Source organism: Cryptomeria japonica, chromosome 7 (assembly GCF_030272615.1).
Source record: "Cryptomeria japonica chromosome 7, Sugi_1.0, whole genome shotgun sequence".
Classification (NCBI taxonomy): domain Eukaryota; kingdom Viridiplantae; phylum Streptophyta; class Pinopsida; order Cupressales; family Cupressaceae; genus Cryptomeria; species Cryptomeria japonica.
In genome coordinates this window covers 760,163,610-760,442,189 of record NC_081411.1, presented here as the reverse complement: position 1 = coordinate 760,442,189, position 278,580 = coordinate 760,163,610, and the positions used below count along the sequence as shown (strand labels likewise).

The following is a 278,580-nucleotide window of genomic DNA, read 5'->3' as shown; positions in this document are numbered from 1 at the left end:
CCCATGTGTTGTGTTTAGCCCGTGAGCTTTTCTTTTTTATAGCCTCTGACTATGTTAAAGGGTCGACGCCCTTGTCAACACTTCTTTTTAATCAAAAACATTATTAGACACTATTATTCAATCACATCTTAGATTATATTTAAATTAGTGTTAATACATTAATAATTTCATTACACTTCAATCAACTATGACAACATAACTTATGATCTTATTATATATGATAAAATATAACAACATATAATTCATGCCAACAATAATATTATATCAAATTGAATCAATATGTCTAGACTCTATGACCAATATAGCTCAAATACAAACTCTATATGATATTTCCCTTTGAAATCATTAGGGTTCTTTCCCTAGGGTTTCCATAGTTAAACATGTGTTCTCAAATATATTTTAAAGGGAATTTGGTTGAGTAGAGATGACCCCCCTAAATGGTCACATTCATAGATTATTTGTCACAACAATAATGGGTTGGACAAGCAAAATGTGGATTCACAATTCCAAATATGAACAATGATTATGGGTGGGAAAAATTCCCACATTTAAAATTCATTGCACTAGCACTAACTATTAGTGACAATATGGCGTGTTGGGGTGGTGTGGAGAGAATGAAACAAAGGAATATTAAGGATAAAGGGTCAAAGATACAATAAGGTTCATACCATAGGCTAGAGAATGGGGATTGAGCAATGAGCATACATTCATAAAGATAGGTCCAAAAGTCTAACAAATACAAAGGAAGAGCAAGGGATGGATAAAAGGTGTAGAATGATGTAGAATTTTGAAAGTCTGATAGGGACCAAGGAAAGGTTGGACTTAGATAGAAAACAATTCACGTATAAGGAACTCAAAAACTTTGATGATTAATAAGCACTTAAATGAATACACATGTATTCAAACTTAGATTCTTTGGGGTCCTAATACAAAAGTTGGGGGAAAGAAGAGGAAAAACATGCACACAAAAATGGGACCAAGGAAGATGAAAAAAAGAGAGAAGGAAATGCATAATTTGTTCTATAACCTATTATATTACAAAAGGGGAATATGACAAGTCTACACCACTTAAAATTGCTTTTTCTAAAGCTTAGATATTCCATAACTACTTTTACCAAACAACACCCTTTGTAGCCATTTCTTCTCATAAACTAACTAATTTATGAGGGCTCTACATCCCAAAACTTCCATCCTTGTGTTGATGATGACATTTATTAGCCTTATAAGAAAGATTTTACAACTTCTGAATACTAAGTCAATGTAAGATGGTGCATCATAAAAACACATTTCAATGCATGAAATTTTGTAATGGATGAATGTTATGTCCTATTATAGTAATAATCTCCCAAGTGCAACCATTTAACCTATGCTAATTTATGTTTTCAATAATACCCCCTTATGTATCCTCAAACTCTAATATTCACTATATTTGTTGGCTCAACATGTTTTAGTTGAAAACCTATTTCACGAAAGAGAGATCTACAACTATCAAATGAGAACTAATACTAACAACTATTAATAAATCTGCTATCTTTGTTGTCAAAAATCATTTTAGGCGACCCCTATAATTTATTCATCTTATTTGCAATACCATAAATTTCATTTTTACCATACACCTCAGGGAGACTCCAAATGGAATAAGTGAACACCCTTTCCTAAAATTGATGGGAGATAATTGAAGTTGGCAACAAAATTGAAGGAAGTACTTGTTCTCCTTCATTTGGATGATTGATAACTTGTACTTTTTTTCTCTATATGACAAGACACTCTTTGAATCACTTCTAGGTGAATCTCTCCCCCTTTTTTCCTACAATTTATGTAAGATCTAGTTTCTTACCATGGGCATATCATGCAAAACTTATAAAATTTTTTGTTTCATCTTTTATTTAAATACATTTTTTTTTGTCTTTGTACCATACGGACCATTTTCTCTCACCAATGATCATCCTTCTTATTTTTATCTAATATGTTAGTAGCAGATGTATTCTAGGTATATTTCACCTTGGTCAAATTCTATCCCAAATTTGGGGATTTGTGTTGGTGTAAATAATTATTCATCACAGATATTATTACACCTTACTTAAGTTTACTTAGGAAATGCATTTAATAGTAGTTTGGGTATGAGACATTTGGGTGTTTGTGCCATATTGGGATAGTGTGTATAGGAGAATTTCCACCTTTTATGGTGTTGATCTTATCTTGTTGTTACATTCCACCTCATGTGGAATATTTTATTGTTTCTCCTACCTACCCACACCTATTTCCTACCTACCCTTGTTTCTTATTGAGCCACATGTCATGTTTGTGTGCTCACATATCCATATAGCCTTGCCTATATATACAAGCTCATTTCATTGTTTGTACGGACAACAGACAACGGACAATCATTGAACATCTTGTAATGATCCAGTTGATCATTTTTTGCATCTTGATAGAATATAGTTTATTCCTATCATATGTTTTGTGTCTCTTATTTGCGCTTTCCATTTCCTCTGGATCTTGGAAAATTATCACATGGTATCAAAGCCATTAGAGTGTCATTGGTTTGCCAATTGAGATAAATTTGGGGTTTTGCATTTCGGAGCTTTCTATTGCAGGTTATTATTCAAGCTTGATGGGTCAAATATGAGGTCACCATTGGATTGAGGAAGTCCAAGAAAGTCAGTTTTGCCTTTTGTTTCATCCAAATCAGGCTTCGAAGGCCAAATCTAGAGGCATTTGAAGTTTGAAGCTGCAGCGAAAAGTTTCTAGAAATTATAATTTTGCAGACAATTTTCAAATAGTGATATCTCACTCTTTTAGACTCCTTTTTTCGAGAATTTTTTTTTGCTTTGGGGTAGAATTTCGTGATCTGTATAGTGGTGTAGGAGTTTTCTGATTTTCAGATAAAAGTTTTTCAGAAATCGTGAAATCTCGATTTTTACAACTTTGGAGGCTTTGTTTGGGCTCATATGGACTCCTTTTCAGGTGTCATTTTTTTGAAAGTGCATAATTTTTTGCCTACTTTCATATCTGCCATTAGTTTTCAATGATTTTGAGTAGAAATTGCACTTTCAGTATTTGGTCATTTTTGGCCTATTTGGTACTTGTATTTTGCTTGGGTCTCAGTTTAGATCACTAGCAGTATTTGTTGAAGTCTCTTATATCTCATTTTGAGAAGTTGTAATCATTGAAATTAGAAGTTCACTTTGCCATTATTTGCAAGTGCCAACATGATCTTTTTATGGGGGTCATTTGTTCATTTATATCTTTTGGTGAAATTCCATTCGGAGGCATCTTCATTTGTAGTATTCTATAGAGCTTCTTTGTTGGTGGCATCATTTTCATGTTTCCACATTTGAATATTTTATCATGATGTATGCTCTTGCTTGAGAAATGTTGTACTCGCACTATCATAAAGTGCCCCACCTCTTTGTATCTTGTTATTGTTGACTATTTGATGTAATCCTCTTGTACATGTAGATTAGGAATATCTTGTGAGACTTGGTGCATGGCTCTAGTTGAGACTTAGATTGTACACATTTGTGCATGGCTCCCGTGATACTTAGATTGTACCAGTATTTCTATCATTTACGAGTATCCAGATGATGCTCAAAGCAGGTTGTCTCCATGCGTGATCTTCATTTTGTTGCAGCAAGTGATTCACCGTCATTGACATTCGTACCTGGTTTTGTCACACTTTGACATTATTGGTGCAGCAGTGACTCTCTTTCTTCCTTATGGGGAGGTATTTTGGTCAACATCTTGGACCATCCTTGCAGGAGATTTGACATTGAGGGAGGGCTTCATGGTCTCTTCTTCATCATTGAGAGCATTGTGTGCTTTCATCATCTCTCTTTTGGGGGAGGGTTTTTTCCCATTGGGTTTTTCTCTCTTTCTCCATTTATGGGAGATTGCATTTGCATTTCTACATGGGTACCTAACATGGCCTTGTAGCTGGGATCCATCTTGCATTGCTTAGTTGCATTGTAGACTTAAGTGCATTCCCCTAAGTTGCACTTAAGGGGGGATGTTGGTGTAAATAATTATTCATCATGGATATTATTACACCTTACTTAAGTTTACTTAGGAAATGAATTTAATAGTAGTTTGGTTATGAGACACTTGGGTGTTTGTGCCACATTGGGATAGTGTGTATAGGAGAATTTCCACCTTTTATGGTGTTGATCTTATCTTGTTGTTACATTCCATCTCATGTGGAATATTTTATTGTTTCTCCTACTTACCCACACCTATTTCCTACCTACCCTTGTTTCTTATTGAGCCACATGTCATGTTTGTGTGCTCACATATCCATATAGCCTTGCCTATATATACATGCTCATTTCATTGTTTGTACGGCCAACGGGCAATCATTGAACATCTTGTAATGATCCAGTTGATCATATTTTGCATTTTGATAGAATACAATTTATTCCTATCATATATTTTGTCTCTCTTATTTGTGCTTTCCATTGCCTCTAGATCTTGGCAAATTCTCACAATTTGTGATTCCCCAATACCAAAATCTTGTTGTGATCTAGTCATATTCTACTATGTTAATCTAATATTATCACAAACTAAGAAACTTGAACTAGGTGATATCATTGAATTGCCCTCAAATAGGATGTTATCATAAATCCAAAAGAAACTAGAAATATATTAAGAATTGTTCATTTTTTCCTACTTAAAATATTCTAAATGCTAACCGAATTTGGGTAGTTGTTCCCAAGCTACTACATTTATTTCCCTTTGAGTCCTTGACCAAGTCTTTGGGATAAACCCAGCTCTGAACTTGTAGCTTTTGATATTGCTACAACCTATTATAAATCAAATTTCTCTAGGAGCATATCAATTTCTTTGACCTCTTACAAAATTTCATCAACCCTTGCTTCATTTTCTTACTTCCCAGCTCCTACTTCCATGCCAATTTGTTCTTAAGCCGAGCTAGGCTTTTTATCTTAGAGGTGAGTTACTTAACCCTTTCCTCTTTTATCTTAGATGCATGTTGGGTCATCTCTACAATTGTTTTGACCATACCTTGGTCTTTACTAAGCTATAGATATTCTAATTCCATCCATTCTAAGTTATTTTTCACTACATGTAGATCTATAAGAGTAATTGTATGTTTGTTCCCAACATCATTTGCATCATTTTTCATTTGGTCCTTCTAACAAATTATAATGAGCTTGTTTATTTTTTCCATCTCAATTAGAACTTGAACCTCTTTCTTCATTGTTGCTAAAAGCTTCTCTTTCCATTTGTGTAGCTTTATAAACCTGTTTACAATATTGGGAAGATGATAATATTTTTTTTTCTTGGTTGAGATAATGCAATCCTAATGTTATTGATTGATCATCTTCTCCACTTGAGTTATCCATCCAAAGATAGCCCTGAATAATCAACCTTTAACTCCATCCCATGGAAAACTACACTACTAATTCATTGGCATCAAACTTTTTTCTAACAATTGGTTCCATGGCATACTAGAGTCTTGTATTTGATAATAATATATTGAATAGGTAGTGTGAATATTATCCATCATCATGTCTTCACCCCATTTTGTTTTCTTACTTCTCTTTTTTTTTCGCTTCATGTTGTGAATTTAACCCTATTATTGATCATCAATTTGAGATGTCCTAAATGGGTCTCCTATGTGTAAATAGATGCAAATATCTATAAAAAATCTAAGTTTGGGTTGTTTCTAATGTTTTCCTTGGTGTTCTCTATGCTTGTCAAAGTTGTGGACTTTTGGAGTTTCCCTTGATGTCATGCCTTTTCCCTCAACCTTGATTTCCTAGTTCTCCACCTGTTAAAGAATTGCCTAAGTGTTTTAGAGTTTTGAACTTGGTCTGACATGCATACCTTCCTTGCCAACTCCAATTCCCCAATTTTGGTGTTATCATGATGGCATTGTTATATGACACTAACACCATCCTTTTTCAAAGTTGCATGCCAGTTCATACATACTGACATTATATTTTTATGCTCCAAAAATTTCTAAGTATATTAGGCTAGAGGATTGAGCCATCCATTTTCATTGTAACCTTTTATATGCACCCTTAAACCTTCAATATTTCTTTAATATTTTTCACTAAGTATTTTAGAGTTCAATTTTTGACCAATCCTTAAATCAACTACTCATGTCTTGCCACCTTGAAAACTTGAAACTTTGTTGTTATTTTATAAAAAAAAATTAAGACTAAGTTGGTCTAGTGGTGGAGAACTTGTGCTCTTGAAGGAGAGGTCGTAGGTTCAAATGCCACAGGAGGTAAGGTATGTATGCCTCATTTGTAGCAAAATTAGGTGCCTCCCGTAAGGAGTATGGGGTAGTTCCATATTGCTATAAGCCATCTATAGACCCATATACAGACCGCCCAACGTTGTTGACTATAAAAATAATCTCTATCTAATCATTCCAAATTATTTGAATGTATACATAATAGTACACATTGTTAATAGTTAATCTCTATATTTGCAATATGCTTGGAAATCTTCCTACAATTATTTATTTTGAAACATCTTGCCAACAAAAATGTATTGTTCTTTCATATTGTTGCTAGTTTTCAGTATTCAACAAATGCAAATGAATATGCTATAAAACTTGGATGTGTATGTTGCTAAAATACAATTATTGAATAGTATGTAATATATTTGGCAAGCAAAAGCATAATCCATTTGATTTGAGCAAAGTTTAATCGAGTAAACAATTTAAAAATAAATTTACATGCCAACAACACACTTGAGTAGGATGAGAAAGAGTCAAACCTAATAGTTGATTTGGAGGAGGTTGTGCCAAGGCTAGAGAACAAGGGCAAGGATGTGTCATTGAATGTGGAGAGGCTAAGGGGCTTGTTCTTTAGGTCTGATCTCGACAACCTATTAAAATTCAAAAGTGAGGTCAAGAGACTACAAGATGATCACAATATAAGTTGACATTGATGTCACTACCGATACCATTCATATTAGGAGTGATGAAACAAAATGGACTAATTATGAGTAACACCACTAGGTATAAATCTATGATTTATGTCATTTCAACCAAATAGGGATAATTAATAGAGTTGAAATTTTAGTCTCGGATCAATATTTGAATAAGGTGTGTGCATATAGGAACATAACATCAATATTTTTCATCTATATTTGATATAATGGAAAATCATAAATCTATAAGTAATTTTTCATGTAAGACAACTCGTTTGATGATAGAAGTAATTTTTGATATTAATTTGGCATGCCACCTCACAAAACCAAGAGGAGTTTGACTATAACAATAATAGCTTTCCATGTTATATTAAGTGTAAATGATATGGTGAAAAATCCTAACAACCAAATAATTTTTATTGTTGAAATAAAATCACACAATTATTCTTTCAAAATAATGAACTGAAAATAAATAAATAAGTAGATATAAGAGAAGACATAAAATTATCTTTTCATTCACTATAAGTGAATAAGATATGAAAAAATAAGTAACCAAAGGATTGTAGTTCAATTGGATAAGAACAATTGATGAGAATGATAGTATGTTCCTTGATTATACCATCCACTAAAGTCCAAGCCTCCAAAAGTACAATATAATAGATGAGGTTAGTTGTTAACTAAAATGATATTAACATACATTTATATTCCAATATAAAATAACTAGTATACATATATTTAAAAAATATATGTAAAATATGCCGAGAGATATCTTATAATAGAAGTGATTCATCTATAAAATAAATGTTCTTCTAAAATACTAAATACCAAGAATACAAATCCATTAAAGTTCTGTATGCAAAAAGTTGTGAATCTAGCTAGAGACAAGTGGTGAGGGTTCAATTTTATTTGGAATAATAAAATAACACTTCCACAAAAGCTGAAACATGGCATATTTCATGCATTTGCCTGCCATTTGCATGCCAAATTATTTCAAAAATGGATTTTTGTTTATGGACATTTTGATGTCATTGTAGATGCCTCTCGATGTAACAAGATGAATTCGTAGATAAATAAAATTCTCGAATAAAAAATAATCATGATTCATAATACTATTTTAAAAATATCAACATCAAAAAATGTTGCAATTAAAAAAAAAAAGAAAAAACTTGTTTAGATCCATTATATAAAATTTTATAAATTAATAAAAACAAAACTTTACCTTAGCATTTAAAAATATATCGAATATGTAATGCTAAATGATATGCTTTCCCCTCATTCCAATTTCTCCTAATTTTTTTCAAACTATTCTAAGATCGTTTTTCAAACTATTGTAAGATTTTTTTCAAACTATTGTAATTTCTCCTAATTTTTTTCTAATTCCAAAATTATGAGTTGGGAAAGTTGATAATTTCAAAGCTATATGCCAAGGAATTTCAAAATTGTTTTGATTTTTTTTAATTTCAAAGAATGCTGACTTTAGAATTGTACACTTAAATTCTATAGAAAAAGAAAGATTTTTATGCGCTTGATCAATCACTCATATAAATTCCAATAATAACTATTTAAAAAAACCACTTTTTTTTATAACACGCTTTGGCTGCTTGTTAAATTTATACCGTATTTTGTCTTATTTAGATTCTAGAATGTGTTTTAGTATATTAAATTATTAGTTAATTTTATGACTTTATTTTAGGTGTATAAATATTCTTTTGGAGAAGGACGGGTACAAATCAAAGTGCACTTGTTCTTAAATAAAATTATTACAAAATTGCGATTTGAGAAATAATATCAATAACAATTACTTTTGCGCAAAGCATACTCTATATCTTTCCCATGGTCAATTAGGTGTACGAATCTCATTCTATCAATCTTATAGATAAATATTCTTTTGGAGAAGGATGGGTATAGGGCAAAGTGCACTTGCTCTTAAATGAAATTGTTACAAAATTGTGATTTGAGAAATAATCTCAATAACAATTAGTTTTGTGCAAAGTACACTATATCTTTCTCATGGTCAATTAGCTCCAAACACTTGCTCAATTCTTAAGAATAGTAACCATAGTGGGAGTTAACACCTACACGATGGTGTGCTTTGATAGCCAACCCTCACATTTCTAGGGTTTAGTAATTCTTCAAACATACCAACCAATGGTGGTATGGCTATATATTTTTAGCAAAATCCTTTCTATCAGTTAAGTTTCTAAGGTGTTTTTAAATAGAGTTAAATAGCACACAACATATATGAAATTGCTTAGTTTAATCTCATCTTCATCAATTATCGTCAATCTAAGCTAGAGTATAATTTTTAATTTTGCATTATTTTTCAAAAAATAACTAACTCACTCTATATATGAGAATTTTGTATTGTTTGTTAAAACTTATGTAGCTCTACAGACACTCGTTACAGTTTTTTTTCATTTTTTAATCTTTTTTTCTTTTTGTTCATTCATATAATTTTCCTTATAGCTTTAAATTTCATAGCCACCTCTTAATATTAGTTTGTATTTTTCAAATGCTTAGGCAAACAAAGTATTGTGCATTTAGTGGAAATGACAAGTATTTTAGTTTGCAATCACCCCACTAAGATTCAAATCACGTGATTTTTTTTGTATAAATTTATAAATAAATAAATTAACTGAGCTTTCATATTCTCAACTTGTTTGGGTTCTCATCATTGTAGGGTTAGATGATGTTGCAATATAGAAATGATAGGATGTTAAGTTCCCTCATACATATCATCAATGATGAGAATGTTGAGTAGCAATGAACAACCATTGATTAAGATCTCCAATATTCCTTGGTCCAATGCCGAAGTTGTGAGCATCCCCATCAAGGTTGTCTTGAAGATTAATGCATATACTTGAAAATTTTGTGTACAATCATGACAAAGATCCTTCATTGAATAATATAAATGTTATGTAGAAAAAAATGTAGAGTTTTTGAAAACACCAGCCTCACGTGTTAGGTATTTGCTACTTGTCAATGTAAAATACACATTCTCTTACAAATGAATACTTCATTTTTCATTTGTCCACTTTTGGTATGTTATTTTTGTGTAATAACTATGAAGCTATCAAATTCCCTATTCATACAAAACATCTACCATTTTCTAGCAACTGAAAACCTACAAATTGTACTAAATTGAATATCAATGACTAATTTTTATTTTATTTTGGAAGATATATCAACTTTTATCTCACTCGGATATATTAACTTTTATATGAATACATTTTTTACTAGATGTTGGAAAGGGTTTGATTGAAGGCAAACATGAATCTTTTGTGGACTAGGGGCCAAGTGCTTGCACTCATAACCATTCTAGGAAGCTAGTGGAAGACAAAAAAAAAGTGATTCACGAGGTGTTGAAAGTTCATAACCACCTCATGTAGAAGGACATTGATGCAACTAGGATCCTTAAGGATTTACAATAATCTCATCTGTTGTTTATTTTTTGTTGGTTTGTGGATGGTTGGTTGCCGAATTGCTATGCTTTTACTTTAGGCAACATTTTGATGTAAAGGGTTTCAGGTCCCTTAAAAACCTATTTGACCTTTAATCAAAAACTTTAATCTCACTCTCTTATCACAAGCTCAATGACTTTACTAGTCAAATGTTAAAACTTGAAAATTATATCTTGTAGAATGAAAAATTCATGGTGTGCTTTTGGATCATGATTAATCCATAAATATGTAAATTACTTTTCTCAACATCATATTCAAACTAAAAATAATCAAAATGCAAAGGAGAATGAAAAGATGTCACTTGATTTAGCAAATTTCTAGTTCTAATTGTTGGAATAGTTGTCATTGATGTCAAAGCCATGTCAAGAAGGGTTTCATTGTCTAAGCATATTATCATTCATGTATGGATGAGATTGTTAGAACCTTGTCATTGATGGAAAATAAGAGATCCAATTATGTGGTGCCACAATGTCATCATAAGACTAGCAACTCCTTTATCAGGAAAAATATATATTTATGAAAAGAAGCATCTAATTATTATGTAGACAACAATTTATAATAAAGGAGAAACAACTACACTTGTTAAGATGAAGCAATTTATGTTAAAGGTCGAGTTTATATTTAATTATAGTGGTAACATATGAAATTATGGATTAGAAAATATTTAACAATAAAATGATTTACATTGTGTTGACCCCTTATTTTGGCGCATCCATAAAAAAGATAAATCAAGGTTATGAAGAGGCACCTCTTCATAAGCTATGTCTTTTAATAAAGCCTCTAACCATGCATTAGTAGAACATGTGTGGGACATAAAGAAGGCAAGTTTCTAATTGAAATATCATATGAAATAAGAGGCAACACTTGATTAAAATGAAGAAAAGATTTGGGAATTAGTTTTGACAAAAGGATATGTCCTTTTACAAATATATCTCTCTTCTAAAATATGCATCCTTTCATGTTAAAAAAAAAAGATATATGGAAGGTATAAAAACACATGAGTAGGAAAATATAAATAAAAATATTTTTAAAGGTAATACATTTCTAGTTTCAAGCAAATTTAAGATGGGGAAATAATTGTGCTATGTCAAGATCATCATGCAAACACATGGGGAAGGAAGAGTTGTGATTGTTTTGAAAAGACATCATGAAGCAGTCGCTGGTGAGGAAGGACCTCAAAGAGATCAATCTAGACTAGTCAGCAAGAATAAACACAATGAAAACACAAAGATATGATGGAGGCAATGCTGAACAGATTATTTTATTCCATGAAAATTGATTACAACCAACTGGTAACAACCGGGTTACAGCATAACCGACTCACAGGCCTGGTAGAACATGCAGAATAGGTCACAATCGGGACCTTGAATATTAAGATCTATCTTCTACGCACAGTCTCACTACTTTAATTTTTGATTGATTACATTCTAATGCACAATTATATATATATATATATATATATATATATATATATATATATATATATATATATATATATATATATATATATATATATATATCGGTCCAAAGGATCTAATCGGCCCAAAAGGGATCAAAACCCAAAGAACAAGACCTAACGTGTAAAATAAATAAGGTCAACCTCTGCTAATAGATTCCTCTAGAAAATCCAAAGGATGAAATGTAGATTGCAGGAAAAGGTCGTCCACATGCCAAGGAACATCAGAATCAACGACCAAGGCTCCGCAAGCTTCGAAAGGGGTTTTGGCAGATCACCAAAATAGGTCCAGGCAACCGGTAACAACAACTACCAATCAGTAACAAGAAACTATCAAGGAAACCGATAGCGATATCTTGCCAGAAAATGGTCCAAATGCGATGCGGTTTGGAAAAAAGAAAGATGATCAAGTATTCAAGTAGAATCCAACTCCACAGGATCTGGTGAGCCAAAACCAGGACACATAGAAATAAAAGTTGAAACTGCAAACCAAAAGAAAAATAGAAAGAAAATGTTTTTGGTTGATGCAAGATTTCTATGAACCAGGGATGTTCTTGCATCAGACATCCGGGGTTATTGAAAAAGTGAGCCTCTCACTTTTCTAGGGTCAGAGGAAAATCAAGGCGTTCTACCTCTGCCTGAAAAATCCAAGATGAATCTTCAACTAGTATGTCCTTCCACTTCACAAGATGCTCCTTATACTAATTGGTCCAGGTACTACGCCCAATCCTATTATCCAAAATATCTTCAATCTGATCCGGTTCCTTCTAGGGCAACTGTTTCTCTAAGTCTACAATATTGTCCTCACTGAATTTTGGTTCATGATAATCATGAAGATCTCCAATTTTAAACACAGGTGAAATACATAGACTATTTGGTAACTCTACTTCATATGCATTTCCAGAATTGAACTTCCTCAAAATCCTGCAAGGTCCAAACTTCTTCATCTGCAACTTGTTATAATTTCCAACCGGGAATCTCTCTTTTCTCAGATATACCATCACTTCATCACCAACTTCAAATTCCTTATGTCTCTTCTTCTCATCTGCCTTCTACTTACACTTGATGTTCATGTCTTCCAAATGCTTCTTAACCTGAATATGCAAGGCTGCCATGTGATCTGCAAAGTCTTCTTCTTCTGAACTTCTCCGATCTTCACTACTAATATCCCTCAATTGTGATATACCTCTAGGATGCACTCCAATAACAATCTTAAAAGGTGTTCTTTTGGTACTCCTATTCACTAAATTGTTGTAGGCAAACTCTGTTTGGGCAAGGATCAAATCCCAACTTCCAATTTTATCTCCCACTAAACATGTCAACAAGTTTCCCAAACTCCGTTTAACAACTTCTGTCTATCCATCAGTCTGTGGATGAAAAGTAGAACCGAACTTCAAATCCATCTTCATCTTCTTCCAAAGTGCTCTCCAAAAATAGCCAGCAAACTTAGTGTCTCTATCTGAAACTATGCTCTTAGGCAATCCATGCAATCTCACTACTTCCTTGAAAAATAGGTATGCTACATGTAATGCATCGGATTTCTTCTTACAAGGTATGAAATGACTCATCTTCGAGAATCTATCCACTACCACAAATATAGAATCATTCCCTCTTAGTGTCTTAAGCATTCTAGGTACAAAATCCATGGTTATGTCCTCCCAGGGTCTTACTGATACTGTCAAAGGTTTATACAATCCCATATTCTGACTACTACCCTTTGCAACTTGACAAACTCTACAACTCTGCACACATCTCTTAACATCCTTATGAATCTAGGGCCAAAAGTATTGGTCACTCACCAATGCTACTGTTTTGTCAATACCAAAATGTCCAGCTAGTCCTCCACTATGTTTCTCCTTTATCAGATTCTCCCTCATAGAACTCTTAGGTATGTACAACTAAACTCCTTTGAATAACATCTCATCCTGAATTAAGTAATCCAACCACTTGCTTCTATCTACCATAATAGGTTCTCTACATGCTTTCCAAGGTTCTGTGAAATCCGAGTCATCGTCATACAAGGTCTTCAAATCTTCAAATCCTAATACTGTTACTCTCATCTTCGTCAACAAATTCCTTCTCCTAATCAATTCATCAACAACTTTGTTATATTTTCCACATCTCATATGTCTATGATTCAACTTACTTTGACTGTTCAAATACTACAAAGCTTGATGATCTGTATACAACACAAACTCCTTAGGTAATAAGCAATGTCTCGACTTCTTCAAGGCTTTAACTATGGCATAAAAATCCTGATCATACACTGAATATATACTCTAGGCATCATTCAACTTCTCACTGAAATAGGCTACTGCTCTCCCTTCTTAAATCAAGACTGCTTCTATTGTTGTTCCACTTGCATCACAATCCACTTGAAATACTTTATTGAAATCCGGTAAAGCCAACACAAGTTGCTCAGTCACTTTCTGCTTCAATAGTTCAAAAAATTTGTTTGCTCTGGTGGTCCACTTGAATTGCTTCCGATCTCCTCTCACGGTATCAGTCATAGGGTTACAAACTGAGCTTTAATTTCTGATGAACTTCTGGTAAAAACTATCCAATCCATGAAATGACCTTACCTCTCCAATGCTTTCCGGTGTAGACCATTCAATAATTGCTTTCACTTTCTCAGGGTCCATCTTCAAACCATCCTTAGATATCACAAATCCCAAAAAAACTAACTCATCCTTCATGAAAGTACACTTCTTAATGTTGATCGACAACTTTTCTTCTCTCAACCTCTGCAAAAACTTGTCTTAACTGCAACAAATGCTCCTCTTTTGTCTTACTGCAAATCAGAATGTCATCCAAATACAAAATAACAAACTTACCCAAGAATTTCTTCAATACCTCATTCATCAGCCTCATGAAAGTACTCGGTGCATTAGTTAATCCAAAATGCATCACCAACCATTCATACAGTCCTTCATTTGTCTTAATTGTTGTTTTGCACTCATCACCTTCTCTGATCCTGATCTGACGATATCCACTCTTCAAATCTATCTTTGTAAAGTATTTTTCTCCACTCAAAATATCCATTATGTCATCCATCCTAGGCAAAGGAAACTGATATTTCACTGCGATCTTGTTTATTGCTCTGGAATCAATACACATTCTCCACTCTCTGTTCCTCCTATGTGCTAATACTGTTGGTACTGCACAAGGGCTCAGACTCTCCTTGATCAAACCTTTCTTCAACAACTCCTGCACTTGTCTATTCAGTTCTTAATTCTCTATCGGTGTCAACCAATGTGTAGCTTTGTTAGGCAAACTAGCTTCGGGAACCAAGTCCATGCAATGACTAATACTTCTCACAGGTAGCAATCCATCAGGTACATTATCTGAAATGATGTCTTCATATTCTGTCAGCAAATCTTTTATCTCTTTCGGGTGTTCTCCTTTCGATTCCGGTTTCTTAGTCTTCATAGGAATTAATGCAAAACACACATTCTCATGTCTCAATCCATCCAGGAATTTCCTTCCATCGACAAAACAGATTCTAGCATTCGTACAGACTTCATTCTTTAAAGGTTCCTCCAAGGGTAACAAGGTTTGCTTCATCCCATTGGCCACAATAGTGTATGTATTCTTCCTCCCGTCATGTACTACCTATTTATCAAACTGCCAAGGTCTACCCAACAAAAGATGACAAATATCCATAGGCATAATATCACACAAGACTTCATCATGATAATTCCAAATTTTCAATTTCACCAAACATTGTTCACTTACTAACAACTTATGTTCATCCTGAATCCATGCTATCTGATAAGGCTTAAGGTGTTTCAATCTCTCCAATTTCAACTTATTCACCATTTCTTCTGAAAAAAGATTATCTGAACTACCACTATCAATAACAACTTTACAACACTTACCAGATACCTTACATCTGGTCTTGAACAAATTCTTCCTCTGCAAGGGCTTTTCATCTCCTCCGATAAACCTTCCACCTCTACCTCTCTGCCTCTGCTCATGTCTTTTGTTTAACTTCTCTTCTGCCTATAGGACATATTGGTAAGTCTCTTGAACACTCTCCAATTTGATCAAACTGAGTTCATCTTGTATAGACATTTGCAATCCATTCAAATATCTTGCAACTTGTTCAACTTCATCATCAACATGTCCGAATTTGATATTCAACTTCTAAAATGCTTTAGTGTACTCCTTCACACTAGATTCCTTCTATCTCAAATTTTGCAACTTTTAAAATAGATTCACGTGATAATCAGTTAGCATAAACTTTGACTTCAACTTAGCAATCATCCGATCCCATGTATTAATCTTCTCTTTACCTCTTCTTTGTCTATCGACTTGCAAATGCTCCCACCAAAGAGATGCATGACCTTTCAACTAGGTACATGCATATTTCACCTTCCTCTCTTCTATAGTATTTTCAAAATCAAAATACTTCTCCATCTCTGAGATCCAATCCATCAATTCATCTGAATCTAACTTCCCATCATATTCTAGTGGGGTAAAATGTAGTTTAGTATTCACCCTACTCAAAACCCTAAAAAACCTTTCCTCATCCAAATCAATCACAGGTAGGTTTGCTTGTTTTGTTGAGGCTTCTTCTCCTTCATCTTCACTTACATCTTCAATATGTTGGCCTCTTCTCTGGGTTGTCTCCACGACTTCCAACCGGGATGATATACCATGCAACATCTCCATCACAACAGGGTTTGCATTCCCATGCACTCCACCATTCGTAGCTCCTCTTCATGCCATCGTTCATGCTAGTCCTCTGCAGTTGCAAGTCAGATCTGCAATCTTCCACCCTACGACAAAATTTCAAGACACGCAACCTTCGTAATGAAACTTCACTTTGATACCACTTGAAGCAGTCATCGGTGAGGAGGGACCTCAAAGAGATCAATCTGGACTGGTCAGCAAGAGTAAATGCAATGGAAACACAAAGATATGATGGAGGCAATGCAGAACAAATTATTTTATTCCATAAAAATTGATTACAACCAACCGGTAACAACTGGGTTATAACATAACCGACTCACAGGCCTGGTAGAACATGCAAATTAGGTCACAATCGGGACCTTGAATCTTAAGATCTATCTTCTACGCATAGTCTCGCTACATGATTCTTGATTGATTATATTATAATACACAATTACAATTATATATATATATATCGATCCAAATGATCCAATCAGCCCAAAAGGGATCAAAACCCGAAGAACAAAACCTAACGTGTAAAATAAACAAGGTCGACCTCCACCAAGAGATTCCTTCGAAAAATCTAAAGGATGAACCGTAGATCATGGGAAAAGGTCAGCCACACGCCAAGGAACATTGGAATCAACTCCCAAGGCTCCACAAGCTTCAAAAGGGGTTATGGTAGATCACCAAAATAGGTCTAGGCAACTGGTAACAAGAACTGCCAATTGGTAACAAGAAACTGTCAAGGAAACCGATGGCGATATCTTGTCAAAAAATGGTCCAAATGCGATGCGAACTGGAAATAAGAAAGATGATCAAGTCTTCAAGTAGAATCCAACTCCATAGGATCCAGTGAGCAAAAACCGGGACACATAGAAAGAAAAGCTGAATCTGCAAACAAAAAGAAAAACAAAAAGAAAATGTTTTTGGTTGATGCAAGATTGCTATGAACTAGGGATGGTCCTGCATCACATCACTATTCAAAGAGATGTATCTCTTCACAACAGACACAAAGACATAAAAGGGAGTTTGTGAAATTTGGAGGAATTGATGTGGAAGACAAATAGATAAATCAAATATACACCAATAAATTTATGTGAAGAGAATATAGTAGAAGATTAGTCAAAGGCAAATTTTGTGTAGGAGATATAAGAGAAAGATTAGAGAAACATATTATAGAAATTTTTTAAGAATATTGGAGAAAATATAAATTAGATTAAAGAGTAGATCCAAAGGAAGTAAAAAAGACCTTGTAAGAAAATCTGAAGAAGATTTATAAGTAGATGCTTGAAGGATATTTAAATGCATTTACCAAAAATCTTGTGTGAAGAAGAGATAACAACAAATCCAAAGAAGATTCAAGAAGATTTATAAATACAAGATAAAACTCAAAAGGTGTGTATATGAAAGAAAATTTCCCTTTGCAAAAGACATCTCCATTCATAAAATCATCGAACATATAATAAGAATTTGATAAGTGATGAAAATAGGTGTGAGGAATAAACATTATATATGTTGGCAAGAGACACTGCATTGTTGTTCAGATGTTGTCATTGATGGCCACTTGAGTCAGATATCCAATTTGTAGTTCATGATTCATTCATACCGGAAGAGAGACTAAGGTTCGATGAGAAGAAAAAGTCATCTGACATAGTGTACAGTATTTTGGTTGGCAGATCATTTGTGTTGCATATTTTATGTTGCGGATCTTGGAGAAGCATTGTGGACGTGTAATATGCCTTGTTCTAGGTTTATGGCCTCCGGTGTTGAGTGTTGAGTGAGTTGGAAAGTTTGCTATACACGTTTTTAGGTTAGAACAATTCTTATCAGTAGTAACATATAAAGATTCCTTGTGCGAATCGTGCAGAGTAATTTTGGTGATTGTTTGTGTGTTCAAGGATGTTAAGCCGATATGTGGGAAGCGTGTGGACAATTTCCTTTGGTCTACATGATTGTTTTGGATCAGATTGAGCCAACTTGGGTAACACGTTTCATTTATGTGTTATGCATTTTTTGGCCAATGGGAAGAAGACCTAAATTGATGTTGCGGATATATAAAACAAATTGATTGACCATTTTTGAGATCGATAGATATATGTGAAGTGTGTATGAGCGATTGTGTGTAGTTTCAAGTGCACAATTGAAGGATTTGTGCTCCAGAATTCAACAAAATATCAGAACAGAGCAGTGTAGCAGAGAAGAGTAAGACTATGTGACTTGTGCTTAACTGGAACTGTTTAAGGCATTTGTAGATGTTATTTATCAATTCAGACATTCAAATTATTATCTATAATCTTTTGTAAGGCAGTGAGCCTTCCAAGGTTGTAGCCCTTATTGTAATAGGAGAAGTGAGCTCTAGGAAGTGTTCCTGAATGCATGTGCATTCCCCTCATGTAATATTTTTATACTTCTAACAAGGTATATTAATATTGTGGATCTCAATCCCACCACAGTTTTTCCCTTAATCAGGTTTCCACATAAAAATCTAGGTGTTTTGGTGTTGTGGTTAATATCTTTTCCTTCAACAACCACAATAAATGCCTGTCAGTTAAGTGAAACTTAACACATCTGCCAGTAAAGAAGAAGTTCATCTTCTCACCATCAACCAAGGGTAAACTTTCATGATTTTCAATTTGCTGCAATACCCCCAAGGATTACTTTTCAGTTGGATGAAGAGTCTCCTGTCGGTGGAGTGATACTTTGTTCTACAGGTGAAGGAATAGTCTCATCAACATTCTGATCTCTCTTTCTAATCCATTGTTTTGAAAATTCTTGCTTTACCTCATCAACCTTCTCTTTGCCTTTTAAAATGGGTCCTTTATTATTTGTTGGTGATTCCTTACTTCTACAAAATTTTGCAATATGTCCAATCTTGTTACAAGCATAACAAGTCACATTGTTCTTCTGAATAGCCTTTCCATATTCTATGCCGGTTTGTGTTCTGCATTGATTAGATAAGTGTCCAAATCTTCCACAAACATAACATCTTACATTCATTCTGCAATTTTCTAAATTGTGACCAAGTTTGTTGCATTTCGAACATTGACCGGTGGGTATATTAGTGTTTTGATTGTTTCTAGATCTACACTGATTTGCTTTATGACCAAACTTGTTACAGTTAAAGCATTTCCCATTAAATTTGTAGGCATTAGGTTGTCTTACCGGTTTATTGTGATCATGATTGTTTGCAGTACTGGAGCTTTCACCAACTTCAAATCCAAGTCCATTAGTGTCTCCATTAGGTTTCTGACTTTTCAACATATCATCAAGTTCTTCTAAACTTTTCTTGAATTTCTCTTTGTGTTGATTTATAGTAGCCAACTCATTTTCCAAAAATTCCTTCTGTCTCATAAGTTCAGTTTTATCATGTTCCATGTGAATCAGATCTGTCTTCAACATATCATTTTCATGACTGAGTCTTAGATTTTCATTTCCAGCATCATTGAGTCTCCTAGTCAAGTCATCTTCATTCTTCTTTATGTCTTCAATGTCTTTACAAAATCTCATGGTCATGTCTTGCATCTCATTCCTCAAGGTCATGTTTTCTTGCCTCATCTTGCTTACAAGATCATTAAGAGTTTCCTTTTCATCATCATCATTCGGTAACTTATCATGAAGTTCTCTTCTTTTGTTTCTAGCAATAGTGATATTCTCCTAAAGTCCTTGAATGAATTCCTGTGCAGTCCTCAAGTCATCTTCAAGTTTGATATTCTTCAATTTTTCTGTATCAAAGTCTACAAGAGCTGTTTCCAATTGCTTTCTCAAGTTTTCCATCTGTACCAGTGTCAGAATCTTCCTCAAGTTGTTAGGCTTTTGAAAATAGAGGACCAGACTCTGAGACCAATTGTTAGGATTCCCAAAGATACTGAGAGGGGGGGGGGGTGAATCAGTATCTAACTGGTTGATAGATTTTTTGAACTTATTAAATATTTTGCATTCCAAAACAATGTACCAGTAAACAAGAATTAATGCAGTAAATATGAACAATAAACACAACATAGAATGCACACCATAACACAAGATGTTTAACGAGGAAACCCGGTGTGGGAAAAACCTTGGTGGGATTTGCGACCCACAATATTCACTCATTGGCCAATGAATGGATATTACTTACAATAGGGGCCTGCACATGCAGGAAGACCAACTACCTAAAGCTCACTGCTTAATTACAAAAGGAAGTCTCACTGACTTACAAAATGGATTATGAAAGTCCAATATGATGTACTACTACAAAAAGCATCTGCTATGCCAGGTTCAGTGCTGGTTGAAGCTCATACAATAGCCATAAACCCTTCTACAAGATCTACCTTGGTATTCTCTTTACATATCCATCCTATCATCTCTCTACAAAATGATCTACAAGATCCCATACTTATATATGAGTCTTATTACAATATGCCATGTCGGCTTACAAAAGATATTACAATTAAATACAATTTACAATAACCAAAATCCTGTCAGCTAGGGTGCCGGTAAACATCCTTGTCGTTGCCAGTGAACTATCTGCTGGTGTAGAGTCTGTCAGTGTCAGTGCCTGCCGGTGCCATAAGATTGCAAGGTTGCCATCAATGACAATACCTTCAATCACCTACAATTCTCATTGGAGTGTGTAATGCCAACATACATCCACTGCAATATTGAGGAACCCAGGAGTGCTCAAATGATGAAATTATACACACAACACATGATTGATGGAATGGGCAACCTAAAACTTGAATTTAAGTCGATAGAAGAGAAGGGTTTCGTGCAGTTCATCAACTTTCTAGTGCTAGATGAACCTGAGTGGGTAATGTACATTCTAAGAAGAATGCATGACGAGTCCATGTGGCTTGACAAACCCCACAAGATTACCAAGAGTGCAATTAAGGCGGTGACTTGTTTGAGCTTAGTCGGTGTGGTGCCTACTTTGAGGAATGTTAAGAACCATACGATAATAGAGGCTACTGGTTCCCAATTTGACCAAAGGTTGATGACAATCAATGATATTATTGAATAAGATGTCAGGTTTGCATCAATGGTTATGGGATACAAAATATATCATTCTAGTCGAGACAAATCTGTATCCGGAACGACCATCTATGCGGCCTATAAGATGTTGAAGGAAGATAAGAAATATGATTTATGTGAGGTACTCTGGAGTGAGCTATTGAGAAATTTGAAGAAAATCAAACAAAATAAGAAGCATGTATTTAAATTTGCAACTTTGATTATATGTTTATACTTCTATTTTATGAATGAGTTTCCAGGAGTGGAAAAAGTTCAGTGGGCCTATGATAGACCGATGGAAATGAAAATAAAAGAAACGATTCATGGCCTTGGAGATGATACAGTCCAGAATGACATACTTTGGGGTACTTCAAGACCTTGAAAAGCATGATGCATAGCAGGGAGAGAACCCCTAAGGAAATAGTGGAGAAATATGAGGACACAATTTGTTTTATTGATCAATGCCTAATGGAGGTTGTGGAGCCAAGAACTTGAGGGTTCATTCCCATGGGGTATGACGTTGAAGGACATGTTCTTGATGCATATGCTCAACACTTATTGAGTAAACTAATGGATAAATTTGTTACATCCCTTGTGCCCTAGTTGATTTTGTGCAATATTTACACCCTGATACATGTTAACCCTAGTGCATTTTTCATATACTTGTATGATGTATAATGTGCCTAGTTTTATGCTTTAAATGATGGATTTGTTCAGATGATTATGCATATGTGAATGATGATAATTATGCTTTCTATGATGATTTGATGTACTTTGATTGGTTAAATTGATAAAATTGCAGTTAACAATACGATATCATGATTCACTTTTGTCATGAATTATTAATTGTCAGAACTAGGCAAGATTTGGATCTAATTGATTTCTATGGGCCAAGTGTGTGCAGGAGACCGTTGTCCTCAACGAAAGAAGGGAAAGTATCATTAGGATGGGAGGTGAAAGGAAGGAGAACTCAATGTTGTTTGAAAACCCTAACCTAGCCAGGTAACCTATGTTGATCTTGTCAGACCTTGTTAGCTAGTGCACTAGGTAACCTTGTAGGTCAATGCAGAGAATTTAGGGTTTATAACCCTAGGGTTTGTCGCTTCTCGAGATAATTATTAATTACTAATATTAATTAATTATTTCATTAATTATTAATCAAATTGGTTGGGGCTAATGTTAATTTTATTATATAAATATATATTTATGTATATGTATATATATATGTTACATATATATCCTATATGAATACCTAGGTACAGGAGTACGTATACATGGTCATATACGTACTACCGCAATCAGGTATTCATAGGGAGTATGGGTTGCATATATATAAATATAAATAAATATGTATATTTAATTAATTTAGAATTTGTATGGTAATGTTTATTTTTAGTTAAATAAATTATTATTTACCAACTTTAAACTAGCAACTCTAAAATCACGTGAAGGTTATGTGAAGGGGAGATGTGAAGTTTGTCCCTCCTAAAGTTGCTAAGTGATTGGCTTAAAATATATTATGACAATAGTGAGGGATATAAGTTTTAATTAAACCAATATTTCATCGCTCTACTTTGCCATATGATTTTATCGGGCATAAAGGATTTAAAAAAAAAGAAGAAAAGCAATGCAATTTAAAAATAAATGAAACATGTTATATCGCCATCCTATATACTTGAGATATCGGGCAAGTGAATAAAGGACGTTTTAATGTTTTCAAACACTTCATTATTTTAGGGGAGAAAGGAAAATATTTTGGAGTATGTCTTGAGTACCAAGAATGCTCAACGCGTGAAGGAGAAGCTTCCAGAGGAAGGAAAAATGCAAATCACGTGAGGGAATAACCATGCCCTACGTGACTCCTTAAGTGGTTTGAGAATTCCGCTCGGTATTAGGGCGTGGCAATGCGGAAAAATGTTTGGGCAAATACATAAGCGAAAAAGGAAGGAAAAGGATTCATTCTTTCTTCATTCTTCATCTTGGATGACACTCTATTCTCTTCTTCTTCTTAGATGGCTAAGAATAAGGGTTTTGCTCTACAATTTTACCAGATTTCGGCTCAGCCATTTCAAAATATCGAGGGTTTTATTTGGAAAGGGCGTTTGAGTACATTATCTTGCAGATTCTACTTTCTTAGGTCATGTAGCCCTACAAAATTGACTATTCCTCTTCATTTATCATTCTAGTTTCAAAAAAAAAATAGATAGAGGAAGTCACAAAATGCAAAAATGTTTTCTTATTATATCTTGAATTTTTTTTGGGTAAATTGCATTCTGTAGTTGAATGTTGAAAGAGTTTGAAAATGGGTAAGGGTAAACCATTATGCTATCAAAATAAAATACATAATGTATCTTTAGCATTTGTAAGAAATCATAATTATTACTATTGAATCAAGGAAGGGTTGGGTAGTTTGAAATGGGAAAGGAAATATACACCCCACAACTGCATTATTCTATTTTAAATTAGGAAGTAATTTCTCTTCCAATCTGCTCTTAATTCATATAGAAGGGATTATGTAGTTGTGACTGCATTTATTTATTTTGTTCCTCTTAAAATGAGAAGATGTACTAGGTTTTTATACATATATGTATGTATATACATTAAGTATATATAAATGTGTGTGTATAAGAACCTACACAATGGTTTCTACAAGTCTGATGTAAAATGTGAAGTTATTAAAGAACCTATACTTCTTATGTTAGACAAGGGTTTGAACAATTTTCAATTCTAAGGAAATATAGACATTTTCTCTTCTCTAACTATGTTGTTAGCTTCTTTATAGAAAAAACCTGCTTCCTTCATAAAATATTTTGGGCAAACTATAGATATCTGAGTTCTTTAACAGAACTACTGGATCATCAGTATATCAGTGTTGGGTTAATGTATCAAACTCTTGTAGGGAACAATCCATTCTATTTCATTTATGGAAAGAAAGGGATTGATTAACTTGTATCATTGTTTTCTTACAAACTAAGTGAATAAGGGTGTATGTAGTGTTATATACATACTTACATATATATAGAATTTGTATAAGTACTTGCATATGCATGGGTGTGTATGTATGTAAGCATGGAGGTATAATACTACATATTGGTATATGTATAATATATAGATTTGAATTTGTAAAGTGCGTAATAAACTGAAAACAATTATATCAGCAGTGTCCCTCGGTTTAAAATCGGAAACTTGCATAGTCTCATGTTTAGAAGACTGTTGACACCTTAATCAAGCTTCCTTAGTTTTTCTTAAACCTGAACAAACCGATCAGCAATGTCAAATACACTATCTAATTGAGATTACCCTCCTAGTTATAAAACTAACCTATACCCTAGCCTAGGAAGGCAATGGGTAGAAGAGCACTATTGCACATGATGCAATTAGCATCACTTTTGGGAGTTCATTCTCAAGAGGCCCGGACAGCAGAGACATGTCCAACAAGTTACATTCCATACTTAGAAATTGTACGTACAATTGGCGGCTCTTATGTCCCCTAACTTCCCAAGCCAGGGATTCAGTTGATACATTTTAAAACATTTCAGCTAGAATGAAAAAGAAATTAATGATAACACTTAGAATACTAAAATTGTATCCATTGAACGCTAACACAAGAAGTTGGGCCTTAGTTCCCCTTTTGAGTTCAGTTGAACTTCTAAAACCTAGACTTATTTTTGAGAAGGGTGAGATCGTTGACAACACATTAATTCGTGCTTACAGTGTAAAACCTTGGCCAAGGTGGTGTTGTGTAATGGACACATTTGTATGATCTGTAGCACCAAATACACCTCTAGTCAGAGCATCATACTAGTAGGGAGTTACCCTTAGTGTATGACCAACTAAGAGTGTAGGTCCTAACACCAAGTCTCAGATGGCATTGAGTTCTCCTTTTTCCTTTACCTCCCTAGGAAGGGTTGGGCCAATCCAGATGGATATGGCACGGGGAAATAGATAGTCTGTGGTTGGGCAGAAAAGCACCCTAATGATACTTTCTCTCCTCACTAGTATCATGACAGAGCTTGAAGTTCAGAATTTAGCATCAGTTGAAAAGTACTCTCTCAACCCTATCTCTCTTTAATTTCATGCAGAGTTATTTATTTCTTAATCTTACATGTATGCTTAATTTTAGTTCAATGTAATTAATCATTCAGTTATCGTTATTCTTGTTCCTATTTTAAATATATATAAAATAAAAAAAATCCTACTTGCTATGTTTATGTTAACGACTATATTTGCAACGGTTAGATTATTTGAATTGATCTCTTTTAAATTTCTAGTATGTTACAAAATCTGAGGAGAGGTTTGGAACTTACAAGGAAAAGAGCTTGGACTTACACACTAAGTTCAAGAAGCCTAAGATTCAAAAGAAGGTTAGGAAGGAGGTAGAGTAGTTGGTGAAGACCATGGGGATTACCAAGGAGGCAGTTTGGAGAGCTAGAGAGAAGAACATTTTGAAAGAAGAAGACATTGTGAGGCCAAAGACGGCTAAACTGGAAGCCCCTTCACCTAAGCATAGGCAGACAAGGAGTGCTACACCCCCCTTTGGTGCTCAGAAACCTGTTAGTCCTCCTAAGCCCCAAGCCAAACCATCTGATGAAGCAAAGAGGAAGAGAGGGCAAGATAGAGTATTCATTGTTGCTGATGAAGAAGAGCCAAAGTCTGATGAAGATGTCAAGGAAGTGAAGACAAGCTCAAAGGTTGCTAAGGTAGTCAAGGAGAAACCATCTGGTGAACCAAAAACTGGTAAGAAACTAAAGCCATCCGGAATTGATGAGTTATTAAAGCAAGAAAAATTTAAAGTCAAACCTCCTATGTCTTTGAATGAGATTGTGAATTATTGGCATTATTGTCATTGATGTCAAGGGATGTCAAGAGGTTGCAGAGAAGTAGGTAGCAGTCGTGCATAACACGTTGTGTTATGTTGCAGGGGTTTCGCCCAGATTCATCGTTTCCATGTGTCGGCAACAGTGAACGAGTCTCGAGTTGGGGTTGAGAGTCGTGATTTCCGCGTGGCAGCATTTGTTTGGTTCACATGTATCCATGTGTTCCATGGTGTGTTTGATTGTAGGGAAGAGACTGTGCAGGATAAGAGTTTCATTGAGGTCGAAGACCCCCCCGCTATCCCATGACATGTATGGAAGATACACTAGTCATGTGGGATAAGAGTTTTATTGAGGTCGAAGACCCCCCACTATCCTGCGACATGTATGGAAGATGCACTAGTCATGTTGGATAATACCCCCACCCCCTGCTATCCCATGTCATCAAAAGTGAGGAAAGATGGTCATGTAGGGAAACACAAGGAGTTGCGAGATATGTATCCCATGATACTAAGTAAAACAAGATGATGGTCATGTGGGGTAACATGAAGAGAGCGGTGAATGGTTCCTTCTATCTTGCACCATTTAAGATGGATGGGGATGGTCGCCCATGACAAGACAGTGAAGCGAGAGAAGGATCCCGCTATCCCGCACCTACAGATGGATGTAAAGAGGAACTCATGCGGTAAGTCAAGGCAGAAAGATGATGCATCCCGCCAGCCCGCATGAGCAAAATGGGTGTGTGAATAATGATGCGGGGCAAGTTAAGAGGAAATATGGTGCACATCCTGACATCTTGCAGAGACAAAGTTTAAGGTCATCATGACCATTAGAGTAGTCAGCGACACGTTGGTAGCTCGATAGGCACAATAGTCCATGTGGCATTTGACCAAGGTTGACCAAGTGACGCAGATGCCAAATAAGAAGACTTGTGATGACATCTGTGCATGTCGATAGGCACAAGGGTTTTACGTGGAAGTTGACTGACCTTGATCAAGTAATCTGACAAAGGAAATGGAGACATATGGCTCCCTGGTTGTCAATGAGAATATATAATATTCAAAAGTCAGTGACGATGGAGTTTAGTATGGTAGTTGTCGATCTTTTCCGGGTAGGTCGGTAGAGGATGGAAAAACCCATTAATGGCGATCAAGTTACAGGCTAGTTGTGTGGATCAAGGAAGGATTCTAGATCATTTTGGGCAGAGGAAGATTACTAAACTTAGTAATATAAGTACAAAGAATGATCTAAAGATAGACAAGATGCATTTAATTCAAGTAGTTGATCTGAGAACAGATTGAGGACAAAGAATAAAATCACTTGTATTAGAGATCTCCAAGATAACCGACTTGAATAAAATATTAAAATCCTGCATTGGAGAAAAGTGAGTGGTGCATGGAGGCGATCAAATAGAGCAACAGGTGTGATGAGATTTGATATCGGTAGGTGTTGCCATTGACATAGTGATAGAGGTGGAAACAAAGATATCTCAACTAGTCAACTGTGTATATGATGTGTTGAGTAGAGTGTGGCTGTCGAGAGTGAAAAATATTTCAAAAATAGAGAAAGAAAAGAAAGACATCCATAGAAACAGAGAAAGAAGAAGAGATAGAGGAAGAAGAGGAAACAGAGAAGGAATTTCAGCAGGCAAAGAATTTCATTCTCAAGATATGAGAAATTTGTAAATGTTAGAAAACTCATTTGTAACAAGGTTTCATCCTTGCATTGTAAACTTTGGTAATTATTGTAAATCTCTGAGTGGGTGCTCAGAGCAGAGGTAGGTGCTCCTTGGGTTGGTGCCCTAAAGTATAGGGGTTGGTGCTCCTTGGGTTCGTGCCCTAAACTTTGTAATCTATTATTTACTGTGAGGCTGGATTGGAGCAGTAGACTCCAGCAACTTTCTTACCGAGGTTTTTCCTCATATATTATGTGTTGTGGTTTGATTTGTATGAAATTTTGGATGCTAGGAGACAAACGACAAATAAAGAAGATGGGAGATTGAAAAAATATGTATTAGTTAATCTATGTTCAGTAATTTCTAAGGAAGAGATAGAAATATTACTTAAGTTAGCAAATAATAAGTTTAGGAGTAAGTATAGAGTGAATAAGATCATGTTTGGGAAAAATGATGAGGTTGCAAAAGAAACTGAGAAGATTTTGACAAAAGTGTTACTTGAAAACAGTATGAAGTTAATCAGGTAAAAGGACAAGGGAATACTAATCCGGAAGTCAAGCAGACAATGGATGATACTACTTCTGTCTCGGAAGTTCAAACAGTTAATCCAGTAGAGGTTAATGTGCAAGAAGAAGTTAGAGTTGAGGATGTGGGTTACAAGGGTGTAGTGGACGCAGGGAAAGTAGATGAGAGTAAGGACAAGAGTGATAATCCTCTGGCTGATGCAGATAACCCTCCGGTTCTTGAGAAGAAAGCAGATACAAAGAAGAATGCAGAAAAGGAAAAGGTGGAGGTTAAGGTTGAAATTGGAGCAAGAGACATTGAGGAATCAGTGAAGGGGAAGCAGATTCATGTGGTCTAGAGAAACTCATGCCCTCATTTCAAAAGGACACTTTAGACACCCCATCCGATCAGTTGAAGAGTCTAATCAATTCAGTAGATAGCCACTATGAGTCCTTTGAAAAATCTGTTAAAGAGAAGGTCCACAATGAGTTCAATGCAAGAAGGCTCAGACACTAAAGAGGATGATTGTTGATGACATAGTCACTTTGGATATGTGTGTAAAAAGTATGTCGAATAGTTTGTCTGAAAGTGGAAATATTTATAAATCATGGTTAACATTGTCTAAGTTCACCCAGGATATTGAGAAGAAGTTCAAAGAGCATGAGGATCAACTTGCCCAGATGTCTCAGTCATTTGATCGCTTATCAGTTTCCATGAATAGTCATGAAGACCAAGTAATATCTTTACTTGAGAAAATCAAGAGTTTGAGTCGGGAAAAATAAAAAATAATTGGCAGAGTCTGTGAACTTAGGAGCCACATTACTCCCAAGTTGGATATCATGCTTAGTGCTCTACAAGATGCCCAAAGTTCCATGAAATCCAAGGAGCTGATAGATCTAAAGTTAGCAGAGGGACTTGCATACCTGTTCAGTGGGCTTATAACAATTTTAGAATGCCTCAAGAAGGGCTGGGATAGCCACCTAAATTCTTTCAAGAATTCTTATGCAGACATTTTCAAATTTTTGTTAGTATGTAAGGACTATGTGTACATATGTAAATAGCATTTTTTGCTTGAATTTTTGGTTTTCGGGACCCTACCTTTGCCATTGACGTCAAAGGGGGAATATAGCGAAGTAAAAAATGGTGATCTTAGGGGGAGTTTCTAATTCTTGGAGTTTGGTTGATAGATTCTTGTTGCAGCGTACATTATTTTGGTTTTGGTCTGACACTTAGTCATTTTTCACTAAGTGTTGCCATCAATGCCAAAGGGGGAGATTGTTGGAAATAGACACTGCCTTGTTGTTCAAATGTTGTCATTGGTGGCAACTTGAGTTAGATATCCAATCCGCAGTTCATGATTCATTCATACCGCAAGAGAGACTAAGGTCCGGTGAGAATAACAAGTCATCCGACAGAGTGTATAGTATTTTGGTTGGGAGATCATTTGTATTGGATATTTTATGTTGCAGATCTTAGAGAAGCATTGTGGACATGCAATATGCCTTATTCCAGGTTTATGGTCTTCGTGTTGGTATTTTGGATATGTTGATATGGTTTTGTCATTGATGTCAACACCTGTCATCACTTGTCAACACTTATCAGCACTTGGAGATCTTTTGTTATGTTCACCGGCAAGTCAGAGACTTATGCACAGTCACCGGTATTTGGTTCACCAGCAGATTATATTGTTCACCGGCACTTGGAATGACTTGGAGACTACTTGGTTATATCTAAGACATTATTCAATCACTTGGTTTTGGCGATTTGGTTATTTGTTTATTCGGTTTGCATATTTGTTGTTATCGGCAAATAGGTCCAGGATATGCACCAATAGGCATATCTATTCCAGATCAGCACGACACGTTATGGAGATGATTTATTATTATTATTGTAAATACATTTGAGCCAACATCATGCATTAGATATTGATTTATTTGTAATTGACTTTATTGTAATTTAGTGAGCTGACCTATTCAATTGGTCTTAGGTTATGGTATAAATGTAAGATCTCATTTGTGAGATTGATATGCGATTGGAAAAAGAATTGTTATAAGGTATATGCAAAAATAAGCATAGCTATACACGCAGACATCATTTGAAGGTTGAAGGAAGGTTTTGTGAAGGCAATCAGAACTAAACCGGTACTGAATCCAACATATGAAGATGCTATTTTATGTAGTACATTATCATTGGATTGAACCATCCAATTGTAGTCAGTGTGACTCTCATTTTGTGATTGAGCAGTGAGCTCTAGGCAACTGGCCTTTCTGCATATGTAGAATCCATATTGTACACACATACTATCTGCAGTAGTATCATTTGATTGTGGGTAAGGCTTCCCACTATGGTTTTTCCCCTTACTGGGTTTCCACGTACAAATATTTGTGTTATGTGTTGTGGATGTTGTTGTCTTTTTGTTTCATGCATTAATCTTTACCGGTACTGCAATTAAGTGATAAAACTGTCTACCAGCATAAATTTTCATTTACCGGTATTAAGCATTAATTTTGGTTGAATTTATTGGACAACTGATTCACCCCCCCTCTCAGTTGTCTCCGGGACCTAAAAATTGGTATCAAATCCTAGTCCTCTTTTGCAGAAGTTTAACAACTTGAGGCGATCCAATGTCTTCTAACTATTTCAGGAAGGATAGTCTGAAACTGGATGGAACTAACTATGGCATATGGAAGATCAGGATGGAGACACATATGAATTGCATTGGAAAGGACATATGGGATGTTACAAAGAATGGCTATACTGCTCCTACTCAAGGTCAACCTAATCCACCTAACTTGGCTAAATATGAGGAAAATGATTGCAAAACAACAGAAGCACTTTTGAGCGCATTATCAGATCAGCAAGTCATGGGATTATCAGACAGATCTACTGCTAAATCTATTTGGGACAAACTGGAAACATTGAATGAAGGATATTTCATAGTCAAAATTGCAAAACTTGAATGCTTTCGGGTCAAGTATGAAAGTCTGAAAATGGAAGAAAAAGAAAGAATTTCTACTTTTATGGAAAGAGTAAATGAAATTGTTTTGGGTATACAATGTTGTGGAGGAACCTTAAGTGAAGATGAGATTGTTTCTAAAGTTTTAAGAGCTTTGCCACCAGCATATAAAATAAAAGTTACTGCTATAAATGAATTGAGAACAATGCCTAATGCATTAGTATCTAGAGACACTTTGGTTGGAAAACTTTCAGCTTTTGAGCTTGAGGAATTTGGTCATGTTACCACTATTAAGACAGATCTAGCTTTCAAGGCATCATCATCAATTGCATCATCATCATCATCATCATCTTATAAATCTGATTGGAAAGCCTTCTATGCAAGAGAACTTAAAGAAAGCAGGAGAGAAAATGAAGAACTTGAAGCACTATTTGCAAGGAAAATGCCTAAAGGTCCAATTAGAAGTAAGTATGAAGGTAAAGCACCCTTTAAATGTTTTAACTGTAATAAGATTGGTCATATGGATTCTAGGTGTCCTGATAGACATGCAAGATTAAGAGAAGAAGCTAAGAGAACATATAAGCCTAACCCTGACTATCAGAAATACAAGTTTAAGAAGAATAGAGATAAATCTTGTTATTATGTTGATGAAGGAGTTACTGATGATTCTGATGAAGATCCGACAGACAATGGATGGGCTTTTGTTACTATAATAGAAGATCAACCGACACCTACTGTTCAACTGGTAGAGCAAGCCCTGGCAGCTAAAGTTGAAGATAAGGATGAATGGATTATTGATTCAGGATGTTCACATCACATGAATGGTGATAAGAGAAAATTCTTAACCTTTCAGGAATACAATGGAGGTCTAGTAAGATTCGGAGATGATAAAGTCTGTTTGATCAAAGGAAAAGGCACTATATCTTTTGATGGTAAGCACAATACTGATAATGTTTACTACGTTGAAGGTTTGAAGCATAATCTTTTGAGTGTTGGTTAATAAGTTGAGAAAGGATTTCAGTTACAATTCAAGAATGGTAATGCAAAATCTTAAACAAAACTGGTTTGGAAATTGCAAGTGATAATCAAACTAGAGGTAATATCTTTCATTTGAACAACAATGAGAAAGCATGTTTGATTGCACATATTGATGAAAGTTGGTTATGGAATAAGAGACTTTGTCATGTAAATTTTGATTGCATTGTGAAAATCAGTACTACTAAGACGGTAAGAGATTTACCTAAGATTGTTAAACCTCACAATCCGGTATGTAAGGAAAATTTGGAAAGCAAGTTAGAGCAACTTTCAAGAGTATTCCAGAAAAGTCTAACAATGTTCATGATTTAATTCATACTGATTTATGTGATCCAACAAGAACTAGAAGTATACAAGGAGATAGGTATTTTATGCTAATCATTGATGATTATTCTAGAATGTGTTGGGTTACTTTTCTCAAGGAGAAATCTGAAGCATTTGGGAAATTCAAACTATTCAAAGTAATGGTATAAAATGAAACCGGCAAGAAAATCAAATGTTTGAGATCAGATCAAGGAGGTGAATTCACATCTAAGGAATTTAATACATTCTATGAAGTGAATGGGATTAGAAGACAGTTATTAGCACCCTGAACACCCCAACATAATGGAGTTGTGGAAAGGAAAAATAGAACTATCTTAGATGCAGCCATAAGTATGATATCAAAAGCAAATCTACCTCATATATACTAGAGAGAAGCGGTCAATACAATAGTTTATACATTCAACAGAGTTCACATCAGAGGTGAAACTGGTAAGACCCCTCATGAACTATGGTTTGGTAATACTCCTACTCTAAATATTTCAGAATATTTGGAAGTAAATGCTATATTAGAAGAGATGAGTATATTGGCAAATTTGATCCTAGAAGTGATGAAGGAATATTTCTTATTTATTCATCTAAGAGAAAGGTGTATAGATGTTTTAACAAGAGATTGCAAAAAATTGTTGAGAGTGCAAATGTGAAGATTGATGAACAGTTTAGAGGAAATTCAAGGTACACGGACTCTGAATCAGCAATAGAGAATCACAAATGAACCTACTGTGAATATAAATAGTACAGAATGGTGATCCATTTACACCGGCATCATCTGGAGATTCAATAGTTACTGAAGAACAACAAGTAAAAACACCCCGATATGTAAGACTGAATCATTCTGAAGATCAGATAATTGGAAACAAATTTCAAGGAGTTATGACTAGAAGAAGATTGACAAATGAAGAGGTATGTCTTATTTCTCAAATTGAACCTACATCAATTAATGAGGCATGTGGAGATAAATATTGGATTAAAGCTAGGGAAGATGAATTGGAACAAATTGAAAGGAATAACACTTGGTCATTAGTTCTCCGGCCTAAAGACAAAAATGTAATTGGAACTAAATGGGTTTTCAGAAATAAACTTAATGAAGCTGGTAAGGTAATCAGAAACAAAGCAAGATTAGTGTGTAAGGGATATTCACATAAAGAAGGAATTGATTACAATGAAACCTTTGCATCGGTAGCTAGAATTGAGGCAGTCAGACTTTTATTGGCTTTTGCTGCACATAAGAACTACAAAGTATATCAAATGGATGCTAAATGTGCATTTCTTAATGGAGATCTTGAAGAAGAAGTTTATATTGAACAATCTGATGGATTTTCTGTGACAGATAACAAAGACATGGTTTTTAGGTTAAGGAAAGCTTTATATGGATTGAAACAAGCTCCTAGAGCTTGGTATGCTAGATTGGACAAATATCTTTTGAAGCTTGGATACACTAAAGGTAATGCTGGCAGCAATCTATACTACAAAGTGACTAATGATGACATCTTGGTTATTGAAGTTTTTGTTGATGATATAATCTTTGGAGGAGAAGATGTATTGTGTAAAGACTTTTCTAACAAAATGTAGCAAGAATTTGAAATGTCTATGATTGGAGAGATAAAATTCTTCTTAGGATTGAAAATTTCACAGACTAATAAAGGTATATTCCTATGTCAATCTAAGTACTTGAAGGAATTACTAAAGAAATTTGGCATGGAAAACTGTAAACCAGTAAGCACACCTATGACTACAACTGATAAATTATCTTTGAAGGATGAATCAACACCTATTAATCTGACTAGATACAAGTCTATGATAGGAGGTTTACTGTATTTGACACAAACAAGACCTGATATTATGAATGCAATATGTATTGTTTCAAGATTTCAGAGTAATCCTAAAGAAAATCATGAATCAGCAGTGAAAAGGATTTTCCGGCACCTACAAGGCACTACAAATCTTGGTTTATGGTATCCTAGAGATGAAAATTTTGAATTATGTGTATACACAGATGCTAATTGGCCAGGAGATGTGGATGATAGAAAAAGCACCACTGACAGAGCATTTTTTCTTGGTAGCAAACTAATTTCACGGCTGAGCAAGAAACAGATCTGTACAAGTCTATCAACAGCAAAATCAGAATATGTTGCAGCAGCAACTAACTGTACACAGATATTATGGATCAAACAAATGTTGAAAGACATAAAGGTAAAATGCAAGGAACCTATAACTATTTATTGTGATAATATGGCAGCAATTGATATATCAAAGAACCCAGTATTTTACTCTAAGACTAAACATGTTTCTATCAAATTCAATTTTCTAAAAGAGAATGTTGAAGCAAAAGAAGTGAAATTGGTTTATGTGAATACTAAAGAGCAGATTGTAGATATTTTTACAAAGCCTTTGCCTAAGGAAACTTTTGAATATCTCAGAGAGAAACTTGGAGTCCTACCCCCACCGATAGAGACTTAGATAGTTGATGTTTGTCATCAACCGACAAAATTAATAGAGAAATCTTTTATTCCAGCTTTGATGAGGAGAGCTACTTCTCAGGGGGAGTAGTTGGTATAATAAGTTGGTATTTTGTTTTTGAAACTGGTTTTTGTAATGCTTTGGCATTTGATGTCAAAGGAGGAGAGATTGATATGCAAAAACACATTATCACTTTGGGGAGAGATTGTTGGAGAGAGTTAATAGTCTCTTTGGGAGATTGTTGGTTTTTGGTTTTTGGCATTTTTGTTTTGGCACTTTGATGGTTTTTACATCTTGTGTTGCCATCAATGCCAAAGGGGGAGATTGTTGGTATTTTGGATATGTTGATATGGTTTTGTCATTGATGTCAACACCTATCATCACTTGTCAACACTTATCAACACTTGGAGATCTTTGGTTATGTTCATTGGCACTTGGAATGACTTGGAGACTACTTGGTTATGTCGACGACATTATTCGATCACTTGGTTTTGGCGATTTGGTTATTTGTTTATTCGGGTTTGCATATTTGTTGTTACCATCAAATAGGTCCAAGATATGCACCGACAGGCATATCTATTCCAGATCAGCATGACACGTTATGGAGATGATTTATTATTATTATAAATGCATTTGAGTTGACATCATGCATCAGATATTGATTTATTTGTAATTGATTTTATTGTAATTTAGTGAGCCGACCTATTCAATTGGTCTTAGGTTATGGTATAAATGTAAGATCTCATTTGTGAGATTGATATGCGATTGGAAAAAGAATTGTTATAAGGTATATGCGAAAATAAGCACAACTATACACACAGACATCATTTGAAGGTTGAAGGAAGGTTTTGTGAAGGCAATCGGAACTAAACTGGTACTAAATCTAGCATATGAAGATGCTATTTTATGCAATACATTATCATTGGATTTAACCATCCAATTGTAGTAAGTGTGACTCTCATTTTGTGATTGAGCAGTGAGCTCTAGGCAACTGGCCTTTTTGCATGTGTAGAATCTGTATTGTACACACATACTATCTGCAATAGTATCATTTGATTGTGGGTAAGGCTTCCCACCGTGGTTTTCCCCCTTATAGGGTTACCACATACAAATATTTGTGTTATGTGTTGTGGATGTTGTTGTCTTTCTATTTCATGCATTAATCTTTACCGATACTGCAATTAACTGATAAAACTGTCTACCGGCATAAAGTTTGGTTTACTGGTATTAAGCATTAAGTTTTGGTTAAGTTAATTTTGGTTGAATTTATTGGACAACTGATTCATCCCCCCCTCTCAGTTGTCTCCAGGACCTAACACTTCGGTGTTGAGTGAGTTGGAAGGTTCGATATACAGGTTTTCTGGTTAGAACAGTGCTTATCAGCAGTAATATGTGGAGATTCATTGTGTGGATCGTGCAGAGTAATTTTGGTGATTTTTTGTGTGTTCGAGGATGTTAAGATGACATGTGGGAAGTGTGTCGACAATTTTCTTTGGTTTGCATGATTGTTTTGGATCGGATTGAGCCGCATTAGGTAACATGTTTCATTTGTGTGTTATGCATTTTTGAGATAACGGGAAGAAGGCCTAAATTGATGTTGCAGATATATAAGACTGATTGATTTGACCATTTTTTAGATTGATAGATATATGTGAAGTGTGTATGAGAGATTGTGTGCAGTTTCAAGTGCACAATTGAAGGATTTGTGCTTTGGAATTCAACAAAATATCAGAACAGAGCAGTGTAGCAAAGCAGAGTAAGACTATGTGATTTGTGCTTAATCGGAACTATTTTAGGCATTTGTAAATGTTGTTTATTAGTTCAGTCATTCCAATAATTATTTGTAATATTTTGTAAAGCAGTGAGCCTTCCGGAGTTGTAGCCCTTATTGTAATATGAGAAGTGAGCTCTAGGCAATGTGTCTGAATGCATATGCATTCCCCTCATGTAATATTATTGTACTTCTAACAAGGTACATTAATATTGTGGGTCTCAATCCGACCATGGTTTTTCTCTTAACCGGGTTCCCACGTAAAAATCCTCGTGTTATAGTTTTGTGGTTATTTTCTTTGTGTTTATGTGCTCTACTTTTATTCATTTGTATTAAGTGGTTTAAAGGACAGATTAAGAATGTTAAAAATTGCAGAACACTAATTCACCCCCGCTCTTAGTGTTCCTTGATTCCAACAATATATCATACTTACACAGGCAGATCTGTAAATGAGAAGATAAAAAGAAGATCATCAAAGGGGTTGAAGGCAAATTTTGAAGAAGGATTGATGATAGATTTGTAAGAAGACTCTATGGTATAATTGTAACAAGAGCTTATGTAGATTTTTATAGAATTTATGGCAGATTTATAAAGAAGAGTTTATGCAAATTTGCGAAGCATTTATGAAGATGAGTTTATCTAGATTTGTGAAGCATATATGGTATATTTATAAAGAGGGTTTTATGTAGAAGATATGTATAATTAGATTTTGTTAAGGTATAGAAAGATTTTGTCATTCATTAAAGAAGACATGGTTTGAAAAGGAGAATACTTATTCATTTGGAAGTTGGTGCTTCCCAAAATAGGTTGGTACCTCATATGGAACGAGGTTGGTGTGTTACCAAAGATATTGGTGTCTCTTACTGAGTTGGTGTTTAGTTGTGGAGGTTGGTATCTCTGGTAGGTTGGTGCCTATGAATTGAGAGGATTGGTGCATACAAATTTTGTAACGAGAATTCTATATATAAAGCAATATTTTCCATGGTTTTGTCTGGCAAGGGTTTCCACGTAAATTGTGTGTTCTACTTGTGTTGTGCAATTGATATGCTTATGGTATTATGTTTGAAAAAGTAAAGATTGTTGTTATAGTGATTTAATACCCCTCTTAGTATAATTGTGTGTTGATCACCAATAACATGCTTGAGCAATGTATAACATGCTCATTCAATGTGACTTCATTTTCTCGAGGTCTCAACTCATGGTATACCATCCTAATTTTCTTAGGTATATGCGGTTCAAAATAGATAACATTCATTAGCAATGTATTATAACCATTTCCAACACCAATTTAATATTAAAAGATGTCATGTACTTCACTGTGTTTTTTATTAAAAAGAAAGATTAACTAGGGCGTCGATCTTTTAACATAGTCAGAGACTATCAACAACAACAACAAAACCATACAAAAGAATCAACAACCCAAACCCAACTCAAGGAGGGGTAGGGACACTCAAGCCTTGACAAGGAGGGGTTTGGGGGGCGGGGAAAACTTCCCCTTCCGCCTGTGATAAACAATTATCTGGGCAATACTGTCACTAGGACATCCTTGTTACTATTGTAAATCCTTAATAATTAATCAACATGTTTAACAATATTTGTACCACCTACTTTATTGATGTCTTTTGAAGAGTAAGAAATATAAATGTCATAAATCACATCATTATCTTGTGTGATCTCCAAAGGAATTGGATCATAACAAGTCCTATCTACCATCAAAATCTCCCAAGCTAGCCTTAAAACAAGATAACTTAAAGATGCAAATCAAAAGGATGAACCCTACATGAATCATGCGATGCAAGATCTGCTATGTACTTGGAATACCCATGAATAAGAAATTATTTTCTTAAAGTAGACATAAGGTCAAGCATATTATCAATCTCACTAAATGAAGGAGGTTGCAAACAATTTTGTTTTTCAATTTGTGTTGTTTGGGAATATTTTACCTCATGAGAGAAAATCATCATTTTTCTTGAGCTTCTCCATAGTAGAGAAATGAGAATCAAGCCCTAAATCATTATCATTAAGGATATAATTTTTACACTATGACGAATAATAATATTTCCTAAATAATTCATGCACGAAATCAAAATAAAAAGATGTTTCCTCATTTCATTTTGTCGATCATGTTGAAGTAATTTAAACTCTAGGATAGTTTTGTGATGGTCTTTTTTATCCTCCTATGCCTCAGTGACTTGAACTTCATCACACATTGCTTTTTGTAACATATAATTGGTTTCATATTCATTAATACATGTATTTATATAAATATTTAATCCACCTTCTTGTCCAATATATGATTGCCCTAATTTATTAGCATAAGGCTTTGACCGATTTGAACATTCATGCAACCATTTTCCTCTAAAGAATCAATTTCCAACATTGGGCCCCTTTACTTACACAACAAGATTTACCTTTTGTTCCAAAGTCTAATTGATACTTTAGCTTGTTAATCCACCCTTGTGGCTATTACAAGTCTGCTATAACTAATTTTTAAAGCTACTAGATTATCCCATTCATAAATAATGTTGTCAATTTTCCAAAATTAATTTTTGTGTCAATTTTTAAACTCATATCAAAATATCTATTTGTTGATCCATTTTATAGGGAAGGGAAGGGAAGAGATCATGTACTATTTCATCAAAAAAATATTTCATTCTCTTTTTCGTCATGAGTAACATTCAATCTAGCTTTCAAGTCCATTAGAGGAGTCCTCTTCTTTACTACTTATCATAAAACAATCTATGAACTTACTATATTCATCTAATGGATCCAAACAAGATCAAGAATCTTAATTAGGCAAAAAATCCACCTCAATGGTCTATGTACATAAGACTATTACAAAATAAGGATGGGTTAGATGTTACCTCATAAATGTTCTCACGAGTCAAAATAAGCTCATCATCATTCTCTTGTATGGTGGGTGTAAGTCTATTATAAAATAAGGATGGTTTAGATGTTACCTCATAAATGTTCTCACCACTCAAAATGAGCTCACCATCATTCTCTTGTATGCTGGTCACTTCAACTTCTTGATTACACAAATACATATCTTCTTGAGTCTCATGGAGTTGATTATGGTCATCTTCTTCCTTGTCTAGAATTGGCAATTCCAATAAATACTTCCTCAATAGTGTCCATTCACTTCAAATACAAGTTCATCTTCCAAAGAAAAATAATGCAACTTACCTCACAATATTGATTTGTAAGATGTATCCTAAACCCATTCAACATTGTGAAATCTAATAATGGCATCGAAAACTTGATGTAAGTTCATAATCTAGATGTTCACCATACTTAAGGAATAATCAAAGAGTACGAGAGGAAAAAAAATTGCTTCTTGATTTCTTATAATAGAAGTATTCAAATAGTATGGTAGATGCTTTCATTTCTTTAGTGTTACCATCATTTCCAGGTGTTGCATGGCAATTTTTTTTAGTCAAGTCATATGGAAGCTTGATTTCTTGATTGTGAACAGATTTTAAAACAACATCATCTTCATTTTCAAAGAATCCATCAAAATGGTATAATTGTTGTCATAGTGCAAAAGTGACCCTACAAAGAGAAGAATTGAGAGCCAATTTCACAACATACATTCAGACATCTCCAACTAGTGAAACTGGTGAATATATCTAATTACATAAATGGAAAGAGCAAATGACAGGGAGTCTTTAGTCTGAGTCTAAGCATCTTAGTCAAGGACACTAGCACGGTGTGCAACCATATGTGCAGCGTGTTGTCATTTCGTACGTACCAAAAACATAAAAGACTCAAAACATGAAAAACCCAACTGTGTTTTGATTAAGCTACAAAACCTAGAAGTTATAAATGTGACAACGAATACCAGATAATAAACATAAATGTAAATGAATATAAATGAAATAAATAAAGCAAAAGCAAACCCTTTGCACTCAAATGCCTTCAAGAAACGTACACACATACAGAAGACGAAAAGTGTTGGGGCTGTATAGGGGTTTTCCTCAATCAAACCTCCACTTTGTTGTTTCCACCTCCACAAATAGCCAAATAGATAGATAGATCAAAAAGATAAATAGATAGAATGATAAATGATCATAAAAATAGGGGATGTGATAAATATAAAGATGCTCAAAGGCATGATAAAGATATTACCAACAAGGCTTGAGAAAGCCAAGAAAGATGCAAAGACTGTTGTAGCAAGGTAGAGATTGTTGTAGCAAATAAGAGAGAAAGAAAAATTTGTGAGAGCTGAGAGACCAACAAAGATTGCTAAAAGAACCAAGTACGAACTAGAGAGATCACATGGATTGAAAGATAGATTTAAAAGACAGAATAGGAGGGAAAGAAGAGGTTGGCAAGCTATTACAGAAGATTCTAAGTCATTTCCACCGACCTGAGTAGGTGACAAGTGTCAAAACTGACATTTGAATGTTGATATGCCGTAGGAGGAATGCGTGACATGCGAATGTTTGCATGGTGTGCTATTGTCTAGACAAATCACTCTAAAATATAACAGGCGACAAGAGTATCACACGATTAATGTAAAATTGACGTTGAAAGGTAATTGTTGGAAAGGTGTCTTGAGTATCCATAGAGGGAAAAGGATGATGCAAGGGATAAAATGAGCCTATTCAAATGTTAGGGGAATGGACATTGAAGTTGATACAAAAGTGTAGGTGGAATCGCAAAGGTGTATGTAATTTTCAACACTAAAATTGTTAATCGAGATCTCCACTTACAATTACATCTCAATTTCATGCATAACATGTTATAGCATGGTGGAAGAGATATGGTATATCCATATAAACTTGATTATAGAATGAAGTACTCACATTCATGGCTACATCTTGTGTATTCTAACCCCAACATCGACCTTGCATGGAACTGAGTTGATTATTATATGACTGATCAATATTACCTTCACTTGAAGAATCATCATCTGAAGAACTTGTCTTATGTTGTGATGCATCCCAACCATATTTTGATGGCTCTACTATAGATGTACTTGTATGAGGTAATAAATTAACACATGTGACCAAATTTAAGTCTAATCAAATTAAATATTGCATAAAGGAGTGGTTAATCTAGCTTGATGTGTTAATTAATTACATGATTTAAAGATTGGAAAGGCTATAATTAATTGATTGTGGCTAATTAATCACATAGAGTAAATTGGTATAGGGTTGTAATGATTGACAACTTGCAAGCAACAAGACATTACAAATCACTAACTATTTGTACCATTCATGGTGTCATGTTTAGATTGTGTCAATAGGATATCTTTGTTAAATTCATCATTCAGAGTAACAACCTCACTAATTTATCTAATCACTTTTGCAAGTAAAGCATCCAAAACCCAAAGATATTGTTCTTTCAAAATGAAACCATTTGAAAACCAATTTGAAGCTTGAACATTTGATACATGAGGAGAAACCTACAATTGAACTAAGAAATAAATTTTTGCAATGTCCAAGTTATGGATGCAAATTAAAGTAATGGATCTTGTGCATTCACATTAGGATCAAGAAATTATTTACTAATCCATCCCATAGACAAATAGAATTAGGAGGAAAACTAATATACCATTGTAGGGTAGGAGCTTGGATTTTCTTGACAAATAGATGACAGGCAACATCTTCATGTTCAAACTTCTAAAAAATTAATAGATCTTTGAATATCTTCAAATAATTTAAACTATTTCATCTATTGTTGGGAAAGAACAAACGTAACCTATAGTCTATATGAGAAAGAATCTTATGGAGACCCCTAAAATGCACAAAGGAATACTCAAAGCTATAAGATTTCCACAATCCATTCAAATATTGTTAGTTGTTTCTGGATTTGATTGTAATAGATCTTTGCATATCTTCAAATAATCTAAACTATTTCATCTATTGTTGGGAAAGAACAAACGTAACCTATAGTCTATATGAGAAAGAATCTTATGGAGACCCCTAAAATGCACAAAGGAATACTCAAAGCTATAAGATTTCCACAATCCATTCAAATATTGTTAGTTGTTTCTGGATTTGATTGTTCATCCTGATGATGAACCATGGAGTGTGATTCAAAACGTTGATGGCCAAAAATTTCTCACACAATCAAATCTAGAAACAACTAGCAATAAAGGAATACTCATAAAAGATAGATCTATCCAAGATCGAACTAGTTTGAAATATAAAAAAATCAAGATTACTTTATTTTAGGCCTTCTTTGTAGCATTGATTCTATTGATAGGAGTTTTGACACACTTCACAACACCAATGCAAATTTAGTTGAACACACTTCTCTTTTGAAAGAAAATTAATTCTTCAAGAAAACAATGACTACCCCAAGGTTCTAGTTGTCAAGGCCTCACTCTCTAGTTCACCTAGTTGTTTGTTCTTTTGCTATTTTCAAAAAGCCACTAATATGGTTGTCTTATAAAATCTACAATTTTAGGATTAGGTTTTGATGATAAATCAATTGGACTAAGTCCAAACCCCTAAAATTAGGTTTCCCAACCTCATACTTGATAAATTTAAGTGTTGGAAACATTATATGACAAATAGTTTTCAATGTTTTTGCTACTTATAGTATTCTAATTTTAACCAATTTATAAAAGAAAGATCAAAAGAGATATAAGGATTGAGGATAAATTTTCAATCCAAAGTTATGCTAAAATGATAAAATGCATGAACAAATCAATCTGATAATAAACCAAAATTTGTTTGAACTAGATCACATCACAACATCACAAATTCAATGCAATCTCCTAAGAAATTTGAATCTTGAAATCACAAAATCTCTAGTACCATTAATACACTTAAGTTTTCAAATCTAAACATATGCAGACACATTCAACATGTAAATTTCACTATGGAGAGAGAAATAATGAAATTTAAAAAACTTAATTAAAGAAGCTCCATGAAAATAACCAACAATTTCTCCTCGTCATCGTGTATCATATATTTTAGATGTATTTCCCACCATTCACTTCCTTCCTTCAAAATCCTAAAGAACACTCCTAATACTAGCCAAAACTCAAATATAATCCACACATAGTACTAGTTCAATCCATTCATAACAAACAAAATGCAAATCCATAAAATTTATATTTTTTATGCTTGTTAGATTCCTGAGCTCGAGAAAAAATTCTTCCAGGCTTCTAATTCAAAATATTGGTTCTAATTCAAAATTTGTTTTAAGGCACAAGCAGGGGAATGTTTTTAGTTTCGAGTGACAAGAAAAACGTAGGACCTGCAACCTAGGTTCCAGGTTCCTATCGAGACTCAAACTTTTATTATTATTATCATTTTGAGAAGGGTCAAGGGATTTGGATGAAATCAAGGACTTAGAATCTAGGTTCCGAGTCAAAAGTTGGGCTCGATTTTCATTTGGGGAAATTTTTTTTTCATTTTAATTTTTTTTCTAGTTTTGACGATAATAATTTTTTTGAGTCTTTCAAAATTGGCAAAATTTAGGTGGATGCTTAAAAAAATTGTCTTATAGTGAAACCAATATAAAGGCACTATACAACCAAAACATCATAAAACTTAGGGATTATAACTCAAACATCAGAAACACTAAATCGACTATCTTAAAACAACAAACCAAAACTCACATAATTGAAGGGTTATGAAATTATTTAAAATCACATAATTACTAAGGGAACTAGAACATAGCTGACTCTAAAACCACGATATGCATAAAGAATTTTCAAGACCTTGAGATTAGATTGAGTGTAGGGGTTTTCCAAGACCCCAGAACTTTATAACAAAACATAACAAAAAGTACCAACACATACAAATAACAACAAAGAGGGAAAAACAAAATAACTCTGAGACCATAAAGAACAAAAGATGAAAAATAGAGATGAGTCCTCAACTTTGTGAAGTGAAAAGGCGAGGTAAATATGTAGAACATAATAATGTCTTGATAAAATAGGTGCCCCGAGGCTATACCAAACATGATGATGAGTCTATTGAGGTACAATTTTTTCTCTACCTCTTGTATATACCCCACCAAATTCATGTGGTTGAGGTCCTCACTTAGAGTGATGAAATCCCAAACTAGTCCTTTTATAGGGAAAGGAAGGCTATAAGTTTTTTTATCACCCAAGACGACACCAAGCACAAGGGGAGTGAATACACAAACTTGCACTCAAGTTATCTTAAACATAAAGGAAAGATGTGAAACTTTAAATCCCCCAAGATCACACTAAGCACAATAAGAGAGCACACACTTCACAAATTGCTAAAAAAATGAAAAACACGTTAAATAACTAGCTATTTAGGTGTAACTAGAATAGTGATAAAAACATATATGACAAGCATAACCTACACCAAGTATGTTAGTATTTTTAAAACTAGTATTAAATAAGTATAAACAACTACACAACTTAGATTACAAATAAAAACAAAAGGTTAGCACAATAAGAAAATAAAATGAATAATAAAACATAAAAAGGGAAGCAATCCTACACATAGTGAATGTGTTAAATCATGAAAGAAAGCTAAAATGAATAAAGGAAATAAATGTGTAGAACAAAAAATTATACTGAATTCACAAAATCTCTAATTTAATAAAGCAATGAACTACATAAGCATTTATCCATGTAAGCTTTAAATCAATAACCTACTAGAAAACAACAAACAAATATTAGTCCCTGGCTTGCTCCGATGTGTTATTTTTTACTGCTTGCAGGATTTCTTTGATAGTCTCTGACTATGTTAAGGGTCAACGCCCTAGTTAACACTGCTTTTTTAATAAAAAACAAACAAAGATTAGTCATTTTTCAATCAAACAATAAGGACCTATAAAATAAAATACCAAAATTGGTGAAAATGACAAAAAAATAGGTAAATAGATAGAGAAAGGTAAAAAAAACCAAGACACAAAAGATGAAAAAAAACATACGAGTATAAAAGTTGAATGGAAGGAGAAGGTGTCAATCCATGATTGCGTTGATTTATGTATGTACCAATCCATATAAGATTTGATTCGTTCAGAATAATAAATGCCTACAAGAAAACATGATATTTTGTAGAGCTAGAAAATGATGAAAACGATAAAATAGCAAACTAACACTGCACAAAAAATAATAAAAAGTTAGAAAAAAACACAAAGAAACATTAGAAATACAACCCAACAAAAGTTAAAACACAAAAATATAGGTGTCTTGAGATGCAACTGATTTCGAAATGCAGGCATCTCAAAATGTGGTTGTTCTAGATATGTGGACACTAAACTAAAATCTTGTTTCAAAGGAATTTTTAGTGTTAGTAAAGTTTATATAACCCTAAGACACAAAATTATAATAACACAAAATTTATATAATATTATATCTATTACAAAATATTTGAGCATAAAATAAAGCCTTAAATATTATTATATTTAATCATATGAAAAAAAAATGGCAACTACAACAAGAAGTACAATGGGCTATAACAACATTGCAAAGTGTGCTATTCAAAACATCAAGCCTCTTTAAATGATGGACTCAAATGACTATCCCACCTCTGCTGCTTTTTTGAATCTTAGTTGTATGCTCGTGTCTGTTGATCCTCCTGGTGCCTCTCTTGTTGGTCCTCATGTGGCTTTTGTTGGTGTCGTAGTGTTGGGTGTTGGGTGTGGGTGGTGTGAATGTCACTTCTCTAGCTGTGTCCTGCCCCCCACCCCCCTTGTGGGTACTATTGTCGTTAGTAGTTCGGGCCCGCCCCAACCCCCTCCCGTGGGTGTTACTGGTCTGGGGGTCATTCTATTGCAACTTGTGTTAGCATAGGGGATGTGGACACTCCTAGTGTTGCTGATGCATTGGTCCCTCCCAAGTCTCCTTTCTTTGGCGGATGAAGTTTTTCTCATGTGGCCAGATCTATCGCTTACCCTCCTAAGGGGATTCACCCTCTTCTTTGTGCCAAACCCTCCCCTGTGGTGGTTTGTGGATAGGATGTTGAGGATAATATTGATTTCTATCAATGGCGTACATTGGTGTGCATATTTGCTTGATTTTGGCCTTCTCTTCCTGACATCCATCATTGGGTGAGTGATTCTTGGAAGCCTTTGGTTGCACATAGCATTGATCTTTATCCTTGTGCTAAGGGGTTTTTCATTGCTAACTTTATTTCTTCTTCAGAAAGAGATTTGGTGTTGCGTAAGTTGTGGGCTTGGGGAGATCACCCTCTTTCTATGAAACCATAGACAACTTTTAACCCCCTTACTGAACCACTTAATGTGCGTCCAATTTGGGTTCACCTTCCTAATCTTCCTCTCTATTTCTAGGAGCTTTCTTACTATGAGGCCATTGGTAACTCCATTGGATGTTTCTTGAAGATGGATGAGGCCACGTCCTCTATGGAGCACTCTACGTTTTCCCACATTTTAATTGACATCGACATCTCCTTGCCTCTCTCAAGAGATGTGGTTCTTATGTTTGGGATAGGCCAAGGATGTAACAGTTGGATTATGAGGGCCTCCCCTTTCCCTACTGGAAATGCTTCTCAATAGGTCATGCTTCAAAATGTACTATTCCATGTCATAGGGGTGTTTCTACTTGGTGGAAGGATGCTACTGCATATCATTTAATGGTTAGTGCTTTGGATTTTGATTATATTGGCTCCTCTCATGAGGATGATGTCTCCTCCCAGGAGGATGTTCCCCTCATTGTTGTTGAAGCTCCTATTGACCCTCTCACTTCTACGCTTTCAGCCTCCTCTATTGAGGCTCCCACCACTGGTTCTCTTGTTCTGTAGCCTCGTTCTACTCTTGCCAAACCTATTTCTAGTGTTGTTTTATTGCTAACCTTTATTTGTTTTGCTACAATAGCCTGCTACCATTGTGGATAGAATCACTGCGGGGACCTCCACACTTGATCCTTCCTTTGAGGTTCCTAGTGATAGTATTCCTTAGACTGTCGTTTGTCGCAAGCAAAAGGGGAAGTCTTCTCCCCTCCCCAAAACCCCTATTTGTCAAGGTTTGGGTCTTTCTTTTTGTTCTTTGTAGTTTGTGATTAATGTCATGCTAATGTTCTTTTACTGGACTATTGTATTTGGGGACATCACCCTTGTTTTACTACTTTTAATATCAAATATAAGTACAATGGGCTACAATCACAACAAAAGTAATGGAAAATACTGTGTAGGTGGCTTGCAACAATCTTCCAACATCCTTGGCTAGAAATAGATTAAATTGGTAGCAATGAAGTCCTACGTTGACTCTCGAATGGAGTCACTTTGCTAGGTCAAAAAGTTTTTCATCCTTAGGCCTACGGACTAGAGGATTTTCGGCCTGTAGTTTGTTGTAGTGCTAAAAAAATTCATCCTCAAGTTTGTGACTCTAAGCAACACATGATTTTAACCGTTTTTTGGGTTTTGGTGATGAAAGAGTAGACCTCCTCTCTCAAAACAAAATGGATCTTAGATAATATACAATGCTTTCCTCAGGTGGAAAATTACCTTCTAGAAAAGTCATTGAGTCAAAAAATGTCATTAAATTCTAAGTCCTGCAATGGTAGGTAAGAATGAAAATTACAAAATGGTGGGTATATCAAATTGTTTGCAAAATTCATGCTCCTAGGAGAAAACCCAATACTCTAATGGGAATATAAGGAAATAGGTGGAGGATGGAATGAAGGTATCAATAGATGGATAAGTTTGATGACTTGACAAAAGCTAGAGAAAGTGGAGTTGGAAGGAAAAACATGTTGGTATAAAAAGGTATGGAAAGTTGATAAGGATAAAGGATAGGATAAAAGATCGGTAAAATGATATTCTACGATGGAAAGTCTAAAACTCTCATAAAAGGCTCACACATAAGAGTTTGGACCAAAAAAAACTACTATGCTTAAAAAAATTATAAGCAAGATGATTGACATCGATTAGCTTAACAAACAAAAAGAGAAAGGTGCTTTCAATCCAACATGTATTTATCAAAAAAGTAACATGACACAAAGCCCATATTTAAAAAGGGGTTTCCATTATAGTATCATTTATTTATGCTTTACCCAACATGCTTTTGTACCTCCACAATGGTGGGGAAATCCTCATCAACAACTAGCACTTGGTGATTATTCATTCAAACAAAATGATATTTCTTATTGCTTGGACAAATTGCATGGCCCATTTTGAGGCAACAGTGCCAAATAATTGAAGAGTTCCTAAATTAAACATATTGCACCCAATCACCCAGCTTGGATGATATAGCAATCCATGAAAGGGGCACCTTCTTATCTTCAATAAGAGCACAAAATCTAGCAAACAACAAATATTTCTTAAATTTCAAGATTGCATCAATTGTAATATATTTTCGAAAAGTATCAGAAATGCCTATAAAATATATATTTATCCTAATATTCCAATAACAACCCTAGCAATCTAATCCAAACTAGAAACTTGATAATGATATCTTTCATTGGATTAAATTCTAAAGACCATTTTTTCAGATAAGGCCATTCTATCCTAGAAAATAAAGACCTTCCAAAAGAATCCTTGAGCAATCATCCAACTTTGAAGTTAAAAAAAACATTACATAGTAGAACAACAAATTCAACCAATCCTCTTAGTTTCCATTTTAAAAGAACTCATCTTTTAACAACATCAATATTGGGATGACTACCACACAATCTCCCAATACTAATTCTAGGAAGAGCTCTCATACCATTCACATTACTATGATTTTATAATAAATTCAAATAGCACATAACACATAAATTTGCTTAGTTTAACCTCACCTTCACCAATTATCATCAATCTAGGACAAAGCATATTCCTTAATAATCCATAATGCTAGGAAGATAACTCATTATATAAATATACAAAGTTGCCTAGTTTAACCCCATCTTCACCAATTATCATCTATCTAAGCCAAAGCATATTTTCTTAATTTTGCATACTGCTTGAAAGATAACTCATTCTACAAATGAGGATTTTGTATTGTTTGCTAGTAAAACATAAATCCACATATCTATACCATGACTCATTACATTTTTTTTACTTTCTTTTCTTTCATCAAATAATTTTCCTTATAGCTTTAAATATCATACTTAACCTTATTTATATTGTTTGTATTTGTCAAATACTTAGGCAATTTAGTAATGTGAATTTACTAAAACTATTTTTAAATTCCAATCACCTGACTACAATTCAAATCATTATTTATATATGTAGTTGATATGTAAACAAACATGTTAATTGTGACATGATGTATATATGTAGTAGATCTGTAAACGATTTTTTTTTTTTTTTTGTTCTCATCATCTTGAGGTTAGATGATGTCTCAATATACGAAGTAGAATCATCTGAATGCATTAGCAATCCCACATCACCAAAAAAATTGTTGTTTGTTGTCTTTAAATTTTATTTGTAGTGTTGCAAGCAAGCTTCTAAGAATTCTTTGCACAAATTGAACAAGTTGAAATTGAATTTGTAAGCTTCAAAGATGTTATGGTTTGTGTCGCGGTTAGGAAACTGGCAATAAACAAGCATAAAGATCATAAGCTAACCACAAAAGCCAAACAATATGCAAATAACCTAATCAAACCAATAGAGTCATCAAAATAAAATGCAAATAACATAAAATGATTTCACCATTAAGACACATTCCTTTGACGTGGCTCCATTGTTTTCCCTTTCTCCTCTAATGATTTGTACCTCTCAATTACGTGAGTGCAAGTATGTGATAAAAGTTAAATACTGTGATTGCGAGGATACTTGAAAACATGGTTGCAAGAATGAGAAACATGAGCTTAATTTATAGCATTTGAGGACCAAATGGATGGATGAGAACAAATTCAATCAATGGACAAGATGGAGGGAGAAGTTAAGTGGAACAAAAATGGCAATGTGTTATTTGCAAGTGGAGAGAAATAGAAAATATGTCATTTTCAAGTGGACATCAAAATAGAAAGTAAGTGGAGTTAAGTGAGATAAATTGGGAAAGTAGAAAAGATAAGGTGAGTTAGAAGTGAAGTTAGAAATGGGGGTGGGAATTCATAAATATTAATTTATTAATTCATTCAAAATTAGCAATTAGACAATTAAATATTCATTTAATTGTGAAAAGGGAATTAGGAATAAATAAATAATAATTTATTTATAAAGGGGTGTGTTAGTATGAAAGAGGTTTAATTAATTAAATAATTAATTAACCCTAGGAGAATTAGATCAAACTAACGTCAAGGGTTAGGTATTAGGTCAAATTAATGTCATAGAACTGAAATGAGACTAAATTGATACCAAAGAACATGAATTGGGACAAAATGATGTCGTAGGATAGGTTTTGGGGCAAACTGATGTCATTAGGAAGGTTTTGGGGCCAATTAATGTCATTAGGATAGGTTTTGGGACAAATTGATATCATTGGTCAAGAAATTCGGACAAATAGATACAATAGGGTGGAAATGGGATCGAATTGATGTCATAGGACTAAAATTGGGATAGACTGATATCATTGATCAAGAAATTGGGAGAAAATGATATCAACAAAAATGAAATTGAATAATCGACAACATTGCTTAATTAGGATATCAAAAAGGTTGATTTAGGTCATAATGACAAGAAATGGACAAGAAAAGATTAAATTAAAGGAGAGAAGAATGACACAACATCGACAAATAGTAAAGACCAAACACACGACGAGAAGATATGTTAAAAATAGGAGATGCAGACGTTGACCATTTTTTAATGTCTACAGTTTCAGTACTTTGAAGACAATATTTTAAAGTATCATTTTTCATAAAAACAATTCTTGACCAAAATGAAGGGAACAAAACCCAACACCCAAGCAAGTTAGTCGGCAACTAAATGCTTCACGTGCTCCATTTTGAAATCCTCAACACCCCTATTTTAGACCACACTCTATGCCTTGCGCATGTAAGTTGGAGTGGATTAGTGTTCAAATTTGTAATTTTGGGGAGTTACAAGATCTTACTTGCCACTTTGCAAGAGATGTTGCATGGATGATTTCAACAGCAAAATGGTGGTGACTTGCAACAACAAAGAAACATTATTACAAGGAAATCTTCAATGCCTATGAAGAGGAAAATAAGAGAGAAATATAATTGGTGATTTGAAAAAGAAAGAGACAACACTGTCATGACAAGGTTGCAGATGCCCAAATGTAAAAATGAGTTTCCTATAGTCATTATTACATAGTTGATAATGTTCTGTTTGTAGGAGATAGTTTTCAATTTCTTGTTGTTTATAACCTATAGCTTGTGACAAGTTGAATAGTCATTATGATTTGTTCATTTCAATAAAATGATCAAATTTTGTTTGCAAAAATTCATTCTTTTCTTTTTTTAATTTACTTATATATTGGAGGTTGCTTGGCAAGAAGATTTCAAAGGGAAAAATGTTGTTTTACTACAACAATTGACACCCAATATGGGTTCCCGGTTGTTGCTTTGCATCAATATACTAATGATAGAATTTTAAATTCAATCATACATATCGTCTATGATGAGAATACTAAGCATAAAAGAACAACTAATGAGTGTGTGCACCAAGATGGTGTGCAAAAAAGTGGACACACCAGAAAAAAGTTAAAAAATAGCAACCGCATTCACGATTTTAAATTTTAAAAAAAACTTTGCGGTTAGGTTCGTTGTGCTCGAGCCTAAAGGGACAAAACCGCATACGCGGTCCTTTAGGAACTAGGACCCCGTATGTGGTTTTAGTTCCTAAAGGACTACATACGCGGTCCCTGTCAATAATTTTTTTTTATAGTCAACTATATTCTTTTCTTCCACGGCCGAGAGCGAGTTTTAGGGGTTTTTTTGTTCCAAACCGCTCATGAGCTACATATTTTCACACCTAGATGCCATGGAAAGAGGTCGGTTAAGCATTTTTATTTTTATTTTTTGCACATTTGATAAATTTTATTTACGTTTTCAATTTAAATTCGTTGATTTTGATTAGTTTTTTTTTAATTTTTTGTTACCAATATCAGATTCTGAAAAATCCAGAACCACAACAAGATGCACTTCAAAACCCAAAACAAAACCCTCAGGATACATGTCCAACTCCTCCTTTAGACCGTACAATAGCCACACAAGAGGATTTGCTTAATCAGTAAGGGCAAAACACTACTAAAATAACTAGACTAATTAATAGATTGAAAACATCTAAGCTTGAGCATCATTTATCCCTTGTCACTAGCCTAGAAACATTGGCTAGTGGTGCCACTGCAGTTTTGAGTTAGATTACAAAATGGGGAAACTATAGGGATAGGTGTCACACTTATTATCCTGACGGGTTATCATATGATGCAGTGAAAAGGAAAAACATACATAAAGCACAAATATGTGCTCTTTTTATTGATCCTAGAACTAGTGAGTCCTTACCTCTTAATTCAAAGAGGCTTCCCATACATTGGTGTACCAATGTGCAGATGAAGAATCTTTTTTGGAATAGGTGGTGGATGGTCTTTGACGAACCACCTTGTAATAATTTTGAGGTTCCATTATATTTTTCGAGGAAAGTATATTGTGAGTTTATCCTTAATGAGTAGCCTAATTATTTTGATCTGAGAGAGTTCCATGGTAGAGGTGGCGACTCTGCTCAAGATAGACGTGGAGCTCGTAAGGTAATAGACCCACAGAGTCGTCGCCCCCTAGCACCCAAACCCAAGGTGCATGTGATGGTCCGAGTAGCCCTAAAAGAGTCGATGGAGCTACAGACTCTTCAGGTGGCCACAACATTGACTGATGTGATCATCTAGCATGGGACACAGTTAGCACACCCTCTTGGCTCAAACGATGATCCATTAGCTGAGGCAATTGCCGTTGGTCAGCCCATTGAGCATGTGTGTCCCACTTGCTCAGGCATATGTGCAGGGATGGGTGTTGAGGCTAGTGCAGATGGTTCCACGTCCCATCTGTGCATGATTTGCGAGAGCAGACGTCAGACCCGCACGACTAAGGATGTGGCATTGATGGATGAATTGATGGACATGTTGTTTGCTAGTCAGCTGCAGACACAGGTGTGTTGATTTGAATTCATAACATTTTATTTATCAGTCACTTAAAATTTTTAATTATAAATAAATTTTCATTTATAGATCAATTTAAATTGATACAAACAATATGCATTTCAGGATGTAGCAGCAGGTGTTAATACACCATCTGATATTCCTCCTGCAGTTATTGCAATTGCAACTTTGATGCCTGAGGTATAAATTTTGTAACATGTTAAAATAGAATAGTACTTTGAATTCAAAAAAATTTATAAGATATACTAACTCTCTTTAATGCTTAACAATTTTTTGTTTTGTCGGCATTGACAGGGGACCAAATGTCCCACATTGATGATGTCACGCTCTCATTGATCGATTTTGGAATACAAAGCTATGCGGTATCATATTTTGTACACCTTATTTTATGTATTCTTTTGATAAAATATGCAAGTCATTTAATTTTAGATTTGTTAAATTGTGTTTAATATTATCTGTAGTCACATAAATCTGTCCACTTAATTAAATGAATACTTAGTATTTATTTGATTATTTAACCATCAATTAATAATTAATTAAATTAATATTTAATTAATTCATCTTAACCCTCTTCTCCTATTAATTAAATAAATTATTCAATTTATTTGATTTAATTCACTTAACCAAATTCATACCATTAATTAAATAAATAAATCATATTTGTTTAATTAAATCTTCTCTCACATTTAAATAAATTAATATTTATTTAAATCCCCCAAAATCCCACCTCTCACATTTAAATAAATTAATATTTATTTAAATCCCCCAAAATCCCACCTCTCACATTTAAATAAATAAATAATTTATTTAAATCACCTTTATCCTCCACCCACTTGTATTTTCCTACAAAAGCAAGTTGCACAATTATTTTAAATAAATAATTTATTTAAATCACCTTTATCCTCCACCCACTTGTATTTTCCTACAAAAGCAAGTTGCACAACTATTTTAAATAAATTATTTATTTAAAATCCTATTTATTCTCACCCACTTGAAACCTTTAATGGTTTCCCTTAAAGTATTCAAACTTGATGGCTTTAAAGTCTTCAAACTTGATGGCTTCCTTCTATAGTCTTCTTAAGACTTTAATGGTTTTCCTTAAAGTCTTCAAGCCTTTAATGGTTCCCCTCAAAGTCTTCAAGCATTTTAATACTTTATCTTCCTTTTTCTCATTTAAATAAATTAATATTTATTTGAATATTTATCCAAATACAACTTGCACACATTTATTGAAATAAATGAATTTTTATTTTAATAAAATCCTATTTTCCCTCACCCACCAAATCCATTTGCAAAATCTAATCCCCTTCTAGATTCTTCTAACCCCTTCCTAATTAACTTAATCCATCCCCTAATTATTGTCACATTCCTAAGCAAAATGGAGTCACTTCTCAAAGCCTAAAAGTCTTTGATAACCATTAAAGGCTTTCAACCTTCAACCACTAAATGTCTCAAAGTCTTGGATAACCTTTGAAAGCTTCCAACCTTCAACCACTAAATGGCTCAAAGTCTTTGATAACCATTGAAGGCTTTCAACCTTCAACCACTTAATCCCCAAAGTCTCCAATAACCATTAATGGTTACCTCAAACCCTCCCACATGGTTAAAACATTTGTTTTGACTCAACCTCTACCCAACCCAAGGGTCTCATCAAGCCTTTAATGCTTTGACCATGACTATCTCTTAATCATTTGCACAAAGGTTTATCCTTGCATTAACTCCTAATCCAGTGGGTAATCCTAATTTAGGCTTGACCCTTACCTTCTAGATAACCATGAGGTCTCCTCAGGCATTTAATGCCTCCAACCTCTTCTCTCAACCCAATCTTATGTTGACACTTGTCACCATTTCATTGGTGCAAATTGTGCACATGGATCCCCAACTTTCAAGCTTGACCCTTGATTAAACCTTTCAATCCTGGCCATCCATTGCTCCATTTTTCCTATAAATAGAGCCCATTCCTTCATAATCCAGATCCTGAAAACTTGTATGCATTTAGGCTATAGACATTTTAGAGAGCATTTTAGCATAAGCAATCTAACATCTTGTCTTTTTGGTTAAAATACATCATTTTAGCATTAGTATTAGCTTTTTATTTCACATTTAGAGCTATACTACAATCTCAATCCTCCATAAGCATCCATAGTGCAAAAAGCTGCTAAGAGCTACACTATTTTGGAACTTGGAGAGGAGAGGAACAAGGGAGAAGAAGCTAAGGCCATGCTAAGAGGCAGTTGGAGATGTCTCATGATCTTTGTTTTACTTATTAGATATATTAGCATGTCTCTTTGTGTCTCTCTTGGTATGCCTTCATAGATTAGTTTTTGATTGATTAACACTAATGTTTTGTGTGTTTTGTGTTCTTTGATCTTAGACTAACCTTGTGCCATTTAGGAGGGCATCATTATCTACTAATATCTTGTGTTAATTTTGTTTGTTTTAGGGTACCCCATCCATGTCTAGGCCTCGTCCTCAGCGAAAGAAATCCTCGACGACACCTAAACGTGGGAAGAAGGTAATTGAACACATTTTTAATTGTACAATTGTTTGAAAAGGTTGAAATTGTCTTAGTTGGAATTTGTAGATTGATTAGTGTTTTGTGTCTATTTTATATACAACGGTCATTGGGCTTTTTAGAATTGTTGAATGCACCTGATACGCTTGAGGATCGAAAGAGGCCAGAGGTATGCATCTCTACTTTATTTTCTTGATTTTATGAGTATATGCACATGTACATGTGAACTTGTGATAAATTATAATCTTATCATTTTTCATATAGGAAATATCCATAGTTGCTTCATCAATGGCAAGCCCTCCTCCGTGTACTGGAGAAGCATCTCAGTCTCTAGTACACTTTTGTTTTATATATTGCATTAATTGTATTTAACCTACAATACTTATCATTATATTAATTGTATTTACTCTTTAATCATTTTTCGTATAGGTAATAGCCACAGTTGTTCCATCAATGGCAAGCACTCCTCAGTCTACTGGAGAAGCATCTGAGGCTCTAGTACACTTTTGTTCTCTATCTTGTAAATTTTTAGTGCTTTTTATCTACATATGTTAGTACATTCTATTAATTGTATTTAGTCTACAATAGGCCCCATCGCAGTTTGGCCATAACTTGGATCCTTTGAAGTTTGTGTTCAAGAAAACTCCTAAGACTGACAAGGAGAAGACAAAAAAGACAGTAGATCCTAGATCAACCGATGAGGTAATCTACATTTCAATTGCAAAAAAATTATGGTTAAATGTATAGTTATGTTGATAATTGTGAACTATTTTCTACAAAAGGATTCTAACTTGCCTTTTGAAGTGTGGTTGTGCAACCATCTACAGAGCCACGCACTACATCAAAGAGGCTCGATTTTAATGATCCACCACAAGTATAGGATAATATAGTGTTAGTTGTGGTCATTGAATGACCAATACATGTAGATATATTCTATATTTTTATTGTATATCGATTTGGACACTACATATGCCACATTTTTGTAAAATTTGTATTGACTTGGCATATAGGCCTTTTTGGATATATATAAATGTTGGTATTCGATCCGATAAATGTGTATTGTGTTCATTATTGTGAATTTAGTTGATATTGATAGGTATATTTGATACATACAGAATTTGGTCATTGTGTTGATTAATGTGCTTTATGATATATATAAATGATTATTTATAATTGATACAGTTAATTTTTGCTCAAACTATTCAGTGTATTTGGTGGCTGCCCTTTTATAAAGTCAAATGAATATTTGCCTATGTAATCAACAATATGATCATATTGCCTCTGTTTTTGTTTCTCATGGTATTATTTGTAGATTTAGGGGTTTTTGGCCCAACCTTCCAAAACATCATGCATGGATATCCAAGCACTGGGAGCCCATCATGTCTGGTACAGTTCATATTTTCCCTTTGGCTAAAGGGTTTCCCATAGAAAAATTTGAGAATGTTGGGGACATATATTGTATTATGTGTGATCATTTCTTCAGTTGGGACGATCGTTTTGTGTTAATGGTTAAGCCATGGCACAAAGTTTTCAACCCCTCTTTTGAAACTTTCAACAAGATGCCTATCTAGGTTAGGCTCCCTAACCTCCCACTTCATCTTTGGGTGGATTATCTTCTAGAGGAAGTGGGTGGGGCTCTTGGGGACTTTCTAATGATTGACGATGATTCTTTTAATATTCGCCATTCTACCTATGCTCACATTTTGGTGGATATTGATGTGTCTAAGGATTTTCCTACAAAGATTAAGCTTATGTCTTCTAAGGGGCATTGGATTTAGTCTTTGGACTATGAAGGGATACCCTTTAGGTGCAGAAAGTGCTTTAAAAAGGGTCACGTTTCTGCTAAATGTGATCTTGGTGTTACTAAGAAACATTTTGTGTCTTGGTGGAATGGTGCCTCAACCCAGCATTATCATGATGTGAAGAAATCCTAACAGAGAAGCTTCTCCCTGTAATGGTAGGAAAATGATGAATGATAGATATGTTGGCAGTGGGCAAGCGTCCCTCATGGGGATTCGTGACATGGTTTAACAACCTCCTATGGATTCTATTAGTCTAGTGGTTGTATCGAGCATTGACAGGTCGCTCTTTTGGTACAACCACAACCCTAGCTTGTAACAAGTGGTATCAGAGCTTGGTCACGGGTTCGAATCACGCAGTCCATGGCGAGTGATGCTGGGAGGGGGATTGTTGGCAGTGGGCCAACGTCCCTCGTGAGGATTCGCGACATGGTTTAACAACCTCCTGTGGATTCTATTAGTCTAGTGGTTGTATCAAGCATTGACAAGTCGATCTTTTGGTGCAACGACAACCCTAGCTTGTAACAAGATCAAGAAGGAAAGCTACCCTTTCCCTCAAAGAGAGATGAGAGTTTCGCTATCGATTACCATTCAAGCACTTTTCACCATTACATTAGGAAGGGGGAGAAGATAATTGACTAGATTCAATTTTGCCACACAAAGATGGTAGATTGAATTCTGAATGAAGTGGGAATGATAAGTTGATCCCCTCTTCCTTGTTTGAAATGGAAAGGAAATTGATTGAATTATGTAGTACAAAAGTGACAAAGAATTGATTATAACTTAAGATCGGAATACAGGATGAAGTTGTGCACCTAGATCTGGCAGTAAAATGTTGAGACGAAGTTGCCCTACGAATTTGAGGAAAAATTGCCTGGACCATGGTGGGAATGTACACGGTCCTCCGAAAAATTTGTGAAATGAAAAGGGTTTTTCTGCCTCTGCAAATGAAGCTCGAATTCAAAAGTACACCTACGCACCTGCAACCTACACATAGAAAAGAGAGGAAAATGGGTTGGGATTGGGGGTTTGTCTTTAGGTCAAACCCCAGTTTTGGAATTAACCAAGTAATGAAAGAAAGTACTTGCAAGTAGATGTAAATGAAAGACTAAATTGTAGATCACCTCAATGGAGGTTGTAGTAGCAATCTTGATAGAAGTGCTTGTGTGGAATTGAATGTTGGAATCAATCTCCTCTTCAATGGTTGAATCTTTGATTTGAATGCAACACCTAGCCTTGAAAAGAGACTTGAGAATGCTCAATGCAGGAAAAGAATGCTTGAATGCTTGATCGCTTGTGAATTTCCCACTCATCCCACTTATGAAAATGAGATAGTGAATGCCCCCTTAAATACATGTTGGTGGATTTGAATTTCATCACGGTTCGACTTCGAGGGAGTTTCCCGCCTTAGGGACAACCCACAATGCATACTCTAGGAAGGGTCCTACCCCAAAATAGGGCAGGGACAGGGGCACCACGCCCCTACCCTGAGAGGAAAAGGGTGCCACACCCCTATCCAAGGGAGGACAGTGGTGCCATGCCCCAGTCCTACATCTTTCTCCAGGGAAGAATGCGGCCAGGGTGATGCAGAGGCCAAGGAAGAAGTTGTTTTCGCAAGCCGAGCACTCTTCGGTCTCTGATCAGGCTAGAGGATTCGAACTCACATGTGTGAGGACCCTAATGCAGTCAAAAATCGCTAGGGTCGCAATTTTATGACACTACATTTAGCCCCCACTTTATTGGGAGTATAAGCATACGCCAATACTACAAGTAAAGTACAAGGAAACAAGATTGAAATATTTTTACCACGTCAAGGAGGCAAGATGCGCCAAGCCCCCAATGGACTTAGGATCTTACGACTTCGATTGACAAAGTAAAAGGGAAGATCGAGAAGGGGAGAACCATGACTACAAGTAGTAAATTTCCCTTCATTATGAGTCATGAAAGCAAGGATACACAAGATTACAAAGAAAAACAAATTTCACTAAGTAATTCTAAGTATCACAAGAAGGAAAGTATGAGCGGAGTGTATACCCCCACGTTAAAGCGATCGCACATGCCTTATCGGGAGCAATTGCTTTAAGGTAGGATACACCAAATAGAGAGAAGAGAGGGAGTACGTTATGGCAAGGATTTATCCCCCAATCGAGGATTACACCCAAGGATAATGAATCACAAAACATGACGTAGTGTCGTTGTCCTCGAGGTCAGTATATTGTATGATAACTCATGTAAATCATGTATGTATATGCATATAATAATCTTCACTCCCCAAAGAAGGATACTACCTTAGAAGAAAGGGAAGAGAATATGTATTTTGAGTCAACATGAAAGAGACCAAGAAAATATCTCAATGCTTTGCATCGTCCCCAAGTAGACATTAAGGGAACAATAGAAGAACAGGGATACACATAGAATAATGGTCACAAAGAGCAAGAAAGGAGAGAGAGAGAGAGAAGATCTACAGTGCTAGTATCACTAATCTAGCACGACATCCACCTCCCGATCTTGCTGATCACTATTTTGGGAAGGCGAACAACATGCTAGAGGAGCGACATCGAGCACAGTAGATGGAGCTATCACAAGATCCAAACAAGGACTAGGATCATGTTGTAAGTCACTTTGTTCAATTCGAGGAGTTAGGATTAGGGTTTGTGAAAATTCAATTGATAAATGTTTGTCCACATCAACATACTCATACTCACTATCACAAGCACGAGGAGTTGTATTATCATTATGAATAACATTTTCACCCATTTCTTTGTCAAAATTTAGAGAAAGAGGACCAAGAACATGAATAGGAGTAAAACCATCACATGTTTTATGCAACTTATGATTTGGAGATATTGGTTGAACATTTTCCTTAAGAGAAAAGGGAATCATGTCAACTGTCGGAGTCTGAGGAATTTGAGTATTTTGAGGGATATATTCACGAGATCGAACACAGCGTCTTCGTCGGCATTCTCTCGCACAACGATTTTGTCGAGTCTTCATGGAAGGCTGAGAAGGAGGAGGAACACTTGAAAAAGTACGAACATTTCCTTCCTTGATAGTGGAAGGTTTAGGTTGAGGTCCTTTTGGTTGAACAATATGAGAAGCAGGCCTCTTCTCTCGATAAGAGGAAGGAAGTGGAACTGCGCCATAGAAAGGAGGAATATTAGGTGTAGGAAGGAGACCAGGCCCATCATGAGGAGGAGGTATAGGTCTAACCTTAGGAGGAATATTGTTGTTCTCTTTAAGAGAAGGTAAAGTCACATCCATAGGAGTAGCTAGACAATTTTCCTTAGGAGGGAGATTAGTTCTATCCGAGAGGAGAAGAACCTCATCTTGAAGAATATTGGAATGTCAAGTGTTGGCGATCTAGGTTGACTTAAGGATAAAATCAAATCATTCTTCCATTTTTGATAAAATTGAAAAAGAGCATTGCTCCTTGATGGAAGAGATTGCAATTGTTTAGGCCAAAAGAGATCAATAGGAACACCGAGGCTTCTTTCAGATGGACGAAATAAGCTATGGTTCACAGTTATGATTTTTCCATTGTGAGGAAATTTAAGACATTTGTGGATTGGAGAAGCAATAGCCTTCATCAAAGATAGCCAAGGATAGCCCAACTTCACACGGAATTGCTCAGAAGAAGGTATGATAACAAACTCAACATCCATGGATTGAGTATGGAATTCAACAGGAAGAGTGATAAAGCCAATGGTAGGAAAAGAGAAGCCATCAAATAACTTCACAACCACATTAGACGCATCATAGATTGGCTTATGCAATCGTAAAGTGAAAAGATACTCCTCAGTTATGACATTAACCATGCAAGAGGGATCAATTAGGGCACCACGGCAAGGGATATCCTTAAACTTTGCAACTATGTATAAAGGGCCATCGGGTGCTCTAATAGTCTTACTAGGGTCAAATGTAATACAAGGATCCTTAGGCATATCTTGTGTTTCTACCATATTAACCAAGTTTGGAGCCATAGAGGTGAATTCTTCAGAAGTGAGAGAATTAGGCACAATCTCAATAACGTTAGAGGTATGAGATGGCAATGGATTAGTGAAAATCTTAAGATTTTGATTAGGAGGAGCTACTGATTTATTCCCTTTCTCATTCACATCTGCCACAGATATAATATTATTATCAATCAAGTCTTGAACCTTAATTTTAAATGCAAAACATTTCTCAGTATCATGACCAAGTTGACGATGAAATTGGCTAAAGGAATTGTTATCAAAATAAGGAGATGCAACTTTGGAAGGATCAATTTGTTTTATAGGAGGAAGTTTGATAACATTTATGTGCATCAATTGAGACATAATACTATGTAAAGATTCATTCAAAGGACTAAACTGTCTTTCTCTTTCAAAATATTTAGAAATAGAAGGCACACTTGTTGTAGCATTCACATGGTTGTTGTTGATTGGATCATTGAACTTAATGAATCTTTTTGTTGGTTTGAACTTTGCAAACGGTTATTGAACACTCTCCTCATTATCACTCGGAGCCATAGGAGTGGATTGCTCCATTTGACTCACAACAAGTTGATAATTGTGGAGTGTTGCGCACTACTGCTGAAAGGAAGTAAACTCAAACAAAAGAAGCTTTCCCTGATATCTTTTTGTAAATTAGAAATGAAAATTCTTTGAATATCATTATTAGGCACATGAAAAGAAATCTGAGCACACAAATTCTTATATCTACCAATGAAAACAGTCACTTTTTCTTTAACACCTTGTTTACAATGCATTAAATTGGTCAAAGTGATTTTAGGACCAATGTTGTTTTGAAATTGTTCGATGAAAGCATTTGCGAGTTGTTGAAAGGAAGCGATAGAATAAGAAGGCAAGGAGCAATACCATTGTAAGGCCTTATCTCTTAGTGTTCTTGTAAACAATTTTGCAAGCAATCGTTGATCATAAGAAAAATCAGTACACAAGGTTTGAAATGTTTTGACATGCGTAAGAGGATCACCTTTTCCATTATAAAGTTCCAATTGAGGGATCTCAACATGTTTAAGTGGTACGGCTTTAACAATATCAAGAGAAAGTGGGCTCGCAACATCAAAGGTGGGCACACTAAACTTGGATTGACTCATAGAAGCAATTTGTTGTTGTAAGGAAGACACCGTTTGAGCAAGATTGTTGATTGTCATTTCGGTGGAAGAATTGATGTTAGACATAGGTGATTGAGAAGGTGGTGTGATTTTATTGAAAGAAGACATAGACTAAGAATAAGGTGGTGGGACATTATGATAAGTAGGCATTGGTGATGATTGGGTAGAAAAAAGGGACACTTAAGGGAGGAATAAAGTTTTTGAAGGAATTGCCCCCTTGTGTCACACTGATTGGTTGAGGAATAATAGGAACACTCATGGAAGACATAGGTATCGATGGAGGATTAAATGAAGAAGAGGGATTGCCCCCTGACCTATGGTTGTAGGAATGGCATTTTGAGTTGAAGTAGCCATGATGTTAGATGTGAAAGTAGGAATACTAGTCATAGGATTAGTCAAAGGAATAGAGGAATTCACTTGTGTTGAAGGTTGTGAGTAACCTAGGGTTTCGACACAACTCTTGATAGGCATGATATTAGAATCAATAATATGTGCAATGCCATGTAGTATATCAATTCCATTCTTATCACTTTGAAGCATGTGTTTAAGACCTTCAATTAATGGAAGAGCTTCACTATTAGGGTATTCTTGGGACATCCAATGTTGAAAGGTATCAAATTGATTGTCCAATGTTGAAAGTTGATCTAAAGAAACCCTAGTTAAAGCTTCTTCTTCATCATGGGATCCATCAATGGGGTGAATAGGCACATGATTAGGATGGGAAGAATTAGCATGATCCTCATTAAAGAAGTCACCCAAATTAGGCTTCATCTCCTCGGTAATTAAACCTTGGGAAACCTTAATTCTAATGCTTCGTCTAACGGGGATAGGATAGGTAGGACTAATAGTGGTAAAACTCATGCACTAGAGGGAAAATTTGAATTTTGAATTGTGGAACAAAGCTTACAAAATTGAGTAATGCAAAATGTAAGGAAATAATGATTACACAATTTGAACTTTGTTGGAGGAAGAGAATGACACAATTTCCAAAAATGAAAGGAAATTGGAATTTTAAAATTAGGGCCAAGGGACTACCACTTAATTTTAAAATCAGAATTTTTAAAATCAGGGCAGACTATAATTAACCTCTTAATTTTAAAAATTTCCTTGAAATTTGAAATGTTGAATTTTGAAGGTATTTCTGATTCTAGAGGGTTCAAAAACCGATAAAATCAGCCAATCTTCCGGATTTATGCTATTACATACAATCATAACAGTCTCTCGAAATTTTGGGAAAAAAATCGAGGACATGGTGGGAACGCACATGGTTCGACCAACTTTTCTCAAAATTTTTAGGGATGGATATTACGATGATTTTAAAGTTAACTACCAAAAAATAGTGAATTTTATGATCTCTAGATGGGCGAAATGAAGGTAGGACCTTATTAAGGTTTTGAAGAAAAAGAGGAATTGAATTGGAATTTTGAAAAGGGTCAAACCTAATGGATAGGGACACCTTGGAAAATGTTTAGAAATCTGAATGTAAATGAAATTGATTTGAAATTCACACAAAATCCAACTAATTTTAAAAATTAGGGTTTGATGGCCTAACCACTTAATTTTGAAATTTGAATTTTGGGGAAAAAAAAGAAAGGGGAAATTAAAAACTTGAATTGTAAGACAAATCTGAGAACAATCAGAAATCTAAAAATTAAATGTAAATCCAATTTTTGCACAAATTCAAGATGATTTTTGAAAATTAGGGTTTTAACAAGTAACCTCTTAATTTTTTAAATTTTAATTGCAAATTGAACATGACAACGAGAAAATTCAATTTGACAAACAAAACAATTTTCAGATCTAAGATAACCACAAGCAATTTTTACAAATCACAAGTTCAATTTTAATTTTTAAAACTAGGGTTTTTAATGAATTAACCACTAAGTTTGCAGAAAGTTGATACTTGTAAACGAAAAATATGCAATGTTGTTCAAAGGAAAGCATGCAAGACGTCAGGTTAACCAAAATGTAATGGTAGGAAAATGATGAATGATAGATCAAGAAGGAAAACTACCCTTTCCCTTAAAGAGAGATGAGAGTTTCGCTATCGATCACCACTAAAGAACTTTTCACCATTACATTAGGAAGGGGGAGAAGATAATTCACTAGATTCAATCTCGCCACACGAAGATGGTAGATTGAATTCTGAATGAAGTGGCAATGATAAGTTGATCCCCTTTTCCTTGTTTGAAATGGAAAGGAAATTGATTGAATTATGTAGTGCAAAAGTGACAAAGAACTGATTATAACTTGAGATCAGAATATGGGATGAAGTTGTGCACTTGGATTTGGCAGTAAAATGTCGAGACGAAGGCACCCTGCAAATTTGAGGAAAAGTTTCTCGTACCGTGGTAGAAATGTACACAGTCCTCCGAAAAATCCACAAAACGAAAAGAGTTTTTCTGCCTTTGCAAATGAAGCCCAAATCCAAAAGTACAACTACACACCTGCAACCTACACACAAAAAAGAGAGGAAAATGGGTTGGGATTGGGGGTTTGCCTTTAGGTCAAACCCCATTTTTGGAATTAACCAAGTAATGAAAGAAAGTACTTGCAAGTAGATGTAAATGAAAGACTGAATTGTAGATCACCTCAAGGGAAGTTGTAGTAGCAATGTTGATAGAAGTGCTTGTGTGGAATTGAATCATGCAATCAATCTCCTCTTCAATGGTTGAATCCTTGACTTGAATGCAACACCTAGCCTTGAAGGGAGACTTGAGAATGCTCAATGCTAGAAAAGAATGCTTGAATGCTTGATCGCTTGTGAATTTTCCACTCATCTCACTTATGCAAATGAGAGAGTGAATGTCCCCTTAAATACATGTTGGTGGATTTGAATTTTGTCACGGACCGACATCGGCAGAGTTTCCCGCCCGAGGTGCAACCCACAATGCATACTTTAGGAAGGGTCTTGCCCCAAAATAGGGTAGGGACAGGGGCACCACGCCCCTGTCCTGGGAGGACAAGGGTGCCACACCCCTATCCAAGGGGGGACAGTGGTGCCACACCCCTATCCTACCCCTTTCTCCAAGGCAGAATGTAGTTGGACTGATGCAGAGGACAAGGAAGAAGCTGTTTTCGCAAGCGAAGCACTCTCCAGTCTCCAATCAAGCTAGAGGATTCGAACTCGCATGTGTGAGGACCCTAATGCACTAAAAAATTGCTAGGGTCACAAACTACACTCCTAGGTGGTTACTCAGGATTGCGCGGTTTCTCCTACGGCTCCTTTGGCGGATGGGGAAGCTTCCTCTAAGGAAGGTGGCTCCGTTTCTTCACGACCTATGGTGATTGTTGGGCTTGCGGGCAACGGGCTGATGTTTCTTTTGATATGGTTGTCCCCCCCGATGCTGACAGGGAGGAAGTTGAGGTTGCTGGCTCTGTGGATGATGCTAGTCCTTTGGGCGTCGCTGGTTCTTTCTTGAGTCCTTCGCACCCAACTTCTTGGATGGACTCTGCAGCGAAGATGGAAGAAGGGTGAATATTTGTGAAATGGAAAGAATCTAAATCTGTGATTGCTTTTGATATGCCCCTTTGCTCCCATAAAGGGAAGAATTAATGTGTCATTTTTACTCCTTAGTTGAGGGAGCCAGCTCAAACCCTCGTTGATCTTTTGGGATTGTTTCTCACTATCCTACTTTGTAGTGTTGGTTTGGGCTATTGGTTTTTAATGCCTATCTATCTAGGCAGCCTTATTTGTTGGGTTCTAGTCCCTGATTCTCTTTTGTAAGTGGTTTTGGGTCCCCTCAAAACCTGTTTTTGCCTTAATAAAAAACAATATGAATATAAACAACAAAAATCTATGATATAAAGCATTGCAATTGTGGAATATGATTTGATAAGCTTTCTGAAATATTAAATTAACCCTACAAAACTCCTTGTCTCAAGCAAAATGAAATTCAATGGTAATGGTCAGATTTGATCTGTGGTAATGATCACTGGATGCTTTTGATTCATTTCGTTTATATTTGTCAATGTGAGTGGTGCGAGAGCACCCTCATGCTCGCAATGGTCCAATTTCATTTTTTTGTCTTGTTTTCCATTTGTTTTATCTAAATAAGGTGATTTGGGACCATTAATGATCATTTGAAGTCATTTGTGAAAGTTTGGGATCATTTGGATAAAAGATGTTAAAGTTGCTCAATTGTTGTCAAAGTTGTCAAAGTTTCGTCGTGGGCAAAAACCAACATCACGAGCGTGTCTAGGTGGGTAGGTTTACACTAGGCATGCTCTTGTTGTGCCTCCCAATGTACCGGAACGTTGAGAGCCATACCCTACCGATGCAATTACAATTGTGTGTCAAGTACATTGATACTAATATATATAATTTATTGTAACTTGGCAGGACATAGCCAAAAGAAAATGGTGTCAACAACTGATGTGCATTCACAAGTTTTAGGGCTAATGTCAGAGTTAAGGCCCGTACACCTCTAAAAGTCTTCCTTCCCAAGCTCTCTAACTGCAAACCCACCACAGGAAAAAACAAAACTCCCACTTCCAAACGCGGCTTATCTCAATGGAAAACCAACCCGATCAACCCAATCTCTTTCCCATCATTATTTTTCAAATATACTATACCACAATATCCTACCCCAAATGATAGTGAAACCAAATTGGTGAGAATTTTAGATCCAAGGATCTAAAGATGGCAAAGGTTTTTTGGATGAAGATTGGACAAAAGGTTGCAGCGGTATAAGCTTGGACAAAAGGTTTTTTGGATGAAGACCCATTATCTTCTTGTTGGGCACATGATTATAGAAAGCAATTGAAGGTTCGTTATAGTCGGTTGGTATGGTGTTTAGGGTTGAAATGGTTGGTCTTGAGTGAATCTATGTTGTTGTGACTTATTTAAAGTGTGTTCCATGATTGGATGGGGTTTGTGGACTAGGAGTGTGTCATTGGTGGGTTGAAGCAACTTGAAGTATAATCAAGAATGGTCACGATTGACCTTATCACATCACATAAACTCAAAACCCTTAAGATATTCAAAATATAGTCGCATATATTCACATATTTGCAAAAGATAGTCACAAAACATAGTCACATATATTCAAAAAATGTTTTACAAATCATCTCATGGGCTTTAATACAAAAATTTACCATTTGAATATGTGCGAATCAGTTCATCATCATTTAAATATACAAAATTTGGCATCTAAATATGTACAAATCAGCTCATGGTCATTTAAATATAAAAAATTATGCCCCTAAATATGTACAAATCAACTCATGGGCATTTATATATACAAAAAACAAATATAGAACAATTCGTCGACGATATATACAAAATTCTCAAAATGATTCTACCATGAACCGTAGAATCAATCAAGAAAGCCTTCTGGATCGACTCTAACCCATATTGTGTCAAGTATTGCCTCGTAGTCAGATTCACGAACTTTCCAGAAAATCTTGTTATGAGGTCTACCACGATACTTAATCAAATGAATATATGTTGCAACAAGGTTGGAGAAATCAAGAATATGTATGTGTGTTTCAAAGTCCTCAAACAACCAAACATCAAAATTCTTGATAGGGTATCTCCTAAGCCATGTGCCTGTCACGACCAACAGACCCTACTGGATACTCAATACCCTCTCCATCAATGATTGTGGTTGTCAATTTTCTCTTAGGATCAATACAACGACACAAAAAGTAATGTGTTTCGTCTTCATTATTCTCTTTCACAACAACTGCGTACACATGACCTGCATATTATAGAATGATAATTAATATCAAAAATAATATTTGATGTAACAAAATGAGCCAAAAAAAATTCCTGCAATAAAATTTATCCAAAAAATCACCTAGTTCCACTAGGTCGGATACATGATCGAAATTAACTGATGCTTCCACTGGTTCAACTGCAGTGCTCTGGTAATTTGATAGGTGTCAATGGGAACCAATGGTATGTAGGACCATTTGTCAACCCACTCTTGTGATTCACATTCTTCCCACAAAAAATAGATACATGAAGAGCAAAAACATACAATCTGTCTAGTATAAATTATCGGTGAACTTGCATTTGAACTTCGAAATGCATGCATGTCACTGGATCCTGTAACTGTACAACAATTTTGATAGTTTTCAATGTCAGATTTAGTGATCAACCAAAAATATCTATGAACCATTGACGAACTTGCATTACCCAGTCCCATTGTAGAGTTACACCATCGCACAATTGTTGTTGCATCTGTCAACTCAACACCACCTTTGTACTTCAATTCTTCTATAGCTAGGGCTCTTTTTACGCATGCTCCTGCACCATCATACTCTCCCTTTCCATGTCCAGCCTCAATGAAATTCCAAAAATGTTGTACACCGCTTGTCACATGCATCTGACTCAACCAATAAAACATCCTTGCATTTTTTTTTTGCGAGGTGCAATGATCTGACCATGTTATGTGTTTCTTGTATCGTATGTTCATTTCGCGTAAACTATCATAGAACACTTTAAAGAATCCTTGCACAAACTTTGACGAATGTGTACGATCATCACTTATGTAGAAGTGATACTCTCTTACAACCCTTATATCCTCCTCTGTGTTATCTGCATGCATGAATGCTATGTGCACAAAAACAAAAAATTGTGTAGAATGGTAATACATAGATTGCACTTCATTTTGAGGTTGTAGTGTATAATTTTCAGCAAAATAAACTATTGAGACAATGGTACCAAAAGGAAATGTGTCCTTGCATAACTTGAATTGCTCATCTAACCACCGAGCTCACTATGTATGCATTATGTACTCATAAACTAGTTTTTCTTTAAATGTTCTCATAAAATCAACTACACATATATCGTTTTTCACTAACTGGCATCTCTTCAATTCTTTTCCATCTTTAACCCCATATGTCACTATCTTGTACTTTCCAAAAGATACTATTTTCTTACCAATTTCATGTGTGTTATCCAAATGTAGACATCTTGGTAAATGTTGCAAACCACCACATGTAGCAAACATCGTTAGTGTGCAAAGTACAACATATATGACGATAAATATCATAGTGCATGGAAAATTCAATATTCATCCTACAACAACACGTTGTGCGTACATGATTAATCTTAACATAAAAAGGTTTTGTCATTTCAAATTTTTTTTGACTAATTCTTATTTGAGGAAACTTTTGAAGGAATCTTTCATAACATTTTGTTTGAGTCATACCCAAATAGTGTTTGGCATGTGGCTCACGATTTCTAGATCCAATTCGCCTTCTAACAACATCTCTTTGGTTAGGCGAAACCCTTGTGTTGTCGTGCCAAAAAGTTTCAATTAATGTTCTTAGTGCAACAACAACCACCTTGTCTTAGAATGGTAGTCTACCCGAGAACACCCAAAGAGAATTATTGTTAGGATCCTCTATTTTCTCCTGCCTATCTAATGCTTTACGTAATGTTGTTCTACTTATGTTTAATGACTTACTTGTTTTGCTTATCAAACGATCTTTTAAAAAAAAATTTGCTCATTATAGTTGATGTAATAACACGTCACATTATAATCTTTAGTACGTGATTTTGAACCAATAGCTTGATACGCATTAAATAGATTTCTCACAATAGTTCTTTTGCTATTACTTTCGAATGATCTTAGGCTTGGAATTTTAATTGTCTCTCTAAAATTCAAATTTTTAATCATTTCAACAATTAATTGTCATCTTGCAGTTTGATTTAAGGTTTCAAAATAGTTTTGCCATATTCTTTTAACCGTTCTCTTACAAGTTTGTTCATTCATTTTATCGGGCATTGGCTTCAAAATATTCGCATCGATGTCAATTAGATACTTTGGTTTCCTACGAATGATTCTAGCAGGTGTTAACATTGGTGTATTGCGTGCATTAGGTACATTCATCGCATCAAATAGAGTCGGTGTATGTTCATCATTTAACTGAATATTCCATGCGGTATCTTCTTCAATTGCATTAGGTTCATACGGTAAATCAAATGTTGTTGGTGCATCCTCATCGTTTGTTTGATTATTCATTGTGATCTCTTCTTCAATTGCATTATGTTCGTTTGGTAAATCGAATTGAGATGTTGACAATGACGTACCTTCTTGTCCCATTGTTCTTATGTCACGTAATTTCTTCATACAATGCCTTTGTCTTTCCTTTACAGCCTCTCGTTGTTCCACTGTTCCTCGCTTGTTCTTTCCCATCGTTAGTATTGGTTGTCCTAAATAGAATCATATTACATATATATGTAAACAAAAGTTCTTAAACAATCAAATAACCATAAAATTGAGCATTATCATTATTATTTTTAAATCAAAACTATTAAACAATCACAATAACATTCACCAAACTAATAAGAACAACAATTCAATCATTTGAAATCATGTAAAACAAAAATTTCACTTACTTCTACATATAAAACTGTCATAGAAGCACAGTAACAGTTGCAGTGGGGTGTTCAACGACCTCAAAAACTTATTTTGAGGTTGTTGAGGTTGTTGGGAAACTAAAAGTATGTCCAAGAACCGCGTACGCGGTATGTTCAGTAACCCCATGTGTGCTTTTAGTCCCTAAAAATGCTCAGCAGACCAACGTCCATATTCCCAGTACCTTGTACGCGTTACTTGTAGTAAAGAAAATGTGAAGGAAAAGAGAGAGAGAGAGAGAGAGAGAGAGAGAGAGAGAGAGAGAGAGAGAGAGAGAGAGAGAGAGAGAGAGAGAGAGAGAGAGAGAGAGAGAGAGAGAGAACTCAAATTAAGGACATTCCATTGTCTTTTGTTTTATAATATAATGGCAGGTGAATAGGTTAGATATTTTTCGGGCCATGTTTGAAGGGGATCTGATGGTTCAAAATAAAGGAGTGATTGTGATAAAGGAGGTGGGAGATAAGATTATTATGTTCCAAGTGGTATATAACGAGATGGGTAAATAGGATATAGTGATGAAAGAGGTGGGAGGAGAAAGTATTGTGTTTCAGGTTGCAGTTTTCATGGAGAATAGAAGAGTAGAAGTGATAGTGGAGGAGGTAGGAGGAGATAGCTTGAAAGTGTTTCTGAATTTTCTCTACAAGAAAAGTGGGTGATAATGAAATTTTTGTCAATTATAAACAACTTGTGAGGCTTGCAACCAATTTTCAGATAAAGAAGTTGTTTACCAAGTTGAATTTGTGTATGGATGGGGTATGGAGGAATGGAGAGAGGGCAGCATGCTGGTTTGTTGTTTTTGTAAGCAATATTGGCATTGCATTTTATATTGTAATAATGGTTCATGTTGCCACCTTAGGACACCATATGACCCCTTAGGACATCATATGCTCCTAAAGGATCGTGTGGTGAGCTAAGGGGTCACATGATGTTATTACGTGTTATGTGGGGTCCTAAGGGAGAGAGGGAGGGAGAGAGAGAGAGAGGGGAATGGGAAAGTAAGAGAGATAAAGGGGGTAGGGAGAGAGAAAGAGTGGGTAGGGAGAGAAGAGAGAGAGGGATGGGTTATGGAGGAAGGGAGAGAGGGGGAGCATGTTGGTTTGTTATTCTTGTAAGCAGTATTGGTATTGCTTTTTATATTGTAACAATGGTTCATCTTGCCACCTTGTGACACTATAATGCCATCTCCCCATCTTGACCCCTTAGGACATCATATGCTCCTAAAGGGTCATGTGGTGTTATGTGGAGAGATAGAGAGACCCCTTAGGATACCACATGACCCCTTAGAGCACCACATTAGGGTTATATGGTGTCATTAGGGGTCATATTGTTTCCTATGACCCCTTAGGACACCATATGGTGTCGTTATGGGTTGTATGGTGTCTTTTGTGGTCATATGGTATCTTGTGACCCCTTAGGACACCATATGACCCCTTAGGTGTCATTAGGGATCATATTGTGTCATATGACCCCTTACGACACCGTAAGGTGTTTTCATGGGACGTATGTTGTCCTTAGGGGTCATATGGTATCTTGTGATGCCTCAGGACACCATATGACCCCTTAAGTGTTGTTACGGGTCATATTGTCTTAGGGGTCGTTAGAGGTCATATTGTGTCCTTAAGGGTCATACAGTGTCCTATGACCCCTTAGGTGTCGTTATGTGTCATAATGTGTCCTTAGGGGTCATATTGTGTCCTACGACCCCTTAAGACACCATATGACCCCTTACGACACCATATGGTGTCGTTATAGGTCGTATGGTGTTCTAAGGGGTCATATGGTGTCCTATGACCCCTTAGGTGTCGAATTTTGTAAGCAGTATTGGCACTGTTTTTAATATTGTAATAATGGTTCATCTTGCCACCTCAAGACACTGTACCCCTTAGGACATCATATGCTCCTAAAGGGTGTGAGAGAGAGAGAGAGAGGGGGGAGGTGGCGGGAGAGGAAGAGATGTCACATGATGTGGGGTCCTAATTGAACCATGCATGTGTTACAACACCATATGACCCCTTAAGATATCATACATGGTATGAAGGGGTCATATGGCATCATTGGGGGCCACGTAGGGTCATAATGGGGCTGCACATGTGTTAGAACATCATATGAACCCTTAGGACATCTTATGGTCTTAAGGGGTCATATGTGTGCTAAGGGACATACACATATAATACACATAAAATATCAAAAGATAATACACATACATTAATATTATATGTATATTATACATCTATATATATATATGTGTGTGTGTGTGTGTGTGTGTGTGTGTGTGTCATACACATTATATACATATATGTGTATATATATATACATATATACATACAATATCTACATATATACATATTATACATATACATATATGTATGCACACACACACACACACATTTTAAATATACACATTAATTTCTTTATGTTAGAGTACCACAGACAAAAGTGCATACGTGGTACTTTCTCCTTAGAACCGCGTACGCGATGCTTATTCAAAAGAAACCTCATACGTAGTTCTTATTCAAAAGGAACCTCGTATGCAATTCTTATTCAAAAGGAACCCCATATGCGCTCTTGTCTGTTTAGGCTTGTGAATAGGCTTGGATGACAAAACTGTGGTTTGAAAGTTTGATTTCCCTCCATTTCCCTCCTTTTTGACGTGTTTTGTTTTATGAACTTGGTTTTGTCAACTTTGTCATCATCAAGTTTACACTTCATCAAGTGAGTATTTCTAAAATTGCCACCATATTTTCACCCATCTTTTGAGTTTTTTCACCATATAATTGTTTTTAAATTTGAACAACAATAACATATTATTATAGAATTTTTTTTACCAATGTCTACATAGTTCTCAAAGACATACGTGTACCTTTTTTTTAATAACTTTTGATCTGCTCATCCAAATTTTAAACACTTTATATATTATTTTAGTGCACTTGATTCTTTACAATTTAAAAAAAAATTGCATTTTCGATTGTTTTGGTGCAAGTTATGTTTCACGCACGAACAGGTATTTGATTTTCAGGATGTGCTCGATTGGAAAAATCATTAATAAAAATACTCAACAAAAAATTACAAAAAAAAACACAACTTCTAGTGCTCACTCTCAACTATCTTTCTGCCAAAGGATTTATCAAAATACTAAATCTAACTATTACTTTTTTGATGCACACGTTAGACACTATGTTTTTCAGAAAAAATCAGGATTTGTTTTTCATGGACGAAGGATTTCACCCCCTTATCTTATCCAATTTTGAAAAAATTTAGTAGTTTGGAAACTAGATTCGGAGTACTACAATCGTTGTTCTTTGAGTATCTTCATATCTTGAGTGGATTAATCTCAACTTTCTCCTCCAAGTTCAGGTTTACCTGATTTCAAAAAAGAAAAAAAGTGTCCACTTATACCACCCTTTTTGCACACCATCTAGGTGCACTTACCCTAATATTGAGTAAAGATTGAACTTGTCATGACAAAGGGGAGGGAGAGATAGTGATAGAGCACATTGATATTATTTAAAAAAATTTAAGTCATTAACATTCAATATTTCTTAACATAAAAACACATTTGCATTCAACATTTCTAAATACAAAAGCACAATGAATTAAAAATCTATATATTCTCTTTAACTTCAATGGTTGAATATTAACACAAAAATTCGTATTTTCTTAGATATAAGCTTTTTCATTTTCAAATAAAGAAAATTTGGCACTTGCTAATATAAAAACCCTCTCCCTTCCTCTAACAAATTGTGTGGCCACAAATTGGGTGATTGGCCACTCCTTTATGATACTAGCTATTTCACCAAATTCACTTCATTAACAAGTTAACAATTTGGTCATGCATTTGTAAGCAAGTTTTCATCCTTTCCATCACCCATGTCCATAGCAAGCAAATCATTGGTGTTGCCCTAATCGTCTTTAGATCTCCCACATTATCTTTACAATAGTTACCTAAAAAAAAAAAATTAAGTTGTGACATAAGCTAAAAAATTTATTCAATAATTATTTTAATTAGAGGTCAACTCAAGTACAACAATGTTTGTCAACGCTGCAACAAGAACATAATAAAAGGCATAAACAAGCCCTACAAATGAGAAAACACGTGGTGAGTGCAATGAATTTCATTGTATCCGATAAATTGAGTAATGTTAGAAATGTTATTTAAGCAAACAATAAATTTAAAGTTAATTAAAAAAAAATCATATTAATTTTTACCTAGTTACATAGAAAATATTTATTGTAATGTATATACTAGTGCACATTCCAAAATTATTAATAAAATTAAATTTTGGTTTAATGAATTAGATGCATTGGATTAGACATGCCCTTTACAAAAAAGATATTTTTTTTATTTCAGACATGAACCAATAGAAGAAAAGATAAATGATATTTTTACAATTATTTAAAATAAAGTATTTAAATGTAGACTATTGTATATGTTCATTGAGTTTTTTATTGTATATGTTCATTGAGTAAACTAATAAAAAAAATGAATGCTAGAGTATTTATCTTCAACTAGATTGAAAATAGATTAAAAATACATAATTATTCATTAATCTTTATTCAATATTGTTTCTCTTATTGTTAAATTTAGAAATGTTAATTAATCTTTATTCATTATTGTTTCTCTTATTGCTAATTATTTTTTTATTAATTAGTTTAACCAAAATCTATATTTTCTCCATTTCATCTTTCCAATTAATTAAAATTGAGAATATGATAAAATAAATAAATTGTATGAATAAATGATAGTAAGGAAAAATTGTCTTATCAAATAAGACAACAAATTAAATAAAAAAATGACATGCAAATAAATTTGTACTACTAACTTTTTGAGTCTAAGGAAAATTAAAAGATTCATTAGCTTGCATCACACTAATAAAACCATTCATGATTTTCATCCAATAAAATGATAGATAAATTAATTTTGATATTTAAAAAAATAGAAAAAATATACATTATAAAATTTGATGAATTGTCATCCCATTGATCTATTTGTTAGCAACTAATAGAACCTAGTAAATATATTCTAATAGAAAACTAGAAGTCCTTTTTTCTTTTAATATTGATAAACTCCTTGATACTTTTTAAAGTTGCCCTCAAGTCTTGGATTCTTTATATAAATTGGAATATATAAGAATAGCGTGCCAATTGCCTTCCATTGGTCTCTATAGTCCTAACTTGGTTCGAGATAAAATTCTGTAGTACGTAAGAAACTAATTACTAATATTTTTGTATTTTTTGTGCTATATTGATGTTGGCCATTCTCTCAATTGCCAAATTATCTTCTAAAATAACTAAATGCTTTTAAGTCAAAATATTTTTGTGCAAATCATTCTAATATGACATCTATCTATATATTTGGTTCTAATATGCATTGAATATTTTGTGAAATTATTTTTAATCAACTATCACCAAGAAAAATCCTTTTGTGCAGATAAATCTACTCTATAATTTATTTGGTTCCAATAAGCATTGAGTTATTAGTGAAATTATTTTTAATCAACAATTTTCCTCAGTGTTTGATCCCTTGGTACTGTGTATGATTGCTTAGAGTATGTTTGCAATTCAAATTAATGATTTAATAATATTTGTTTGATTTATTGCCGTCTCTAAAACATTTGGTAAGAATATTCTATCATAAAACTTACCATAGTCTGCACTTTGGATGTTAATTTACAGCTGAGCCATATTCGAAGAGGTAATAGATTATAGTATTAAAGTTCCCATCCTTACTAAACATTTCACCGATGACTGCTAAATTTTCCAAAGATTCTGAGCCAAATTGGAGGAGGTTAACAGATTATAGTATTTAAATTTCCATACTCCTCAAAATTTCCACCAAAGACTGCTAAAATTTCCAAACAATGGAGTATTATATCAACAACAAGATTCTTAAGTCAGAAGGCTCAATCTGAAGATCAAGTTCCTCCAGGAAGAAAGGAAGTTTATTTAAGAGTAATTTGCTGAGGTGAATAAGCTTGTTCTTTGCTTCCTCAACCAGCAGCTGTAATGCCAAAAGTACTCCAAGATTAGGGACATTAGCCATTCCTTACATTGTCATTGAAATATATAAGTAAATTCCAATTTCTAAACAGATTAAAAATTTTGAAAAGAAAGATTATTTTGGACTTAAGCGCAGGGATAAAGAATTATTGGTTTTTATTGGTTTTTGAACCTTACTAGACCCTGCTACAGCAGGGATGCACAATTATTGGAATTATTATTTAAAAAAATTATTAACCTACTTTATAAGTTTTTATTCCCATTTTCCATGCTTCTCTAAAGTTGCACTAAATTTTTTGTGATGCCGTGAACTTCCCCTTCTCCAAGCACGTCTCAATCATTTATTATGACTTGCACAACTGCCATACTGTATGTGAACTGTGCTAATAACATTTAGAATTGCCTAATGAGGCTTAAATTTCTTCTCAAGCTCTCGTCCAGGATGGTCTACATGCATTCCAAACTCTCTTGAATGCATTGCAAGATACCTGGAATGAATTTGCAACTAACAAATCTGCAAATTTAAGCTCCTTTAGAGAACACTCAGCATTTTGGATTGAAATATCCCTACTCGTGACTAGTTAAGAAAACTGATTTGGAAGCTCATAAAGCATCATGTATTGATAAAAAAACAATACAGAAATGAACTTTGTCTGCTGTTAACACTGCATTCATGAATTTCCAACCATTGTCATACATGCATACATCTGATGACCAAAGGGGTCTGCCGTTATATCCAATTCCTACCCAACTACGCAAAGAGCTGTATAACGACTCACAGAAAATATGAAATACTCTCGCACTAATACAATACAGTTTACTTTCCCAGGCATCAGAAAAAGCGTTGGAATGACTTGGAGATATCATGTCCCCTATGACCAATGGTTTGCAAGGGCAGGTTGGATAGGTAACGCCTAGGCTGCAATTGTTCTGGGAAGATACACGCCCCTTCTACTTCACCACACGATCCCTGTACCACAGAGGAAAATGTGAATAAGACAACTAAGTTGAGCATATAGCTTGGAGTTTAGAATAGAGAGGATGGGGGTAGCATCCCACCTCAATGATCACCTACAGGATCCACATAGTGCACTGCACTTTGAATCCAAAACCAAGCATAACCCAAAAGAGAGGGGTGCGCCACAATAAATAGCCTAGTGACAAGTTAGCAAGCCACCGACCTAGAGCCGACTACAAACTTAAAAGAAAAAAAGGCATTAAATCTATGAAGAAAGTACAGTAAGTCGGCCTAGGCCGACATATGGAATTTAGACAATGTTATTTGTCTAAAATTCCCAATTTATTTTTGTAAAAACAAAAATGCAAAGTCAAAGGGAAATCGGGTGCTATAAAATATCGTTGGCCCCAAAGGTCTCTCCTTAAATCGGGGATATCACAATCCTCCCATCCGCTAATTGCTTGACCTCAAACAATTTCAGATTGGGATGCTCAAAAATGTCTATTCCTTCCCAAGTTGCATCTTCAGGTGGTAGTCCCTTCCATTTTACCGAGTACTCCAAAATTACTTTCTTTCTTAGCCTCTTCTACCTTGCATTCAACACCATTTCAGGCTCCAATATTAATTTGCTCTCATAATCAAGCGGTGGCAACTCCATTGAGGTATAATTTGTTGACCCAACACCTTTTTAAGGCAAGAGACACGGAAAGTATTATGGATCTGACTGTTGAGTGGTAATTCTAATTCATAAGCAACTTGCCCCACCTTCCTATTACCTGATAAGGACCATAGAAACGAGGTTTCAATTTTTTTGCACCACGTCTGCAATTTTTTTGACAGTAAGGCTGCAATATCAAGTACACCATGTCTCCAACCTCAAATGCCCTTTCAGTTCGATGACGGTCCACATACATCTTCTGTTGATTTTGAGCTTGCTGCAAATTTTCCTTGAGGGACTCCATAATGTCCTTGCTTTGTTGTACCAAATCTTTTGCACTCGACACTCTACTATCGGTAAATATTAGATCCATAACTGACATTGCATCGTACCCATAAAGTTCTTTAAAGGGGGACATATCGATAGACATGTAATAAGAGGTATTGTAATAGTACTCATTCAAGTGCAATCATTTAATCCATGTTGTTTGATACCTTGTAAAATAGTTCCTCAAGTAACCCTCAATCCACTTATTCATAATTTTCGTCTACCCATCTATTTGAGGATGATAGCTTGTGCTTGGGGTCAACTTCGTCCCTGTCAAACGGAATAATTCCTGCTAGAATGTATTAAGGAACCTGCTCTCCCTATCACTCACAATTGTTTTTGGCAAACCACAAAGTCTGAAAATTTCCCTAGAATACAAATCTGCCACTTGAGGTGCTCTAAATTCAGTTGTTATAGCATGAAATTGGGCATATTTAGTGAGCCTATCTACCATCACATATAAACAGTCCTTACCTTGAACCTTGGCTAACCCGGTGATGAAATCCATCGAAATGCTTTTGCATTTCTGATTTGGAATGGGTAATGGCTACAACAATCCTGCTGAGAATACATGTTCCTCCTTATTCTATTGACATTCCTTGCACTCCCTTACATGTTGCATCACATCCTTTTTCAATACCTTCCATGAGAAACGTTCCCTTATATGTTTTGTAGAATTTCGGATGGACAACTTGTGGGGTGTCGTGGCAAGCTCTGAAAATCTTTTCCTTCATCTTAGATTCAAAAGTGACGAATACTCATCCCTTGTAAAAGACTGGCTCATTTGCTATTTTGAACTTGTCATCCTGTAACTTTCCTTCCAAAATATCTCAGATACCGGTTCTTCCATAAAATGCCTAGGTCCTGGTCCTGGTTCATGCCTGGTCTTGGTCCTGGTCCGAGCCTGGTTCGACTTGGGTCCCACCCGAGTCCTGTCCAGGCGACTGGGTTCCCTGTGGGTCCTGCGAACCTAGGAGGGCCCGGGTGAACCCAAGCCTGTGGGTTCCCAAAAACGGGGTCCACAGGGTAGAAAACAAATAAAAATTAGTTTTTTTAATCCTATTTTAACATCTAAACCCTAATCCACCCCTTTATGATGCATTTCATGCATCAAAACATTCATTCAACTCATTTATGATTTATCTGTTATCATTTATGTATCATTGTATGGGAAAGTTACATTGTATGTTTGAGCTATGAACATATATAATTTTGATGTTTGAACATATATATAATATATGACATATGTACATATATAATATATATATAATTAATATATATATATGTACGGAAGAACTCGTACCCGTACCCAAGAAATTTTTTTTTGCTGAATCTGCGAATCCGTACCCGAATCCAAACCTGAATTTGAATCCAAATAGGTAACTTAGCAAAATATCATTAGCAAATGAGTTTTTCACATAATCAGCTGCGATTAATGACCTACAATCAGCATATATATCAAAAATTGAATATAAATGAGCTTTTCTAGATAATGCATCTGCCATCACATTATTATGTCCCTTTACATACTCAATATCGAAGTCATAAGCTTGAATTTTACTTACCCATTTCTGTTGCCTATCATTTAAGTCCCTTTGATAGAAGAAGTATTTTAAACTGTTATGATCCGTCTTAACCACAAACTTAGTGCAAACCAAGTATTTCCTGAATTTGGAGAAGGCCTGCACTATAGCCAACATTTTTTTTATCATAAAATGAGAACTTACGCTCAGCATCTTTGAGCTTCCTACTCTCATATGCTATGGGGTGTTTATTCTGCATCAAAACATTCTTTATCCCCTCACCAAAAGCATTACATTCCAAAACAAAAGGGAGTGAGAAATCTGGAATTGCCAACACAAGACACGAACTCATTACTCCTTTGAGCTTATCAATGGCTTGTCGAGCTGCTGGTGTCCAAACAAATGCTCCTTTCTTTGTTAGATTTGTTAAAGAGGCAACAAGCTGTGAGAATCCTCTTACGAATCTTCTATAGTAGCTACATAACCCAACAAATCCCCTTAGCTGTGTTAAATTGTTTGGTCTACACCAATCTTGAATGGGCCTAATCTTTTCCTCACCTACATTGACCCCATGTTCGCTGATTTTGAATCCTAAATACAAGATTTCTTGCAATGCAAACACACACTTAGAAGCTTTGGCGTAAAAGTATTGCTGCTCTAAAATATTTAACACCTCATCTAAGTGTTTTAAATGATCTTCCCACGTTTTGATTTAGACCAAAATGTCATCAAAGAAAAACAAAACAAATTTCCTCAATCGTAAGATGAATACTTGATTCATACATGTTTGGAAGGTTGCTGGAGCATTTGTTAGACCAAAGGGCATGACCAAAAATTCATAATGCCCATAATGACATCCGAATGCTGTCTTGTATACATCCTCATCACTGACCTTGATTTGGTGGTATCCTGAACGCAAATCAATCTTAGAAAAATACCTAGACCCATGTAGCTAATCAATCAACTCATCAATTTGGGGTATTGGGTATCGGTTCTTAATAGTTCTCTTGTTGAGGACCCGATAATCAATACACATTCTCATAGCCCCATCCTTCTTTTTGACCAGCATTACAGAATATGCAAAAGGGTTGGAACTGGGTCCTATATGTCCCATATCTAACAATTCCTTGATTGCTTTATCAATTTCTTCCTTTACACCTTAGGATCACAATAGGGTGTAATCATCATAGGTTTAGCTCCTTCTTCAAGCTCAATAATATGCTGGAAACCTCTATCAAGGGGCAATCCTGGAAGAATATCTCGAAATACCTTGTTATGCTTATCCAAAATAGATTGGACCTGGACATTAGTCGCACCCTCTTTCCCAACAGTAATTGTAGTAGTAATTAAACATTCAGTTGCCCACGCTACTTGCCTCTTATAAAAAACTTGTTCCATCCTCTTTGCTGATATTTCCATTCTTCCTTTGTCGGATAACCTGCGCAATACTACCCTTTTTCCATTATGTCGGAAAGAAATCTCCATGGTTCAAAGGCTGGTTTCATAATTGCCAATTGCATACAGCCATTGACATCCCAAAACTACTTCCATTTCCATGTCAATCACATAAAAATCATCCTTTAATTCATACTCTCCCATTGCTAATTTCATTTGGGGTACTTTTTGAGTACAAGAAAGGATTGTTCCACTAGCTACCTTCACCTCAAACCCTTCAATTGGGACTGTACTTAGACCATGTCTCCTTACCACTTCCTCATTTATATACTTGTAAGCATAGAAACGGGACTCGCCCAGACTTGCCTAGACTTGGCGAGTCCGAGTATGAGTCATGCCCGCCGAGTCTCTGGGACTCGGACTCGGACTCGTCCGAGTCTGGCGAGCAATATCGCCAGACTCGCCGAGTTGGCGAGTTTGGCTCTAACTCACCAAACTCGGCGAGTCCTGAGCCCCAAACTCAGCTACTGGCTGGGTTAGTAAAATGGCAAAAAAAAAAAATTTTAAAAGTTTTTTTAAAATGAATGGTATCGTCTTTGTTCACTACAACCTCCGCCTGAGAATGAGAAAAATTAGGGTTACAACATGACAACCAATAGAAAAATAACACCCGACAGCTTTATTAAATAATAAGTTTTTTTGGCCTCGCGGGGCGCTGCCCCTTGACCCCGCCCTGTATCGCAACAGGGAGCGCGCAAGGGGCGATGCCCCTTGACCCCACCTTAGGGGCGCTGCCCCCAAACCCCCGTCAAAAAATATGGGGGGAAACTACGTCGATAGAAGTAGGGAAAATTTAACCTCTGAGTCTGACACTAATTGGATCGACTAGGTAGATATAGAGGTTGAGACTGTAGCCATGATAGAGGAGGAGCGGAGAGCATGAGCACAAACAAGAGATTCAGAGGCAGATAGTGACACGGATGTTCCTGATATTGGTGAGCATGGCATGGTGTCACGGGAAGCGGCTATGGCTGTTGAATCATCCAGGACCTACCTTAGATGCCTTCGCAGGGGGCCGGGGTCGGAGGGTGCAGGCTCCTTTGAGCCATAGGCTTGTAGTTGTATTTACCTTTGGTATTTGTATGAAACATTTGATGATGATCATATGATGACATGGATTTTTTATTCCATGAGTTTTGTAATATTGTATACATTTGACAATATTTATATATCTATGTTTGTTATTTCCTTCAGCTACAATTTGCGTTTATGCTTAAGTGATTGATGTATACTTGTGTATGTAATCAAATGAGCCGAGTTTGATGATGTTATTGTGTCTTTAAGGTGTATTCAATAAAGGGTGCCTGAAACAAGTTTTAAATCTTTAAAAATCTCTAAATTTCTTGAGTTTTTCACTTTCCTGAGTCCAGCCGAGTCTGGAGCTGAGTCTGAGTCCGAGTCGGCCTTGCCGAGTCCAAGCCGAGTCCGAGTCCTGTTTCTTTGGTTGTAAGTGGCTCCACTATTAATGAGGATTGTTGTATTCTGCCCTTTTATGACCACCTTAAGGCGGAAAGCATTGTAACATGTTTCGCCTATGAGAGCTGTAAGGGTGCCTCTTGCTGGCCCTTTTTTGTTTCGTTCTTAGAATCAACACCTTCACTTCTTATGTCTTCATTAGAAATTACTTCTATCTAATGCACTTACCACTTAACGAGACAATGGTTACCTGGCTGTCATGACTCTTTACATGTAAAACACAACTTTCTCCTCCTTAGCTCCCTTCTGCTTACATCCATTTGTACAAGATTTGTTGTTAATGGTTTACGGGGTGTTATACACTTCTGAGAAGGCTTTTGAACTGCATAGGTGGTGTTGTCCTCCTACTACTAAAGTTCTCCCTTACAACTGATCCTCCAAATTAAAAGTTGTAGTGATGGCTTCAGGGAACATTGCAGGATTTAAAGCCTTGAGTAGTCCTTTGAATGGCTTAGCTAACCCCTACCAAAAAAGCACAAGTCTCCTACCTGTCACATCTGGCACCATAACTGCAAGTCTTTGGAACTCAGCCACAATCTTCTATCTTTCCATCTTGTTTGAGTTGTGCTAAATTTCTAAAATGGATTTCTGGATCTATCCTATTAAACCTCTCATTTAGTCTTTGGCTGAATTCTTCAATGGTGGTAATACAATAATGCCTCTAGTCACTAATCCATGGTACCACCACTCGGGAGCTACGCCTTCCAAATGTAGGGTGACGAATTTGACGACCTCTTCTTTCGTCATAGGATTCAATGAAAAATAGGTATCAAGCTTTTGTAACCACGATCTTGTTGATATATGATTGGACACATCACATTTGGGAATTGTGATCTTTCTCAAACGATGGTGGATGTCTTTCCTATCCTCATACCCTTTCCTCCTATGTCCACCTTTTGATTTCATTTCACAATACTCCATATAGGTTATGTTATTCTTAACTACCTCACTCAAAGCATTATATTTTGTTAGAAGCTGATCCATTTCATTGACTTGATCTAGCAGATTTTTCACCTCTCCTCATTTCACAAAAACATAGCCCTAAATGATCTGGTATTAGGCGCTCTTACTTCTTCAGATATTCCACTATTGGGATGGCTTCCCTTGCTCTTTTCGTTAGGTGGGTTATCATTGTTTTGATTGTGAGGGAGTTCTTTCAATAGCTGGGCAACTTCTTTTATTGTTTCAGACATACTAAGGTGAAGATCCTCAAACCTCTTAAACAAGGCCCTTGAATCTTCATCCACTAGATCACTAGATCACTAAGGCTTTGAATGCCTTCAACTTCTGAAATGCTTCAGACTTTTCTTTTGAAAAGTAACCCATGTCATCCTACAATAATCATCAATTAGCATCATAAAATATCTCTCAGCTTGCAAAACTTCCGTTCTTGTTGGCCCACAAATCTCTACATGGGTATATTCAAAGGGTATTGATGTTGAATAATCCTTCAATTTGAAACTTGCCCTTGTTTGTTTTCCATGTTGGCACTGCTTGCATGGTGATCCCACAATAATGAGTCCCAAACTTGGGACATCACATATTTGAACTCGAATGGAGGTGAAAAGTTATAAACACCTTTATTCGAAAGTATTTCTTCGAACGAATGTGCCTTCTGCCTTTGTTTCAGGGTACATCATAAAGTACCTTTGCTCAAAGATATGTTTTAAAGTATCTTCATTTCAAAGTGAGCGTTCATTCGAAGGGTTTTTTTTGTGGGTACAACACACCTTCAAACAAAGTTGCTTGGCTAGCCACTTTAATTTTATGCCTCAAATTTTCCTCAAAAAATCCAATTTCAAACGTCAAGTTGGACCTTGAAATGGAATGAACTTGACAAGATAATTAGCAAGATTGTAGCCCACAAAATGAGTTCTCCAACAAGTATAATTTTTTATCTATTTTTATTTATTATATATTTATTTTCTATGTTATATTGAACAAAGGTTTTTCATCCAACATCAAATTCTTTGTTCTACACATGAAAAAATAGTTTAAAATATTTAAAAGTTCGAAAAATACATGCATGTTAGGTTTTGATGTCCATGTTTCAAAACAAAAAAAAAATTACAAAACAAGTTGTGGTACAGCATACACCTATTTCTAAATTATAAATACTCTTTAAAAAATTAAATTTAGAAAAAAAATGCATCAAAAAATTATTAAAAAATATCCATGCACTTGATATTGTTGTTACTGTTCGGTATTCCATCATTTACTCCACATAGATAGTTAGTTTTATTTGTTTATGTCTTCTTGTAAACGTATGTTGTTTGTTAGAACAACTTAGGATATTGTTTATTATTTGTTGAACTTGAGTGTTATTTTTAAGGCACATAGTTCACCGCATTTCTGCCTATATATTTGCAGAATGTATTGAATAGAGGATGTGCAAATTTTATATTCATTCCATTTTCTGATATGGTATCAGAGCAAGGTTGATAGTGGGAGTGAAAAGGATGGGTTGTTACCTTCAATGATGGCGGAGCAGTCCAAAAGTTGAAGCTCTAGATCAGTCATCTTGGTCAGGGGACATTTTTTGTTCCAAGCATTTTATTGTCCGACCCTCACTTTTGGCACAACTCTACTATGGTTCGAGCTCCATAACATAAAATAGACGACCATTCTAGGTAGTCCTCTCGCTCTCAACAATAAAATTTGTAGTAAAGGAGTGCTTGCGAATTGAATTATCGTGACTCTAGGAAGCACTTTCATTATTATCTCTATGACATTGGCTTGTACTCAATTTCGAAGGGCTTGAATTTTTTGGGTGATTGGCATTTGAGCGCACCATCACATTGGCGCTCACTGATCGCACACCTCTTCTTGCTCACGTTGCTATCTACTCACATTGGAGTCTCTTGATCAAGCATTTGATTTTCCTATCAAGGTGCTATGCCTTGGTAATACGCGCAAACTTATTCTTAGGACTCCATGTCGAGTGCTCATATATGATGCCAATTTCATGAGCTGCTTACCTTGAGACCGTGAGATGAAAATGAGGTCACAGTTGTTGCTTAAATATTATTAGCGGTGCTCGACAATGGTTATGGGTGTTAAAATATTATTCGGCTTGGTTAAAGCTGGTTTCAGCCTAGAGTTGCACACATAATAAGTGATAAGTAATTTAATAGGGTGGCCTATATTATTTTGTTTATATAACCCCAGGTGTCAAGTATTTTCCTTAGTGCAAACAGGCTCTTACTAAGTAGAAAGCTAGTATCAATTAGTATCGACGTCCCTTGTGCATGCTTATGTGCGACCTAAAACTCATAACGAGTGGCCTTTCATATGATAACTGCAAATATCTACTTTCCTAGTATCTTAGGATCATTTGATGCATGTCTCGATGCAGAATCACTTGAATGGCCAAGTCTATTTTTTAAACCTTATTAAAGGTTGAAAGGACAAGAAAAAATGTAAGCTTATGTTTTAAACAAAATTGTGTATTTTTCTATTCTTCAAAGGGGGGGTGTTATTTTTCTCTAACAAAATGGCAACTAGTTCTGCAAAATTTCTTCTTCCTGCTTCTCAACTACTGCGCGGAAACAATTATTTTGCGTGGAAGACCAAACTCAAAACTCAACTCGAGTTTGAGGAAGTTTGGGATGTGGTCAGTGGAACCACATCACGCCATTAAACAGACGTTGATGAACAAAATAAATTTGATCAAGCCGACAAAAACGCGAAATTGATCATTTTGTTCAGTGTGTTTGATGATGTCCAGCCCTTTACCCGCAACTCGTCCACAACCAAAGATGCATGGGACAAGCTCAAGACGATGTATGAGGCAAAGAATCATAATCAGATCTTGAATTTGCAGAGTCAACTACATAGCCTAAAGATGAAGAATGGAGAACAATTGGAAGCCTTTCTCAAAAGGATTGCAGAGTTGAGAGCTTCCTTACAAGCATTGGGATAAAAGACTAAAGATGCAATTTTGGTGCCTATTGTTCTACGAGTGCTACCTTCCAGATATAAAGTTTTTGTGACAACTTTGAATGTCATAGAGACGACACCCACCTTTGAGAAGTTAGTGAATCTACTTCAAAAAGAAGAATCTCTAAGGCACGAACATGAGGAGGAGGATCATGCCTTGACCACTCATCATAAAGGCAAGAAGCCTATGAAGCAATCTGGTGGACCACCCAAATTTGGTAATTCATCCAAACCTCAAAAGAAATGTCCAATCTGTGACAGAGTTGGACATGATGTGAAGAATTGTTGGTACAAATCCTTCGACAAAGGATCTTCCAACAAATCACATCGAAAGAAGCCCTTTCAAAGCGACAAACCACAATGGGAGTAGAAGAACAAACAGAAGCAACAAAGCAATGTTGCGGAAGCAGATGATTCTCTAGACGAGGAATACGCGTTGTCAGTGCACACTTCAGAAGATGGTTCACAATCTACTTTCATCTGGTATGTGGACTTGGGTGCTACAATGCACATGACAGGATAGAAGAAGTGGTTTCTCACATTGAAACCTCATCATGGTACAGTCACTCTTAGAGATGATATTGTCCATGACATTCAAGGTATTCGTGACATCTCTTTACAGTTTGGCATACATCATTGTAGGCTTACTAATGTTCTATATGTGCCAGGACTTACCAAAAATCTTCTTTCTGATAATCAATTCTTGATCATAACCTTAGGACTGAATTTGATTCTACTAAGGATAAAAAGGTCTCTAAGAATGACAAGATTATTGCTAGTGCTACTGAGGTTGGTAGAATGTAAATTTAGGCTTGATAAAATTGTTAATAGTCAAGCCTTAGTGACTAAGGACAGTGAACTTTCAGTTCTTTGGCATCGTAGATACGTTCACTTCAGCACTAGTTAATTGCTCAAAATTTGTAAGAATAACATGGTCAAAGGGCTTCCTTCACTTGAGAAGTCGAGTGTTGTTTTTTCTAGCTGTATTGCTAGAAAACAACACAAAGAACCCTTCTATCCCAATGAGCACTCTACAAGCCAACCTTTGCAACTAGTGCATAACGATCTGTGTGGGCCCATGCAAGGGATACAAGTATTTTCTGCTTTTTGTTGATGATCATACAAGGAAAATGTGGGTATATTGCTTGCAACATAAAGATGAATCTCTTTTCCATTTCAAAGTGTTTCGCACTCAGTTGGAGAAAGATATGAATCACAATGTTTGTTCCCTTCACTCAGATTGAGGGGGGGAGTACACCAACACAGAATTCTCCACGTATCTAAAGGAAGATGGCATTCAGCGTCAATTGACTTCAGCATACACACCTCAAAAAAATGGTGTTGTAAAACGGAGAAATCGCATCATTCTAGAGATAGTCAAAAGTATGTTGAAAGATTCTTAGCTAGAGCGTGCATATTGGGTTAAAGTTGTACACACTGTAGTTTATCTTTTGAATTGTGCTCCAACGAAAGCCCTTGATGGCATCACTTCAGAAGAAGCATGGACAAGGGTAAAGCCATCTATCTCACATCTTTGTGTTTTTGGATGCACTACCTATATGCACATTCCTAAACAGAAAAGAAAGAAGCTTGATAAAAAATCCATGAAATGTATACTTCTTGGCTATAGTAGTGAGTCTAAGGCATATCGCCTTATGGATCCTGACAAAAAGAAAATATATATTAGTAGGGATGCCATTTTTTATGATAAGAGTGAGTCAAGTACTCCTTCCACATCATCACCTACTTCAGGAAGACCTTAAGGAAGAGGTCGATATGACCCAACCACAAGGATATGTTGCACCTGGTAAAAAAGAAAAGGTGTGCAAACTTGTCAAGTCCCTATATGGTCTCAAACAGGCTCCTAGAGCCTGGTATATCAAAATTGATGAGCATTTGCTAAAACATGGGTTCACTAGGCATCCATATGATCCAAATCTCTACCTCAAGGATCAAGGGGGGGATATTGTAATCATTAATGTATATGTTGATGACTTAGTTATCATTGGCAGCTCAAAAGCAATGGTTGAAGCCAAGGTTGTAAATATTGGCAGAAAATCGCGATATATCCCAACTCATTCAACCCGTCAATTTTATCATCCAAAAAATCGGAAACGATTTTTTCAATAAAAATCATGAATCGTTTAACTGCAAATCGCGATTTTATCGTGTAAAACTCATGTAAAAATCACGCGCCTAAAAACGACAGAGCCTGCAACCCTAAAAAGTAAAAAAGTTTAAGTTAAAAACAAAAAAAAAGAGGCGAATTCGTATTGCACACGAATTCGCCGGTTTCGACTGCAGCTTCCCCACCGACACGGCATTCAAATTGTGTTGCAAGTTTTTATTTATTTTATTTGCTCATTCGTGATTCGAAATTTCCACGGCATATACTGTGTTAAATTTTTATTTTATCTGCTCATTCTTGATTCGTGATTTGAAATTTCCACGACATATACTGTGTTAAATTAACATCTTTGTAATAAATAATAAATTTAATTCAAATATAAAACTAACCCAAAACTGTGTTAAGTTGTATACTGGTAACTGTATAATGCTATTCAATATATCCCGACTCATTCAATTGTATAACCCAAATCAAACTAATAATAGCGTGTATAGTGTATCACTGTATAATATATATTATATATTATTAATTTATAGATCAATATTTATTAAAAGTGTAAGTGTGTAACTGTAACTATATATTATTAATTTACAGTAATTTTTCTGCAACACAGTATGAAATTTGAATAAAAAAATTGTCACAAAATTAATTTACAATAACACTATAAAATTCATATTAAGTTATTAACTATTAATTTGTAGTAGTTTTTAATTAAAATTCATACTATGTATTGTATTTAATATTTATTATTATTATTTTACTGTAGTTTTCCGAAGACTGTAGTTTACTATAGTTTCCTAACACTGTAATTTACTATTATTATCTTACAGTTACTTACTCTATTATTAATTTACAATTTACTACACAGACACTTATTAAAATTTATTTATTACTATTATTACACAATACAGTATAATGTGTAATAATAGTAATAAATTTTAATTACTAATAGTGGTGTGCCACTGAGTGATAATAATTAACTATATCCACAATCTACAGTTACACACTGCAATAGTGGTTTAAAAATAACATAATTGAGATGTATCTAATTGATAATGGAGGCACCTACAATTAGCTTGATGAGACATTTATCTGGATTTTGTAGTTTCGTACTTTGGCTGTGAGTCGTGACCATGCTAAATTGTCCAATTTTAGTTTGTGTTCATCTTCAATTTATATTTATTGATCCATGTTTGGTCTCTTTTGATAGGTTTCTTTCCAATTTTTATAAAAGACAATGGCTTCTGCAACTAGAGGTGGTACAAGTAGAGGTGGTGGTAGAAAGAGGGATCCTATGTGGAAACATGGCACACCAGGTGCAGTGGCAGGAGAGGTTATTTGTAACCATTGCACGAAAACTATGACCGGTGGCATATACCGACTCAAAATTCACCTTGCACAAATCAGTGGACAAAATATTACAGTATGTGACAATTGTCTTGAAGAGGTTCAAAGGGAGGCAAAAGAAAGACTTTCAGAATTTGAGCAAAAGAAGGTAGAAAAAAAGAGGACAGCAGAAGCAATGGCAGCCCCAACGAGAAATATCAGTTCTACAGAATCAGAAAATATTGGGGTGGGCAGCAATGCATCTGGTTTTTTCATTCCTTGTAACACTCTTGGTGCACAACCTGGATTGTTAGGTACTTCATGGAATAAGGAAGTGCATCAGCAAACAAGAGCGGTAGTGGCTAGATTTTGGATTTACAACAATATTCCGTTTAGTATTATTGAGAGTCCATATTGGGAGCAAATGGTCAGTGGATTGACCATTTTTGGTAAGGGGTTCAAGTCCCCAAGTCGTTATGAGTTGAGTGGGCCATTATTGCAGGATGAGGTCCAAAACACACATCAGCTGGTGGAACAACAAAGGAGGAATTGGGAAAAGAATGGCTGCACCATTTTATCTGATGGGTGAACGGATAGTAGGAATAGGACACTCATAAACTTTCAAGTTGCTTCAAGGGGACGGGTGGTATTTTTAAAATCGATTGATGCCTCAGATCAAGTGAAGAATGCAGAAACCTTGTGCAACATGTTGGATGAGGTGGTGATCGAAGTGGGAGTGTAGAATGTTGTTCGGGTTGTGACCAATAACACAGCTGCATATGTGGCAACGGGTAAACTTCTACAGGCTAGGCATCCGTCATTATTTTGGAGCCCTTGTGCTGCTCATTGCCTTGATTTACTCCTCGAGGACATAGGGAAACTTAGTTGGGTGAAGAATGTGGTTGAAGATGGAAGGGAAATCACAAAGTACATCTACAACCACACATGGGTATTGGAGCTTATGAGACAACACACTAATGGTAAGGATCTTGTGCGTTCAGGAGTCACACGTTTTGCCACGAATTTCCTCAACTTACAAAGCATATTACGTGCATTGCCCAACCTGAAGAGGATGTTTGTGAGTGAAAGATGGTTGCAAAGCCCTTATTGTAGGAAGCCTGAAGCAGAGAAGGTCGTGAAGGCCATTTTTGATGATAGATTTGCCAAACTCATGGAGGAGATCATCAATGTAAGTGTTCAAAGTTCAAATTTCAATTGATGATATATTTTAAATTTTCTAATATTACACATTGCTGATTTTTGTTAAATTTGTCATGTCTAGTTGTCAGAACCGTTGGTGAGGGTTCTACGGATGGTGGATGGGGATAAAAGCCCCATAGGGTATCTATATGAGGCCATGGATAAGGCCAAAGAGGCAATTCAGCACTTGTATGGGTCAGAGAGGACTAAATATGAACCCATATGGCGCATAATTGATCAAAGGTGGAACCAACAACTCCACCAACATATCCATGTTGCTGCCTACTATTTGAACCCCAAGTTCTTTTACTCCCATAGTTTCAAAATAGATGAGGAGGTTCAACTTGGCCTTGACACATGTATTCAGAGGTTGGTTCCTGATGAAAATATTCAAGACATCATTGTTGATGAGTTGCAGAGGTACAAGAAGGAAGATGGGCCATTGTTTTCTTCACCTATTGGTATTCGTAAGAGAGACACCCTGCTGCCAAGTACAAACAAATGTGCTCTTAAATCTATTTTACCATTTATTTCAATCTTTAAGTTTATAAAAATCTTTACCGAGTTATAAATGCTAATTTGTATGCTTGCAGATTTGTGGTGGGAAGATTATGGTGCCACAACGCCTAATCTCCAAAAGCTTGCAATTCGCATATTATCTCAGCCTTGTAGTGCTTCTGGTTGTGAGTGCAACTGGAGTGTCTTTGAGGCCATTCACACAAAAAAGCGCAATAGGTTGACTCAAAAGTGCTTGAATGACTTTGTATATGTGCGGTACAACCTTTGACTGCATGAAAGGAGGGTACAAGGGAACAATTCATATGATGCACTTGACATTGATGAGATTGATCCATTCACAGCGGATTGGATTGTTGAACCTGATGGTGCTACTGGTGATATTGATGTGGATGCATTTATCACTGACGCTTAGTTAGATGAGATGGAGAGGGAGGCAACTGAATGGGGGGCAGAGGTGGTAGAACGTGAGGAGGCGAGAGATGAGTTTGTTGATCCAGAAGAGGCAGATTCATCACCGGTTGAGGATATTGCAGCAGCTGCAACACCATCTACTTCAGCACCCACTCAGCGGCAAAAGAGTTTTTTGAGCTTTAGTCGCAAACGCAATCTATGATTTCCAGTTTTCAATGATATGAAACCATGAACTTAATATGTATTCAGAATTTCAGACTTCACTGATTTGTTTTGTGGTCTACACTCTACAATATGGATTTGACTCAATCGTATTTAGTATTTACTATTTAGAACTCGAACTTGTTTTTTTGGTATATCATTTTGCTATATGCCATATGGTATGTATTTGACTCAAAGTCTCAAACTATGATTTATATATGATGGAAACCAATAATATGCTATTGTGTTCTATAAATTTAGTGTATACATGTGTTTTTTTAGAATATTTAAAAAAATTATATATTTTCAAACGTTCGATAATTTTGCCGATTTTTTCCCGATTTTTTCTTGATTCCCGATTTTTAAAAAAATTTCGGCCAAAAGATTTATTGTCGATTAAGATATTTACATCTTTGGTTGAAGCAACCAAGAATGATCTCAAAAAGGCTTTTAATATGATGGATCTCGGGCTACTGCATTATTGTCCCGGCTTAGAGGTATGGCAAACAAATCACCATATGTTTGTGTCACAGAGAAAATATACTAAGACACTACTTGAGAAGTTCAGAATGATGGATTCCAAAACCATGTCTACACCTATGGAATCAGGTTTGCAGTTATCTACCTCTGATCAATCTCCTCGGGTGAATGCACCTCTTTATCGTCAATTGATTGGAGGTTTGATTTACCTGACACATACTAGACTAGATACTAGTTTTGTTGTTAATTATCTTTCACGATTCATGCAAGAACAAAAGACATCTCATTGGCTAGCAGCAAAAGGGTCTTACGGTATATACATGGTACAATGGATCATGGTTTGGAATATAAAGGAATGATCAATTCTTCTTGACAGGATACACAGATGCAGACTATGCAGGTTCAGTTGATGATAGGAAATCCACTTCTAGATTTATTTTCTTCTTGGGTTCTGTTGTGCGAATCGCACACCCATCCCCGTCTTGGACAGGGACCCCCAGTTTGTGCCTTTTGTCCTGATCCTGAAATTTGGCTAAGTCTGGAATTCCCTGATCCTGAAATTTGGCTAAGTCTGGAATTCCCTGATCCTGAAATTTGGCTAACTCTGAAAAACTGAGGAAACCTCCAAAAACTAGAATTTGCAATATAACTCCTGGAGGGCCGAAACCACTCTCAAACATCCTGAAAGTATATATGGAATATAACTTAAAGTATAAGACCTTATACTTAAATGTTATATTCCATATGCTCATTTTCGGACCCAGAAGCCAGAAGTTGAAAAGGTTAACAGTTGCCAAAAGTGTTCCAAGGTCCGAAATTCACTTTAGACCTCTGAATTCGGACCCCTGGGGCGAAATGTTAAAAAACGCGATTTTGCAAAAGCGCCTCCAGGTCCGAAATCACTTAAGTCCCTCTTTTCGGACCCTTGGAATAAAATAAAGAAAACGCGTAGTTTTAAAACGGACGCTTCAGGTCCGAAAACCCGAAATATCCATTTTCGGACCCCTGGGTTTAAAAACGCGAAATATAAAAGGACGCACTAGGTCCGAAAACTGGCGAAAGCGCTTCAAGCCCCGAAAAACACTTAAACGCCCAATTTCGGACCCTACCTCCGAAGTTCGCTTTAAAACCGCTAAATTTTCAAACGCGCTTTTAGGTCCGAAATCAAGGTAAAATCGCCAAAAGATGTTTAGCGTCCGAAACTCCGAGGTTCATTTTAAAATCGCGAAAACTCAGAAATTTGTAAAATCGCCTTCAAACTCCGATTTTGTAAGCATGTTTGGGTCCGAAGTTCACTTATATTGCAAAGGTGGTTTAGCTCCGAAAATGAGAATTCGCCAAAACGTGAAAGCTCTGAAAATACACTTTAGATGCTCATTTTCGGACCTTGGGGAGAAAACTAAAAACGTGAAGAGCTGCAAAGTGGCCCTTGGGTCCGAATTTGCCTTTAAAATTTGCGAAATATATGTAAGCTCCGAAATATGCAAAAGGATGGCAAGGTCCGAAATTCGCCTTAAGTCCTCAAAATCGGACCCATGAGCCAAAAGTGAAAGGTTTTGAAAATTCGCAAAAAGTTTAAATACTCCAAATTTGCAAAAACGCCAAAGGGTCCGAAATTTTTTGCAAATTTCAAAAGGTGCCCTCCGTTCTCCATAATTTACCAGAAAAGCATGAGTGTTATGATTTTAAAATTTGCAGAAGTTCTCCAAACCTCCAGAATCGCGCCATGAACCCATTTAAAACGTCCAACACTCGAAAGGTAAAATCGCGCAGAGGTAAAAGACCAAGGATCAGATTTCACAATCGAAGAGAAAGAGAAGCATTTTCAAGATACATCCCGCAAAGAGCTTCTCAAGCCAGACGTCGTAACTAAATTTAATGTTTGTTAAAATTAGATTATTTAATTTTTCAAATTAATTTAATCAAGTGAAATTGGTTGATCGCAGGACGTCATCGAAGAACCAGGAGAGAGACCTGAAACGCAAATCGAGGAAGGATCGCAATTCAAGGCCAGGCGCTGAAGATTGGAAAAGAAAAGATGCAGGAGCGCAAGAGCAACCGAGCATTGGGAATCGTGTCGTTGAACATAGATGAAGTCCACTGGCGAAATTGAAGGCAAAAGGCAAAAGAACACTCAGTCTATGCATTCTCGAAAAGTGCACAGATGGATTTAATTCCAGGAATTCAATTCCTAAAAAGCTGAAATTGCTTTATTGTAAACTGCCTATGGGTCCCGTGCAAGATATTTTTGTGGATAACTATTCCCAACCACCAAGAAGATTGGATAGACCTGAATTTAAGCCAAATAATGGCAGGTAGTTGAGATAGTGACTGGTTGGATAACTGAGAATTAATTCAGCATGGGTCAAAGCTGTCAGCTTCTGGAAGACAGATTAGGGCCCTTGGATGCAGTCCATCCTGGCCTCTGATTCAAAATTGTAATATCTATAAAAGGCAGAGGCCTTTCTTTTGTAAGGGTTAGATTGTTAGAGAGAGATTGTTAGAAATTGCTAGATAGTTAGATTTTAGAGTTAGAATAGGTTAGATCTTAGCAGTAGCATAGAGATGCTACAGGAATTGTTGTAATAGGCAGTTGAGATCAATATATGAACATTGATTTGGTGTTTATTGTCTTGTTTTCATCCTGTTTGCATGGTTTCTTTCAGCATTTTAGATAGATCTTTCTATTTTGGGTGTGCAGGTATTTGATAGATTCGGGCTCATACCACTGAGGATATACTGATTGTGTATCCTTTTGTGTGGTTAACCTGAGCCTTCGATTGTGCTTAGTTCAATTGCAGGTGTCCGTCTGAGCTGCGCCAGAATTGGGTGCTTAGCCATGCGTCTCCAATCTGAAAATCTTCCAAGTCCCTTTGAAGATTGCACCGTTCCTGCAAGGTTGTGAGCCATTCTGGCCAAGCAGGAATTGGTTATGTGGAATCCGTCTACCCGCATACCCATGTTGTTAGTTTTAGATCTCCTAACCCTTTCCTTTTGCTCTTTATTGCATAATTCGAGAATCATAGCAGACTAGCTTGTTGCCAGTTAAACGTAAGTCCCCCTTGTGTTTCCAGCATAAACACATCAAGCCACTGAGAGATCCCGCAGTCAAGACCTGACAAAAGAAACCTTGAGGTAGTCTCCTTTGATCAAACTTAGAAAACAACATTAGAGACTTCCTTATCTCAAGAGAGAGTAGGATAATCAGTCGGCTATTCTATTCTGCGTTGGCCGTATGGAGTTTGCAGCAATGCGATTTCAGACACGTCAACAGGTTCTGGTCCTATTTCATGGGGAAGTAAGAAGCAACCCACAATTGCTTGTTCCTCAACAAAAGTAGAATATCGTGCAGCAAGTGCACCAGTTTGTGAAGTAGTTTGGCTACTCGCGTATTAAAAGGATTGGGGGTACCTCAAAATCAACCTACAATTCTCTATTGTGACAAACAGAGTGTTCTCAAGCTTGTTCGTAATCCGGTGTTTGATGAACGAACCAAGCATATTGAAGTTGATTGTCACTTCATCCGAGAACATGTTCAACAAAACAACATTCAACTTCAATTCTCCTCTACACAGGAACAATGTGTTGATATCTTCACCAAGCCTCTTGCACGTGTGAAATTTGAAATTTTACAGGATTCTCTTGTTATTACTTTAAAGAAATGATGTATTAAGGGGGGAATGTTGGGTATTCCATCATTTACTCCAGATAAATAGTTAGTTTTATTTGTTTTTGTCTTCTTGTAAACATATTTTGTTTGTTAGAACTACTTAGGATATTGTTTATTATTTGTTGAACTTTTGAGGCACACAATTCACCAAATTTCTGCCTATATATTTACAGAATGTATTGAATAGAGGATGTGTAAATATTATATTCATTTTGTTCTCTAATAGTTACAAATCTATATTTTCAAAATTATAATTTTATCATTCATATTACAAAAGTTGTGTACGACACAATCATCGCTTTAATAATGTTGTTTACTATGAAAATTAAGTTATTAAAACTTATATTAAAATATTCACAAAAATTTTCTAAAAAATTTATTAAAAAATATATTTAGAATCTACACAAAATCTCATAAATCACTAATTCGCCCCATCTCCAAATTTTTAATGGTTTAGCTGCTATAAGTGTCACAAAATGAAGATTTAGTTAAAAATATTGATTTCAATGTCCCACTTTGGCCAAAAAGGGGGACTCAATATTATGGGATTATTAAAAATATGGGCTAAGATAAATGAAGCTAAAATAATCAACAACAAATAATATAGGCTTCTTCATACGTTCATTCAAATAAATTTACACATATATAGGATTTTGATTTCATATATTATAGGAAATCTCTCCCTAACTATACGAGTTGTTCTAAAAACTCACTTCCCTATAATCTCTCGTACAACAAACCATCCTAACAATATAATAGTCTAGTAATAATACAAATTTGTTTGTCAACAACTTTATTTCTAATCTAAATACTAATGTGAGCATTAATTTCCAGCATTCCCCCCCTTAGTGTGAACATGGTAAAAACTCACCTTCATCTGCAATAATCCCAACTCTTGTGGGTCATGATCTTGATTCAAAATGAAAGGCATCTCCCATCAACCTTTCATAGTTTTCACACAAGCTTACCACAAACCTGGACATGAACGGGAACCCATCAACTGTCCACCTCGTGTGGTTTTCTAGATCCTCCCACAAACCCTTTCAAGATCCATGAGCTAACTTACTCTGGTCCTTTTGTTCGCACTATGCTTTTACATCAAGGAAGTTATATAGAAAGCAACACACATATTACAAATCTGAAAAACCTATACTAGAAAACCTTTCACATTACATTCTATAAGAACACAATGTTCTTAATTGTACTCATTGTTATCAATCACTGCCACTCGATCTCGAACAGCATAGACAACCGCCACTGCCACTGGAATCTACCCTTGACTTTAGTCAATTTGGCACGAAATGGGAATGGAAGATTGGTTATTATTCCCACCCACAGTGTGAAATTTCCACTTACTCACACAAGCAAGAACACTGAAAGCAAATCAGAATAGGCCCCATACTATTATCCGGATCTTGGTATATAGATCTTGTTGCACATGATCACCACAGTCAAAGGACCTCTACAATCATCTGCTCTCTAATATAATCATTTTTCAGCATTCACACACCATATTGAAAAAAATAGAAAAGGAAATGCCACCAAAGTTGATAAGCGGCCCCATCATTGGTGACTGACGAGAGGACATTGATTGTCCTCCAACCTCTAATGCCTCCATCCTCCATTTGTTTTACTACTTAATTAGCAAATTTGACTTTGAGGATCAGTTTTAAAGTGTCCCCCCTCAATGTGGATGTCATGCACAAGCGATAATGCATCCATTTACAATTAAGACAATTATATACTTCTTTGTCATTTTTGAATTTTGACTTGATTGAAAAAAACACTATTATAAATTTGACAACATACAATCTCTATAATAACACTTTGACTTCTAGTATCATTACACTGAATATAAGACAAGACTTTAGAAAGAAAATTTGACACCTATGTGATGATGAAGCAACTAGTTTGTTGCTAAACCAATACTCCAATAGACCAATTCTAGACATTTCTGCCATGACTATCAAGACCACAATGTGTGAAGAATTGACAACCCTCTTGTGCTATTCGCAATCATTCTCCAAATTAAAGAATGGACCTAATGAATCAAATATATGAAGATCTAGATCAAACCTTGGTGAGTTCGATGCGTAATGCAGACATTGTTTGCACTATAGTAATTGTATCATGAACAAGAGATTGTAGGCTATAGAACAACTCGATTACTAGCGACTAGATCCAAAACTATAAATTCTATCTTCCTTCTTTGTGCTTGATAGGGCTGCAAACTGCATGCAAACACCTACCACTAAATGCAATCAACGGTATTGCTCCTCCACATTGCACCAGTCCTAACAGAAGGCGAAATCACATTAACTCTTTCAAACACAGCTTCCACCAACAAGATCCACCACGGTACTATTCCTCCACATCGCACCAATCCTAGCACTGGCAATAAGATCCACCACGCTTCCACTACGCAACTCACATGAGTTGGTAGACACATACACCATAGGCTAGGAAAGAACCGATCTACAATTTGCAAATGTCCAAAGAAATCCGTCGGTAGCAAAATAAAACATCGACCACCTTCACCACAATATAAAACACCTTCAATGGTGATTGAATTGCACCAGTTGCATCAAGTACGCAACGAAGATAAAGTTGCTCGAAATATTAAAGAACACTAGCAATAAACAAACCCGATGCCTCAAGATTCATAATGCCCTCCGCTATATCCGAATGTAGATACTGAGATTGTCGAGATAGTCTTGACCCGCTAGCAAACTGAGAGTGGGCTCAATGCAGCTGTGGCAACGCAATTAGGCCCCTTAAGCAATTCACCTCCTATGTCGACCAAGGCAAATCGGTTATAGATCGATGTCAGAACTATGCGGTGATGGGAACTGCGTTGATTACCATCACAACGGGTAGTGATTTTTTATCTACATGATCACAACCTTTACACTCAACTTTTCTTCAACTCTTTAACAAGCCTCACTCTACAACACCTAATTACTACGAGATTCAAGACATCCAAAATGCCAACATTCCCTTATACTTATCTAATTACTAAATGATAGGCCAAGAGAATAACCTCGCTCTGATACCATATTAAAAATATGCGCTGAAATAAATGAAGCAAAATAATCAACAAATAATATGGACTTCTTCGTACTTTCATTCAAATACACTTACATATATATAGGATTTTTATTTCCTACATTATGGGGAACCTCTCCCTAACTATACAACTTGTTCTAACAACTCCCCTATAATCTCTCGTACAACAACCATACTAACAATATAATAGTCTAATAATAATACAAAGTTGTTTGTCAACAACTTTATATCTAATCTAAATAATAATGTGAACACTGAAGAGAACACGGTTATACTAAGAGGGGGGGGTGAATCAGTATAACAATCAATTTAAACTTTTTCAACTTCAATCACAAGTATATAGCTTATCTTATTAACATATTCATTGCATATCAACATTCATATGTGATCTAACTAATATGAACACAACTAGAACACAAGGTTATATACGTGGAAACCCTTACGGGAGAAAACCACGGCAAAATAATGATTTAATATTTCTTCTTTTACAATGTTTCGTAGGCACCAACCCATATGTTTGTTTGTGAGCACCAACCCACTGGAAGCACCAACTCCCCAATCTGATTTTGTGAGCACCAACTCCCACTTCTGAATTTTGTGAGCACCAACTCCCACTTCAGAATTCATGAGCACCAACCCACTTCACATAAATCTGATTTGCCACCTTGACAATGTTGCTTTAACAATGAATGTCTTCACAAATCTGAGTATATTTCTTTCTCCAATCTGCTATTATTATGACAACGAACATGTCACAGAACTGATTACAATCTTCATAAGACTTGTAAATCTTCCATACTAATTCTCACAACCTTTGCTTCAATATACTTTATGATGCTGCTTCAAATCCTGCTTTATCTCTGTCATGAAGTGTTCAAAAATCTTCATATGCATCTGATCTAAACTGTGCACTTACATCTCAAAGATCTTCCTTTTTATTCCATGCTCTACACACACCTTTTAAGATATTCTTTCTATTCCATATACTCACTCTTTTCTCAGAGAAAATTTTTATTTCATACTCAACGCTACTTATATTCACATACACGCTCACACTCACTTCTTATATATATCCTTCATGAATCTGTAATTCTCCTCGATCTCTTTGGTGTATATGATGGTAATCTTCAATGCTTACACACAGCTCTCTTTATCTCCTTACACGCGTCAAAACAATGATTTTAATATTTTTTATATCCTTCACACTGTCTTTTCAACAGCCATTAAATGGTTGTCTCTTTTTTTCTTAAATTAATTTTTAATCATACCTTTATTTTAACCATAATCGCACCTTTTTGCTTTACAAGCTTTACACACTATTAAGAAACTTATGTTCTTTCAAATCGCACTTCATAACACTTCACAAATGACTAAGACATGTTTCTTTTAAGTAATCTTTGCTGCATATTATTTATCATAATCCAATTACTCTTATTTTCATAAAATGCTGCATATTTTATTATTTTATAATGAAATCGCTGTCTTCTCATTGTCCATTATTTTCTGCCGTTTTAATCATGATCACTGTCTTCTAATAATCACATCCTTACTAATCGTATCCTTGCAAATGTTGACTTTTCTTTATCAATGAATGATGTGGCAATTATTCTTGCTAACCTGTCCTCTTTTTACTTAGTCTAATTTTAATTAATATCGCTGCCTGTATAAACTCTATTCTTCATAGGAAAATAATATTTGTTTGATATTCTCTACAGATTGCTCAAGATTATGGATGAACAGTTTTACATAAGATCTTCAAGTTCGAGGATTGAGGCACTCCACGTTCTGGCCAATCAGCATACTGACGATGAAGAAAGAAAATCATATTCCTATCTAGGATAATCTGTACACTTTAAAACATTCTTCTGATCGACTATTAGAAACCACTGTCTTCTGTCTTATCGATTGTTGATTATTAACGATTTTGCATTGGATGGAAGCCTCTATGCAATAAAGACTACAATGGCTCAAAGAGACATCTATAAAATTCAATATGGGGATTAAAGTCCATCAACCCAAAACAATTTGAAAGTCGGCAAATGAAGAAATCATGTGAAACATATACGTAGTTGGCATATAAGTAGTGTGCTTTCCTTATATATTAAAAAAACTTCCTTGCCGCTATTACTAACAGATCTAAATTTCTATCTTATGTAAAGTCGCTGCATTATGTATTTCTTCATATATCGCTGCATATTTAATTACTATGAAGTCGCCATTCTTAAACTAGTCGCTGTTCATTATCATTGAATCACAGTAGTTCCTTTATTCTTTAAACCGACCAAATGTAATAAGAAGTCGCATCTCCTTAATAGTCATTGAATAGAGTGACATGGCACTCTTGTGTGCTATCTACAATATAGCCTTGATCGTTGATGGAAACTAATCCTCCTATATTCATCGCTGACCCTCATAAGGAATTCTCTGCTTGTAATATTAATCGCTCTTCTTTATAATCGCTGGCTTTGAATTGTACAGATCGCTGTTCTTAATAATAACATTTATATTAATATTTGAAAAATCGCTGTTATCATTTGCCACAAGGAGAATCACTTGGTGGATCGCTAACGTCTAAGAGTCACTGCTTCTTTGCAGTTGATGCTTCACCATATTTTCTTCAGTCGGGTAGATTGTTAATTATTTCAATTGCTGCATAGTCTTCATATTGTTGATTCAAACTGCTCGATCATTGCCCAGCATTATGGATTAATAAAGAAGTCGATCATATTCTTTCATACTTGTATTATCTTTTCTTTCCAAACTCCGTGTAAATCATTCCTCAATAAGATCACTGCCCTACTGATCTTCACAAAGTCGACTGCTATCATTGCTTATCATGGAAGTCTAATTGATCAGACCGTTGGTCTTTAATATGAGCATAACAACATAGTGATTTTTCATCGCTACCATATAAACATATCAGCCTTATAACCTTCTATGTCATTGCTTATACTCCAAAATATCTTTGTCCTAACACTTATGGTGAATAACTAACTACTTGTTCTTAAGAATAGGTTCAATGAATATTTTTCCTTGTATTATCATAGAATTCCACTCTTTGAATACCCCCATTTTGAGCACGAAAGGTTGTTTGTACTAGCATGGACTTCTACTTTTTATTTTCTCTGTGTTAATGTTTGTAGCTTCAGTCGAATGATCATTTAGAATACATATAATATATGCTGATTAATAATAATATATTATTATGTTATATTATTATATTATTATTAATCATATAAAATTTAATATTCAATATTAATCTATTATATTATTCTAAATTAATAATTGATTGATGAAACATTATAATATTGATTAAATTATTATAGTTAAAGGAGAGACATGTCCGTTCAAGGACATGCCTCTCCAAAGGAATATATATAGTATAATGTTATTCATTTTGAGAACACATAGAATTCCAAGAAAGCAAGTATCAGATTGAATCAGATATATACATTAAAATACATCCAATAAAACCTGGGAAAATCAACATGGTATCAGAGCTCAGGCCTGTGAAGTTTAATTTGGAGGTTGGAGAGGGTTGGAGAATTCAGTTTTTTCTAGAATTTTCAGTTTGAAATATGCCATTGTACGGCCCTTGGCCTCAAAATGAGGACTATAATATATGGATGGAAAGATCTGTGTTTCTAATTTTCAAATATGTTTATCTCATCAAATTTGATTCAGTTTTGTGCAAGATATGACGACTTTGGTGCAAGTCACTTGAAACCCTACCTAGGGTTAGCAGTTTTGGGAAAAATGTCATAACTTTTGTTTTAACCGTTGGATCTAGCTATAACTTGGAGGAAATGTTTGTAATTAGATTTTCTAACATCTCACCGAAGAGATTGGATAAATTTGATAAATTGCAAAAGTTATGAATGACTGTGTGTGGCAGATCATAATGAAAGTGTTGATGTTCTACATCATTCAAAGGGAATTATGATGAGAGATGATTCATGCGTGATATTTCTTATATGGGCTCACCTTATGAAAGGAAATGTTTTAAACTTAAGATAAATATTCCATGTTTTATTAAGGCACATGAATTATTGAGTTTGTAATTTATGCTATAATATTGGCTAGTAAAATCTTGTATGCTTCTATCATTAGTATTTCTGTTCCAGATAATTTAGTTTATGAGCTATTTGTAATCTCTCTCTGACATAGCTTCAGGACGAAAGCACAATAAAATTGAATTAAAGGGAGAAATAAATTGATGCTTATAAACGAATTGATGATTGAGACTAGATGCAGAGGGAGTCTGACATTTCAAAAGAGGACAAAAGGTTGATACAAGAACTTGAGCTTCAGAGGGAGCAGATGGTTCAGTCAACTTGTGACAATTTCGATCATAGTGATTGAGAGGGATTTTCACTATTGAAAGTGAAACACTTATGAGGTAAAACTTGATTCAATTGATTATTATACTAATGAAATCATTTAATGCCTTATGGGCCCTGTGTAAATCATAAGGAAGTGACGACTTCCAAATGATTTCCACTTGTATTTTTGAGGTTATTGGAAGGTGACGATCTTACAATAACTTGAGCTTGTGGATAGAATCACCGACAGAGGCAATCCATATGAGAGCTCGTGGATAGAATCGCTGACTGAGGCAATCCACGTAAGAGCTTGTGGATAGAATCGCCGACTGAGGCAATCCACGTGAGAGCTCATGGATAGAATCGCCGATTGAGGCAATCCAAATAAGAGCTTGTGGATAGAATCGCCGACTAAGGCAATCCACGTGAGAGCTCATGGATAGAATCGTCGACTGAGGCAATCCACACAAGAGCTTATGGATAGAATCGCCGAAAGAGGCAATCCACGCAAGAGCTTGTGAATAGAATCGCCGACGGAGGCAAATTCACACCTTGAGACTATGGTTGATGCAAATACTCCCCTGTGATGAGCATCATATGGTTGATGCAAATACTCCCAATATCATGAGATGATATTTTTGAGATATGGTGAATATCATGTGCCTTGATATTCTTGTGTATACCATACTTCTTGATATCATAGTGAGAAAATATTTTCTCTATTCCATAATTAATCTAGACTTAATGCATTTGCATTGATTTTATCTTCCCTAGCTAAGAGGGAGTGTTAATTATGTTTTGTGTAGCTATGGTGAGGGCCATAAGTGTTGACATGGGAGATCACTACACATTATGTCTGATCATCCTCCCTAGCTAAGAGGGAGTGTTAATGTTTGTAGCTTCAGTCGAATGATCATTTAGAATACATATAATATATGTTGATTAATAATAATATATTATTATGTTATATTATTATATTATTATTAATCATATAAAATTTAATATTCAATATTAATCTATTATATTATTGTAAATTAATAATTGATTGATGAAACATTATAATATTGATTAAATTATTATAGTTAAAGGAGAGACATGTCCGTTCAAGGACATGCCTCTCCAAAGGAATATATATAGTATAATGTTATTCAATTTGAGAACACATAGAATTCCAAGAATGCAAGTATCAGATTGAATCAGATATATACATTAAAAAAAATCCAATAAAACCTAGGAAAATCAACACTTTGCTGCTGTTTTCTTTCCATACTTTTGTATTTTCTTGCTTTTGTTTGTCAATTGTATCATCCTCCTTATATTGTCTACATGGTTCCACAAAACTACTTTTGCGAACGCATGTTGTATGTCCAAAATTGTTGCACTTATAGCATATAACATTACAATTCAAGGGGCAAATGAGTTATAGTTCCTCCTTCAAAACCCACAAAACTTCTATTCTTGTTCCAATCAGAATTTCTCATATGCATCATACAATCTATTGATTTATGATCAAAGTGATTACAAAAAAAAGAAATAACCAAAGAAACAAATTTGAAACTTCGTCATGTGTGCTGCCTTGGAGGGAAGTACTTTCCGAATTTGTCATTGTTACCTTTTGGAGGAATGCTTAATTTCTATGGCACATGATTATCCTTCTTGCTACACTCATTTTTTAATAGGACTTTTGAGAGAAACAACATAGCTTTTTGACTTTTCCTAATATGCCTTTTGTGATGGCTCTTTGGTATCGAGACCTTTCTTAGTAACCTTTTGGTTTTCTTCGTAACAAAGACCTATCTTAATAATTGGTGACCTACGTCCATTGACAATATCATCTAAGCTCTCGCTACTCTTCCCTAACTTGAAACTTATGTTTAACTTCGAGGTTGTTTTTTCTAGATCCTTTTTCAAGGAAACAATTTTGGACTCTAACCTCTCACAATATTTTTTTTTCTTCAATTGAATACTTACCTCCTCTTCAATCCTTTTCCCTTTTTTGATTTGAATTTTTCGTTTCATGATTATCTTTCCAAATTCTTCAAAACTTTGTGACAATTTTGCCTTAAATTCATTGTCCTCTTCAAGCTGCAATTTTTGTTTCAAACTTTCCTTCTTAAGTTTCTTAATTTCACTTATGGCACATATGAGTGTTGTCCTCATTTTTGTTTTCAAAAATGAAGGACCATTACATGAAATTTTTATCAAAAATGAAAATTTTACTCTATGGCATGCTTCCCGAGGCGGAATTTCACCTAATCCTTGGACTGGCTTAAGCCTCAGTCCATCCTCGAATTGCGTTTCGAATTTAGTCGCATTCTGGGTTCGTTTGCTATGTCTTTCCTTCAATTTCAGGTTTTTTCTCCCTGACTGCAAGTGGGAAATTTTCCTTGAATTGCAAGTTTTAATGATTTTCCTTTGTTTTGGTCTTTGTAGGGAAATTTTTGGCTAATTACAAGTGCACTTATTGAAAAATAAGAACTTGTAATTTGCTTTTTATTTCCCCCTTGTTGCTTTTTGGTTGTTTAAGTTATAATAGGGATTTTTTTGGATAAGTTACAAGTTTACTTGTAATTCTTTTGAAAAACCCCTATTTTAATGTCTTTTGCTTGTAATAGGGATTTTTAACCTCTATTACATAAGTGCAAGTTATTAAAACTTGTTGTAGGGATTTTATTTTTCATTTACAAGTAAAATGTAACTTGCACATCTCTCTCCAAAACCCAATTTTGCCTAAAAATGAAATAAAGTGACATTTAAAACTTGCTATTTTGCCCAAAAAACCCGATTTTCTCTATAAAGAGCATTTTGGGGAATTTTGAACTTGTTATTTCATTTTCAAAACCCGATTTTGTCTTGTTGAGAGAAAAGTGACAATTAAAACTTGTTATATGGGAAATAAAACCCGATTTTCTATTTTGCATGCAATTTCGAACTTGTTCATCTTTCTCCAAAACTCGACCAGCCAAGAAAAATGGATTTGTTGAAGATTTCAAAGCAATTTTTGTGGAGATTTGTTGGAGATGCAAGGCGTTTAGGATTCTTCCCCTATTCTCATGCATTTGCCAACACATATCACGTCATTCTAGGGTTTCGAATTGCTGGTTTTTTGGTGTTAAATATGCAAACACGTTTTTGCCAAAACTGCGATTTTCTCTCCCAAGTTGCCACGAATCTCCAACATCCTAAGTCGTTTTTGCTTGCTGAGGTAAGGCGTTGAAGTTTAAAGAATATTTGACCCCTTCTTGCGCCATTTTACTTGCATTCGGTGCCACGATTTGCTGCAAATAACGTTTTTCAAAACGTGGCAAGGGTTTTGGGAGTTGTTGTGTGTTGCACACGCTCTCTGTCGCCGACAGGGTCCCCCTTCCTGTTTTTTTTTTAGCCTTTCGTCCTCGCCCTGTTGAGTTTCGCGCGGAGTGTCTCGCGTCTTTTCGAGCGAGTCTGCGACTGGTCCGTAAAGTGATGATGTCAAAGAAAGGAGCCAATGAATCCATCTGGCTAGTCTAGCCCTCGGGCACGAATGCCAAGAGTTTGTTCGAAATTTTGAAAATCGCCTTGGATAGGCGTAAGGCGATGGAAATTGGCGAGGCCCGCCAAGCAAGGGCAGTGCCTCTAAAGGTCGCACGAGGACCCAAAGTTGCCATTTTTCGCACAGGAGCTACGAATTAGATTGCATGAGGTTTGTCTCCGCGATGTTTGTGGGATTTGAGTAAATGATGATTTTCGCCTACTGGTGAAGGAGCGAATTTCTTGGCCAAAATGCCGAGGCTGCGAAACTTGACCATATCCCTTAGAATTCCGAAGCCTCCGAAATCCAAATTTGTAGAGTCTAGCGAAAACTGGTCTGGAGTCCGAAATTTTACTTAAGTTCCCAAAATTGCCTTATGGGCCGAATTTCGGACACAGAGGCCAAAAGGTAAAAATTTCACAAGGTTAAAAGTTGCTAAAATCGCCCAGGGGGCTGAATTTCGAACCCTGGGGTGAAAATTTCAAATTCGCTTAAATGCCCATTTTCGGACCATGGGGTGAAAATTAGAAAATGTGAAATGCTTTTTAAATGTTGCAAAAGGTGGGTTTAGGTCCGAAATTCACTTAAACGCCCATTTTCGGACCATGGGGCGAAAGTTAGAAAATGTGAAATGCTTTTTAAATGTTGCAAAAGGATGGTTTAGGACCGAATATCACTTAAGTCTCCCAATTTCAGACCCTGGGGGGTAAATTGGAGAATTTATCGAAGTTGCAAAAGTGGCTTTAGGTCCGAAGTTTTTTTTTTAAAAGTTCGCAAAATTTGTTATATGGTCCGAAAATCACCTTTGTTGGTTGAAAATTTTGTACACTTGGGGAAATATACAAAATTGTGGTTTCAATCACAGCACACGAGTAAAAACTCTCCTAATTAAGGGAAGGCTCCCCCTATCTAACTACAACTTGGAAAATAAAATGGGATGGGACAACAATCTTTCTTCTTTCTTCAAGAAAGACAATATCCTTTTCTCTTCACACAAAAAGATAGCGATTGAATATGAACAACAGTAACTACTTTCAAGTGAAATGAGAGAAAGGAAATGAAGTTTCCTGAAAGCGCAAAGACTTCCGTCACTTCCTTCGAGACGGGACAGCAATATCAAGCTCAAAGACTTGACTATTGGAAGTCCTATCTACCCTTTGCTATATTAAATTTTTACAATGAATAAAAGATAACAACTCAAAGACTGGAATAATCTATTCTTTTAACACAAAGACAAGAACTAATGCAAGCTCAAAGACTTGCTGCTATTTCTTATCGAACAGTAATTTTCCTCAAGAATAAACGCAAGCTCAAAGACTTGCTGCTCCTTCTAGAGATTTTCCTATTTTAATTAATCTTCTCTACTTGCAGCTCAAAGACTTCAAATCAGATTGGACTAAGCTCCTTTAGAAACACTTTGCATAGAAGATATAAAAAGATTCAAACTCAAACATGTAGCTCAAAGACTTAAAACTTGAGTAATCCTTCTTTCTTATTCTTCAAAACCTTCAATTCACATACATAAGCTCAAAGACTTCTTGCTGTAAATTTGGCAGAGTTTTTGCTTGCTTTCCAAAAGATATATTTACAATGGACCTCTCAAGTATTTATAGAAGAGGAGCCTTGAGTAAAAGGTGGGAGGATCCTAACTAACTTGAGAGATTCTCTCAACCACCAAGACTCATTCAATAAATAACTGAGACTTCATTAATTAACTAAGAGTTATTCTAACTAACTAAGATTTATTCCTACTACAATCCTAATCGGACACAACTTGTAGTTGCCTTACATGTAATTACAAAAGTACAAGTAATGTGTAACTTGTATTTTACAAAAATTACATTTACATGTAACTTGTCAAAACGAAATTACAACTAATGATTACAAAAGAGGGAAAATTCAACTAAGTGTTGAAAAACACTTAAGTTGCCTTTTGTGAAGACACGAATCCTTGAAACTTTCTGATGCTCACTTGTAGTTCCTTGGGATTTGGTTCATGGGTGTTCTTAGCAACAACCATAGTCTTCACAATACTGTCGTAACAGCGGAGGAGCGCAGAATTGTCTTTATCCAGGATAGACTGGATCTCATGCAAAAAGGCTTGGTGTTTCATCAATGCTTGAATTGAAGCTGCCGAGAATTGTTGGCTCCTCCATTCATTATGAATCCTCATTTTTAAATCAGCAAGAACTTCTTCTTCTGGAATCAGCTCTCCATCCTGACTTACTATATTGCAAGAGGCCCTTACACAATGTGAGACAATACCTCGATAGACTTCATCCCGGAATCTCCTTACATCACTGATCTCCTCAATGAGGGATTTAAGAACAAGGGTTTTGTTTTCCATGAGTTGCTCAAATTCCAAGTACATGACCCTGGAAGAGATGATGGCGTGTTCCTGCAAAATACTCAGCTGTTGTTGGGGCATGGTACGCCAGATTGCCAGACTTTTCTCAACACTTTCCAGATTCTTTTTGAAAGTGTTAGAAGTCTGATCTAGTTTTTCCTCAATGGTTTCCAACTTAGACATTATTTGAAAAATGTCTTTTACCACTTGAATACATTGATCATGGAGCTGATCAACCCAGGAATCTAGTGCTTGTACTTTCTGAGCAGCCCTTTCTACTCCACGAATTGATTCTTGGGAACCAGAAGAACCTATGGAGTTACTCCCTTCAGCAGCAGGTTTTGTGATTTTATGAATGGCTGCCATGAGCTGTCGGTTTTCTTCTTGTAGCTTGTCTTTCTTTGCAAGAAGGTCGTCACACCTTTGCACTAGTGAAGCAACAGAAAACTGAGCATCATGTTTAATGACCTCATGTGTTTGCTTGCCCAATTCTACCCTTGTAACTTTATAATCAGCAGCTGACATTTCATCAAGTGGTTTATCTGCAATAGGTTCCACAATTTCAGCTACTTTCATCTTGTTGCTATCAACAGTTACCCTAGAGATAGTTTTTGCCTTCTTAGCAACTTTTGATCTGGACTGTTTGAGTTGCTGGTAGTCAAAGGCATCAGGTGAGATCTCCTGCTTCTTTCTTTTCGGGGTGAAAGAACTAAGCCATGGAGGCAAAGTCATCAACTCACTTCCAGTAGCAGCCGTAGGCAAAGGAGAAGCAGTTTCTATTTGAATTACCGTGGTTACCCTGGGAAGAATATCTGTTTGAATAGCGACCACGGTTTGCTCAGTTACCAATGGGCATGAAGATTGCCTCATAAAATCTTCAAAACCAGAAGTGGAAGTATCAATTTCTGATAACTGAATGCAAGTGGGATTATCTTCAACAACTTCCAACACACTTTCTCGTTGTTGATCAGGAGAAGGCTCGTATGCTGAAATGGGAACTGCATTCTGAGGAGACTCATCTATGAGCAAGTCAGGAGGAGAAAGAGGCGTCTCAATGGAAACTGGAGGAATGACCTCGTGAGGTGAGTCTGAAACTGGAGACCTAGGCGCATCATCAGATTGCTGCCCCTCTTCTGGATTATCCAGATCGATCACCCGAACATGGAACCGTGATTTCTCCTTCCCACGAGTAGTCGTTTCCTCAGGAGGAAGCACTACTGCACGACTGACTCGTAACTTGATCCTTGTGCTTGAAGATGAAGCACCCTCCTTGTTATCAATCTGAATCTCAGACTTCCGTCCAAGAGGCCCTATAGAATCATCTTCTTTACCAACCTTGATTTTGTATTGGCCAAGATAGGCTGAAATCTGTCAAGGATGGAGACGCACTCTTTGTGTGACCATTGGATCAAAGGAAGTGGAGCTTCCTCAACCCTTCGTGAAATGTATTCAGGATCAAGTATATGCCCGTCATCGATCATCCCTTGTGGGATATCCACCAAGTTCAAGTCAACAATTTGCTCAACAGTGAACCTGCAGTGATCCATCTTCAGAACTTCGACTTCTGTGCGGATATCTACCCAGATGTCTTCAATGCGATGAACATGCACAAAGGATTTCTTGATCTTCTCCTTCATACCTCTATAATCAAAATCAGCTCTAGGTTTGAACTTCTTAAGCTTGATTTCCTGCAATTCAGCCTCCATGGCCTTAGCCTTCACAGATGTGACAAGGGAGTATCGACCAATTTTCAATGGGTTTGTGCTAGAGATCCCCATTCCAACCTTGTGTCTAGCAGACTGAAAAGTATGAACAGCCATGATCTGTCTTCCCAACTCCATAAAAATTATCTTATCGGTTGGGCATCTTGGAAGCATGTATGGCTGTCCATCATAGCATCCAATCCTCATATAGGTGAAGGTGGGAAATTGCAGGAATAAACACCCATACTCAGACACCTTGACCCATGCCTCATCTGATACTCTTTTGTTTCTGAGATCCACGTCAAACTGACACATGAAATATCCAAAGAATGCATCTTGGACTCTTCTGAAATGCAGTCTGCAAGGTTTTAATGGCAACTGGTCATAATATTCCCAAACTGGTATAAGCGAGCGATCATCCTTGGTAGAAAGACCTGGGAAGTGTCTAAGTGATGCTGCTAAATATACCAAATAAGAATTCATGAAAAAGGTCATAGTGGTAGGAACTGCTGCAAGTTGTTCGCACAAAGCATCGCTGATGATTTCACCCCAGGAAATATGATGCGATTGCCGTATGAACATAATGAATTGATACATCCATGGCTCAAAGACATTAGAGTGCTCAAGGCCCATCATCCTGCTGAGAAGAGTGATGGTGTCTCCTATCTCCCACTTGAAATCACAACGGTACAACTTTGCCCATCTGGAGAAGGAAGGACGAGGCTCTTGGATCCATCTATTGATGTGTCGCTTGCAATCTTTTTCCCTTTTCACATAATACTCTGGTGCACTTTCTTTGGTGATTTCCATATAAACAGGTGCAGGAGGTATTTTGAAGACCTTCTCGATTGTATCCGCATCAAGTCGAATTATAGCTTCACCGTCATCATTTTTGACGACTCTTGACTCTTTGTCAAAATGATGGGCGCATGCAAGAACGAACTCCGGTTCTAGGGCAGCCACTGGGAAAGAAGATGCATGATGGATATGGCTGTCCAACAGCCACTGCAAGTTGTTATCTTGTGGATCTTCTACCCTGTGAATGAATTCTGCCATATCCACGTGCCCTATTTCCGTGTCCCTGATGCAATCCAAAGTAGAAGAAACCTGGGAAGGTGCAACCTCATTCTGGTATTTGTCATATTTGTATTTCATTTTCTTTGGAGTTGGCGATGCCGGCAAATCTGACATTGATTGTGAACTTGGAATGCTATGATGAAGACTTAAAAGAGTTAAGGCCACATCATAATCAGCTGCAAATATCATTCTTTCTTTTTCAAATGGGTAAAATTTTGATCTCTGAATTTCACGGTTTTGTGAGAGGAAGAGGGGAGATATGTAGAAATGGGAAAATCTTGACTTTGACCAATTTCGGATCTTGGGGGAATTTTCGCAAGTATACAAGTTGGAAAGTACATACATGCAATCGGGGTTTTAAAACCCGAATACAAGTACACTTGTAAATTCGAAAATGGAGAAATGGATGAAAAATGGGATTTTGACTTGCGGGAATTGATGGAAATGGAAAGTACGGATATGGGGAACGCGAATGAATAGAAATGGGAATATCCGGGAAAGTCATTTTCATGAAAATGAGGAGAACTTTTCAACATGTAATCCGGTTTTTAAAACCCGAATTTGCAAGGGAAGGGTATTTCACACTTTTCAAGCTTGGAATTTTAACCAAAAATAGTTAAATTCCTTAACCGTAGGGGAAGAACAAGAATTTCCAGCGAACTTGTAATCGAGATTAAAAATTCCGAATACAAGTTTAAGAGGGAATTTTAGGAAGAACAATGCAATTCAACAATTGCATTTCAAAGGGGAAGATTTCTTTCACGAAAACCAATTTTTAGGGGAAGAACATCACATGCCAAAAATGCAACTAATAACGAAAAATAAAGAAAACAAGAAAATAATAAAAAGAAGAGAAGAAAGGAAGAACATACCTTTATTAAAAATGCAAAATGCTTCTCCAACAATGCAATACTTCTTGAGATGAAGAAGCAAAACCGGACTATCAAACCCTTATCACGTTTTTTTGTAAAAATGCCCCAAATATGGCAGCAATCTTAAACTTGGAGGAGCAAAATGCCAATGAAAGTGTGCATTTCAAGTTTATTGAAGCAAAACGCCTAAGGTATTTGTTGGAGCAATGACGCCAAAGGTATTTGAAGAGGCAATGACGCCAAAGGTAAAAAACGCAGCCAAAGGAAATCACATTTTTGCAAAAAACGTGGTATTCAATGCACCATCAATGGATCATTAAATGTCTTGAAACTTATCCCATACTCCACGCCTAGGTGGGAGAGGGCAAAACGCCTTAGGAGATTGCAGGTTCATGGAGTAAAAAACGCCCAAAATGTGGATTGGATAAACCACGTTTTTGCTGATTCAGCTCCAAAAACCAGTAATAATAAACTCTAAATGGCGAAAAATGTGTTTGAAAATGCATAAGAATAGGATAGAATCCTAAATGCCTTGCATCTCTAGCAAATCTCCCCAAAAAATCGCTTTGACATCTTCAACAAATCCATTTTCCTTGCAAATCGGGTTTTGGGAGACAAACAACAAGTTCAATTTACCCAAAAACATGCAAATCGGGTTTTGGGGAGAAAATAACAAGTTTTATTTTCACTTTTTCCATTTATAAGCCAAAATCGGGTTTTAAAAGACAAATGACAAGTTCGAAATTGTCAAAAATGCACTTTTATGTCAAAATCGGGTTTTAAAAGACAAACTGCAAGTTTAAAAATACTTGTAAAAGGGAAATAAAATCTCTACAACAAGTTAAAAACACTTGCACATATGTAATGGGGATTTAAAATCCCTATTACATGTGAAAACCATTAAAGTAGGGGTTTTTTGAACAAACTGCAAGTTTACTTGCAGTTGGGTCAAAAAATCCCTATTTTAACTAAAAATGACCAAAAAACAATAAAAAGATAAAAACATTAAAGGGGAAACTTAAAATAAATTACAAGTGACATATTTAAAACAAAAGTGCACATGTAATTGATCAAAAATTCCCCTACAAAGACCATAACAATGAATATCATTAAAACTTGCAGTTTGAAGAAAATTCTCCACCTGTAGTCTAGGTTTTAAAACCCAAAATTGAAGGAAAGGCATAGCAAACGAACCCAGAATTGGACGAAATTCGAAAGTAGTTCGAGAATGGACTGAGGATCAAGCCAGTCCAAGGATTAGTCGAAATTCTGCCTCGGGAAGCATGCCATAGAGTAAAAGTTTCAATTTTTTCATAAAAATTTAACCGTAGTGGTCCTTTATTTTTGAAAACAAAAATGAGGACAACCTCCTTAAAACTTCAATTTCGGACCCTAGCTCCGAAATTTGAAATTTTGGCAAAATTGCAAAAGGGTTCAAGAACTCCAAAATTTGCAAAATCATACTTTAGGTCCGAAATTTTGAATGAATTGCAAAAATCGCAAAAACTCCAAAAAATCGCAGAAGGCGCTGAAGCTCCGAAATTCGAAAAGGCGGCAACTTGCAAACATGGGCCTAGGGTCCGAAGTTTATTACGAAACATGTTTAAAAGTTCGAAAGTCTTTCAACTTGCCAAAAGCCTAAATCTCCAAAATCCCAAACGCGATGAATGCTCTGAAGTTTGCATAGAGGAGTCCAGGTCGGAAACTCCAAAGTTCTGGTAAAATCTCCAAAATCCCATAGGCGTAAGGTTAGTGGATGCTCCGAAATTCTCCAAAGGCGCGAAAATCGCGAAGAACGCCATAGCTCCGAGGTTTGTATGATTTGCTAGAGGTGTCATAGGGTCTGAAGTTCGCCCTTAAGGTTAAAATAAAAGCAAAGTTTAAATTTCAAAGGGCCTCCATCTCCCCAAGGCCGCGAGTTGGGAGATAGACACAGAATTTACAAAACTCTCCAAAAGGTCCGAAAATGAGAAGATAAACGCCATTCACATTTGAAAAACCCCCTCCATGCTGCTGCGTTTCATGTAAAAGAGATCACGTCCGATTTTGAAAGGGAAGGAAAGCTAATTTCGCGCGATCCAAAGTAATTCAAGGTAAAACGCTGCATAAACTATCCCAAATCATTCAAGTTCAGATTGCCAATTACCCAGGGTGAAACCATTTAAAATGATAAATTCTCTTTCATCCAACGACCACGAAAAATTTAAATCAAGGAGATAACCGTTGGAATTCGAAACTTTGCAGAAATGTCCATTCGCCTTCACGCAGCAAGGTCGGGCAATTCTTCGCCATCGGTTTTCGTCAGGTAAGTACGCTCTGTCTTCCTTGATCATCTGAAATGCTTATAAATCAAACAAACGTATGTGCGAAATCTAATTAAAATGCCTAAATTTTCGAAATCTGCATCTCTTTCACTTGTAAAACGTTGTTCAAAGCAATCAAAATTTAGAATTCACTTCTAAGATTTAACCAGAAATCGCATTTTCAAACTTAGGAGAATTTTTTCATGCTTTGTCTCTATTGAAAATTAATCCGAAATCCAGAAAGTGCTTAAGTATAAGTTCGCGATTAAAATCTTCATGAATACTGTGGTTAAAATTGATCAAGCCCTTTTAGCTAGAAATGTCGCTCCATGCCCAATCTAAATTTTGAATTAACCCTTGAATGCTAGAGTATTTTCTATCTAACTCGCCTTACTTCTTTTGTATCACCTCGTAATCCGTGTCCGACTATGCAGGATAAATGCCTAAGTCGGCGGTAGAATCATCAAAGACGCCCGCTACAGCCGAGAGATTGCGAGTATCCAAATCAAATATCCCACGCAAGGTTGAAAGGATGAAGTATCAATATCAGAGAGGAGGATTGAGGGAGTCAAAAGTGCAGAGTGTCTGGGACAATGTCGGTGATACCGACCTTGGCCATATTGACATTCAAGACATCAAGAATCGGGTCTTCTCACCTAACGCATATGGCAAGCCTAGACAGATGGTGGAAAGTGGCATCGCCCAAGCGGCAGGATTTCCTCCAGCAGTACAAAACTATGAGTTAGTGGTAGAGGCTGCCCGACATTATTAGCCAAATTCCAGACTAGTGCTCCTTGAGAACATGACCATCGCCAACTTCACTCCTGAAGCCATTGGCGATACATTTGACATTCTCCTTCCAAACAATCCCACGGCTACAACTATAGACGAATCACAGGGGGCATATGACATGAATCCGGCCCGATGCAGAGCATTAATCAATGAAGAATGGTACAAAGAGAGGAGGCTTTCGAGCGCCAGAATTGGGAAGAAGACCCCACGAAGTGATTTTCATAATGAGCATGGGGATATGGTCACATTACTCAGCCGAGTCATGGGACTTCCTAAATCCAACTACTTTGAAGAGTGGATGTTCTATTTGACAAAACAAGTCTTCGTTGGGAAGTCTAAGTTTGACTGGGCCCAGATCATAAGCGACAACATCCACACTCAGCTAATAGAGCTTGAAACGAAAAAATACTTCACTATGACCTCTTATTTAGTCTACATGTTTGCCAAGAACCAGCCGCTGCCAGGTTTAATAATGAAAGGTGAAATTGGGAATGGGCCTGGTCAAGTGAAGGTCTATGATTGTTACCCACAACTGCATTACCAAGATATAGCTCAGAGGGAAAAGAGCAGCCCAGCTTATGCAATTGGCCAGTATGAGCGCGTCAATGACGCCTTCACAATGCGCTTGGTCAGGCTAATGCAGGGAGGATTACATATAAGGCTCTCGGAGCAAGCTACTATTCTAGTACAGAGGTATGGAGCCTGGTTCATTCAGTTCCCAAGGTTCTCCTACATCCGAATAGTGGGCTTTGATGGTGCCCCTCTCCGACTTCCATGGTATCCAACCGACAAAATAATTCTTATGGAGGTTGCAAGGCAGTCACGCCCGACCGACATCTTACTCAAAGAAAGTAAGCAGGCTGGATTCACGTTCCCCATGGTCATAGGCAATTAGGATGTCCACCTGAGGACTCCCACACTAGCAGAGGAATCCCTCGCAGAGCTCGCCTCTTATGGTCTACAAGACCATTTTCCGAGAAAATACTTCGATCATGATAATCTGGCGAAGAGAGCCTATGGTAGGCGGTACAGAGCAAAGGAATTAGTTGAAGAATATTGGAAGAATTGCTCTGATGACTACGAGGTCTGGAGGCGAGAATATTCTAGACTAAGTGTGCAGCAAATGCGACTCTTTGAATACCGTCAGGTCCCAGATCAGCTCACAGATTCTGGGAATTGCCTCCAGGTCCGAGAATTTGAAGCAGTAAGGCATCTCTTGCCAGGCGTTGATTGGTCCCAGGACCCAATCACTGATTTCGAGGCACTCATGGCAGCCCCAGCAAGGTACACAGATCAATGGTTACATCAGCAGATTGAGAGGAGGTCCGGAGGCAGGAATATTCTAGACTGAGTGTGCAGCAAATGCGACTCTTTGAATACCGTCAGGTCCCAAATCAGCTCACAGATTCTGGGAATTGCCTCCAGGTCTGAGAATTTGAAGCAGTAAGGCATCTCTTGCCAAGCGTTGATTGGTCCCAGGACCCAATCACTGATTTCGAGGCACTCATGGCAACCCCAGCAAGGTACACAGATCAATGGTTACATCAGCAGATTGAGAGGCTAATACATGAAGGAGTCCAATTCACCTACCACCTAATGGGTAGCCTTGATTCTCAGTCCTCCGAAGATGAGGGAACGTCTAGTCCACCCAGGGAAGAAATTGAGAAACCAGAGAAGAGAAAGAAAGCTAAGGCTTGCAGAGGGACTCAGACGTCCAAAAGAACAAGAAGGGAGAAGATTCCTATAAGGAGACCAAAGGTCACGTCATCGTCAAAGGACCCTAGTTCGTCCGACGATGTAGTGGAATTAGATTATATATCTACTCCACCTTCTCAAAGTGACATTGATGTGTTTGGAACTGATGATCCTCTCGCGCCTGACATGCTAGAAGCTGAGCTAAGAGCCCTTGAATCGACCGAACTGGACAACCAAATAGAGGAAGGAGAGATTCCATCCACCCAGGGGGTCAAAGTGCATGAACCCACTCAACAGAGCCGCCACGAGTTGCTGCTCCACAATATAGCCAAAGATGACTCCACCGTCAAAGGAGAGCAAAGGATAGATGAGACTCATGAGCTCGAAAGAAATGAAGAACAACCATCCCATGAAGACGTCAGACAGTTGTTCAATGAAATAGGAGAAAATTCAGCTGCAAGCAAAGAACTTCGCACCTCTTTCACTCCTTCGGTAGCAGAGCAGCTGCAAATCTGTGGTAAGTCGGCTAAGAACGTCAAAGAACAGAATGCAGACTTAACCTTATTATCAGTCCAGACAGTGCCTCAAGAATGGTTGATTGCTAGAGCCCAGCGCAAGGCCGCCACCAAACCACCTATTGATCTAGAGGATATCTTCTCATGCATAGACCAAGCAAAAGCTAAGGGGAAGAAAAAGCCCAAGGCATATTCTAGAGTGACCAAAGACGAGCAAAGGAACCGCACTCTCCACATTGCCACCCCGCCTGTAGACAAGCCAACAGATCAGATTACACTGGCAAATTACAGCATCACAACTGTCCCCATCGGACAAGCCACTAAAGAGCAAGAAAAAGAAGAATTTAAGGATTCAGTGCAGAATATACTCAGGTAGCTCGAAGAGATAATAGTTGAAAAGGACATGTATCGGGCTCGTGCTGAGCAAGCCGAGGGATACATCGATCAGCTCCTAAGGCCACTACACAATGCCTCTGAATCCCATATTCCCCCGACGGCATTGGCGCAAAGGACCACAACAAAGTTTAAAGGAGTACGAGACACCGCAAGGGCCGTCAGGGAATGGATACAAGACATTAAGAAAAGGGGAGAGCGAATCCTTAAGGAAGTAAAAGAGATGGCCCGCCATCGAGAGCTCACTCTAGTCAAGTTATTAGAGGTAAAGAGGGAATCCCTCCACATGCACGAAGTGGCTGCCACTACCCTTCCCCTCATGAGAGCTCTTTTCTGGATGCATGCACAGATTCCTAAATTGTCTACCATCCTAGATCCTCATAGCATCAGTACTCTTAAGGAATGGTACTAGACTATCACCATGAAAACCGACACCAAAGAAATTATTGACAAAGAGAGTAACGCATGTGAAGTGATTCTGGGAAACATGCAAGAACTAGGTAAGACCATCCTCCGATCAATGGTTTCGGGATGGATAAATGACTTGTCCAATGATGCAATCCAGCCGGACTGGAAAGAAAGATTGGGAACGGATAGGATTACCTATTCCGCTAAGGACTTGAGTTTTGTTGGTCAATTCCATTCAAACATATTATGCTTTGAGCGTAATCGCTCCAGCTGGAAGGACGGTTTAAAGCACGTGGACCAGTATCTTGAAGGCATGCAATACAAAATTCGCCATCCTCCCATGCCTCCATTCAGTCTGCTCTTCCAGTTATACATCAGGTTCCAAGAATACGTTCATGAGGAACGGGCAGCAGGTCGTGATCTATGGCGGAAATATTTGCATGGCGAAGATCAATTTCTAGAAAAGGAGTGTGAGACTGAGATAGAGAAAGTGATTTCTCAAAAGTACCTTTTTCCCTCTAAATCTTAAAAGTGCACTTTTGCACCAAAAACTGACATTTGACTTTTGGTCAACAAATGTAAAACTTTATTAATGCACCTTTTTGGATTATTTCAAATTGCTGTAATTATCCTTTTTGGGTAGTTATTGCCCATTTTGGGGTGGTTGTTGATATTTGCCTCCCATTTATGGGTATGGGCAGCCATGTTTTATGGATGAATCTGGGCCACTTGTTTAAATTAAATCTAGGCCATTCATCCTGTTTTGAAGCCTATTTAAGGGACTGGTTTTCCCTCATTTTGTAAGTTCTTAGATTGTTGCAAAAGCTCTGGCAAAATTTTACAGGAATTAATGCAAAGATTAAGACTGTTTTCAAGTTTCCTTGTGAGTGCATGGTCTCCTTCACTTAATTTAGAAATTTTTCAGTTATGTTTATTTCTTTTACATAGCATTTTCAAGCAAGCATCTGATAGAATCCTTGCGGTCCACACCATTAGGAAACGACTGACTGTCTTTCTTTCTACATGGTTAATCTGGACCTTTCATGCTTAGTTCGGTTATTGAACACTCACTATGAATGTAAAAGTTCTAATGTTGTACTTGATAACATGAAAACCTTGTTTTCCTTTGAAGATTGCACTGGATTTATGCAAACATTGTGCTTAAGTAGCTGGTGATGTTTAATCTAGTTTCTTGGAGGTGTCTGTCCGCTTGACTGAATTTGCTATCTTAGTTAGAATTTACATTTCATGTCTCTCTCTCTCCCTATCCTTCCCTCCTTTTTCCCCTTTTTTATCCAGAAAATCTACAATCCCATTAAAACAGTATCAACTTAACCGAAATGATTTGATAAAAAATTATAAAAGTTCCAGGGAACTTATCTATAAATTACCCATCCAACGTAAGTCCCCCCTGTGTTTCCAGCAAAAACACATCAGACCACTGAGTAATCCCGTAGTCAAGTGTAAGAACCCAACTTGGCTCTCCTCTGCTGACTGTTTCTTTTGAATGCAATAGATTTGAATTTGTTTTGGTTTTTGAATGTTTATAGATTTTTTTGTGTTTTTTTGGTAATAATGAGCAATGAAACAATACTGGAATAAACTCCTATGCTTAAAATAATACTGGAACAATAATATTACTGCTGGAATTAATTTACGAAACTATCAAGGGAATGTTTGTTCTGTTTTATGGCCAATATGCCTGGAAAACAAATTCATTACAATGTAAGATAAAAACCTGATTTTTGCTGTCCCAGTAGTTGAAAAAAATCTGCCAACTGCAAATTTTAATTTTTTTGAAAAAATTACTGTTCACGCGGTACTGTAGCAATCCGTATGGAGGCACTATTCACGTGGTACTGTTCACGCTGTACTGTAGCAGTCCGTACGGTGGTACTGTAGCGTTTACTGTAGCGCGGGTACTGTAGCAGCAATTGTATTTTGAAATGATTGCTTCAATTCTGATTTTTAATGGCTGCCAAATGAAACTGTAGGTCTGCAATTAATATATATTCGAAAATCTGCATACCCTAGATGTCTTCCCTTCTTTTTAAAGCCCAAATAGAACTCCAGAATGAAGCTCTCCTGAAATGCCAAATTTAGTGGATATTTCACCACCTCAAATGGTTGCAACACTGAAGAATTGTCACTCTCCAATGGCTGACTGAATCAGAAACCCTTGGCTTCTTCTCCCAAGTTCATAACAAACAAATATCAATTCTTTGGATGGATGATATAAAATGAGCTCTTAAGTCCCTTCTTATTCTTTCTTATGAGAGCTCGAACACTTTCTTGGCCAATGTGGGATTAAAGACATATTCACACATTATAATATTAAAGTGACTTTATTATTATAAAGTTACTTTATAACTTTATAATAACATTAAAATATTTAAATAAATCACTTAAGTCACTTTTAATTAAATTAATTAAATATAAAGTCACCTTTTTTTAATTTTATTTTATTTAATGACTTAATAAGAAATTAATTTAATCAATTTCTCCTTATTTCTCCACTTAGCCTTCGGAGAATGTAAAAGCTAAGAACTCCAATGAGATGCTAAAAAGGTGGGGACATTACATCAAGACCTGACAAAAAAAACCTTGAGGTCGTCCCCTTTAATCAAACCAAAAACAGCATTAGGGACTTCCTTATCTCAAGAGAGGATAGGATACTCAACTGGTTATTCTATTCTGCGTTGGCCGTATGGAGTCTGCAGCAATGCGATTTCAGACACGTCAACAGGAGTTCATTCATTGCTTATTTAAGGGATTGTTTTCTTCATTCAAAGATTAATCATCTTGTTGAAGAAGCATTTTCAGATTGGAGCGAGGTATGATTTCTTTCCTTTTTCTTGTTTCATTTTCTTGTTTTCTTGTTTTCTTATTTTCCCTTTTAGTTGTAAATTTGTAAATATGTTGTTTTTTCCCCAAAAATCGGTTTGTGAGAGAATTTCCTCCTTGATAAGCAATTTTTGAATTGCATTGATCTTCCCCATTTTCCCTCTTTACTTGTATTCGGGATTTTAAATCCCGATTACAAGTTGGATGAAATCATTGTTCTTCCTTTACGGTTAAAATTTTTTAACCATCTTTTGTTGAAATTCCAAGTTGCAAAGATGAAAAATGCCCATCCTTCCGAAATCAGGTTTTTAAAACCGGATTGCATGTTCAAATTTCTTCCCATTTTCATGAAAATGTCATTCCCAAAGTCTTTCCATTTTTATCCACCCATAACGCCTATATCCGTACTTTTTGTTCACGTCATTTCCCACTAGTCTAATTCCTGCAAGTATACTTGCATTCGGGTTTTAAAAATCCGATTACATATGCATTCTTCCCAAACTTGTATACTTGTAAAATTTTCCCCAAGATCCAAAATTGGTCAAAGTCAAGATTCCTCGCATTTCCCATTTATTTCCCCTCTTTCTATCACAAAATCGTGAAGTGCAAGGGTTGGAGTTCTTCCCATTTGAAAAAGGAAAAATGTTAGTTGCAGCTGATTATGATGTTGCCTTAACACTTTTAAGTCTTCATCGCAGTATACCAGGTTGTCCTTTAATGTCAGATTTACCGTCATCTCTAATTCCGAAGAAGATGAAGTATAAATATGATAAGTACCAAAATGAGGTTTCTCCTTCTCAAGTCTCTTCTCCTTTGGATCGCATAAAAGATACAAAGATAGGGCATGTGGACATGTCAGAATTTGTAAAGAGGGTGGAGGATCCGCAGGATAGCAATATGCAGCGGTTGTTGGACAGCCATATCCATCACTCATCTTCTTTTCTAGTGGCTGCCCTAGAACCTGAATTTGTTCTCGCTTGCGCCCATCACTTTGACAAGGAGACAAGAACCATTAAAAATGATGATGGCGAAGCAATAATCTGCCTTGACACAAACACAATTGAGAAAGTCTTCAAAATACCACCGGCACCTGTTTATATGGAAATCTCCAAAGATAGTGCAGCTGAGTACTATGTGAAAAGGAAGAAGGACTGCAAACGTCATATTAACAGGTGGATTCATGAGCCACGAGCCACCTTCTCAAGGTGGGCTAAGTTATACTGTTGTGACTTCAAATGGGAGATTGGAGACATCATAACCCTCCTCAGCAAGATAATGGGTCTTGAACATTCTAATGTTTTTGAGCTCTGGATGTGCCAGTTCGTCATGTTCATAAGGCAGTCCCATCATATATCATGGGGAGAAGTCATCAGCAATGCCTTGTGCGAACAACTTGCAGCAGTTCCTTCCACCATGAATTTCTACATGAATTCATACTTAGTGTATTTGGTAGCATCACTCAAACATTTCCCTGGTCTTTCTACCAAGGGTGACCGCTCGCTTATACCGGTATGGGAATACTATGATCAGCTGCCTTAGAGACCCAGCAGATTGCATTTTAGAAGAGTTCAAGATGCATTATTCGGTTACTTCATGTGTCAGTTTGACAAAACTCTGAAGAACAAAAGGGTATCAGATGAGGCATGGGAAAGAGTGAATAAGTATGGATGCTTGTTTCTTCAATTCCCGACCTTTACCTATATGAGAGTCGGATGTTATAGTGGACAGCCATACATGCTCCCTAGATACCCAACTGATAAGATCATTCTTATGGAGTTGGGAAGACAGATCATGGTTGTCCACGCTCATCAGTCTGTCAAACATAAAGTTGGAATGGGGATTTCTACAACAAACCCATTGAAAATTGGCTAGTATTCTCTTTTCACATCCGTCAAAACCAAGGCTATGGAGACTGAGATGCAGGAAATTAACCTCAAAAGGTTTAAGTCCAGAGCTGATTTTGATTACCGGGGTATGAAGGAAAAGATCAAAAAATCCTTCATGCACGTGCATCGTATTGAGGATATCTGGGTAGATCTTTGTACAGAAGTGGAAATTCTGAAGATGGATTACTACAGGCTTACTCTTGAGCAAGTTGTTGATTTGAACTTGGTGGATATTCCACAACGGATGATTGACGATGAGCATGTACTTGATCCTGAATATATTTCATAAAGGGTTGAGGAAGCTCCACTTCCTTTAATCCAATGGTCAAAAAAAGGAGTGCATATCCATTCTTGAGAGATTTCAGCCTATCTTGGCTAACACCAACGCTTGGTTGTAAAGTAATGGTGTTAGACTCATCAAAATCAAGGTTGGAAAAGAAGATAATTCTACGAAGCCTCTTGGATGTAAGTCTAAGATTCAGGTGGACAACAAGGAAGGTGCATCATCTTCTGGCACCAAGATCAAATTGTGCCTTAGTCGGGCTGTAGTGCTTCCTCCTGAGGAGACGATAGTTTGTGGGAAGGAAAAGTCACGGTTTCATGTTCAGGTGATCGATCTTGATAATCCAGAAGAATGGCAGCAATCTGATGATACTCCTAAGTCTCCAGCTTCGGACTCACCTCATGAGATCCCTTCCTCAGTTTCCATTGAGACGCCCCTTTCTCCTTCTGACACAATGGTGGAAGAGTCTCCTCAGAATGTTGTTCCTATTTCAGCATACAAGTCGCCCCCTGATCATCAACAAGAGAGTGTGCTAGAAGTTCCTGAAGATACTCCTACATGTATCCAGCTGTCAAAGATTGATACCTCCACTTCTGGCTTTGAAGAATTTATGAGGCAATCTTCATGCCCATTGGTCACTCAGCAAACCGTGGTCGCCATCCAAACAGACACTCCTCCTAGGATGACCACAGTTGTTCAAACAGAAACTGCTTCTCCTTCGCTTGCAATTGTTATTGAAGGAGAGTTGATGACTTTACCTCCGTGGCTTAGTTCTTTTACCCCAAAAAGGAAGAAGCAAGAAATCTCACCTGATGCCTTTGATTATCAGCAACTTAAACAGTCTAGACCCAAGGTTGCTAAAAAGGCCAAGACTATCTCTAGGGTAACTGTTGACAGCAACAAGATGAAGGTAGCTGAAATTGTTGAACCTCTTGTAGATAAGCCACTTGAAGAGATGTCAGCTGCTGATTACAAAGTTACAAGGATAGAATTGGGTAAGCAAACGCATGAGGTGATTAAACATGATGCTCAGTTTTCTGTAGCTTCACTGGTACGGCGGTGCGATGAACTTTTAGCTAAGAAAGACAAGCTAGAAGAGGACAACCAACAACTTGTTGCAGCTGTTCGTAAAATCACAAAACATGAGGTGACTAATCCTTCAAGTTCTACCGAGGCACGAGAATCAATTCGTAGTGTTGAAAGGGCTTCTCAAAAAGTAAAGCATTGGATTCCTGGGTTGATCAGCTTCATGATCTATGTGCACAAGTGCTGAAAGATATTTTTTAGATGATGTCTAAGTTGGAGACTATTGAAGAGAAATTAAGTCATACCTCCGACGCTTTTAAGAAGAATCTGGAAAGTGTTGAAGGTAGTTTGACAATCTGGCGCACCATGCCCCAACAACAGGAGCATGCCATTATCCCTTCCAGGGTCATGTACTTTGAATTTGAAGAGCTTCTTGAAAATAAGGCCCTTGTTCTTAAATCCCTCATTGAGGAGATTGGTGATTCAATGAGATTACGGGGTGAAGTTTTCCAAGATATTGTTTCTCATTGTGAAAAGGCCTCTTGCAACATGATAAGTTAGGATGGAGAGCTGATACCAAAAGAAGAAGTTCTTGCAGATTTACAGATGAGGATTCATAATGAATGGAGGAGTGAACAATTCTCAGCTGCTTCAATTCAAATTTTGATGAAACACCAAATCTTTTTGCATGAAATTCAGTCCATCTTCGAAAAGAACAACTCTACGCTCCTTCGATGCCATGATACCATTGTGAAGACCATGATTGTTGCCAAGAACACCCATGAACCGGATCCTGATGAAATATGAATGATCTTCCAGAAGTTTGAAGGATTCATGTCTTCACGTGCTGCAGCTTAAGTGTTTTTCAACCCTTAGTTGTATTTTTCCAGATTTGTAATCTTTTAGTTGTAGTTTTTCTTTTGACAAGTTACATGTAAAAACCTTTTGTAAATTGCAAGTTAAGTCTTTACTTGCACTTTTGTAATTACATGTAAGGCAACTACAAGTTGTGTTCAGTTAGGACTGTAATTGGAATAAGTCATAGTTAGTTATTGAATAAGTCTTGGTGGTTGAGAGAATTTCTCAAGTTAGTTAGGATCCTCCCACCTTTTTCTCAAGGGAGCCTCTTCTATAAATACTTGAGGGGTCTATTGTAATTTTTATCTTTTGGAAAGCAAGCAAAAACTCTACCAAATTTGCAGCAAAGAAGTCTTTGAGCTTTTATGTGTAAATTGAAGAATTGAAAGGAATAGAAGAAAATTGCTCATGCTTTGAGTCTTTGTGCTACATTCTTGAGTTTGTGTTCCATATTTCCTTTCTTGCAAGTGTTTCTTTGAAAACTTAATCAAATCTGATTTGCAGTCTTTGAGCTGCAAGTATTCAAAATTAATTTAGTTAAAGTAAAAGTTCTATTGGGAAAAGCAATAAGACTTTGTTCTTACACTTGTTCTTAATAGAATTTAGAAGTAGATTTTGTGAGAAATAGCTATGAGTCTTTGAGCTTATACTACTTCCCATTGTTTTAAGTAGAAAAGAAAAAAGATATTCCAGTCTTTAAGCTGTTATAATTTGTTCTTGATAGAATTAGTATAGAAAAGGGTAGATAGGACTTCACATAATCAAGTCTTTGAGCTTGATATTGTTGTCTCGTCCCGAAGGAAGTGACGGAAGTCTTTGAGCTTTCAGGAAACTTCATTTCCTTTCTCTCATTTCATTTCGAAAGTTGTTACTGTTGTTTTATATCAAATCGCTATCACTTTTCTGTGAAGAGAAAAGGATATTGTCTAACTTACCAGTTCAGGTTTGGATTCGGGTGCACATTCAGCAAAAACAAAAAATTATTGGGTATATATATATATGTATACGCCCATTATATATATGTTAAATATATACAATCCATACAAAAATAAAATATACAATGTGACTTTCCATACATAAATGATAAATCATAAATCCATAATTGCCAATACCAATAAATATTCATATATTGCAAATGTAATCAATAAACTAATAACTAAAGTCTAATATCATATTCATAATTTGCAAAAAAGATAATATTCAAGTTTCAAGTCTTTTTTAAAAAGTCATAAAGGGGTGAATTAGAGTTCTATTATTAAAAAAACTATTTTAAAAAGTCTTTTTTATTGTTTATTTGACCCGTGGGCTCAGTTTTTGGGAACCCACGAGCCTGGGTTCACCCAAGTCCTCCTGGGTTCTCCCTGGGTTCCTCCCAGGTCCTTCCCAGGTGGCGGGGTTCCCTGTGGGTCCTACGTCAGGACCCACAGGGAACCCCGCCACCTGGGAAGGACCCGGGAGGAACCCAGGGAGAACCCAGGACCGGGCAAGAACCAGGACCCGGACTCAGGCCAAAAGGGGAAGAACCGGTACCTTAGGATATTGACTTTCTTGTAAGAAGAAGAAAGATTGTTGTCTCATCCTATTTTATTTTTAAAGTTGTAGTTAGATAGGGGGAGCCTTCCCTTAATTAGGAGAGTTTTACTCACACACTGTAGTTGAAACCACAATTTTGTATATTTACCCAAGTGTAAAAAATTTTCAACCAACAATGGGTTCTACTTCCAAATCTACTTCCCCATCAACATTCTCTTCTCCTTCTAACTCCTCTTCTTTTTCCTTGTCTTCGTTTTTCATGATATAATCTTTTTGCTTCAATTGCCATGAATAGAATCCCTTCTCTACCAATAGAGGACAAACTCTCCTCGGGCCAACTACTTCCCTCTTGAAAAGAGGCTTTTCTTCTATTTGTGAAGCTCTTCTTTTTCTCACTCTACCCTTTTGTAGTCCTTTTTATTTTGATGATGTTTGTTATCTTTCTTCATGTTATGCTTTTCCTCATCATCACTACTTTTATTTTTATATGGACATTTAACAAAAAAAAGTCCTACTTATTTGCAATTAAAACTCCTCAATAGCAAAAATTTTGACAACAAATCTCAAGGGGAAAGACCTTAATACCTTTGGCTCAATCACAAAATCTTCAATCTTTTCAACAAGACCTCTTCTAGTATTGACAAGTTCATCCACGGGAAGCAAATAGGTGGTGTTAAAGTTGTGAAATACAACCTCACAAAACCCAGTGAACACATGTATGCAAATAACCTATCACAACAATGGAAGATTCACACAAAACACAAAGATTGCTTTGAAACCCCAAAGCAAGAATATGCAATAATAACAATCAAAGCAATCTTTGTGTTTTGTGTGAATCTTCCATTGTTGTGACAGGTTATTTGCGTACAGGCAGATTGTTATTATTGCATATTCTTGCTTGGGGTTTCAAAGCAATCTTTGTGTTTTGTGTCAATCTTCCATTGTTGTGGCAGGTTATTTGCCTACAGGTGTTCATTGAGTTTTGTGAGGTTGTATTTCACAACTTTAACATGGTATCAGAGCTTCAGACTTGAGGCTTTCATGTTCTTCAAATTGGGAGATTCTACCTATAGCAGATCTTCTGTGCAATTTGGGTTGATTTGGACCTCACCATTGAATCCGACACGTTTCAAATAGTCAAGATTGACCTTTTGTTTGTAAATTTTTGATTCACGGTGCCAGATCTGTGAGAGTTTGAAAATTCAACTTTTTTTGTGATCCAAGGGGGTATCTATTTTTCGAAGCAATTTGGGCCCAAAAGGACCTCACAATTAGCTTAAGGAGGCCGATTCCACAAATTTTGATATATAATTCGACTACTTTGGGCATTGTTGACCTCTGAGACAAAAAATTTGCCTATACAGCCATCTGCACGCACTTCGAGAAAAATCAGGTTTTTTTTTTTTTTTTGGTTTATTCTTTTTCCAAAAAAATTAAACCAAAATATTTGTTGCAAAAAAAAAATCTATCAAAAAAGGCGCTTTATGCAAACAAAGTTTTTTTTTAAAAAAGGGGCGGGGGTCGTACCCCTTGTAGGTCCATACGGACCACAGCCGTCCGGAGTGCAGGTCGGCGGCACCTCTTCCCCCCCCCAAAAAAACAAAAAACTGGCCAGCTTCCGCCAACAACCACTTTTCCGGCATGGTGATTTTTTCCGTCGAAGAATGTTTTTTTCCGACGTTGGGTAATTTCTTTTCTTTTGGCCATAACTTGGACATATTATATCGTTTTTTGGCAAACGAGATGTCGTCAAAAAGCCGGTTTTGTCTACTTTCCATATTTGTGGGTTTCATCACATGTTTTTGTTGCTAGTACATTCTACAGCCATTTGAAGTCAGAGGTGTTGTTTTCAGTCTCGAGCTCATAACTTTTCACCAGTTTCTCCATTTTTCACGATTCCGGCGGCAGATTCATGTCTTATTGATCCTAATCATCTTTTGTTTCAGAGGAGGTTCTTATTTCAGCATCATAGCAGTCATTCTTCGGCAATATTTGCAGCTTCTTCATGCTTCAGTGATTCTTCATGCTCATCTTTTGTTCCTATCTTTTGGAACATTCTTGTTTGGAGGCTTCTTAGTCCTTCACTTGAACTTCCATCCCTTCTTGGAGAGGAGTTTTGTTTCCACAAGTTTTTCTCCTTTTTCTCCATTTTACAAAGATTTCGTTGTACTTGGGTACCTCATCAGGCCTTGTTGTCGGGACCCATTTTAGCTTTCTAGCATCTAGTCCTTAGTTTTTTTTAGCTTCTCCCTAATTTCATCTTAAGGGGGGTGTTAGAGTAAAAGGTATTAGTTTACTTATTAATTAAATCATATTGATTTAATAATTAAGTCACCTTTTCTCTATTTCAGTTAAGCTAAATTTAGGAAGCTAAACTTATGAAAATTAATAATTAATTCATTATTAATTATTAATTGTCTTTTAGGGTTTTCCTCTTAGGTTTTGATCTCCTTTTATAAGGATTGAACCCTTTGTATTCCTTAACAATCTGATTATTATTATTGCATATTCTTGCTCTGAGGTTTCAAAGCAATCTTTGTGTTTTGTGTGAACCTTCCATTGTTGTGACAGGTTATTTGCATACAGGTGTTCACTGGGTTCTGTGAGGTTGTATTTCACAACTTTAACAGGTGGCAATGTTTTCTTCATCCTTCAACTTCAAACTCTCAAATTGTCTTGTGCATGAAGCTTAGCTTTCTTCATCTTGTCGTCTCCTTCATAGATATTCTTTAGTTTATCCCAAATTACTTTTGCCAATACAAAATGTATTTAGAATTTTTCTATTATATCAACAACGCTAATATTACAACTACCATATTAGTGACACTAAAACAAGATCATTAGAGAGTTGTAACAACATCAATATCCTTATTTAAAGACCTACATCTAACTATATACTCATTACATCATTATCCTAATACATTCTAAAATATACACTAGTATCTCCGACTTGTCCTAAAATTTGAAAAAAAATAACCACAACCAAGTGGTTTAGTCATTGAATCAATAAATTGCCCCTAAAAAGGGTAGAATGAAGATATATATCTATTCACTATCCACCAATTGCCAAAAATAGTGATGATGGATCTTGATGTTCTTGCTCAAAGCATGATACACCAAATTCTTTACCAACTTCAAAACTATCTAACTGTGATAGGGAAGTGGAGAAGTATGCTATAGAAGCTAAAAATACATCAAGATTCTATATAACCAAACTACATCACAACAAGCACTCACAACTACTTTGTTTTTAGATTCAATGGATGATAGAGTTATGCCTTGTTGAAGCTCACATTGTTTTGAAACCACTCTTGAACCCAAGGAGATCTACATGATACTAAATGTAACAAACCTTCCTACAACTTTTTTTTAATTTTCAAATATAAAATGCATATTCAATTCCTTCACACTTTCTAATCACCCAGATCCCAAAGTGGGCAAGGTGAGCGCATACAGTGCTTCAACCACACTACAAACTACAATGTATACAAATAGAACGAAATGGCAGCAAGCCTACCACAACACGCAAACAACATAGTATACTGTTGACGTGTTTTTATGACAGCGTCGAACACAAAATAAAGTTGCCTAACGGTCACTTCGATCTCTCTTGATCAAAGTGCGATTGTGTGCTAAGATTGCAGGAAGATTAGACAATTGAATCCAAGGTTCCTATATGCGACAAGCTTGACTCAGTTGGCTGATGTGATATACTAGTAATCCAAGGGGCCTTACGTACACTCAGAGAAGTTTAAACAACTTCGCAACTTTCAAGGAATTTACTCGCGAATGATTTAGCTTTGAATGACTCTTTTTGGGGACTTTTCGAGTTTAAAATGTATTGAAAGTAAATGGGAAAGGGTTTAAAAACACTATTCTAATCTAATCTAAGTCTAAGAACAAGGAGACAGGGATTGCTTAAGTGAAACGAAACCACACTTTTCTTCACCACTAAAAGACAACTACACAAAGGCGGTGCAATCTTCAAAGGTTGTAAGGGAGTTTCCATACCACCAATGGACACCATCATAGAACAATATCCACCCAATGATCGAAGTTAAGTTCACAAATATAAAAGGCTCAAACTAACCTTAAAAAGTTAGTAACAATCAGCTACTAACAAAAGGTATGAGCAAGGGCTTGCACTATAAACAATCCCATCAAATCTTGTTCATCTAACAACTTGAAAGCAAATCTATTCTAAGTGAAGAGAATGAGACCATTCAAGTCATAAAACAAAACAAGAATACACCATCAAATTTGAGCAATGTATTAAATTTGCTACTTCACAACTTATCGTAACAATCTCATAATCAATCTCTCTTCTCTTACAAATGAGGGGGGTCACCCCTTTATATTGGCTTCATGCCTTGGCTACATGCAAACCCTAATTAGGGTTTTCCCAAAAAAGATTCCCCACTCATGATGCAACAGGGTGGGAATCTACAATAAATACCCATGATGCCCATATACAATTAATTCCAGCCTATTACAAAGTGCATTAAATGTACCGTTCTTTACTAAATTTGTCCAATTATGCAATGAATATTCTCTCCATGCAAAAATCACCCCATCATGTCATAAATGCACCATCAAGTCTACATGTGACGGCTGCATGCAAAAGATGCTCTATTAATTCTTCATGTGTTGACCTAGCTGCCACTTGGTTAAAATATTCCAGCAATAAGTATGCCACTATATCACTCAGTCAAAAGATCCTCATCCAAAAATGGACGACCATTATCTCGTTCATTTATGGCATATGCAATGAATTTGGCGATGACGGCCTCTAATTCTCCCATGGAGACACTTGGCACACTTTCTATCCAGAACTCCATCAAAGCAATTTCTTCTTCACTCTTGGATAGAAAACTTTCCCATTCTGCCACCATCTCATGTGTCCTCCGCATAGTGCTAGAAAAGAAAGAAACATTCTCAAAGTGGGCCTTAGAAAATGATCCCACAAAGAAGAATTCATGCAACTGAGCCCTTAGGAAATTCACTGTCACTCCGGCTTCATTCAACCTTTTTGCAAACAAGGCCTCAATTGCGCTAATGATTTCCTCATGTACCCTCCCGATCGAGTCTTTCAAAGCTAAAGACTCCATGTTGAATCTCTCAAAGGCCTCCCTTCCAGTGCAGATGACATAAAACCATTGTGGGAAGTCATAAGCTTCGTTCCCCTTAATCACTTTCCCGTCAATCAGTGTCTGCTTCGAGACTTTCATCATGGCTCTGAGTTGCAGAATGGTCAAGTCCTGATAAATATGAAAATCTTCCTATGCACCATCCTTAACCTCCAACCTGTTGGAAATGTGCCTCAAATTAACTTGACTTGTGTTCAGATTGATCAGAGTAACCTATCCCAATGGAACAGCTGTCGGTGTGACTCTTGCCAATGGGCCGAAGGAACCCTCTTCTTGTGATCAAGCTATCGAGTGAGCAAGTCTGAGATGATCCAACAGCTGTCACTATACCGCGATAAGAAGATGATCGAAAGTTATTCCTCGCGGCTTGGCGACAAAGCACACGCAAAAAGAAGCGAATTAAAGACCGTGCAGGTTGAAGGTGGATCAACAACTGTCGCTATACTGCTATGGCGAGATGCACGAACGTTATCCATCGCGGCTTGGCAACCAAGTGGTGGGGCCCAGCAAGAGAGCAGCTCAGGTGAGATAACGGTCGAGCAGATCAAGGTTGATCCAACGGTGGTCGCTAGGTCGCGATGGGAAACTGCTCATTAGAATATCCATCGCGACCCAGCGACAAAGAAGAGCTTCATTCCGGCGGTTAGTGAGGTCGTGCTAAGATGGTAGGGCAGGGACTCCGGAGCCAATCAGGAAGTGACACATGGCATAAGTGAGCGGCCCAGGTGATATAAGGGTCGTGCAAATCGAGAAGATCCAATGGCAGATCCGAGGAAGATCAAAGGTGGAGTAAAATTCCGAGACTATCAACGGTTGTCGCTGTACCGAGGTTGTGAGGTGCCCGAAATGTTATCCCTCGCGACATGGCGACCAAGTGGTGGGACCCGACAGGAGAGTGGCTAAGGTGAGTTAAAGGTCGAGCAAATCGCAGATGATCGGACGGTGATCGCAGAAGTTCCGACGGTGGTCGCTAGGTCGCGATGGGAAATTGCTTGTTAGACTTTCCATCGCGACCCAACGACAAAGAAGAGCTTCATTCCAGCGGTGAGTCCGTGATAGACTGGCAAAGATGCGAGCTAGAGGTCGAGCAAGTGGAGTAGAGACCAAATACGGGTGTGCACTCAAACCGGAGTCCAAAAGATAAACACTTGGACATTGAAGATGGTCTTGTCGGTGTATATGAATACGAACCGACCCGACTTCCTGGTGCATGTGGGATAATGTGTTTCTCATGAATGCAGACTGACGACAATCTGATATATGTAGCCATTGGATAACTATGGTGAAAAGATTGATAGCATGAGTTGATTGTAGTGTCCAGTTCATGAGAACCTGTGAATGAATACCTGTAGTTGTAGACTGAAACTTTATTGTAAATTCATTTACTAGAAATAAAATGTTTCAACTGTTGGTGGTGGGTTTTTTCCCCGAAGGGTTTTCCCACATAATACTTGGTGTTCTGTCTCTGTGTTGATTCTATGTGTTTTGTCTATGTTATTCTTAACGTTTTTTAAGAGTATTAAACTGCATTCTTGTATGATCTCTCCTACTAATTGACATTAGGAAGGCGTTTCCACATTGTGCTTTCCTTACACAACCGGTTTAAGAGGGCAACAAGTCTGGAATGAAGGCTAGCCAAGTCTTCAATGAATTTCTCGACTGTGTTGAAAACAACCCCTATCCACTCCTTTGAATATTGGGCAATTTTCCTAACCTATTCAGCTTCATTAATGGACTCCTTAGGAATAAAAGACGGATCTTCATCCCTGAGTGAGTGTTTGAAACTCTTAATATACTCGCACAAGGCCCTGTTTTCACTTTTCAGCCTTTGCACTTTGCCTTCATCTTTTGCATCGTTTTTGTCATGGCCAAGGATGACCCTTCAAAGTCTTCCATTACCTGAACCGTGGAAGCACGCCCTAAATCAACTTCTCTGATTACATAGTCATCTGGCATGATCTCATTTCTATCCTTATCCGCTCCTAGCTCAGCTATATGCAAAGTTCTAGATCTAGATTCATCCAGCCTTCTTCTCTGCTAGTTTATCCATCCTCTTCAAAATTTCTTCCAACTCCCGTACTGGATCTACTTCGATTTCTGGTTCTTTCCTCAATCTATCTCTCAGCCAATCTGGAGCAGTTGTTGGTTGATCCTGAATCTCCATATGCACATGCTCTTGTGAAGTTTCTTCCATTTCTCCAAGGATTGTTTCTACGAAACTATCCTAGCATGGTTCTTCTAGATGGGGAGGAAGTTCTTGTCTCTGACCTCCTGGTGTGTGAAACGCTAATGCTAAGGACATCCTATGCAAGTGTGGTATCCGAAAAAATCACTCTATGGTGGATTCAATGGATTTTCTTGAGTGAACATTTCCACCTCTTGAACGCTAGAAGAACTGATTGGAGATTTTCTCTCTTCTGTTGTGGTTCTTCCTAGCGAACATTTCCACCTCTTGAACGCTTCCTTCCTTTTCCTTGTCCTAGGCTTCTTTGGATCACCCTTTCCTTCAGTAGGTCCAGCCTTTCCTTGCTGAATTTCTCCTTCTTCAGCTTGGGCCTTTGAAGATCCTTCTATGGCCTCACTGTGGGAATCCAAATTTCCAATTAACTGGTAGCTTAGGTGGACATTTTTCTCCTTCAACGCCTTCACATGTCAATCAACCCACTGCTTGGTGGACTTCAAAACTGACCTAGCTAAAATGTCTAAGTCATCCACCTCAAGTTCTGACCAATCTGGCAACTCAATAGGTTGGTCCTTGACCTTTCCAAACTCCAGTTGCACTACTTTGTATCCTCTTTCACATGATCCAAGACTTGTACAATTTTACCGATTCTGATCATGTTGAGGGGTACTCTGCAAAACATTTTTTTCCTGACCTCGAGGTCGTCCTTGGCATTGGCTCAAAAATATTCCAGGTGAAATTTGTGCACAAACCTCACTCCAGCAAGCTTTCCTAATTTTACGATACGGATCATAGTGAGATCTGGATGTGTAAGGCCTTAAGTGATAAAACACCAATTCCTCCACCGCCTTTTCAACTGTTACCAGGTTGAGGCACAATTTTGCATAGTCACCAAGGATGACAAGGAATTCGATGGACAACTTCCTTTTCTTTTTTTGTATTTGATCATAAGTTGTCAATTGTCTCATAAGTTCCAAGAACACTAGCTTGTCTGACGGATATCTTGGTAATTTGTATGGCTGGTAGAAAAATCCTTGTGTCCTGATATAAGTAAATTTTGGAAACTGTAGGAACACGGCCCCGAACTTCTGTATCAGTGCCCTGGATTTTGGTGACACCCTTGTATGAAGCTCATTCTACATTAACCTAGTTAAGTAAATGGTAAAAGTGTCATTCACCAATTTGAATGAACTAGTGTTATACAGGTGCAGCTGGGGGTAGCACTCATGGACTTTCAGTTTTGTTGGTCTGAATCCCATGGGCCCATTTCCTGGCAAACCATCAAAGCCACTCATCCTTGCAAGTGAATATATCACATAACAGCTCATATAGAAGGATTGGTTCTTCTTTTCCTTTAGATTTTTAAGTTGTTTGTGCACATAGTGGCTGATTATCCTGGCCCAATCTACTATTCCATTTGCACTCATGACTTCACCAATGAAGAAGAACATCCACTTCTCAAAATTGATGGTATGTGAACACCCCATAATTCTACTCAACATCATCAACAAGTCAACATACTCTTGCTTGAATTCGAAAATGGTGAGTTGCTCGGGCATCTTGGAGATGTGAGGCCTTGGCTTCTACAACCAGCTCCTGTTGATGATTTCAACACATCTATTAGGACCTGCACCGTATACCACCTTAGTTCTCTTCATAGTCATGTAATTCATTGAATGATGTGATGGAATCCCAAAGGTTTCACCAATAGCTTCCGGAGTTAGGTTGGCCAAAAGCTTTCCACTCTCCGTTGAAATAGTCCTCTCTAGGTTGTAGTGTTTCGCGCATTCTAGGATCAACTCTGGACATTGAAAAGATGGAGGGAAACCTACTGCTGCAACAATTCCACTCTTAACAATCCTAGTAGCGGTAAGTGATGGATTATGTCCGACTAATCCAAACATCTTGATCTGGAAAGCAAGGAAGTTGAAAGTCCCCAAATTTGTGTCGCTGATTTCTTTCCATCTGGACACCATTTTAGATTCTGGAAGGAATCCTTTCATCTCACCCTTGATCTGAGCCTATCTGGAAATAGTCGTTGGCTTACTTCACTCTGCCATTCCTGCAAAATCAAAAATAAATCAACATAAAATTATTGTTAGGATTCAAATAGAATGACGGAGAAGAATTTCCAGTTGGATAATTCCTAATTAGAAATAAAATAAAACCTTTGCGATCAACTTCTTAAAAGAAAAAGAAAAAAGAAATTCTTCAAGCCTGACTTTCGCCATCTCTCTACAACTTTAACCTTTTCTCCAAATTCGCACGTCAAAAATGAATTGTATTTGCTTGCTTTAAAGGAATTTCTCCACCAACTTGCCAAGTTAGCAAAAGACCAAATATTGGTAGTTGTTTTAATGATGTGTCATACTTTCCTCTTCAACATGCCATGCAAACGGGCTCCACCATTGTCATTGAGTTTCAACATGGAATTTTCCATAAATGCCTTGAGTTATGCATCATAACTTGGAATATTCTCTTCTTTGTTGCCAACTCGCTGATTTTTCCATTTTTGAATTTTGGAAGGATATTTCATAGATTTACTTCAGATTTTTTACTTTTATCCACTTAACGAAAACCCCAAGAGAGAGAAAATTTCATTCATGAAGAATTTTTAGGAACTTTCCACATTAGAGTTCCAGGGTCCAAGAGAGAAAATTCTCTCACAAATCCAAATCTGAAATTTGGATGAATTCTGATGCCCGAAAATGGATTTTTGAAAATTTCTCCCGAGGGAAATTTTCTTTCCCAGTTCATCCTTGATCTTTGATTTTCCTTGACTTGGAATTTTGAGTTGCAACCTTGGGCATGGAATTCACCTTGATAAGGAATTTTCAATTTTCTTGTTTTTCCTTGACCCCTTGGGATTTGCACCATAGCATCTCCTTGGGCCCTAAAATGTTGTGATGAAGGAACATTTAGTGTGGGGGAAAATTCCCACACGCTCTCTCTTGAGCACTCTTTCTAGCATTTGGGCACTAAAACACCTATGTGGAGGATTTTTGAAGTTTTACACCCTTCCATGACCTCCTTGTTTGAGCGCTCTCCACTCTCCTTGGGCGCTAATTCTCTTTGGGGGAATTTTGTGTGTTTTTATTTTTCCATGAACCTGTCTCTCTAGCACCCACACTTGTACTTGGGCACTAAAACACCCTAGTGGAGGAATTTCAACTTTTCCAAAGCTTCCCCTATTTGGCACCTTTTCTTGGACTTGGGCGCTAAAATGCCTATGTTAAGGAATTTTGGAGGGTGGAGGAAATTCCTCCATCACCCCCATTTAGCACCCTACCTTTGACCTAGGTGCCAAAGTACTATGGAAAGGGAATTCTTAATTTTGCCAACTTTCCTTGGCACCCTCCTTTCAGCGCCCATCCTTGACCTTGGGAGCTATTTCCATAGGAATTTGACTTGTTTCCTTCCAGACTTAGTCAATTTAATCTTTTTCCAAATTCAAGATGCCATATTTGGATTTGAATTAGTTTTGTGATAGACTTAGAATATTTTCCATGTTGTCCACTTCTGGAATGTGAATCCATACTTAGCCATTTTTTATCACTTAACCTGCCTTTTCCAATTTTCGGATTTAGAAATGATTAGGAATGCCCAATCTTCAGTGTTTGCCTGTGAAGAGCCTGCCAAAATAGACTTTCCAAATATAGAAAGTGTTTCAAAATGCTACAAATAGGGTGAAACAAGTCAAGAAAGCACTTACTAAAAATAGAAACTTACTAAAAATAGTAAGTTTGATTTTTGGCAAAATTAGACCAATTTGGGAGGCAGTCAAATCCGTACAAACTAGGAACTTTCTAAAACTAGAAAATTCCTCAAAATTGGGTCAAATTTCACGTGCAGGTTCCTTAAAGTGTCCTGATTCCAATGCAACACTCAGTTTTTCCAAAACCCAAAAGGAAAGGCCTCAAATTCAAGTCTGAAGGTCAAAACCCTAAAACAAACAAATGAAGCTCCAAACTTAGCCAAATTTGCTCAAACAAGCTGCAAACTTGATCAAACTGACTCCCAAACACTTGCAAACTCGGAGGACTGATGAGACTGCCACAAAAAGGACCCAAAAACCAAAACCAAAAGATCGAGAGGGCCAAAAAAGTAGGGGGGTCCCCATTCGGAATGGGGTGATGTGTGATTAGGTCACAACACGTACCTCAATCAACACGTACCTCAATCAACACATCTACAGTGGACAACATGCATTAATGCAAGCCACTAGCAAAATGTCTCAACTGGTTCAAACCAAAATGGTTGATTAAACCAACCTGTTGAATCCCAAAACAAGCAAATGAAATACATTGGGAATAATGATGAACTGACCAAGACCTATCAGTATGATATGCATATGAATTGACAGTAAACCATACAATTTTACAAGATAAAATGCATACATATATACCTCCAGCGGTACTACCATCTGGGGTTTTGTTGTGACCATTTCACACATCGCCCCATTGCAAATGGGGACCCCTACTTTTTGCTTTTTAGGGTTTGTTTTCTAGGTCTTTTAGGGTTTTGTCTGTTAGCCTTTGCGTTTTGAGTGTCGCCAAGGGGATCACCTGGATAGCAGGTCCTGCTGGAGTGATGTCCTTATCCTGAAATTTGGCTAAGTCTGGAAAGTCCTGATCCTGAAATTTGGCTAAGTCTGAAAACTGAAAAACCTCCAAAAACTAGATTTTGCAATATAACTCCTGGAGGTCTGAAACCACTCTCAAACATCCTGAAAGTATATATGGAATATAACTTAAAGTATAAGTGACATTTTCTTATACTTAAATGTTATATTCCATAAAATTATCCTGACGGAGAGTTCAAAAAGTCAAAATTTCGCTCCTGACCCCCAAAGGGGGCCCACAGCGAGATTTTGATTTCCTTCATTTTGCAATGGAAAGAGACCAAGTTTTGATTATGAAGGGGAAATGAATGACTTTCTCCACCCGCCTGAAGAAGTTTTGAAGATTAAAAGATAAAGGAATTTGCCTAAAACCAAAAAGTCGCTCTTGACCCTCACTGAAGGTCCACGGCGAGATTTTCAAAAAATGCATGTTTTCTTCAAAATGGTGCTAAGGCAAGGTTAGGATAAGGAGAAGAGACCTCCAAAAACATGATGAATATTGTTTTGCCTTTGAAACTTGATGATTTTTGTCAGAAAATAAAAAATCGCTCCTGACCCTCAGAGAGGGCCCAGAGCGAAAAATCGCTCCTGACCCTCAGAGAGGGCCCAGGGCGAAAAACCTAATATAGGAACTTTTCATCCAAATTTGAGGAAAGCCAAGGTTAGGCATGGGTTTGAAATAATTTTTAAATTGCCTTGAAGTGAAAAGATATTGTTGAGAGTTAGTATTTTGAAGGCAATTACAAGAATCGCTCCTGACCCTCAAAGAGGACCCATAGCGATTTTTCAGGATTCTCTCCTTTGTTTGAGGAATTGAGACAAAATCTTGTGTGGATAGGAAGAGGAGATGATGTTTTATGCCTTGGAAGCAATTTGGAGTCCAAAGGATGGAGAAATATGCCTAAAACTAAAAAGTCGCTCGTGACCCTCAGTAAAGGCCCAGAGCGAAAATCGCTCCTAACCCTCAGAGAGGGCCCATAGCGAAATTATTGAAAATCTTCATTTTACCTTGTAACAACAAAGCGAGTTTGGATGAGATGGATAAAGGAAGGACATTGCCAAATGATGAATAAAGTTTTAATGAAAAGGGATGGAGAATTAAGCCCAATTTGCAAAAATCGCTCCAGACCCTCAGCGAGGGTCCAAAGCGAAAAAAACTTGAAAGAAGATTTTATTGCTTATTTTGGAGGCCTAAACGGGATCTAGCTTGGTGAGAAAGTGTTTTGGTGAGGAAGTGAAGATTTGTGGTCAAAATTTAAAAAATCGCTCCTGACCCTTGCTAAGGGTCCAGGGTGAAAAACACCAAAAGTGCACCTTTTCTCCAAAATTTGATAGAGCTAAGTTTGCAAGTCAGTGAGAGGGCCTAGTTGAAATGTCTTGGAGAGGTTTTGGACATTGAAAAATGCTAATCTTGAGCAAAAAATAGAAAATCGCTCCTGACCCTTGCTGAGGGTCCAGGGCGAAATTGCCTTTAAGGACATTTTTTCCTCCAAAGTTGTTGATGAATTAACTTGGTAGTGCAAGGAAATGGATTTTGGGAGTGACATTGAAGGGTCAACAATCAAGTTAAGGTGGATTCCAGCTAAAAAATGAAAAATTGCTCCTGACCCTTGCTGAGGGTCCAGGGCAAAATTGACATTTCCACCTATTTTTCCTCACGCAAAATGTCAAATTTGAAGTGCAACACATTAACTGGATATCAATTTACCTTCCAGGAAATTTTGAAGGCAAGATGCGAAGTATTCAAGGCTAGAATTAGAAAATCGCTCCTGACCCTCAGAGAGGGTTCAGAGCGAAATCATCATGGAGTTTAATCAAGCCTTGTTTTGAAAATTCATACTCTCCAAATTGCATTAGATCGCCAAAATTGCTAATTTTGAGGCATTCGGGAAATTTGAATTAGCATTAAATCAAAAGTATTTTGGCATTTAAATAAATTAATTTTAAGCCTTGGGAAAATCGAACTTTTATTTTGGGGGCATTTAAAATTAATTTTTATTAAATTAAAATTGAATATAAAGCGCTCAAGGCCTTATTTTTGCTTTTATTAACCAAGTCGGCCTACTCTTTTGAGGTTTTATTTATTATTTCACCTTTTGTTTGACAAGTCAGCCTTAGAGGAAGCAAAGGGGTGAGCGCTCTATATAATAGGAGATGCTTTGTTCAAGTTTTAATCATTCATTCATCCTTTTTCAAGTGCAAAGTTGAAGTGCGAATTGGAGGAGCGAAATATAGCATGTTGGACGCGAAATTCTGCTAATTGAGGAGCAATTTGAGGAGCGAAATCCAGAAGATTGGAGGCGAAGTTTGCTAAGTGTTGGAGGTTAATGGAAGCATGATTCATCCAAGAGGAGGCTATGATTTAAACTTTGCCTAGCGAAATTCATCTATTTTTACATCATTTCTTAGAGTTTAATACTCAAGAGGAGGTATGGCAAAATCATCTTGACACCCTTGTTTAAGGTTTGATTTTTGGACATTTGTTTTGGAAAAATCTAAGTATTACATGGTTAATTAGGAAATGATAACTCAAGATTTATCATGAAGTTTCCTAATTAAAATATTAAATCTTCCTTTTTAAGTCTAAATTCTACACTTCAAGATATAATACTAATTTTGGAATTTTTGTGTAGGTATCAAATGGCGATTCCCAAGCCCGGAGGATCTACAAGTCGGCAGGTTCTCATCAAAGAAGATCAAGCAAGGATAAGGGCGACTTCCTCCAGCCTAGCATCGACAAGGACGGCGTTCCTCGGTCAAACATCATTAGGAATAACCTTCTCCAATCCAGCATTCCAAGGCGAGGTACATCATCCTACACATCAAAGATAAAAGAAGTCAGAGCAAGGGTTCGTTGAAGAAGCAGATAGTTTCAGAAGAGTTAATTAAAGACTAGCTTCTCAGCATCATCGAATTGGATATCTACCAAGTTGCAAGTGTTAGACGAGGTGGCATCCTAGTCATCACTCCTCCAGTCGGATAGGTCCACCTTAGCATGTCCAAATTCAATGTACCTAACTCATGGGAGGTGGCACAAACTTCTATGTACCTACCCCAGCTATCTATTGGTCAAATTTTCCGGAGAAGACATGTGTCCTTAAAATGTAATTTTATCATTGGTCAAGCATTAAATGTTATGTAATGGTTGTAACAAACCCTAATTAGGGTTTTCATTGTTGAATCTTGGCCATTGATCTCAAATTGATCTTAGCCATCGAATTGTATTAAGGGCATTATATAAGCCCCGGCTCTTCATTTTGTAAAGGCAGTTAGAAAGAAGTTAGTGAATAGAGAGTAGTTAGAAGGTGATTAGCCAGTTGATAGAATAGCAATTAGAGTAGAGTAGAGAGAGAAGGCAAAGATTGTTGCCAAGATGTTGTTGTAAAAGACTTGTAAAACTTCATTGAAGAAATGGTGAAATTTATGGGTCGATTCGACAATTTGCATGGTCTCTATACTTCTCATATTTGATTTCATGTTATTAGATGAGTGGAAGAAATGTGCTTGATTGATGGTGAAATTCGTAATCCATACTACTAGCAGTTTGTTGATTGCAGACTTGCCTTGTGTAGTCAACTGGAATCATTCAACTTAAGCTTAACTTCAATTGTTGCTTCTTCATTGATATGCATCAGCCTGATGGTGTCTATGCCTGTAGTGATGATCTGAACATCATAAAGCTTTCCTTCGAAGATCGCACTAACTTTGTGGAGATGGTCCTGGGATGTCAAAACAAGACTTAGTTAGAATTTCATCAAAGATCATTCATTGCTCTTACATTCTTAGTGTTAGGATTAGATTCTTTCCTCGCCCTCGTCCTTTTTCCTTTTTTTTCAAATCTAAGCCAGTGAAATCCTGTGTTCCAGCAATATTCAAAGCAAATCAGACGTTTAGGTCGACAAGTGTAAGTCCCCTTGTGATTCCAGCAAATCACATCATACCACAGAGAGCTTATCCACACGTAGAGATCCTACAGCAAAGAACCTTGAAGTCATCCCGATTGATCCTTTTTGCGACATCTTCAGCATTCGGAGACTTTATTCAAGAGAGGATAAGGTACCCTTGGGTATTTTATTCTGTGTTTGATAGTGTACAAAATACACGTCAACAAGTTTACAAGACAAGCATGGATGCACTACAAAAAAGCATATATGAATGATATACTGCAGGAATAAGTCTGATATAATATTCTGATTAAAAAATCAAATTGCCGCAATAACATAAATTATTCTTAAAAACTCAAAATGAGAATAGATTATCATACCCAAAATTTGTGTTTATCAATCGAGCTGAAGTATACATTGAAACTTAAAGCAAGAAGCTGATCTAGTGCTGATACAACTTTGTACTGCTGCCACACTGTCAAAATCAGAACTAATGCATACTTAAAATACTCTTTAATCACCTTCATGTGCCAAAACAACAACCCACTATGAAAGCAACCCCAGCCACAAAACAACTCAAAATGTATCCCAAACATACCAAAATCTTACTATCCAATCATTTGAAAATTCAAGTAACCACAAAACAACTCAAAATGCATACCAAAATCTTACTATTCAATCATTTGAAAACTCAAGTAAATATTACCAAGAAAATCATGCAACAAACTTCAATTGCAGCACAAATGTCATCTCATGGTGAAATCACCATATCCAACAAAGAGGGTTTTCATCCCCAAAACAAGTATTTCATGAGGGGTTTTGTACTCAAAAAATATATATTACTCATGTTCTTTCTTAGAGCATATTAAAATTAAAAATAACTCAATAACCCTTTTTTCAAGATCCGGCCTCTTTTTATAACTTTTTTATAGTTACTTTTTAGGATAAAATCATAGTAGCAAGGAGACGCGTCTTCAACCCCCTGGGACGCATCTCCCATACTAGAGACATCTTAGACTCCTGCAAATTAAGAGCATTTGTGATTCTGTTTTGCGATATTAATTTTTTTAGTTTTGCTATTAGAAAATTATTAAATTATACTAAAAAAAAGTGGTGTCTCCATGTACCCCCTCTCCTATTTTTCAAAAATATGCATATCAGTACCGATACCAAGTTCAATCTCCAATACCAATACCAATACCAATCTCCTGGCAACCTTGATTAAAATTTGATTTCCTTTTTGTTGCTTCTTAAAAAAGCATTTTTTGTTTTTTCACTACTTCTACAAAAAAACGTTTTTTGCTTTTTAAATTGATGGTTCAAAAAGATTGTTTTCTTAATAATAAAGTAAATTGTCCTTATGACCACTTTTTATCACCATGATCCTAGCGACAATTTATATGCACATTTAAATAACCTTTTCAAAAAATTAAAAATAAGTTGCCATTTATGTTTACTTTTTCAACAACTTTAGTATTAACCATTAAATAATTTAATAATTTTCCACAAACCCCACAAAGTTATAGAAAATAACAAAATGGACCAAAAAATGAATTTTGACCACACCATCAATACCTTAAATGCATTGGATAGTAGTCTATATGAAAGTTGGTGCTCTCCCAAGCTGACAAACTTGTCCAAGAAGTGTCAAGTGCTCACAAACTATCTTATTTGCACATGAAAACTATGGTTGTGCATGTCATGGTTCCAAAACTACTTCTTGTTAAAATTTCCTTCTAAAAAAAGTCGCACTTTCCAGGAAAGTTTGAGTTTCCAAGAAAATATAAAATGGATTAAAATGAAGACATTGCAAGTCCCTCCTCAAATCTGATTGTCCTAAAGCTATATTAACTCAATCCACAAACATCAAAGTTCCAAACCTATCTCATCAACCTTTTTTCCAAACTCTATTGTATCTCTCTAACCAACCTACATCTTGAATTTCTACGCAAGTGCAAACTTCAATGTTCCAATTTTACTGTATCTAAGTGATGAAGCATTTTATAATGTTCATAGTTTTTAGATCCTTCTATCAAATGACATTTTTCTTGCCAATAAATCCTATGAAGGCTATTGTCCACAATATTCATATGTACCCTCTGATTTTGTTCACCATTCTTGAAGACAATTTGCCCTCATATGGGTTGAAGGCAAAAAGATGTTCATAGCTCACCATACACCACAAGTGCAAGATTTCTAACTTGATACTAGCAACATGCGCAAATATCTCATAAGAGGTTCTTCTTTGACTTAGAGATGAATAATGACTTCTTCCCAATATTTCAAAAATGTCATGCACCTATCAAGTTTCGTGCTTGTGCTTAATAGGTTAAACATTTTGGACCAACAAGTGTATCTTTCAAAGTTATTCACAAGAATGACTCTTGGCAACCTAGAAAGTTATTTGATCAGCTATATATATAATCCACCATTGATGTAGAAGCATCCATGGTGTAAGATCAATTTTGCATCACCAAAAATTATTTTAATTTAATTTTTTTCTAAAGTATTTGTTGAATAGCGTTGTAGGATGAACAAATTTGTAATAAAAGGCCAATATTTTGTAAATATTTGTGGCTATTGTTTTGAAGGCAAGTTTGACTAGGTGATTCAAATTTGAATCTAGCATATTCTGCTTCAAATTGTGATAACCCTTGCTACATATTAAATCAAATTTGAAAACTTTCTTTAAATTTCTATTACATATTTGCAAAGAATGGAATAACAGTGAAATCGGCTATACCAAAATGTTCAACAAAGCACAAACAAATGAGTTTGAAACTTAATGCAACTGATGTAGAATGAATATTACTGATTTGGATATTGCTTTACATCATATTTGCTGCAAAATACATCAGATATCAGTAATATACTTGTATTGCAAAACCCATCAAATAGAACCAAAAATCTAAAGCTCAATCACAGAGAAAAACCACTGCAACTTCTGGATAAAATCCTCAAACTCTTAATTACTGTTCTCAACAAAAAAACACATGAGAAATGCTAATAACAATAGAACCCACAGCCTCAAGGATGTCAAGGGTTTATTCAAACTCAGAAATACAAATCACAAAAACCTATCAATCCTAGAGCTATCCTGCAACACAAAATGCATGGAAAACACCACCTAACTCATAACCCAAGATCTAGAGCACATAATGTCTGATTATAACATGAAATAACAGCAGAAAATGACTCCATTTCTGTAATTAAAGCTGCAACAAAACACACACAAACCCACAACCAAACCCTTACAAACTGTTGAAATAAACAAATGAGATTGATACCAATTTTCACAATGGAAAATTATGCATGAACTTGCACATAGAAGCGCCTCAAACTCCTGTTCTTAACCTTCCTGGAAACCTTCAAACTCTCGTCATTCAGTCTACTCCACAATTTTGACAACCTCTGAAGAACGGCAAAACAATGAGCAAATATCAAGTCAATGAATCAGAAATTGGAACCAAAACCCTCTAAATAACATGCATAAGAAAAACTCATGACCAAGAGGGGAGAATATTTGCATTTCCAAGAATATAACTTCCCCATCCACTTGTCTTCCAACTCCTACCTTTCCTGGTTATCTTTTACCACTCGCCCATACTGTCAAAACTTTCCAAAATTCACTCAAAATTCCAAAATGTGCTTTCCAATTAAGGTCTTCACTTTGAACACATTATCTCCCGAAATCTCGGAGATCTGATAGGGAACTTTCCAAAGTTTATCGAACTTATCATATCCACCTTTCTTTTCATGAGCTTTGTCCCAATACAAAACCAAATCGGAAATTCTAAAAGTTTTCACCTTCACCTCTTTGTCAAACCAACGTTTCACAACTCCCTGATGTCTAGAAAAGTTGTCTAAGGTCGTGTCTCTTTTTTCTTCTAGATTCATCAATTGTGTCAATCGTGTCTAGAGCCTATCCTCACCCTCTAGGTATTCTTGCATGAATTGCAAAGTTGGGATTTTCAATTGTACGAGGAAGACTGGATCCTATCCATACACCAAGTGATAAGGATAAGTTCCTAAAGAACTCTTAGCTCGAGTTTTATCTACCCAAAGAACAAATTTCAACTGTGTGCCAATCTTTAGGATTCCTGTCTAGCAATTTCTTAATGACACAACAAATTTTTGTTTGTGGACTCAACCAAACCATTACCCTAGGGATAATAGTTCGATGATAACTTCAAGGTTATTCCATAATCAAAGGCCCAATTTAAAAACTTTAAAGACGAAAATGTAGGACCATTATCACAAACCAAAGCATAAGGGCAGCCAAACCTGGAAATGATATTCTCCTCTCAAAATTTGATTACAACATCAATAGTGCAAAGTTTTAAGGCGTGAACCTTAGACCACCTAGTGCAGTAATTAGTAGCGGTTAGAATATACCTGTGTTGCACAGAGGAAGGTGGGTTGATCATACCAATCAAGTCTAGTGCCTGTTACCTATTTTTCGCTCCTAGCTGAAAAATAGGTTAAGAGATGCTAGCATGAACAAAAGAAAGCAAGTGTGTACTAATTCTCTATTTTTGTGTTTCCAACTGCACTAAGGAGTGATTTAAAGATGGTATTTTTAAGTACTTCTAGTCTGTAACAACAAAAGAGAGAGACATCCCATCAAAAGGAGAAGTATTTTATTCATATTCAAACATGCGTCCCACACAAAGAGCCGTGAGACTAGTTACATGCATCCAGTGCAGAAAGGAAATATACATATATGTATGCACAAGTACAAAGGAAAAAATGAGGAAAGGCATGTCGAGAATGGAACCAGCCATTGCCTGAATGACTGGAACAGTTGAGGTAGGCTCGATGTCGCCTTTGTCTTGCTGCTCCACCCTGGTCCGTATATGCTTTTCTTCTGATATCTGCAAAAGAGTTGAAACATGCAATACGTTAGAACATTTTGTTCTAAGCAATGGCTGACTGCATTTCTAACATGTGTACTAATGCACGCATATATATATATGATCCCTACATGCATCAGATGCATATAACTCGCATCACAAAGGAATCTCGAAAGGCAAATATCAGATCAAAGGAAAATCACCATACATATGCACATTTTGCTAACAGGTTTGTTTCATGTGCAGGAAAAGGAAAAAGGACAGCTTGTTGGTCATGAAATTCACAAAGATGAGTGGAGATGAATGCGGCTCCCACAAGGGTTGAGCCCAGCTCATGTGAAATGATGGCAAGGTCTCATACAATCAAACCATATCAGAGCTGGTGATAAAAGGAAAAAGAGTAACAAAAACGCAAGTATGCAATCACATTATCAGCCAATAAGCATGATGAGACTTCTTTTTCTTTAGAACGTGAACAAGATGTGCAAATATCTACAAATGATCAACAAGAGGACATTTTATGCATCAAGCCTAAAAGATTTTTTATGATAAACTGGAAAAGGCGTTATTGATCAGACATTTCGACAATTTCAAGACAGCTGCGTCCTTGGAAATAATATTCAGATTTAAGAGTATTTTGCAGAAGTATGCAGCTACAGTTTTCATAAAATACATATTTTAATGCACAGCATTAAATGGCAGATGACAAGAGGAGGGTTTTTAATGTTTGTTTTTCACCATTTTCAGTCCAAACAGTCATTCAGAGATGCACACAGCAGTGAAGTTATCAAAGGATGGGGTCAAGGAATCATTACAATGAAGAAGGAAGAACGGTGCACAAGTCGACTTTGGATATCAAATAGTCCAATCTGGATGGCAATTTACACACCTTGCACAAGTGGATTTTTCATGAACAAGAATAAAGTTATTGTCAAAATCCTCAAGACATCAAAAGATGACAAATGGTGTGCAGGAAGAAAAGTGATTTCTGTTTATTTCTTTGCCATTACAGTTCCAATTGTGCTTATGTTTCATGCTCTGGGTGTAGAATCAGATTTTGAGATGATGCTTCAAGATCATCTTAATAAACCTAATTTGAAGACTCAAGATCCCAACGTTCTTGATGGATTTGGTGATCATTGTAGTATAAGTGAATTGGATAAGATTGATTCAGGCTAAACCTTGTTTAGTGTCTTCTCAAAACATATCCAGTCCTTCAATAGTAATATCAAATCAACACTCTGAATTGCAGCAAAAGCATGAGAATATAAACAGCTTTAGTTGTTCTGTTACCATTGAGATGGGAACTAAAATGGAAGAAGCAGGGATTTTACCAATGGGAACAATAAGTCCTTTTTCAAGCAATACTGGGAGCAATATTAAAGATATTGGTGGCAAAAATCACAGTCACACAAAACTGCTAGGAATCTCTCAACTCTATTTGATGTTGGGGGAGTTATGGGAGGAATTTTGGCTGGTCATATTTCTGATAGGCTAGAAGCCCGAACCATCACTGCTGTTATCTTCCTATATTCTGCAATTCCTGTACTACTTCTTTATAGAATTTATGGAAGCATTTCAATGTATGTCAATATTCCGTTGATGATGGCTGCTGGTTTGTTTGTTAATGGACCATACTCACTCATTACAACAACATTTTCAGCTGATCTGGGTACCCATAACTCATTAAAGGGGAAACTCTCGAGCTTTAGCAACTGTGACTGCGATAATTGATGGAACTGGGTCTTTTGGAGCTGCTCTGGGACCACTCTTGACCGGTTACATTGCAGCAAGGGGAGGGGATGGCGTATTTATCATGCTTATGCTTGCAACACTATTTGCTGCACTTCTTTTGACGCACCTTATGGTGGAGGAAATTAAGGACAAATTTCAGAAAAGGCAGGCTCGTAGAGTGGAGAGGGTTGGAAAACAAGATATTGCAGGTGTGGGAAATATTCCATAATGCAATCTTGGTAGTGAGCGTCTGTGAAAGAGTTAGAAAGACAACAAGTTAAAGACTGAACTTGACATGGTTGTGCAGATGGTGAAATGAGACAGCAGTATTGCTTATATTGGTTGCTAACCAGTACTACATTTGCTTATTATGACTAGGTTTGGCAATTACCTAGTCACCGGCCAAGACAACTAGATGCCTGTTTGTGACACATGAATAAAAGTTATCCTTGATGGTGTTCCATGATTATAGATCCTTTTTTCTTCTTCCTAAATTCTAGCAGCGGGGGTGTATCATCTGTACAGTGGATTGAAGGGGCTTCACGCATAGCTAAATTTTTTATCAATGATATATGAATATCCCAAGAAGCGAGATATTCAGGTGAAATTGTAAAGTCATGCAATAGTTCTTAAAATACAAATATTCCTTCCAGAATTATTCTCAGAAAATCAGAACCAGAGCAGAAGATGTCAAAAAGGGTAAACAGTGGTAGCCATTAATGGCGAAAGTGCCTGCAGTTCTTTCAAAAAAAAACCAACTGGTGACCTGTATGTATTTCTTAATATACAGAAAATGCAAGGAATCAAAGGATGGCGTTGGAGGAGTTCAAGCATATATTTTTCGGTTGATCTGTTTCTTCTACGTGTTTAGAGATTTCAGATTAAATTAGAAAGCTATGCAATAATTCATAAGATGCAACTATTCCTTCCAGACTTGGTAAAAGGTAGCGAACCTGTAAGCAGAGTGAAAAGCCAAGAAAAAATCGCGCCCAGCAGCAGGGATCAATATCGAACGCCCAAGAAATACACAGAAATACAAGAAAATTTCCATGGCGGCTCCCTAAAATGGGCCCGAAATTAGCAAAAACACAGAGAGGAGCAGGCCGTAAACGCCACAGAGGCCCAGCACTCATTTCGGCGCCCAGAACAGAAAGATAACTGATATTTCTTCTCCCTCCATGCCCAGTTCGAACCCTAGCGGCGCCCAGATGCAAAGCGAAGTTTCCAGAAGGTCGAGCATCAAAAGTGAGAAGGCACATGAGACTTTTAGGGTTATGTTTCCCCTAAAATATCTTCAATAAAAAAAATCGTCTATTTCCTTCGCATTCTTTTCCCCTCTCTTCTATGCCACGTAGAATGTAGGAAGCCACATGGTAAGGTTCGCCATATGCTTCTAAGTGATTTTAAATCACTTTTAAAAAATTTGTAACTCTTTGCTTCCTAAGTGATTTTACATCACTTAATGTCCTTATTTGCAAATTACTTATTAAGTACTTTTAAAAACACTTAGGAGATATGCCCTCCAATGAATGTAAGCAAATATTTTTTAAAGTTTTCTTTTTTATTATTTATCATTATCTAATCAAGCATAGGCTTTAATTTCATTTTATTTTATATTTATGGTAAAAAATAATGAAATATAATAAAAGAGATTATTTATTAAAGTGTAAATCAAAACACTTTTATTAAATATATTTTTTATTACATTTTATTATTTAATAAATAAAAATAATAAAATTATCTTATTAAGGTGATTTATTTTATTTATCACTTTAAATAAAATAATTCTATTGTTTTTATATTATTAAAGCCTTTAAATATAAATAAAATAAAATCAAACAAATGTCTGATTAGATAATGATAAATTTTTTTAAAAAATCACTTTATCAGATATTTTGTTTGGAGATCAGGGAGAGATATTTTTGCATTGAAGAGGGCTTGCAGGCCTGTCAGAGACATTTCAGGGTCATTTATGATACATTTATGGGGTTTTATGGTTGCAGAATGGGTGGCTTGACTTTTTGGCTCAAGTTTATTCCTTTTCAGATATTTTTGGGGCCCAAAAAGTAGGTTTTTTGAGTTTGCTCGACCTAAAATGAGGAGGTGGAGTCTTCTTGATAACTTTGGAAAAAAGCATATATACCAAAAGCCTTCATTTTGGCAAGGGTTCTGATTCATTCATCTTTTAGCAGACTTTAATTTTTGAATTCTCTCTGCAGGAAGGGATGTTTTTGTAACACATTTTCAGGAATTATAAAGCTTGGTGATACCCGTTTGGCAAGGATAATAGCTTGGCTTACCTCTCTACTTCTCATCTTTTCTGTTAATTTATCTTTAGGGTTAGTCAGTTCTTTGTGGTTGGCTTTTTGCCCCCCTTAAAATTGCACTTTCTGTTGATGCCTTACACAGAAATACATTTGTTCTTGCAAGTCATAAGCTGTGTTTTTTAATAATTATCAGTCTTAGGTTGTGAAAGGAGTTTTTTCCTCTTAGGACTGTGATTATCCAGCCTTCTTATGAAGTATTGATGCAAAGATCATGGGTTGTTGGTTAGTGTAAAAGAGGTCTATTATCACTGTTATACTGTGTATCTTTTGCTTAGTTGGATTTCAAAATATCATCTGGTGCAATCACCTTAGATTTAGATTTCAGTTTTACATGTTCTCCTCCTTACTCTTTTCCCCTGAAGAAATTGTTAGTTTAGGTGCAGAATTTGAAAAGAACCAGCTTCCTCTGGAGGTTCACTCCAATTTTTAGGCAACCCACAGGCCTAGGAGGGTTCCCATGTGTCACAAGCCTGCTGAGTTGATAGCTTAGCGAACAGGGGTGCAGGTTCAAGTGATAACAGTGCCCACTTGGCAAAAGGTCTTACTTCAATCACTAGTTGGAGTGGCATAGCAGGGTTCTTCTCGTGGACAGCAAGTACCTGGCAAATGTGACATGTTTCCAAATGTTCATGTGCATTGTGAAACAAAGTAGGCCAATAATAGCCTACCCTCAGAATTTGTTGTGCAGTGGCTAGACTAGCACCATGACCGGTGCCAAACTTAGTGTGAAAATGTTCCATGATTCTCTTCACTTCTTCCTTTCCAACACATCTTAAGTAAATACCCTCATGGTTTCTTTGATATAACACTAATCCTAGTAGCATGAAACGTTGACTTTTCATCCTAACTACTCTCTTTTGCATTGGATTTAAATGGGATGGGCATCTCTGATTAAGCAAGTAGCATACAATGTCCTTGTACCATTCATCTAGGGTCACATCTTGGAGCTCATACAGTTGTTGAACTAATCCTGGCCCATCAACTGCAAATGTATTTGTCAATGCTCGTCCTTGCACAAGCTTCATAGGTTGGATCTCTATGTCATATTCTTGGATAATGGTAACCCACTTTCCTCTTCTCTCGCCTAGCTCATTCTACATCAAGAGAGTCTTCACTGCAACACCTGGAACGATAGCATAGGCCTTGCTTCTCAAAATATAATGTTTGAACTTTTCGATAGCATTTACCAAGGCATACGCTTGTTTCTCAATGTTTGGGTATCTTACTTCAGCGTCCTTGAGTGGTGCACTCATAAATGCTATGGGATGTTCATCTTTTTCTACAGTCCTTTAGGTGTGTAAGGCCGCACATGTATGATTTGAGGCAAATGAATACGAGTAGAAAGGCTTCCTATGATTTGGATTGACCAAAACGGGAGCATCACCAATTGCTTGCTTAATCTCCTCAAAGGCCTTCTTAGTTGAAGTGGTCCACTCTATTTTTGCATCTTTCTTCAACATCTCATTCAACAGTCAAACAATTTCCGCAAACCCAGTTATAAATTTCCTCACAAAATTAATCTTCCCAAAGAAAGATTTTAACTCTTTTTTACTTGCAAGCAAATTCATCTTGGAGATGGCTTCTACATGATCTAAGTCAATCAATATTCTCTTATTTGAGATGACATGTCTTAATAACTTTCCTTCAATGACCCCGAACATGCATTTCTTTGGGTTGAGAGAGACTCCATATCTTCTAAGCCATTGAAAAAATCTCCTCAAGTCTTCCACATGGTCTTCTGTTCTTTTGGAGAATACAATGAGATCATCCATATATGTTATGATGCACTTTCCTACTAAGTCTCGAAAAACAATGTCCATTGTTCTCTGAAAGGCTGCACCAGCATTGATGAGACTGAATGGCATTCTTCTATATGCAAATGTGCCCCATTTTGTTGTGAATCCGGTTTTGAGCCTACCTTCTTCTTCAACTATGACTTGGTTATATCTTGAATACCCACCCAAGAATGACATCATCTGGGATCCATCTACAACTTGCAAGTCTTTATCTAATTACGGCATTGTCTCTTTCAAAAGTCGACACACAATCTTATCCCTCTATTTTTCTTTCTCACCAAGACTAGATTGGTGACCCACGTTGAGTGTTGCACCAAAAAGATGATTCCTGTTGATAATAACTTCTTGGTAGATCAATAGTTTGAAAAGTGCATTCGCTAGCCTTTGAAGTTGTCAAAACGGCTGGCTTCCTGGCTTGAGAGGGATTGTATAACTGATGCTTGAGGTATCATAGGTTTTCTAGTCTTCATAAGTCCACGCAATCACTTCGAGAAATTCTTTCATATTTTTGAGAATGTCTTCTAGCTCAAGTGTGCAAACTTTTCCAATAAGAATATTATTTACTTCACCATCAGCCCCAATATTCACTAGGTATTTTGACATTTGAGTGCATTCAATCAGTCTAGATCAAAGATTCTTTCTAGCTCAATCATTCCCCTAGCGATAGTGTTGGTTTTCAAATTCATGATTCCTTCCAAATCAAACTCAGCTTCCTCCACCTCTTCTTCATCTATTTTTTGAGCCACAAACACATCTGAGTTTTGTAAAAAAGTCCAATACATTCTTGTCATCTTCGAACACTTGAAAACGAGTAATATTGTCTAGAACTAATGGAACAGGAGTCAACTCAACAGTGAACTTCTTCAATCCCTCCATGCCAATAGGCTCCAAAGAACTAGCAACTTGAGCTAATGAATTTGCTACTTGATTACATGATAAGTATATGGTTTTAATATTTAACGCATCAAAACTCTCTATGAGATCCCATACTCAATTGTGATATCTAGTTAGTCTTTTTATTGTGACAAACATATTGCTTTCTCACTTGTCTCACAACAATCGCAGAATCTCCAAAGACATGTACGATTTTGGCTCCTTTCCTTATACCAACCAGTAATCCGTGTACTAAGGACCCATATTCGGTTACATTGTTCGTGTATGGGAATTCTAACCTGTGGGCTGCCAAATATGCTTCTCCAAATGGACTAATCAACTAAAAACCGACTCCAGCTCCCTTCTTGGATTTGGACCCATCGAACCTCAATGTCCACACTTGGTTATCTAGAATGTTTGCAATTTCTCCTTCAAACTTTTCCTGTGGGAACAAATCCTGTTTGGACTTAATTTTCTCAACTTTTTCAATTTTTGGAATTTCATCATCAAGGCTTCTCTTAGGCTCTTCAAACAGTTTAAGATTCTCAAGTCCTAATGCGGGAATTCTCTTTTGAACTTGAGTTAAAGCAATTTTATACATTCTGCAAGAGAGTTCAAAATGAGAGGCGTTGTGAATCCTACACCAATTCGCTAATAACACTGTGAGATTTTGCCAAGATCAAGAGCTCAATGAAAAGTACAAAATAGAGAGACAAAATATAGGACAAGAATAAACTGTATTCTCATCAATAGATAAAAGAACAATTGTTTTTAACATACAACGAATATGAGCCTACTTATATAGGCAAGGCTATATGGATATGTGAGCACACATACATGACATGTGGCTCAATAGGAAACAAGGGTAGGTAGGAAATAGGTGTGGTAGGTAGGAGAAACAATAAAATATTCCACATGAGGTGGATCACCCACACCCCCCTTAAGTGCAACTTAGGGGAATGCACTTAAGTCTACAATGCAACTAAGAAATGCAAGATGGGTCCCAGCTACTAGGCCATGTTAGGTACCCATATACAAATGCAAAAGCATGCAAACCAATGCAATATCTCATAAAGTGGGGAAAGAGAGAAAAACCCAATGGGAAAAAACCCTCCCCCAAAAGAGAGATGAAAACTATAAAAGAGAACTCTTATAGAAGTATGTGAAGGACAAAACCCCATGTGAGGAAAAAGTCCACCCCATATGAGAGAAGAAGAGAAGCTAGGTAGCCCCCCCTCAATGTAGAATCTGCACCAATGGTAGAAGCTCGAGAATGAATGAAGAAACTGCTCCATGAACGTCGAACAATGTTCCTCCCCTTGGGAAGAAACAAAACCAAATGTGTATCCATGAAGTCTCCCCAATCATGAAGGGAAGATGTAGGAAAAACAATCATGATGAATGAAGTCTCTGAAAACTGCTCAAGTGTCCCCATGTCAATGTTGAAAGATACCCCCTCCAAAGGTGGTGAACTACTCCACACTGCTGAAAAAGGGACTCCAAGATCTAGTGGAGAAGAAAGTAGAACAAGTCCCAAAGATTCACATGTCTCCTCTAAGAATAAAGAGACCTCCTTCAACTGATGTACATAAGAATCCACAATCATGTCAACCTCAAAAGAATGGTCATGTAGAGAATGAACAAGAGGGTCAGAGCGTTGCCTCACAACAATCGAAGAGGAATCATCTTCATCAAAGAGAAGATGAATATCATCAATGATGTCTCCCAAATCCGCATTGTAGGACTCCACAAACAAACCTACAATGTTTGTCAAGTAGTCATCCCAAGAAACTGAAGCTGGAAGATAAGATATATCCTGCTACACTAAATCACAAGAAGGCAAAACTGTCGCATCATCAAGTGCAAGAGGTGATGTGATATCAATAGGAGGAGATGAAATACAAGGCACAAGAACAAGGTCACATGTGAGAATCCCCAAGTTCAAGTACCCAAAGTTCTCAAAATATGAATCATCATATGTAGAATCATCATGTGAAGAATCATCATATGTGAAATCATCCTCATTACCAAAATTTGTAAAGGAATATAGCCGAGATGCATGATCCACCACCCCAGTCGCAATGATAGCTCTAGTCTCCAAGTCTCTCATGAAAACTGACTCAAGTGTGAACTCCACAATTCTCTTTGTTGCTCCATGTGTGTTTTGATAGATGGAAAGGAGAATGTTTGTCAAATGGGGTACACACAACACATCATTGAAAGAGTTATCCCCAATGTCAATAGATCCTTTCCCAATCACATCCATGTATGTATGATTGCCCATCAAAATCTGCGGCATGGTGCAATGCTCAAATGTAGAAAACATAGACTACGAAGATGCCATGTGATGAGAAGCCCCTGAATCTAGAAGCCATCTCCCCGAATCATGACTTGTAGTAGCACAAAGAGCTTGTCCTTTTCTTTTCCAAAAAGAGTGAGTCTTCCCACTTGTAGAAGCCATGAATGCTTGCCCTTTCCCCTTTGAGTGTGAGGAAGTGGAAGTTGGTGAATCCTCCTTTTTGTAGGAATTAGGCAAATCAATGTTGTGCTTTTTGAGGATATGTGTCAGCTCGTCAATCTTCTTAGAATGGCAACGACCCTCCTCATGACCAACCTTTTTACAATAGGCACAAGTAGCTCTCTCCTTCTTTGGTGAATTGTCCTTCTTGGAAGAGGATGAATCCCCTTGTTGTGGAGAAGGTAGTGCTTTGTCCTTAGGCTTTGATTGCCATTTCTTCTTGTTTGAGTTGTCCTTTCCTTGATTTCCTTTGTTCCCTTGATTTGCCACTAATGCTTGAGACTTAGAAGTCTTAAGAATGCCCATGCTTATCAACTTAGTTTGTTCCATCATCAACATTTCGGTGAAAGCATCAAATGTAGGCATTGTGTAGCTTGAACCCATTGTCATCCTATGGGTTTGGAAACTAGAAACAAATGCTGCATATTCTTCTGGAAGTTTGCCCATCAAATTGAAGATCAATTGAGTATCCTTCTTATCAATGCGACAATCCTTGAGTTCTGCCCTCAACTCTTTTGCCTTAGTGACATAATCTTGTATAGTATCAAATTTCTTGGGATCTAACATGGTGAGATCACTATCAATCTAATATCCCCTAATCTCATCAACTTGACCATACAAGTCTTGAAACTTTTGCCAAGCATCCTTAATTAGGGTACATTTATCAATATGAAAGATGAGATCCTTTGATACATACTTTCTTAAGGTACCAATTTCCATGATATTCTTAGTGAGCCAATCCAAGTGAGCAACAGGATCAACCTTAGGATCAGCGGGAGCAACAATAGTTCCATCAATGTAATGAGTTAGTCCTTTTTCCATAAGTTTACTCCATGCATCAATTTTCCAAGTAGCATAATTATGAGGAGTTAAGAGAGGAAACTTGGGAGAACCCATAGCAACAAAAATGATGACTTTGGCACTTTATATGTAGTGCGTGTACAATAGACCACTTGCAAACAATGGCAAGATGGACTTTTGATTTTGTTTTACAACTGCCCCAATAGGCTAAGAACTACAATGCAAAAGACCAGAAAGATAGATCTATGCAATACAAGTGTCAAATTGGCCAAAAAAGACCATATGATGAAAGTACAATTTCTACACAAAAAAATTGCAAACTAATAGCAGATTATGAAAGTAGACAAAAAATTATGCACTTTCAAAAAAAAACGCACCTGAAAAGGAGTTCGTATGAGCCCAAACAATCTCGGAAGTTGCAAAAACGAGGATTGAACAAGTACAGACACCAAAAACTGATATTTCTGAAATACTTGTTCATCAAAATCAGAAAATAATGCCACCACGGGAAAGTACACGAAAAATTAGCCCATTTCAAAAAAAGTTGCACCAAAAAAGGAGCAAAAATGAGCAAGATATGGCCATTTGAAGTTGAAATGCAAAATCAAAAAGCTCAACAGGAGGGGCCTACCAAATTTTCAAAAAAATGATGACATCAGCAATCTACGATGTTAAATTTGATGGTCGTATGGTTGTCACAAAAACTTAGCCTCCCTGCCTGCGTGGCGTCCATACAGTATGGACTGCTGACGTGTCAAAATGTGGTTGCCCGAAAAAGATGATGTGGCAGTACGGAAAATCTAATGTGGCTGCCGAGTTGGTTGTTCGTACAGTGTATGTTTCGGACACGTGGAATGACAGGGCGCTGACTACCAGTGGCCGAATAGGAGAGTCTCGTGTGGCGTTGTCGGGCTACTCGCGTGGCCGGAGTGGAAGCTGACAGCGGGGTCACGAGCGGTTCCCGAAACTCGGATGCCGATGGGAAGACATCGAACAGAGGATGCCACGGGAGCCGAAGAAGAGCAAGTGTCGGGAAGGAAGTCTGGCAAGGAGCACGGTAGGTAGCGTCGGATGGGAGCAAGGTCATCGAGGGGAGCTCCAAGGTTGTCGGAATCCGGAGCAGCGGTCGGCGGTGAAAGGTTGACCGTTGAGAGGTTAGCGGCCGGCGGTGGGGGCTGTCGGAAGGATGGGGGTCGCAGTTGGTTAGAGGGAGTACAGCCGACAAATTAGTATTGCGCGTGCCGATAGGATGACGAAGGCCGGAGGGAAACAGTTGTCGACAGGAGTTTCGTCGATGCTACAAAGTGCTTGCAGGTACGGGCCTGCAATTTCTGCGGTAGGAGCAGTACGGGGGTGGGGTCAACGTAACCCCCCCCCCTAATTTCTATATTTTTATTTTAATAACTTTTCAATCATAATAAAAACTGTGCAATTTTAATAAATATTAAATCAAAAAAATAATTCGTAGAAAATAATTTTTTATTTTTTATATTTTTTAAAATCTGTACCATAGCCAAATTGGCTAAAAAATTCCTCCAAGCCCCGAAGTCAACTTTCACCCAATATAGGCAAATTTATAGTCAAAATTCATGGAATCAGCCACCTAGACTCAATGGCGAGGTCGGATCTGGTCTAGGACGCCTCCAAAAGATGCTGCTCCTCAGATCTGTCTCTTGACATCCTTCACAATCTCTCCAAAGATGAATCAATGACGCTCTAATGGCTCTGATACCATGTGAGATTTTGCCAAGATCAAGAGCTCAATGAAAAGTACAAAATAGAGAGACAAAATATAGGACAAGAATAAACTGTATTCTCATCAATAGATAAATGATCAATTGTTGTTAACATACAATGTATATGAGCCTACTTATATAAGCAAGGCTATATGGATATGTGAGCACACATACATGACATGTGGCTCAATAGGAAACAAGGGTAGGTAGGAAATAGGTGTGGTAGGTAGGAGAAACAATAAAATATCCCACATGAGGTGGATCACCCACCGAATGTGGAATGTAACAACAAGATAAGACCACAAAAAGTGAGAATTCTCCTACACACACTATCCCAATTTGGCACAAACACCCAAGTGTCTCATACCCAAACTACTATGAAATGCATTATCCTAAGTAAACTTAACTAAGGTGTATTAATATCCAACATGAATAAATAATTACACCAACAAACACATCTTGAATAGAAGTACACTTTCCCAATTGCATCCCCTGCTCTTTACTCCTAACAACAAAATTTTGAGAAATTCTCAAACATGCCCTTGCCTTCATTGAAGGATGAATCTTGATCGCTTTCAACAAGCGCTTCAATGGATTCTAAAATCTTTTGTACCTTGTCTTCCTTCTTAGAACTTTGTAGCATCAACACCTCTTCTATATTCATTCTATAAATACCAAGTTCAGCTTCCAAAAACAAGATCTCATTATCTTCATCATATTATGTTATCATCAATTTCAGTCTTGGGGTACTATCTATCGTTCTCTAGTTTAATATTCCTCTCCATGGTAGCCACGTGTGAAAAATCGGTGGCTACATACCCATTCAACCTCCTAGACCAATATCGTCCTAAAAGCATGCCATATCCATCCAAGATATCCACTACAAAAATATCAATGAATTGTTGTATCCTTGGATCAAACGCCAACTACATGTGGATATTGTTCAACTCACCAACCATCGGGACTTCCATCTTGTCTAACTGAGTTACCTTCTTACTTGTTTTCGTGGGAATTAATCCAAGTCTTCTACAAATGTCTAGCGACATAACGTTGCTAGAAGCTCCCAAATCTACTAAGTAGTTGTGTAGGAGTATACCAAAGATCCTGAGAGATGAGAGAAATGGGGCCGGTTCATCTCTTCCTTGATAGAAGACAACTAGACTTTCTTTCTTCGTAACCAGCTTTGTTTCTTTCCCCTTCATCTTGCTAGTGCTTTCACCCTTTGTTGGACTTTCACTTTTGACTGCAATGTGTTCCTTAGCAACATTTTGCTCACTAGTAGGGTTCTCTTTCTTGGTTGTTTCCTGCATTGCACTTGATGAACTTTGAACAACGTTGATAGTTTCAGATGTACTTTGAGCAACCTTTGGTGAATCAAGATCGTCACCGGAAATGGTTTGAACAACATTTGTATTAGGACCGGCCTGGGAGACCTTAGTTGTAGCTTGTCAAGGACTAGCCACGCTATGAGTGATACTATCTCCCAGTTGTGGAAAAATGTTTCCCTGATTTCTTGTACTTTCATTAATTCAAACAAAGATAAACTTAATTTTACTCTTTTTACCTCTTCTACCACAAGTTGACCTAACCTCTTCAGTCCATCCTTAAGAGGAATGTTACTCATGTTTTGCTTATATTTCGTCAAGTCCATTGGATATCCTAGAGTATTGCTCGCATTAGGATTTGGAGGCATCTAAAAGTTATTTGGAGGAATGGAAGATGTCAAGGGCTCATGATTTTGGTAATTCTTTTGGTATACTTTAGGAGCTGCATATCCCGATGTCTGTTGAAATGCATGTACTTCCTTTGTTCCTTGCACTAGAACACTATTGTTCAATGGGGGAAAAGTGCAGCTTTGTTCTTCAATAGGTTCATTTGCTATCGCTAGTGGAAACGTATAGCCTAGCACCTCCACGGGACCATTTGCTAATGCGGGTGGAAACTTTCCATTCTGCTCATGTCTCATAACATTCATACTCGAGCAAAAACTTGAAATCTTCTAAAAGCATTGCTTCATCATATCTCACCGAAGGAACTATGTCATATCCAGACATTGGAGGATTCTCTTGTGCTTTCGTGTTCTTCATCTCCTTCTAGAAAATTTTGACTACTACTTGGAATTCACAACATTCCAACTCTGAGTGTCGATTTATGTTATGCAATCTACACCACACTAACAATGCCACCTTAGCTAGAAACACTCGTCGGGTTGTCCAAGGGTGAAGGGGCATTTCCATTGTTAGGTGTTGTGTTGCATGTCCTCTTTTGAAATCCTTTATTATTACCATGAAACCCTTGATTGTTTCCTTGGAAATTCTGGTTATTTCCTTGATTATTCCCTTGGTATGCTTGTTAATTGCTCATGTCCTTGGTAAATTTTTGCATACTTTGAATCTAATTATTTTGATTACTCAAATGTGTAACTTTTGTAGAAAATTTCTTGACTTGCTTAATTAGTTCTTTCATATCATCTATCTCTTCATGTGTCCTTGTAGATGTTGTTGCATTTTGCAGGTACACTAGTTGTGTTGGAGTAACTTGAGAAAGAAAAAGTACTAGATGAAGCACCAATTGATTAGGTGGTTGGATGGTTGGATACACAAGTTGTGGAACCGGATTCATGATTGGTGTACAATGAGCCAAAGCTTGACTAATACCATAAATTTGATTCATTGTTGCAAGTGTTCCCATATGGAGCAAGGGACCATCTACGTTCAAACCCAAGTCTTTACTAATTTCAACAGCTTTAGCATATGCTTTCGTTAAGTTGCTAGGAGCAAGATGTGATTGCCTGACAAACATGGCAGTGAGGTGATCCAAGGCGAAGTAGTAAACTTACCTGGTCGATGCATCAGCAACAACATAAGGATCTTTTAACCTCATCTAATCCTTGTGAAACTAAATGTTAAAGTAACTTATTGGTTCATGCTCCTGTCTCCTGACCTCAACAAATTGCCTATACGGTTCAAAATGTGTGATGGGGATACCAAACATGCCCGTGAATGTTGTTTTCAACAAGTCCCATAAATTGATGGAGGATGTAGGCAAATGGATAAACCAGTAAAATGCTTCTTCCCCAAAGGAATAAGGAAAGAGCCTACATGCTACATCCACATACTCAAATTGTCTACCGTGCAATCCATCTTCGAAAATCTTAATATGCTCCTTGGTTGTTCGATTTGGATCATTCACTTGAAATTTGGAACAAAACTTGTGATGATTCTTTGGCATGTCAAGATAATCCTGAAAAACAAGTGGAGATGGGTTGGTAACCAACCATGTTGCACCATTGGGAGCTCCTTGGGCACCTCCTCGACCGCCTCCTAGGCCACGTCCTTGAAGCATCGTAGGATCAACTAGTCGAACCGGAACTACCTGAGAGGAATCTACTTGGAATGAACTTAACTCACTAGGATCAGCAACTCGATTGTTCCATGTGCATCGATAAAATTGTAACTCCACAAAATCTTGTTGCCTTGGAGCTGACCTCAAGACCCTTTTGAACCTTTCTAGGGAAAATGAATTGATTCTATCCAACTTGTGGCCCTCCTTCCAGTGCCAATTATGTTAATGTGTTTTTATGCACCTCATACATAGAATAGAATACGGAGTAACCTACCCTCTCTTCAACAAAGAAATCATGAATGCTAAGGGTTAAGATCAATCAAAAAGAGCCCAAGGTTTAAAATGTGAACTAAGCGATTGTATTGCTTGGGATAGACACGAGATATAAATGTGATAATGCTGGTTTACACAAAGGGGCTTACACAGTTTTTCTAGGATTTCAACCAATTCTTTTCCTCAAGATGACTTAGGATTTGCAATTAGGCTCTTTTGACTACTTCTACCAATTCTTTTTAAAAATAAAATGCAAAAGTAATTAAGCTTTAGGAATCTAATCTAATTCTACCAATGCAAGAAATTATCAATGACTTTAGTGAAACCACATCAAACTTTGCTTCACCATTAGGAACAACTACACAAACTTGATGCAATCTTCTAAAGAGATATGAAAGCTTTTCAAATTGCTCACACACATTAACACCAAAGAAAAAGCAAATCAATTATAGTAAAGCAATTGAACTTAAGCATAAACAAAGTTCAATCTAACCATGCACTGCGACTTGCAATCAACAAACCACAAATGGTATGAACATGTAGGTTTCATCATAGATCATCAACAATGGCTTCCATTCAACTAAATAATTTGATACAACGATAACTCTTAATCTAAATTTGAGAGATATGAAACCATGATAACATCCAAAATCTCACATAGGCTCACCATGTTTCAATGAGTTTGTATTAACTTTGTAATATTTTGGCAACAATTTCACATAAGTCTCTTAAGCCACAAATGAAATGAGCTAGCTTATATAGAGCTCTTATTACAAATGAAGGGCCCAGATTGATCTAGAATCAATGGCCAAGATTAAGACAACTAAACCCTAATTAGGGTTAGTTACAACCAACTAAAGAACAACCAATACAAAATGAACACCATCCTTGGCATAAAATGAGAGGAAAGAGGATGAATGGCGAAATTCCATGCCACTTAATATTTCAACAAACTCTCTTTAGAAGGATATGTCCCTTATCCCTTTCTTTGCTTCCAAATTCAATGAATCTGGACACAACAAGATCAATCTCCACCATTGGTGCACTTGGCACAATATCCAACTTCTATTCTATAGCATCCAAGTAATCAGCACATGTGGCAAATGTCCTCTCCCATTCCAATTCCTGCTTTTGAAAACTATCCACAAAGAACATGAATGAATGAGCTTTGTTCAAGTGGTCTTTCATAATAGGACATGTAGCTTTGAGGAGATTATTCTGCACTTTGCCTTTCAAACTTTCCACATTCATATCATCTTCACTGGTCATCTCTTGTCCAAGTACCTCTGCAACTACAACAAATATCTTATTTTAAATTGCATTGATCACTCCTTCCAGCTGCACACATTCATCACCTATCTTCTCAAATATTTCCCTCTTTGTTGTCAATGCGCAATACCAATGACCAGAGTCATATAGGATGTCCTTCTCTTCTAATACACTTCAATCAATCAAAGTTTGTTTGGAAGTCTCTTTCAACACAAGCAAGCATGGAATTGTCTTCTCCTACACAACTAGGAAATCTTCCCACAATTCAACCACACTCTGAATTCCATACATGAATGTAGCAACTTTTCCATGTACTTGTACCAATTCTTCCACAAACCTGTTGGCCTTGTTAGAAATGTCCTTGACCCATTCCTTTGCTTCCTTCGTAGTTATTCTCATTTCTTAAAAACTTTCTAGTGGTTCCCTTGGAAGAGATGTTGGTGGAAAAAATGTTTCATCCTCTCGCTGAATGGGCTTCATCAACTGTTTTAGGTATTCTTTCAAATGTTGATTCTCTTCCCTTAACTAATTCTTCTCTTCTTGCTCTTTCCTCAATCTTTCCTCGATGACATTGATAGAATCATCCAAATTTTCAACCTAATACTCTTGCGTTGTAGGTCCTAAATCAATTGTCCTCACCTCATATTCTTCGAGAAGGATGTCTTCTTTTGACTTATCCGCTTGTGGAACCGTAACTTGCAATGTGTGAGACCCTGAACCATCTCTTATGATTTCAAAGAATTTCTTTGCTTTCTTCTTCTCTACAGGTTTGCTTATCCTTGCTAGAAATTCATCTACATCATCCACTAGTTGTACTTCTATTACTGCCTTCATCATTCTATCCTTCAACCATTCAGGTATGGTAGACTGTTTTATGCCTTCATCTTGTCAAGAGGCGGCTTCAAGCCTTTCCCCATTGCAACTTGCCTTCATTCCCTAGAATCCGTTGGTAATTTCCGAATCCCGAAACCTCGAAATTCTGGACCTACTTTCCTCCCTTTCCTCATTCCTTTCCAGACCCCAGAACCCCAAAATTCCGAACCTCCTCTCCTCCCTTTCCTCCACTTCCAAACCTCGGAATCCTGGAATTCCAGACCTCCTTACCTCCTTTCCTTCTAGACCCAAGAATTTTGAGCCTCCTTCCCTTCCAAACCTCGGAATTCTTGACCTCCTTTCCACCCTTTCCTCCTTCCCTTCCAAACCTCGAAATCCCTGACTTCCTTTCCTCCTTTTCCTCCTTACCTTTTGAACCCCGAAATCCTGAAACCCCAAATTTCAAACCTCCTTTCCTCGCTTTCCTCTCATTCCTCCAAAATCTGGGGTTCCCGACTCCTCTCCCCTCGCAGCATTTCCTAAGGAACCGACGTCTGACTTTCAATGACTTGCGACACTTCCAGATACAACATCAACACTCAAGGCTCTTAGTGCTCCACCAACCCCTACTACTTGTTTACTTTCATTCATCGAGCTACAAGGGCACATTTAATGTTTTTTGCAAGATTGCCATCAAGTGGAGTCTAAGGCCATGCTTATTTATGGTTACTTGATGGCTTTCATGTCACGTCTGCATGCTCTGACTTTGGAATGTTAGGCAATCTACTTTCTAGAAGTGCTTTCCTTCTTGGGACTGCCTTGTCAAGGTATGGATGTGTGTCTTGCACACCTCCATGTAAAATCTATGAACTTCCCTACCTTCCCAGACTGACATCCTCCTATGCATTGCATGTCAAGGTCAAGGTTTGCCCTCTTTGATCATTGGTCTCTTCTCTACGACCAGTTTGCTATATATAGGCTTTTAAGCCTCATTGTAAAGGGTTCTCTCCCTATTGGCTTGAGCTACTCTTTGCTCTTTCACTTCTCTTGAAGATTTCTATATTTTCTTGCATTTCTGCACCTATAAGTTTGGTCATTGGCCTGAGAATGAATTGAAATTATCATTCTTACCTCCCTTTGACTTATGCATGTTGTGTATGTTTTCTTACCTTCATTGTAAGTGTATGTTTCGTGGCTTTCTCTCACGTATATCCTGTGTTAACTTGTTTCTAAGTGTGACTTGTGGGAAACCTTCTTCCTTTTTGACATTCAACAAATTCTAACCTCCATACATGTGTTTGGGGTCATTCGTGCAACTGAAGTTTGTGCATCTCCAAGGTATTTTTATTGATTCTTTATGTCATTTCGAGGTGGGGAGAGGAACATCTCTTATATTGGTGCATCACCTCCTTTCATTTCAGCATTTCTTTCTTCCCTTTTCCTCTGCAAGCTATTAGGATAGGTTTAGAAGTAGAATTTGGAGTCTTGAGTTGGTTCAACAATTGCACTTGGATTGAGAAGGAAGTCGGTCTCCTCTGGAGATTCATCCCCATTGCGCAAGGTCCCAGACTTCGGGGTTGTTTCCATGTTTCACGAGGTTGTTGAGTTGATAGCTCAGCAAGGGTACAAACTTTTGTGACAATAGTTTATGGCATGCCTGATGGGACCAACTTTCAACCTTCTTGGGTACATCTCAACCTTTGGAGGCAATCATCATTAAAGCACTTGGCAACTCTACTCACAAATCCGATCTCTTTATTGCTGATTTTATGCCTAGAATTCATACAAGAGCATCTTTTAGAGGTAATTTCCAATTTTCAGAACTATCATTTTAAGTTCTAGAAGATGCAAAGGTAGACCTTCATTGTCACCGGTTAGGGGTGTTAAGGTTGTAAGCACTCCATCACCCAGGTTTCATTCTACCCCTCCATTTACAAGACCATTGCAGTCTAGGGCTCCCACTGCTCATATCAATAGACCATTGTTTCACATGGCCAGAAATCAAGTTTTTGTTACCTTCAATGGGGGGAGTCTTGTCATTTTAGCCCAAAGAAATGATATACCAATGGCTGCATTAAAGAGTATACCCTATTTTACTGGTGAGACAACCACAACCCCCTTAGAGCACATTCAAGACATTGCAAACATCTGCTCTGTCCATAATGTCACTAAGGATGATGTTTCTGTTAGACTCTTGGCCACATCCTTGAAAGGAAAAGGCTTGCAGTGGTATAGAGGGTTACTGCCTAACTCCATTCACAATTGGGACGAATTAGGGAAGAAATTGTGTGACCATTTTGAAGACAAAAGTGATCGCCTATCACTTCTTGAAGAACCAACTACAATCAAGTCGGCACCTCATGAAATCATGGGAGACTTCACTTTCAGATTCCAAAAGACATGGAATAGAATCCCTACTCTAGTAAAGCCATCTCCCAATCATGCCTTCTTGTATTATCTAAGAGCCCTCAATAGTGATATAGTTGTCATGATACAATCAATGGGCGGAACTTCTCTACCAGACGTGTATGACATAGCCATAAAGGCAGAAAATTGTTTGCTATAGGCTAGGCAGATAGCTCCAAGGCTGCCAATGTAACTATTCCCAAAAGCTCCTACTCAACAGCCCACCTTAGCTCCTATCCCCATGGCTCCCACAAGCCATCCATCCACATCCACTTCATCCTCAAACGAGCTCCACGAGGTCAAGACTCTGTCATAGAACTTTGGAAATGAGTTGGTAACACGAAAGAGGCAATAGGCTCAACATAGCAAGCCTTATCAAGCACAAAATCAAAATTACCAGCAAAATAGGCCACCTTTTCAAGGGCAAAATGAAAGATCCCTAGCCAAATCTGGTCCAATTTTCTAATTTTTGGTACTTTCTGATTTTTGTTTCCAACTTGTCTTGACCAGCGATGAGGGAATCGTATTTGTTTGTTTGTTTTTTATTTGTGTTTTCTGATTTTTTTGGTGTTTTGCTGATAATAGATTTGCAATACTTGAAATGAAAGAATATTGAATGGAATTGTACAAATGAAATCAACAAACAATGAATCATAAAGGGAAATAAATCTGATTTGCTTATTTTTATTCAAAAATAGTCTTCAAACATACTCGTACCCTACTGTACGGTTCTGAGACAAGTTGATCAGCATCCAAAATGGACTGATTTATTTTGCCATCCTCTGTTTCTATGCCTAGTGGTTGATGACCTGCTGATGGCGTCCTAGATTGGTCTGATTCAATGCTGATTGTGCCTTCCAAACCCTAGCGCCTGACTGTAGGAGGGCGTATTTCCTGCTATATGCTGAACGGCTGATGTTTGAGGTCTGAATTGAGTGTTGTCTGCCACCCCAAGCCTGGATTTGTAATCTGAACAATGAATATACCCCTTTCCAAACTAAAACCAATCAATGTGCACAAAATTTGACCCTCTTTTAAATGATTTTCTGAATTGTGAATTGCAATTGAAACCTGGTAAGCTGGGTTTTCGTCCAGCTACCTAATCTGCCAAGAGTTTTTGTTCTTGGAGATCAAACCTGCTACTCAAACCCTTATCAGAGTTCAACTCCCGAATGCTGAAGCAAATTTCATAAAATGTACGAATGAATGCCTTCAATTAAAGCTCAACTCACATTTATTTCCTCTAAAGTGGTTCGACCAAAATTAGGGCTTCAATTTATTAACTTTCATAAACTCTATTTAATTATTGCCCATCAAAGTGTTCGATCTTCATTAAGTCTTATTACCCTTTTTAATAAAGTGGCCACCTTTATTTTAAAAACAACTTAACACTTTATTGCCTATGGAAGTGTGCCAAGGGGGCCTTTATTATACTTTATTATAATATAAAGTGATTATATTAATTCACTTTATTATTATTTATTTATATCCAACTTAGGAAATATTAAAATATTTCCAAATTAATTTATAAAATGCTCATTTGGACTCGGATCTGGAATCTGTTTGAAGTCATCTGATCATGGGTGATGCCTGAGTCCTGCGAGCTAACTAACAATTCCCCCTAAAAAATAGTGATCCGCCCTAAAAAGTAGGAACTGCCACCAAAGTTCCCAGAATGATCCTAGAGGTCCTCTGATGCATCCTAGTCAACTCCCAGTCAACCCCTAAAAAATAAGGACCCCTCCTAAAATCAAGGAAACTGTCATAAACTGCTCAAAACTCCTCACAAGCCCTTGCAATGCTCCATAAGCCTCCAATTGAGTCCCCTATCCAAACTGTTAACCTACGGGAACTCGACTAATAGGTCAACCACATGTCATCTGCTAATCAATCTAAGGAAAGGGCATTACACAAAACCAATGGAATCATGCCAGGCCCTTGAATTGTATGAAACCTATAGTCGCTGGTAACTCAAAGGCAATATTTCCAAAGCTGAACAATCTCACCCAAGAATAGGATTGGTGTCAACCATGCAGTCAACCAAACAATCTAGGTGCATGCCAAAATGGAGAGTTTGTCCAAGCTCTAGTAGTGCAAAATGAGCCAACCACCTCCAGCCAGCATTATGATCCAAATCAGCTAAATGTTGGCAATCAAGCTCACATACAAGGAGATTCCACTTTCGTCAATTGGCAAGAGGTAGAATTTGGTATAAACCAGACAAATGGTGACACTAGGCTACAATACACAATGTCAAAAAGGAAAGTAGTAGAAGGTGCCTCACCTTCAACATCCACCCAAGATCCAACGCCCAAAGTAGTTGTCCAAGATACAAGCCAGAATACCATTCAAGGGAGCAGGATGCGAGAGAAACCCCAGGTCACCCCAACAAGAGGGATAGACCTTGTTGTCCCAAAAGGGGCTTCAAAATCAGCATGTATTCCTTTCAATATAGTTGACCAAATGAAGAAGGTCAATCTCAACGTCACTATATCGAAGGCCCTTTCCATCCAATCTCAACGTCACTATATCGAAGGCCAATCTCAAAAGGATTTGCTTAAGGAGGCATTGAAGGACATAACCAATCAAGTGATGAGGTAGCAGCCAACAAGAAGATAGTTCCAACCAATTTGGTACAACCTGGGGAGGAAGGAGATTCAAGCAAAATCAATAAGCCTCCCCCCTTCTATCTCTCTTTAATCATAGGAGATAACTTAGTTCACAGTTGCATGATTGATTCAAGAATTAGTAGCTCAATCATGCCTAAGAAGGTAGTTCACCTTCTTGGTATAGATTATGAACATGTGACTAAGGGGGTTGTCCAATTGGATGGCACTTCTATTAAGACAATAGGGGTTGTTAAAAATTTGAAGTTAACCTTACATGCATGCTATAGTTGCACTGTCTTGCAAGACATATCAATCATTGACCTCCCTGCCTTCTTTGCCATCTATCTGTCTAGAGACTTCACCACCAAATAGGTGGATACTTGTCTTTTGATTGGTCCCACATGCTACTTCAAACAAAGGTATGGTACCAAGGTTACCATAAAAGCAGAACCTGTTGCACAAAACCACATTGAGACCTACACCCCCAATCCTATAAGCATGAATTGCACTTCGTGTGAAGAAAGGGAGGAGTCTATTGTCCGTGAACCTACTACTATTTTGGAGGAGGTCCCTGATTGCTTGCTAGATGAGTGGGGCGATGCCTTTTCAGTTTGATCCATTAGTTGAACTAAGGAGACTAGGCTTGGCACCTATTGTATTCATGAGGAGGATACTACTATTCCTAACTGTTGTCCTCATTTTTGTTTCCAAAAATGAAGGACCACTACGTTGAAATTTTTGTGAAAAAATGAAAAAAATTACTCTATGGCACGCTTCCCAAGGCAGAATTTCGACTAATCCTTGGACTGGCTTAATTCTCAGTCCATCCTCGAACTACGTTTCGAATTTCATCCAATTCTGGGTTCGTTTGCTATGCCTTTCCTTCAATTTCGTGTTTTAAAACCCCGACTGCAGGTGGATAATTTTCTTTAAACTGCAAGTTTTAATGATATTCATTGTTTTGGTCTTTGTAGGGGAATTCTTGACTGATTACATGTGCACTTTTATTTCAAATATGTTACTTGTAATTTATTTTAAGTTTCCCCTTTGTTGTTTTTATCTTTTTATTGTTTTTTGGTCATTTTTAGTTAAAATAGGGATTTTTTGGCTCAACTGCAAGTAAACTTGCAGTTTGGTCAAAAAACCCCTACTTTAATGGTTTTTACATGTAATAGGGATTTTAAATCCCCATTACATATGTGCAAGCATTTCTAACTTGTTGTAGGGATTTTATTTCCCTTTTACAAGTATTTTAAACTTGCAGTCTGCTCCAAAAAACCCGATTTTGCCTTGCAAGTGCATTTTTGACAATTTTAAACTTGTCATTTGTCCAAAAAAAACCCGATTTTGGCTTGATAAGTGAAAAAGTAAAAAATAAAACTTGCAATTTGTCTTAAAAATCCCGATTTTGGCTTGTAAGTGGAAAAAGTGAAAATAAAACTTGTTATTTTCTCCCCAAAACCCGATTTGCATGATTTTGGGCAATTCGAACTTGTCATTTGTCTTCCAAAACCCGATTTGCATGAAAAATGGATTTGTTGAAGATGTCAAAGCGATTTTTTGGGGAGATTTGTTGGAGATGCAAGGCGTGTAGGATTCTATCATATTCTCATGCATTTACAAACACATTTTTCGCCATCTAGAGTTTATTATTACTGGTTTTTGGAGCTAAATCAGCAAAAACGTGGTTCTTTCAATCCACATTTTGGACGTTTTTTACTCCACTCTCCTAAATCGTTTTGCCCTTTCCTATCTAGGCGTGGAGTTTAGGAGAATTGTCGAGCCATTTAATGATGCTGTTGGAGTTTGAAACGGTGGCCACGTTTTTCACGTGATTCCCTTTGGCTACGTTTTGCAACATTTGTCATCATTCCTTCTTCTTCCTCCTTAGGCATTTTGCTCTAATCCACTTGGATGTACTCTCTCATTGGCATTTTGGTCCTCCAAGCTTGGGATTGCTGCTACATTTATCAGTTTGGGGCATTTTTGCAAAAAACGTGATAAGGGTTTCGCATTACAGATTGCTCCTTTTTACCGGTTTTGCTTCTTCATTCCAAGAATTGTTGCATTATTGGAGAAGCATTTTGCATTTTTAAGAAAGGTATGTTCTCTTTCCTTTCTTTTCTTCTTTTTATTATTTTCTTGTTTTCTTTATTTTCGTTCTTAGTTGCATTTTTGGCATGTGTTGATTCTTCCCCCAAAAAAAAATTGGCTTTTGTGAAAGAAATCTTCCCCTTGGTATGCAATTGTTGAATTGCATTGTTCTTCCCAAAATTCCCTCTTTACTTGTATTCAGGATTTTTTAATCTCGATTACAAGTTTGCTGGAAATTCTTGTTCTTCCCCTACGGTTCAGGAATTTAACCATTTTTGGTTGAAATTCCAAGTTGAAAAGTGTGAAATACCCCTCCCTTGCAAATTTGGGTTTTAAAAACCGGATTACATGTTGAAGAGTTCTTCCCATTTTCATGAAAATGACTTTCCCGGATTTTCCCATTTCTATCCATTCATGTTCCCCATATCCGTACTTTCCATTTTCATCATTTCCCACAAGTCAAAATCTCATTTTTCATCCATTTCTCTATTTTCGAATTTACAAGTGTACTTGTATTCGGGTTTTAAAACCCCGATTACATGTATGTCCTTTCCAACTTGTATACTTGCGAAAATTCTCCCAAGATCCGAAATTGGTCAAAGTCAAGATTTTCCCATTTCTACATATTTCCCCTCTTCCTCTCTCAAAACCATGAAATTTAGAAATCAAAGTTTTACCCATTTGAAGAAAAAGAATGATATTTGCAGCTAACTATGATGTTGCCTTAACTCTTTTAAGTCTTCATCACAGCATTCCAGGTTCACAATCAATGTCAAATTTGTGGGCATCTCCAACTCCAAAGAAAATGAAATACAAATATGACAAATACCAGAATGAGGTTGCACCTTCCCAGGTTTCTTCTCCTTTGGATCACATCAGAGACACGGAGATAGGGCACGTTGATATGGCTGAATTCATCAACAGGGTAGAAGATCCACAGGATAACAACTTGCAGCGGCTGTTGGACAGCCATATCCATCATGCATCTCCCTTCCCAGTGGCTGCCCTAGAACCTAAGTTTGTTCTTGCATGCGCCCATCATTTTGACAAGGAGTCAAGAGTCATCAAAAATGATGATGGTGAAGCTATAATCGTCTTGATGCGGATACAATCGAAAAGGTCTTCAGAATACTTCCTGCACCTATTTATATGGAAATCACCAAAGAAAGTGCAGCAAAGTATTATGTGAAAAGGGAAAAAGATTGCAAGCGACACATCAATAGGTGGATCCAAGAGCCACGTCCTTCCTTCTCAAGGTGGGCAAAGTTGTACCGTTGTGATTTCAAATGGGAGATAGGAGACACCATCACTCTTCTCAGCAGGATGATGGGAATTGAGTATTCCAATGTCTTTGAGCCATAGATGTATCAATTCATTATGTTCATACGGCAGTCACATCACATTTCATGGGGGGAAGTCATCAATGATGCCTTGTGTGAACAACTTACAGCAATTCCTACCACCATGACCTTCTTCATGAATTCTTATTTGGTATATTTAGCAGCATCACTTACACACTTTCCAGGTCTTTCTACCAAGGGTGATCGTTTGCTTATACCAATTTGGGAATATTATGACTAGTTGCCATTGAAACCCAGCAGACTGCATTTTAGAAGGGTCCAAAATGCATTCTTCGGATATTTCATGTGTTAGTTTGACATGGATCTTAGGAATAAAAGAGTATTAGATGAGGCATGGGTCAAGGTGTTTGAGTATGGGTGTTTGTTCCTGCAATTTCCCACCTTCACCTATATGAGGATTGGATGCTATGATGGTCAGCCATACATGCTTCCAAGATACCCAACCGATAAGATAATTCTTATGGAGTTGGGAAGACAAATCATGGCTGTTCATACTTTTCAGTCTGCTAGACACAAGGTTGGAATGGGGATCTCTACCACAAACCCATTAAAAATTGGTCGATACTCCCTCGTCACATCTATAAAGGCTAAGGCCATGGAGGCTGAATTGCAAGAAATCAAGCTTAAGAGGTTCAAACCTAGAGTTGATTTTGATTATAGAGGTATGAAGGAGAAGATCAAGAAATCCTTTGTGCATGTTCATCGCATTGAAGACATTTGGGTAGATCTCCGCACAGAAGCCAAAATTCTGAAGATGGATTACTGCAGGCTCACTGTTGAGCAAATTGTTGACTTGAACTCGGCAGATATCCCACAAGGGATGATTGATGACGGGCATATACTTGATCCTGAATACGTTTCACGGAGGGTTGAGGAAGCTCCACTTCCTTTGATCCAATGGTCACACAAGGAGTGCGTCTCCATCCTTGACAAATTTCAGCCTATCTTGGTCAACACTAACGCATGGCTGAAAAGTAATGCTGTTAGACTTATCAAAATTAAGGTTGGTAAAGAAGATGATTCTACGGGGCCCCTTGGACGGAAGTCTGAGATTCAGATTGATAACAAGGAGGGTGCTTCATCTTCGGACACAAGGATTAAGTTACGAGTTAGTCGTGCAGTAGTGCTTCCTCCTGAGGAGACGACTATTCGTGGGAAGGAGAAATCACGGTTCCATGTTCAGGTGATCGATTTGGATAATCCAGAAGAGGGGCAACAATCTGACGATGCTCCTAAGTCTCCAGTTTCAGACTCGCCTCACGAGGTCATTCCTCCAGTTTCCATTGAGACGCCTCTTTCACCTCTTAATTTGCTCGTAGATGAGTCTCCTCAGAATGCAGTTCCCATTTCAGCATACGAGCCTTCTCCTGATCAGCAACAAGAAAGTGTGTTGAAAGTTCTTGAAGATAATCCCACTTGCATTCAGTTATCAGAAATTGATACTTCCACTTCTAATTTTGAAAAATTCATGAGGCAATCTTCATGTCCATTGGTAACTGAGCAAACTGTGGTCGCTGTCCAAACAGATATTCCTCCCAGGGTGACCACGGTAATTCAAACAGAAACTGCTTCTCCTTTGCCTACGGCTACTACTGGAAGTGAGTTGATGACTTTGGCTCCATGGCTTAGTTCTTTCACCCCGAAAAGGAAGAAGCAAGAGATCTCACCTGATGCCTTTGACTACCAGCAACTCAAACAGTCCAGATCCAAAGTTGCTAAGAAGGCCAAGACTATCTCTAGGGTAACTGTTGATAGTAACAAGATGAAAGTAGCTGAAATTGTGGAACCTATTGCAGATAAGCCACTTGATGAAATGTCAGCTGCTGATTATAAGGTTACATGGGTAGAATTGGGCAAGCAAACACATGAGGTCATTAAACATGATGCTCAGTTTTCTGTTTCTTCTTTGGTGCAAAGGTGTGACGATCTTCTTGCAAAGAAAGACAAGCTAGAAGAGGAAAATCAACAGCTTATGGTAGCCATTCATAAAATCACAAAACCTGCTACTGAAGGGAGTAACTCCATAGGTTCTTCTGGTTCCCAAGAATCGATTCGTGGAGTGGAAAGGGCTGCTCAGAAAGTACAAGCACTGGATTCTTGGGTTGATCAGCTTCATGATCAATGTGTACAAGTAGTAAAGGACATTTTTTCAAAATAATGTCTAAGTTGGAAACTATTGAGGAGAAACTGGATCAGACTTCTAACACTTTCAAAAAAGAATCTGGAAAGTGTTGAGAAAAGTCTGGCAATCTGGCGTACCATGCCCCAACAACAGCTGAGTATTTTGCAGGAGCACGCCATCATCTCTTCCAGGGTCATGTACTTGGAATTTGAAGAACTCATGGAAAACAAGACCCTTGTTCTTAAATCCCTCATTGAGGAGGTCGGTGATGCAAGGAGATTCTGGGATGAAGTTTATCGAGGTATTGTCTCACATTGTGAAAGGGCCTCTTGCAATATAGTAAGTCATGATGGAGAGCTGATTCCAGAAGAAGAAGTTCTTGCTGATTTACAGATGAGGATTCATAATGAATGGAGGAGCGATCAATTCTCGGCAGCTTCAATTCAAGCATTGACGAAACACCAAGCCTTTTTGCATGAAATTCAGTCTATCCTGGATAAAAACAATTCCGCGCTCCTCCGTTGTCACGACACTATTGTGAAGACTATGGTTGTTGCCAAGAACACAAATGAACCGAATCCCGAGGAACTACAAGCGAGCATGCGGAAATTTCAAGGATTCATGTCTTCACAAAACGCAACTTAAGTGTCTTTCAACACTTAGTTGAATTTTCTCTCTTTTGTAATCTTTAGTTGTAATTTTGTTTTGACAAGTTACATGTAAAAGTATGTTTTTTTTGTAAAATGCAAGTTACACATTACTTGCACTTTTGTAATTACATGTAAGACAACTACAAGTTGTGTCCGATTAGGACTGTAGTTGGAATAAGTCTTAGTTAGTTGGAAAAACTCTTAGTTAGTTAATGAAGTCTCAGTTAGTTATTGAATGAGTCTTGGTGGTTGAGAGAATCTCTCAAGTTAGTTAGGATCCTCCCACCTTTTTCTCAAAGCTCCTCTTCTATAAATACTTGAGGGCTCTATTGTAATATTGATCTTTTGGAAAGCAAGCAAAAACTCTGCCAAATTTACAGCAAGAAGTCTTTGAGCTTACGTATGTGGATTGAAAGTTTTTGAAGAATAATAAAGAAGGATTACTCAAGTTTTGAGTCTTTGAGCTACATGTTTGAGTTTGAATCTTTTATTTCTTTTATGCAAAGTGTTTCTAAAGGAGCTTAGTCCAATCTGATTTGAAGTCTTTGAGCTGCAAGTAGAGAAGATTAATTAAAATAGGAAACTCTCTTGAAGGAGCAGCAAGTCTTTGAGCTTGCGTCTATTCTTGAGGAAAAATTACTGTTTGATAAGAAATAGCAGCAAGTCTTTGAGCTTGGATTAGTTCTTGTCTTTGTGTTAAAAGAATAGATTATTTCAGTCTTTGAGCTGTTATCTTTTATTCGTTATAAAATTTAGTATAGCAAAGGGTAGATAGGACTTCCAATAGTCAAGTCTTTGAGCTTGATATTGCTGTCCCGTCCCGAAGGAAGTGACGGAAGTCTTTGCACTTTCAGGAAACTTCATTTCCTTTCTCTCATTTCACTTGAAAGTAGTTATTGCTGTTCATTTTCAATCGCTATCCTTTTCTGTGAAGAGAAAAGGATATTGTCTTTCTTGAAAAAAGAAGAAATATTGCTATCCCATCCCATTTTATTTTCCAAGTTGTAGTTAGATAGGGGGAGCCTTCCCTTAATTAGGAGAGTTTTTACTCGTGTGCTGTGGTTGAAACCACAATTTTGTATATTTCCCCCAAGTGTACAAAATTTTCAACCAACACTAACCTCATCAAGACACAAGAAGACCCAGGGGGATTATGGAGCATGTTTTTTGATGGCTAAGAAACAAGAATGGTGTGCATGCTAGTGTAATGCTTGTTTCTCCTAAGAAAGAGAAATATTTCTTCTCTTTTAGACTTCATTTTGGTTGCACCAACAATGTGACTAAGTATGAATCCCTAGTCCAAGGTCTCCAACTTGCACAAAAAAGAAAGATCAAATCTTTGCAAGTATTTGGGGATAGCGAGTTAGTTGTTAACCACATTAGAGCTCAGAATATAACAAAGAACAACTTACTCAAATCATACAAACACAGGGTTTGGGATTTGATTGAAGGATTTGAGGCCTTCAACATCCTAAGCATTCCTAGGAGTTAGAATAAGCATGTTGATAGGCTTGCAGCAGTTGGTGCTCAGTTTGACATACTAGCACATGTTGCAAGCAGGAAGGAACAACACATCAAGTTTATTGTGAGGCTTGCCATCCCAGACAATCATGCAAATTGGCAAGTATTCGAAAGTGATCAAGAGATTGTCAATTTCTTGCAAAATGAAGCAGAATTTTCTATTAAAAATCAATCTATGTTGCAAAACCAATATGGAGATCAGATCATGCAACCAAACTCCAACAAGTTACCTAAAGGTCTAGTTACCTTGGAGGGCATTTTGAACTCGGATGACCAACTGAAGAAGAAGATGAACCTAGCTGCATAGAAAGGTGACTATAAGCTAGTTATTGTTACCGAGGGTAAGTCACTAAATTTGGGAAAGGTATGTTCCTCAACCAAACAAAAAGCCTTTGTTAAGCTTTGTCAAAGATATGATCACATAGTTACTTGGACGTATGAAGATTTGAAGGGTTGTGACCCTAGCTTAGCCTAGCATACTATAGAACTAAACCCAGATGCAAAACCAGTTAGACAAAAGAAAAGGCCAATAAACCCCAAAATTGAGCCACTAATGAGGAAGGAGTTAGACAAACTCATAGAGACCAATATCATCTTCCCTATCAAACACTCCTTTTGGGTGGCTAACCTTGTCCCTGTAAGGAAGAAGAATGGGGAAATCAAACTATGTGTAGACTTTAGGGACGTTAACAGAACCTCCCTTAAGGATCATTATCCCCTTCCCTCCATGGAAAAAATTCTACAAAGGGTCAATGGCTTGGAAAGATTTTCATTTTTGGATGAGTATTCAAGCTGCAATCAGATTTTGGTCCAAGAGTCAGACCAATACAAGACTACATTTACTACTAAGTGGGGTACCTATGCTTATTGTAAGATGCCTTTTGGGCTAACCAATCCAGGTGCCACGTTTCAAAGAGCAATGGACATGGCTTTCAAGGGTGTATTAGCAAATTTTGTGCTTCTATACCTTGATGATATAACCATTTATTCAAAGCATGCACCACATCATTTTGATCATTCTGAGCAAGTGTTCATGAAATGCAGGGAATATGGTGTGTCCTTGAACCCAAGCAAATATGCATTTACCACTGATCAAGGAAGATTGTTGGGACACATTGTATCCAAGGAAGGCTTAGCCATTGATCCAGAGCGAGTGGAAGCCATTCTTTCTCTTCCACTCCCCAGTCACAAGAAAGGATTATAGAGTTTCCTTGGTAGGATCAACTTTGTGAGGAGGTTCATTCTCAACCTTGCCACCATGATAAAACCCCTCACCTCCATGCTAAAGAAAAATTTGGCTTTCAATTGGACCAAGGAAGGGAAGGCTAGATTTGAGGAAATTAAGCAAGCAATTGCTCAAGCCCCTACTCTTGTCAATCCTAACCATGAAAAGGATTTTATCATCTATACCTTTGGAGGAGAATCCAGCATCTCAGTTGTCTTAACATTGCTGAACGATAATAATTTGGAGCAACCCATTGCCTTCTTCAGTGAAGGATTAAAGGATTATGAGCTTAGGTATAGCTATGTAGAGAAGCGGGTCCTCATTGTTGTAAGAGCATTGAATTAGTTTAGACATATTGTCTAACAATAGGATTCATCTCTTAGTTCCACATGCAAGTGTCGAGGATTTCCTTCTAAACAAGGACAACAGTGGGAAGAGGGTTGGGTGGATAACCAAGGTCATGGAATACAACATCAACATCAAGATCACCAAGCTTGTAAGAGGCAAGAGCCTATGTGAACAATTTGTCTCATCTTTTGAGACAACTTAGAAGTTGTCCTTGTATTACAAGAAGATCAATCAACTAGCAACAACACTCAAGTCAGTTGGGTGAGCGACATGACCACCTTCTTAATGGAAGATAGATATCCCCAGGGTTTAGATAGGACCAAAAGAAGACATTTCAGGTTGGACCCCATCCCCTACGTCTTAGTGGATGGCACCCTTTTCCGAAGAGACTCTATTGGAGTCCTACTAAGGTTCATTGAGCAAAATCAAGTCAGCAGATTATTAGAAGAATTTCACGATGGTTGTTCAGGGGGGCACTTCTCTGCAAGGACTACAACTATCAAAATAATAAGGGTTGGTTATTACTAGCCAACCTTAATCAGTGACTCACATAGGTGGGTGAAGAATTGCAAGAAATGTGCCTTATTTTCTCGAAAGCAAAGGCCAGTTGCCCTTCCTCTCCACCCTATTCAAGCAAATCAGCCATTCGCACAATGGGGTTTAGACTTCATTGGCATGATAAATCCACCCTCTAGTGCTGGTCACAAGTGGATCTTGGCCACAACAAACTACTTCAATAGGTGGATAAAGGCAGTTGCATTGAAAGACGACACAGAGGCCTCAGTGTTGGAATTCCTTGATGGAATTGTGACAAAATTTAGTGTCCCCTCCACCATCATATCAAATAATGCCAAGGCATTTGTTGGAACCCAAATCAGTGCTTGGGCAGTTAAGCATGGTTTATACTTAAAGACATCATCAAATTACAATCCTCATGGTAATGGCTTAGTTGAGTCTTCCAACAAGAACCTCATTAGGATAACCACAAAAACAATTGAATATAATCAAAGGTCTTGGCATACTAAGTTGAGAATGGGCTGACAAAATCACACCCAAGAGGACAATTGGTAACTCCCCTTTCGTGTTGGTATATGAGAAGGAAGCACGATTCCCATCATCCCTACAGTTACCCTCTCTCGAACTAGCACATTAGTTGGAATTGATAGAGAATGATGCCATGACAGTAAGGCTAGCTGAGCTAATGGAGCTGGAAGAGGTTAGAAGTCAGGCTATGCATACGCTTAAGGCTCATCAAGAGCAGGTCAAAAGAAGTTTTGACAAAAAGGCTACTAATAGGATCTTCAAACAGGGTAATCTAGTTCTCAAGTGGGATGCAGACAGAGCCAAAGTCAGACGACACTCTGAATTTGATGCTATCTGGAGTGGTCCATATGTCATCACAAGTTGCAAGGAGGCCAATGCATTTCATCTCTCTAGGCTTGATGGTGAAGTTCTTACAATCCCAGAGAATGGGATTCATCTCAAGCCTTGCTTCTAAAGAGGGTCTTGATGACAAAAATATTAGATCAACGGTTTTGCTTTCATAAGTGCTTTTGCACCTGCTACATTCTCCTGAAGAGAATCTATGCTCTAGTTTCCAGCTTCCCTCCAAGTGTTCGCACGCACATGTTTTGGGTCCTTCCAATGACTTAGTGCTGAATGGATGATCAAGACTTCTAGATTTCATGCTTAGCAGGCAAGCATCCCACAAAGGTTGCCAAAATGTTGTCATTTTATGACACCCTTGGTCCATCAGCGAGAATTGATTAGAGATATGTTCCATGGACCAGCGCTGCCCCAGTTGATCAAGGACAAAACCAATGGAATCATGAAATGTTAAGTATTATCTTGTCAAGAGACAGCTTTGGGCATTTCCCCTTTGTATCTTACCTTCGTTTCTTGCAGTTTATTGGTACCTTCTAGACCCCGAAATCCCAGAATCCTAATCCTCCTTTCCTCCTTCCCTTCTCGACCTCAAAATCTCGAAACTCCGGACCTCCTTTCCTCCTTCCCTTTCGGACCCCAAAATTCCAGACCTCCTTTCCTCCCTTTCTTCCTTCCCTTTCGAACCCCCTCCTTTCCTCCCTTTCCTCTCATTCCTTCAAACTCCAGGGTTCCTGACTCCTCTCCCCTTGCAATGTTTCCCGAGGGCCCGACATCCAACTTGCAACACTTCCAAATGACGTAATCAACACTCCAGGCTCTTAGTGCTCCACCAACCCCTACTACTTGTCTGCTTTCATTCATGGAGCTACAAGGCTGCATTAAATGTTTTTTGTAGAATTACCATCAAGTGGAGTCCAAGGCCATGCTTACTCATGGTTACTTAATGGCCTACATGTCAGGTTTGCATGCTCTGACTTTGGAATGTTAGGCAATCTACCTTCTAGAAGTGCTTTTCTTCTTGGGATTGCCTTGTCAAGGTATGGATGGGTGTCTTACATGCCTCCATGTCAAATCTATGCACTTCCCTCCCTTCCCAAACTGACATCCTCTTGTGCACGCCAGAGTCAAGGTTTCCCCTCTTTAACCATTGGTCTCTTCTCTATGAACAATTTGCTATATATAAGCTATTATGCCTCATTGTAAAGGGTTCTCTCCTTGCTAGCTTGAGCTACTCTTTGCTCTTTCACTTCTCTTGAAGATTTCTATATTTTCTTGCATTTCTGTAGTTGTAAGTTTGGCCATTGGCCGAAGAATGAATTGAAATTATTATTCTTGTCTCCCTTCTACTTATGCATGTTGTGTATGTTTTCTCACCTTCATTGTAAGTGTATGTTTTGTGGCTTTCTCTCACGTATATCCTGTGTTAACTTATTTTTGAGTGTGACTTGTGGGAAACCTTCTCCCTTTTTGACATTCAGCAAATTCTAACCTCCATACATGTGTTTGGGGTCATTCATGCAACTGAAGTTTGTGCATCTCCAAGATATTTTGATAGATTCTTTGTGTCATTTCGGGGTGGGGAGAGGAACATCTCTTAGATTGGTGCATCACCTCCTTTCATTTCATTTCTTTCTTCTCTGTGAGAAGATTTCAACATTTCTTAGGTTGGTCTGGGTTGTCAGAGCCCATACTCTGTGAGACCATCCCATGTTTCAATAGGTTGTTGAGTTGATAGCTCAGCAACAATGCAAGCCTCATTGATAACAGAAACTGCCCTTATGTTTTGGAAAGTGTAACTCCCATTTTGGACACCAAAACTCCTACCGTCTATTTTCCCGCTCAAGAAGGTATTTTATCAAAAATTGGAAATTCGAATTTCGATAGTACAATGCACAAGAGAAATAACTTTCAATCCAGCCATTGGATTGTAATCATTATATATCATTGGAAAACTCATGAAGAGATCTACAACATCAAATTTTGTTGTCATGGTATTAACCCAACTTTCAAACCCATCTGAGGCTTCAAATGGCCTCAAAATTGAATTTGAAGCTATATTGGAGAAATTTCCTAGAATATAACTTTAATATCTCTTGAATGCCACAAGATATTGAGATGATTCTTTCACCATTCACTTTATATTTCAGTTTCACTCCATGGGGTAAGTTTTCAGTTCATACGTGCACAAATGCCAAATTACTAAAAATAGTAACCCTATCATTTTTAGACCTTATTTAAAATTATTCACCAAACTTAATTGAAATCAAAATAAACAATATTATACAAGATTGTTCTTAGACCTTGGATGCTCCTACATCAATTATAAAAAGATAGCTTTGTACCCATTTCAAAAAGTGCAATATCAAAATATTGAAAATTATTTTCAATCTCTTGGTTAGACCAATCTTCTTGCTTATCCAACTCTGTAGTTGCAACTTCTAATTTTTTTTAAGATTGTTCATCAAGCTCAACAATTACCTACATGATTTCCTTAGCCCATGCTCCATTCTCTTTCCCCCTGAAGTATTGTTCAATATCAAGCCAATCTTCTACCTCCAATAGTGTCATTTGGGTAGTAGTTTCTAATGAGTCCTTTGTTGATTTAAGCTCAAAGGTGAGCTCATCAACCTTTACTTTCATTTCCTCAATTGATGTTAAGGCATTATTTGCAATTTGGATGGCCACATCTAAAACAAATGCAGAAGCATATGGATTTCAAAGAATTGATTTATTAACAAAATGAGCAAGACACTCATAAATAATACAAGAATATTTACAAGAATAGCAAGTTTCTAATAAGAAACTGCTGAGAAGATCGTAGACGATCTAACTAGAATAGAATATACACTATTGAGCATTAATACTAAAATTAATATTATTTTAATATTCTAATACCCTCCCTTAATGATCAATCTATTAACTACACCTATAGACCCCCTAAATTTTACAAATTTATCAGGACCAAGGGGCTTGGTGAAGATGTTTGTTGGCTGCTCCGAGGTAGGAACATACAGCAACTGGATGGATCCGTCTTCAACCAGCTGTCGAATATAGTGACAATGAGTTTCCACATGCTTGGTTCTTTCATGGAAGACTGGATTCTTGGCGAGTTTGAGCACTCCCTGATTATCACAGAACAAGGGAGTAGGACCTGCCTGGGAGACATGCACATCCGCAAGCATTCGTCGAAGCCAAACCGCCTCACAAGATGCCTTAACTGCTCCCTGATACTCTGCTTCTGTCGAGGAGAGAGCCACTGCCTGCTACTTCTTACTAGTCCATGTGACAGCACCAGATCCCAAACTAAACACATACCCTATTGTAGACTTACAGTGATCAACCGAACCTGCCCAGTCAGAATCTGTGTAGCCACTGAGTATAGGATCAGAACTCCGAGTGTACAGAAGTCCATAATCAGGAGTGCCACTCACATAACGCAACACACGCTTCGCTGCTATCCAATGATCAGTTTTGGGAGCTGTCATGAAACGTGAAATGTAGCTCACTGCAAAACTAATGTCAAGTCTAGTGGCAGTAAGATAGATGAGACTGCCCACTAGTTGCCTGAACAAAGATTCATCCACAACTGGTGAAGATGACTGAGCTCAAAGTTTGAGCCTGGGTTCCATAGGAGTAGAGGCAAGTTTGCAATCCTGCATTCTGAACCTGTCCACAAGACTTTTGGCATACTTGGACTGAGAGAGAAAGATACTGTTCTCAGTCTGCCAAACTTCAACTCCTAAGCAGTAATGTAGAAGTCCCAAATCTGTCATATCAAAGGTGCGGCACAAATCCTGTTTGATCCCAGTGATCAAATGTGTTGAACTGCCAGTAATGATTAAGTCATCCACATAGACAACCACAAACAGAACATCATTACTAGTATGCTTGATATACAGGTTTGCATCAGATGGACTCCGCTGAAAACCATGATCTGTCAGGTACTTATCAATTTTCATGTACCAAGCCCGAGGAGCTTGTTTCAGACCATAGAGTGCTTTGACTAGTCTACAGACCTTCTGTTCTTGACCAGCAACCTTGAATCCTGGGGGTTGCGTCATGTAGACTTCTTCCTGTAAGTCACCATTCAAAAAAGCACTCTTGACGTCCATCTGATGGACTTTCCAACTGAACTGGGCTGCCAAGGCAAGAACGAGCCATATGGTACTCATTTTGGCTGTAGGAGCAAAAGTCTCCTCGTAGTCAATGCCTTCTTTCTGTGAGAACCCACGAGCAACAAGACGAGCCTTATACTTGTCTAGGGTTCCATCAGCTTTGTATTTTACTTTGTACACCCATTTGCAGCTAATGGGCTTCTTCCCTAAAGGGAGATCAGAAAGGGCCCAAGTGTGATTCTTCTGAAGACTCTGGAACTCAACTTCCATAGCCTGTTCCCACTCAGGTATACCTTTAGCCTCTGAATATGTCTGAGGCTCAAAAACACTGTGTATGTTAGCCATGAGAGCAAAATTGACTGTATGTTGTTGTTTGCTCTTATTACGGGAGGTTGTACCCTCAATGAGCTCAGTATCCCTGAGATCACCAATGGTCTTGGCCCACCATTTAGGCCGGAGAGTAGAAGTGCTAACATCTGGAGGAGCTGGAAGAGGCTCAGGATCAGGAACAGGAGCAGCAGCAGGAGGATTATTCTCCGGAGGGAACTCAGGTAGTGCATCATCGAAAATAGATTCTGCATCATCCCTCCCATCAGGCGAACCTAATGGAATAAGAACACTGTGAGGCTGATCCTCAAAACTCTACTCAGAAGAAGGGGACTGAAAGAATCCTCTGTCTTCATCAAATACAACATCACGACTGAAGATAAGACGTTCAGTGTTTATATCTATCAGTCTGTAGGCCTTATGGTGATCACTGTATCCTGTCATCATGAGTTTCTGACTTTTGGAATCCAACTTGGAGCGCTTAGCATCTGGAATCCAAACATAGGCAACAGAGCCAAAAACCTTCAGGTGGCTGATCTTAGGCTTCCGACCAGACCAAACCTCTTCTGGAGTCTTCCCCTTAACAGCCTGAGTAGGGGAACGGTTAAGGAGGTAGACAGCAGTAAACACTGCTTTAGCCCAATACTTATTCGGAACACTCCTGTGTTGTAACATAGAGCGAGCCATCTCAACAACCGTACGATTGCGACGCTCGACAACACTGTTTTGCTGAGGAGTGTAGGGTGTAGTCAATTGGCGTTTGATGCCATGGGTATCACAGAAGTTGGAGAATGCAGAAGAACAAAATTCCCTCCCGTTATCTGTCCTAAGAGTAATGATGCTAGATCCAGACTCTTTTTCAACAAAGGACTTAAACTTCTGAAAGATACTAAATACATTTGATTTATGTTTAAGAAAGTACACCCACATCTTTCTACTAAAATCATCTACAATAAGCAAAAAGTATTTGCAACCAGTAACAGAAGATGTATTCATAGGACCACAAATATCAGCATGAAGTAGTTGAAGTACCTTAGATGCGCGCCAAGACTTTCCATGTGTGAATGAAGTCCGATGCTGTTTGCCAGCTTGACAGGCGCCACATACTCCAAGATGTTGAGTCTGAATATCAGGTAACCCTGAAACAAGTCCCTCCCGAGATAGCTAAGAGAGATACTGAATGTTGAGATGTCCATATCTCTGATGCCATAAAGTGCTGAGAGGAGAAACACGAGCTGCCAGAGCCACTTCAGGAGAATCACCAGTGTCAAGAAGCCTATATAGGCCATGATCCTCTAGACCAACAGCAACAGTAAGACGAGTCTCCCGATCAATGATGGAACACTTGTGAGCACTGAACACCACATCTAGCTGAGGAGAATTCCTCATAATCTGACTGACAGAGAGCAGATTAAGTTCCATACTGGAACATAGTACACATTCAGGAAGATGAGATTCCTGCAACCAGACTGTATCTGAACAGTGCCTCTGCCAACAACTGTATACTCCTCACCTCCGCAAAATACAACGGAATCACTGAAAGATGAGAAGTCTGTAAACCAGTCACGCCGATGAGAAAAGTGACGTGACGCACCAGAGTCGATGTACCAAGCAGAAGACCTGGCATGATCTGAAGACCGCTTAGCCATAAAGGCATAAAAGGCAGACTCCTTCTGCTCGGAATGTTCAGCAACATGCGCCTTCTGGTGTGACCCTCCCTGCTTCTTTTGTTCAGAAGCGAGCCTCTGACGGCAATCTTTCTTCATATGGCCATACTTGTGACAATAATTGCACTGCACATTTTTCTTCTTAGCACCATCCTGTGTCTGAGAAGAGCCTTTCTGCTGAGAAGACTGAGAGGACTGAAATTTGCCTTTATCCTTGTGAAAGGATTGGGCTGTGAAGGCATTTTCCGAGGAGGCTGACGTAGTACCACTAGCGAACTGTTGTTTCCAACGATCCTGCTGTAGAAGTTTGGTGCACAATTCTGAAAACTTCAGATCAACATTAGTGGAAGTAATATTGAGAGTCTCAATGAAGTGTTCATACGATTTCGGAAGACTTTTCAAAGTGATTACTACCATGTCTTCTTCCTCCATAGTCCGACCAATAGCTTCGAGCTGATCTCGAATGTCCTTAATCCTCGTGAGGTGTTCCTGTAAGGACATACGTTCGTCCATCATAATGGAGAACAGCTGATTCTTTAGAAAGAATGCTCGGCTCTTGTCGGATGTCTCATGCAATTCCTTCAGATGCTTCCAGATGTCGGAAGTTGTCTTGTCGGAAGGAATCTGCGGTAACTGATCATCAGTCACTGAGAGTTTGAGAAGCATAACTGCCTCCCGATTGCGTTCATCAAACTTATCTTGATCTGCGCCAGGTGTACCAGGACTGAGCTCTTTTCCCAAAACAAGCTGGTCAAGACGCCTATATTCAAAAATGGTCAACATACGCTGTTTCCAGATGTTGTAATTGTGGCCATTAAAGCGTTGACTACCTTCTAACATCAGATTGGTGAGAGAAGCCATTTGCACGTTTCCCAATGTACTGAAAGGTGAGAGAAAACCCAGAAGGAATCTGAAAACCAAATTCAAATCCGTTGGCTCGAAAATCGAGGCATGGAAAACGATGCACCCAGAAAAATCGGGCAACTACCCAGATTAGGTTTCGAAAAACCCACCAAGAATCTGCAAGAAAAATTTATTTTCGATGAAAACTGGAAGGTAAACACCTTAATCGAAAAATTCAGAGGGTCGTGGAAGCCATGAGATGCCCAGAAAAAAAAAGATGCAGTTGAAGGAAACTTGGTACGGGAGCCACGTCACCAGTATAGATGTCCTCACGCGGTTTTAGAACCCACAGTAATGAGCATAAAACAGTGCGACGTCTGCAGGTCGCGCACAGAGCCGCGGACGCCGCCGGACACAGGTCACGACGACTCTGCAGGTCGCGCACCAACCACGAGCACCGCCGAACACAGGTCACGACGACTCTGCAGGTTGCGCACCAACCACGAACGCCGCTGAACACAGGTCGCAAAAAAACGCGACTGTACAAACTTGCAAGGTAGTCACAGGAGCTAGGAAACTGAAAAAAACCTAGAAGGATTTTTTTAAAACCAGAAATAATTTCGAAAATTTCCACTAATTGGAAATTAGAATTAAAAAATTTCTCCTATAGCTCTGATACCATAAAACAAATGCAGAAGCATATGGATTTCAAAGGATTGATTTATTAACAGAATGAGCAAGACGCTCATAAATAATACAAGAATATTTACAAGAATAGCAAGTTTCTAATAAGAAACTGCTGAGAAGATCGTAGACGATCTAACTAGAATAGAATATACACTATTGAGCATTAATACTAAAATTAACATTATTTTAATATTCTAATAACATCTCTATCTTTAATCATATGCAGATATGATAATTTCATTATTTTCATGGCACTCTTTACTATTTCTAAATTAGTAAGGTGACAATTCGTTCAAGTTGTTGTTCTTTCAAATTTTTCATTAATCCTTCAATAAGTCTTTTTGTGCTATTCAAATTTGTTAAGACTTGCACTTCATTCTTTTCTATCACCGACAATTGTTCCTTCCAATCACCCTCATGAAATTCAAATTCATGCAATGATATTGAACTTCTATTAAACTCGCTGCAAAAATATAAAATTCCCCTACCAAATTCTTTCAAATAATTCACAAAAAATTTCAAGTGTGTCTCACAGACATTGTATTTTTGTATTTAACCCTTCGTATTAAAACCATTATGAGGAATTCTAAAGTGCACTACTGCGAGTTGATACCATTGAAGCATTCCTTACTAGTTTCTTGTGTTCTGACAAGGTATTTATGGAGCATATTTCAACAACAATGCACAAAATGTTTGGAAAATTTATCATGCAACACAATCACATTTTTCTCAAACTTTGTTCTCATAAGTGTTTCATTTTCCTTCTTTCAGCTGTTCTTTGTTGTCTTGGAACCTGTTTTACTATAGAATCATGCCTTTGCAACCAAAGAAAAGGATCATTCTAATTGAATTCAATTACTTCTTTGACCTATAGTTTAATCCTCCAGTCAATAAGAAGAAGAAACCAATACTCTGCTCCTGCTCCTTGCAGCCTGTACATCAATCCTCTATGTTTGAGCAGCAGCTCATATTCTGCCTTAAATTAAGGCAATCATTAAACTTCTCCTCCTCCTTGCAGCCTGTACATCAATCCTCTATGTTTGAAGCAGCAGCTCATATTCTGCCTCAAATTCCTAGCATTTTTACAGCCCATTTTCTGCTATTATCTTCTAGTTTCAATACTGTAGTAGTCTATTGTTTTGTTTCTTCTATTTTTTTATTCAAATCTCTTCATCCCAACCCTTCTAGTTCCAGGAATTCTACATGATCAGTTATCCATCATCAAATCATGAAGACGGTGTTTACTCTAGTGACAACATCAGCAATGAGACACATCATCATATTTGTTCAACTCTGCTGTTGATCTCAAGCACTTCACTGAAATGTCAGGATATATATTTCATTTTGGTAGTTAGTTTCTTAGAATTAATTAATACTGTGGATAATTAGTTTCAGAACATTTCTAATTAGCAGTTAATATTAGTCAGTGATTAATATTTGTTTGTAGATTAGGTTGATTAGATTTTTCTTGTGCACTTCATTTCCTGTTATGCAAACCAGAACATTTGCAAATACAATACAACACATTCAAACTTGCAAAACAAAACCACTCAAACCAATCAATTCAAACAACATGCAGACATTGCAAACTAAATCTCAAACCAAAAAATATTAGAAACTAGCAGCATTCAAGTCATTCCTTGCAAGGTTGAAATCCCAATCTCATCAAAAAACCAAACTTGCATTCAAAAGAGATTCGTGTCCTTCACACATTAAAACATCTCACAACAGTCCCTTGCGGTTTTGCATTCTTGCAACTCTGTGAGTTTGCAGCTTTGCAACATTTGAACTTTTACAACATTCATGCTTTACAACCGATTAAAAGATATTGCAACTTTCTATGAACTTGCCAAAACTGGTATCCTATTTTTGCAGCTTCTTTTGAGGGTCCCTCAGAAGTCTGTTTTGAGTGTATTTGCTTGAGTCTCTGAACAAATCTCAGCAAATTGCTCTTTCCTGATACCAAGAAGTGGTGTATGCCTATTTTGGCACTTACAGTTTGTTCTTTAGTTGTTGTGCACAAATGTTGACAAACATAAACAAACTCATTGCAAAATGGATTCATGTTTGCAAACTAAAACTTGCTCTGAGACTGACCCCAAGATGTATTTGGGCAATAATGACCTAGACTTTGAGAGTTTAGTTGTGCTATATGTGCAGAACTAAGAGCACCATAAAATTAAAGGTGCTAAATATTGATCAAAGAAAGATGTATAAGAAAGATATCAGAACTAGAACATAGAAGTGTTTTATGCATTTGTATATGGCATACTCATCGAGGAAAATGAATGGTTGTCTATCTTCCATTAACCACATCTATCCTATGACAATCTGCAAATTCAAATGGTTTGGCTTCAGTAACTATTAACTATTTACCTTCCTTTAGGAATGACAGTTTGTCTCCCTAGTAAGATGCTATGCAAGCAGATTTCCTTGCATGGCACAAACCTTGGGCATGTTACTGACATGGCTCAACATGGAGTGAAACAAGTATTGCTAAGATAAGGATTTGGTATGGCCAGGTTGGCATAGATTTTCAGTGAGCCTGGTGAGTAGTAAATATTCCACTTGGGAAAATTGCACAAACAGATTAAACACCCACGCAATTTTAAGCAACAAAAGAGCAAAGCAAATCTATTCAGACTTTAAAAAATAAAACTAGCTCATTAAATAATTTTATCTAAATTGTGATGATTTGACTAGACTTTGAAGTGATTTCCCAGTATAGATATTTTATCTATAAACATGTAAGCCTTGTGATGAGTCTCACTAACAAAATGGTATCAAAGCCTTGTGAATAATCCAGGAACTAACTGATGTTAAGATTTGAGGAAACCATGAATGATTTTTTAACAAGACTTTATTAAATATAACTATACTTTACATTTTCATCGGAAGTACAGGTCAAATATGAACCAAAAACAGATGATTTCTGAAATGATCTTACTTACTTAAAATAAGGTCCTGGCAAAAGCAGTCTCTTATTGAAGAAGAAATTAAAAGTAACTGGCCTTCAAACAGAAGTATTTTTTTGCTAAATAATCCAAGAAATTTGAGGGTCTCTACCTGCTTCCTTTTTGTTAGTGTCCATTAACATGAACTGAATATACTCGTTTCAAGACATTCACTGGGATTGTGGTCCGGAAATTCTTGTTAATTGAGAAACGCATAGCAGAGTGGAGCAGAGATCTCCATTTATCCTACATTTTATTATACAAAAGTAGACACCAAGTATGATCAAAAGATAAACTAAATAACCCATGAAAGTAATTAAGAGTTAAGAGAGGAAGCAAGCCTTTAAGAGGACCTTTAAGTCTGTCGCAGTGCGGAATTTAAAGGTAGAAAAATACATTTCTTTAATATCTCGCCACCTGGAGATTAAAACAGCACAAGTACTTTGGTGTCACATTAGAAAAACCAAAACCAATATTTAGATGTTAAAATTTTATATTTTATTCAAGAGACCACATTCACTATGAAAATATTTGTATCTGTGCATTGACTATTACTATAAGTCTCATCAAATTTTTGAATTAGGAAGACAGCATGTGAAAAATAAATAAGAAATCCCAGTAATCTGTTAATTTAAAATATAATCATTCACATTCTACAAGAAAGGATGACATCAAACTTTCTGCTTGATGTTCTATTATAAATACGATATAGATATTTTAAGCAAGGCTACCTTCCAGTTCCAAACTTTTCAACAGCACAAACCAGGCATTCTACTTCAAATTCATTAAACCGATGAGATGGCCGTCTCAACCAAGAAGCTTGGCATTTGACCCCCTTTCTAGAAGGACAATGGTTCTTTTTAGCAGATAAGTGTAAATCATCTAGTCTTGTTTTCTTCTCCTTCATACTAGGTTGTTCTTCTGTATAAAGTTCCTTAAAAGCATATGCATGCTCTGCCGTATTTGATCTCTGCTTCTCAGCTGTATTTGAATTCAAAACTTTATCCTTGTTTACTGGAGATTCTGGTAATCTGTTGCCAAGAATGTCCATCAAATCTGTGTCTTTCCCCATCTCTCCTCTAAAAATGTCCTTGTCAAACTCATTCATGCATTCATGAGCTTGTGATGGTTCAGTAATGTCACATCTATTATAATGTTCTGCTGAAGATGATAGCTCTGTCCCCAATCCATTGTACTGGAAATTCTCCTTATTGCAATCGATATCATTTATTGATCCTCTGCTGGTTTGAGGCAACAGAAAGTTTGAAATGCTACCACAATTTCGCAAATTCATAGATTTTTTAGAATTCTGCTCTTCAACAGAAAGATGGGGAGTGAATTCTTTTTTGTTCACCAGGAAGATGTTTCCCTTCCAGATTTCAGGAGGACAAGCATTGGATACCATATAATCCTGCACATTGGTTCCATCATCACAATGTATGCATGGCATGGTAGTTTCTGCATTGTCTGTCAGCATAGCATTCCATTGCTTCCTTGTTTCACCACCCTTTTGAAGAGAACTTATTTCATTTTCATTAATTACCTCCAAAATCTCATCCATTCCACAAGATTCAACAGGAGAAATGTGACCTGCAACCTGCTGTATACCATGAATGCGATGTTCCTGCATTGAAATTTCTTGGAAACCAAGAAAACCTTCCAGGAATTCATCATCTTTAATATCTGTGCCTTCTTGACCTGAATTTTTCCTGTTTTCATTGCCTATCTGTTGATTTGAGGAATATCTTTTCATTGATTTTGAATCTGCCACAGAATACTTTGTGCATTCCTGAAGTATGTCCAAAATCTTTATATTAACCTTCTTTAGCATTATTTTAATGTCTTTTCAAAAGAATTTTCTGACAGACAATAAAATCAAGTCAAACACAAACCTTCTCTGAAGAGAAACAAGGGCAAGTTTTATCTGCAATAAAAACCAGTCATATAAACATGAGATCATATATGTCATTTGTTAAAATTAACAGCTGTCATTAACTAGTTTTCAGAAGCAAAGAAATGAACACCTACATTTTATTGTTGCCATAGTCTGCATCATACTTTTTATTTCTAGAATATCAAATTGAAGGGCATTGAACTGCTGTCTCTGCATATCAGTCTGCTCTTGCATTGCAAACTCAATTTGCTGCACCAGTTGATCTGGAAAGATATTACTTGTTGGAAACGACATATCATTAACATGCAGAACAAACATGCTTGTGTAGAGAAAATTGTGAACACCATAGCCTTAAAACCGAAGTACTAAAATACAACTGCAGAATCCATAACTTAGCTCTTCTTATCCTTTATAATGCTGAATTGAATTCAAAATGCAAATGAATCCACCAGAGTTTAATACCTTTTCTATGGCCTAAAATCTGCATCCTCATAACTATTGAACAAATACTCTCCAATGCTTACCTTGCAAACACGTTCCATCTTTTTCAAACCAGACCTGCAGTTCCTAGTGGCATCAATCCTGCATCATTGTAATCAATAGTATGTTGTTATAAAATATAGTTTCTAACTTACCTCATTCTTTGAATTATAAATTGTTTTGAAGATGCAAATTTAATAATTCAATAATTCAAAACAGGGGGAACTTACCTCTGCTTTTTTAATTTTGTATGTAACTCATTAAGGATACAAAAGATAGAAGTCATAGATTCATCCAGTTTCTGAAAAAATTTCAAGTTTAACCTAGCTCTTATTTTTTGCTTGATCTTTGCTATAATGAGCTTGATTTGTCTGTACATGTTCAAGTTGAGCAGCCCAAAAGTTAACAAAAGGCAAGTAATCCACTTCTAGTAAAAATAAACCAGATGAGCTTCTCTGAAAATAAAATAAACTAATGGATGGATTTATTTGAGTACTTATCAGCTGATGTGGGGCTATAATTCTCTGAATTAGAGTGTTCCCAGAATTCATTTACAGACGCTGAGGGAAAACAATGGAAAGAACATGAGTAAACTTGGCCTCAGAGAATTCTCTCTTCACCTTTTTGGTAGAAAAGCAGGTATTATTAAAATATTTAATGTACCTTTGTATGTTTCTGCTGTTCCTTTACTGCCAAAATTCTCTACAGAAAACCTCCTAGATGGTTCCTTGCAAAGCTTTCCCACTCCTGTAAGCAATAAAATGCAGCTATTAGAAAATATTATGCAATATGCTTCAACGACAAATTTTTTTTAACCTTCTTTAGATGGTTTACTATGCTTCTACAAGAGACTGAAGTTACGCAAATGGGTGAAATACTTGATGGGTCCTTTGTGTTAGCACATGTCAATTGAAACCTTTGAAAGAAATTTGACTCTTTTCAGATGGAAAGTGGTGACAAGATAGATTCTTCTGTAGGAAACCAGGATTGATAATTTCTCTCTGCAGTTCTGAGGGTCACAACCTTTGTAAAATTTGGTGGTACAGGGTTTATTTCTCAGTTTTGTCAAAAAGTGAGGAAAGACAAACTTGATAAAGCTACAACAAAAAGAGTAACCTGAAAGCTAAGCAACATTGTCAACAATGCTCTAGGGAATCAAGAAATAAGCAAAATATGAAAGCAAGAGGCCTCTTGCACTGATTAAATTTGCAAGATCAAATATATGTTAAAGATAATTGTATAGAAGAGACAAATGAAAACCCTTGTTCACCCTTAAACCACAGTACAAGAATTTGGTTAAATATTTGGAGACTAACAGTTCAACAAAAATAAATTATTCATGAATCACAATTGAGTTCCAAACCCTCTTGAAACAATGTAGAAGTTAAATATAGATGTGCAACCTAATATTGATTTTGTGAAAATAATCTACTAAATTTCTAACAAGAAGCTGTACTAGATTTAATAGAAAGGAAACAAATCGTATTTAACTATAATTAAAGCTGTTATCTTCATTTACAATATATACACTGCCATTAAGCACCAAAACTGATATTCAAAATTTAAATAATAAACAATACAACTTAAATTCCACATCCACTTGGCATTAACCATAAACAGAAAGAAGCATGCAAAACCAGAAAAATGACAAAACTGATAACACAATGATGAACAAAGTACCAAACCGATACTGAGAGGGGGGGGTGAATCAGTACAGGTACAAAAACTTTTCCTGAACCGGTTTGACTGCAAACAGTGAACTTGACTGGCAATCACTAACACCGGTCATAAACCAAATTACTACCGGTTAAGCACAATGAGACTGTGAAAGATATAAACCGGAAACACTTAACTTACCACACAACCTACACCCTCATTTCCACATTATCCTTGTGCATAAACAGGTATTCTATCATCAGAAATATAATAACATGCTAGATCAACATGATTCACCACTTGACAGAAAACAACAAAGCATCACATGAAAAAGACATCACATATGACACATATTTTTCATGTGGAAACCCAATTGAGAAAAACCACGGTGGGGATGAATACCCACAAGCTGTTTTTGAACTCTTTAGAAGTCCGCTCTGTTAGGAGCCTAGTCCAGTTAAAGACTGTTACAACAGGTTCCGTTAGGAACCGATCCTGTTAGGGATCACCCGGTTAAGGGATGGCTAGAATACCCGGTTAAGGGTTAAACCCTGTTAAAGGTTACCTTGTGAGAGGATTTTATGAACTCAATGGCTTTGAGTCAACCTGTTAAAGGATTTACAGCAAGCTGGTTAAAGCTACCCTGTTAAGGGATTTTCCAACTATTGAAGTGATTAGAGATCAACAAGTATTACAATGATCTGGTAATAGCACTCAATGCCAATGCAGACCCACTTTAGTTCCTTTCTTCTGCATACACACTCTACAGGAATCAACCCTCTTATTTGGTCTGGCAAGAATCACGTCTCTTTGCACTTAGATACACACACAACATTTGCCAACAACTTCAACATGAAACACAACATCGACCTTATAGGAAACAGATAGGTCGGTAACATAAACCCTAAACCCTAAACATTTAGGCTGAGCAATTCAGTCGGTTCAATCCTGACCATTGAACACTTTGCATTTGAATACAACAGTCTTGAACAGATCTCAAGACATTCTCCATCGTTCGTTCTTCACCGCTTCTTGGAGGCGATAACCCATCACGCATTCTCCACCGTTTGTTAAGACTTCGCACATTCCCGAGGTAGATAGGATCAATCTCCTTCATGCAAGATCCTTCACGTGCTCGAGGCTGACGTGGCAACACGATCTGATCTCCATTACAATGCTAACTCATCACACAATGCCTTCGGTTGAATCACACAGGCTCGAAACACTTTAACCGAAAAACCTGAAGCTAAAACTACCGACCGGTAGTCATACCATATTAAACCTTGAAAGAAAATATTCCATATACCGGTTTGTTAGCCACATTATTGTATACGGGAATACGAATAGTTAATTAAGTCGTAATTGAGTTTGTTTGTTAGCTGGCACTCGAGGGGTGGCAGTTGCGATGCGGCGGTTGGCACTCGCACCCCCTCGGTATATTTATATACTCCTCATTGTAAGTAAAGGACACGAATTATGAATAGAATAACATATCTAATACTTGTCTGATATCTATGGCATTGCTCTGCATTACATACTTCCTGCTTTAAGTATTCACCCGAGAGGGCAAACATTTGGCGTCGTTGCCTAGACGTACTCGGGAACGGAAGACACGGATGGCGCATAGACACAATGGGCCTACCAGTTGGTGAAATAAACCCAGAGGCGGACGACGCGCAAACGGAACTTTACACAGGCGAAGACACGGCAATGAGAGAATTTTCAATTCTACTCCAAGTAGCCATCCAGACCTACGTCCGACGAGAGGCGGCGGAGGCGGAAATCCCACCAAGTGTCGTGTGGACAGCTCTGGAGGTTAGCCCAGCAGTGAACCGGTTGATGAACCACCTCCCCCGGTTGCTTGCACAAGCATCGCTAGCACAACAGGCGCACCTGGAGGAGATTGCCCAGGAAGAGCGACGCCAATAGATCCTTCGCAACTATGAAGAAAACAGCCGACGGGAAACGGAACGAGATGGCGCCAGGCCAGGAGGGAATTGAACATTGAACTTTTTATTTCCAAATAAAAGTGTCATTGACACGAGTTGTACTTGAGCAGATGAATTAATAAAGACATGTTTTGATTTACGAATTGAGAGTTATGGAAATGTGCGACAATTAATGCCAAACCTACTGAATAAAGATAGAAATAAAAAACCAGAAACGAACGAGTGGGAGGCTGCGCAGAGGGCCTTGATTCTGGAGCAGCAAGTAGAACGTAGACAGAGGCTGAGGCAACTTGCCGAAGGATGACCTGCCGAAGGGGGGCCCGAGGGGAACCAAGGAGGTGTCACGGAGGGTGCAGAGGCCAATGGAAATTTCTACGCGTCGCCAAATCATCGTAGGACGTAGAGCCACGAAGAGTTTCTGGAAGAAACAAGGTTACGGCGAAATCTAATCAAGGAGACTCGGGATCAGTTTAGAAACTTATCCCTTACGCCACGGAGTGAAGATCACCAACGGGAAGCAGGAGTGGGAGCGTGTGAGAGCGAAGGGGAGGGCAACAATACGGGTGTAGGTGCCACACACGATAGGCAAAACACCGTACCTCCAGTCGTCCACGCAGGACACACCACCAACGCCACCGGAGGAAGCAGCACAAGGCCGCAGACGTAGACACAACCGCCCCCAAGAAGACGACCCGGGATGGCGAGTAAACAAAAATTACCAAAGTTCACAGGGGACGGCAAGGAAGACCCCCTACGGCACTGCCGTACATGTGAAACCATTTGGTCTGCCAACGGAGTGACAGACCAGAATGACTGGGTGCAGCAGTTCCCAGCCACATTACGTGGAGTCGCCATAGATTGGTACTCCGATGTAGATAAGCAAAAAGTGGCCACATGGGCCAACCTACAAAAGGAATTCACGGAGGAGTTTCGGTTGCTCCGTGATGACAACGAAATTGTAACAGAGATATACAATACCAAGCAAGGTCCTAAGATGACAGTACGGGCATACAGCAAGAGACTAAAGGAACTGTTGGGTAAAATGGAGAGCCAACCGGCTGAGGGCTAGAAAAAACGATGGTTTGTGGAAGGATTGAAATCCTCCCTACGGAAAAAAATGAAAATTGTACCCCTTACGTCATATGACGACGCCTATAATAGGGCGATGGACCTAGAGAGCGAATACAAAACATCAGGAAGAAGAAAAGTAATAAATATTCATCTGACGAGGATGAAGATTCTGACAGGGAAAGCAGTAGCGGTGGCGAATCAAGTAAAAAGGTACATGCGCTCCAAAAGGACATGGAACGAATGCTAAAAGAATTCAAAGCCATGAAAGGGAGTACAAGTAAGACGGAAGAAAATGAAGTGTGGTGTATCGTTTATAGGAGTGACAGACACACCAAGGGGTCCTGTCCCAAGAAGGCTTTCTGCGACATTTGCCAGATTGCGGGACATTTGACAAAGGAATGTCCCTACAATATGAAAACTAGGAACCAACAAGTTCTCTTCACGCAAGAGCAGCCAGCCGTCGAAACTTTGCAAACCGCCAACAATAATGCATCATCTGGCGGATACCGGAACAACCGGCGAGGGGGGAGGACCAATAATAATAATAGGAGCCGAATCTATTATGATGCAAAGGCACGGCCAATGATCCAGTGTCGAGCCTGCAATCAATGGGGCCACTTTGCTAGAGAATGCACCTCAGAAGATACTCCACAAAAATTATGCAAATGGTGTGGGCCTGGGGACCACGATGATGGAACATGCCCAAAGTCTGGAGTAAACCTGCTCAACATCGACAAGACGGAGGAACGGGTATTGGCAATCACACGGTCGCAGGCAAAGAAGGCCACATACCCGGACCCTCGCACGGAGAAGCAGCGAGTGCAAGAGGCCAAGGCGGAAGTGGCAAAGGAAATGTTGGCACAAAGGAGCACTCAGGAAGCGGTAAGTACCTCCCGATCTGAGGCGGAGGAGAATATCCTGAAGCAAATGCTGCAGATTGAAGTGCCGGTAAAAATGAAGGACCTCCTGGAAACGATGCCGCAATTACGTACGGCACTCCTATGTACGGTCCAAGTAACCCTGCACAGTCAGGCAACCCGGAATACGGATGGTACCGGCAGAACACCTACAAACCCATTGGTCCTGACATTATACAGTGGCCGACACCCAGCGGTGGTAGAAATGGGAATACTGGGAACCATTCTGACTGACACTATCGTCGACGGTGGGTCCGGAGTGAATGTGCTTCGGGAAGAAACCTGGAAGCAGCTTGGCAAACCAACACTATGGCCATCAACCTTTAACTTACTGGGAGCGGATCAACATGGTATCAAACCCCTTGGAATGCTCATGGCGCAACAAGTGACCATCGGGATACAACCATTTGTCCTCGACTTCGTGGTGATTCCGTTAGCCAAGAAAGGATACGACGCCATTCTGGGCAAAGGGTGGTTGGTGGCAGCCAGAGCGAATCACAACTGGAAGCGTAACACGTTGTCAATGGAAAAAGCCGGGAGGAAATTTATTATCGACCTGAAGACACAACTTGTGAGTGAAGAACTCGCGTCAGAGTCGGAATCAGATGGAGAAGGCGGAGTTGACGAAGGAAAGTACGGAAGGGAACCGAATGAGGAAGGCGTCCTCGGAATCCAAGGATGTTCTGAGGACGAGACCGATTCCCTTAATGGGCTTTTTCACTGGCAAATGGAGGACTACGAGTTGCTATATGGGTGTAACATGTTGCAGGTAGACGAGAATCTGGACGAGAACGAATTTCCGCCGGCGTACGGGGAATACACCGAAGGGGATGCCCCAGTCAACAAAGTACCAGCACACAGTTTCGACATGACAAAACCAATCCGGTACGAAGAATCGGTAAAACTTACAAACCTCGGCACAAAAGCAGAGCCAAGAAACATCCTGGTTGGCGACGATTGGAACCCAGTCCTGAAAGCCACGGCGTTTAAAATATTCATGGAATACAAGGATGTATTTGCTTGGACGTATAAGGACCTCAAAGGGGTACCGCCAGAACTGTGCGTACACAAAATTACACTCGTACCTGGGGCCGTACCTGTACGGAATACAGAATGAATAAAAACTATGCGGCAAGAGTAAATGATGAAATTGAACGTATGCTCGAAGTCGGGATTATTTTTAAAGTGCAGACCAGCGAGTGGGTATCGCCCATAGAGATATCCCTTAAAAAAGAGGCAAACCAAATACGAATCTGCGTGGATTTCAAATGCCTTAACGCGGTCACCATAAAAGACCCGTTTACAATACCATTCACGGATAGCATCTTGGAAGAAGTGGCCGATCATGAAATTTATTCATTCATGGATGGATTTTCTGGGTATAACCAGATATCCATCGCCGACGAAGACAAATTAAAAACTACCTTCATAGTGGAGGATGGCGTGTACGCGTATAATCGAATGTCGTTCGGATTATGCAACGCACCAGCAACCTTCCAACGAATAATCCTTCACATATTTGAAAAGATGTCAGTAGGGAACTTCAGGGCGTTCCTGGACGACTGGTCCATCTACAGTAACCAAGATACACATTTGGCCGCACTGGGCGAATGCATGGAGAGATGCAGGCGAGCTCGCCTAGCACTCAACCCAAAAAAATGCAGATTCATGGTGCCTCAAGGGAAGCTGTTAGGACACATAGTGTGTAAGGCTGGACTCAAGACTGACCCAGACAAGATTCGGGTGATAGTAGAAATGGAGGCACCCACAGATGTCACGGGAGTCAAATCCTTCCTAGGACACATAGGGTATTACAGGCGATTTATCAAAAATTTTGCTCGAGTATCCTGCCCTTCGGACAAGCTGACAAGGAAAGGTGAACGGTATATATGGGGGACGACTCAGGAGGAGGCCTTCCAAGAACTGAAGTCACGGTTGGTGGGTGCGCCAATCCTAACATATCCCGACTGGGACAAAGAGTTCCACGTACACGTTGACGCATCCAACTTTGCCATAGGGGCCACACTGGCGCAGGTTGGCGACCACGGGCTAGATCACCCGGTCTACTTTGCAAGCAGACTCCTGTCGAAGGCAGAGAAAAATTATAGCACCACAGAAAGGGAAGCCCTTGAGATGGTGTACTCCATCCAAAAATTTCGACATTACTTGCTCGCCACCCCGTTCACATTTTATGTGGACCACCAGGCTTTAATGTATCTGGTAAACAAGCCAATTATCCAAGGATGAATCAGCCGATGGCTGCTACTGCTACAGGAATTTACATTCAACATTATAGTAAGACCTGGGAAGAGCCACGTGATAGCCGACCAGCTGTCGAGAATTCAGTCAAGAGAACCAGCCGAAGGAGTGAACGAAGATTTTCCAGACGCTCACTTATTTCGCATCGCGGTTCTCCCCGCCTGGTACGCAAGCGTGGGGGAATATTTGTTGACATCACAGTTTCCGAGGGAGATGCCACTAGGAGAAAGAAGGAAACTGGTACTGAGGAGCAAGACATTCCAACTCATTAATGGCCTATTGTATAAAATGGGGCCCGATCAAATCCTACGGCGATGCGTCCTAGAAGAGGAAATTTCGGGCATCTTGAAAGAAGCACATGAAGGGCCCGCAGGTGGACACATGAGGCCCGACACCACGGCGAGGAAAGTTCTGTTGGCAGGACTGTGGTGGCCGACACTACATAATGACGCCAGGGAGTGAGTAACAAGCTGTGATACATGCCAACAGGCCGGACGACCATTAAAAAGAGATTTTATGCCCCTCAACCCATCAAATGCCCAAGAACTGTTTGAGAGATGGGGATTGGATTTCGTCGGACCATTAAAACCAAGTAGAGCTCGACGATGCTGATACATTGTAGTGGCAACAAAATACTTGACCAAGTGGGTGGAGGCACGGGCCTTACCCGACAATTCGGCGGTCAACACAGCAAAATTCATCTATGAACACATCATTACGCGGTATGGGATTCCAATCCAATTGATGAGTGACAGAGGAGGCCATTTTGTAAATCACATAATCCGACTGTTAACAACAGAGTTTAAAATCTTCCACTCCTTATCAAGCCCCTACTATCCACGGGCGAACGGGCAGGCCGAGGCGACCAATAAAATAATAATGTCGGTGATATATAAGTCTTGCGGAGTGGAGAAGGATGACTGGGAGGAGCGCCTACCATCAGTACTTTGGGCATACCGAACAACTTACAAGGTAACTACTGGACAGACTCCCTTCCAGCTAATGTATGGACAAGAAGTTGTGGTGCCAGTTGAATTCATGGTGCCGAGTCTCCGGATCGCCATCGATAATCGACTTGGCGACATGGAAAGCCTGAGGGAGAGACTGTACGCTTTGAACAAATTGGACGAACGAAGGATGATGGCTCAATGGGCGACAGAGATGGCCCAGCAAAGACGGAAGGTTTGGCACGACAAGCATCTCCGACGAATGAAGTTTACTCTTGGGCAGTTGGTATTGAAATTCAACGGAAGGAACGAAATTAAACCTGGGAAATTCAAAGTGCGTTGGCTAGGACCATTCAAGGTACGCGAGGTCAACACCAACGGGGCAATTAAGTTGTGGACGCTGGACGGGGAAGAGATACCAGATGCCGTCAACGGGTCGAAATTAAAAATCTACCACAAACGGAGAGAGCTCGGACCATGACGAATGTTTGGAAAAAAACAAACGGGAAAAATTATATTTAAAAAAAAAAAAAAGTGGGCCCACCGTACGGTGGAACCACCGACGATGGCACCACCGACGGTAGCACCACCGTGCGGTGGGGCCACCGGCGGTGGATGCCACCGACGGTGGATGCCACCGTGCGGTGGTCACCGCACACGCCAACCGCACTGCTGACCGCACACGCCAACCACGCGCTGCCAACCGCACACGCCAACCACACGCCGCCAACCACACACTGCACACACCAACCGCACACGCCAACCGCCAACTACACACCGCCCACCGCCAATAAAACCCCGCCACGCCGAACACTTCCGCAGCCCACACAACGCCACAGCCTCCACCCGCAGCCGCACAGCACGCAACCGGCAGCCGCACAGAGCGCAGCCCGCAGCCGCACAACGCGCAACCGGCAGCCACACAGCGCCAGCCGCGAAGCCGTACAGCCATAGCGCGCAGCCGCACAGCGCCAGCCGCGAAGCCGCACAGCCATAGCGCGCAGCCGCACAGAGACGCACAACCGCGCAGCCACAGCCGGCACAAGCCCGCACGCACCAAGCCGCACGAGTCTGTGCCGACTACGGGCAAACGGTTTTTTTTATTTTGGAAAAAAAAAAAAAAAAAGGGGGTTATAAAAGCGGAAATGAAGAAGTAATCTGTACCAATGGACACAAACAGGAACAAGGCAGATTGGCGAAAGCGGTTGCAGCCGTTAGAAGACAAGTTGCAGGGAGGGCAAAAAGGAACCAGTGCAGACACGGGCAAACGGATTCTACCATCTGGGGTGCGCATTGCAGGTAGTCTCGATATGAGCACCAATCAAAAAAGCAAGAGGCATCGTCCCAAACCCTTGGCGACAAAGGACAGAGATGAAATAACGGCAGATAATGTTATGTTCGAGGGTTTGAATGGAATCGACTGTCGGAACTGGTGGGCAAAGACACCTCCGGATGATTTAATAAAGAAGAGCCTTCGCCAGGCACAAGTACACTGGGCGGTCCAGATGCCAGTTTTCTCGATAAAAGACTTTGAGGTGGTTTTGCGTGCCATGATTGGCAGCTATGACAGACATCGCCACCAGCCGGCATTTGATTATCAACATCAGCGGATAACAGTGTCATTCATGGCAGGCGAGTTCACTAAGGTATTTGGCATACCAGGGATAAAAGGAAAGAAAATAGACACCTCCCAGAAAATATCCCCCGAGAATCGTGCTACACTACTCCAGCTGATGTTGCGCGATAACCTTACCCAGGCCGAGAAAGATAGCCTCAAGAGTGCAGGCAAGAGTCGGAAGTGAAGAAAAAAAATTTCGCCAAGGGAGTATGGCAATGCCTGTTGTCGATGGTGAAGAGTCGCCTCACAGGTGCCACCCGCGCGTCGGACATAGCCATTGCACAGATAGTACTGATGAACGGGCTGCACAACGAAGTGGTATATGATTGGGCGTCACTATTGGCGGATAGGATGGACGAGTTCATGACGCTGCAATACAAGAAATTCTACATGCCGCATCACGCCATTGGATTATTCTTGGACGCAGTCCGCACACAGATCACCCCGGGCTCACAGCCATTGGAGCCACAGGGCCATGTTGCACCAGACCAGCCGCCCATATTCTACTGGTCACACTTAGACGTCTTGGCACATGGCACGGAGCAACGTTTGGGCACAAAACGAAAGAAGGCCGCCATGTCCGATACGGAGTCCGACACAGAAGAATCTAAGGCTGAGGATGCAGACAGTGGTAAGGAGGAATCCGCCGACACCTCTCAGGTAAGCGGGGGGAGTTTCCGACTGACAGGGAGAAGGGGCGACCAATTGCCTGAAGAAGGGGTAGTGGAGTCTGCAGGTACAGTAGGGTCTATTGTAGCATCAAAGGTGCAGGTCCACTTTACACCAGCCTGCTTACCAGAGACTTGTCAGTTGGCGGTGTCACGGTCCTTCGGGACAGTGAGTGTAGTTACCACGGTACCAGTTCCTAGTTTCGGGCAGCCTCGGGCGACGATAGCCATGACACCACCACGAGGGGAGACCTTGGCAAGTGCAGAGGCTTCCATGGTGCACGAAGTGCCGGATGTGGCAGGACAGACTGTGCCAGGGTTACCTGGATATATGCAGGAGGCAATGACGACAGCAAGCACTCTTCATGATGAACTCACTAGCTGGTTGAGCCGTTACCAGATGGCACCCATGGCACCGGGAGAGGCCACTCTATCCCCAGGGCGGACCGCGTATTCCTTGGATTTCATTGATCTCGAGGAAGGGAGTTCCCCGAGCAGCAAGGCAGTTCAGAGGGTTGCTTCACCCCCGGCGGTGGTAGTAACCAGTCCGTACAGAGCAGAGGAGGTGCCAGTGGGAAGTCAGCAGGGTGCAGAGTTGGAGCAGTTTATTATTGAGATGACTTTGGGAGCACAGCGGCTTGTGTCATCTGCCACGCTCCAGGCCGATGCGACCATGGTTGAGCGGATAGAAGGGTTGTTGACCTTTGCCCGCACGGGATACCAAGCTGAGTTTGAGAGGTGTTTTGAGCGTGCCGAGTGGCCGGACACGGAGAGCCTAGCGATGCTGGAGGCTTGGCGCCTCACTGAGGGGGGTGGCGAGACCCGGATGCAATCGTTAGTGAGAGAGGTAGAACAGGTTTTCCGGGAAGGTTATCTAGAGCTTCGAAGGTCACAACAGATGGCAACTACAGTTGAGGCTTTGAGGGTGGTAGCAGTCACAGCTCGGGAGGAGCTGGCTACCAGGTTCCACGAGCTCGAGGCTACCATGGCACAGAACCAGGCAGCGGTGGACATCTTAGTAGCAGAGAAGTCCGCCTTGCTGACACAGTTGGAGGAGGAGAGGGCCTCGAGGGAGTTGTTGGAGACTCGGTTGGTCAGTGCCCTGGAAAATGTGGACAAGAAGGATAAGAAGGTGCTCGAGGCAGCCTACATGGTAAAGACTGCTATGGAGCGACAGATGGTCACAGAACGGGATCTCAAGAGGAGGACGGAGCAGGTGTATGAGCTCCGTGGGTGCTTGGCGTCCACTGCTACACCACCACCGGCCCCTTCTTCATCAGGGACGCCTTCTGCACTTCCTTAGTTTTTTTTGGGTTCTTCTGGATTTTGCGAGCTCCATGTATTCTCCATTTTGTTGTAAGTCGCCTGGAGATGACTTTTCTTTTTGGGGGGGATGATGTTAGCCGCATTATTGTATACGGGAATACGAACAGTTAATTAAGTCGTAATTGAGTTTGTTTGTTAGCTGGCACCCGAGGGGTGGCAGTTGCGATGCGGCGGTTGGCACTCACACCCCCTCAGTATCTTTATATACTCCTCATTGTAACTTGTAAAGGACACGAATTATGAATAGAATAACATATCTAATACTTGTCTGATATCTATGGCATTGTTCTACATTACATACTTCCTGCTTTAAGTATTCACCCGAGAGGGCAAACACGGTTCACTTGGACAAACGTACCGCTTCACCTTTTGCACCTATACCGGTTCATAACATTATACCGGTTCACTTTGCCAGTTGCTTAACTTCAATAAACCGGTTCACTCTTCAACATATTGCCAGTTCACTCTTCGGCATATTACCGGTTCTCTCTTTCAGCATATTACCGGTTCTCTCTTCAGCATATTGACATCAATGACAAAACAATATCATCATGTCAACATATTCTGCACATATGCCAACAAAAACAAGTTTCAAGCCCAAAATTGGCCTAGGACAATCTTTATTGATTGTTTATGTGCACAATCAGCATTAAAATAAATAAAATTTCAACCAGGAAACAGATGAGAAATGCTGATCTTTGGGCCCCTAGGTACAGTTCATCTTGGAAATGTTCTTACATAAATCATAAAAACATAAAAAACAATTGATCACTCATTAAGGTTATGTGTACAACAGCATCACTCATTAAGGTTATGTGTACAACAGCATTAAAATAAATGAAATTTCATAGAAAAGTACATATTAGGTTTATAACTCATAATTCATACAAGCAATTCCAAATACTGACATCAATGATCAATTAGTCAGTCAAGAACTACATTAAAAATCATCAATTTGCTCTCCACCAAGAGCATAAAATCATTAATCGGTTCATTAGCACCTAAATTAACAAGAAATTAGGTAAGTGCAGGTAATGACAATTGTTTTGGGACAGTAGGTTATAGTTCCTCTTTGTAATGTCCCTGCTTTTGGGTTCTCGCACTGCAGTTGACACTGACCTTCTGGGTGTGTATCAGATTGACCAGAGTGGTTATGTGATGTTACTAGTGGGTTCAGATGGCCTAAAGGATTCATTTGACACTTTTCGATGTTGTTTCCGACTTTTGGTGTGCTCTTCAAGATTCTTGAAGAGAGCATCTATTCATGGTAAGTCACCCAATCGAGTCCAATTCTCATAATTCATCATCAGGATCACTCCATGCAATCAGTTTTCAATTTTGATGCGTGTGAGCATTTATGCAACTTGGGTGTAATATTGAGTTAATTCACTAAGGTTGTTATTTTTATTAAAAAAAATCTATGGGCACCTTAATAATATAGCTTGGAACTGGGGTGGAAAATTTTAATGTTGGAACGTTGATAAGTGATTTTATGTATAGGGGTGATTAAATAATGAATTAAATCACTTTGCGGGGATATAAGGCTTATTTAATCAATAAAGTGATTTTATATGGAGTTTCCAAAAAGTTCTCAAAAAAGCTTATGAAAAGGAGTTTGAGAGCTCATTTGGTATTATGCAGTTTATTTTATTTTCTCTTATTGAAACCCTTGTGGTTTGGGAGATTGAATGTGGTTCATCTCAGCCTCTAGAGGATGAAAACCCTCTTGAGAAGATCAATTTCAGTGGGAAGATCAATTTCAGTGGTAAAAGATTCCTCCTTGGCTGGTGAATTGGTGGAGTCACCCAGATTTTGCAGTTGGATGCTACGATTGAGGTTTGGAAATTTGTGGTGTCTTCTTCCAAGACAAATTTCAGAAGGTTTGTGGTTTCATTTGATATTGATACCTATTTCTATTGTTGAGTGTAAGATTTCATATCTACTTTGGCATGAGCATACAATGGAAGATTTGGATGAAGAGTTTGAGGTTATATGCCATAATTGGTGAGCACGTCGTGGACAATGGGAGCACGAGGTCTGGACGATTTCTTTATGTCTAGCCATAGCTGTGTATCTTGGAGGATAGCAAATCATGGCACTTTCTTGTATTCTATCGGACATTTTGGGAGCTGGACATGTGAACAAATGTGCCCTAGACGCAGCAATGTTGCTGGTCAATTTATTTATTCTACAGTGTGAGATGTAATTTTTGTATTGGGCAAATGCTATGGTAGTTTCTTCAGCATTTGAAGGGGCTGATAATCTCTGTACTAGTCTTTCATTTCTGGATGTGTGTGTATTATGTACTGGGTGTTGCATTCTTGCTGACCACCATTATAACTCTAACCTGTAGCTGCTGTTTGGCGGTGGCATGAGGAATTAAGGGGGATTCAAGGTGCATTTGGAACCTTTTGGACTGAGGTATGGCAGTGCTGGAATGTTGAAGGTGTTCAACAATGATGACAATCATATAATTTGCTTCAATGTATTTCCTTTGGGTGATTGGGGCTATGAAGTGGACATGATAACTAACAGAACCTCATACCTGGACGTAGACGAAGTTGGAAGAGGTACTTCAGATTTTATAGGTTTCATAATCACTGCTGTGTAATTTTTGTATGCTGCAAATTCATCCTCAGATTGGTATATGTAATTCTGAAGTAATAAATAATCTTTTTCAGATGGTGCTTGCAAGTTTCCAAATAAAGGTCAGTTCTTTGTGTCACTGTTCTTGTAATTATTTATCTGCTATTGAATATTAGAAAGAACATCATCATTACGTTTGTGTGCAAAGTGCATCTTGATTGTTTAGTCTATACTTGTTTCTCTTTTCATCTGAGCAAAGAAATCTGCCTAAACACATAACAAACATACCAACGCAAAACTGAAACAATACATTCACAGTATCAACCAAGCTGTTTGACAAAATTACTCGGAGGGAAAGATTGCAAAAATTTGGGTTAAAATTGATAGGGGACTCTACACTCTTAGAAATACCTAAAAAAATATATAAATATAATAAGAAAATTATCATTATTTCAATGTTGTGAGCATAGTCAATATTAAAATACACAAGCATTAATCTAAGACTGCATAACTCCATCTATCATTAGTTATTAATTACAACTCATATCATCAGTTCAAATACATCAACAGTCAAAAGTAGTCAAGAACTACATGAATTTAATCATGAATTTACTGTGCCTAAAGCATCCAAATCATCCCTCGGTTCACTACAACAAAATGCAAGCTATTCACTCTTTGTCAGCAGAGGAACAAACTCAATAGCATAGGAATGGAGAAGGAAATGAATGCTTAAGGTTGTTGCAAGAAATTTTATCTGTAATCCTAAAAGGAAAGTGCAAAACAACAAAAGACAAATGGTTTGGAGTTGCAATTTTTTTTGGTTTATTTTAGGGTTTAGAAATGGTGGGCATACATTGAGTGAATAAAAATAGATTGGATAAATTTTAAAATAAGTTTCAACAGAATTTTCTGATGGGTTAATCCTAGAAACATCCCAAAAATAGCATTAATATTTTCATGACATTTCCAAGGAGAATAAACACAAGATATGAACCATAATTGAACCAATTTTTTTATGTGCCTCGTAGAGAAACCAAATTGAAAACCTCCATTCTTGACAAAAAACTTTTCAAAAGTTTAATTGCTATTGGAGAATATAAGGCCAATGTGAATGAAGATACTGTATTTTCATGGATGGATGGTTGAGCATTAGAATAACCCACTCATCAATGAAATTTTCACATTTGAGGCATAGCCTTTTTCCTTGAGGCTGTTAACAATTCAAGAAAGCACAAAGATGTTGATTTTTAGTTTCAGATTTAGAAGGATGCAATCGAGGAAATCAGGCCCACTAATGTTATGCAGGTACTTAAAGATGTATATTATGTGTGCAAGAAGATGAGATTCTATCAACGTGAGATCAACCCAAAGATCACCTGTACAAACAAAATTAACTCCAAGAGACAATTTCCATGAATTAGGAAATAATAGTCAACGTAGTCTAATCTCTCATCATCTCACAATTGAAATAGGGAGAAAGAAAAATATGGACCAAGAAGAACATCTATGCTTATAGAAATAAAAGATGAAAAGCATGCAATGTTGCATTGACCATGTACAAGAAAATAAGAGAAAAAAGCATTTGAGATAAAAATTTGAATAGCTTACATAGTGTGAGGAAATACATCGCACTTATATCTGTTAAAATTAAGATCATAATATGCAAATTCTGCACTCATGAATTAACCTAAACTTGATTAATTAAAACTTCTATCAAAAGTACAATCTCCAAACACACCATGCTGAAAGTAGGAAGAATTAAAACCTGTTTTTCTTTTTATTACATTAAAATCAGAATTAAACTTTTATCCATCTTTTTCTTTTGTAATTTTTCTGTATACATCAGAGTTTGAGCGCCCAAGGTCTCTTCATTAGACTTTCAGGCTTTTACATACTTCCAATCAATCAAAGCACTTTAACTAAAAATAAATAAAGTAAAAAATAAACAAAATAAGAAAGTGCTTGATTCTGGAAGCAATTATATCTTTTTCATAAACTTTGAATCCCTATAAATATATGAAAATAGAAAACTCAAGGGCCCAACTTGAAATGGACAAATAATGCAAAAACAATGTTAAATCTTGTATTAACTTCTGAAACCATCCAAAGGAGATTCAACACTAAAATTAGAACTGATTCTTCGTGCTTAGCTGTAGGAGAGCAACAACAAATCAACGGTAAAAAAACTAGCACGCCTTTGCAAGGAAGGTGTTCTCCATCAATTCCAGCTTGTCTCTCAATATTTTAAATTCACTTTTGACAAGAGCTTTATCAAAATGTTTACAACCTGCCCATCTGAGGGTGCATATTGTAGAACTATTGTTCCTTTCTCAATTCCATCTCTAAGGAAATGATAATGAATGTCTATATGGTTGGAGCAATTGTGAAACACTAGATACTCAAAGATCTTGGTGTAAATATGATTGTTACAATACACTGTTGTTGGCTCCAACATATATTCACTAATTTATAATATCAACTTGGGAAGCCAAATAGCCTCACAACTAGCAAAATAAGTTCTTATGTGCTTTGCCTCAACTCAATGATACTGTAGCTTGTTTCCTAATGAACCATGACATCATTCCTGACCCCAAGCTGAAACAAAAACCTAATGTGCTCTTCCTAGCACTAGCATCACCTGCCAAATCTAAATCCATAAAAGTTAAAACCATGCAACATTAACTATTTGTGTACAACATACCTCAATACATAAAAAATTGTGCCATTCAAGTATCAAAGAACACATTTTGCAGCAATCTAGTGAAATTGTCTTGGATCAATGTATTCACTAGAAAGCAATTACCGAGTCTGTTATTTACCAAATACATGTGGGAACCTATCAATTGTCTATACAAAACAAGATCCACCAAATCTAATTGTAAACCTATAGCCAACTTAAGATTTGGAACTATTGTAGTAAGGAGCTTACAATCCATCATATAAAATTTCTTTAGAATCTCTATTGTGTACTTCCCTTAACTTAGAAAGACTTTTCCTGTACCCTGCTACACCTCAATACCTAGAAAATAGTGCAAAAGAACAGTATCCTTCACATCAAACTCAGATGGCAACTCCCACTTGCACCATGCTATGAGCTTCTCACTGTGTCCTATAATGATCAAGTCAATCACATATAGGACAAAAACTTAAAGATCAGATTTATGAAACAGATAACAAAGATTGAGATCTATAGCAATATTGGTGAAGTCCAACTACAACAAGTAGTCAATCAGTGAAAACCAAGCACATACTGCTTACTTCAGCCTATACAGTGCCTTTTCAACCTACATACATGGGTCTCTCACCCATGCACCTCAAACCCTCTAGGCTAATTTATATACATTTTTTCCTCTATATTGCTATTAAAAATGTTGTCTTTACATCCATCTATTATAATTTATAATGACCAACCAAAATAAGATGCAAGAGACATAATTACCTTGGTAGAAGTGTGTTTTGCAGCTGAACAAAAGTCTTATCATAGTTAGCAACCTCTTTCTAAGAGAATGCAACAAATATCGCTTAGTACTTTTCTATACTCTCATACAACCTCTTCGAATCAATCGTTCTTTCACTTGCCACATGGTCTTGGCACAATCTTCAGAACATTATTTAGTATAATGGAGTTATACTCCTCTATCACGGCATCTTGCCATGCTCTAAATTTGCCTCTTGAAAACTAGAAGGCTTTGCATCATTTATGGAAAACATCAAAGCAACATAACTTGAAAACTTCTTAGGTGAATGTCTCACTCTACACGAAATTTTCAGTGCTCCTACTTTTTCTCATTGCCTCCTACAATGTCTGAGATACTTCTCTATCATGGCACCTTGCCACAATTGCAACAAGCTGATCACAAAGTTTTATAATCTTCATTAAGTAGGTGGCTACTATGTCTATGTTATTCATATGCATAGCACTAACCTTGTCCTTTAGCACTATCTTACGGGAGATATTCAAACTCTAATATAGAATGATCAAGGCATCATACATTTCTTTTGCTTTCCTCTTCTTTGCAACATGAGAGATCAAATGATCCTGCACCAGATCTAAGATTTTACATTAGCCATGCTTTTGTTATGTTTCACCAATTGAACAAAATCAGTAAAAAGTGCAACCGTGGTCTCTACAAAGACCCATAGATCAACTTCTTCCAATAGCATCTCTGATCTGCACTTTGAGGGTGTAAAGGTGAAAGTGCCCTTTAGTCAATCACACTCTCTAAGACCAAGACTAGTCATTTTGTGCTTGCCAGGACACACTGAAACTAATCAAATCAGCTGAAAATAAATCAGATCAGAAGCCTATCACAAGTTCAAATCAACACTCCAATCACTGGAGCAATCAAGGCATCACACCCTGCAACCTCTCACAGGTCAAAATTACTCCAATCACTAAAGTAAGGGCATTGAAATCTTCCAGAAACTCCCTCTCACAAGTAGCACTACATTCCATTCACAAACCTAGACGATCTCAATTACTACACTCTAATACCATCTTAAAATTCAGACCATGGTATGCCAGTTCTACATTCAGAGAATTAACCTAAACCACACAACTAAAACTTAAATCAAAATTGCAACCCTTGGTACATTAACCTGCAAACACGCCCTGCTGAAAACATGAACACTTATGACATGTTTTTCTTTTTATTGAATAGAAATCAGAATTATACTTATATTGCTGTTTAATTTGTATGCATGCATTTGTTTGAGTGCCCAAAGTCTCTTAAATCAACTTCCAAGATTTCACTACTTCCAATCAATTGGAGCACTTTTAACTTCTTCTTTTTTAAAACTTAAACAGAAAAAAAAACAAAAAATAAACAAATGAAGTAAGCACTTAATCCTGGATAAAGTATCTTTTCTCCGTTAATCTAGAATCTCTCCAAATATATGAAAATAAAAAACTCCAACCCGCAACTTAAAGTAAAAATAAAAATTAAAAACAAACAAGATAAAGTAAATACAACATTAAATCTTGCCTTGACTTTGGGTGCCCAACTAGAGGAGATTCAGCACTAAAATTAGGACTGGTTTTCTAAGCCCAGTTAAGGGAGGACAAGGAAGCAACACTAAAAAACTAACAATATCTATGGTTGTTGTTGATATTAATTAGGGAAGGGCGGATTCATATTGTCTTGGGCAACATTGGAATCCACCCAAAAAGGGGCTGGCCCCTTTTCCCTCAAACATGGCCCTATCCCTCACGCTACAACCCACACCTCAACCCAAACACTCAACGTGCTGTCAAATAGGGCCAACCCTATTAAATAAAGGCAATTAAAAGGAAATAATTAAAAGTTAATTATTTGGGAAAGCCGACCTAGCTAAGGGGTTTCGCTCCACATATAAATAAAGATTAAGATTCATTGTTATTCATTCAAGTGAGCGAGCTCCCTTATCTTATGCGAAAATCCTTATGCTTGCATAAGTGCGAACTTCAGTCATCTGCAATTACAGCAACCCTCATCCACCATTAGGAGTTGCGAAATTCATCTTAAGGTATTGGCAACATTCAGTGTATGCACAGCAAACTGACTGGAGGTCTACCATTCATACATATACAGCGAATTACTTGAAGGACAGTCATTTATGTATACAAAGCGAACTGTTTGAAGGACTGCCATCTAGGTCATACACAGCAAATTCCTTAAAAGCCTACAATCTGGATAAGGGAGCAGCAGCATCTATTCTTCATATGACAGCAAGTGAATGTTGAAGGCAGTCACCTCATACCTCTTGGACAGCAACATCTGAACCTGCAAATACATGAGATAAGTGTTGTAATGATTACATAACTATAATCCATAATCAGATCTAAGGATCTTTTCTGGCTGGGTTTTTCCTCCTAGGAGGTTTTCCCAGGGTAACTGTGTCTTGCTCTCAATTTGTTCATTTCTATATTGTCATTTTCTTTCAGTTAAACAAACTAATTAGAAACTAAGTCTAAATTCTAAGTTATGTCAATCTGAAAGTGTTAAAAATTAACAGTTGTAATGTGTTAAAAATTAGGGTTTTCACCATAGAAGGATAAGAACCGCTAATTTTACCATTACATTCAAAAGAGGGGTAAAACCCAATAGATTCGGTCACAAACCAAAAAGATAAGGACTGAATGCTGATTGGATTTGAAAGGAGTTGATTTGTTTACCCTCTTTTGAGAGTTGAATTGCTGAAATTAGGATAAAGTGCTAAAAATGAAGGTAAAAATATGGAAACAATGAGCTACAATTGCAGGACTAAGACACACACCTAGATCTGAAGATTCTGAGCAGATTCAGATCTGAAATCCAAAAAAGCTCCAAAAATATTAGGACCGGAATGCATGTCGCTCTGGTCCTCCTAACTTTTCGCACGCCAAAGGGGGTTGATTCGTCTCTGCAAAAATTACCTATTCTGAAGATTGCAACTCCGTACCTGTTTCCTGCACATAGAAAGAAAGTGAAATAGGTTGGGAATAGGGGCTTGCCTAAGTCAAACCCCGATTTTGGAATTAACCATGAAATAGAGATGAAAGATAATTGAATTATTGTAATTGAAGATTCTCCTTTTGAGGGAGATGATGAATAATGACTGAAAACCAAAATGATATACCTCTATGTGAAGTTTTGTTTGTCTCCACACAGGATTAGGGTTTCATGAAGTCTTTGACAAAATAGAATGGAAATCTCCACTTCAATGCTTGAATCTTGACTTTGTTGTTGCTCCAAGGCTTGAAGGAAGACTAATTGCTTGCTCAATTACTTGAATGCTTGATCTCATGTGTGTGTTCTTGTTGATGTATATCAAAATGAGAGGGGAAAGCCTCCTTTTATACTTGCCCGTCGGAAAACTTGCTAATTTCCCAACATGAGCCGATACGGAGCTATAATTCCTGCTCAATTTTGAAATAGGGAAGAGGGTTTTAAAGAGGGCCCAATTAGGAAGGACTAGAGCGTGGCACCCTCATCCTAATTAGGACCAGGGTGTGGCGCTCTAGTCCTACCCCAATTTAGGGCTAGGATAAGATGCCAAATTGATGTAAAAGTCAAAAATGCAGTCATACTTGAGTGATATGAGCAGAATCAGGTCCTAGTCAAGCCTAGGGGCACAAACGCTAAGGTAAGGACCCAAATGCAGTCAAAATTGTACAGGGGTGCAATTTTAGGATGCTACAATGGTAAATAAATGCAATAAAGCAGGAATAAATAATTCACCCTAAATATAAGAGTTAGGGCTGGTTATGCTGCCAAAATGATTAATAATGTGCATGGAAATTAATAAAATAACTAAAGATACTTATCTCTAGATCCAATCTTGTATTGACTGTAATAGATTGTGCAAGATGCTTTCTCCTTGTGTCAAAATTTGTAACCTGTCAGAGACTGCCTTCAGGCAAATAAATTTACTGTCCAAAACTTTGGGTCAATTCATGCTGGTGGAAATAGTCTTCGCATGCACAGATTTGGTGTAGCCAACTGCGACTCTTCTAAACCTAAAAATAGAGATTCACCGTGATGCCTAGACCTAGAATAAAAGAGTGGTTTTGTTGATAAACACCTTTTGGAGCTTGCTAGGCAAGGACTTTCTCCTTGTGAGAAGCTCTATCAATTAATTTAATGATTTGAAACATGATGGAAGACAACAAACAACAATGAACGCAATCAATGTTGATGTGGCTATGACAAATGCTAAATGACTATGGCTTGTGAGTTGGTGCAAGTGGAAATCAACACAATGGGTGTCAAAGTGATCTAGTGTAAGAGCTAGGTTTTTGCCATTCATTGATGCAATAACTAATGTGGAAAGTTAAATAACAATTACGGAGTGAGCCTTTGTGACAAAGAGATGTGGTGTGGTGTCCAAAGGATGGTTGGTGCAAATGACAAAGGGAGATGTCTTTTATGCTTGACTTAGACCAAAAAATTGAAAGCTGTGGTATAGAAAACAATGAATAACAGTTAACTGGAAGATAGTTGGCTCTGGCCTAGGGAGAAATCTAAATTTTGAACAAGAGAATCAAATCCACACATAGAAATGGCCTGGCTCAGTTCTGCGCCAATGGATTCAGCCCAAGAATGTGAACTGATAGTCCGAAAGCTGAAGGATGCCCGATGACGAGTTAGATTCACTAAGACCAAAGGAAACACCAAATCAGTCAAAATCATGCACTGTCACCGGTAAACCAAGATAATTCCTTCTGTTTATGTTTAAATTTTGTAACCTGGATTTTGCCCTTATCACCAACATTGGGAGAAAGTGGACTTTCCAGGGCCTTCTGACGTAATTCGGAAACCAAAAACAATTCTAGATTTTCTTAGAAAACTGACCTTTGATTTGGTTGATTTTTACCTTGTAATTATTGACTATTAGTATTAGAGGAAATAATTAGATCAAATTACAGCTAAATTTTCGGGATAATAACTCTAGCTCTATTAAAACACAAAGTAGACTAAAATTCACAATGCTTCAATGTATTTCTCTCTAAAGTTACCCTGATTTAAGTCGAGTGCGTGAAATTGTAACATCTAAACAGTTAATTAGCTAGCCAAGTATATGCGATCCAGAGAGAAGAAAAAAAAATAATAATCGAAAATGCCGTATTCATTGATGTTAGAATTTAATAAATTCTATCGAATCTTTAAAGAAAATTAATCTGGATCGCCATTTCAAAAATAATTAGCAATTCTTCATCTAAACGATAAATTATCAACTAAATTTATAAAGCTTTATTACAAGGAAACATGAGGCAGGAAAACCGGGTAAAAACCTCAAAATTGTGACAGTAACTCCATAATGTTCGCACGATTAACAAAATTTAAATTAAAAATTATAGATCGGCAATAGTTACAGGAAATTAGAGAGGTCACAGAAAAATTGACCATAATTTCGTGGTTTCCCGGCATTAAAAGGAACGCGCGAAAATTATGTTTATTTAAAAAAAAAATGGTGCAAAAGCACGAGTCAGGGTATTTGATTATAGAAAATGAAATGGGGGCAAAATTTACCGGCAGAAGGCGATGGCAGGTCGGAATTGAAGCGATATGTGCTCATTTCTTCCTCCATTCGAAATGTAGCTTGGCGGGACAATCTTTTCTGCTGTTCGTGAATTTGAAATGAAACGGTCTGATTGCTGCTGAGCCTTTATAAAGGCTATGTGAGCCTTGTTGGCTGGAACAGAACTTAGGCTATGATTGTACAGGCTTATTTAAAAAAATTCAAAATATGGGTGATGAAATTTAAGTGTTTTTTCATTTTCTTTTTTTACTCAATATTAAAAAATCAAGTCTTTTTTATTAGAGTGCTTTTATAGATTTTATATTAATATAAATTTAAAAAATTTATTAAGAATTTTTAGAACGTTAATAATTTTCTGGATTTTATAGCATTAATTAATGTTAAAAAATTTAATAACAAATCTATAAAAATTTAAATATTTTTGAATGATATGGTGTTGAATAAAATATTTTAAACTGGTTAGAGAAATTGTAAGTCTTCATTTATAATAGCTATTTAAAATCTCAAGGGGCTTTTATTTCTAGGATAAAATTTTATTTTATCTTGTTGTAGATTTTCCTCATATGATACGACATGGCAATCCATGATTGTAAATTCTAAAGCCTCTTTCATGTGATTGCTTCCTAAATATTTGTCAAGTTTTATGATTTCAGTTAAGGTTGTGGGTAAGTTGTGTATGATTTTGATGTAATAATACTTCTCTCTCATTATATTATAGTCCAACATGGAATTAAGATCCCTTAGTTTTAAGAGGTATTACATGCATAAGTCAAATTAAGTTAAGATGTTAATTGATGTGATCAGGGGCAACCTTTGGGTGACTTTGATAAGATAGTAACCTTTAGCAAAAACTATTTAATCAAACATAGAATAAACTTCGCTTGGTTTTTGGAGGTACATTATATACTTATGATGCAAGAGCATCCAACGGTGTAAGGGCAATCTTGCATTGCACAAAATATTGTATTTTCATTTTGTTTTGTAATTGTCCTTAGTTGTTTTGGAGCCCATGATGACACTTACAAGGTGTAGAATAGTCGAAAACTTGAAACGGCCAAAAAATGTTCACCTGTTATTTTTAGTAAGTCAACATATTTGGGTTCACATGGACATGTGACGCAGTCAAGGCAGGGAGATCCAATGAAGGACAGCCCAACCTTGCAGCTTAAAACATAAACCATGCAAAGCATACCGGTAACCGGTAATAAGGTACCAGAAATAGCAGGAAAAACAACCGTTAACAACACATAACCGATAAACAATGTGAATGAATCTAATTACAGTCTGAAGGGTTACAAATGTCGCATGTTGGATCGCAGACTAGGATACAAACAATGCTTACAATGCAATTACAAGATCCGTAGATCATCTACACATCAAGTCGGCCTCTGATAACAGTCTGTCAGTTCTATCCTAATCTGGGCCTCAGCCTTCCGACCTCAGTCCTATCGGATCAGAATCCCGTTGGTTCTACATCTTCGCTCAATCTCGAAGCTTTGTCTTCAACCTTATAACTTCTCCTCATCTTCAAATGATTCGCAAGCTTCCATTTATACCATCTACAAATATTTACAACTCAATCAAGTCGACCCAAAGACCAACCAATTCGTGAAACGTGCAATGGTAACATATCAACTCAAATCACTAAGAACAATCTCCAAAACATAAAACGATGTGCAAACCCCCAGGAATACAGGCCAAGGCCCAAAGCAACATCTCCAACGATCTGCAAGTCACAGAGATCAACCACAACCCGAAATCATCTTAGCTCAACATACAGCCAGACTAACCAATAAGAACACATCAACCAGGACAATACCGAAATCCACATCTCACCGGAAACAAAGCCAAATGCTATGAAACTCGAACATGATAAAGACCATGAACACAAGGGAATAAACCCAAAACCACAATGCTAAACACTCAAACATGAAGAAATGTCATGCTCTCAAGCAATTCCACTGAAAAACTGCCCAACCAGTAAGAACTAGACCGGTGCTCTTGCATTAGACTCTTGGGGTTAATTGAAAAGTGAGTCCCATCACTTGATCTGGTTCGGCGATCGGTCAGAAGGTACTTGCAACTGCCTCAGGGGATTTGGCGATCTAACCACAGCTTCCAGTTGCCTCTCCACGATGATCTACCGGTCCAAACTGCAACCTGCATCAATCGGCGATCTGTTCAAGTCTCCACCCACTAACTGCCTCAAGCTCAAGCTCTAGGATTGGCGGTCTACCTACAAACCTTGCTCTGCGTCACGTTCGACGATCTGAACAAGTCCACAAGTTGCCTCAGTCTTCTCTCCAATCAACCGGTGCATAAACAACACTTTGTCCAACAACAGGTTCACGAACCAGCTCTGATGCCATTTGACGCAATCAAGGCAAGGAGATCCAATGAAGGACAACCCAACCTTGCAACCATCTGTCTCCACCAGGGGATCTTCAATTCACCATTCTCCACTATGTCTTTCTGCAACTCTTTCCACCACAAGGCAGCATGCCCTTTCAACTTGGTCTGTGCCAATCCCAAGGCGAAAAATTGAAAACTAAAAATGATTGGTGAAAGAATCATCTCAATATCCTACACTATTCGGAAGATATTAAAGATTTCGTCCTAAGAAATTTCTCCAATGAAATTTTGAACTCAAAATTGAATGCCTTAGAAGTCCTAGAAAAGTTTAAAATTTAGACAAATAGATATTTAGATTAAAAGGCATTGTAGATCTCTTTGCAAGCTTCCAACAATATGATATAATAAAAAATCAGACGCTCAAGTCAAGAGTTATGGCTCTCATAAGTTGTGTCAACAAAACTCAAGTTTCAATGAAAAATCCATTTGGGTGGTAAAATGAACCGTTGGACCGTTATGCACCAAAAAGAAGAAAATATACACTTTCTAGAATATTCTAAGGTGGTTAAAAGAGGTGAACTAAGGTTTAGAAAGGAATAGATCCATGAATACATATTGTGGCTCGAGATTGTAGGATTTTCTTATGGAGTTGATTTTCTTTGTAAGGATTTCAGTCCATGTGGTTGTAGCATGTACTTTTCTAAATATTGTAGTTCTCATTTCATTGGGATAATTGAAAGTAAATGTTTCTTTCTTGCATTTCCTATTCATTTCTCTATTGTTGTTGTGTGTTTGGTTAGTAAGGGGAGTACCCTTCATCTAGTTAGTAGTGAATAGGGCTAGGGTTAATCTCTATTTGACTTTTATGGAGTATTGATCCTTGTCCCAAAAGTATAGCCAAGTGTGGAATGAAGATACCTTAATTTTTGGTGGTACGTTACCATGCATAATCTTATGTCAAAAAAATGTGGCAATTGATGGGACCAAGTGTATCCTCTAAGTGGCTTTAACAAAGTAATTGCTTCCCATTAAAAAGATTAAGAAAATGTGGAATGAAGATCTCTTTATTTTTGGAAGTACATTCAATTGCATGTATAATCTTGTGTTGGGATATACTAGATACTATAGATATGATTTCATGTTGCTCATTGAGAAAATAAATGTTGTTGGAGTTTGATGCAATAAACTTTTATAGTGTAGATTTTAGCTGTAATGTTGCTTCACAAAAAAATTACGATAAGGCAATAAAAACTAAACAATATCAATAATCAATTGAGAAATGAAGTTAAAGGAATAAATAATGTATAATTGAATTGTTCAATTGTTTGATGAGTCCTCTAAACCAATTTGATTTAAAGAACATTAAAACTCACCATCGTCGTCATAAAAATGATTTTACTTTCATTATAATCTAATATAGATTTATGTGGCTTAATTTTAATTAAAAAGAAGTTGTTTTCTTAATGTTGTCTCATGCTTGGGAAGTTAATCTCTTCTTTTGCACAATTAATTACCCACTTATATAATTACATATGTTAAGTGATTAGAAAAGTTATACCCCCCACCCACTCTCTATTAGACACCTTCTTGATTTTTTTTCCAAGCTATTGGCTATACTTTTCTTGTGAGAAATAACATTGTTCTTTCTATAAAAGGTTGTGGTTTTCATAGAATATATTACATGGTCGATTTTTCCTTATTGATCTATGAGCAAGTGAGAGAGTTTCTTTTTGGCTAGATGCATGTTTCCCCTACTACATTTTGTTTAGTCACACAATTTCTAATATTATCACAATATATAATTTGTATCTTACCCACATTTTTGCAAAAAAAAGGTGTTTTTACCCTTTAGGCATTTATCTTGCTTTGTCATAACACCCTTTAATTGCTAATGTTGAAGTAATTTGGATTGGACCAACTAATGGTGTCACATGTGAAGAAGCCTCATAAATTTCTTCTAAAAGTGTTTCAAGAGGTATGATCTTAAAAAACACTCTAGATGTTGTTCTTATAGTTCTAGATTCTGATAATGCATGTAAATGATGTAGGGACTTAAATATATAATGACAATTTTTTAGCACCTTCCATTTTGTGTCTTAGTCATATTTAACCCATTATTTATAATTGGCTTGAGACATCATAAATGGTTCCCCTAAGTGTGACATGATGTCCAAAATCTATAAAACATATTAATACTAAGTTGTCTCTTAGGTTTTCCTTAATGTTTTTGTGCATGTTTGTTGGCCTTTCAAATTTTCAAGGTTATCCATACATGTATATCCTCCCTATTGCTCCAAACAACTTACTCATGCCCTTGTAAAATTTGTACAAGTGTTGTCTTTTAGTGTTCCAAACTTTTATGTCTCATCGTCCTTGTCAGATTTATCATTCTTAGTGTGCCAAGTTCCTAAAAGTTTGGGTTCCCTTCTAAGTCCATCTGCTTGTATTGGAGTATCAAACTTTTCCAAACCTCAATGTTGGTCCTGAAATTTAGTATGGGTTATCCCCGCTCCCTAATCTTTGATCCATTGCACCCTAAAAATTATTTGAGTTCTTCAAGGCTAAACTTTCAGTCTTCCCTTATTTTGAGTACCTTTTTCCACCCATCCTTGAAAGCATGAAACTTTGTTGACCCTTTATTAACATCGTTTGGAGTTATAATTTTGACCATTCTTTATTCAAGCACCCCTTTCCATTCAACCCCAAAAGTCTAAAATTCTATTGATTTGCTCTATATGACTTATCAAAGTCAAACTTTTAATCAACCCTTATCTTAGTATCTCTAAGAGATATTTCAGATCCCTAATTCTAACATCTCAAAATCTTTTCCTTTACCAAGACTCCCCGTTTGGCCTTCCTTCTTTCCTCATCAATTTTTGTATGACTTATTGCCCATCTTAATCCCTCAATTCTTTGATGCACCAGTCCTTGGCGTAGAATTGATACTCTTGTCATTTTTCATTGCAAACCCCAACTACCCCATGGTTGACTCAAATCTTCATTAATAATCTATTTTGGACATATTTAACCACTAGATTAAATATGATGGTGCCTAAAAATTATTCTTTATATAGGTTAGCACAATTTTAAAGGAGAAAAATAGAGGTTAGTCCATACCATGTGTATTATTGCAAAACCCACGAATTATTGATATACCATCTTCGGGTTCCTCTTTCAATGGATTTGTTAGGCAATCTTCTTTCCATTGCACAGGAATCAACACACTATTAATGTTTAGAGGTATCCAATGAATGGACAAAGAGGTTTTTTCACTACTAGAGACATTCATGGATTCCAAGGGAAGATCTTGATATGCAACAATAATCATGATGACAACTAGAGCATGATAAAATTGTATAGCATCAAATCCTCATGTATTCTCCTTCACAACTCTATTTTCCAAGTTTTCAATTTATAAATACAAATTCTTTATTCTAAGGGTTGGTCTTTTCATTTTTTGTAGGTAGGGGTGTAGAATAGTCTAGGATTTAAAATTTTTGATATTTTATCCATCATTAGAGTTTCTCTTTGAGTTGCAAAAAGACATCTATCATAGTATATATATGTAAATCGTTATCTCCTTGGTTGGTTGTTGATATTTTGTATTGATTTCTAGATTAAGAGGTGTGGCATGCCCTCTTCTTGTAAAAATTTTTCCACCACATTTTCCAAGTGTTTGAAAATAGCATATTTAAATCTATTGAATACCCAATATATGTGGTAGTCTTTATTTCTTCTAAGCGAAATATCAATGAGTTTTGAGAAAGATTATTAAGAAAAAGTGTTTATTTGCATCACAATTTTGTTGTAATATATAGTTTTTTCTTGTCATTGTTGGATCCAACTCTTTTACCCAATAAGACATCAATCAGTACGAATCTTGACCTTCAACACCAATTAATATCAATCACTAGTATTAGAAGTAGAATTAGGTTAGTGCTTTGTTGTTTATGATTCAATGTTATAACCAAGTATAAATCTTAAGTGAAGTGAAATTATTATTTGTGAATCATTTACAAGATGTTCATGTCTTACAAATGTTAAAGAGCTTGAAAGGAAATTTTGTTAAGGGATTATATTATCGTCATTATCTATAGATACATGTGTAGAGTGTTTGAATCAATTATAGAAAGTTTGTTGCAACCAATTAAACTTAATACGGTGACAATTATAGGGGTTAGGTTAAATTTTTTACTTTATTTTGATTTAAACGATGCATGCTTAAGCACACCTCTAAGAATATCATCCTAAGTTTAAGTTAATTCCAAAGAGTAGGAGATACTGCCCACTCTCATATGCTAACCTTGAACCATCTTGAGTCTATTGATGAGCCTCTATTTACCTTCTATAATATGGTGAAGAATGGGGGTTCACTAGTCTAGGTATGCAAACTAGCAAATCAAACCCACTTATCACACATCACATTTAGGTAAATGAAATTTAATAGGTTTAGCCTCAAAACCTATTGGGAGAGGGGTTGAACACAAATTGGATTTCTACTTCTATTTTTAGTTGAAAATAATTTTAAAATGATATAAATTGATTGAAAGAACTAGGGTTGATGGTGTGATATTGACGATGATCAACAATAGAAAGTCTTAGAACAAATTTACACACGTGACATCAAGGTCGAATTTGGAAATGAGAGGCATAGAGAAACCTATGGTTGAAATTTCAGCTCAAAAATGTGGGTCAATGATGCTAGGTGACCTTAACCCAAAGGCGTCAGATACAAACAAAGAAAACAGGTTCGAAATTAAGATGTCGCTCTAAGTATTTCCCTAGAATTTCGTCAGAAAAGTGTCAATGATTGATGTTAGGCAACCTTGACCCAGTCTTTTTGCTTCTCCAAAAACTAGTCCTGTGTGTCTCAGTGTGCTCTTTTGGATCTATATTTGTTGTCTCTATAATCTATCACCTGCACACACAAGAGGGGAAAGGTGTTGGTTTGATAAGGGTTTGCCTAGGACAAAACCCAATTTTGGAATTAACCCTTAATGAAAACTTGAAAGGAAAGATCTAAAGTAAAATGTTGAATCTACAATATTATACCTCAAGCTTGTTGATGTTGACAATGGTGATGGTGAAATGCTCTTTGAATATGTCCTGCAATTGTTGATACAATAATATGACATGACAAGAGAGAAAGGAATTAATCATAAAAACATGCTTGCATGAAGATTATTGCAACTTGCTACTACATAATGTTCAGATCTAAAGAAGACCTACTCTTGAAGGATATGGTATGAAATGATGCTCAAATACAAGAATAGGTATTTGGGATGTCGTACAATATCTAAATAATGAAAGGCAAAGCTAAGATAGGGTTCAAACCTACACTCTATTGGATGGTAATGAGAGCAAAGATTATAAGTGTAGTGCCATAAATTGCAACCCTACACAATTTACACACCCTGTTGTGCCCCTACTTTAACGTGTCCTATCCCAGTTCTTGCCTAGGTCCGTTTTGTCCCAATTTACTCCAAATTTGATGTCACCTACCTGCATGGTTGAGTAAACCCCATCTTGGGACTGTGCCCTCTTGAACCCAACCTTTTTTGCCATGCTTTGGGAGGACAAGGGTTCTTGGGGCACCATTGTCCAGACCGAGGCGCCCCAGGCACATTAGTCCCCCTTAAATAGGCCCCACTTTAAATAGGTCAAGGCAATTTCCCTCCCCAATGAGTTTTGGCCCCTGTTGCTCGATGTGATCATTGGAGGTTGACTTAATCAATAATTTACCTAGGGAACCCTATATAACGACATCCTATCAATTCATTTTCACCTAGATGTGATATAGAAGCATTCCTTGCATAGTTGAGATCATTACAAGCATTCTTGAGCATTCAAGGCAACATTTCATCCCACCATATTCTTCAAGCATCGTGGAGTAAAATTACATCAATCCTCATGCAAGCATGTGTGTTTAATTGGGTCATGTTCATGTTATTGCATCAACATCCATGATCGCATCTAAAGAGCATTGCATCATCAACTTCATTGCAAATTTGAGGTATATTATTCAGCATCTACTTCAACATTTATAAATGATGTTTCAATTCAATTTAAGGTTAATTCCTAAACTGGGGTTTGACCTAAGGCAAACCCCCATCAACAACCCTATTTCCTTCTTTTTGTGTGCAAGAAATTGTCTCACGAGTTGTGAGTGAGGAATCTAATATTGTAGACAATGATTAGTCTCGACTTTTGAAGACACGAAAAGTGGAGGACTAGGACAATCAACTCCCCCCAGTCCCAAATATTTCTGATGATCTTCTGACAATGGATTCTGTGTGTTATCCTAAGTCTACCCCCAATATTCGAAGGACCAGGATGATTTTCTCCCCCTGGCCCCAACAATTATGCCCAAACCTTTCGTCACAAGTTCTAATCCCTTTTCCATCCTTAGATCTAGGTTTACAACTTTGCATGATATGTGGAACATTCTGTTACTGTTATTTTATGTCAGTTTCCCATTGTTTGCCCTAGATCTAGCATTGGAATTTAACCCTAAATCAAATTCAATTTCAATTCAAACAAATGAGGAATTAATTTGATTTGTATTCAACTCTTTTAGGATTAGATCAATCAAATTCAATCTCCTCTAATGCTTGATAGTTTTATGAAATTTCACTACCTTACATGTTAAACATCATTGTCTCCTTGTAACATATGTTCAATTCAAGTTGCAAATTTCCTTGTATAATGCCTTGCTTGGTTATCCTTGTTTAATTCAAGATTGTGGATTTTGTTGCATAATGCCTTGCTTGGTTATCCTTTTTCAATTCAAGTTGCAAATTTCCTTGCATAATGCCTTGCTTGTTTATCGTTTTTCAATTTAAGTTGCAAATTTCCTTATATAATGCCTTGTTGGGTTATCCTTATTTCTCATCTTATACAAGTTTTTGCATGCTCAAAACTAGACCCAAATCTTTAGATGAGATGCTTCCCAGAACTAGACAATGACATATATAGTCAAATGTCAACTCATCCTCTTTTTCAACTTCTTTAAGGTAGGTTGACTAGCATGATATAGCTTGCTAGACCTTTCAACCCTCCTTGTGTTGCATTTTCAGATGAGTGGAACTAGCAGCATAACATAGCTTGCTAGACTATTCCAACTGTTCCTTCCTACATGGATCACAAAACTTGTTATCCCATGAGGATTCATGTTTCTATTGATCACCTAGCATAACACAACTTGCTAACCCATGGAGTCCACGTTCCTTCTTGCTATGCCTCATGGATCACCCAACATAACACAACTTGCTAGATCATGTTGTCTATGTTTTCTCCTTTCTTCTCCCCATGAGCTAATAGATTTCCTAGTTGTTGGATCACGGTTCAGCACTCAATGCATGCTCTTGATCTTTCCATGTGACCACTTGTGTTCTTGTAATAGCATTCTAGGAATGAAATTAGCGACTGAGATATTTTGATTATCGAGGTCTCTTAAACTAGTTGACTTGGAGCCTTTGTTTTAGTACTAACCCCTTTTGTTGTGTGTCTTTTATCTTTGTTGGTTTTTTTTGTCTTTGTCTAGTTTTGTGTGTCCTTGTATGAATTAAGATCTTAAGATTGAGGGCTTGATTCCTCAAAATTATTGATCTCTTATCTCTTTGTGATCTCTCTCTCTCTCTCTCTCTCTCTCTCTCTCTCTCTCTCTCTCTCTACTTTATCGTGAGTATTTACATAAGCTCATACTCTCATTAAATTGGGGGCTAAAAGTAGCATCATAAATTGTAACCCTATACAATTTACACCTCATCGTGTTCCCCTACTTTAATGTGTCCTTATCTTAGTTCTACCCTAGGTCTATTTTGACCCTTTTTACTCCAAATTTGATGTCACCTAGTTGCATGGTTGATTGGACCCCATCTTGGGACCATGCCCTCTTGAAGCCAACCTTGTTTGCCCTATTTTGGGAGGAAAAGGGCACCTTGGCCACCTTGGTCCCCCTTAAATAGGCCCCGATTTAAATAGGTCAGTGCACTTTTCCTCCTGGATGAGTTTTGGTCCCAGTGGCTTAATGTGATCGTTGGAGATTGTCCCAATTCATCCCACCATATTCTTCAAGCATCATGGAGTAATTGCAGCAATCCTCATGCAAGTATGTGTTTGATTAGGTCATCTTCATGTTATGTCAAGTCATGTTATTGAATCAACATCCATGATCACATCTAAAGCGCATTGCATCATCAATTTCATTGTAGATTTGAGGTGTATTGTTCAACATCTACTTCAAGATTTGCAATTCCTATTTCAATTCAAATCAAGATTAATTCCTAAAGTGGGGTTTGGCCTAAGGCAAACCCCCATCAACAATCCAAATTCCTTCTTTCTCTGTGTAGAATTGTCTCAAGAGCTGCGAGTGAGGAATCTGACAATGTAGACGATGATGATCAAACTCAACTTTTGAAAGCGTGAAAAGCAGAGGACCGGGTCAATGCCCCTCCCCCCCCCAGACCAAAGAATTTTTTATGATCTTTTGACAATGAATTTTATGCGTCATCTTGGTTCGAAAAACATCCAGTTTATTTGCCCCCAATATTCGAAGGACCAGGACGACCTACTCCCCTTGGTCCCAACAATTCTACCTGAACTTTTTGTCACAAGTTCTAATCCATTTTCCATCCTCATATCTAGGTTTACAACTTTGCATGATATTAGGAACATTCTGTTACTTTTATTTTATGTCCATTTCTCATTGTTTGTCCTAGATCTAGCATTGCAACTTAACCCTAATTAAATTCAATTTAAACTCAAGCAAAGGAGGAATTAATCTGATCTATATTCAACCCTGTTTAGGATTGGATCAATTAAATTCGATCTTCTCCTTTATTGTTTGGTGGTTTTATGAAATTAGTGGCTTTATTAACCTAGTTGGTGAAGTCCTAATTTCACATTGTTTGTCCTAGATCTAGTATTGCAACTTAACCCTAATTAAATTCAATTTAAACTCAAGCAAAGGAGGAATTAATTTGATCTATATTCAACCCTTTTTAGGATTGGATCAATCAAATTCGATCTTCTCCTTTATTGTTTGGTGGTTTTATGAAATTAGTGGCTTTATTAACCTAGTTGGTGAAGTCCTAAATTCACCACCTTACAATAAGATATGTATTCAGTGTGGAAATATTGAAAGACGCCTCATAGAATGACATTCAAGTAGCTCATATGGATTGTAGAGTGTGAAAAAATAGATTTGTTGAAACAACTTTAGATATATTTAGGCAAATGCATTTGGCAATATATATGACAACTATGATTAATACTTTTGAATGGGTAAGGATGTTGATGGATTAGAGACTTTCTTTGAATAAGATTACACTAATTCCTATGTTGTGCCTCATACATTGCAATAGTTAATTATGCAAAGATGATTCAGTCAAGAGGGTCTCAGTTTATAGCTATTCAATCAATGCAATATAATCTAACTCATATCTAACATGCAAGCATAAAGGAATCAACATAATTTAACAATTTTAATCAATATATCCAAGTCAACAGGATATCTAGTAACCTCGTGCATGTAATAAGCTTCTTTTGTGCTAATTCATCCTACTTTTTACTCTCCTTCTATGCCTCTGGTATTGTACTCATTTTCATCCCCCTTTTCTTGTCTCATACAAAATTGTCACATCGAATCTGCCTGAGAAAGAAAAATAGAAAAAGTTGATGTCCCCCAAAAGATCTCGATCTTCGTCTAGTATATCGAAGCTGGCCACTAGTCTCCCAATCTCCACACCCTCCTCTTCACTTTCAACATGAAAATTCTCTTCAAAATTTGGAAGGATAGAAATGTCGCTTTGTTTAATCACAAAATAGTTGACAAATGTTTCTCTTTTTACTCTAAAGCTATGATTTGTTCCAATGTTCTTATGTAGATACAAGTGCAAGCTAGCAAAGTTGCACTTGAGGATTCTCATCTCTAGGAGTTGTTGGATCACTAGGGCAATGCCCCCTACACTTCTCGAGTTTCTCCCAACTTCACATCTCTTTGTGGGTGCCCATGTGGGTGTGGCCACTCTTCCCATTGAGATAATCTTGGAGACTGTAGGTCTCATTCTCGTGGTCTTATGCCTCAAAACCCAAGGGATTCTACTAACCATGGAGGATGGCCTCAACCTTCACATATGTCTTCTCCCGCGTAGGCCTCTAGCTAGCTAGACACTTAGCCTCCTAAGGAGAATGCAAAAGATTTTGGTCCTATGCCTCCAAACCCAAGGATTCTACTAATCATGGAGGATGCCCTCAACCTTCACATTTGTCCTCTTTGCAAGCCTCTGGCTAGTTAGACACCAAAAGTATCCCCATGTGCCACTCGATATCTCTCCAATTCAAACTCAGCCTCCTAAGAAGAAGGCAAACAATATTTCTCTTAATGATTGGGAGTCAATTGATGTTTCTACCCCTCAAGATGTTTGGGAGAAACTTGATGATAAAGATCCACCTCCATTGGACATATCCATGACTGCTTAATTTTTATTTAGTTGTTTCAAGACTTGGCCCTTTTAAAATACTCATGGATGCACCTTTTTACCAGCCTCCTTTTTTGTAAATATTGTACTATTTTCTTTAAATTAATGCGAAGTTAAATAAAAATTACTGAAAAAAAATAAATTTAAAAACATAACAATTGTTATGAATTAAAAATTAGCATGCTAATAAAATGTGAAAGGGAACATCTATGTCAATTACAAACCAAAGAAAAGCTATAAACATGAGTGCTTGAAAGTACCACTAAAAAATCTTTGATAAACTAGTTACAGAGAAAGGATTGCTAACCTAGCATGCAATTTTCCAACTTTGGATAAGTGATTCAATATTTTAGGTGAGGTCTAAAAAATAAATGGAATGCTAAGGAATTTAAATATCTCTCTAAGCTTAATTCATTTGCATTGAATAAAATTGCGATTTTTTCCCATTGAATAAAAGAACTAGAGACAAGGAGATCATCCACGCTCCACAACTTTAGGCATAAAATCCTTGGCCCAAATGACAAGTTATCATCTCCCACAAGGCTACTGACCACTGGGAATCAGAATATCCGATATGTGCAATACCATTAACTAAAGCCTTAGAAGTGTAGTTTACAAGAAGATACCCAAACCTTTTTGCAACCAAGACAAAAGATAAGGATCCCAAGATACCTTTATGAGATTATCTAAAAAGGCCAAAATTTTAGTATTGATGAGCATTAATGGTGATTCAAGTTGAAACATCCCTGAAAAGATTTTGCACAAAATGACAAACTTGGGACCAAAATCAAAAGCCTTGAGCGTAGCCAAAATTTAAAACCTCTCAATGCAATAATGGGCTTTGTCAACAATAATCTTCACAAGAGGATATTTTATAGCAAGTAAAAGTTAATAACTTATAACAAGTAGCATGCAAAAATATTTAAAAGTGTTACGTTTTTTAATTAAAGAACCCAAAATTTAACAAATATCAAATTTTACGTAGAGATACATGCATAATCCATAAATAAAACAAATCTGTAATAGTAAAAAATTTGGCTCTAGAACATATTTGAGGATTAGATCTCAAAGCTAAGTTTGCAATATCCAGAGCTATAGGTAGCCAAATCTCGGTGTTGAATTGGGAAGATATGTTATTCTCAGTCTAATTAGTTAGCTAAGTTAGTAGTTTAATCTTAGCTACACCTGATGTAAATAGGAATTGTTTGGTATAAATCTCTATCTGACGAGACTAATCCCATGTCCCCATGCGGCTGCTTATCAAGATTTTCTGCTTAAATTTAAGCAACCAGAATGTTCCCATGTAGAATTTTAATTAGGCAAAAAGGATAAATTTGAATCTTCCCCTATTTTAGTGTAGCAGCAGCTGCTTAAAAGTTGAAAATAAGCTTTGAAAAAACGGGGGGGCTAGAAATAAGCAATGGCTGCTTATTGAAAAAACACACGTGGCTTTACCATATTTGTTTCTTCTCCTTTCTATTTGCCTACAATTTTTATTTGCAAAAATATTACTAATAATTTCACTTACAAAAATGATTTAAGATGATTGCATAAAAGTAAACAGCCATTTTACTTTCCATAGGGCCACCTGCTCCACAAATTACTCCTAAAAAAGTTGAGCAGCTGCTGCTAGCCAAAATAAGATAAGCAGCAGCATGGGGACATGCCCTAAATATTAACATAAATTGTACTTTGACAAAATTGACTCAAATTCAATAGTTCATAGATATATCTAACTATAGTGTCATTGCTACTTGCCAATCAGTTTGTCAGATATTACAATTTTATTTCAACTGGATAAATTCCCCTAGTGATATGCCACACTCAAAATTGGATGTAATGATTTACAAATTTCAAAATTTAACATGTATCCTGTGGATTTCAACTGGAGTTTCACCATAAAAGTCTGGACAATCTACGCTTTGGGATAATTGCCTCTTGTACTATGCCTCATTTCTCAAAAATATAGTGAATCCATCATTAGGCGCTTAAGAGTTAAACTGGATATATAAAAGAGATGTCATAAAAAAGCTACAGTATACTGAAATCATATAAAAGGCTACTTTATTTTAACTGGGCTGGAATTAACGTTTAGCAAGGATCAATATTAAGTTAAATACAGATACCAACCATGCATGCTGTCATAGCATTTTAAAACTTCTTTTGCAGCAGCACTCTGCCCACTTGAAATATAACAATGCTCCCATGGGAAGCAAAATTTTATAATGCTACACTTTCATCTTTCAAACCCCAAAGATTGGAATACAGAAAGAGATGATGTTTTAGGGTCATTTGCTAAATATTGCTCAAATCTATTACTAGTGTTACAAGTTCGGGATGGGGATTGAAGTTTCAACCGTTTTATTTCTTCAGCTTTCCATTTTTCTGTACCATGCTTCCATTTTGCTGAGAGCACAAAATTTTGGCACAAATTATCTTTTGAACAATTTAAATTTTTATTGACACCAGAACAATGAGGAGATTGAGGCAAGCACTCCTCCCTTTTTATGATACTTTCCCTAAAATCTAACATATCGTTGGGCTGAGATTCTTCAGAAACAACGGAATTGGACGATGGCTGACAAAAGAGTTTAAAGGAGCTCACACTTGTCCAAGGGGAAAGTTTATCAGTATCTGCAATATGTGAATTAGATAAAAAGGATAATCCCTGGACAGTTCTTCTATTCCTGAGTCCTTGATTTATGGAGGACTTATCTGCAAAAATGGAATTGTTTCCATAAATTGCACCTACTTCAGGAGGGCATTTTGAAGGTTTGTTTTCAACAAATGTCTGTGTTTCAGAAGGGCGTGACAATAATTCCATGCAAGAAGATGAACTAGAAGTTTCACAAGCCTCATCTATATTCAAACCGCCATATGCAAGATATCTTGGGTCTCCTGGTACTGTTTCGGCCAGATCCACTGTACTTATCGAATCCCTATTACTATCACTGCTGCATGAAGTTTCATCAGAGCCACTGAAGAGAGATCCAGCATCACTTGACGTTAAATCTCCAGACTCTCTTGAAATTAAGTCATTGTCCCTGTCTTGCATGATTGGATGAAGTTTTTCACCTTTGAAACCAAAAGTATCAACTTTATCTGGAATTATAGAGTCTAAATCCATGGAACAATTCTCTCTGTCTTGAACTTTGACAGGATGGCCTATATCAATACTAGCAGCTCCACTGAAGCCCGAGAAAGGAAACTGGCTAATTGGCACATCAGCTTCTACATTATGTTTGTTGCATGAGGAAGTTTGCATAGCATGACACGCACAATTATTCTTAAAGCCTGGGATCTTTCCATCCAGTATAATAGCTGGTGGCCTTGGACTAGACCTGAAAATGTTGACAATAAGTTGAATCTGTGATCTAAACTTCTCAATTCCGAAGATGCTAGATGCAAAAACAAAGTGCGAGAAAAACCAGTGCTCTCTAAAATGACAATAAAAAATCTATAATTGGCTGCTGCATAGTTATATTGTTCACCTAGAGTAGAAAAGCATATATGCTCCTTCAGCCATTACTGCATCAATTGACACTGGATTGACCTGTATCGTGAACATTTAATTACCAAAATTATTATTATAAACCAGATGAAAAAATGACACACAATCAACAATTGAATGCATTTATTTCTTTGAGTTACAGTTGGCAAGGTAAACAATAAATTAGAACACATTACACTGTCATGCAGATTCTCTATATACTTGACAGATTCCAGAACAAGAAATATCAGTGCAAAATTGTCGGGTATCTCAGTTTCTTATGAAGATAAAGCAATGTCAATCTTTTAAATTTTGAATGGGAATGTGAATGAAACTGACCTTACTGTCATCAATCTTGTACCAAGCCCCTTTCAAATCCTTCACATAACATATATAATGACCGAAAAAAGAAGCATTAAGCATATCCAAATGAACCACCACTGCATACAAATTGTAAAGGGGTGGCTTGTCACCTTTTCCACTCATATATGGTGACATGTCTAAGACTTCAGGAAAAGCAACAATCTTGTTGAGTTTACCAAAGCTTCCAGTCTGATAGAGGCAAAACAAAGTTCGAAATTCCAAGATAAACACTCAAGATATGAGATGATGCTTTTGTTGAAAACAATGAAGCGCTCCTTATAATTAACAAGGGAAATGCAGGTGCTACCTGAAATCTCTTCAGAGCAATAGTAAGAATGTTGGGAGCTTCATGCACAGTCAACCACTTTTGAGCTTTGACATAGGATTTGCACCTATAGTGAACAGAAATACAGAAAAGCACTGTGTCTAATAAAGCAAGTAAAAATAAAAATTCATAATTTCAAAAATGCTTAACAATACCAAACAAAAATAAATTTTCCTTAAAACCACCAAAATATACAGCAAAAACTCATTAACTTGTCCTTGTCATTAAGGAAACAAAGCTGTCCATTAATGTTCAGTTTGCAATAGAAATCATGATGTCCAAACAGATATTCAGAAAATGCATATCAACCTCTCGTTTATTAAGACTTTAGATGAATGCCTCAAGAAACAATAATGAAAGACATTGCAGACAACCAACCATCTGTTCGTGATCAAACGTAAAATGTTCAATACCACCATGTCCTAAACTAAGGACTGCACAGATTGAGATATTCATAAAGAGAGATTATTAAATGTATCTACTTCTATACTTGTAGTGGGTAACAAGAACAAGCTCGAACAAATAACTATACTGAAAATGTGATATTACCATAGTTCAAAAACTCGACTCAGGCAAAATCTTGGCAGACATAAAAAATTTCAAAAACTCCAACACAGCAAATTTTCCAAGCATTCAAAAAAAAAACATATAAATTTGTCAAATAATCTTTAAAAGTATGCAACTGAATTACGAAGGTCATTTATAGATCAAAAAATGAGTTCAGTTCACATCACAGCATCATATGATTATAAATCACAATCTGTATTAATGACGGGTATCATTCCATGCTCCTGGGCTTGATGGAATGGCTCGAGGCGCCTTATATGACTTCCCAATGAACTCCCTTAATGAAATTAGTTATAGCATACGATTGAGTAAAGAGAAACCCTTAAAGGACCCCTCCTCATCCCATGACATGGGTGATTCTGAGGATGCGGAGGAGGATACCAACCCCTCGGGTAAAGTGGCCCCGTCTCATTCCACCTCGGCCCCCCATCCTGGTAGCTCTACCCATGTCTCTAAAAGCCCTAACAACTCTGTGAACCCGGATGTTGAACCCAAGACTCGGGCCAATTCTCTGTCCCCTACCCTTAGGTTTGAGAAAATGGTTATTGTGGAGGAAGCTAGCAGTATCAAGGAGGAAGCGGAGGGCAAGCTGCAGGATTTGGAGAATAAAGTGGATGCCTTGAACGAGAAAATGCAGGAAATTGTTAGCAGAGTGAATTTCACCGAAGAAAGGCTGCATGAGGTCACCAAGTTTGCGCTGAAAGTCATGCACAGCTCTGCGACCACCCTGTGTCTTTTGCAGGAGAACACCCAGAAAGGAAAACGGAAGGAGGAAGAGGACTACAAAGATCTCTTTAAATTTCTCACCAAAGAATGGGCTAGGAGGCTCCTACGCAAGATGAGTCATGACAAAAAGAAGTAGGGATGTTAGCTACATGGTGGTTTTTTGAGTTTTTGGATGGCCTTGGTGGCCTTACTGTTTCTAGTTATGATTATAATCCTTGCTGGTTAATCTCGGACTTGGTTATCTTTAGCCCTGCGTGACATATTTTACTGTTTACTATGACTCTTTTAAACTCTGTTAATATGGGTAGTATGTTTAAAGTTTTTGATAGAGGAAAGTTTTAGGAGGCTGTGATTTTGCTGTTTTTCTGCTAACAGTTTATCTTCTGCTGTTATAGTGACTGTATCTGGGTCAGCCCCCTAGTTTTGGCTGCTTTTAATATCAAAAACATATGATTGAGTTAATGTTCCTAACCCTAGTAGGTGCTTTTGATTGAGATAATATTTCTAGTAGGAAAGATCTATTTTACAGATTATACTTCAATGACCTAACATAATTGCAGGGTCTCAACTAGGATCTATCTTGTTCCACAATTGGTAAATGATATCACTAACTCTATCCCATTTCTTGTTTTGGAATGGTAATTTTAGGGCAAAAACTAGGGCATTGGAAACGGGAACATTACACAAAGTGAACCCAACTACAGTTGAGTTGCTTCCCAAGATGAAATAGGATTTTTATATGGCACAAGAATTGGCATCTCTGTTAATCATTGCTATTCTTGGTATCAAGTAGAGCTGTAAGAAGAAATCCATGGAAACTGATTCCTAATGCCTAGAAGGCATTCACAAAAGAGTGTACTCGTTCACTGATTCAGATTGTCACATGTGGTACAAGACCTGATGTATCAGTAATTTGCATCATAAGACCACCTAAGGTATGACAAAGGAAATACTTCTTCAATACCATGACGGTCTTCTCAACTCCAAGATGACCTACAACATTGCTGAAGTGAACCTCCCACATTAATTTCTGACATTCTGCTTCATATTGTATCCATGAGTGTCCCAAATGATACAAGAGTTCATCCTATGCGTAGTGATTTGGAATTGATTTATAACAATGCAATGTCTAAAATCTTTCTACAAAGTTTAACTCTATCTTGTACAGTTCCAACAATGTGTTGGTCTCACGTCCAAATGTGTCATTTGTAGAGGGAAGAGCTTCAAGTAGGGGTTAACTCAAACAGTTGCTATGAAATTGGCACTTCCTGGTCCAAATCCATCGTGTACAATTCTTACCATGTGTTGGTCTCATATTTACATGTGTCATGCACAGAGAGGAGAGTTTACCAGGGATCAACTGATGGAATTTACTACTGGATTGGCAATTCCTTCTTCATGCCTGATGTTTTAGTGTAACTACCAAAGGTATGAAGATGCCACTCTTCCTACAATTTTCTCTACATCAGCAGGAATTGTGAAGGTTTGAGATCTGTATGGATGATGATCTCTTTCCCCAACATAATTATTTCAATCCTTACATACAAGGACAGTCGCATTAAGCTTTCTGTCATATATAGGATATTTTCTTACTGCCAACAGCAAATCTCTCGTTGGTTTCTATTGTATGGATAGACAGATGAAAATTGTCTTTACATCAACCTTGTTTGGCATCTTCATTCACGGGCCAAGTGATGTGTGAGAACCCTAGTATAAACTTCATAAATAAATTTGCCAATCCTAAGAAACTGCAAAAATTTGTGAAGGTCTTTGACATAGGCTCTTCTTGAAAGACACAAATCTTTGCCAAATCTGCATGGATTCCATATGCATCAACAATGTATCCAAGATATTGTATCTCCTTTATGGCAAAAGAGCAATCAATAAAAATCCTGAACTGTTATTCTTTTACAGTTCTTAGAAAGGTTGGACAAAATCAAAATAACTGTGATGAGTATTTTGCTCCAGAGTAATATTTATTATTTACTGATAATCCATAAAATGGAATAGTCACTAACCTATCACATTTGTATTTGTTCTCCCCATCCAAAAATTCAGCAGCTGCAAACTGTTTAAGAGCATCTTCTAAAGATTCTATATTCCCATTTACCTCCACAGTCAAATCCATCATAATTTCATATCGATTAGATTCATAGTTGCACATTTTACACTCCACCTGCCAATTAAGTTGAAAAGAAATTATTAAAATTACAGTAGTAATGGATGCATAACTAAAAAACTAATAATTATAGTAGAATGAAATATTCACTAAAAACTACCAAAAGAAAGCTATTTGCAATTTTATTATAAAGATTTCTACAAGCGCTCTGAAATTTTATTGAATCCAAAATATATTAAAGAGAAGCTCAAGACATTCACTTCCTAACACAAAATCCTTCTAAGTTTCTGCTCTTTTCTGTTTTCTTTCCCTCGGATTTATGATGGAAATAGAAAGAAGAGAGCATAGAACACTGCACATGCAATAAGAAATAAAAAATAACTACAGTTCTTATGGCTTTGATTGAGTTCCGTATACATGAATGAAAAATTGGTGGGGAAAAGATTTCTGTTCATTACTGAAGAATTGTGATTTGTAATGAACTGTTATTAGACGAATAAGGCATTAAGAGAAAGTATGCATGTACAGGTCCATCTAACTTCCTGCAATCACCAGAATTTGCTATAAAGATGCATCACGCATAAATTGTGCAGCCAAAAAAATTTTCATTAGCAGAAAAAATAAGTAAATGGACAGAAAAAAGTAACTTCATGTTGAAGTCTTCACTTTCCTGGGAATTACTACAGAATTTGTTATTCAGTACACAGAATTGTTCAATAAATGATGCTTTTTCTAAAGAATTGTCAAGTGAAGTGTAAAGACATTATTAAAGGAAACAATAGATTTTCGCTTTTTTTTTAAGAGTCAAAACTAGCACCACCTTTGACTGAAGATAGCCACCAAATGTTTGTTGAATGAAGGTAGTGACATGTGTTATTGGATGAATGGCTTCGTCTCCGCCAGCTTCATCAAGGCATATTGACTGCATAGTATCAACGGCAAACCTGAAAGGGAAAAAGTAAAACAATATATATCAATCTCTCTCTCTCTCTGTGTGTGTGTGTCATGTAAGTAGGTTTAAGCACATTAGTTCTCAATTGCATTTGTTAAGCATTATAAAGAATATTGGAGATTAATTTCCAAGTGCACACTGCAATTTGTAGCATATACTTAAATATTGCTTTCGCAATGGGCATTTCTATGTTGATACAATGTCCTTTGATTTAAAAAGTGAAAGAAACTAAGCACTCTGCAATTCATGTTACCTTAAAAATTCATGAGCATCTTCTTGTTTCCCATATCCAAGATGATTGCCAATGTTTTTAATTCTAGAAAGTATTCTAATTGGTGATAAGGCGCCATCTCCTCCTCTCACCCTGGAAACAAGAAACTCAAGCTCACACATGAAGCACCAGTCTTTCTTCTGACCTGAGTAGACCCAATAGATAGTATAGTGAATTGTTTTTGCAAGCAATGGCGAGTCCTAAAACAAGTAAAACCCATAACTAATATTGCCATGCCTGTGTGTAAGGATAAGTCTACTGAGAAATGAAAACATACATTTTTGGGAATGAGATCCATGGAGTAGATAGGCTGCAACAGGTCTTGTGTATGTCAGGCATTGAAGCACCACATTGGCAAAGCAGCTGCCCATAGACCAGTGGAAAGACACAAATCATGGATAACAAAGTACCCAAAAACTAATTCTTTACAATTTAAAAATCACAATACTATCTTTTTACAGGCAGGGAAAAAGAGCTTTAAAGAGAGCAGAAGGTAACAAATTGATTCATCCTTTGAATGAAACAATTTAAATCACAAATATCAGTGAAGAAAAACTTCACTCATGGAAACAAAGCATCTTTTGATATAGTCAAGTGAAATTCAATTTTGAGAGCACACAAATATGTATTGAATTTTGATATCAGATTTATGTTAGGGCTAACTGTTTCTATAACCCTAATCAAAATTTGGACAACTGCTATGACTTGGGATGACACACTTTCAAGTATATAAGAATATTCACGATGAAATATCACCCCAAGTTGTATTGGTGATTCATAATTAGAATGAGAAAATTCAAATTTTAGATCATATATACGAGGGAAGCAAAACTTCAATCATGGAATAAAAGCTTCTTTGGATATGGTAATGTCAAAATCAATTTCAAGAATACTTATATAAGTATTTTAAATTTTGACCTCAATTTTGTGGCAGGAGTAACCATTTCAATGCTCCTGATTAAGATGTGGAAAATTGCTTGATTTTGGGAAATCAAAAAATATAAGAATATGATCCTACATATTTTAGGCAAGCATTTGTGCGTTTCCAATCAGCTAGAATTCAGACACAATCTGTCCCCAAATTATTGCATTGCAGTCATATGGTAAAATGCATTAAGTTGGGGAAGTTGTCAATTACCAGTATTGAGATTGGTTCCCTCTGAGTCATGATGTGCACGGCATATGATTAGGATCAGTTGTGATTAAATCATCATATGCAGAAAGCATAGCTAGTATGAATTGTTGACTGCAAATGCAACATGAACTAAAAATCCTGACTTATAATGGTTCCTCTACTTCAGTACTAAACTTTTTATACTTACCGTCCCCATAACAGGCAACATTTTAGAGCAACAAAAGGAGACCAAAACATCAATACATAACTGATCCTTTGAAGCTGTGGTCATTGACAATAGAAACAATAGTTATGTCCAGCTGGCAACAGTAGACTACTTGCTGCAGCTGTGTCACATAGTATGAAGTTTGAACAAATGGCTAAATTATATAGAATTCTAATAAAAGAAAAATCCTACTCTACTGATAGCATAAGACGGCCCTTTATATACATTAAACAGATGCATATATCTAGCTAACTTGTCAAAGAGATGCTTTTTATTTCATATGCATCCAGAAAGGCTACGTAGTTTGCACCAATTTGATCATTTAATCTTGGAAGAAAAGCTGCATTGTACAAATTGAGGAATCATCATCAATGAACATAAACACTATTTTCTAAGCAACAGTGTTGAAATGAGCATGGCACTAAACATTATCTTTGAAAATAATTGCCAATAATTAAATACATTATTGATAGTTTTTTAATGTCAAGTAGGATGAATACAAGGCCATAAGGATATCGTGTCAGATTGATCCAAATAACCTGGAGGTCTTTAACCTCAGCCAATTCAAGGTTAAGAATGTTGAAATACCTACAAGAAAGAACTTCAGCCACTCTGCTGAAATACTCAGCAAAAGTACAGTAGAAATAAAACAGAGAAAGAACGTTGTAAATCGAATATATGCCTCCTAAAACTAGTTCTAACTACCTGTATAGTCTCTCATCTATCTTTAGTCAATGCCACCAGTAATTTTAAGATCTAAAAGGTCTGGAAGTTATCACCACAATGCCAGATCTGAATGAGGAATGGACTTCAATCCTTTCAAAGATAAACTATACTGCTCAACAATCAACAACATTCCACCCATAATGATGAAGGCATTAAATCCTAAAACATGATCATAAAGAGGTTATTGAACTACTAAATCCAAAATTAGAGAAGGCTTTGCTAGGCATCTATTCTGATTACAGTGTGAATTCTGTATAGGGAATCTTCCCCTTCTACATCTTAACACCTTGAAAATTATTTTCTGAAAACAATTGTCCCTGGACTATAGATGAAGATTTAAAGTATTTTCTTGGAATCATTGACTCATACTCATGTTAAGCTGAAAAAATATAGCATGGAATTCATTACAAATTTGTTAACATCTAATAAGTACACATAAACTAAGGTAATTGGATTTCACCGATTTCTGTTCCAAATCAATCAGTTTATGAAAATGTCTTAAAATTATAGATATCGATAAGGCTAAAATCAACACAGATTTAGCATCTTCCCAAGCCAAATAATTAACAAGATTGTTTTATAATTTTATTTGTAAATACATCTAATTCAATGAGAGTGTAGTTAAAAAAGTTTAAATGTTGTAAGACTGAAAAGAGAAGATGTATCCATTGATTAAAAATATAACCCACCTTTCATGAGCAAAAACAGGCTGAATGCTAATTCAAGATGTGGCTGTATTCCAAGTTATTTTTGGCATATTTATTTGTGACACAACTTAAGAAAACTGTTTCTTACTTTTAAATGTTATTTTAACTGCTATGTTTCTATTCTTACATGTTAATATTACACAAACTCCATAAATATGCAATTCAGGAAAACTAATTTCTCAAGCAACTCTTTAAGTAAGATACAAAGGTGGATGACCTCAATTAAGAACTAGTTTTTAATTGACTTTTTCAGTGAGAAGAACAGCGCGTGTTAGTTGCAGGTCTAACTAAAATGACTCAAAAATATCAGATTGTATTATCTCTAAACATATACTTTACTGTTTAATATCATGTCATACAATGTGAAAACGTGCCTGAGTGCAACCACCACAGGCTATCTCTAAAATATTTAAAATTGACTTTTTCAGTGAGAAGAACAGTGTGCATTAGTTGCAGGACTAACTAAAATGACTCAAAAATATCAGATTGTATTATCTCTAAACATATTCTTTACTGTTAAATATCATGTCACACAATGTGAAAACGTGCCTGAGTGCAACCACCACAGGCTATTAAATCAATAGTTTATGGATAACCTAAGGATACTAGAAAAGAAGAAAATATTTTCTCATTCCCCCTGAATAAATACCGCAGGTATGCTAAGATTACCTGTTTCCACAGTTTATCAATCCACGAGGTGCTAGTTCCAAATTCTCCCACTTGAAAAGCTTGGTAAAATATTCATATGGAAAGAGTAACTGATAAAATAAAAAACCCAATCAGAGAAACAGTGATTAAAATAGAATAAAAAACATTACAATTGTAGATAAAATCCATGATAATGAAGGACATAGGTTGAAAACACAAAATGGATCTACTTTGATCTTTTCTTAATTTGCCGAGTACATTTATTCACAACTTATAACAGCAAACACTTCATGAAGAGTCTGAATTACCTTGGCAGGTTCCCCTAGAAATTCATTTGTTCTTTTTGCAGTGTTTGGTGTCACAGGTTTTGGAGATCTAGAATGCCATGCAGATTTCTTTTCAGTTCTATTCAAACCATTGGCAGTGGGGTCTAGATTATGCATGGAAATCGAATCATCATCAATGTTAGAATCATCTTCGTTAGAAAAGGTGCAACCTGAAGCCCTTTCCTTATTTTGAGAAGAACAAATAACAATTTGAGGAGACATTTCCATTGCACCATTAGACATTGTAGTGCTTGGACCCTGGATTTCATCTTCTGAGATTGTAGTATTGGATTCATTTGGCTCCTGATTTTGAAACTTAATGATATTGAATAAGGAGCTAGAACCAGTATCACCGATCATCAAAGATCTTTCTGAACATGTGCTAGTAGAACTCTGAAGATAAGGGACATTAAGGTTAGAAATGGCAGAGCTAAAGATGTTGACATCAAAGTTTCCAAAAAATGGAATATCCAAACGAGATATCTCACTATCAGTATCTGAAATATGATTTTCAGAACTAGCAGTATCAACAATATGATTATCGGTAATTGAAGAGTGGTCAGGAGGATGGTCACAGATATTATTCTTGGATTTAGAACTTTCGTGTGTACTATCTGGAGTTATTTCAGTAATATAAATAAATCTACCAGGACTAGAAAGATCATGGGTGAAGCTCAAAGACCTATTGAGTTTGTGTTCAGAAACGGGACACCCTGTCAGATTCTTGACAAAACTGGGAGGGACTGGATCATCACACATTTTACTATTACAGGCATTGAACATTTTCTCGCTGGAACAAGGAACACGATTCACTGCATCCGCTAGGAAGGTAGCTTGATTCACAATATTTTCAGAGGAAAGACCGATTCCATCACAAGAGCTGCCAGTATCTGAGTTTGCATAATGTGGTAAAGCTTCTGTACATGTACTGCAAGGATCAGATAGTGTAATTTGACAGCCATGCATACCATTAATGGGAGAAGCCGTTGCAGGGACATGTGTTGAGATGTTACTTGATAAATGGATATCTGAGTTGTTTACTTCAGGTTCAACAGTAAAAACAGCTGGTTCTCTAGATTCAGTTGCATTCGAAACCTCAACATCTGAAACTTTTTCTGTTGCTTTAGGATTAGTTATCTGCAAATCAATCTCTCCTGAAGCAGAGATTTCAGAAACTTCAGCACTAAGAGAACCCAACCTTTGGGATCCAGAAACAAAGTTTCTTGCCTCTTGTATATTCACATCCAAAGTCTTAACTTCCTCTGTCTTGAACAAAATTGGAATATCAGATTTAGTTCTGCTATCTGATGGTTGACATTCTTGCTTGTGACCTTTTCTCCAGTGAACTATCTGGCACTTTCCAGAGCTGCAAATACATAAAGGAACTGTAAAGCTATGAAAAAAATGGAAGTAAGTATTTTAAAGCATTTTAAATGGCGGTAGTCCCCATGACAGTGTTCATTGAAGCAGCTTTTCTTCAAATTTTGCTGTAGAAGTTTTGTAAATGGGCCTTTATGTCCCATGGCCTATCACCCAAATGCTAAAGGGATGCCTCCCTCAACCAAATTCAGGCCATATTCTACTTGAAGCATTACCAATTTATATTTTATCTCTCTAGAACAATAATGGATTTTGGAACTCACAGATAACAAAAAACACAGAAAAAAAAAGAATATTATACCTAATGAATATTAGAATTAATTTACTTGCTTGTTATACACCAAAGTTCATTTCCCAGAGAATGTTTTGGTGTTCTGATAAACTATTTAATCCAGTTAATGGCTTTGACCATATGAATAGGATAGAGGAAGCTACTGATTGAACTATTATAATCTACTTGTTATCATCAGATATTTTAGACAGGTCACTAATAGAACTAGTCTCATTATATCATTGATTTTAATGCAAATATTCTACAATTCCTCAGTATGGTGTCCATGGGATGAAAGCTTTGTTATTACTACTTCTTTACTCTCCTTCTCCTTTACTTATCTTTTGTTGTGGTCAACTGGCTCTCATGGTTCAATAAAAAACTATGCCTCTTAAGCTCTCTCCACTTGTGACTGAGATGCTACAGCAAGAGATGTATAAGAGGTGAAAACAGCATATTCCACACTGTACTAAGTGAATCAACAGTATGTAGAGACAAGAAAATGTAAAATTTTCTCAGAAAGTCTCTCGACACAAATCTTCTCCCAGCCTGACAGAAGCCAGACAGGATTCCTGCACTACAAGAGGCAGAAGAAACATTATAATACTGCCTCTGACTTGTCTCTTGGAATCCAAGACATATCCCAGTTTGCACACATATTTGACTGATGCCCATTTGATGTTTGAAATTGCTTTTGCAGCAACTTTCAAATGGAATTCCATTCACAACTTTTCACTGGGACTTAATTAATTTTCAAGCACAAATGAATGATATAGAATAACTTAAAAATCAAACAGACTCCACAAAAGTAAAATATGATTAGCTTCTCACTACAACAAGAACTCAAGTTCAAGCAACTTAAATACAATCTCTAGATGAAAGCCAAATTGTAGGCTATAGTTTCTTTTCACAGGTTTGGATATTTATAACAATCTATTATTTAAGTGCTCTTATTATTAAATTATCAATCCTGCCATATATCAAGGTGTTTTATTTTTTCAATTTTTTGTTCAATATGCACTCCATCAATATCATAGTCGTTTATTCATCAAATGAATCCCAATTAGTTATATAGGCTGTCGATTATTTTATATGTACAAATAGCTGTAGAGTTAAACAGTCACTCTTGTTAAATGTACATCTCGATAAGCATTTACCATGGCTTGTATAAATGATGTTTCCCAAAAACACAGATTAATAATCTACACTTTTAAATACAAAAGAGCTTCTTTAAACACAGACTTCACTGGACAAGGTCTGCATGGTGTGACAATTATATGGAACAATGGAGGAGCTATAAAGAAATGCCACTGATACTTGAAATCAACCACCAATTGTGTTTAGATATATATTTAATAAATATGATGGTTAATAGCTACTTGTTGTAACTGTCAGCATTACTTTTTCTGTAACAGGTCACTGGAGGAGGTATATACAAACCAGAACGAAATTTTACATATTCACTCATTCCTTTATTTGCTATAGCTTGGATTCTCATTACTTGCCATCTATTGTAGCTTAATTATTAAAAGTCACAAGAATCTCTCCATATGAACCAAAGGAAAATACAAAATAGAAAAATATCAATACAAATGTGAACGAGTCAATAAGTTATAACCATGCTTAATGCTAGTGTTCTAATATATCCTACGTTGCTGCTACTGGCAAGTGTAAATTCTACTACTAAGAAAAGTTATTGCGACCCTTTTCATTTTAAACATCAGTGGAAAGCCTACAGTTTAGAATCCTAAATCAACAAATACATTTTGCTCATTAAAATGACTATGTTCTTAAGATAAGCAACAATTCCTAGGCATAATAGAATGTCCACGACACTATGAACATATATGTAATTAATATTAAATACCCAAAAGATTGTGCACCATACTCAGCATGAGTAGAATCTGAATACGTTGGACATAACAATTATAAATTGGGGAGACTAATCTTTTAGAAGTTGCATATATCTGGTTGAGGGAGGAAATTTTGTAGAAAGAAAATGAAAATGTGTCGCAAACGTGGGAACAAGACACAAGCATACAAGGTCAGTTGTCAAAAAAGAGCCAGAAAGAAAATAAGGACAGCAAAATAACAAAGAAGAGGCAAACCTAAAAACATTTAATTGATCATATCCACTCGTATTTCTACAAACTACAAAGGTGTGATCATCAATACAAACAATCCAACCAGTGACACAAGGACTCTGTCATTCATGTTTTCTATTCTTCCCCGGTGATACAAAAAGTATGTGGCTAGCACTTTGTAGGTAGAGCCAATTTATTTTTTGCATGCTTTGTCAATACAAAGGGTTTTGTAGCTAGAGCTAATTGACTATTTTTTGCATGCAATGTCAATGGTACTCTTCACACAAATGGCTTCAGAATTAAAAATGTATCACAGCCATAAGAAAAGTTGCCAATTTTCTCTATCTTTGAACATACAAACATGGCAGGCAGTAATAAATCCTAGTAGGCAGCATTCTTAATACCATGTGCAAATGCCAAGTTAGATGGATTTCTTTTTATTTTCTGAAGTATGGACAAATTGGACAAATTCACGATTGCAGCAAATCTGTTAGGAGAATTAAGTACAACAATCACATGTACGAAAAAGAAGATCTCTACATAAGCTCTCTCAAAACAAAAACAAAAGAAACATTCAGGTGTCAATGTTGGAGCAACTTGAAAAGTAATAACACAAATAGAAAATATTTGTGTTTCTTTTATTAACTGCTTGCTAAATAAGGGTGTACTAGTCATATGATGGAGTCTGAAGTTAGCAGATGTAAACCTAATTTATGAATTAGTATATAAGAGGGTAACTGTTCTAACCATGCGAGACTCGAGAATAGAGATCATTTGTACCTGTCAGCCAATTGCTAGATAACATAAGATATACGTTTGGCTAAGTATGAGAAATATGCTTAGCTTCTAGACTTCGCTTCTAGAAATATACGTGTAAGGATTTAAAGGAATGAAGATAGACGATATCAAGCATGAATTTCCAACTGATGCTGTTATAACCGACTCAATAAATAGTGAAAAATGAAAAACTATTCAACCACATGCAATCATAGAGGTCAATGTGTGTGCATATACTTTCTAAATTCAGATTTATTGTAGGTTTAAATGCATTAACTACCTGATTTTTGAGATTACACAAATTTTTTACAAGTTCTATCCAGTTACCAACAGACTTAATCGACTTTTTAAGTAGCGTATGATAAATCCAGAAATCGACCTCAAAATATAAACTAGGCTTTTATGCGTCACCACAAGATCTCTGAACATGGAATTTGCCTACTTTCACAGAACACTATGACTGATGTAATTAAGTTAGACGAAATATATGACTTCAAAGTTGCAAATGAATAGGACTCCTCTGAGTTTATTAGATGCCCAAATACAAATAAAACTCCCTACACTATCATAGTTCATTTTTTTAATAATATTTTCAAAGCTTGTGGAAGCTCAGAAGAGAATGATTTATATACGGTTCAACTGAACTTTGTGCAAAATAAATTACAGCTGCAATTCTGAAGTAGTAATGGATGAAATATACTTGACAAGCTTAAAGAGAGGACACACCAGTATCTCACAGTCTTGCATCTAGAACAGCGGCTTGTTGTAGGACCAAAACAAATAGCACACTGGTTAAGCCTGTCCAACATGGTACTGGAATTACCATAGTCAACTGCAGCAGCTTCAGCTTCAGCCTTGCCTGCTTCTTCTTCTGCCAGTTCTAGCAACTTCCTGATTTTGGCCGTCCTGGATGCTGTGCTCTTCCATTTCGTGAACAACATGCACACAATCAGAGGAACCACCACCAAGGACAGAACAAAAGGTGAGATTTCAAGGGGCATTTAGTACAAGCCTGGTATTACTACTAAATCCAAAGAGGCACTCAGTCAGAAGAATTAATGCAGGCAATTGTAGGTGTAACAAAAAAACCAGCACCAATACGGTTTAGTTGGCTTAGTTGGCTAAGTCCCTCCCGAATGTAAAACCAGTAGAAAACAAATCATATTCAGCGTAGCAACTAAAAGAAGCAGACCTCAAAAGGACTCTGGTCCCCGTGGAATAAGAGCACAGAGGAGAAACCGTTGAGAAAAATCTGGGAGGGATTCACTGAATGCCACTGTTTCACTCAATGTCTAGCATAGCTAAAACCAAGCCTAAGGAAAAGGGCGAGGATGGGGCACGTCATAATGCACGTATACATTTCCACGTCATAATGTAGCAGATTTCAGAGGGGTTAATCAATTGGGTAGTTTGGGAAGATGGTACATACTATATTACACAATTGGGTTGTTAAGGAAGATGGTACATTACACAATCCTAATCAGAATTGAGTTCTATAGGAAGAGGGCACATTGCATTATTCTAGTAATCTTAACACGGCTGCATTGTCGAGTTTGGACTCTGGAATATATCAATCATGGCTAATTTCAAATCACTTATTGGCCACTGCAAGATAGCAGTTTTGTGTCAGAACCTGAAGCAGGGCGCTACTCTACTATGAAGGAAATTAATGTATGTTAGTGGTGAGCTTAAAGGGCGTGCAGTTTGTTTGATAGTCTGCTGCGAGCTCTTCTGACAACTGGGTAATCCAATCCTAGAAGGGGATCAGCATTTTTGCTATCTTCATTCCTAATATATTTTCTTCAGCCCAGTGAATATTCCTCTCTTAAATGCTCACAGAAAGCTGCTCTATGTGACCTGTTGGGTTGGGTTGTGTGCGATTTTAGGAAGCGAATATAGCGTGCTATGTTAGTAACCATAATTATTACATGCAGACTACAGCAATTCTACAGCAATTCTAACTCCGGATAAGGCTGGCCTACATGTATATACACGCACATCGTATGGGTACGTATTTTGTTAGGTTTTTGAGTGACCTAGGTGACTCTACAGCAACATAAATATTTATATGAGCAATATGTGACTGTAATATAGACAGTGTATATATACATTCTATACAGCCAGGTATGGTTATTATTTGAGCCCCTTTAGTGACGCACAGGTGGATTTGCCTTATATATCATCTAATTCCCCAAAAAAATTGAGCCACGAGCATTAAGATCAGTAAACATAGGTACTAATAAATCTTAAGGCAAAATATTTATATCTTAGAGAGTGCATATTCAGCATTTTTCCGTTCACAACTTTGATGTCCTTGTAAGTACGTTCAAAAACTAATTTTCTCACCTACTTTTCTTTCTTCTTCACATTCATAATTCATCCATTTCCTAACGATCAAATGTTAGAGGAATCTAATGAGAAATGAATACAAAAACGTTAACATAGTACTCCGAACATGGTATATTTAGGGTGCACATAGAAGAGCAATCAAGTATCATTTAGCTATATTTAGGGTGCACATAGAAGAGCAATCAAGTATCATTTAGCTATATTTATTATTTTAATTTTTGGGAAGAGTAGAGTAGTCTTATAGTTAATTTCATATTTAGAGATTCTCTTTGTATGTAGCTTAATTATTTATAGCTATTGTTATGGGTTTTGTATAATAATGATGAATGTTGTGGAATTCATTATGTGTGCAAGGGTCAAAAATAGTCTTCAAAGTGTCTTTTGAAACATATTCACTATTGCCCCATTACCTGTTCACTTTGACAACAACAAAAAACAACACAATTGATCCAATACTTATACACAAATGCCTCAATAATCGTGTGCTATTAGTACCAATAAAATTGCACAATTGATCTAGTTACTATTTTTTTTTTTCCAAAAAATGGGCAATTATTGACCTACCTACTAGATGATTTTTTAGTGGACTTTTAATTAGCGAAACCAATGAACATTAATTGGAACATGGACAATAGCTAGTGTTCTTCCCCTATTGTATTTGCAATGCATATATTTGTGCTTGCATATAGGTCACACATTTCAAGTGTTCCTAAAATTTCATGTGAAATTAATAAATGAATTAGATTAAGGAACAACTATGTCATAGGTGCAATTATTTTTTTAACGGGCTACTTTTAATGCAAAGATAGGTGTAAAGCTTGTAATTGGAATTTATAGAGGATGTCATCACGGTCATGCAAGACATTAGCACAACTATACAAACACCAATATACCAAGTGAACATTGATGCAAATGTATGAAAATTTTCACCCTTGATAGGTATTGTCACCCACAATGTCATTGCTAATGACATAAAACTAAATTTTAATTTCAATTATATATTTCCTCTTCATGATTCTTTTCATCTTATAGAATGATCAATAACTATTGAAAATATGCATGATTCTCTTGTGCTATTCCTTTTAATAGTTACGGTAATACACAACTTCAACTTATATTTCTTAAATAAATATTTCAAATAGTTTGTTATTACTTTATACATATTAGGTATTAAATGAAGAAATAATGAAAAGGATAGTTAACACATTAGTTTAATGCTTCTTTTTATCCTTTTAATATATTGTATTATATTTTTATTCAAGGATTATCTAGCTTGTACTCAAGTTCCATTATTTTAAGGTGTGTATATGCAATAATCATATTTAGTAGAGTTCATGAGTTCAACATTTTAAGTAGAGTTGTATGTCTTATCTAAACAATATTGTGATGGTGAAATTGCATACCTTGCACTTTTCTCATATATTTTGGGTCTATTTTGATTGAATTGTTCTTGATGTAATAATTAGTGTACAAGTGGTGCATTAGCATAAAAATAACAAATAGCCTTATCCTTACATGATTCCATATCCAATATCCCTAAGAATTGGTTCTAGCCTTAATTATATTCATTATTTTACCTAGGTCACATCTACAGTCATGGAACTAAGTTAATCTAGTTCATGGACTAAAAAATAATCTATAATTTTTTAAATTTAAATTTAAATATGGGCCCTCATCGATTGACTCCAATTAGTCATTATGAGGCAACTTAACTATAAATTTAGTCTATTTTTCTTTTTATTTTGGTGAACTTGACTTTCTAACACTATATAAGACATAATCTTTCTACATTGATCTAATAATTTTGATTCTATGTCCTTCATTTAGATTTGATTAAGGTTTAGATCAACCATAAATTATGTTTATTATCTTATTGAAAAAAAATTATAACATATTTAATTTATCTTTACTTATCCACCCTTGTTTTGATCCTTAAGGTTCTCTTGATTATTTTACTTTTTAGATTTGAGCATTTGTTGATTTTTGTAATGTCCGTTTTTCAAAATTTTAATGAAATTTAACAAATTTGAAACACAAACTACAATGCTCACCAAATAACATAAACATGATCTTCGCCAAACTATATTCAAACTATAATAATTACTTATACTCAAACAACACAAATAAGCTTGCACAAATGATTCAAACTATAGTGGTAACTTGTATTAATTATGATATGATCTCTACAAGAAGGGATTGTTATAGCAATCATTACATAGTAACGTAAAGCATTAATTAACAATGCACACACTGACTCACTAGACTCTCCTGCAAGTCTTTAAATGTCCAATGCACTCCCTAAGTGAGAATGATCTCCTTGAGTAAGAATGCTCTCAAACAACCAAAGGGTTTTTCAGGCTATTATTTGAGCAACCAATGGATTTTCTTCTATTGATCACAATCTCCTATGGTGTTTTGTCTACAAAAGATATTTTGAACGCATAGTGTCCAAATATATATAATAGCATCACATGGATCATTCCAATTGAAATGTTTTTCTAATTTTATACGTCCCCTAACACAAATACCAAATTAGTCATCCCAAAGCTAGAATGGTGTTAAGGCTCGAATTTGAATTTGCAAATGCTACATCATAGGTCGGCCTTATAGGCCTTGCAAACTTCTTAATCAAAGGTTCAAAATTTCTCTTATCTTTCAAATTGGCACGAGTCAATTGATAGCTCCAACTCCTTATCCATGAAAATCATTGAGTTTGTGTTATCCTTTTGTTCTAGCATCTAGGTCAAGTGACCCTAACCTTTGCCAACACTTTGATAGTAGGTTTAATCCCCAACCTTGATCAACCCTTAGCATGTGTAAGGAAATAGGTCTAGTATTTGACCTCTAGTGACTCCTTGGCATGTATCAGGTAAGAGGTTCAATCTCCAACCTTCAACAACTATCTAGCTTGCATCAGGTCGAAAGTTGCATCCTCAACCTTTAACAACTCTATAGCATGGGCCAGGAGGAAGCCCCAACTCCCCATCTCTGAAAAAGTGACATGAAAATTCCTCCCTCGGGATTTATTATCCTTAAACAATGCAAATTAAGATGCTTGTGAATCTTAGACCCTTCCCATGTGGCATCTCCAACTTGTGGCTTTCTCCACCTAACTTGATACTATGTGATTCTCATGTTCCTTATTTGTTTGATGTGAGTGTCCATCACTTCTTTAGGAATCAAAATATTCTTACCCTTATCATTTAAGGGTGCCAACTACTTTGAGGGCATAATGTGTTGACCATATATTTTCTTCAAACAAGACACATGGAAAACATTATGAAGCATCTTATTCTATGGGAGCTCCAACTCATAGGCCACTTCAATATTTTTTTCCATTCAACACATTGATGTCCTTGTAAGCACATTGAAAAACAATGTTTCTCACCTGGTCTTCTTTCTTCTTCACATTCAAAAGTCAATCCATTTCCTAAAAATCAATAATAGAGGAATATAATGAGAAATGAATATAAGAATATAAAGAAAGTGTTAGTAGCAGCCAAGAAGGAAGACTGAGAGGTGGGGGGGGGGGGGTGAATCAGTCTTCACCAGAATAACAAACTTAATCACAAAACACATATCTGATAAACAACAATAACAAGACAGATAAACAAATTAACAACACGACACATAACACCAATATTTTGACATGGAAAACCCGGTTAAGCAAAAAACCACAGTGGGAACCTACCCACAGTAAGATGATACTTTGCAATAGTATGTGAAAATGTTACAATGGGGAATGCACATGCATTCAGGCACACTGCCTAGAGCTCACTGCTCAAATATAATGGCCTAGAAGGCTACAACCCTCAGGGAAGTCTCACTGACTTACAATAAGATTCAGACTACAATCGGGAAGAAATGAACTGAAAGAAGAGCATCTCCAAATGCCTGATTACAGTTTTGGTTAAGCACAGTTGTCTTCTCTGCAACACCAATCTCACCACAAACTCAACACTGAAGGATAAATCACTTGTTTACACACAAACCTCTCTCTGATAATGCAGATGCAACATCAACACCTAAATTACATGACCATATCACCTATATATACAATTCATCAAACTTGATAACAAGGTCGGCTAAACCCTCAACCCTTAATTAAAAAATTACATCACACGATACAAGGATCGACCACTCGACCGATATAATGGTTTACATAGCATAACATGGTCCTAAATCAAATTCCCAAATGCACAACTCCACCAGAAATCACGCTAAGATCAACCGCAACACGCTATACCACCAAAAATACCGCATAACACGCAAAGTATCACCGATTGATGCAAACCACCAAAACTCTGCACAATGATCAATGTGGATCACCATAACAAATATGACATGACTAGGAAACACTGACAAGCATGTTAGAATCATCTCGAACAATTGCACCAATACCACTTTTCAAATCTTCATCGGTCAACGTCTGAAAGCTCAAGAACACAACCAATTAGTAACTGTCACAAAGAAAGATAACTTGTGGAGCACCAAATCCCAAACCATCTGAAATGAAGATACACAAGATCATCCAAAATAATATCCCAAAATCTCAGCACTAGATCTGATCACACCAGAATAAACCAAACTCTGCAAAACAGTGATCAACAAACCAACACTAAAAACTGGATTAGAAAATCTTCCCTATCTGCAATCACCGGAGCAAATCACAGGAATATGTTGACATCAATGACAACAACATATCCTAGTAGCAACAATGACCAACAATATCCAACATAAAGTACTCGTAAATAGTGAATATTTAGGGTGCACATAGAAGATAAACCACACATTATATACATTTCTATTAGTCGACCTCTATTGTAGTTGAAATACATATATCTATGCTTGCATCTATCCCTCATATATTTCAAGTGTTCCTAAATATTTATGTTAAATCAAAATAGGAGTTTGATTATGAAAGAACTCCAAATTTTTCAAGGGGCACAATTATTTTCTATGAAGCCATTTTAATGGAAGAAAAGATGTAGACCCTGTAATTAGAAGTTATAGAAGATGTACCATTATGGTCATGCAAAACATTAGTACAATTATAGGGGATGCTATTACATCAAGTGAACAACAATGCAGCTGTATGAATAGTTCTATATCGATAAGTATTGTCATCTACAATATTGTATGTAATGACACAAAATTAGAACACAAAAAACTAAAATTTAATTCCAATTGTATATATGCTTTTCGTGATTCTTTTCATATTCTAGAATGATCACTAAAAATCAAGAAAACATGCATGATTCTCTTTCATTTCCTTTAACATCTATATTAATACACAACCTCAACTTTATATTTATTAATTTAAAAAACTAAATTAAATATTTTAAGTACTTTGTTATTACTTTACACATATTATGTGTTAAACAAAGGAATAAAGAAAAAGGATGGTTAAATGCATTAATGTAAAGCCTCTTTCAATAATTTCAATTACTTTATTCTATTTTTATTGAAAGATGCTTTAACTCATACTCAAGTTCTATCATTCTAAAGTTTTTATATGCAATAATCATATTTACTAGAGTTCACGAGTTTAAATGTTAAAGTAGGGTGTTTATGTCATATCTAAACAATATTGTAATGGTGAAAATTGCATACCTCACACTTTTCTCATATACTTGGGTCCATTTTGATTGAATTATTCCTAATGAATAATTAGTGTACAAGTGGTGCATTTTAACATAAAAATAGCATATATCCTAATCCTTACATGATTCTATCTACATACCTATAGTTGTAGACACCCAAAATTGTCCAGTCTAATTAAATAAATATCTTTATTTATTTAATTACTTTAGCTTAATTCTTCTATTAATTAAATAAATCTTTATTTATTTAATTCATTCATTTATCCTCTTCTAGCCTTATTTCTCATTTAAATAAATACATTTATTTATTTAAATTTTCATTTTCCTAAATTAAATAAATATTTTATTTATTTAATTATCCCACTTCTTCTATTAATTAAATAAATCTTTATTTATTTAATTGATTCATTAACCTTTTCTACCCATGACACATGTCATTCATCTCTTAATTCATACACTACCTACCCCTTTTCATTATTTTATTATTTCTTTTACCTACCCTCTAATCTTAGCCAACCTCCTTTTACACCTCTCAATCTTATCCCTCCATTTCATATAGGGTCTTCTATATAAGGAGATGCTTCTTTCATTATCAAACCCTAATGATACATTCGAATGAATCATATACACTGGACTACACTACGATCCTACTAGCAACCACATTCCGTTCTTTGTTGAGCTCTTGTGCACATAAAATCTGAGAGCAAATATATCAAGCAAGATCAATGGAGATAGGAAGAATGAAGATCCAAACCCTATTGGACATGTGATGGTATAATCTTTGTGATTTCGTTTGATTTGCATTGTCTTAGGTAATCTTCATATGTTATGGTGGATCTTTGTTGTTGTTAGGCTAGGGCTTTGTGGTTGAATTCATTTAGCCTTTCAATATCGTTATTATTGTTATCCATTTTCACCATATACATTTTGGCACGCCCGATGGGACTCTTGTCCCTTTGCATTTAACTTCCTTGTTGCAGATTTTGTATTTTGAAGTTGCAGATCTGACGTTTTCGGCAGCATTTTGATATTTCCGCGTCTGCGTACTTTCGGATCACGTTTTTGATTTTCTGGCACGTCTGCAACATCGGGAGTCGCGTCTGTGTTATTGGCAATATTTTATTTTGTAGGTTCCAGGAAGGCGCGTTTGTGTTATAAAGTCGCGTCTGCGATATTTTTAGACGCGTCTGCGTTTTGTAGTCGCGTCTGTGTCTCACAGAACCGCATCTGTGTCACTAAGTCACGTCTGTGTTGAGGCTAATCGCGTCTGTGTTCACCAGTTTCAAATTTTGGGTTTTTATTGATTTAGTTTTCGGATTTTTGCATTTAGGATTTCAGATCTGGTTTATTTTGAGCTAACATTTTCAGATCTAGCTAACGAAATTGGTGCAACTTGTCTTGAAAGCTAAATTGTTTGGTTGAAGGCCCCTATTTTCACAAAGTCTTTTGGGTTTAAAATTTACCTAACTTGTGTGCTTGCAGGAAGGGGTGATCATTTGAAACAATCCAAACTACTAACAACTCTTTGTTGCAGGTCCTTGGCAAGGGTTTTTGGATTTTTATTGTGTGCCTTGTTTTCATAGACTAGCAAACACTTCAATTGGTGCACTAAAATTGAATCATTGTCTTTTGTGTCTTGAGCAATAGACTCTTTTTGTTTAATCTTTAGAGGGCTTGTCTTCTCGTGTGGTCATTAGGACTACTAGTGAGAAGAGAACGACCCAAGTGGTAGCGAGGAAAACCCACCTCTTCCAAACCACTATAAACAAATGTATTCATGGTGAAAACTATGGATAACGTGTGTTGATTAGTTCATACCAACACTATGTCTCCCCATAAACCCATTTGATCAAATTTATTTGATCAGTTGTAGGGCGTAACCCCTACCGGCTGGGAGCCTTCTATATTTACAGAGCTGAAAGTGCCACATGTATGGCCACACGAGTGGATGCCCTTACTAGCACCTATTTGTTTTAGAAGCCCAAATCCTTCTAGTTGTTGGGGTAGGAGGTCGAACCTCTGGTAGCGACCCACACACATACGGTTCTTAGTAGAGATACAAAGTTTGCCACGGGGAGTTTTCGTGGGGGCTGATGCTTGGCTGACCCGAGAAGTGAGTGCCGAGGGTGGAGCCAGTGAGGTCAAGCATCTAAGTATCTGCTCTGAATAGCGTAGCCTCGGGGGTAAAACCTCATGTGGGATCAACAACTATTGTCTTGGCCAGCCATAAGAATTGTGCTTGACTTATTTTAAACATTCAAAACATTCAAGACCAAACAACAAAACATTGTGTCTTCAAGTGTATGCAAAACATTTTTACATCAAACAACACACTTTTCTTGGAGTCATTTTTTAGTCCAGACACTTGCAAACATTGGGTCTTCATCAACACTGTGTCCTCTTGTCACGAAAAAAATGGTCAAACAGTCAGATTTGGTCACAACAAAATGACTTCACAGATTGAAAAAAAAATTGCACAAATTTTACAGAAACGCGTTTGTGTCAGACATAATAGCGTATGTGTTGTATAATCGTGTCTGTGAAGGGCAGAAACGCGTATGTGTTCCGACAGTCAACATTACACTTTGTAAAAAAAAATTCTCAGAAACGTGTCTGTGTTAAACAAAGCCGCGTCCACGTCAGGAAACCGCATCTGTGAAGTATACAGGCGCGTCTGCGTTCAGAATTGAAAAACTGATACAATCCAGTAAACAAACACAGTCAGTTTCAGAATTCTTGAGCTTCCTAGTTCATTTCTCCAGGGTTTCATTTAGCATTCAACCTGTCTTTGGGTCTCACAAAATCCATCATTGCTTCACATCTCACTTTACATTCACACTTGTCTAAACGTGAGTCAAAAGGTCACTTGCTTGTCCTCACTATACTTTGTCAACACACTACATACAACAACACTTTGCTAAGTGGTCCCTCATCAAGGTTTCTTACCTTTGGGTCTCATTTGGTCTTACTTAGAGTCAAGGTCAACTTACCTCATCAAGAGAAACTATCCTCTCTTTGGAAGTCACACCTACTCTACTACATACATACTTGGTCTTACACTTTGGACATTGCAAGTACACCTTAGATTAATTTACATTCCATCCAACTCTTGGTCTTCCATACTTTTTCCATTTTCATCTAGTCTCACGCATCTTGGTCAATACCTAGTTCATGGTTGAAACCCGCCTTCAAAAATCTAGGAGAGAAACTAAAGAGGCTCAAGAGTCCGCAAACATGAGTTCTTATGAGTATGAGAATGATATCTTTTTCAATTCTGATCATACTACATTACCTGACATGGATGCCTATAGAAACATTCCAAATGTTGAGAACATGGACACTACAAACAACAATGCTACACATAATGACAATATGGACAAATTTTCAGTACATTCAGCAGATGTGGAAGAATCCATTATGAATCCCCATTTCAATCGATTGGTTGAGGAAATAATGAGGAGGGATAGACAATACTTCTTACAAATGATGGCACAAAGTGGAGCCAAGATACCTCATGATTTTGACATGTCTCAAATAATGGAAAATCGACCTTTGCAACAACCTCACTCCAACATGGATCAAAGGAGACCTAATAGTGGAGGCAATAGAGGACCGCATATGGTACCTGAATCACCATCAACTTTGCTTCAAAAACTAGAGGTCCCACATACACATGGTCAAACATATGATACTCACCTTCGCAGACCATTATGGAAATCTTATGGAGAGAAATATGCTCAATCACATATCAATGCTAAGGATCAACCACCAAAGCAATTGGATATTCAAAGGCATGCTCAAAATTTGGACACAAGGAAACCCCGTGTCAAATTTGGGGGCAACACATTAGAACATGACATGCCTGTAGAGTATGGTATACATGCACAAAATAGATATGGTGTTCCTCAACATGAATCTATACCAAGTGGTCCATATACACAACATCACTATAGACCTCCTTCATATGAACATGTGTATGATCAATATCATCCATATATGCAACATGCTCCTCCTCCTATTGGTGCCTCAAGCATGGGGTATGGTCCAAGAAGTCGATCTCCACCTAAGAGCAATTTGGAGCAGCAAATCAAGGACTTACAAAAGAAAATGGACGACATAAATACACCGAAGCCAACATACACAATGAGAGACATATGTCCTTATCCATTTGACAAGAGCATTCCAATGCCTCCTTTTCCTACACACTTTGTGACACCTAAATTTGATAAGTATAGAGGAAAAGGGGATCCTAAGGCACATATAAGACAGTTTTTCTTAGCTTGCATTGAGATAGCAGCAGAAGAGACATATTTGATGAGATTATTCCCACAGAGCTTAGGTGATCAAGCTATGGAATGGTTCTCCCAACTTCCACCTGGAATTAAGTCATGGGGTGATCTAGCAGAGGCATTTATCCAACATTTCTCCTACAACATAGAGACAAACATATTAGTCACTACATTGTGCAACACCAAGCAAAAGGAGGGAGAATCTTTTGCATCATTCTTACAAAGATGGAGAAATCTAGCCAGCAGATGTTCTTGTGAAATTCCACAAAAACAAATGGTAGAAATGTTCACCCAGAATGTTAACAAAGACATTGACTAGGATCTTAGGAAAGCTTGCTTGTCGACCTTCAAGGATGTTATTGAAAAAGGCTTAGCGACAGAAAAGGTCCTAATTGAACAAGGAGTCATTAAGATATTCAAGGAAAACAAAGATGACTTTAAAGGAAAAGACAAGCCAAGATTTTGGAATAAAAACAAGAACACAGTCAATGATGGTGTTGTTGATGCCAACACAGTGCGACCAAAATTCATCTTTTCGGGATCAAGTTCTATAAACAATCAAGTGAATACTCAAACAACTTCTAGATCACGAAGGAAGTACACCCCATTGGGAGAACCACTTGAGTCAGTTTTCAAGAAACTAGTGGCAAACAAAGTAATCACTATTCCAGATTTTCCTCCATATGAACCAAAAGTCAAACCAAATTGGTGGAATGATGATGAGTATTGTGAATTTCATAAGAGCAAGGGTCATAAGACAGGAAATTGTCATCGACTGAAGAACATCATACAAGATCTCATTGATAGAGGTGACATTGAGATTGAGGGACATTCGTCTAATCAAGAACATGAGATGTTTAAGGAACCATTCCCAAAACATGACAAGGGAAAAGCTAAAGCCACAGAGGATCAAACCAACTATACCAAATCATCCTACATTTATGATTCAACCATCAATCACATCTCGATGGACAATTATGTCTCTACCATTATCATCAAGGACAAAGCATCTGAGAATTCTACTCGGAGACCCAGGATTGTCTTAAAAGGTGTTGGATCTTCTTTTGAACCTACCTCTGAATGTAATGTCACAACTCGTCGAGGTAAAATCACTTTGCAAGGTGCTCCAACTAAAACCACTGCTTCTTCATCAACCAAACTTGAATATGACCTTGTAGATCAGTTAGGAAAGACACCCGCGCTCATTTCAATCCTTGAGCTATTACGCATATCTCCCGCACATAAAGCCATTCTTGACAAAATCTTGAGAGACACTATCGTTCCTACTGATCTGAACGTGGACCAGTTTCAAGCCATGGTGGGATACCTTCCGTTCCACATTCACTTACATTCACGGAAGCCGATGACACCTCCGTAAGTCAGCCACATAATGCACCATTACACATTGAAGCCTTCCTACACAAACATCGAATAAAAAGAGTCCTGATAGATGGAGGAGCAGGTCTAAACTTTTGCACATTAAGCACTATTACACAATTGGGATATTCTGATAAAGCTGTGAATTCTACAAATCAAATCACCATTAAGGCATATGATGACGAGGAGCGTTCATCCAAGGGCACAGTCACCTTACCTCTCAGAGTTGGGCTAGTTACAAAGGATGTGGTTTGTCAAGTCCTGGATTTAAATCTCACTTATAACATATTGCTAGGACGCCCTTGGATTCATGAAATGAGGGCAGTCCCATCCACATATCACCAGTGCATTAAGTTTCCTCATAATGGCATGGAAGTAACAGTTAACGGTGATCCTAATCCATTCATATACTGCAATAACCTGAAATCAAAGACTGAGACCATCATTCCCAGTAATCGTGAGGTTGTTCCTTCGTCGGCATACATTGATCCTGAGTCATTAAAACCTTCGACATCAAAACAAGGTGAGTTTAAAGGCAAGTTTCAGGATAAAGGCATGGGGGAATATACTTTAAATCAGACCATGTACTTACGACAAGTCATGAGTTCCCCAAAAGAATATGGAAGACCACATCCTAACAAGCAAATATCCATCATGAGGCTCAAATGGGACCCTACTACCTTTCAAAGATGGGGTGAACTAGAAGAGGAAGATTTATATAAAATGCTTTTCAAAGACAATGAAGAGGAAACACAAGATCACATCAATCTACCATGTGAGAAATATGGCAAAGGCTTCAAAATTCTACAAAAATTCAGGTATGATGGAAAAAGCCCTTTGGGGTTACGAAAGGAAGGCATCATTGAACCTTTACAACCTGAATTGACTTTCAAGAAGGAACATTTGAAAGGACTTGGTTTCTTAACTTCCAAGGTCCACACCCAAAGGACAGAAGAAGCCTTACAAATCAAAGCTGCCAAAATGCAACAAGAGGATCGCTATTCCACAGATTCTAACGAATGGGAATGGGGTTTAGACAAGTCTTCCAGTGACTATGAGCTCACCGAGATATTCAGAGAGCCAGATGAACCCACAGAAGAAGAGGAATTTTATAACAAGTTCAGAGTTGGTCAAGAAACAACCCATGAGGAGTCCACACAGTCCTTGTCTCAAGGTTCTAGGTTGAAATCACATAGGATGAGAACACCTGTCCCAGAATGAGCTACTAGTGATGATAATTTGGATTCGCTCGCGATCAAGACTGATGAGGAGAGTGCCATCGATGACCTCGATAATTACCTTGACATACCCGAATATAACTACATCTTCACTCTTAGCTCCGCTAACTTCGAAGACATTAACAGCCTTCCCCTTGTTCACCACCAACTCATTGACTGGGATCATGAAGGACCTGCACAATTTGACACATTCCAAAACGATGAAGCTTTTATTGACTACCTGAGGATACGGGATGATCTTCCCCTGGAGACCACAAAGCGGGGTACACTATAGAACTCAATAGCGCGACATATTTTGGTGAGGGTGTCGAACCTTCCAGTCGCAAAAATGTGAAAATAAGAACAAATCAAGGGTCTTATGGCGAAAACCACACTGTGGCACTGTCTGACCCCAAAAAAGTAAAAAGAAAGGATGTATCTGAGGGCGAAAACCTCTCCGAGGCACCTGAAGATGGAAGGCTCGACATTCTCCCAGCATCATATGAGGAAAAGTCATCCATGTTGGTAGAGGAGACTATCAAAACAAACATTGGTACAAAAGAGGTTCCACACAACATATTCCTAGCTCAATCATTGACAGAGTCCGAAAGGTCAAAATTCATAAGTTTCTTCAAAGAACGACAAATCAATTTTGCCTGGTCATACGTTGATATGCCTGGATTGGATCTGGATTTGGTAATGCATCATTTGACAGTCAAACCAAGGGCAAAACCAGTAAAACAGAAATTAAGAAAAATGCATCCACAAGTGGCATTACTAGTCAAAGCAGAACTTGAGAAGTTATTGGATGTCGGATTCATACGCCCAATCAATTATCCCAAATGGATCTCCAACTTAGTGCTTGTCAGTAAACCAGATCGCAGCATCAAAATTTGCACAGATTTCAGAGACATCAACAAAGCTTGTCCAAAGGATGACTTCCCATTACCAAATATTGACTTGATTGTTGATCTCACAGCAGGTCATGAAATGTTATCATTGATGGATGGATTCTCTGGTTATAATCAAATAAGGATCGCACCCGAGGATCAACACAAAACATCATTTACTTGTCCGTGGGGAACTTTCTGCTGGAATGTCATGCCTTTCGGGCTAAAGAATGCAGGTGCGACATATCAAAGAGCCATGACTACTATCTTTCATGATCTCATGCATGTAACCGTGGAAGATTATGTTGACGACCTCTTGGGCAAATCAATAGACAGAAATACACATTTGGACATACTTTCAGTCGTCTTTGATCGGTTGGAAAAATACAAAGTAAGATTAAACCCCAAGAAATGTGTCTTTGGAGTAACCTCTGGGAAGCTCCTAGGATTCATTGTATCCAAAAGGGGAATTGAAGCTGATCCAGCGAAAGTTAAGGCCATCTTGGAAATGCAACCACCAAGAAATATCAGTCAACTTTGATCCTTACAAGGCAGACTCCAGTCCATCCGAAGATTCATAGCACAATTGGCAGATAAGTGTAATCCTTTTCAACAACTGCTACATAAAAACATTAAATTCAAATGGGATGATAACTATCAATAGGCTTTCTAGATGCTCAAAGATTATCTTCTAAATCCACCAGTTCTGATGCCACCAGTTCCAGATCAACCACTGTTACTATACATATCAGCTACTCCAACAACACTGGGGGCACTCTTAGCACAACAAATTGCTGAAGGCAAGGAAAAAGAAGTATACTATATCAGTCTCACATTGGTGGGATATGAGCTAAACTACACACCAATTGAGCGTGCATGTCTCGTCGTGGTCTTTGCTTTGCAGAAATTACGACATTACATGCTCACTCATAAGACTAAGTTAGTTGCAAGGATAGACCCATTGAAATACCTTCTCAATAAAGCAACACTTACTGGGCGACTGGCCAAATGGGTAATGATCCTGAGTGAATTTGACATCGAGTATGTGGATAGAAAAGCAATAAAAGGACAAGCCATCGCAGATCAATTAGCAGATGCTCCCATGATAGATGATGTTCCTCTAAGTTTAGAATTTCCAGATGAATCCATTTTGACAATGTCACATGCAAAGCCATGGCAACTGTACTTTGACGGCTCCTACACACAACATGGGGTAGGAGCTGGCATCCTCTTTATAACTCCTCAAGGGGATTCTATACCAAAATCATACTACTTATCATTTCCTTGCACTAACAATATAGCGGAATATGAGACGTTAACAACAAGATTACGAATTGCAGTTCAATGGAAGATCCAGGAACTTCGTGTTTTTGGGGACTCCCAACTTGTCATCCGTCAAGCAACTGATGATTACCAAACAAAAGATCAAAAATTAATGCCTTATAAACAAATGGTGGATGACCTGAAACAACACCTTACAAAGATAGACTTTGAGCAGATACCAAGAGAGCAGAATCGCGTCGCAGATGCCATGGCTACAATTGCTTCCCTGATTGATTTACCTCCAAACGAGACCCGCTATGAGTTCTTGGTGGATAACCTTTTGGTCCCTTCATATGAGATCATGCCTACTGAGACGATATGCGTTGTCGGTCCTGAATCCCAATTATATGGTTCCATTTTCACATACCTACGTGACAATACTTTACCTCCTGCTCTATCAAATAACCAACGTCGCACTTTCATTCGCCAATCCTCTCGATATGTCATTTTAGCTGATATCCTATACCGGCGAGGTCTAGATGACACTCTTCTTAGATGTTTAGAAAGCGACGAAGCTCAGATTGCGTTACGGGAAGTGCATGAAGGGATATGTGGTCCACATGCTAGTGGTCCTACCTTGGCCAAGAAACTCATCAGGACTGGATATTACTGGCCCAATATGGAGAAAGACTCATATCAGTTTGTCAAGAAATGTAAGCAATGTCAAATTCATGGAGACCTCATACATGCACCAGCACAAGAACTTCAACCACTTGCGTCTCCTTGGCCCTTTTGTCAGTGGGGACTCGATCTCATAGGCAAGATTCACCCTCCTTCTTCCAATGGTCATAAATTCATTATCACTGCCACAAAGTATTTTACAAAATGGATTGAAGTCGTGCCTCTCACACAAGTTACAGGAAAATAGATTGCTACATTTATCCTTAACTATATCATTTGCCGATATGGTATTCATGTTTCCATTATCACTGATAATGGGCGTCCCTTGAAAAATCAGGATGTTCGTGAACTCTGTGACCGCTTCCATATTTCCCATTGTTTCTCCACACCATATTACCCCTAAGGTAATGGCCAAGCTGAGGCGTCAAATAAAACAATCCTTAAAATCCTAAAGAAGACAGTCGATGATGCTGGTCGTAATTGGCATATCCAACTTAATCCTGCACTTTGGGCCTACCGCACAAGTGTCCGCACACCTACAGGAGCTACACCCTATTCACTTGTCTATGGTACTGAAGCCATCTTGCCTATTGAGGTCGAGCTACCCTCTTTACGAGTTTCTTTGCAAAACATCATCAGTGATGAAGACTATAGGGTCTCTCGCTTACAAGAGCTGGAACTATTGGATGAACGAAGACAAACTGCTTTTAGTCATCTCAAGGCTTACCAACAACGAATAAGTCGCAGCTACAATCACAAGGTCAAGCCTCACACATTTGAGGTAGGTGACTTGGTTCTCAGAGAAAATCCTAAAAATCAACAAGACAGAGAGAAGAAGGGCAAGTTCGAACCAAATTGGCTTGGTCCTTACATCATTACAGCAGCATATGGATTTGGGGCATATCAGCTCTCAACTACAGAAGGTGAACCTTTGGAGGATCCTATCAATAGCATGCACCTTCACAGGTTTTACACATAGCTCTTCGGAATATCCTAATTTCAAAAAATACAAAAAAAAATCATAAAAATAAAAAATAGTTACTTGGTGAAAACCTGGCAAACAGGCGCCTTGTGACACAAAAAACATTGAAAAATAAAAAAAAGTAAAGAGAAATAATTTCGTCCAACGGTGAAAACCACTTCGGTGGCGCCCTGGGCAAGTACCATGGTGAAAACTGGGTCACCAGTGCCATGCGTAGAGACATTGCTCCTCCCTCCTTCAGGATTCACTTTCATCCTTTCGCTTTGCACACACTCACGACCAATTCATCCATAATAAACTTACCCATTCCCATCATGGCTTGTTATTGATCTACCCAAGATTGGTTAGCCATTCATAATAAACCTCCCTTTTCATCCCTTTCCATCCATAATAAATCAGATCCTATCTGTGGCTAAGGCAAAATCCTACGTCTAGTAATGGGTGTAGAACTGAGAACATCACATGTTTCAAGGAGTACAGTTTCTTCCAGCTTCCTTTAGTCTATCCACACACAATCCGCAATAAAGCAGCATCTGCATCGCCGATCCGCAATAAAGTTTCATCTTCTTCGCAATAAAGTATTAGTTTCATGGATTTAGTCAGTTTCAGATGAGACACAGCAACAACAATGGGCTTCAACAAATCAAATCTTTCAACAGACTCAGACAACATTATGGTTCAGTGCTATCTATCCTTTCTGTGAAAGTAAACATTGTGACCACAATCAAATAAGACTTATACAAGTGACAAGAGACACTAAACTTGAGGGCTACAGTGGATGTTGGTGTCGACTTTTGATTTTCTTTTGATTTCATCTTTTTTGGTGACATGTCTTTTAGCTTTTCCGGGATGTCTCAGACTAGAGATTCTATCTCCAGGTTGTCTTTGACTAGAAAGGCAAGGATGGGGTATCGTCACCTATTTGTATTTGTTGTCTGTGGATTGTCTCTTAGTAATGCTATGACTTGTCCAAGGATATGAGGACACTGTGAGTCTAGTGTGAACTGGGGCATTCCTTGTTTGCAACTGTCTTATCTCCATGCAAACAGGTACAATGACTTTCTGGGTCGAACATATGCCTCAATTGTCATAACCTACTTGCCATAATAAAGCTCAATGATGATAACACACAAGAAGCTCTTTCACTTTCATATCTTTTGTCTTCCATCCCCCTTTCTTGATTGACTTCCATCGTCCTTCTTGAGTCCGCGTAGCCCGCTATCACATGACTGAGTATAATGACACACCAAAAAACATTTGCATTTCATGTAGTTGCACCTGCATTACCACATATAAGCATTTCATACATACATATAGATATCACAACTACATTGCATCCTGCACACAACACCTGTTAGCACAATTTACATTTGCATTATCATATTCATCTGCATTACATACATTCACATTTGCATATGCATAACATATAAAAACATAAAAGAAAAAATACTGCATTACATCATATACATATTTGCATCCATAGCATAAAACAAACATCACATAAGAGCATCTAATCATATAGGTACACATGCATATAGTTGCCGCAAAGATGAACCATCTCATATATATAATCATAAAGTGTCATGATACAATGATGTCAAAATCATATGGCTACAAAAGCACCCGTAGGTGTCTACAATACAAAAATGGTACACTATTGATACATAGGGAGCCCTCTATGGCTATGATGAACTCCCTCCCTCGGAGCCGCCTGGCCTCGATGGAATCTGAGCCCCTAAAGGACCCGCCCCAGGATCATCCCTCCTGTCCCCTCTATCTGGTGGTGGTGGAGGACCCATAACCCCACCACTCGATGCTTATCTCCTCCGGCTCCCTCCCGTAGCTGTCACTGTATGTGACGGTCTCTGGAAGCTCCTCGCCCGCTGATCTGCTGGCACTGCACCATAATAGAGATCTCGCCAGTAGGCAATCTCCTCCCCTGCTCGCAGGACATAAGCATATCCTGCCCCTGTGTCCTCCGCTGCCTGTCTCCCCGCCCTCAGCGCTGTCTCAGCCTCTGTATAACGCTGAATAGCCTGATCCCACTCCCTCTCAGTATCTTTGAGCCTCCTCCTGAGCCGATCCCTCTCCCTCTCCAACTCCTGGATCTCATCTGCCTGGCCCTGGCAGATCTCCCTCAGCTCTATCAGCTCATCCTCCTCTGCGTCAGCCCCCTCTGCCTCTGCCTGTGGCTCCTCCTATACGGGTACCTGCCCCTGTACCTATACCTGTACTAGTACCTGTCCCTGTATCTGTCCCTGTCCCTATACCTGTACCTGTCTGGGACCCTGTGCTGCTGGTACCTGTAGCGGCAATCCACCGTGACCCCTCACCACCCGAGCCTGTCTCTCCTCACCACCCTCCCTCTGAGGTGCAACCCTCCTCTCTCCAACTGTTCCCCTCCTCCTCCGTCAGCCTCTACCCCCATCACCTCCACCATCATCATCATCCCCACCCCATCTCCATCCAATGGCTCTCCTAGATCCGTCAAGCGTGGGAAGGGATGCTCTGCCCAGTATGCTGTGTACTCAACATCCATGTCGGCATCCTCAATCTCTGGCCACATGTCCCAGGGTAGGGGCATCATCTCCACCAGCTGTGTAACTACCTGATCATATGACAGCAAGGGCCCAAACTGTGCCTGATCTCTGACAGTCCGTGCATACATGCCCGAGCCCCGTGGCATCCTTTGGATCCTGCCAAACTGTCGGCCAACCCTGTCCACTAGCTGCCTCTCCAGCACATAGGACATCTGCCCAATCAGATACTTGCTCCGAAAGGTGTAAGGAAGCTCAACTGCATCGTCCTCCCACTGCTCGCATCCCAGATATGGCCTCCATATGACCACATCAATATCATCTATCACCCGCCGCTAGTGCTCCAACCTGCCAATCCGTGGCTGCGACGTGATCATATCTTACAAATGCACAAAACTGCGTCCATGACCCCTGCCTCTGAAGTGTATCAGTCTCGTCACTGGCAGATGCTCATAAGCCCATACCTGTAGCAATGTCACCCCGCAACCCAATCCCACTGATCCGTGGTACACAAACTGATGCAGCTCATAGTAGAGGTGTGCCAGCACACATGGTCCCCAAGCATATCTGGTGTACTGCGTCACCAGTGTCTCTAGTGCTCCTCCCCAACCCACAACCAACCCTCGTGTCGCCCTATCCGGACACAGGAACCCACTGATCGCTCCTCCTACCACTGCTGGCAGGGCTAGCCCTGTGGCTGTCATAGTGTCCCTCGCCACATGTCCTGCCCTCATCTCCAGTCCTGGGTCCTGGAATACTCGTCTTAGGGCCTCCCTATCTCCATCTCGATCGTAGGGGATCAACTCCCCATCGATCGGTATCCTCAGTATCCTATATACATCCTCAAGGGTGACTGTCATCTCACCCATCGGCAAATGAAATGTACAGGTCTCGGAGTGCCATCTCTCCGCCAGCGCAGTCAACAGTCTCATGTTCACTCGAAACTCAGGTACATATAGAACATGTCTCAATCCCATCTCCTCAATAGCCGCTCGGTCCTTGAAGGTCAACTCAGGTCGCAACCTCTGAGTAGACGGGAATCTCTCCTATGACTCCAAGATCGACAAATACTCCTGCAGTCAAGCAAATCACTCATGTCAGTCATAGTGGCATTCCCTGTTTATCACAAAATGCTACTTTTTATCTAAATGCATCTGGCTATCTATCCTAGTGACACTCACTGTTCATCACAAAGTGTTGCTATTTATCCTAGTAGTATTCCCTGTTCATCACAAAGTACTATGTGTGTGACATTCCCTGTTCATCACAAAGTGTTACTCACATTTGTACTCCCTATTCATCACAAAGTGCTGCTCATACTTTAGTACTCCCTGTTCATCACAAAGTACTCTATCTTGGTACTCATTGTTCATCACAAAGTGCCTTGATCTATCCTAGTCTTTCCAGAGGACCTGCTTGAGTGTATCTTCTCAGCAGCTTATCCAATCGACAACATATATTCATCACAGAACTGCCGATTTGACCTAGAAGATGCAACTTCACACTTTTTAAAACACAAACGCGCTTATCTGACACAAACGCGCCTGAAAAACACAGACACGCCTGACAAACACAGACGTGCCTATGCTCTGCACAGACGCGCCTGGGAGACACAAACGTGCCTTCTTGGCACAAACGCGACTGACCATCACAAACACGGCCGCATTTGACACAGACGCGGGTTCAAACGCAGACGTGCTTGGCACAAACACAGATGCGCCTCGTGAGCACAGACGCGCTTGGCACCAACGCAGACGCGCTGGACATTTTTGGACAGTTTTTGGACCCTATTCTAAGCGCATTTATTGCTCTACCTACCATGCATTAATGACAAAATTAAATGCGTCAAAGTACGAGGAGGTTTGGTGGTACTTACCGGCTCTCCTGCCTCTGCTGGCCTCTGAAATTGGCGAACGCGGTCGAATCTATGAATGAAGGCCATCGCTGCTGACAGTTGCTGTTCTTTTTTTTGCTCTGCAATCTGCTCTCGTGGATGTGTAGATGACAATGAGGATGTATTTTCCCCCGTGGTCTATCTTATAGCCTACCCTTCCCCTAGCTCTCGTTTCCCAACTCAGTCTTCATTATCCCGTGACTCTGTCACTTTATCCGGTTAGTCCATTCTAGCCTCTCTTTCTTATCGAGAGATTGTCTGCAATCTTTCCAGACATTTTCATCCAATCTCTCGAGGGGGCATATCATTCCCATCCTGGGGCAACTTTGTATCAGTTCATCTTATCTTCTTTGAAACAACGCGACAAGCCGCATTGTCTCAAAGAGGGGCAAAATGTAGACACCCAAAATTGTCCAGTCTAATTAAATAAATATCTTTATTTATTTAATTACTTTAGCTTAATTCTTCTATTAATTAAATAAATCTTTATTTATTTAATTCATTCATTTATCCTCTTCTAGCCTTATTTCTCATTTAAATAAATACATTTATTTATTTAAATTTTCATTTTCCTAAATTAAATAAATATTTTATTTATTTAATTATCCCACTTCTTCTATTAATTAAATAAATCTTTATTTATTTAATTGATTCATTAACCTTTTCTACCCATGACACATGTCATTCATCTCTTAATTCATACACTACCTACCCCTTTTCATTATTTTATTATTTCTTTTACCTACCCTCTAATCTTAGCCGACCTCCTTTTACACCTCTCAATCTTATCCCTCCATTTCATATAGGGTCTTCTATATAAGGAGATGCTTCTTTCATTATCAAACCCTAATGATACATTCGAATGAATCATATACACTGGACTACACTACGATCCTACTAGCAACCACATTCCGTTCTTTGTTGAGCTCTTGTGCACATAAAATCTGAGAGCAAATATATCAAGCAAGATCGATGGAGATAGGAAGAATGGAGATCCAAACCCTATTGGACATGTGATGGTATAATCTTTGTGATTTCGTTTGATTTGCATTGTCTTAGGTAATCTTCATATGTTATGGTGGATCTTTGTTGTTGTTAGGCTAGGGTTTTGTGGTTGAATTCATTTAGCCTTTCAATATCGTTATTATTGTTATCCATTTTCACCATATACAATAGTCATGGGACTAAGTTTAGTTTTGTGGATGAAAATATGATCCATAAATCTGTTAAATTTAAATCTAAATTTAGGCTTTCACCAACGCCCTCCAACTAGTCATTATGAGACAACTTAAGTATAAAATTTATTAGCTTGTGTAATAGGGTGTTGCATTTAATAATAAACTCTAATTCATTTTTACACATCTAAATATCCATCAATGCATCATAGTGATAGCATTCTAGGGGTATTCATAAAGCATCAATATTCACATCACTTACTCACATCACCACATTTAGGTATTCATTGTATGTTTCCTTATTGTCTTTGATATTTAGTTTTCTGTTGCTAACTTGTTAACAAAGGTTTAAATAAGGTAGGATTCCCTAGTCTAGCAATTTCCTCAACAATGTCTTTAAACACCCACCCCTTTGAAAATACAAGTATACACATCATTGTAAACATGTTATTGTTGGAGTTTTGTCATTGATGAAGGAGAATGTTGTGTTGGCTACTGGTTGTCATTGATGTCAACCTACTTTTGTTGATTTGTTTTGTTGCTTCTCTGGTATTTTTGGTGATTTTGTCCATCATGGTTTGCTCCGTGTTGCTCCATAGTTGCAAATATAGATTTGTGATTTGGGTACTACACTCATGTATATCAGACGTACCTGTATTCCAAATTGTATGTATTTTAAATCTCTTAAAGATGAGATACATGGTTCGGCAGTTCAGCTTGACAGTTGCTTTGTTTCTCTAGAACATAACAATTGGTTTTGACATTCACATTTCTTTAATTGATTGTTTCTGATCTTGTAGTTTTGGGACATGGTTAAACATTGTGGATTAATTGTGTATCCTAGTTGGCATTAAATTTTGTTATATCCTTGGTTGACCTATGTAAATGAAACGTATGAAGTATATTGTAATAGCGCTTAAGGTATTTTTCTTTGTAAGGCATGTATGGTTGACTTGAGATATGAATCGGTATATATATGTGATGTATTATTTTTATGAAGTAAGAATATATATAAAAAGAAATAAGAGGAACTTTGAAACCCAGAGATAGAAGTGCGACATAGTGATCAAATGCGATTGAAGCGAATAGCTGAAGTGCAAATGAAGTGTGAGAAATCTATCTACTGAGCTTAATTGGAACTGTATTTCATGCATATGTAAGATGCAACTTTAGTAGTTCATTTTTGTTTGTTCTCTTTTGGGCAGTAAGCCCTCTTAGCAGTGAGCCTTCATTTTGGTAGTGAGCCTTGCAGTGAGCACTTGTAATATTCTATAACTAATTGTATTACATTGAGAGTTAACCCTCCCTGTGGTTTTTCCCTAACGGGTTTCCACGCAAAAATCTAGGTAACTCTCTTATGTATGTTGATGTGGATTATATATATGTTTTTGTTGTTCATTTAATCACTCATTCCTTTATGTTTCATTCTATTGAAGTGTATTTGCAAATTAATAATAAGATTGTTTTAAGATTTGAGGAATACTGATTCAACACCCCACCGCCTCCCCCCCCACTCTCAATATTCTAGTTGTTCAACAATTGGTATTAGATATTTGGTCCCTTGTTTTTAGCCTAACCACTTGAGGGATATCTTGTTGGTTAAGTACAAAAGAAATACTTATAGATGGAGAGTTGTAGACTTCTCTCAAAGATCTTGAGAACATGGAAAGTGAAAACAAATATTTGAAAGAAAATATAAAAGAAGCAAATGAGTGCATTAGAAAATTAAGGGAATAGATCAAGAAATTAAGAGAAAGATATAAAGAGGTCAACAAGGAATTGAAGCAAGTGAATGAAATGATTGTCAATCTGCAGGTACAAGTTGAGGAAAGTAAGGAAATTGAAGAATGTCTGAATGACTTAATCAAACATAAGACTGGAGAATGCTACAAAGACAAATTCAAGGAAAGTACAAAGAAACTTGATGCAATGATGGCTATGTAGAAATTTTTGGAAGATAAAAGTGGATAAGGATTTGAAGCTAGTGAATATCCAAATAAAATAATTGAAGATAAAGGCAATATGAAGAAGGCTATATTTAAATAGCACACTGAAGAAGAAAACAAAGAAAAGTAGCTGCGAAATCAAAGAATCTCTACAAGGAAACCTCTTATCAAACAACCATATGCTCAAAGGTACTCCTTGTTCAATGGTTATTGTTTCTCCTGTGATAAATTTGGACATAAGGCTTTAAAATGTAGAAATAGAGTGAATCAGAATGTTCAGTGTTTTATATGCAAGAAATTTGGTCATAAGGCTAGTAATTGTAGAAATCAAATTGTGGATGGAAGAAATAGATTCTTTTATGGTTGTGTAAAGCGGAAAAATCGAACCCTAGTTGTTCTCCCCCCCCCAACTCCGAGGAGAGAGAAGGGAGAGTCACTAGGGTTGATGGTTTTCACTTAGGAGAGACTTTACATTCAAAAGAGGGGTTGAAACCCACAAGATCCAATCCCACACAATGCAAGATTGGATTCTAAATGAGTTTCAAGGGTTGTGATAGCAAGGATACCCTCTTTTGTAAAGAAATGTAGATAGAATGATAGAACTAGGAATGTATGTAGAAGCAAGAAAGATTCACTTGTAAATAGAGATAGGGTTATGGGATGAAGCTGCGGACCTGGAATTAGCAGTAAAATGTCGAGACGGTGCTGTTTTGCAAGTTTGAGTGAAAGTTGACGGGACGATGGCGCCCGGCATGCACACGGTCCTCCGAAAAATTTGCAAAACGAAGGGGGATCTGTTCATCTCTACACAAGGATTCCAGATCTTCAATTACAGCCGCGTACCTGCAACCTACACACAGAAAAGAGAGGACGATTGGGGGGTTAGGGATTAGGGGTTTGCCTTTAGGTCAAACCCCGGTTTTGGAATTAACCAAGAAATGAGAATGTTGTAAATGTAAATGTTTGTAATATAAACAAGTACTGATACCTTGTTGTAAGAATGTTTGTATTCTTACATGCGAAGGTGTAATGTATGTTGTATGTTATGTGTTGTAAGTGATCCCCTCTTCAATGGTTGAATCCTTGTCTTGAATGCAACACCTAGCCTTGAATGGAGACTCAGAATGCTCAATTGCTTAAAGGAATACTTGAATGTTTGAATGTTTGAATGTCGCTTCCACCTTTTGTTCACATATGGCCTCCTCCTTTTTCTAGGAGAGGAAAAGTAGTTTATATACTTGTCAATTAGGGCTGATAGACTGATTTTCCCAACCTTAGGCCGACCTAGAAACAATATTTTCCAATTTGCAAACTTAAAGACCCGATGCCCAAAAGGAGACCGGGCCCAAAATAGGGCCAGGGACCAGGGCGCTGGGCGCCATGGTCCCACCTCCCGGGACAGCAGGGTGCAAGGAGGGATCAGGCCAAGGTGCAGAAAAATGCAGTTTTTGGTGTCACAAGTAGGTTTCGGGGTCTCCATTCAGGTTTAACGTTGCATCACCATTGTGAAGACCCAAATGCAGTCGAAATTGCAAGTGTTGCAATTTTAGGACGCTACATTTAGCCCCCACTTTAGTGGGAGTATAAGCGTACGCTCATACTTCCGGTAAAGTACAAGGAAACAACATTGAAAAACTTTCACCACGTCAAGGAGGCAAGATACACCAAGCCCCCAGTGGACTAAGGATCTTACGACTTCGATTGACAAAGTAAAAGGGAAGATCACGAGGGAAAACCATGACTATTAGTAGTAAGGTTCCCTCACTATGAGTCATGCAAGAAAGATATCAAAAATTTTCAAGGCAAAGCTAAATTTGTCAAGAAATTTTCAAGTATCTTGAAAAGATATGAACGGGATGTATGGCCCCCTACGTTAAAGCGATCGCACACGCCTCACTGGGGGTGATTGCTTTATGGTAGTGATACATATAAGAAATGAGAAAGGAGCACATTATCACAATGATTTAGCCCCCAAGTGTGAGATAAGCCCAAGGATAATAGACACAAAACACAAAGCACAAGGTGACTTCGCTTTCCTCGGGGTCAGTATGCTGTATGATAATTCATGTATATCATATGTATGTATGCATAATTGTTCTTCATTCCCCAATCAAGGAAGGTCACCTAGAAGAAGGGAACACATGTGTCTTTTGAGT

General features: G+C 37.4%; 2 protein-coding genes and 1 pseudogene across 3 annotated transcripts; 1 reads left to right on the top strand and 2 right to left on the bottom strand.

Annotated features, from left to right (window-relative positions):
- Positions 1-75,400: 75,400 nt before the first annotated feature.
- LOC131030073 (uncharacterized) lies at positions 75,401-220,456 on the bottom strand. 2 transcript variants are annotated; one of them, XR_009358403.1, is made up of 12 exons: positions 220,307-220,456; positions 196,983-197,066; positions 196,816-196,879; positions 196,550-196,690; positions 196,364-196,421; positions 195,974-196,088; positions 195,838-195,869; positions 194,677-195,734; positions 194,299-194,362; positions 194,058-194,191; positions 145,673-145,767; positions 75,401-75,701 (listed from the first exon to the last, which is right to left on the bottom strand). XR_009358403.1 is itself a non-coding variant. In XM_059207794.1 (11 exons), the coding sequence occupies exons 1-10, from the start codon at positions 220,362-220,364 to the stop codon at positions 194,072-194,074; spliced, it is 1,794 nt and encodes a 597-aa protein (XP_059063777.1). In that variant the 5' UTR covers positions 220,365-220,456; the 3' UTR covers positions 149,936-150,166; positions 194,058-194,071. The 2 variants fall into 2 exon arrangements, 1 of the variants encoding a protein (XP_059063777.1); XM_059207794.1 differs by lacking the exons at positions 75,401-75,701; positions 145,673-145,767 and adding an exon at positions 149,936-150,166.
- Positions 93,687-152,228, top strand: LOC131856991 (putative glycerol-3-phosphate transporter 4; annotated as a pseudogene).
- Positions 220,457-235,196: 14,740 nt separating the features above from the next.
- Positions 235,197-252,504, bottom strand: LOC131030056 (uncharacterized). The gene is made up of 11 exons (XM_057960737.2): positions 250,948-252,504; positions 245,692-247,075; positions 245,405-245,493; positions 242,240-242,325; positions 241,945-242,107; positions 241,560-241,683; positions 240,639-240,796; positions 237,310-237,394; positions 236,979-237,191; positions 236,641-236,702; positions 235,197-236,490 (listed from the first exon to the last, which is right to left on the bottom strand). The coding sequence occupies exons 1-11, from the start codon at positions 251,220-251,222 to the stop codon at positions 235,386-235,388; spliced, it is 3,744 nt and encodes a 1,247-aa protein (XP_057816720.2). The 5' UTR covers positions 251,223-252,504; the 3' UTR covers positions 235,197-235,385.
- Positions 252,505-278,580: the final 26,076 nt, after the last annotated feature.

Bases quoted from the DNA above. Each gene is read 5' to 3' on its own strand.
- LOC131030073 (XM_059207794.1), bottom strand. From the start codon at position 220,364: ATGGAGGAAGAAATGAGCACATATCGCTTCAATTCCGACCTGCCATCG. The intron at 195,735-195,837 runs GTTTGTGTTTGA...GACATACTTCAG, and splicing joins CTTGTTTCTCTTCAGAGAAG to GAATGCACAAAGTATTCTGT. The intron at 194,192-194,298 runs GTCCTCTTAAAG...AATAAAATGTAG, and splicing joins GCACTGCGACAGACTTAAAG to GATAAATGGAGATCTCTGCT.
- LOC131030056 (XM_057960737.2), bottom strand. From the start codon at position 251,222: ATGCCCCTTGAAATCTCACCTTTTGTTCTGTCCTTGGTGGTGGTTCCT. The intron at 241,684-241,944 runs GTAACATGAATT...TTTCCCTTTCAG, and splicing joins GATGCTCATGAATTTTTAAG to GTTTGCCGTTGATACTATGC. The intron at 240,797-241,559 runs GTGGTGCTAGTT...CTTAATTGGCAG, and splicing joins GTGGCTATCTTCAGTCAAAG to GTGGAGTGTAAAATGTGCAA.